We start from the raw sequence: 268,059 nt of genomic DNA on the forward strand, positions 1-268,059 counted from the left end.
CTGGGACTCCAACCCTGTGCATATTGTTATTGACACCACATGAAGAGGTGACAACCATCAAATTCTCTTTTATTAGAAGTTAGAATCACACCATTTGTAGGGACATGGAGGAGTTTCGTATTGTGAGGAAATGATGAAATCGTGGGACAGTAAGGTCTTGAAGGGTTCAAATCCAGAGAAAAATTGGAATCAGAGCACGAGTCCAGGTCCAGTTCCAATATTTTCAAAATCTCAAGGTCACTTAAAATAAGAACTGAAGAGCCTATGACCTTACATGAGGATTGGTTTATGAACTAAAATAGCATTACTACTATAATGACATTACTAGAGACTTTTGCCTCTGACAGCCAAAACTAATCCAACTATGTTACACGTATTAGTTAAATCCCAGTTTAATTTTAGTTTATTTAAACAAGAATACAAGAAACTTACATTACACCACTAATTTACTATTTGATTAAACAAATAAGAAGCTTTCATATCATTCTATTGCCGCAGCTGACATATCAGTCTATTCCAACACTTTTTTAAGCATATACTGAACAGAAACACTCTTTCACTGCAATATAAAAGAACAAAGGCTTTATATATTGAAAAAGTATTAGTTATCACAAAGTTCCTTCCATCTATACAGCTAATGGTCTTGTGCATTTTTGGGAAGTGCTCTACACTTCTCACTTGTATGCACTGTTTTTACATGTCCTTTTCAAACAAAGCTATGGCATGAGTTACACCTTATGGTAGTAGATATGCTTCTTGCTTGTCCACATGTGACACACCAACCTCTTTTCTTGGTGGTAGGTTCCTTAGTTCTTTTAACACATTGATCTTTGTATTTTTTGAGGAAAGTTGTAGGGTCAGCAGGAAGTGAAGGAATATTAGCTCTTTCCACTAGCCAAGGCTTCGTAAGACACAGTGCTAAATCTTTCAAGAAAATTCTTCTCTTCTTTTTTGGATTAGCCTCTTTTGTATGAAAAATTATTTGAGCATTGATTCCTTCTATATCCATTAGGGCATAGAATACAACCAATAGTCATCATCTTGTCATCTGTGTGACAAAATACGCACCTCCCAGTTGATTGACTGTGCTGACTCCTCCCTTTGTTATATTGTAATCCAAAACTATCTCTGGTTTACCTGTAACTTTGTCAATGGTTCCAAATCATGCATAGTTGCCTTGTTTTGTTTCAACACAAATGAAACTAGCATCATATCATTCTGAAAACCAAATAAAGTGGAGTCGATAGCCCTACATTTCCCAGGTAAAAATTCTTGTGGTATCTCACGTTTGTTTTTTCTCAATGTGCCAATGCATGTTAGTTGCTTTTTCAAAAGGGAGTAGGCTAAAGAATAGCTAGTGTGCCAATTATCCATTGTAACATTTCTTCCTGAGCCTTCAGTGTGAGTAACTAGCCTCCCTATAACACCACAGGGAGAATTAGAAACATTGTGTAGTCCTTTAGGTTGCTTTCCACAATATACTTCAATATTACTAGTGAATAATGTTTTAGCATCTACGATGACAAAAATTTTTATCCTGTACTTCGCTGGTTTGTTCAGGATATGCTGAACAAAAGAACAGCAACCCCAGAAAGCTTGCAACTTTTCATCTACTGTCACAAATTGTCCTACATTATAAGCGTTCTTGCAGTTCACCACAAAGGTATCAAATATTGGCCTTATTGCAGCAAGTTTATCAATTACTCTTCTTTCTAGCCTTGTACAGGGCTATTACAAATGATTGAAGCGATTTCATAAATTCACTGTAGCTCCATTCATTGACATATGGTCACGACACACTACAGATACGTAGAAAAACTCGTAAAGTTTTGTTTGGCTGAAGCCACACTTCAGGTTTCTGCCGCCAGGCCAGGAAGTGGGAGAATACATGGTCTACTCGTCAGGAGTCAAAGCAGGAATAGCACAATGGGGTGTAGGGCTTTACATGGCCTCCTCGCTCTCCCGACTTAACCCCATGCGATTTCTTTCTGTGGGGTTATGTGAAAGATTCAGTGTTTAAACCTCCTCTACCAAGAAACGTGCCAGAACTGCGAGCTCGCATCAACGATGCTTTCGAACTCATTGATGGGGACATGCTGTGCTGAGTGTGGGAGGAACTTGATTATTGGCTTGATGTCTGCCGAATCACTAAAGGGGCACATATCGAACATTTGTGAATGCCTAAAAAAACTTTTTGAGTTTTTGTATGTGTGTGCAAAGCATTGTGAAAATATCTCAAATAATAAAGTTATTGTAGAGCTGTGAAATCGCTTCAATCATTTGTAATAACCCTGTACTCTTGTCACCAACATGGATACGTCATATAAAAGGAACAGAAATATTCTGTAGCTCATCACAGCCCTCATAATCTCCATACCAGTACCATCTACTGTCCACAGTTCAGTGACATTTGTGTGGTTTGCTTTCTTAGCCCTGATGAGATAAAGCAATCCTAACAATGCCATTACTTCATGCCTCATAGTTTCTTTAGCACACCTTTCTCTGGAATATTGTATACATTCTTTCTTAGATTGAATGTATAGGTTCATGTATTTTACAATTTCATCAATTATTTCCAGGCTAAGTATTGTTCAAAAAGCCTCTGTTTCACTTGTGACCCCTCTGGCAACACTGTGGGCCCAGGGAATATTTTCACAATATTCTTTCTTTTTATTTTTGAAGTCACATTAGGACATATTTTATTCCCTTTACACATTTTGTCCCTCCCAATAGGTGGAGGGTGGCTCTTCACAGTCATCATCTGAATCATTAACTTGATCAGAATCTGAATCCTGGTCACTTCATGGTATAAATTCCTCTTCTTCTTCTTCTTCAGAGTCGTCATCATTTTTGTTGTCTGGTACAGAGTTGAATTGTGGATTCTAGTCGAGTAACTGATCAAGCTCATTATCTGTCAGCTTTAATATCACCCTGCACAGTGATATAGCCACTTGCTATGTGTTAGCTTTAAATTCGATTAAAAAGGAACAAATAAAAGTGAAGGAAAAATTACTTACATGAGCGGGCACGTGGTGTACTTTGCACACTAAGATGACACACTCGCAGTTTATTTTAAATTACTGTAGCTCATGTGAACCTATCACAAAACAACTTCTCACTGTACTAGCTGAAACAATAATGCAGGAATTGTTTGGGCCTTATATTGTAAAACAACAACGGAACTATGCACAACAATGTTATTTGTAATTGGCGTACTTTATACACAGGTGTGCCTGCTTGAGGGTTAAAAAAGGGGTGAAAGCAGTGAAAGCAATTCAAAATGCCTGTGTCCTGTATGGAGTCAAGTTGTATCATTTCAAGTATGATAATTTTAAGTTAAATTAATCACCACAAATAGGAAGGTAAACAGGCATTGATGAAGGTCGTTTCTGTGATTTACTACTAAGGTCAAGGACAATGTATCCAATAATTGGCAAGTGTGTTGACCAGATAACCTTCATGCCACACGTGCCTTCAGTAGTCATATTGAGGTTAAAAGGAAGCAAGACGGATTACGGCACTATGTCTTGTCGAAAATAAGATTAGACACAAAGCAGAATCTCAAACTGGGAAGGATGTCATCTGTGCCCTTTCAAAGGATTGATACTGGCATTTGGCATAATAGATTTAAGGTTGTCACCATAAATCTAAATCAGTGGAGACTGATGACAATTTGAAGTACCATATGGTAACTTCATAAGCAGTAAATAGTGGCTACATCATAACAAATATTATCTCTAATGATGGCCTGTATATGTCCACAAAATGTATTGTTATTGATATACATCTGGTGGCGCACAGAAGGTGTATTGTGTTATGAATTGTTTTGCAAGGATGTATGCTTAAAGGTTGACATTTGTTGCCAATAAATGAAATGACTTGCAGTCACAAGATAACAAATGCAAACTGGAAGACAGCACAAAGGAACTTGGTTGACAAACATGTCTACTGCACATCTTATAATCTGCCACCCATGTGTATTCACTTTCATTGCCTTTTTTTTTTACCTGCACATCATCATACGGTTTTTGATAGCAAGGCAGAATCTATTTTTGGCACTATCTTTGATATTTGTGTCTATTTTGTTCAGTAACCTAATAGGAAACATTATTAATATGCAGTTCACTAATACAACTGGTGTCTCATCATATCATCATACAATGAATGGCTCTCTTAATAAGATGTGAAGTCTTTTTGTCATACTCAAGTACCTTTACCAGGCTACAACATAAATACAACAGTGCAACTCTGAGAGTAGTTGCTGAATGACATGCAGTTAACAGAGTATTCAGTGATACATTTTCATCTACATCTACATCCATACTCCACAAGCCACCTGACGGTGTGTGGCAGAGGGTACTTTGAGTACTCCTATCAGTTCTCCCTTCTATTCCAGTCTCATATTGTTCGTGGAAAGAAAGATTGTCGGTATGCCACTGTGTGGACTCTAATCTCTCTGATTTTATCCTCATAGTATCTTCGTGAGATATACGTAGGAGGGAGCAATATACTGCTTGACTCCTCGGTGAAGGTATGTTCTCGAAACTTCAACAAAAGCTCGTACCGTGCTATGCTTTTGCGATTACTAATGATCCTGTAACGAAGTGCACTGCTCTCCGTTGGATCTTCTCTATCTCTTCTATCAACCCTATCTGGTACGGATCCCACACTGGAGAGCAATATTCAAGCAGTAGGCGAACAAGTGTACTGTAACCTACTTCCTTTGTTTTCAGATTGCATTTCCTTAGGATTCTTCCAATGATGATTTTGTCATTCTGAGTTTCATGTATCTGTTTGTAGCTCTGTCACAGAGGAGATGAAATGTTACTCTTGTACCAGTTTGGAACTGAGAGCTACTACCTCCTACTCTTTAAAGTTTGGATTCAGTTACCACAGACTGCAGTCATGCATGTGTGACTCATGTTTGCGTGAGTCTGTGTGTGTGCGCATCTGTTTCGACAAAGGCCTTTCTGACAGTAAGCTTATTTGTGACATTCTTTTTGTTGTGCCCATCTGCCACTCAGCATCTCCGATATATGGTGAGTAGCAACTTTCCTTTTCATAATATTGTCACATAGAAGAAGGTGTAAATAGATGAATCATGAACACTAGCTTCACTTAACGAACGTTTATTCAGCACTTGCACATACAAGAGCACAGAGCAAACTGCCTCGGGCCAGAACACATACAGTATATATACCACTACAGAACATTGTAGTACAATGATTCTTGGCATTTGTGGATACTTCTAGAATGTACTTGAACCGAATATAAAAATTAAAACTGTACAGTCCAGGTGAGTTTTGAACTCACAACCCTCCGTGCAACAGTTTAGTATCAGAACCACTACACCATGTAGCTACTCAGCTCCTCCTGCAACATTGCTCCCTCCTTAAGAGCACAGCGTCTCGCTGTTACATCCTCCTAGTCTGGGAATAAGTCATTGGTCCTGCATACTCCAATTCCTGATGACTGATTCTCGCACTGGCAATGATCTTCTTAGAACTTCTTTTGTGTCTATGCTCTTCATCACCTTTCCGCTTGTTGCCTGTCCCTGGAGCTTCGAATTTACCCTGGGTTGCAGGATCCTTATTTCATTCGAAGGACGTGGACCGTATCTCTTATTTTCCATCAGCTTGTGTCAGGGTCGGAATCTTCAATTTCATAAGTAACATCAGACAACTGTCTTACAACCTTATAAGGTTCAAAGTAGCGCCTGAGAAGCTTCTCAGAGGGGCCAACCTTCTGAAATGGAGTGAAGATCCAGACAATGTCACCAGGCTGGTAGACAACAGGGCGGTGGCTTGCATCATACCTTCATTTTCTTGAGCCTGCAGCATGCAGAGTAAAGCTAACTGCTGAGCTTCCTCAGCTCTGGTTAACACCTGGCCAATGTAGTCATCGTACACATCATCAGGATGTAACGGAAACACAGTGTCCATCATCGTTGTCGCCTCACGCCCATGCACCAAGAGAAATAGCGTAAATCCTGTGGTGTCTTGTTTGGCGGTGTTGTAGGCAAACGCCATGAAAGGTAGCACCTCATCCCAGTTGCTGTGCTCAACATTGACGAACATTGATAGCATGTTGGCCAAGGTCTTACTAAGGCGTTCAGTAAGCCCGTTAGTTTGCAGATGGTAGGCAGTCATTATGTGATGAGTGATGTTGCACCGACGGTTCATCTCTGTCACAAGATTTGATTGAAAAACTTTCCCTCAATCCATAATTAACGACCTTGGGGCACCGTGTTTTAATATAATGTCTTCCACGATGAATTTGGCTACCTCAGATGCTTCAGCTGTTTTTGCGGTTTTTGTAATGGCATAGCTTGTCAGATAATCAGTGCAAACAATAATCCATCTATTGCCACTAGCAGACGTTGGAAATCATCTGAGGAGGTCAATCCCAACACGCTGAAAATGTGTTTCGGCTGGTGGAATTGGTATCAGTCAGCCAGGTGGTTTCTGAGGAACTGGCTTTCTCCTCTGGCACTCTCGACAGTGCGACACATAGTGACGGACACTCCTAAATAAACCTGGCCAGAAAAATCTCTTGCAGATTCTATCATACATCTTAATAAACCCTAGATGTCTGGCCTCAGGTGTGTCATGGAATTTCTGTAGAACATCAAAGTGCATGTGTTTAGGAATCACTGGTAGCCACCTCTTTCAAAATGGATCACCTCTTTCAAAATGGATCAATGTTTTTCTTGCCAAGTAATCCATTAACTACCTTCACTTGTCCTTTCACATTCTCTGACCAATTTAAGACAGTCATAATTTGAGATATGTTGGTGTCCTCCTCCTGCTCAGCAGAGAGATCCTGGAGTGCAGAGAGACAGTCACTATCTTCAAAGTCTTGATGGTCTTGCACAGGGTTTCTTGAGAGACAGTCAGCATCTTGGTGTTTTCTTCCACTTTTGTACACAATAGTAATGTCATACTCTTGAAGACGTAGTGCCCTGTTGGATCCTTAAGACCTATCAATGTGATGAATGTAATTTTCTCACGATCAGCCTCATCTTCATCGATTTGCCAGTGTCCCGAGTACATGTCCATGATTGAGAAAAACTTAGCTCCCTTCAGACAATCAAGTGTATTGTCAATTCATGAAAGAGGGTAAACGTCCTCTTTAGTTGTCTTAATAAGCTTCCTATAATCAACACAAAAGCGCCAAATGCTATCCTCCTTCCTGATGAGGACCACTGGTAACGACCATGGGCTCTGTGAAGGCTGAATGGTGTCATTCTTCATCATTTTCTCTACCCCACTGCGAATTATTCGACGTTCCGTTACTGACACACGGTTTACTCTCTGGCTTATTGGTTGATGGTCTCCAGTGCTAATCTGGTGCTTCACCGTTGATTTGTCTAATTTGCTCTTCACCTGTGGATTGAAGCATTCAGAGAACTCTTGAAGAATGGTAAGTAGCTTCTTCTGTTGGTCCTTAGTGAGATCTGGTGATAGTCAAGCTTGAAGATCTTGTCTCATAGTGGTAGCACTAATTTCGCCCACAGACTCGGCATGGGAGGTTTCTATGATGCTCAGTTGTTCTGCAATTAATGGCTCAGTGTTTGCTATGCATGTGCGTCTTAGAAGGATCTGCGGTTCTCGGGGACAGTTGGACAGTTAACTGTCCACAATGACAGAGGCTGGGATGACCAAGTTATTCTTCAGTGGTATGCTTCTCTTACATTCCGCTACAAGATCCCTGGGTTGATGCATGGCATGACATGTGATAGTTACCTATCTAGTGCTGACTGCAGGCATGATAACTTCATCCAGCACACATAGTCTCCACACACTCGGATGCACAGCTTCCTCTCCACAGTATCTCATCTCGTCTAGCATAATCGTCGAGCGACCACAATCTATAATTGCCTGAGAAGCTTTCAAAAAGTCCCATCCAAGAATGCCATCATGACTACACTCTTGTAAGACAATGAATTCTAAGGGCAATTATACCTACACAGATGATACATCTTCCTGTAGGTTTTACATATTTCCCATTAGCCACCTTCAGAAGAGATGTTTTGCTGTTGACGAATATGGTTTTCTGCAACTGGCGACAGTACTTCTCCAAAATGACTGAATATGGTGTTCCAGAGTCCACAAGGGCTTGGGCTGGTCAGCCATCCATGAGGATATCAACATAGTTTCCTATCATGTTCGTAGTGATAGATGGTGGAGTATTTTTCTCTTCAGCAGCCTCACCTCCAAGGAAGGTCGCACCCTTCAGTTTTCCAAGTTGTGGTGGCTAGGTGAGCGGCTGGAACTTCTAAACAGAGATGGAGACCTTGATCAGCGTGTTGGGGATTATCATCTCCAGGAGCTAGCTTGCTGCGATGGTGACCTACGTCATCCTGCACGCATATCTTCTTGTTCATCTTCGTTGTCCCAGAGGTGGTGTCTGCTAAGATCGGTCTGCTGTCTTCTGGCACGGGTGTCATCAAATATCTGCCACCTTTCTCAACAATAGCACACCACATGTCCCAGTCGTCCACTGTGGAAACATACTGGTTGGTTATCCTGGGTGCTCCAGATATCAGTCTTCCTTGGTCCCCAAACAGGTTCCTCATGCGGCATTGTAGGATTGTAACTCTGCCTGGGTCTCAACTTTTCCACCATTTTAAAGGAAAATGAAGGATGAGAGATTGGGTTCAATGTCTGTTCCACTTCCTCCTTTATAACCTCTTGAAGTCCTTGGTTTTATTGCTCACCATGCAATCCAAGTGCCTTCTGAACTACTTCTCTCACTATCTGATGAAGAACACTTGTGAAATCAGTTGCTTCCTCCATCACAGACATCGATACAATGTTTGGAAGCCATTCAAATTTCTTGCGTGTAATTCTTTTTTGATGCATTGTCTAGATATTCTGGCACCAATTTATGAAGTCGTCTGCTGTCGAGACCTCCTTCAGGAGTAGTGCTTGATACATGTCCTCAGCAACACCCTTCATGAGATGTGCAACCTTATCTTCCTCCTTCATTCTAGGATCCACTATTTTACACAGCTCCAAGACATCTTGAATGTAGGATGCTGTAGTTTCTCCTGGACACTGTGCCCTATACTTTAATTTATCTTCAGCCTTGCATTTCTGTCATTGTGTGTTGCCAAAATACTTGCACAGTTCGGCGTGGAATACTACCCAGTTTGTTAACTTCTCTTTGTTGTTCTCATACCATTGCTTGGCAGTGCCCACCAAGTAGAAAAATACGTTAGCCAAGCACACAGTGCCATCCTGTTTGTTAAATTTGGCTATATACTCATATACCTTCAGGCACTTGGGATCTTGACCATCATCTCCATATAACACAGAAGGATGTCTCATGTGGTGGCACACAGTCGCTGTCATCGTAACATCCTCTTCTTCTTCTGTCTCTGATAGATTGTGATCTGTTGAATATGGGTCAAACTTGGGTTTTTGCCATGTAAATGGTGGCTCTGCCATGGCCTGATGGGAGCCACTGTTTCATCAACAATGTGCGGTATCACAAGTTCCAATATCCACCAGAATAATGTCACGTAGAAGAAGGTGTAATTAGATGAATGACAAACACTAACTTCACTTAACGAAGCTTTTTTCAGCACTTGTGCATACAAGAGCATGAAGCGAACGTCTTCTGGCCGAAACACATACAATATATATATACAGCTACAGAAAATTCCAGTACAATGATTCTTGGCATTTGTGGATACTTTTAGAATGTACTCAAACCGAATATAGAAATTAAAACTGTGCAGTGCAGGTGAGTTTTGAACTCACGACTCTCCATGCAACAATTTAGAATCATAACCACTACACCACATAGCTCCTCTGCAACAATGTTGTTACATTCATCTTGGATTTTCCATTGTTTAAATCTGAGAGTTATTGATGAACATGTGTTGACAGAACCCTTAGAATACCCAAGAAGTGCACTAAGGAAACTGGCAGCACTCTGGTTGTTCAAGTGCTTCTGGAATTTTGCTGACCACTGTGCAATCATTACCTGATAGGATGAAGGACATTGAAAGAAATCAGCTGATTTTGTAGTACAGGGTGTACATAAAGTCCAGGAACACTTTCAATTATTTATTGCACAAGAACCAAACATTGTACAGATATCATACATATGTCATTTTGAAGAGAAACCCTGAAAATTTTTTTTTCTTCATGTATACCACCATAGCATAGTTTGGTAATTTGCCAATAGTCAGTGCCAGTTGCGAACATGGCGAGTTCAGATGCAGAGCAAGTTTTCTGTGTGTTGGAGTTCAACAAAAACAAGTATGCTACTGCTGTTCAGTGGATGTTTAGAAACAAGTATGGTAATAAGCCACCAACTAGAAAGGCCATTTACCACTGGCACAACAAATTTGTTATGACAGGTTGCTTGTGCCCACCAAAGAGAAGCAGACATTCCAGTGTGAGTGAAGTGAATGTGGAGGTGGTACAAGAGACATTCGTAAGGAGTCCAAAGAAATCGATGCATTGTGCATCATGTGAACTCGAAATGGTTCCGACAGTGTGGAAAGTCCTGCAACAGAAGCTGTCTATGAAGCCATTCAAATTGGAACTAGTGCAGAAGCCCAATTACGATGGCGAAGACAAGCATTTTGAGTTTTGTTCACAGTTGCAACAATTGAATGAGAATCGGGATGATATTGTTGATCACTCAATTTTTAGCATCAAAGCCACTTTTCACACTAATGGGAAAGTGAACAGGCATAATTGTTGAATCTGGGGTACAAAACATCCACATGAATGCATTGAATTTAAGCATGATTCCCTAGAGGTAAATGCTTTTTGTGCCTTGTCACGTTGAAAACTGTACGTGCCATTCTTCTTCACTGAGAGCACTGTCACTTGATATTCCTACTTGGACATGTTGCAGCAATGGTTGATGCCTCAAACGCAATTGGACTCTGTTCATCTTTCAGCAGGATGGGGCTCCACCGCATTTTCATCATGAAGTTCATGGGTACCTGAACACGGAGCTGCTGCATCAATGGATCAGCTGTGCTACAGAAGGGGACAACTGTTTCATGAAATGACCTCCCCAATGACCAGATCTCACTCTGTGCCTTTTTTCTGAGGGGACACATTAAAGATCTGGTTTATGTACCACCTCTACCACGTGGTCTAGCAGAGATCTTGGAGAGAATACAGGCAGCGACCGCCACAGTCAACGATGCCATGCTGGGACGGGTATGGCAAGAATTCAATTACTGTATTGATGTCTGCGGGGTCACTCATGGTTTGCATGTCGCATGTTTATAAAAAAACTTTCAGAGTTTCTCTCCAAAATGCAATATGTATGACATCTGTACAATTTTTAGTTCTTGTTCAATAAATAATTGAAAGAGTTCCCGGACTTTATGAACACGCTGTATAATGAATTAGGGGAGAGAGTGTCATGGATGTTTTTCTATTTTGTTCTTGAGGTTGGAGGAGGAGGAGTGCTGTGGGACAAATTGGGGATGCAGTATTAAGACAAACACTTTTCACTGTGCCACATTGTTTCCATGACATTTTAACCACGATCTTTCACCTCCAAATGCAAACAGGTTTTGTTGCCACTGCCAATGATATTACAACTGTCATAACATAAGAGAAATTAGAAGTTGCACATAATGATTTTAGTGCTCATTTTTCTTGAGCCTTGTACATGAGTGGAACACCTGAGAAATTGAAGCAGTTCTGTGAATCCCTTATGAAACACTTAACATTGAATTACAGAGTAATCGTGTATCACTGCAACGTAAGTGAAGTGCCTCAGCAGAATGTAATTTCAGTCATGCAGCGCTTATTGTTTCAGAGACGCTGAGTACACTTTATAAGTGCTCAAAATGTGAATGATATACTATGTATACACAATTATTTGCCAGGGTTGCCACCAAAACTGTTTACTTTTAAAACTCACTTAGTTATCTTGGTAGAATACATATTTTCTTAAGGTGAGATCTAATGCAGAGTGCTTATAAGAAAGAATAGTTCCCTGCATTGTGTGATTGCTAGCAAGTTGAAATATTGTGTGGTAGCTGTGTTTATCATGAGTGCGTTCTTTAACTTATTTTTTGTTAAATATTTGAATGAAATGTCAACTGTAGATGCGCCTGCTGATGTTATAGCAAAATAGGTCTACCTGCAATACTTTACATTACAGACTTGGTTAGGATAGCTGAAATGTTTGATCTTACAAGGGATGAGTGTGGCTTTTCAGCCTGGGCCACAGCTCACGAGCTACAGGCCAAGACGGCTGATGGGCTGGTCAAGCAGCCACATCCTGGTGCCCAAGGCCAGACTGAAATGAATGAGCCAGTGGTGGTGGGCCCAGCAGGGGGCTGTTCCCCCTGCCTGGGATGGGCCAACACGGCCGCAGTGCAATGACTCTGCCTCTGCTGCTCCTTTTGATGTAAATATATATACTTCCTCTCCTGGCATCGGTATAAGAGTGTCAAGCAGGAATACACATCAGGCCATCTTGCAATGGCTCAGTGGGAGAGATCAATGTGAAACAGAGTTGTCCCTCTTACTGAAGAAGGTGGATGTTCCATCAGAGAATCTGAGGGAAGGTATGGCTGCCAGATACCACTGCAATGAGATGGTGGAGGGACTACTTTGAAAGAGGCACTACCAACCTGGCTCAGGCAGGAAGAGAGTGAGCCCACAGCAGGAGGACAGGAAGCTAGTGTCTAAGAGCAGAGAAATTTCCTTTCTGAACATGAAGCACTTGCGGCAGGAGACCAATGAAACCAGCTCCGGCGACATGATTCACCGAAGGCTGAGGAATGCTAGACTGCATGCATGATGATCTGCTGTGAAATGAGAGCTCAGTGAAGACAACGTTTTATACCAGCTGGCGTTTGCTGAGCTCCATCTCAGTGCATCATGGGAAAACATCATTTTCACTAATGAGAAGGTGTTTTCCAGCAGTAAGAATGGTTCAGGAGTCATTTACGGGCTACAAGGGGCTCATCATAAATGCAAACATTTAACTATGACAAGAAGAAGTAGGCAGCTATCTGTTTCCTGCTGGGGGTGGATTTCTGCATGCGGAGCAGGAATTATTCATAGGATAGGAAGAACTCTTGACAGTGAGCAGTACGCCCACATATTGGAAAATGTGATGCTTCTGTCAGAGTGAATGCTGTACGGAGAAGGGGACTACACATTGCAAGTGGACCATTCTCCCATTCACAAATGTGCATTTGTTTATAATGATACAATCTTCCCAAAAATTCGTATGAAATGTCTGATACCACCTTTTGTTTATATGCATCCGGATAGTTATCGGACAATTCAGTGCTTCTTAAGGCCTTGTATGTGTGCCTTTATATATATCATTCTGTCCTATTTGATAAAAAATTTGATATTCATTGCAAAGTTGTGTGGAATGTTCTGGAAGGACGTGTGTTGTCATAATTATCAGTGGATTGTTGTCATTGATAAAATTACGTACATATACTAAATTAACTAATCAAGAAATTGAAGTAGTAAGTCCTTAGAAGTAAATAACTAGAGACTGCAAAACTGTTATCATGAAAAATCGATCCTTCTAATTAACAAAATGGTAATCTAATAATCCAGTAACAAAAGACCTCACTGTCTTGGAAAAACAGCTTAAAAGTTATTACCAAGTGATGTATTTTCATTTGTTATTTATTTTTATGTCTTCCTCTGTAATTAATATTCTTTGTAATTACATTTTTTATTAACTCTCCAATTGTTTGCACCTCACAGTTTTCCAATTTCCAGAATTTGAGGTTTTGTTTGTGCATTTTTTGTATGTACTTAGATAAAGCATGAGCTCTGTACTATCATTGAATATTAGTAACAAAATCCAAACTGCAATTCATTACATAAATAAAATAATACGAGAGATATTATTATAATTAAAGTTCAGAATGATTTTATTATGGAAAACTAACGATATTGCTATAAAAGATTGTCATTGAATATTGTATTTTATACCTTATTCAGCTATAACATCAGTTTCTTTGCATTTTGTAAATTTTAATTGTAACATCAAAATTGTGCATCAGTTGGAAGTTATTGTTAAAATTCTATATAAAGCGATGCAGCGATGCTGTGAGGACTCAGTTTTGAAGTTACTTTTGGAAGTCAAAGAGATCAGTGAAGTCTGTCCGTGTTTTGTTTACATAACAAGTATGCAGTTTGGATGTCAATTAATGTTAATAAATTTTGTGAAGCATGAAAATTTCACATTCATTCATCAATGGATCAGGCAAAAGAAACTTAAGTTAAGTAACATTCTCATGAATCATTACAAATGGTGGAGTTGAGCTGCGATCCATGTTTGAAATGTGGAAATATGTTTAACAAGCGACTCTTTCAGGTGAACTAAGACGAATGCCAAACATAGATTGTCTTGAAATATTTTGTGTTATGGACGCACAGAATGAATGGATGTTGCCGCAAGGAAAGAGTTGGTGCGAATAAAAAGGACCAAATTCTCAGACAACACTATCAACCATCAGATGAGTAACAGTTTATCTTTTTAATTAAATATTTTTCTGACAGTGACAAACATTTGTGTGGGAAGTTGTAATTTACCATGACTGATAACAACAAGGTAAAAATGAGTGAGGAAAAACTTGTAAGCAGTGAACCAATGGAAAACACTTCAGATCTAGGGGTATGTATCAGTGAACTATCGCCCAGTAGTAATCAAAGTGTAGAGTGAAGCTTTGGTGGTGAGGGTTCCTGTGAAAATGTCACCATGAGTACTCCAATTGCACCAGGAAGAGTTGGCAGAGATGATTTGTTAATGTTCTTAATGCAGCATATGAAATAAATAAAGGAACAGATGGGACAGATGAGGCAAGAAGCAGAGGAATAGATGGGACTTCAGATGGGACAATTAAGGATATTGGTCAACAGGGTCTACAGTTAAGTCAGCAGTTCAGTGAACAAATGGTGGACTTAAAGAATACTGTTACTGAAAATACTAATCAGTTTAGGGAAATCCAGGAGAGTTTGGCAGCAGTGAGAAGTACTGTTGAGACAGGACAGGGTGAACCCAATACTCGTGTAGGAGCAGTAGAAGGAAGGTTGGAGATATTAGAAACTAATTTCACACAAGAGTTGTCCAAAAATGAGGAGAGATTCAAAAAACCAGATAAACATGTAGAAGTAGACAATTCTCAACTTAAAGAAGAGGTTGTTCAGGCTATGAGATGGTTAGAAGAGAAAGTGGAAGCTTACAAAAGGAACTCTGAGCTAAAACTTACAGACATTTCCAATCAAATAAGTAATGTAGAACTAAAGTATGACGAAAAAATAGATTTGTGTAAAAGTAATGTTGTAGATTTAAGTAAGAAAGTTGTAGAACTACAAGAGGGTGTAGCTCAAAGAAATTTTGTTAGCAATATTAATTGTGTATTGGGTGGCATACCTATAAAATACTTTCCAGGAGATGGTAAATTGCATCCTGTTGATTTTTTACAGCATTGTCAAGATAATTTTAGTAATGATATGACAGTCAATGTTAAAATTAAATTTGTTAAGAGATTTTTGGATGGAGAAACAATCTCATGGGTCAATCAGAATGTTAATTGTACCATGTCATGTGATGAATTTGAAAGAAAGTTCTTAAATAAGTTTTGGGCAGAATCTGAGCAAGCTAGGATTAAGAGTGAGTTTTTGAATGGTGAAATGGACAGTGGAGGTGATGGTAGCTTGAAGTGTTTTTGTGAAAACCAGTTGAGGAAATAAGTACACTTAGACAAACCTTTTGACAAACTAATACAAATAGATGCCTCAAAAAGGAGATTGCCGGAAAGAGTACAGTGGGAGTTGATTTGTGGACCAGACGACTCTGTAGATCAGTTCTTGAGGTATGTAGAGAAGTTGGATAGACCCTTTGAGAGAAATAAGAGCTTGAGTAATGGCAGATTTGACAATCAATCATCTGAGGGGTGGAATCAAACCAGGAATTGAGGCAGGAATGACAATGACAATCAGAATAATAACAGTGGTTACAATAGAGGTGATAACAGATGGATCAGCCATAGTAATGGGAATGGAAACAGAGGACACGGCAACAGGGAGAGTCCTTGGGAATGACAATGACAATCAGAATAATAACAGTGGTTACAATAGAGGTGATAACAGATGGATCAGCCATAGTAATGGGAATGGAAACAGAGGACACGGCAACAGGGAGAGTCCTTGGGAGAATGGCAACATACAATTAGATAATCACCAATCAAGACGAGGCAATTGTAACTGACAGACACCTCATTGGGAGCCTGTCAGTTTGGGCAAGAAATAAGTACTGAAATGAGGTAAACACCACCGGCCTAGAGACATCAAAAATAACTACAGAAGACAGAGTAATCAAAAATATTGGAGTGGAAATGACAGAACTAGTGTAAGAAGAACACATCAGATTAGCAAATTACAGTTTGACAGTAAATTCTGGAAAAGTATGAGTGAAAGTGTGGAAGATAGAAGTATTAGCATCTGTAAGAATGTTGAAGTTCTGTTAGAGGAGGAAACTATTTCAAGCCTATACAATCAGTGTGGCGAAGAAGTTTGTAAAGAAAATGTTGGTTCTTATGGTAATCTTGATGAGTTTGGATTAAGTAAATTAATGGAGGAAGAATCTATCACTGTTAAGCACTTAAGTGACGATACTTGTACTGGTGTACTTGACAATAATTCTGATGATCATTGTAAAGATGTTGTAGAAGTGCCTAGTATTGAAGATGATATCATGCGTGACGATGTTGGTAGAGAATGTGACAGTAGTAATGATGAATGGGAGGAAGTATTAGATGGCATGGTGTATATGGAGATTAAAGAAGATTTAATTAATGGTGAAGAAGATGATGATACTAGTATTTTTGAAGAATATGAGAACCAGATTGTACCAGTGGAAACTGGGAAGGTATCATCAGATAAGGAACATGTGGACAGACTTTATGATTTAGATGTGATGCTAGAAACTTTATGGGATACTTACAAGGGTTATAGTGACAGTGACAGAGTAAAAAGGGTCATCAAGACTATTTGTGAAGAATTGCATTCCAACTGGGAAAGTTGAACCAATCAGCAGGCTTCCAGTGAGATCAGTTCTGGGAAAAGTGTACAATGTGTAAAAGTGGGATATGACATCAAGCAATCATCTGATGTAGCTCTAAGCAAAATTCAGACAAGTAAGAGAAAATGTGCAGGCAAGAATGGTTTAATAAAAAAAATTGATGTTAATGAGGAAGACAATGAAGAAGAATGCAGTGAAGACAAGTATGCTGAATTAGTGGCCACCAAAGTAAAAGAAGCTGGAAGTGTAGATGAAGAACAGACAGATAAATTATGTAGTTTGTTGTGGGAATACAAAGATGTGTTTAGTGAGAAACATGAAAAAGTGAAAAACTATGAATGCAGACGTAATCTAAAACCTCACAAACCATTTTTTAATCAAACCATATGGAGTAAGTGTCAAACACCAAGAAAAATTAAGATGATGTAAAATCCCTCAGGAGGACACATCTTTGTGTCAAGGGTGTGGCGAGCACTAGGTCTCCGAGCTATGTAGCATTTTATTTTCTTCTTTTTGTTTCCAGATGCTACATCTTTTACTCGTCTATAAACCTGTAATGAAGTTATCTCTTACAGAAAATACTATACATTCTCTGTAGTATAAGTTTTCTGTATATAATATGACTATTGAGTGACATTATTTGAGGAATTATTTGAAAATGTAAGCTGTGTACTAAATTTGACTTTCCTATAATAGTGACTGACCATTTATTGTAGTTATACTCTGTAGAGGATGTATTTGATTTGTGGGTGCTTCTTTGAGAATTAGAGGCATGGTCATGATTTTATGAGTTTGCTAATGAGATTAACAAATGGACAGTGGTAAAGATGTACATGTGGGTGCTTCTTTGAGAATTAGAGGCATGGTCATGATTTTATGAGTTTGCTAGTGAGATTAACAAATGGACAGTGGTGAAGATGTACATGTGTTACTAAATGGACAAGTTGTACTGTGACAAAAACATTGTGTCAAAAGTTTGTTATTACAAGATGGTGTGATGATGAGCAGTCTGTGATTTTGTTTGATATGATGAAGAGTTAAATGAGATCTGGGGGGGGGGGGGGGGGGGGGAGTCAAATATACTTTATAGTGGAATATACTGAAATATTAATAAAAAAGAAATTATACATATATAGTTCATTTTTGGTTCATTGACTTTAATCTGTATATAGTTAAATCTTTACAGTTTAGAGATGCTTAACTTTGTGTGATTTTGTTTGTAAATATGCTGGTAGTATAGGGTAATATGTGAATGCTTTTGATATATTTATACCTGATGTGTCCTTAATTGTAACCTACACTAGTATCTTGAGTAATGAGTTCATCCCTGTTCCTACCTAGAGAACTATATCTTAGATCCTTACCTGACCTGGAAGTGAAAATTAAAAAATTGTGAGACTAATAGTGGAGTGTGCTATTGCGGCATAGAGACTGCCAGAAAAAGAGGGGCTGCAGACACAAGATGGACAGTGCAAAAGGATTGATGATTGTGAACTGCCAATTCCTTAAGATGTGCAATGTGAACCAGTGACTGGAGTGACAGCTAAGAAAAGAAAACTTTTTGATTTTTTTGATTGGGTGTCTGTATTTAGCAGCCATTCATACAAGAGTGGCTGGGGGGGGGGGGGGGGGTATATAACGATACTGATAATTATGATAATGCACTTCCTTCCAGAACATTCCTCACACTTTGGCAATGAATATAAAATTTTTTATCAAATAGGACAGAATGATATATACCCCCCCCCCCAGCCACTCTTACAAGTATTACTTGTAGGAATGGCTACTAAAAGCATACTCCCAATCCAAAAAATCTAAAAGTTTTCTTTTCTTAGCTGTCATTCCAATCACTGGTTCACATCGCACATCTTAAGAAATTGGCAGTTCACAATCATCAGTCCTTTTGCGCTGTCCATCTTGTGCCTGCAGCCCCTCTTTTTCTGGCAGCCTCTATGCCACAATAGCACACTCCACTATTAGTCTCACATTTTTTTAATTTTCACTTCCAGGTCAGGTAAGGATCTAAGATATAGTTCTCTAGGTAGGAACAGGGATGAACTCATTACTCAAGATACTAGTGTAGGTTATAATTAAGGACACATAAGGTATGAATATATCAAAAGCATTCACATATTACCCTATACTATTGGCATATTTACAAACAAAATCACACAAAGTTAAGCATCTATAAATTGTAAAGATTTAGCTATATACAGATATATGGCTGAGGTCGCCAGAATGTCAACAGAGAACTGGCCACAAAACCAACCAACTACAGCTAATGCTCTTTGGGACTGCAATCTGGAAGCCTGGTAGGAAGTAGCTTCTTCAGGCTGTTACATCTGACAGCTTATAGATTCTATGCCAAGATGCATGACAGAAGTACAATACAAAGTGGGATTTTGGATAAACTATTAAAGTCCTCAAAACGTTTTGTTATTTCATCTTTTTCTTCATTTTTCCTCATTGAGAGCCAGTGGAAGAAAAGTATTTTTGTTGTTTCAAATACATCTCTCTCTCCTGCTCCATCCATTAATACATCCTCCATCCTCCAAAAATTATGCAAACAATTTTGTCTTACATTTATTCACTGTTAATTTCTCCTCCATTCTCTCCCTCACTCCCTCTTGCCCCTCTTACATTATCACTTCAATTGCTCAATTGCCCTTCTACTTGTGCATTTGTGAAAAGATGTATGGGCAAAGCATACAACTATCACCATCACACCTTAGCAAAAGACCTGGCAGAGAATCTGAGAAAATTCTGGTCATATGAAAATTGCTAAGTGAGTCTAAGGCTTCCATTGAGTCCCTTGTTGACCACTCTGGTGTAGCAGTCAAAGATAGCAAAACAAAAGCAATAGTTTTAAATTTCACATTCAAGGAATCAATCACACAGGAGAACTGTGCAAACATACAATCATTTGACCATCAGACAGGCTCCTGTATCGACGACACAGAAATAAGCATACCTAGTGTAGGGAAACAACTGAAAGATTTGAAAGCAAATAAATCACCAAGTCCTGATGGAGTCCAATTCAGTTTTACAAAGAGTACTCTACAGCATTGGCCCCTTGCCTTGTTGCATTTTCGTGAATCTCTTGCCCAGCCTAAAATCCCAAGACACTGGGAAAAAAATGCAGGTGACTCCAATATATAAGAAAGGTAAATGAACAGACCCGCAAAGTTATAGACCAATATCCCTAACTTCTGTTTGCTGCAGAATCCTTGAATGTATTTTAAGTTGGAATATTATAAACTTTCTTGAGACTAAGAAGCTTATGTTAATGAATCAGCATGGTTTTAGAAAGCATCACTCTTGTGAAACTCAGCTTGCCCTTTTCTCAAGTGATATACTGAGAGCTATGGATGAAGGGCAACAGGCAGATTCCATATTACTAGATTTCTGAAAAGCATTTGACACGATGCCCCAATGCAGGCTGTTAATGAAGGTACAAGAATATGAAATCAGTTCACAGGTATGTGAGTGGCTTGAAGACTTCTTAAATAATAGAACCCAGTATGTTGTTCTCAGTGGCAAGTGTTCATCAGAGGCAAGGGTATTGTCAGGAGTGCCTCAGGGAAGTGTGATAGAACTGCTGTTGTTCTGTATATACATAAATGATTCGGTGCACCAGGGTGGGCAGCAAACTGCAGTTGTCTGCTGATGATGCTGCGGTGTACGGTAAGGTGTCAAAGTTGCATGACTTAGACAAAATTTCCAGTTGGTGTGATGAATGGCAGCTAGTCCTAAATGTGGAAGTCAATGTGAATGAATAGGGAGAACAAACCTGTAATGTTCAGATACAGATTCAAATGGGAATCCGTGGAGGGAAGGTGATGTTCTTTTTGAGAAACATTCTTGAGAAAATTTAGAGAATCAGCATTTGAAACTAACTGCCGAACAATTCTACTGCCACCAACATATATCATGCATAAGGAGCATGTAGATAAGATACGAGAAATGAGGGCTCATATGGAGGTGTACAGGTTTTCCCCTTGCTCTATTTGTGAGTGGAACAGGAGGGGAAATGACTAGTTGTGGTACAGGGTACCCTCCACCACACACTGTACGGTGGCTTATGCAGTATCTGTGTAGATGTAGATGTAGATTTACTCCATTCTTCCAATATGTTATAAACAAATATAGTGATTTCCATTTAAACTATACTTTCTTGTTTAATTTATACTTTCTTTACTGTCCTCTATCTTTCCTCACAAAACCTATGAAACTGTATTCTTTTATATCCCCTTAACTATAATCCATTTTTCATTCTGAAAACATTCCTTCTTTTTCTCTCTGTCTTAAGATAAATCAAACTGTGGCATATGTCTAAGTAAGGAATACTTTGCAAGCTTTTCACACCTTCATTTTGCACTTCTGCTCTTCTATCCATTCCTAGATCCCTCACTCCTTCCTGCTACCCCTTCCTTGACATCTGCATCCATATCTACATGAATACTCTTCAATTCACAATTAAGTGCTTGACAGGGGGTTCTTTAAACCACTGTCACATTATTTCTCTACCGTTCCACTCTCATAAAGAGCATGGAAATAATGAACAACTAAACCTTACCATGCAATCACTGATGTCTCTTATCACAATGGTCTTGTCTCATATGTATGTATGGGTAACCAAAATATTGTGTCATTCAGTGGAGGAGGTTGGTGATTGGAATTCAGTGAAAACACCTCATCTCAATGTAAAATGCCTACGATTCAATGATTTCCATCCTAACTCTTTTACCATATCCATGACACAATCTCCCCTATTTCATGTTAATATGAAACAAGCTGGCCTTCTTTGAACTTTTTTTTATGTTTTCCATCAGTCCTATCTCGTAGGGATCCCATACCGCACAGGAAAACTCACAAAGAAGATGGAAAAGTATGTTGTAGGTGGTCACTTTAATTGATTTGTTGCATCTTCTATATATTCTACCAATAAAACACGATCTTTGGGTTTCCTTCCCCACAATATTTTCCACATGACAGTTCCAGTTTAAGTTGTCCATGATCGTAGCTCTTAGACATTTAGTTGAATTGACAACCATTAGATGTGACTGATTTATCATGTAAGCAGACTTAACAGAATTGTTTGGTATTCATGAGAGAACCTCTCACATTTTATTGTTTAGGTCGAACTGTCATGTTTTGCACTGTGAAGATACATTTTGAACATCATTTTGCAATTTGCTTTACCATTCTGCAGAGTTTATTAAGCAACAGTATTACCTCATACAAATTTAAGAGTGATGTTTTGATTGTCTTTTATATATATTTAAAAAAATAGTTGAATGTCAACAACACTTTACGTGCAGAATTACACTCATCCCTTCCGTTCCACTAGGTGGCACCCCATCACTTATTACCAACTGTGACCTTTCAGACAGCAAATTAAAAAGCCAGTCCCACAACTGAGATGATAGTCCATAGAAAATCAATGTGGTTGGAAGCTGCTTGTGCGGAATGATATCAAAAGCCTTTTTGGAACTCTATAAATATAGAATCAGTTTGAGGGCCCATGTATGCAGTACATCATGCTAACAAAGTGTCAGCTGTGTCTCACAAGTGCTATGCTTTCCAAATCCATGGTAGTTTGATGTCAATAGGTAATATATTTTGGGGTATTTCACAATGTTGCAACAAAGTATTTGTTCACACATCCTGCTACATCTTGATGTCAGTAAAATGGCTCTGTAACTCAGTGGATTATGTTTATTTTTTTCATATGTATTGTGCTGGTCTGTGCAACTTTCCATTCTTCTCCCTCACCATAAATACTAGAATGCTCCTCATAACATCATAGGACAACTAATTAAACTGTTGCATCATTGAGGTAGTTTTGTTACTTTCAGCAATGACAGAGAATTATCTTGCAAGATTCTCTTGATATAATCATGGTATGCCAATGAAAGATTCTGAATGAATTCCACTTTGGTGTGTCATCAACTTGTCAAATATATGTTTCCAGACAGGGGAGATTACTTTCATGCAGTAAATACAACTTGTCTATTCTGCAAATTATCTGCAAAAGCCATCACAACAGCAATCAGGAGGTGATAAATGCTATAGTTGGTTGCTTGCTCCATGAAAATGTCGACACACTGTAAAGAGTGAGAGGCAGTAGCTCTCAGTTCCAAACTGGTGTGAGAGTAACATTTAACTCCTCTGTGACAGAGCTACAAACAGATATATCAAACTCAGAATGACATATTTAGAAATTTTGTCATCGGAAGACGTCTAGCTACATTCAGTAACCACTAGATCTAGAGGTAAGAAACATAAAATACTGCTACTGAAAATACACAGATTTGTTAATGAAATCGTATCACTGAATACTTTGCTAACTGTGTGTCATTCAGCAACTACTCTGAGTCATTTATGTTGTAGTCTGGTAAAATACTTCACATCTAATTAAGAGAGCGATTCGTTATATGACATTATGATGAGATACCAGTTGCATTAGTATAGCGCATTTTAACAATGTTTCCTATTAGGTTACTGAATGAAATAGTCACAAATATCAGGACATTGTCAACAATATATCCTGCCCTGTTATCAAAAACCGTCTGATGATGCGCAGGTAGATTTTCAATCCCACGCATGTAGTGACTGATTCTGAGTTAAGCCATGTTTAAAGTGCAATCACTGAAACAAAACAAACAAAAACTAGCAAAAGAAAACAAAAATAACTTTCTTTGTGGTTTATCAACAAGAGCCAATGAAGGTGAATATATGTGAGAGTGAGATTAGAAGATGTGCAGTAGTTGTTATAACCTTTAATCACCAATAATTGCGTGGATATTCAAACACACTCACTTATGAACAATAGCTGGTTTCATGATAACAACTCAGTATCTCTCATTCGACTGCCATGCCATGGCATGCGGCCAGCTCCGTTCGTAGCTACTCGCAACTCGGCTGAGCGCGGGAGCGCCTCTATTGCCGTTTGCGTGTACTGTCATGGTGGCACTGTTAAATGTCATGGCACTGTCAAAACACTTTTCCCCCCTTGAAAAAAAAAAAAAAAAAAAAAAAAAAAAAAAACAAAAAAAACGCTCACTTCCTTGGAGACATGGACAGTGTGGAGACATCCATGGCCTCTTGTGTGGCCCCGAGAAGATCCCGCGGAGAGACACGAGAGTATGATCGAAAATGTCCAGGACGGAAGCTTGTGCGTGGAATGTGCCTCCTGGACGAGATGATGGGTGAAAACTCCGGAGCAGCATCCATAGGTGTCGTGGACCTGGGGGTGTGCTCCAGTGAGATGAGTCCCGGAGAAGGCGGCTTCGCGACTGGGGCCGGTTCTGGCGTACCCGGAAGCGGTAGCGACGTCGGCTGCATCAACACGTGCGGTAGATCGGCAGCAGCAACAGGACTGGCTTCTCGGGCTGGTGGAGGCGAAGGAAGGGGCAGTGGCACCGGCGTGGCCACCACTCAAGGGCGTATCTGGTCCTAATGACGAACAACCATGCTGTCGTCCGTACGTATTTCACAAAGCCTGCGGCCGCGAAAAGCGTTGACCACCCCTGGAATCCATTTAGGGCGAGATCCATACCCTCGTGCCCACACGTTGGCGCCCACTGAGTATTTTCCCGCACTAGGGGACACAGCGCAAGGCCTGACAGGGTGAAGCAGGTGCAGTAGAATGCACGGTTGGCGGCCATACAAGAGTTCAGCAGGGCTGCGATCACCCAGAGGCGTGAAGCGATGAGAACTCAGAAATTGCAGCAGAGCGTCATCTGTGGAAAAATCACTAAGGAATTTTTTCATCTGGCTTTTGAAAGTGCGGACAAGGTGCTCGACCTCCCCATTCGATTGCGGATGGAAGGGCAGTGCTGTAACATGATGAATCCCTTGTCCAGTACAAAAATCACAGAAGGCCTGCGAAGAGAACTGAGGGCCACTGTCCATGACAATCGTGGATGGAAGACCTTCTAGCGCAAAGATTTTGGACAAAGCCAGCGTCATTGCCGCAGTGGTGGGTGACGGACATCGAACAACAAATGGAAACTTCGAGAAGGCATCAATCAACAGTAGCCAATAAGTACCGAGGAAGGGGCCGGCAAAATCAGCGTGCACCCATTCCCATGGCTGCGCCGGATCAGGCCATAGAGAGGGCATTGTACGAGGTGCAGCCAGTTGTTGAACACACTGACCACACACAGCAACCATGTGGGCGATGTCCGAATCAATACCGGGCCAATAAACATGCCTGCAGGCCAGGGACTTAGTCCGAGAAATCCTCTAATGACCTTCATGCAACAGTTTGAGAACATCTTTGCGAAGAGAGGCTGGCACCACGACCCATGGAGATGCGCCATCCGTGGCCAGAAGAACAACACCATCACGAACAGACAGACAAAGGCGCAAGGCATGGTAGTTGCGAAGGGGATCCGATGCCCGGCCCTTGGTCCTGTCCGGCCAACCCCGTTGAACAAAACCGATCACCTGACGCAGGACCGGGTCCCGCGCAGTAGCCGATGCGACCTGCGAACCTGTAAGTGGAAAACCCTTGACCGCACGACGTTCTTCCTCATCAGTGTGGAAACAGAGTAGTTCATCACGATCGAAAACCGGGTCGGGGCCCATCGGCAATCGCGACAATGCGTCAGTGTTGGCGTGCTGGGCCGCGGGGCGATAGTGAATCTCATAATGAAAACGAGACAAGTATAAGGCCCAACGTTGCAGGCGGTGAGCTGCCTTATCCGAAAGCGACTCTGATGGGCTGAACAGAGAGGCCAGCGGCTTGTGGTCGGTGATGAGGTGAAACTTAGAACCATACAAAAAAAACGCTGAACTTTTTTAGAGCATAAATGATAGCGAGCGCCTCCTTTTCGATTTGAGAGTAACGCCGTTGTGCATCGTTGAGTGTCTTGGAAGCATAGGTGATGGGTGGTTCTGACCCATCCTCATACCGATGGACAAGAACAGCCCCTAGGCCATACTGTGATGGATCATTTGCTAGAACCAAGTGCTGACCCGGACAGAATGTGGCAAGACAAGGCGCCGACTGCAAATGAGCCTTCAGGTGGACAAAACCTTGCTCACACTCGTCGGACCAACAGAAAGGGACGTTTTTGCGTAACAGCTGATGCAGAGGATGAGCTACCGCCACTGCGGATGGAATGAATTTGTGATAATAAGCAATCTTGCCTAGAAACGTCTGAAGTTCTTTGACCGTAGATGGCCGGGGTAGAGCGTTAATGGCCGCAACGTGCTCACGTAGAGGACGTATACCCTCACGGGACAAGTGGAAACCAAGATACACAATGGAGGGTTGGAAGAACTGTGACTTGTCCAGATTGCACTTCAACCCAGCCAAATACAAAACCCAAAACAGTGAACGCAAATTGCGAAGGTGCTCCTCAGTGGAGGCCCCCGTGACAACAATGTCATCCAGATAGTTTATGCAGCTGGGAACGGAAGCCGTGAGCTGTCCCAAAAACCGCAAAATGGCTGGCGTGCTAGCGACGCCAAATGGTAACCGCTGGTACTGATACAACCCACAAGGAGTGTTGATGACGAGAAATTCCTTGGAAGAAGCATCCAACGGCAACTGATGGTACGCCTCCGATAAGTCAAGTTTGGAAAAGAACTGGCCCCCAGCGAGCTTGGTAAATAAATCCTCAGGACGGGGAAGAGTATAAGCACCAATGAGGCTCTGAGTGTTGACGGTGGCTTTAAAGTCACCACACAATCGCAGACTCCTGTTTGGTTTAGAAACCACCATGATTGGTGATGCCCATTCGCTGGAGGTAACAGGAAGGAGAATCCCTGTCTATCTCAGCCTTGACAGGTGCATGCAACACCACCGGAATAGGGCATGCCTGGAAAAACTTAAGGTGAGCTGTAGGTTTAAGAGTAATGTGGGCTTCAAAATCCTTGGCACGACCCAGACCAGCAGAGAACATGGACGAAAATTCAGAACACAATCCATCCAGCTGTTGATACAGAATATCCTCAGATATGAGGTGCACATCATCATCAACGGAGAACCCGAACAACTGGAAAGCATCATAACCAAACAGGTTTTCAGTGCCTGCATGATCCACCACATAAAACGTGAGGGGCCTAACAACAGACTTGTAGGCAGTGGAAGCATCAAACTGGCCAATGATAGGAATTTTCTGTTTATTATAAGTTCTCAGATTTCGCGTAACTGGAGACAAGGGAGGGGAGCCCAACTCCAAATACGTGCGAGAATTATTGAGAGTTACTGCAGAGCCAGTGTCCACTTGCATGCGAATGTCTTTATCCAGAACACGAACAGTAACAAACAACTTACTTGTTTGAGAACGCATACAGTTAACATCCGTGTCCGATGCCTCATCCTCGTCGACAGGAACTTTAGGGGACTGACACACAGAAGCAATGTGGCCTTTTTTCCTACATGAATTACATGTGGCCCAACGTTTTGGACACGCGGCCCTGTCATGCTGTACGAAACAACGTGGACAAGAAGGAAGTGCGGAACAAACCTGCTTCTGTGGTTGCTGTTTTTGCTGCGAGTGTTGCAGCCCAATGCGACGTTGTTTATGCGAGTGAACCGCCGCCAATCTTTGTTCTCCCGTGAAACAGGCAAATTGTCTGTGTCAAAAGTTGACTGTACAGTGCCTACATCACACCACGCGTCTGTTTGCGCGCCAGCAGTGTGAGACACTTCAAAGGATTGAGCGATGCTTAGAACTTCTGACAAGGACGGGTTTGGCAGTTGTAGGGCACATTGCCAAACTTCTTTATCAGGAGCAAGCCGTAGAATAGCATCCCTAACCACTGAATCAGCATAAGACTCATGATGAGTGTCCGTGACAAACTGACATTTCCTACTCAGACCGTGTAGTTCCGCCGCCCAAGCCCGGTAAGAGTGATGGGGCTGTTTACGACACCGGTAGAACTCCACGTGGGCGGCAACAACGTGGGTGTTTTTGCGGTAATAGTTAGACAATAAGTCACACATTTCTTGGAAGAACAGGGAGGCAGGTTCCCGCAGAGGGGCTAACTGAGATAGCAGCTGATAGATCCGTGGGGAAATCCAAGATAGAAATAACGACTTACACATAGGAGCATCGACAATGCCGAAAGCCAAGAAGTGTTGTCGCAAACACTTCTCATAATCCTCCCAGTCTTCTGCGGCCTTGTTGTAAGGAGGGAATGGAGGCGTTGAAGAGGAAGACAGACGATGAGTAAGCGACGTCGACAACGCCTGAATAGCAGCTGTCAGCTGTGTTTGATGTGCCTGAATAGCAGCCGTCAGCTGTGTTTGTAGTTCAATGAGCGCTTGCATAAGCTGTTCCATGTCTGCCCCGTCACGAACCCACAAATCCACAACGCAGTGAAAATATCTGACTTTATTGCCAAAAAGTGTTATAACCTTTAATCACCAATAATTGCGTGGATATTCAAACACACTCACTTATGAACAATAGCTGGTTACATGATAACAACTCAGTATCTCTCATTCAACTGCCATGCCGTGACATGCAGCCAGCGCCGTTCGTAGCTAGGTGGCGCTCCTGCACTCAGCCAAGTTGCGGAGCGCCTCTATCGCCGTTTGCGCGTGATGTCGTGGTGGCACTGTTAAATGTCGTGACACTGTCACAACAGTAGACATGTTTGCCAACCAAGTTCCTTTTTGGTTTCTTTCAGGTAGTGTTTGTTACTCTGTGACTGCAAGGCATCTCATTTGTTGGCAAAAAATGTCAACTGTGAAGGATGCATCCTTGTGAAACAGTTCGTAACACAAAAAAACCTTCTGTGTGCCTCCAGATGTGTATCAATAACAATACATTTTGTGGACAAATACAGGCCACCATTTGAGATAATGTTTATTATGGCTTATCCACTACTTTCTCCTTATAATGTTGCTAAATGGTACTTCAAATTGCCATAAGCCTGCACTGATTTAGATTTATGGTGACCACCTTCAATCCTTTGAAAGGGCATAGACAACTTCCTTCCCCATCCTTTCCAGTTTGAGAATTTGCTTCATGTCTAATCTTGTTTTCAATAAGATGTTGTACCATAATCCTCCTTCCTTCCTTTTAACCTTGACATTACTACTGAAGGCCGGTGTGGCCTGAAGGTTAATTGGTCATCACACTTGCCAATTATCCATTACACTATCATTGACCATAGAAGTAAATCACAGAATGTCCTTCATCAATGCCTGTTTGTCTTCCTGAATGTGGTGATTAATTTAATTCAAAACGATCATACTTGAAATGATACAACTTGACTTTCTTGTTGCAGTCACCATACAGGGCACAGGTGTTTGAAATTGCCTCCACTGCTTTCACCCTTTTATTAAACACAAACAGTCAGAAATGTTAGAATTTACTCCATTTTAGTGCCACATAGCCCCCCCCCCCCCCCCCCCCACACACACAGTATGGAGTACGTCCCTGTGAATGGGGGGGGGGGGGGTGGGGTGAGAAGTTAGGAAGGTAACACACAGTTCTTCTGCGTCAGGCAGAAGCGGTCGACTGGTAGGAGACTGGGGGGTGAAACCTGGTACGTCGACGGTGAAGTCAGCAAGAGATGCCGGCGGCTGAAGACGACGTCCCGTCCTGGAGTGAAGGTGTAGCACTTCGTCAGCCGGCAGGCGGAGAATCACCTTGCCAGAAGGCCTAACAAAGGCATACAAATTGCAACACGCAGCACTTCTCCTCAATTTAAAGCGGTGCACCACACGAGATTCTGCACTTCCTCCCTCAATATTGTCACACGCGAGTACCACACACACCGTATCGCCATCTACGACAACAGATAATTTATGTATGTCATCAGGGTGCACATGTGTTGTGAATTCTTGAATGGCACCTGTACAAGCAATGGTAGGGAGGCAGGGAGGTGTGGGAAAGCCATGGCAGGGGGAAGCATCTGCTAAGAGGGGGGTGGCAGGTGCACTGGACTGTGCAGGAGACAACCTCGGGCGATCAGCTGACAGATGAGGGAGCGTGACCGAAGGCAACGAGGAGCCAGCGTGGATTGAACGGCGTGACAAAGAGCTGTCACACGAAGATGGTAACACAATGGTAGAATCCGATTGGTTGGCAGTTCGACTGCGAGGGCTGTGAGGAGTGAAGCCCCGAAAAGATTGGCCACTCGAATTAGATGAACGCGGAGAAGGAGCAGTGCTCAGCAGAGAAACACGCTGTGGAGAATCAATACCCAAATGCATGGTGTGGGAAGATGGATGGCCGCTTGATGCAGGAGTGGGAGAAATAGTGGCAGAATCAGGGAGGTTCACCTGAGGCTCAATGAAAGCTAGTTTCACTCGGTTGAGTGAGACCGTGGTTACAGAGTCTTTTATGAGGAGATCCATGTTATTCTCAGAGCGTTTGACGACCTTGTAAGGACCTGTGTAGGGCGACTGAAGCGGGGCTTTGACTGAGTCGTCTCTGAGAAACACGTACTCACAAGAGTCTAGCGTGCGTGGTACGTACACGCGCGGAGGTGTATGAGCAGCTGGAGGTGGCGGCTGAATTTTGCTGCAGTGCAAGCGCACCCGCTCGAGAATTGAAGGGAGTTCAGAGGGCTGTGGAAGTGGGGTCAGAGTGACTAATTCTCCAGGCAAAACCAGAGGTTGGCCATACACAAACTCGGCTACGGAACCCTTGAGGTCTTCCTTGAAAGTCGCACGAAGGCCAAGAAGCACGAAGGGCAGTGCCTCTGTCCATAGTGAGTCATGGCAACGCAGGGCAGACTTTAAGGTGCGATGCCATCACTCGACAAGCCCATTGCTTTGGGGGTGGTATGCAGAAGTATGAATTTTGACAATACCACACATTTTACATAAGTCAGAGAAAACTGAAGACTCGAATTGTCGCCCCTGGTCAGTGGTGAGGTAAACAGGTGAGCCAAATCTAGAGATCCACAAATCTAAGAATGCTCGACTTACTGTCTCAGAGGTAATGTTTGGAATAGGCACAGCCTCAGCCCACCGAGTCATCCTGTCAATAGCTGTAAACAAGTAATGGAAACCCTCGGAGGGGGGCAAAGGGCTTACAAGGTCGACATGAACATGGTGAAACCAGCCTGGCGGTTGGGCAAAACAGCCAAGGGGTGGAGAAGTGTGCCTGGAAAATTTGTTCTGTTGACACACCATGCATGCCCCTGCCCAAGACTGACAGTCACGGCGCATGTCTCTCCAGACAAACCGTTCAGCTACCAGACGGGTGGAAGCTTTGACACTGGGGTGTGCTAATGTGTGTAGTTTGTCAAAGACCTGGCGTTGAAGGGGCTTAGGAACGAATGGCCGCAACGTACCAGTCGATTCATCACACCACACTAAGTCAGATATGCTAGGGAAAGTAGAGCGTACCGGTTGGAGAGAGGAGCTGTGGTCTGAAATTAACTGCATGGTATCGGGGTCTGCCGATTGCAACCGAGGTAGGTCCATTAAGTCAATTAAGGTTGTGACAGCACCAACACGCAAGAGAAAATCAGCGACCACATTGTCCGCTCCTCGGATGTAGCGAATGTCATTTGTAAATTGCAAGATGTAATCGATGTGATGAAAGCGTCGTGGGGGTGGATCAGCCGCAGGATTTTGTATGGCAGGAACCAACGGCTTGTGATCAGTGAGCACGTAGAAATCTCGTCCCTCAACTTCAGTTCTGAAGTGTCTTATGGCCTCGTAAACTACAAGTAATTCTCTGTCAAATGCTGAGTATTTCTTCTGTGCGTTGTTTAGCTTTTTTGAGAAAAACTGCAGGGGGGTCGTAACATCGTTGTATGTCTGACTCAGTACTGCGCCAATAGCATTGTCTCTAGCATCAGTAGTGATAAATATTGTGGTGTCCACCCGTGGGTGAGCAATAGTGGCAGCGGAGGCCAACAGCTGTTTGAGTTCATTAAATGCCTTGTCCATGTCTGGTGTCCATGGTACCTGGCGGGTGCCAGAAGTTTGTGGGCCAGCGAGAGCATCTGTGAGAGGAGCCTGCACCGCAGAAGCGGCTGGCAATGTTTACAGTAATAATTAACTGTTCCGATGAACCTGCATAATTCCCTATAGGTCTGAGGGCGTAGCATCTCGAGAACAGGCTTGATCTTGTCCTGTGGTGGTGTCATACTGTCCGATGACACAACATAACTTAGGAATGTGAAGGATGACTGGTGCAATTGAGTCTTTTTATTGTTCAGTTCAATACCAGCAGCTGCTAAAATATCTGTCACGACTTGAACAAGCTCCTCACTCTGTTCCAAAGTAGAAGCAAAATCCAATATGTCGTCCATGTATTTGAAACAAAAGTCTAGATGGGATAAAGTTTGATTGATGAAACGCTGCCACATTTGCGGGGCGTTTTTAACCCAAACGGCATAAATTTGTATTGGAACAGCCCAAAGGGAGTGGTTATGGCAGTCTTTTCAATGTCCTCCGGAGCCATAGGAATCTGATGAAATGTGTGCTTACAGTCCAAAACAGAGAAGTACTTTGCACCTGCGAGTGCATGATTGAAGTCTGCGATGTGTGGGACCGGATATTTATCAATGATGGTACGGGCATTTAAACGCCTATAGTCTCCGACCATACGCCAAGTACCGTCTTTCTTTTGGTCAAACAGGATAGGACTAGACCAGCAACCGGAAGAAGGTTCAATTATTCCCTTTTGTAACAGATCGTCCAATTGTTCTTTTGCAATTTTCATAAATTCCGGCTTGAGGCGGCGTGGGCATTGCGATATGGGCAGCCCATCAGTTAGACGTAACCGATGAACTGTGCCATTAGTGACTACTGCAATATGTGGCGCGGCACGACAGTCAGATGTCCGTGAAGTGGAGCAGGCAGTGGCGGACGGGCCAAGCTGTGGCGCTGAGGGCACGGAAGTACAGGTGTGCCACCTGCTCGTAGGCTGCGTAAAGGCCGCACACGCGTTAACATGGGCGAGGTTGGTACACTGGTTCTTGGTAGCGGGCCGTGCCACTACAAGCGCTGTAGGCACGAGTGGGCGTGGCCAAACAGTAGATGGCCGTAGTTCGTTGCCACGAGCTTGGCGAGTTAATTGTCCATTCGGAACGCAAGGAGCATGAGCATTCGGGCATACCCTATCATTACAAAAGGGGGTGCTGACACAGTTTACAGAGTTCACAACATTGTCGTTAACGTGCACGGGCATGGGAACACCAGATTGGCATGGACTGACCTTGTCTGTAGCCGATGAGTCGTCTGCTTGTAGTGCCATGAGGCATTGTTGTGTGGAGGCCAACTCGTGGTGTATGTCGCGGAGATGCAGCAGCATTTCCATACATTCCATCCGCAACTTCGAAGACTTGGCGCACTCCACTAGCCACTTGTTTGTCCAAGATTGCAGCTCCAAGGATAGGTTTACACACTTCTTAGTACAGCACACATGTTTGGTGTTAGCCGATCTGTCACTCAGTGAAGCGAAAGGAATATGTTTGTTAAGGGGGGGGGGGGGGTAAAACACAGTATTTTGCACAAAATCTAGTGACAACTGATAGTGCTTGAGGAAATCAATTCCAAGAAAAGGTTCTTCAATTGTTGACACTAGAAATGTCCACTCCAGCTTGCACTTGGGCGAAAGTTTTACTGTATACAAAGTGGAACCTGAACACTGTAGGGTAGACAAGTTCACTGCACGAAGTACTGTTTTGTGTGGTTGCACTTTATTGGTTGCTAGGTGGACCGGCAGCAAAGAGATGTCTGCGCCAGTGTCTACCAGAAAACATACACCTGATCGTAAATCGTGAACATAGACTTGACCACACTTACTGTTATTGTCCGAAACGGAGTGCATTGTGGGATGGTGCCCGTTGTTTACATTGCAGGAGGTGGCACCATAGCCTACCTGCAGTTGGAGTTTGGGTAAGAACACGGTGACTGGCATTTGCGAGCTTGCTCCCTGAATCTCGCATGGAAGAAACAGTAAGTTTGGGTGGGCCTGTGCTCCTGTGGGTAGTTGCTAGGTGAGTCTTCCACAGAGGCCGATGCACTGTCGTTGCGGGGAGTTGAAGGTGCAGGCCAGGCGGCTAGTTTAACAAACTTGTTATTAGCAGCACCAGACAAGGGCGTGGCGTCAGAAAGGGTCTTAGTGCGGTCACGTCCAGAATGCCTGGCGGAGTATGCTCTGTCGGCAGCGCGTAAACGTTCATTTACTGGCCTATCTTCATACGCAGAGATTGCAGTCTGGACAGGCAAAGGCAGCTTTTCAGTCCATATTTCTGCAAGCGTGTCATCAGGCATAACTTGCTCATCGACGAGAAGACGGATGCACCACCACAGCTGGGACGGAGACCTGTCGCCGAGACGCTCTTCGTAGATGAGCTGTCGCACATTTTCTCTCCTGGTTTTAGAGACGCGCTCCAGTATCGTCTGTTTTGCCACAGCATACTTCCCTGCTAGGGGGGTTGCTTTGACCAGATCGTAAATTAAATCGATGCGGTCTTGAAGATGGTTCATGAGGCACGCGAAGCGTGTGTTGTCATCCAAAGCACAGACATTGAATGTTTGCTCAACCAGGTTAAACCAGAACTCCGGGTGAGCGGGTTTGAAGTCTGGTAATTTCGGCAGATTCAGCACTGCAGTCACTGCGGAGGTGCACCAATTACTTCGGACGGAAGTAGAGCATGCAGAAGATTGCGAGTCCGAATTATTGGCATCCCGTAATGCGAGAATCGCGAAATTCACTTGACGCCGGGGGGGGGGGGGGGGGGGGGGGGGCGGCTGAGAAGCGATGGACGCTCGAACGGTGTGAGGATCGTAGTCAAAATGTGCATTCTCATTGACCTGGTAGCTCGGAGAGAAGCCACAAGTGCTTAAGTACGCCGGTGAATGTCCGTTATGCACACAGTATTCACTCGACCGTGAGTGGTGGGGCTGGTTGTAGATGTCAGAGTAATTACTGTCCAGCACAGAATTGTTGACTTGATTAGAAGCAACACAAGGATCCCACACACGTCCACTAGGATGCACATTCAGTGTGATATTTGCTGTTTGGCGAGCATTGAACACCTGTTGACTAGCCAGCACGGAAGGATACACACGTGGTGGGAACTGATTCGAGTTTGAATTTTCTACTGGATTTTCCAAAGTAGCAAAACCTCGCTCGACGCCACGTATTGAATTGTGTGTTCAACACAGGAGTAGGAATGTTCCAACCAACACTCTGTGGAGAACACGTGGGAAGGTCCAGGCTAACAAAGCCAGAGTCCACGACCGTTGGCGGTTGGAAGAAACTGGCAGCACTGCATGTTCTGGCTGAATGATTCCGAAGATTCTTGCGGCATGTCCACTATGATGGCAGGAGTGCTGGAGAGATGTTGCTGGAATCTGGGCAGCGGTGAATGCTGAAAGGCCATTGTCTGGAGCTAAACAAAGGCCCTCGCGATCACGGAGAAACCCGACGCGGTAGGCGCGTAAATAACCTTCGGGCAGTAACTCGGACTCGTATTACACAAAAACGGGGTCACCAGTGAGGGAATATGGAATAGTTGTAGGTAAACAACTAGAATTCTCTTAGATACAGATTTATTCACCCTTAGCTTCTACACAGATACAAGTCCAGAGGCTAACTGCCGTTAGCGTCCAACATCCTGCCCAAAGCCCTCTCCTCAAAGATAGCACACTTACGCACAGAACAAATATCGATATTTATGGCACTCTACGCCACAGTCTTATAGTCTGTCTGTTACATATATTTGCTAGTTACAGAAAGATTTTGTGTATATATATATATATATATACTTTTTTCACAAAAAAGTCATTAAAATACATTATAAAAATGTATACTGACACACTATATAATTTTTTACTTAAAGACATTCTTTAACACTGTAAGGGCAAGTATTGATCAGATGTCTTTTTAATTTTCTTTTAAAAAGAGACATACTTTCTATCATCTTTACACATTGTGGTAAACCGGTGTACAGTATGTGCCCAGCATTTACAGATTCTTTGTTAATTTTAGCCTACCTCCTTCTATATGATAGTCATTTTTATATTCATGTATTATGTTTGTGATATTTTCCATTTAGCAATGAAGTGCAGTTAGTTTTTAAGTAGAATTTATTTCTGCAGGATTCTCTAGGTAATACTTCTGTGGTGCATCATACGGTTCTCTTTTATAATTGTAATACCCTTTGTGTGTGCACATTTGCAGCATTTCCCCAAACCAGGATGCCATATGAGAGGTGCAAATGGGCTAGTCCATAGCACATTGTTTGTAGAGTGTGTCTATTTACTGACTTTGACATTTTTCTCATCAGAAATATGCTTGAACCTATTTTGTTGGACATGTTTTTGACATGATTCTCTGATGTCATACACCTATCCATTGTTACACCTAGAAATTTATAGCTGTCTGTCTCCTTTAGTTCTAGGTCTCCAAACCTGACTGCGTTGTTGTCCAAAGTGTGTTTTTTGTTTGCATGTATCTGCATATATGCTCTTTTGTTTTCATTTATAAAGAGATTGTTTTCTCTGAAATAATTGTTTCCAATTTTCATATTTAGCAAAGCCTTCTCTTTCAGGTCATCTGTTGTATCAAGCAGCTGCTGACTGATGGCGCTGAAATTGGTCTTACCATCAGACACACCCATATGCCCTTTCACAAACATGTTTCCACAAGAGTTTTCTATTAATAGCTCATTAGAAAATGAACAAAAACTGTCTCTGACCTTCTTCAGACTGATGCTTTTAGAAGACAGACAGAACATGGCTTAAAAAAGAAAAGAAAAGGATGGGTTTGATGTCATGGCTTTGCATTTGCACTGCATGACATTGACTACTAGACCATGAGTGGGTAATTCACAGCAGCAGCTCAAGTGAAAGTCAACACTTCTTGTGCTGTATACCCCATTATGACAAAAACATGAAGTATCTGAAATTTGGTGGTTAATTGGACTGAGGCTAGCTTTTAATGGCTAAGATGTGGGTTCAATTCCCACTGGTGGTACCAGTTTTTAACAGCCACAGACACACTCTCCTTAGCTCCAGTAACACCTCAACATTAAATATCTCCATTCGCTACCAACTGGAACAGAGTTGGATTCAGTTTGGCTGTCTGAGGCAGAAATCACTGCCTGTAGAAACTCTGCCTCTAATAAGCTTCCTTACACTAAGAATGTTATTTTAGTTCATGAACCATTCATCATATAAAGTCATAGGCCCTTCATTTCATATTTTAAGTGACCTTGAAATTTTGGAAATAATGGCACTGGACTGGTTTTCCCTGGATTTGAACCCTTTGAGATCTTACTGCCCCACCGTTTTGTCATTTTCTCAAATGTCAAACTTTTTTATAGTTGATACCTCTCTGTGTGGGCTCAATAACGACAATATATGCAGGGTTGGAATCCCTGGAAGCACAGAACTATTTGTTGTATTACCTCTAGCTGAACATGTCCACATCTTCCTACTGGTAAAGAATTAATAAATATTTCATGTCTATTCATAGCTATAAGAGAACAGCGAAATGTGCTGGGTTTGAATCCCTGCCAGGCAAAAATCATTTGTATTGTTTCAGTTTCCAAAATCAGACAGTTGGTGAATATATTTAATATCTGACATCTGACTCTGCTTAGTTAACAATTCAGATAGGTACTAGGTTCTACTCCCTGCCCATTACCACATCTTTACTTCATGGTGTTTCACACTTGAGAGTTGCACTTTATTACATACATTTTGTGGTTACTTCTCAGGGGCAATATAAGCTTCATGGTGTTCCCAGTGCAGTGCTAAAGATATTATCATTTATATCCAGGTTTCGACATTCAGCCTTTTAAACTGATACTAGTGAAAACTTCGATATTTTACATCTCTTTATGCCTAGTCGAGACTCGATCATACATGCAAGCTCTGTTTGGTTAATACTGGGTACAAATTCAGAGCAGGAACAAGAACTTGTCATGTCATTTAATGGATGTGATAAGACATCTGAAGTGTCACCTATTGTAATGAAGTTTAATTTACAAGCGTTAGGGGCTGTCACATCTCTAATCACATCTTTTCTAATATTGGTTGTATTGCAGTGCAAGTTTACATCTGCACTGAGTGCCATAATGAACAGTGTTCTCAAGTGGTCTCTTGTGGTAATCACTGTGTATAGTCAAACGACTATATGCCACAGTGTTTCGGCATTTAGAGGACCTGCAACACAGTTAAATTATGTTGGTTGCACTCATCAGTGGCCTACTTTTTTTGCTGTCAAGTGTACACATTTTGATAGAAATTCTTTTAATTTTGCCTGTTGCAATTAGTCAACTGTAGTAGACTCTTATATCATATCTTGCACTTGATTTTAAACATGTTCAGCCTGACAACAGTGTGAAATTGTACTACTGGTGTGTGTTGTCCTTAAGAAACTTTACCCTTAAGCCCTAGCAATATTTACCATGCTCTATTTTCCTTGTCACTAGGTCAACTACAACTTTTGGATATTGATGTTTAGAAAGCATGTACCCAAAGAGAGGTCACTCACAACATCCTTTTCTCTTATGAAATCCATGCCAAAAATTCATTCTACTCTCTAGCCACTTTCAATCATGAATGGGTATTTTATTTTTCCATTTCCAATTTCAACTCCCACCTTCATTTGCATCTTGACATTCTGCGACTTAGCACCAATAGCTCAAATGATATTACAATTTTGCACTGGATATATGGGTACTTTGATGACCTCACAAATCTTATTAAGCAAATTTGATGACATAACTCCCACCATAGCACCTGTAACTATGAAATTGTAATCAGATTTTCCCTATGAGAGCATGTACAGTTTCTTGGACAATCTCTTGACTATGATCATGGCATTTGAAAGCCTCAGTGATCAGTTCCTCCCGAATGTCTGTATCATTATTGTAAGGTAACAGATTTACTAGAGCACATACTTTGTGCCTCATCCACCCCATGGTTTACTGTTAATGGTCACATTGAGTTTATCATATCCAGTATTCTGGCTGAAGTTCTTCTGCCACCTTAATGTTTACAGTGGTTGCGTGGTTGATTTGGGGGAGGGCACCAAACAGCAAGGTCATCGGTCCTATTAGAGAGGAACAGGGAAGGAAGTCGACCATGCCCTTTTATAGGAATCATCTCGGCATTTGGATGGAGTGATTTAGGGAAATAATGAAAAACCTAAATCAGAATGGCCAAACGCGGGTTTGAACCGTTGTCCTCCTGAAAATGAGTCCAATGTGCTAATCACTGCTCCATTTCACTCGGTTCTGTAGTGGGTTCCTGTATTTGCCAGTTGGTATTGATAGTATAGTTCTGTACTGAAATTTTTAATATGTGTGGTTCTTTTACCATCTGTTTACTGTGTGTGTCATATTCATGGAATTGTATTGTTTCTATATGATGATAACCTGTTTGGTATTTGTTACCAGACTGGTTATCATCTATACCTCTTTATGTTAATAAGACTTGATGGGCCACATTCGGCATGCCTTGTGTGATGGGGGTGTCACCAGCTGCATCACAGAATTGATGCAATAATCTTTTATCATGCGTGACTGTAAAATTTCATGTGTGGTAACCATACTGCTATTGTTATTCTTACTTTTACCAGTTGTGAACACTTGCACCTGTTCGTTTTCAAAAAGGTATTCATATAATAAAACTGACAGCAAGGAAAATGGTGCCCCCACCACATAGGACATGTAGTTTGGTGACAGACATGCATTAATTGTTTATTAATTATTTCACTGTGTGGGATGGAATAAATACTTTCACTATTTATGGTAACAAAAGGGGATAATGAGTCTGGTTTTATGTCAGACTGCATCTTTTGTATGTTATTGATTTGCACTTAATGTATTTTCGAACAGGTTCATGGTAATCTTGTTTCCTTTGTCCATAGCACCATTCTGAGATGAAAGTTCAGCAGCTGAATGTTGGACTACGTGTGTCAGTTCAGAATCTAAATTTTCATTACTGTTGGTTTCCCTACATGAAGTCCAACCTTATTAATCTTCCTCAAAGCTTTTTGTTTGTATGTCAAATTGAAGTTTAATCTTAGCTTCTTGCTTCACAGTGAAATTCTTGACCTCTGAATAAGGTTTGAGAATGAATTCTCTGATTTGATTTTGTTCCTCAGACAACCGTATCATTGTTACAGACAAGCTTTGGTGGGCATCTTAAAATGCAATTATTTTGGTAGTTAATGTGCAGTACTGCAATGACAAATGTGTCAAGTCAGTCAACAAAGCATTTTTCTGTAATGTTAAATTTGATACAGTGATGGTTAAGCTTATTATTTGAGAAGGAATTTCACTATACGTAGTTGATATTTCATTATGAATAGTCGATATTTCATTCATTTTTGTTGGTTTCCCTTCAGCACATTTATTAAACACTAATCGTAGCGATATTTGGATCTGGTATATGGCTGGTGGTGGGGTTAGCCATAGGATTAATTACTTCATTTTCAACCCGTGATTCTTTTTTGTGTGCTGAAGCCCCTACACCAAATGTTACCGCATTAGCGAAATCACCCTCAATGGTATTCAGTTCCATCTCCTTTTGGGTTGCATTATGGTTAATTTCCTGATTTTTACCATAACACATAAAACGACTGAAACCATGTATGTGACATCATGGAATCAAAATTAATATCAGTATGCAAACTATAAGTATTGCTGAGCAAGAATGTTCTGGACATATTTATTTATTCGTCCAGTAAATCTTATATACATAGAATGTATTACAGATTTTGGACATATTTTACAGTACAAAAGTACTAGGCAAGTATTCTACTTTGTTACTCATACAATCAGACAAACTGTAGAAACACTTCTTTAATAAAAAGGTTTTAGCAGCTTTTTTGATTGCATTTGTGTGTTTAGTGTTTGTAATAATGTCTGGCAGTCTATTGTAGATTGTTATATCAGAGTGATAAGCGCCCTTTTGAGAGAGACTTATTTGGAATAATTTACATGGGCATGTCCCCTTAACCTAGTATGGGGCCCATGCACAGCAGTGTTTTGGACAAAGAGATTCTCTTTCATCATCATACTTTTTCTTACAAAGAGCACAATTTGTTGGATATTTGGATATAAGTGCAGGGAAGAGGGAGAATATTTAAGTCTTTAAAACAAGACTTAAATGCACTTCTATTGTTTGCTTTCTTATTATTTGTTTATTCTCTTTTGCTTCCTGAATGTTGTTAAGGCAGGAGGAGAATTTACCCAAACGATAACACTGTCTCTTAATAATGAGTGTATCTGAGAAAAATAAATAGTTTTTACAGTTTCAAGAGTTGCATTGCTGGATAGTACCACAATTACATATATTAGTTTAGATAGTTATTATTATGTGAGAGTTCCATTGTAAATTTTCTTGCAGGCAAAGGCCTAGAAACTTCGTCACAATGATATTCTGAATATCATGACTGTTCATGTGAATTGCTGGCTTTTTAGTATATTTATTTTTCAGGAGCTGAAAGTGTAGAGTAACCGTTTCTTGTTGGTTTAAGACAAGTCTCTTCCTATAGAGCCATTGTGAAACTTCATCTATGGTGAAAGTTGCAGCAGCTATGAGATCTTCACTATTTTTCACTTCAACAAGCAGACTGATATCATCTGCAAATAGTACTGCTGCTGCATTCTTTACACATGAGGGGAGACCATTTATACATGACGGTATATCATTAATGTATACTAGAAAAAGAAATGATCCTAAGACAGAGCCCTGTTGTACACTATGTATCAGTGAGGACGGAACTGAAAGGTAGTTTTGTATAGTGTTAGCGTGCCTGTGTTTGACTTCTGTAACCTGAAATTGATTACTTAAGTAGGATTTCAGCCACTCATTTGTCATCCCTCATACACTGTAACAATCAAGTTCTTTTTTCAGAGAATTGAATGATCTACGACATTGAAAATCTTTATTAAATCTATGAAAGTACCTGAAAGTTTGGAGTAATTGTCTATTGCACTTAAGATGTGGCTGACAAGATGAAAAGTAGCACTCAGTGTGGAATGTTGTGCTCTGAAACCCTGCTTGATAGCATATTATTCCGACTAAAAAATTTTGTTAGCTGAGCTAGGAGTTGTTCTATAATCTTTGAAAAGCCAGATAGCAGTGATATATGTCTATAACTTTTTCTGAGAGTCACATTACAGAGATGAAACAACCAAGAAATGCTGCACCACTTAACCAAGAGATGCTGCTCCATTACACCCTCTCAAGAAGCCAAGTCAGTCATCTTATACAAATTATATTATCACTATTGTTACCACTAATTACTATGGAAATCTTAAATTTTATTCGCCAAACAAAATTCAGCTTTGACAGATTACAGATTTTTTGCAAATTCACTCTACATGCAGGCTAAGGAGATAACAATATTGCCCTTACCTTTACTTCTATGATATAGTGGAAAAAGAATCCAGTATATCTAAAAAATTTTGTTCCTCCGGTTGACTTTGCTGGTTTTTTACATCACCTCTTTATATTTTCCTCTGGAATCTCTCATAGTTCATTTGATCTTTAGATTTTCAGTGTGGAGCACATATAATGATCAAGAAAGAAATACACTGATGAGCCAAGGAAACTGGTACATCTGCCTAATATCGTGTAGGGGCCCCCACGAGCTAGCAGGAGTGCTGCAACACAACATGGCATGGACTCAACTAATGTCTGAAGTAGTGCTGGAGGGAATTGACACCATGAATCATGAATCCTGCAGGGTTATCCATAAATTCATAAAAGTATGATGGGTGGAGATTTCTTCTGTACAGCACATTGCAGGGCATCCCAGATATGCGCAATAATGTTCATGTCTGGGGAGTTTGGTGGCCAGTGGAAGTGTTTAAACTTAGGAGAGTGTTCCTGGAGCCACTCGGTAGCAATTCTGTATGTGTGGGGTGTCACATTGTCCTGCTGGAATTGCCTAAGTCCATTGGAACACACAATTGACATGAATGGATGCAGGTGCTCAGACAGGATGCTTACATACATGTCTCCTGTCAGAGTTGTATCTAGACATATCAGGTGTCCCATATCACTCCAACTGCACATGCCCCACACCATTACAGAGCCTCCACTAGCTTGAACAGTCCCCTGCTGACATACAAAGTCCATGGATTCATGAGGTTGTCTCCATACCCGTACATGTCCATCCATTAAATACAATTTGAAACAAGACTTGTCCTACCAGGCGACATGTTTCCAGTCATCATACAGTCCATTGTCGGTGTTGATGGGGGCAGGCAGGGCATAAAGCCCATATCAATGATGTTTCATTGAATGGTTTGCACGCTGCCACTTGTTGATGGTGCAACATTGAAATCTGCAGCAATTTGTGGAAGGGTTGCCCTTCTGTCACATTGAACAATTCTCTTCAGTCATCATTGGTTCTTTAATTGCTGGATCTTTTTCTGGCCACAGCAACATCGGAGATTTGATGATTTACTGGATTCCTGGTATTTATGGTACACTCATGAAATGGTCAAACGGGAAAATTCCCACTTCTTCACTACCTCGGAGATGCTGCGTCCCATCACTCGTGTGCTGACTATAACAAGACATTCAAACTCACTTAAATCTTGATAACCTGCCATTGTAACAGCAGTAACCAATCTAACAACTGTGCAATACACTTGTTATCTTATACAGGCATTGTCAACTGCAGCGCCATATTCTGCCTGTTTACATATCTCCGTATTTGAATACACATGCCTATACCAGTTTCTTGGCACTTCAGTGTACAAGAAAAGCTATAAAAATGCCATGACATAAAAGTTTATACAATGTACATACTATTTGCAGAAAAATCTTGACACAGTGTTACCAGTGAAATGTATCACTCAAATAATAATACTACTACTAATAATAATAATAATAGAAATTAATATGACTCAAATTGTGAACTGAACCTCAAGATACTACTTGTTTGAGAGGTGGGGCACATCACATTGATGTCAGCATGAGTACATTAATAACATGGATTTTTTGATGTTAGATACAATAAAAACTCCTACCATCGAAGACAACCCAATACTTAATTTCTGGTGAAATCAGTCACAAAGCTAATTGTTGAAGAGCAGAAAAGTTTGGTGATGCTGGACCATGATAAAATGAGATGCAGTGTAGGCTAAAAATGGTTTGCATTACAATGACAATAATAATCAGAGTTGACAGAAAGATATTTAGACTGCGGATTCAACTTTTGATAATCCAAATGTGCATTTGATAACATGCTGATGGTGCACAATCAATCATTTCAATAAACCAATTGCTTCAATGTATTTAACTAGATGAATCATATGGCAATGCTTGACACATGATTAATAAAAAATGTTATCAATTTATTAATAAATAAAGCCATATTATGCTCAAGTGATACTATACTTTTTAACTAAATTACCTATAACAAACTAACACATCCTTACATCATGGCAGTCAGGAGACAAAAGGTAACAAGAAGGAGATTTATCATGTCTCTATTTGATTACTGGTATAGGGATTTATTACACTACACACAACTGGTCACCTCCGAGCTACCATGCTAGCTACCCTCTGCCATCTGGTGACCACCACCTGCATGCCAGGCTTCCTGCTTTCTTACAGACTTGCTTTCCTAGCCTCCAACATCATCAAACAAGGTAAGAACATGTTTCACAAGTAGCCTACAATGTAAATAATTTAAATTATTTGTAATTTGTTAATAATTATAAAGTGAGAAAATTACACTTGTGTGGTCAAGTCTACTGGTTCTTGAAGTACCTGCTATTAAATAATTTACTTAAATTGCATATTTTACAACACAAGAGAAATTTGTCTAATTGATGAGATATTCATAAGTGTTCAGTGCCATTCTGAAAGGAAATTGCTCCTTGTTCCCATCATTTATTTAGACTTGTGTTATTCCTTGTCATTTTCTCTTAATTTGCATATTTAACAGTATCATAGGTAACTGTCACACTCTGCTCTCAAACTGTACTGTTAGTGTAGTTCCAGAGACCACTCACTGATTTTAAGTCATCAAAGTGCCCATACACACAAAAAGAAAACTTCCTAGCTTTTGGAGTAATCCTTTCTCAACCTTGAGCAAAATTCACATAGAAAACACCCCCATACACACACAGTGCAAGTGCTGCATTTTGGCAGGTGGACTAGGTTGTGGTGGGGGTTGTGCTGGGTGGGGCGAAGAGAGAGGTGGGAAAGAGACTTGGGGTGGTTGGTTAGTGGCGTTGAGGGAGGCAGCAGGTTTGCTGGTTAAGAATGGGGGAGGGAGAGGTGGCAAGAGCAAGGGCTAGGCATTTGATTGTCTTAGCTACTGGGGAGTGGCGAACATTGAAGGTGATGTGAGGGTGAATTGGCTGAGGGCGACAGGGCAGAAGAAGGGGAAACTGTTGGATAAAGTGTGTGAGGATAGTGGGTTACTGGAAATTGATGTAAGGACGATTACATGAGTAGCTGGTGGTGGAGGCAAAGATCCAGATGGCTCAGGTTGTGAAGTAGCCATCAACACTGAGCATTTTATGCTCAGCTTCATGTTTTGGTACCAGGTGGTCAGCTTTGTTCTTGACAGCAGTTTGACTATGACCATTCACCCTGGTTAATAGTTAGTTGGTAGTCATATTGAAATAAAAAGCTGTGCGTCGTTTGTAGCACAGTTACAGAACCCTAGCAAGCCCACAACACTGTTGTTAGTCTTACCATAAAAAATCCCAGTTCCACAGAAGTTTCAACCCTATCACCTGCGGCCCCACATCCAAATTTAACCATTTTAGACTTGTTAGAGACCTACTCTCCTTCTTCTGATGCCTACAGTGGAAACACTTCTTTCCTACTAATCTCTTCAACCAAAGCCAGCCTAATACCAACACTGAACCTTGCCACTCCCAGTTTATACCACTATCCAGCCACGATCCCTAACCACCCTCTGGTCACCTTCCAGGAATCTCTTACATACAGCTTGACATTATTATCCCTACCCAGTTCCCTTCCTAAAAACACAAATCTTCCAGCACCCTGAACACAGATCTCAGCCTAAACATTCCACCTGTAGACAAAAGTTCCACCACTGCTGTGATAAGTCACAGTGACTATCTGACAGACGGCTTGCACCAACTATCTCACTACTCCACCTTAAAGTTCTGTCATAGTGACCCCATTGCAGAAGCCCAACAAAACCTCCAACTCATACTGAAATCCATCAGCCCTTTCCAGAACCTCTTCTTTGAGTACATCTTCCTCCTCATTCCCATGACACCCCACAAACCCACCTTCAACATGCACTCCAAAATCCACAGACCCAATAATTCTTGAAATCACATTGTAGCTGGCTAGTTTACTCCCACTGAAAGAATTTCTACTCTTGTTGACCAACAACTCCAACTAATTGCCCGAAACCTAGCCTCCAACATCTTCACCTTCATCAACTCTCCACCATCCCCACCCCTTTACCATCTGAATCCCTACTTGTCACTGTTGACCAGTGCCATGGTCTTGCCACTGTCAAATACTACCTCTACCTACATCCTTCAGACTCCAACCCCCACCTCATTTGTTATATACTTTACCAATAATATCCTGACTCACAACCACCTTTCCTTTGGAGTGAAGGTATACAAACAGATGTGTGGCACAGCCATGGACATCCGCATGGCACCCTCCTACACCAACCTTTCTATGGGGCGTCTGAGAAAACCTTCCTAGCATCCCAAAACTCCCAACCCCTATTCTGCCTCAGGTTAATTGATGACATCTTCACGATCTTGAGACAGAGCCAAGACACCTTATCCTCAGTCCTTTACAACCTCGACACCTTCTCTCCCATCCACTTTATCAGGTACTTCTCAACCTGACTTGGACATTAACTACCACCTCTCTTATGGCTCCATCCACATCTCTGTCCATGTTAAACCCAATAACCACCAACTGTGCCTACATTTCAACAATTGCCATTATTTCCACTTTAAAATATCCTTCCAATACAGTCTATCCCCCTGTGGACAAAGTATCTGCAGTGGTGAGAAGTCTGTTGTCCAGTATGCTGAAGGTCAACAAAGGTCTTCACAGTGAGGCTCTAACCCCCCACCCCCAACCATACTCTGCAAACAGATTTCCTGTGTCATAGCTTCACAAACCCCCAATCCTACCACCACCTCCAAGAATCAACTATTAAGAAGTGCCCCTTGTCACCTAGTATCACCCTGGAATGGAACAACTGAATCACACCCCTCAACAGGGCTTTATTTATCTCTCATCAAGCAATGAAATGAAGGACATCTTATCCAAGATCCTTCTAACCCTTCCTAAAATGGTGTTCCATCACCCACCCAACCTACACAATATCCTAGTCCATCCCTGTATTACTCCCACTCCCAACCCCTTGCCACAGGCATCATATCCCTGTGGTAGATCAAGATGCCAGTCTACCCATTCAGCACTTTCTACTCCAGTCCTGTCAAGAGCTTACCCTACCCCATCAGATGCTGGGCCACCTGTTAAAGCACCCATATGAGATACCAACTCTGCTGTAAACACTGTACAGTTTTTTATGTCAGTGTGTCCAGAATGTTATCTGTCCACCAGATAGAACCACCACCCCCAAACTGTTGCCACGGATCAAAGTTGACAGCCCAGTGACACAAAATGCATCTGAGCATTACATGCTCAGTTTCAATAGCTGCTTCACAACCCAGGCCGCATGGATCATTCCCTCCACCACCTGCTTTTCTGAGGTATGCAGCTGGGATTTATCCTTGCAACACATTCCTCACTCCCATAATTGTCCTGGACTCAATTTCTGGTAACTCACTGTCCCCAAACACAACACCCAACTGTTTCCCATTCCTCTATCCTGTCACCCCCTCCAGTTTTGTGTCCCCACATCACCTCCAACATGCTCTGCTTCCCAGTGGCTCTGACAACTGCGCATCACATTCCTAGAAGATGCACCTGCCACCCCTCCCTCATGCATTCTTAAGCAGAAAACTGTCTGCCTTCCTCTGAGCTGCTATGTATAGCACTTAAATTCTGCATGGTTTAATCGATTTCCGTTGAAAAGAGCTCATGGATGACACCTTGTTTAGTTATGATCAGATTAATTGTAATGGAGATATAAGTTTTATGAGTGCCAGTGCACTTCCTATAGCATAACTTCTAAGGTAATTGTTCTGAAGTAAAGGCATTACTGGTATGTCTGTCATTTTGCTCTCTTTGTGTTAGTGCATTTGCCTATTACTTATTTGGTCTGTCACCTTCAGTTATCTAGCACCTCGATACAACTATCCATCGTACTCTCCCTAGCTCAGAATGGAAGCAATTTTCCACCTTCAAAACAGCAGTTTCCAAAGGTTTGTTTTTCTTTGGTTCAGTTCAATTTAATTTATTGTTCGTACAATGTAATTTTACGTGCATGTGCATTTTCAACTAAGTATAAAGTTTTTACAATTACAATTTTTTTTGTTTACATTATTTCTTATTACATTGTAGTTCATGATAAATTCAAGTTATAAGGGCATTTTTGGAAAAGCCACTGCTTGACTCACTTTTAAAAAGTATCCCCTGTCAATACCTTAACTTCATTTCGTAACAAGTTGTTAAAAACAGCTCCTTTGACATAGGAGCTTTTTGCTGTTAAAGTTAATCTTCTGTTAATCATATGATGATCTTTTCTATGCCTTGTTTCACAGTTGAGAAAATCCATGTTACTTTTTCTGATCTTAGTGTCTTCTTTCACTAGCACTATATTTTCTAGTATATACATAGCGTAAACTGTGAGAATATTGTGTCTAATGAATAGAATTTTGCAAGAAGTTACTGGTTTTACTTTTCCCATGATCCTCAAGGCTCACTTCTGCAGTACGAAAACTCTTTTCATATTAGTTTGGAATGTCCTGCCCCACAGTACTATTCCACAAGACAAGCAAGGATACTGTAATCCATAATATACAGTCCTTAGGGTTTCAGAATTAAGATGTGGTGATAATCTCCTTAATACATATAGACTGGGTGCTATTTTTTTTCAGACATAATCGACTTGCTGCTTCCATGAAAGTTGATCATGTGTGCATAAACCCATGAATTTACAATCTGTACAGGTTTTTGGTAGAATTTCATAAATCACAGTATTTTGTCTGTTTTCATCACTTGGTTTAAAATGAATAATATTAGTTTTTTCTATGTTTACTTTTAGGTTCTCTCTTTCAAAGTGAACTCTTGCCTTTTCAGTAAAGTTATGTATCTCTTCAACTAGGCAGGGCTCACTGTCTGCATAGCACACATCAGATTAATCATCTGCATACATAATGACCAACTGCTTATTGTCAAGAGAACTTGGGAAATCATTTACATATGAATAGGATTGGACCTAAAATGGAGCCCTGAGTAACACCAAAATATATATTTATTATACTTGACCTTCTCCTCTCCACTATTTCTCCATTAGAGTATGTAATCTCTGTGCACTGTTGTCTATCATTTAAGTATGTTTCTAGCAATTGCATGAGTTCCCCAGTGACACTACTCTTCACAATTTTTGATAAGAGCACATCATGATGTACTCTATCAAAAGCCCTTGAGAGGTCTAGGAATACTCATGCTCCTTGAGATTTTTCATTTATTTTTTCAATAGTACTGCTGCTGATGTGGTACTTCGACCTGTTCTGAAACCATGCTGGAAATCACTTAATATGTCAGCATTGTTGTAATGTTCCAAGATTTTTCAATATTATTTTCTCTATCAGTTTGATGAAAGTTGAGATTAGGGCAATACATCCGTAGTTATGTACATGCTTTATTTCCCCCTTTTTGTGTATTGGTTTCAGTACAGATAGTTTCAACTTCTCACGGAACACACCATCTTCGAGTACACAGTTTATTAGATGAACTGGTGGTTTCATTGGTTCGTGTTTGCATTTCTTCAATAGATATGGAGAAATTTCATCTAATTAAGATGATTTTTTTTTGTTTCTGGGGTTATCAATACACTGCAGAATATCATATGTGCTCATTGTGGGTATTGTATTGCAATTCTGTTTGTTACAGGACTCAAATGAGTGCTGTAAATCCTGTTTCATAGAGACATAATTTTCAACAATATCTATGAAGTAATTATTAAAAATATTGCTGACCAGTAGAGGATCAGAGATCTTCATTATTCACAGTTAACTGTACATTATTAATTTTAGTTTCTGTTTCACTGTTTCTGATTTTATTTATAATTGACCAGCAAGTCTTTGAAATGTTATCTGAACCTCGTATCTGGTGGCTGATTGTTTCTGATTTTGATCTCCTGACTTCTTTGCGGTACTTATATTTGTACTGCTGCTTGTAGAGTTCTTTATGTAGCTCTGAGTTAGTCAGTCGGACTAAGCTATACATGTTTTCCATTTCTTCTTTCAGATCTTTTGTTTTAAAATCTAATGGCACAGGTTTTGATTTTGAAGGTTGATTTTTCTGGATACTCACTTTTTCTTAATGGAATGGCTCTATTTAAGTGCTCAGTCATAATTTCTGTGAACATGTTCCATTTATTGTTGCCCCCAATGGTAGTCATAACTGATTCCCATGATTCCTGGCTTAAACTGTGTCTTAGTATAGCAATGTTGTTTGCAGATAATATTTGCATGTGCTCATACATTTTTCTTGGTTTGAATTTGGTATAACATTTTAGCACTAGTGTTTGGCCTAAATGATCTGAGAGGTCACCATTCATTACATCTGTTGAGATGATGTGGTCATAAATTGTGATAACATGATCAATTGAACTACCATGTTTGTTAGCTATTCTGGTGGCTACTAGCCCAAGAAGATCTTTAGCCCCATAAGACAGGATACAACCTGTAAAACATTTGTTTTTCTGATCAGCATGTAAAGTGTTGCTATACAGATCTCCCAGTATTTCTGAAGAAGGCTTTAGCCGACAGTTAAATGTTTAATAGTCTTTCTGTTGTGCCTGTCTGAAACTCAACATGTCTTCTTCATGATGAGTAGCACTATATCTGTTTCTTTATATGTTAAAATTTAACTCAGGTGCAGTGTGTCTATGCAGTATTAAAAATATCTAGAAGTTAGATGATATAATCTTCTGACAGTCATAAACAAAAGTAACTTACTCTACTCATTATATGTTTGATCCTGCCCAAGAATATTTTTACAGCCCACCCCCTCTTCCTTTTCTTCCCTTCTACACCTTCTGCCCCTCCCCCTTCTCTATATCACCCTCTTTCTCTCTTTCTGATTCTACCTGTTTCAAGTAACTGTGAAATGAATCATTCGTCTGAGGAATTTTATAAAGAGGTATAATAATGATAAAAATCCAGCAGATTATTGCCATATTTAATGGGGAAGAACATTTGTTTTAGTGCTGGTACTATGAGTTATGTGTTAAAATAACAGAGCTTTTATTTTGTACACAGTTCACATTTTTGTTCTCTATTTTTATGGCTCCCCTGCATAACAGTTCTTTATTTTGTTTATTTCTGCCTAATTATCATATAAAATGTGTTAATGAAGAAATGAAATTATTTATATTCTGTTTTATCTCATTTCAGAGACTTGGAACCATATTTAGTCATAACAGAGTTAACCCTTATAAAGAAGACTTATAACCCATACAGCTGCAATAATTGAGCAATTCTCCATTTATTGGACATGTGTCTTACTGGTACATTCAAGTGACTAGTGTGTCTGTTTTTACTGTTAGGATTATAATGCCAAACTATGCTGCTTCATATGTTCTTCAAATAAGTATTAGAATATTCAAAGAAGGTATGAGGATATCTTGTGTGCTCCCTTAACTGTTAATTGTTACAGATAGTGAATAACAAATTCAAATTTAAGTATCCAAGTAACCACTCATAATTTCCATGCATGTGGACTGCTGCTGCTGAGTTGCATTAGACCCAATATAAACAGCTGCTTTCAATATTTAAAAGACTTTAAAGAGAAACAGACATACAAAACAGAAGCAAAATACAAAATTTACTCTTTGTATCAATACTTATAATTGCTGTAATTTTACAACAGTCAGAGTTAAATTACAACTACTTCTATGTAAGCAACAGGTTGTGTGCATCATATCAGGTACTGTTGACATAAGTTATTACATCTTCTCAAATAGCCGTATGGTACCTTATGACACTTGTTGTTCTGAAACCATTCTGTATTGCAGAAAAATCATTCTTCCTCTATAGGTATAACAGAATACTGCAATGAGATGTTACACACTTATAAAAATTCATTCCACATACTTCTGATGGCCTAATGCATAATGTATCTTATTACCCACTACAGCCAGTTATTTCATCAGGTGATGTATTTTAATTTTCTATGCTGTTTAAATCTACATCTGGAATGAATTTACACTATGAATCTTGTACACTCCTTTGGGTAACTGCACTTTTTGGTTAACTTGTTACTTACATATCAGGAGGAAAGAAACACACTTAGCAGCAAGATATGTTTGAACTATCAGTGTGCCAAGCCTGCAACATGGGAGTAAATTTCATTGAGAACTTTATTATCCATTTTATTTTACCATTTTCTGATGAACTTACAAGGAGGACTATTGTGCTATCCACTGTAAATGCAGGTTCAGTTATGACATAACAGGTAAGAGGTACACAGCAATCTTATCAGGCAGTGTGAAATCCACTGGCAAATATTAAGAAACATGATTTATAGAGTAACAAAGAAGCACAAAACAAATGGTGCTTTATTTTACTTCACAGTAGCACAGTGGAAAACGAACACTTCTGCTGCCAGGCAGCATTCAAACCTTTTTTCTAATTATGGCTCATGGAACTTCAGAATTTTGGAAAAATTGCATGACAGTTGCAGTTGTGTCATTGTCAATGTACTACTTCCTGTGAGTAACAAAATATTTTAAACTTATAAATGTTTTCAAAGCATGTGTCCCACAGAAGAAGATGTGTTTTATAATGTAAGCTTAGAGCTGTAGTTTTTGCTTCTGAGTTAAACCAAAAATGTGAAATAACCAAGACAGTAGAGACAAAGGTCTAAAACTTGACATATTTCTTTTGGACAGTCAATGATTCCACATTATTTCCAAAAGATGAAATAGGTGTATGTTTTCCCTATCTACAGAAGTGGAAATAAGCTTAGATTTTCATTTCATTCTTTTCTGGTAAAAATGAGTTCAGAACTTAGTACAGAATGGCTTTTAATTGAATTTCCTAACAATATGTATATTTAATTTCAGCTATGTAGTGCTGAAAGAATTTACCAAGTTCTTTGACTGTGTATATCATAAAATTGTATATTCAAATGGATGTTATACTGTTAATAGCATACCTATGGCACTTGCAAACTATATTCATTTTCTGTATTAAAAAATTATAGAAAAATGAAAAATTTAAAGGCTAAACAACAGGAATAAAACAAGAATCAGAAAGGAAGATCATCAACATGCAGAATATGTCAAATGGTCTTTCACAGAACACAAAGAAATTGTGGTTGTATTTAAAAGTTATTGTACAGTCATTCATAAGTGAGACAGAAAATAAAAATGAGGGAAGCAAAGCAAAAGCTGAAATGCTAAATTCTATTTTCAAATATTCTTTTACAAAAGAAAACCCAGGAGAATTGTGCCAGTTTAATCCTCATGCCACTCAAAAGATGAATGAAATAAGTATCAGTGTCAGTGGTGTTGAGAAACAGATGAAATCATTACAAAGCTGCATGGCCCAATGGAATCCCTAACAGATTCTATACTGAATTTGTGGCTGATTTATCCCTTGTTCTAACTACACTTTATCATAGATCACTTGAACAAAAAACCATGCACATTAGCTGGAAGGAAGCACAGGTCACACCCGTTCACAGTAAGGGTAGTGGAAGTGATTCACAAAACTACTGTTCAATACCCTCGACATCAATTTGTTATACAATCTTAGAGTATAGTCTGAGCTCAAACATAATGAGATATCTATAACAGAATGACCTCCTCCATGCCATCCAGTATGAATTCCAAAAACATCAATCATGTGAAACCCAACTAACACCTTTCTCGCATGACATATTGATCACTTTGGATCAAGGCATTCAGGTAGATTCAGTATTTCTTCATTTTAGAAAACCATTTGACTCAACAACACGTCTACACTCATTGTTAAAATTACAGTCATATAAGGTATCAAGCAAAGTTTGTGACAGGATACACAATTTTTTGGCAGAGAGGACACAGCATGTTATCTTGAGTGGAGTATCATCATCAGAAGTAGAAGTGATTTGGGTGTGCCCCAGAGATATGTGTTGGGACTCTTGCTGTTCAAGTTGCATATTACTGACCTTGCAGTAACCTCAGATACCTTAAAGATGATGCAGTCATCTATAGTGAAGTACTGTCTGAAAGAATCTGCATAAATATTCATTCAGATCTTGAGACATCTGTGACTCTTTACAACAGCCTTTTATTTATTATTTTTTTAATTTTTTATTTTTATTTTTTTTACAAAGATTTATAAGTGTTTTTAGGACCACTTTATGTTGCTGAATGTGAATATGGTCTCAGTTGTGTTAAATTGGCTCCCGTTTTCTAGCAATTCAACATTTATTGGTGAATGTAAACGTACAGCAATATCATGTCTAAATAGGTGTATCCTGATCACAAGTCATATGATTACTGCAACTAACACAAAAATGACATATTAATTACTGTAATTAACTAATTATGTTGCATTACTTCATCACAGACAAAACAGAATGCCTATGTTCAGTGAGACTATAGCAATTATCCCTTCATGAAATTAGGTTGATATGATTTTCTTATTTATTGGTCTTCAGGACAATTGTGTTGGAGGCACCAACAGTAGCTGGCCATCACGTGTGTGTCCCACCTGCCTCAATATCTATCTTCCACTATTTTAATTTCTTGGTGGAACTTCTCCCCTTGCTCCTCATTGTAATTACCTAAGTTATATGGAAATCTTGATAAGTGGTTGTGGAGGAAATGCACTTTGATATTCATATAGCACCCAACTTTTTAATGGCTGTCAACATGTTCTTCACAGTTTGTGTGTATTTGTCTGCCTTATGATCACCTAAGAAGTTTTTCACATCTAAAGTATAACTACACCACCCCAACAGTTCTGAATTATTCATGAAATTTGTCACTTTGGAATCATTCATGAGTTTGCAAACTTGCAGCCCATCAAATATACTTCCTTTCAATTTTTCAGTGCTCAATGCAGGATAAAATCTACATTTGTATTTGAAGCAATTGCCTTCTTTATCTAGGGCCCTAACAAACTGCTTCATCAATCACAGCTTTATATGCAACGGAGGGAGAATTATTTTCTCTCTCTTAACCAATGGCTCCTGAATGATGCTGGTTGCATCTACAGTAATACTTTCCCTTAATGGCCTTATCAATTTGCTTCAGTGACCCAGTTTTGCTCTGCTGTCCCATAAAGCATATAAAACAAGGGTACTTTGTGTTGTACCTATTCTGCTGCCCAAGGAGGATGTTTACCATCTTCAGATCACAACAAATAGACCATTGATGTTCATGATAGTGTAATTTCTGCAATATAATTTTGATAGTTTCATATTCTTCTTTCAGTTTTGCTGAGTGACCAATGGGAATGGAAACAAAGATGTTACCATTGTTAAGCAAGACACATTTCAGGCTACTGGTGGAGCTGTCAATAAAAAGCCGCCAGTCTTTAGGCTGATATCCCTGTAATCCCATCTGAATGAGTAGACTGTGAATGTTATTGCAATATACAAATTGTTTGTCTTGGCTGAAGTATTGTAGAAGAGCTGCTTTTCTTGTATGGTACATTGAAATTTTTGCATCCGGACTAGGGCAATTGTTTTCCTTTAGCCTGGATGCCAGAAGTTCTGATACCTTCTTTGACAAATTAAGATCAAATACCAGGTCATTTAGTTTCTCTTGAGTGAACAATTTAGGTGTAGTAATTTCTCCTTCATATTTACTGCTTTTGCCCTCCAAATTCCGTGTTTTTTCAGGTTCTGACGTAAGTTTAGGTAGTTCAGTAAACACTGGTATAGAACTTAACTGTGTGCCACAGGTCTCCTGGATGATTATAAACCTGGGTACTCCCATTTATGTTTTTTGAATCAACTGAAACCTTTGACATCTACTACACAAAAGTAACAGTCATACTGGTGGTTTTTTGGCTCTCGCCAGTCCACTTGTACACCAAAATTTAAACATTCTCTTTGTCCATTTTTCCATTGTTGTAGATGCTCTACACAACTTTTACAGACAGTGTGGGGAGCCCATGGCCTATCTAGGTCTCCAAGCTGTATCCCAAAATATGCAAGGTACCCCTTACTTACAAAGTCTGTGATGTTCCGTCTTTGTTTCTGCAAGCAGTACTCACTGCAAATCTAACAGAACACATTTGGGTTGTTTAGGCATCCTCTTCATAAAGAACTCATATTTTCCTGAAACATATAAGATAAAAACACAAAATAATTTTTAAAGAATTTAATAGAATATTTAATTGTGAAATATCAAAGAGTGTCAAAAGTTATCTTCAGAACTAGAGACAATTCAGAAAAAGTGAAGCCATATTTGGATTCAGGGCCTCTGAAATATAATAAATGTGTTTGAATATATTTGGAAATAAAAAACAAAATGTAGAGCTGTGTAATCATCTGGGTTTACTGTGACCCAGAAGTCTTGTATTCTGTTTGAGTAAATCCACCAAATGATTTTAGCTTCTTAACATGTAATGCATAAATATAAATATGCTGCAAGATTTTCCCAATTATTATTTGTCTATTAATTGATAAGCAGTTTGCAGCTGCCTGGGCACCATTATGCACAGCATAGCATGACTTTCTACACATATTCATTTATTTTCACTTTTTTCTTGCAATATATAATAAGATTACTTTTATCTTTCTCTCTTTCTCTCCATAACTGGTATTTGTGCTGCCCGCTGAAATTCCTGTTACTCTTTTCTCAACACTTGTTCAGAACATGTAAGACATAAGAAGTGAAATGCTCAGCACTTGAAAATTCATCAATTCCAAGACTTGGACTGTGATACCTCTATATGCATGGTAACACTTAAAAATAAATGTATCTGTTTAAAATTCATATGACAGAAATAATTCATCATTAATAAAATATATAATGCTTCTTTGTGGCTCTTGATTAGTTGTTCTGCAGAAAACGGTATGTGAGTAGTGCAATCCACTGACTTGAAACTCTAGTTGTGCATTGCAGTATGATATGTAAATGTAATTTCTCACACTACACATTGTTTTCTTCATACCTGTAATAGTTTTTATCAATGGAAAGCAGTAAATTTTAAGTTTCAGCAGCATACTTTTAAGACCATTTCCTTTAGTTTGATGACACATGAATTACATCAGCACATCATTTAACTCCAGTACTAAATTTTGCATAACGAACTGAACAGTTAATATTTCCACCTTCCCCATCAATGAACAAGAAATCTTTCAGTAATACACTGTTTATTTTACACCAATGGTTCTTCTCTTATGAGAAACACAGGAATTTACCAAAATCACACCTGTAAGTACTGGAATAAATTATTATTAAACACCATTATATGATACTATCTCATTCTCCCCAACAGTTTACCTTTTTAATAAACTGCTTACTGTATACTACTTCCACTGTTTGTATCTGTGCTTTCTCAAAGTCTTTCCAACTTGTTTGATCCATGGTATATTCTCTAATTTTTGATGTATTCCATAGCCTATTGTTTAACTCTTTTGTGGGATTCTTGCAACATGTCCACTAAATTTAAATCCTCCTTTTCTAATGTCAGCTGCCAGGCTTGAGAATTTCTCTGTTTTATGAGACTTCAGTCTCTATTGGACCTCCGGTTTATCTAGGCCAAAAATTTTCCTTATACATTGTCCAGTTACATGAATATGACCACCGCCTTATGTTTATATCAATGAGTAGTAATCGCTCACAGATGGTAGGCGGCAGTGCTAGCTGTGGAGGGTATATAAAGTGAGTTAGGGAATGTGGAGAATTGTGCAGTCATTGTATTTTGCCAATGGAGCGAGTTATCTGATGTCCAAAGGGCATAACCATTGGATTTCAGGCCAAGGGTGGAAGTATTTCCAAAACTGCTATGTTTGGCAACTGATCCCATACCGCCATTGTTAAAGTACACCATGTATGGTAAAGTGGTGCTATCTAAAACTGCCACTGAGGCAACTGTGGTGCACCATGGGTAATAGCTGACAGGTGCGAACGATGGCTGCGGAGTTGTGTAAGGGCAAATAGACGGGCAACTGTTGAGCAACTGAACACGCATATGAACTGAGGGGCTACCAACAGTACCTCTTCAACACTACCTGTGCAGTGAATGTTGCTGCACATGGGTCTCTGCAGCTGGCACCTGGTTCATGTGCCCATACTGTCTGCTTTCTATTAGTCATGAATGCTGTAATTTACACACCAATACTGCAACTGGGGATTCGCGGAATGGCAGGCTTGCGGGCTTTTCAGATGAATTACATTTTATGTACTATCGAACAGATAGCCGCCTTCCAACAATCGTCAGAAGGGTCGAGGTCGGAGGAGGGAGAATTATGGTCTGGGGAACGTTTTTGTGACTTTCCTTAGGTTATCTCATCATTCTGGAAGGGACAGTGGATCAACACAGGTATGCATCTATCCTTGGGGACCATGTACACCACTACATGCAGTTCTTTTTCATCACCACAATGGTGTTTACCAGTAGAACATTGGAATGTGTCACACAGCTTACAGTGTACATGCATGGTTTGAAGAGCATCATAGTGAGTTTACTGTACTCCCATGGCCGCCAAACTCCCTGGATTTAAACCTAATCGAAAATCTTAGGGACCACCTTGATTTGGCTGTCCGGTCAATTGATTCTCAACTGAGAAGTCTAGCACAGCTGTCCGGTCACTGGAGTTGCCATGGCACCACATCCCTGCTGGTACTTTCCAAAACTTCGTTGACACTCTGCCTGCACATCTCACAACGGTCCATGCTGCTAAAGGTGGTTATCTAGGTTTTTGACAAGCAGAATAGGTTTCCAGATAGATTTTTTAATTATTTTCTGCATTCACTAGGGACTTCACCTAAGATGAGATTGAAGGTTAGTGGTGGGAGTCCATCTCCTTGACACATCTACATCTACATCTACATCTACATGATTACTCTGCAATTCACATTTAAGTGCTTGGTAGAGGGTTCATCGAACCACAATCATACTATCTCCCTACCATTCCACTCCCGAACGGCGCGCGGGAAAAACGAACACCTAAATCTTTCTGTTCAAGCTCTGATTTCTCTTATTTTATTTTGATAATCATTCCTACCTATGTAGGTTGGGCTCAACAAAATATTTTCGCATTCGGAAGAGAAAGTTGGTGACTGAAATTTCGTAAATAGATCTCGCCACGACGAAAAACGTCTTTGCTTTAATGACTTCGATCCAAACTCGCGTATCATATCCGCCACCCTCTCTCCCCTATTACGTGATAATAGAAAACGAGCTGCCCTTTTTTGCACCCTTTCGATGTCCTCCGTCAATTCCACCTGGTAAGGATCCCACATCTCGCAGCGTTAGAGGGTGAACGAGTGTAGTGTAAACTGTCTCTTTAGTGGACTTATTGCATGTTCTAAGTATCCTGCCAATGAAACGCAGCCTTTGGCTAGCCTTCCCCACAATATTATCTATGTGGTCTTTCCAACTGAAGTTGTTCGTAATTTTTACACCCAGGTACTTAGTTGAATTGACAGCCTTGAGAATTGTACTATTTATCGAGTAATCAAATTCCAACGGATTTCTTTTGGAACTCATGTGGATCACCTCACACTTTTCGTTATTTAGCGTCAACTGCCACCTGCCACACCATACAGCAATCTTTTCTAAATCGCTTTGCAACTGATACTGGTCTTCTGATGACCTTACTAGACTGTAAATTACAGCATCATCTGTGAACAACCTAAGAGAACTGCTCAGATTGTCACCCAGGTCATTTATATAGATCAGGAACAGCAGAGGTCCCAGGACGCTTCCCTGGGGAACACCTGATATCACTTCAGTTTTACTCGATGATTGAATCCAGTCGCACAACTGAGACGATACCCCATAGGCCCGCAGCTTGATTAGAAGTCGCTTGTGAGGCATATTATTGTGACTGGACAGTGTAATACTTTGTTCTTCCTTTAGGATGTCTCACAGATTGCCTTTCCTGTTGAGAATTTAAATTTCGTTCACATCCAGTCTTTTGGGACAGATCACCTTATTGTATGTTCTTTCATGCACGCTGTCTTCCATTTTTGAAATCAATCTCACAGTGCTTCCCTTATTAGCCTCATTTCTTCTATGATCTCCAAAATTCTTGAAGTGTCTGACTCTTTTGATTTTCTGTACTTCAGTCTAGTTTCTAAACGTTAAATTTAGTACAGATCAACTCAGTTTCTGTTTTTTAAGGAATCTGTAAGTCAGCCTTTTCATCACCTTCCTCGAGCACCTTTACTTTATTGCTGTGATTTTACTGTCCGCTACTATAGCCACATCATCCGCGAAAGCTAAGCAAGTAATATTACTGTCACCTTTGTCCGTCCAAGCAGAATAGGTTTTCAAATATTTAGATTTTTTAATTATTTTCAGCATTCCATGAGGACTTCACCTAATATGAGATTGAAGGTGAGTGGTGGCCATCCATCTTCTTGATGGACACCTGTTTTAATTGCAAAAGTTTGTGCTATTTCATAGGTAAATTTTAATTTTGACTTTTTGTCTGTCAGTGTTTGGTTATCGAAGCTTACTGTCTTTGGTACTAGTCTCTGCCCTTCTAGGATATCAAACAGAGACTATCAGTCAATTAATTAATGTCATCATGAATTCGATAAAAGTGGATATGATTGAGCTGTTTCGTGTTGCCTTATATTTCAGTATTGTTATTAGGTAGCTGGTCTGTTCTTTGAAGGAGCACCCTGGTGGAAAGCTCGCTTGGTAGTTGCTGATCTTATGTTCGTGCTGTTTTTTTCTTTGATGTAAACATCTTGTGAGTATCTTGCATGTGACAGGAAGGAGAGACACCACTCTGTAGTTCCTTACATTGGTCCTTTAACCTATCTTGTGGAATGGGTGGATGAGTACATACTTCAAATTTATTGGCAATTTTTCTGTGTGCCATATATCCATGATGATTTTTGTTAATTCCTCAATTGTGTTGTGTGTCTGTGCTTCAAATAACTTCATGATGATGCCATCTTCCCCAGATGTACCATCATTTTTGACTCAAATGATATGGTTGAAAATTTCGTCTTTGCTGGTTGGTGTGTATGTATAGGAGTCGTCTTGGGAAATTTTTAGGGTAATACTGGACAGTTGTGCAGCTCAGAGATTCATTGAAATTGCTCCATACTGTTGTTGTGATATGTCAAAGTGAGTTTACCATGTTGCTTTCTGAAACATAGATTATGTGGTTTGTATCCATGGATCTTTCCAATGGGTCCTGTAAAAGTCACGCGTGCTGTGCTTCGTAAAGTTGTTTTCAATAATTTAATATAGTTCTGTCATGTGTCTCCTCTCTGTCTGTCTGACTAATGTTGCCCCCTTATTTCTGATTTTGACAAGTGTTGTTAGTCTTGAGTGAGTTTTTGCTATTATATTTCTCGAATACTCTCATTTGTTCTTCCAAAATATCTTCATATGTTTAGTCCCATCAAGGCTGTTTCATGTCCTTCTTCAGTGGTTTAGCGTTCTGCTTTTCTGTAAAATCATGGTTTGGAACTACACACAGATGACTGCCTTTCCTTTCCCCTATTCTTATTTTATCTTAGCTTTTTAAATATTTTGCATCAATTTTCTGAACATGTATACTCTGCAAGTGCGCTATTTTCGGAGAAAGTTATTTAACTTTGAGGCAGGAAAGATAGTGTTGGTGAATTTATGTGCTGAGAAATTGCTAACTGTTTTTTGGTATACCTTTTCTCCACCAAATTAACATTCTCATCCCATAGTAGCATTGTTGCATCGGTCTTTATTATATATCATAGAAAACCCAATTTACTGTAGCCCCATACACAAAAAATAACGTTCTACTTCAATTTTCTGTAGAAAGGTTGCATTACAGTGTGTTAACCATAAGCTGGCAGTTTTCAGATGGGGTGAGTGGGGTGTGAAGGAAGCAAACATGGCCCCCACAGAGGTTTGCACAGGGTGAGGAGCTGTGTAGAGTTCACATCTATTTCCTGCAGTAGGCCTATTGACACCGTAATCTGTGCTTCTGCAGATGTCATGCAAGAAAGTAAAAAATCATTTAAATGTTGTTTGTAAACAAAACTGAAATTGTTGTACATATTGACATGTTTAATAAAGCTCCCACCTGCAGTAATTTTGTACAATTATCACAAGGAAAGGAACCATTACTAAATGCAATAAAGTGCAACAAAGTAACACAGCCCACAACAACGACTATCTCACAAAATACTGTCAACTAGTTAATGATGGCCACAGCTAAAAAGAAAAGAATATCAACTGTAGTTGTCCAATTTTTAGCGACTTCCACCATTTCAGTAGTAGAAGGTGGTTGGCCAACTTCAACACACTGTACTTGTGATTTATTCACAGCAATGATACATTTTATTTGTTTTGTGCAGTATTTTACATAATATAGTTCAATTAAGAAATATTTTTCATTTATTAAAATAGCTAAAACTATTTAGAAAAAGTGCAGAAATGTAGTTTTATGAAGGGGGGCAAGCGATGGCACAGATTTGGCACTTCTGCCATAGGTGGAGTATCGCCTTTATATGGCTCTGTATCTGGCACATTGTAGAGGAGTATATATTGAGAACATGCCTGAATGATCCAAATGACATTTTTACGATTACACCATCAAGCATTATTGGATAAGGAGACGGGACATTAGCATACATATAACAATTCATTGTTAGTTTAATGTGTAGTTTGTATTTATGTCTTTTTACTTATTACTGCATTTCATGTGTGGTGCTGTACACTAAATAAATAACCCCTTTCGAAAGTTCAGGTTTAATCATGTGAATGAATATATCGAGCTTTTTCTATGTCTTTCATTTTTTAACATTGACTCTCATAATTAACACTGAACAAATGTATAGTGAAAGTTACATGTTCTGGGCTGTTGGTTTAAGGTGTAGCCCAGACCTGGAATTCATCTAAATGAATGTGGAAACGCTATTAAAGCCACCCTCAAATTGTTATCTAGAATCATTATGTAACAGCCTAGGATTATAATAAGACAGCCCTCATATTTCCAGTTTGACACATTATGCAGTGGGTTGGAGAATAGTGGTTATGTTGCTATGTCACGAATAGCGTTGTTACTTGTGAAGTTAGAGACTATGTTGACTCCTGTATCTAACATTTTCTTGAACTTAATAAAAATTTTAGTTTTTCTCACTCCTGTTATAGGAAAAAGCACGTTCTCCTTCCGATTGATATACACTGACAGAAAAAAATCGTTACACCAAGATGGAGTTGTGCAACATAAACGAATGAAACTTCCTGGCAGATTAAAACTGTGTGCCCGACCGAGACTCGAACTCAGGACTTTTGCCTATCGCGGGCAAGTGCTCTACCAACTGAGCTACCCAAGCAAGACTCACACCCCGTCCTCACAGCTTTACTTCTGGCAGTACCTCGTCTCCTATCTTCCAAACCTTACAGAAGCTCTCTTGCACACACACACACACACACACACACACACACACACACACACACACACACACACACACAAATGTGCGCATGCACGTCCATGTGGACACACTCGCTCACAAGACAACTGTATTTGGGAAGGAAGGAGGAAGGCTCTTTATTATGAAATATTGCTTAAACTGTACAATGAAAGGAACTGTTTATAAACATATGACGAAACATGGTAACAGTGAGAGATGTAACAATTCCAAAGACAATGTCAAGGTCGATATCTCGGTACTTATAAAAATACTTGCCATTTATTGTGAGACATTCAAGTCTGCAAGCACAATGAAGCTCCTAAACTTAAATATTACTGCATCTAAACTGTGTCAATAACTGAATAAAAGTTCTTTCGCTTCCCACCACGTTAAGTAATTAAAATTACACGATTCTTTCAGACAAGCACTCCTTGACCACTGTCAAGTGGTATGACTGCCAGTGGGCTCCTGATACGCTCTTTGTATACAGTAACTGCTGCCTGTGACGTCACAGGTGCCCGTGGCATCGTCATATGTGGGCATATGTTGACGAGGCGTTCAATGCATCCTCTTCAACTGAATGAATGTTGGACCTTATGCTGTACTGAGCTGCAGGACACCGTCTCTATTTAGGTTGTTATCAGTGTTTCTATTTAAATGGCTTCCTTGATTGCACAATCACAGAAGCCAGCAAGCCACAACAGATGTTCTGTCAAATATTATTTGGTGTCCACTTTCTAAACCATGCTGAGCTAAAGCAGATTTCTCTTATGCTCCTTCCTGCATTGTTCCACAGTGCGTACTGCTTGCCCAATGTAAGACTGGCCACACTCGCCAAGGTATCTTGTAGACCACAGATGTTCTGAGATCTGCTGCATCTTTAATTGGTCTCAGTAATTGAAGGATTTTTGTCGAAGTCCTGAAGATCGATTTGATCTTGTGTCGTTTCAGCAGGTAGCTGGTCGTGTCGACACAGAGCCACAGAATGGCAAGAATTCAAGTTTCTTTGCCTGCTGTTCGTCTGCGGTCTTCTTGTGAGTATTGCCTGGGATCACTTCATTTATTTGATGGACGTTACAACCATTGTTCCTGAAGACCTTGCGTAGGTGGCTCAGCTCATGGGACAGGTTATCAGCATCTGATACCATTCTTGCATGAAGCACCAATGTTTGTAAAATAGTGCATTTCTGTACTACGTGATCATGGCTGATGGCATGCAAGTACAGATCATTGTGGGTGGGTTACCTGTAGACGCTGTAACAAGGCATCCATTTCGTTTGTTGCGGACGAGAACGTTGAGGAAGGGCAACACATTCTCTTTTTCTACCTCCACGGTAAACTGGATGTTACTGTTAATGCCGTTAAGGTGTTCCCAGTTTCTGACGTATGTGGGACAAAATTACCAACGTGTTGTCTATGTACTGAAACGACACAAGATCAAATCGCTCCTAAGGCCTCTGACAAAAATCGGGCGATTACTGAGACAAGTTAAAGATGCATTAGGTCTGAAAACACCTGGAGTCTAAGTTGCCAGCCTTATGTCAGACAATCAGTATGCACTGTGGTACAACACAGGTTGGTTGATTTGGAAGAGGGAACCAAACTTTATCACCTATGCTACCTGAGAAGTCTGCTTTAGATCAGCGTGCTTTAGAAAAGGGACATCAGATAAAACTTGACGAAACAGCCATCATGAATCGCACAAACTGCTTCTGGGATTGTGTAATTAAAGATGCCATTGAAACAAAAATCACCTGTAACACTCTAAATAGAAATGGTGGCCGGCAGCTCAGTGCAGCTTGGGATCCACCAGTTGCACAACTGAAGCAGGTGCATCGAAAACTGAGGTATGGCGATGCTTTGGTAACCTTTGGGTCACAGCCAGCAGCTAAAGTACACAAGGTGCGTGCCAGAAGCCCACTGGCAGTCATATTTGTGCTCAGTTGAAAGATTGTGTAATTTTAATTACTTGATGTTGTTGGAAACCTGAGAACTTTTTATTCATTGTCACTGCCGTGAGACTCTGCAGTCATACATGTCTGTAGAACTCATTAAAATGCATGCTTATCATAATATAAATAAGCCCTCTATGAAAATTCAATGTCACACACCTTACAAGCACAATGAAGCATCAAATGCACCCACTGCTTAACACAAGTCACTGTATATATTCCATAACACAGCAGTTGATGTGAAAGATAGAAGTCATTGAGCACATACCAGTAGTGAGTGGGTACATTGAGTGCACTTGGTATGTTTTTATTGCATGTACTTTTTTAGAAGTAAATTAATTAATTAATTATAGAAATTAATATAATTTAATAATGTTATATTGTATCCAAGCCAATTTTGAGTGCACTAAAATTACAGGATGTAATAAAAATCTGTACAGAATGAAATAAAATTTCAGTTGAAAATAATGGGCATTCTGAGCACACTGGAATTAATTTTTAAGAAGTTCATATTTGTGGATCAAATTTAGTGGGGGATAGTCATCCCCCACGAGATTACTGTGAAAAAATCTGAGAATTTAAAGCAAAAAGTCTAGATCACGAAATTCATTACCATTATTGTTAAGCTTCTTCACTCCTTTATATCTCAGTTTAATAGTCCCTAATTCAGAAAATTGAAAATCCCAGTCACAAAATAATTTGAGATATATGTCTGGCAAAATAATTTTAATTTATTGTTGAGTTCCTAACGTATTTTACATTCTTCTCTAGTATTCAAATATTCGCAACTGGTAGTTATATAAAATTTACTTGTAGCTCACTAATCTTTTTAAGCAAATATATATTGCCAGAGTTCTTGAACTTCTTCAATAAGGCTTCCATTTATATAGAAAACATTTTATAAGGAAAAAAGTAAAATTTCCTAGTTTTTCAATGTACCTTTTAATATAGTTATTACCTCAGGAACTAATACTGATGGTTTATTACAATCAATACCAAATAAAGATAAATCAGCTGTACCATCTCTAACTACTTTTCTATGAATTCATTATATTCATAGAAAGTATCATCCGTGAAAAAATACGCCAAACAATTAATGTACCTAAGCACAGAATTCATTCCAGTAGGCACTCCTGGAAATTCTCTAGTTATAACACCTCATCTTTTATAATTAAAATCGCATTCATCTATCGCCACATAGAAAACTTCATCAAAGAATAAAAATGTTCTTCCTGTATATGTGTTGACTACAATATTTATTAAAAATTGTTATGTAATCTTGTATTAGATATTGGCTTAGGATGTCCTGGTATTAATTGTAATGTAGACAAATTTATCATACTGTCAACAAATAGAATAACCTCAGTACTTGGTTTTTGACATATTCCATCTACTTTTTGTAAATCTTACAGCAAAAATTTTAAACAGTTCGTTATTAGCTGTGATTTCATACCCTGTCTTACCCAAACCCACTTCTGATAAAAAAAATTACATAAAAATTCCATTCACAAATAACAAGATATTGAACTTCCTAATTTTACATAGAGATTCAACTGGTTCAGATGAAACAACTGTAATTCTTTTCAGTATAGATGTCTTTGTTGTCGACATTTTTTACCATACAAACTTTGGATACCATCGATATCATCTTGAGATAATTCTAAAAGTGAACCATTATAGTATGGATAAATTATTGCTCCATCAACATTGGTTTGTTCTAAACCTAGTGCATGAACTAAAAATTCAAATCAGTTTATTTTATGTCTTGGTGTATTCTCCTCAATTTCCAAGTACCAGAACTCTTCATTATCCATATATATTTCCGCTAGATCATTATTCAAATTTGGAAAAAATGAGTGACCTAATACCCGTCTACATCTTTTGGACAATGGTGACCATGTATTTGATAGCTATGTACTTCTCTCCTATTTATAATTAAAATATTATTATTATTGCTATCTTTATGAAACTGAATGTCAACATAGTTTTGCCATAAATGAAATACAGACTCTGTGACGTGCAATAGCTTTTTAGTTGCACCTTTATAATTCAAGTTTATATTTTTCTTATTGAATTTATACATAGTAGTTGTATAGTCTAGCTTTATTAAAAAAATCTAAAGTTTCTTTGTCAATTCACAACTTATTTCAAGACCATATGTGTCCTAAATTATCATTAATGCTTCTATAAATACAACAACATGCACTTGAGTAATTTTTGAACCATCCTCAATTCTAAGTAACCACACTCATTCAACTATTTCAATGCTTTAAGATATTCATCTGCAACTACTATTTTCAAAAATAATAATAAAACTACCTTCATTCATGTAGACTTACAATAGTATAAGATAAGATTGAAATAGGTGACAAATAACGAAACAGCACTACCTAAACATGAAATTTGTCAGTGAACCAATTATGAAAAATTATAATAAAAATTGTTTTATTAAATGGAGTCAGCGACCACTACGGTCGCAGGTTCGAATGCTGCCTTGGGCATGGATGTGTGTGATGTCCTTAGGTTGGTTAGGTTTAAATAGTTCTAAGTTCTAGGGGATTGATGACCTCAGAAGTTAAGTCCCATAGTGCTCAGAGCCATTTGAACTGTGTACTGGAACAGTTTTAACTTTATCTTCTAGTTTTACACTTAGAAAATTTTATTTATGCAATATTTTTATTGACTGGTTGCAGGTAGATATTTCATATAGATTATCAAACACACTTAACAAAATATCAAAATCATTAAATGATAAACCTTTTTCTATGTTTTTATCAATAACACCAACTTTATAATGGTAAATACTCGAAATTATGTGTTTTTTAATCACCACCAGTCAAAAAGTAAATTCAGTAATTTGTTTATCATATACCTTTGGTTCCAGTATACCGCATCTCTCTAAAGCATAAATCAGAGTTGCATTGTTGTTATGTATCATTTTACGATATTGTTCTATAGCACTATCATAAATTGTATTTCCTTTATTGAAAGAAATCACTTATACTTTTCATATTCAATTTTTGTAACAAGGTCGTTTAGTCGCAGACTAAGTTGTGATAGGTGACGCAAAGTCTGCTTTAGCTGAGGTAGACTCATTTTCTTAATATTGTTTGGCAACTGGATCATGATCATTTACAAGACCTTTTATATCTATCAGTCTTCTGCCTTCAAAATCAATAAAACTTTTAAATGCTTTAAAAATTTTACTCAGTTCATTTTAAATTGCTTAATTACATTCTATTTTTCTATCTACTAATGATTATAATTATGCATACATATTATAAACATCATTTATATTGTTGTTGAAGTATTTGATTAAATTTTTAGTTTCTGAATTTTTTCCTTCTTTTTGTTTGATTGAAAATCTTCAGTTTTTGATTCAAATCCTTTTTTTATTTTGTATAGGCACACTGATCTTGTAGCTGCCTTTAGGCTATGCCTTAGTTCCAAAACTGTCCATCAACCACACTCCTGGAAATTGAAATAAGAACACCGTGAATTCATTGTCCCAGGAAGGGGAAACTTTATTGACACATTCCTGGGGTCAGATACATCACATGATCACACTGACAGAACCACAGGCACATAGACACAGGCAACAGAGCATGCACAATGTCGGCACTAGTACAGTGTATATCCACCTTTCGCAGCAATGCACGCTGCTATTCTCCCATGGAGACGATCGTAGAGATGCTGGATGTAGTCCTGTGGAACGGCTTGCCATGCCATTTCCACCTGGCGCTTCAGTTGGACCAGCGTTCGTGCTAGACGTGCAGACCGCGTGAGACGACGCTTCATCCAGTCCCAAACATGCACAATGGGGGACAGATCCGGAGATCTTGCTGGCCAGGGCAGTTGACTTGCACCTTCTAGAGCACGTTGGGTGGCACGGGATACATGCGGACGTGCATTGTCCTGTTGGAACAGCAAGTTCCCTTGCCGGTCTAGGAATGGTAGAACGATGGGTTCGATGACGGTTTGGATGTACCGTGCACTATTCAGTGTCCCCTCGACGATCACCAGTGGTGTACGGCCAGTGTAGGAGATCGCTCCCCACACCATGATGCCGGGCGTTGGCCCTGTGTGCCTCGGTCGTATGCAGTCCTGATTGTGGCGCTCACCTGCACGGCGCCAAACACGCATACGACCATCATTGGCACCAAGGCAGAAGCGACTCTCATCGCTGAAGACGACACGTCTCCATTCTTCCCTCCATTCACGCCTGTCGCGACACCACTGGAGGCGGGCTGCACGATGTTGCTGCGTGAGCGGAAGATGGCCTAACGGTGTGCGGGACCGTAGCCCAGCTTCATGGAGACGGTTGCGAATGGTCCTCGCCAATACCCCAGGAGAAACAGTGTCCCTAATTTGCTGGGAAGTGGCGGTGCGGTCCCCTACGGCAATGCGTAGGATCCTACGGTCTTGGTGTGCATCCGTGCGTCGCTGCGGTCCGGTCCCAGGTCGACGGGCACGTGCAGCTTCCGCCGACCACTGGCGACAACATCGATGTACTGTGGAGACCTCACGCCCCACGTGTTGAGCAATTCGGCGGTACGTCCACCCGGCCTCCCGCATGCCCACTGTATGCCCTCGCTCAAAGTCCGTCAACTGCACATACGGTTCACGTCCACGCTGTCGCGGCATGCTACCAGTGTTAAAGACTACGATGGAGCTCCGTATGCCACGGCAAACTGGCTGACACTGACGGCGGCGGTGCACAAATGCTGCGCAGCTAGCGCCATTCGACGGCCAACACCGCGGTTCCTGGTGTGTCCGCTGTGCCGTGCGTGTGATCATTGCTTGTACAGCCCTCTCGCAGTGTCCGGAGCAAGTATGGTGGGTCTGACACACCGGTGTCAATGTGTTCTTTTTTCCATTTCCAGGAGTGTAGATTCAAAATATCATTAAACTTACAATTATCTGACATTATTTTTAAAACAAATATACTCAAATGGCCACAAATTACTTCTTTAAAATTTTGTATTCGTTGTTGTTATAGTACAATTCACTAGCCTAGACATTTAACGACATCTATAAGAATAATTCCTTCAAATGAATCGTAAACAAATTTTTATCTTTATTCTTATAATAACAGATCCAATGGTAGCCTCCATGATCAGATATAGCTAAATTAACTATGCCAGATACATATTCTCTAGGACGATTAGGTAATTCATCAATCATAAAGACACCACGAAAATATTTGGTTCTTAATTGTTTAGCAAGTTCTTCTGTATCAGAATTACTTAATGGAGTAGGATACATATGGATTATTTTTGGAATTTTTTTCATTCGCACCCCAGCTTTCTTCTCCATTGATATATTATGTTTTTGGTTCTTCTAATTCTGTATCACCTTTTTTCTCCATTTCTGCGTTTGCAATATCAGCTGCTCCACCTTCTTGTGAAGTGTTAGTTGCTAGATACGATAATGCTGCGAATAATAAAGGAAGAAATCCTCCTTCACGTTTTGTTAGTCCTGAACCTTCTTTCTTCATTGTTAGGTGTTCGATAATTTTTTCACTTCATGTATACCTAATGTTATGAGTAAATTACCACCTGTTTTCTTATGTCTCTTTTTTGTGCATCAGTTAAAAATTTCAATACCATGTAATATATAATTTTGGAGTTTCATGTTAATTGATTGTGGTTTAGTTTCTCCACTACCTAGTAAGGTATAATAAATGGTGAAGTTATTCTTTTATAAAGATAGAAAATTTTATAAGGACAGTGGCTGTGTAGTATTCATTCGTTTCACGATATTTTTGTTTGGGTAAGGCGTGTAGATTTCAAGTGATGGTGGCGTTTATAGTTTTTTTTTTGTGTGTGTGTGTGTGTGTGTGTGTGTGTGTGTGTGTGTGTGTGTAGTATTCATTCGTTTCACGATATTTTTGTTTGGGTAAGGCGTGTAGATTTCAAGTGATGGTGGCGTTTATAGTTTTTTTGTGTGTGTGTGTGTGTGTGTGTGTGTGTGTGTGTGTGTATTGCTCACGCTGTGTGTGGCTTTTTTGTTGTAAGTCATTATGTGCCAGTTGTTGCTGTCTGTCTGCTGATTTCTTGTATGCTGAGTTGTATTTGTTTGTGTGTCTGTTTGATGGTTATGTGTTCGCTGTTTTTGTGGTTTATGTTGTCTACTCTCTTTGTATCATATCCATTGACCTGTACAATCTGCTTTATTGTATTCAGTTCTTGCATGTAACCATGTTTGTATATAGTGTTTTGTTCAGTCTGTGTAGTAAATATCTGAAGCTTGCTTCTTTGCGAGTTATAGGGTGATTGGATTGTTTATGAACAATGTAACTGGTGATTGTGGGTTTCCTGTAAATTGTGAACCCACGTCTGATATTTCTCTTGTGTATAGTGAGATCTAGGAATTTGAGTTTCTCATCTGTCTGTGTTTCAATGATGAACTGTATTTGTGGGTGGATGGTGTTTATGTACTCATGAAGTAATTTATGCGAGGTGGGGATTCACATATTAGGCAGATTATACCATCTATGTATGTGTACTAGTATATTATTTTGTACTGTTTTGGTATAACTATTTGACAAAGATTTGCTTTTCTACCTGATCGAGAAAAATGTCAGCTAGGAGGCCACTGACTGGGGATCTCGTAGGTAGTCCATCTTGTTGAGAGCAAAATTTGTTGTTTAATGTGAAGTAGTTTTGCTCTGTGATGAGCCTGATTATGGCTGATATTTCTTGTATGTTTATTGTGGGAAAGTTTCCTTGTAATTTGAGGTTTCTTTCTATGATGTTGGTGGTTTCTTCTGTTGGATGTGTGTGTACATGGAGATTATGTAAATGAAATTAATGTTTGTATATTTTCATTTCTTATTTTTCTATTAAGTCACTTGAGTTCTTTAGACTTCTGTATTCAGTATATTTGCGTATTGTCTGTAGCAGAGTGTCTGTGTGTATTTGGCTAAATACGGTAGTATGTTGGTGCTTTGGTAAAGTTTACCAGTGAATGTATAGGAATTCCAGGTTTGTGAACTTTAGGCAGTGATTCTAAAGTGGCTGCCTTGGGTTTTTCTATATCATCCTTTTAATCTGTCTGTCTGTAAAAACTGTTTCTGTGTTTATTAGATTTTTCTGTAAATTTCTTTGGTATCGGTTGGTTGCATCACTTGTTAATTCTGTGACATTGTTGCTTTTGATGAATCTTAATGTTTTGTCAATGTATTCCTTTTCTTTCATGACTACGATCATATTACATATGCCAGATTTTGTGATAATAGCATTTTTTACATTAATTTTTTGTGTAATTTTCTGCAGGCTTTTTATTTAGTTTCATTGTGTTGTCTTTTATAGTGGTTCTGTTGTCTTTGATTATGTTTTTTCTTATTTCCTCAGCAACTAGTTCTATTCTTACTGTTGCATTCAATTCAGGTGTATTTAGTTTTTCTTGTTGCTTGATGACGTGTTTGGTTTCTGTTATGATATTTTCTATTGTCCTGTTTGACACCATTGTGTTTATGCTATGTTCGGGACCCTTTTCAAGTAGGTTGTTCATTTGTTCAGACAATTTTATGTCTGTTAGATTAATCACTCTTTTGTGAAAGGTGATTTTTTTTTTGTATTGGTGATGTGATTGATAGATGTTTTTTTGACTTATCATTTTGTTGCGGTCATTTGTTATATTGCATATTTTCTTTCAATTATGGTATTTGTGTATGTTCTAACCCTGTGCATTAATTAATCAAGAAATAGTGGACACTTCATGTGAATGACTAGTTCCATGTGCAATTTGTATAGGTCAATGTTCATTGCCTGTTTTTTGGAACACAAAGACGAGATTTTTTGCTTTATCCACATGATTTCTGCCTTATGTTTTGTTTGTTGTGCTGCTGATGACATGTTGTTTACAGTTATGATTATATAGCTTGGTACTATTTTATAAACCAAACATAGTTTGTGGATTTTTATGTTAAGTATGGTTCTTTGAAGTTGGATGGTTGTGTTCTGGAACTGGTTGAAGCACATGAAGAAAATACCTGGTTTGTCGTAGAAATAATCATCATTCACAGATCACCTGATAGCACAGAATCACCGCCCAAGAAACACTGAAACTGACTTAATGATTCATAAAACTAGTAACAGCCTATACCAAAAATTAACAGTAGAAGAAAACAATCACATGCAAAAATTAATAGCCCAAGCAAAGAGAGTACTAAATGAATACACATCACTTTGCGATCAAGCCCTCCTTGCCACAATTAAAGAACTATATAAATAACACCCATACCAAAGCTTCACATGATCAGTCCACAGAACTAACTAAATTTTCCTCTCCCCCATGTCGCACAACATTCACTGTAGATGCGTTTCCAAACAACCTCCCCCTTCCCTCTCTCTCTCTCTCTCCCCCTCTCTCCCTCCCCCTGACACCCACCCACCCACCCACCCACCCACCCACCCACCCACCCACACACACACACACACACACACACCCACCCACCCACCCACCACACACACACACACACACACACACACACACACACACACACACACCATCCATAAACGCCAACAACACTTGAATTCTGCTCACTTTACATAGACAAATGTACAGGAAATAAATGAATATTACACAGCTACAACAACACATCATGGCGGCGAAAACACTGTACAGGTTCCAAAAATTCCAGAAAATGCCTGTGAAATGACAAAAGTGGCAGAAATCAGTGTGTTACCATACCACAAACAAAGCGGTCAAACACCACTGTATCAAAGCAGTAAGCAACACGCAAAATAACGCGATACATACCTGTACTCATTTTCGCTCGGAAATGTGTAATAAATAAAAATTACGGTTTGCTGTTTCCAAATTACAAGTTGTAGATTGTGCAGCGAACTGACAGCTACCAACATAAACTTTCAACAGCTTCATGTAAAGTATGTAAACTAATGCATATATACATCCTTCTTCCAAAGTAAGCTATAAAACCAGAACATTAGACATATTGTAATACACAACATACACTGCATCAGCCTAGTAACACGTCTCAACTGTGAACTGTAAACAAACCATGTATAATATTTGACAACAATAACTTCATTCATAAGTGGAAATATTTTGTACCAAATGTTTTCCCTAAACATTAATATGTAATAACAATTTTACAGAAAGGAAATAAAGTAACCCACTGTAGATAGCACAGAAAGTGCTGAAACATGTCTTGGTAAAACAAAACTCCAAAGGTGTCTTGCATAAGGCGGAATTCCTCATATAAGTTTCTTAGCAAGCATGGAAATAAGAACTGCAACACCACAAGATGATTACCATCATACATACTAAGTAGGCCAACAAAACAGATCTTATCTCTCTTTCTGATTGAGTACAATGCAGTATGGTTTAGATATTAGACTCTTCAAAGCACCTACCCTTTCCCTTAGGACAGTAGCACAAACTCCTTACATTCTGGAGATAAGATTTTGTAGTGTTTGTGCAGATGTGTCAGTCTAAAACGTCTGTAAATTATTTCACAATTCTTCAACATCAAATGACCTCAGTTTTCTGATGATCCCATAAGCGTTCAGTGGGATTTAAGTCAGGGGTCTGACTCAGCTGAATCAAGTTTTTTAGTTCCTCATATTTTTCTTTTCTATTGACATAACCTCTGTACAATTTAGAATCATGTTCAAGATCACTGTCCTGCTGCAGAACAGACTTACGATCAATACGTCTCTGGTCAGTGGAACTGTATTTTTGATCAGTACCCTGCGATATCCTTCCATTTTAAATGTTGCATTAAATCTTAGTGGATCACCGACATTATCTCCTGCAAAGAAGCCTTACTCCATGACTGATCCTCCACCATGCTTTACCTTGGGTATCACCCACTGACTCTTCCTATGTTATCCATGAACTTTATAAACAAACATTTTTCTACAATGGATTCCAAATATTTTAAACGTAGAGTAGTCTGTGAACAGCACCTTCGACCTTTGCTGCATGCTTCAACTTTTACATAGTTGTGGCAATTGAAATTTTCACCTTAGTTTGTTCTTATGATAAAGGTTGTCTGGCTACCATGGTCCCCTTTAAACCTTGTTCAAGCAGACAGTGCTACAGTGTTGAGATTGAGATTTGAGCGGCTTGTGTACTATTCACTTCCTTGCGGGTTTCAGGTGCAGTATGAGTCTTCTGATGTTTACTCTGTATATGAATGTAACTTACCTGTATGATATTTCTTGGGATCTTGCAGACAGCAAAATCGTAGCACTGGCATCAGTTTGCTTGAACTGCTGCAATTCATACTCCACTGAAGATTAGGCTATGCCAACTTTTGTTGCTATTGTCCTACTAAAATAGCCTTCTTGATGCAGAGCTAAAATTACACCATGTTTTTCGATTCCAGTCTCCTGCTTGCGTCCCATTTGGAGGTAAAATGATATGAACCTGTTCAGGCATATAGCTGCATGTCAGAAAAATTCAGTACATGAATTGTGAACTTTTTAAAGTTTTACTCCTACCACAGCCAGGCAGTAGATGCCAACCTGGCTGATGTGCTAATCACATAGGTCACTGGATAGTATTGCTGAAGTTTCAGCAAAACACTCCAGGCAGATGGAAGTGCATGGAACAGCTAACATGGTGTGACAAAGTATGAAGTAATACTTTGTAACTCGGGTACTTCCTTGCTATCGAGAAACTCACATACTGCAAATTTAACTGTGTCTAGCAACCCATGCTTCGGGCAGAGCGAGCTTGGAAAAGCTGACAAGACAAGTAGTAGGAAGGAGATTTACTCACCCTCTCCACCCCCGCCCCCCCATTAGGAATACGTCAGAAGCGTTGCTATAAAGGTATAAATAATCAAGTGTAGAGGTTCAAACCATTTAGTCATGCTGCCATTCTGAGTCTTGAACTGGAGAGAATGATGGGCCTTTGAATTTGAGAGAACCATGACCCAATATTGGTGATGAAGATCAGTTCAATAGCTGCCCACTGACTGACTGACTGACAAAGTTCCAGTGAGGCTATCGTATAGCGGCCATAGGACTACGGAAGCGTCAATAATACGGGGAGCTAGTGCACAGCCAGCGTATGTCCTCTGAGGATTTCGCAAAAAAAAAAAAAAAAAAAAAAAAAAACCAAACTTTTGAACAGATTACTCAAAAAGTATGTTAAGTTTCACTGGACATAGGAGTGTCAGGTAGCATTCAAGAAATTGAAGGAAGCGTTGATTTCAGGTCACGTATTGGTTTTCCCATATTTTAAGAAAGAGTTTATCCTATATAGTGACTCTTCTAACTAGGCAGTCAGCTGTATTTGGGTTAGGTGATTGATGGACAGGAGTATCTGGTAGCGTATGCTTTGAGGCAGTTAAATATGGCAAAATGTAACTACTCAACAACTGAAAAGGAAATTTTAGTGGTCATACGTAATATTACATATTTCCAAGGTTACTTGTGTGGTAGAGGACTTACATTTTTGACTGATCATACATCATTGAAGTGGCTGCTTGGTCTGAAAGACCCATCTAGTTACATCGATGTTCATTGGACATTGAGTTCTAGGTGGCAATTGAGATAGTGAATGTATCATATTGTAGGTAGGTTACCTAATGAAAATAGTGTAGAAGCACTTTTGCAACTAACTATCATATGAGAGGCGTTTGAAAAGTCCGCTCAAAGTCTGAAAGATGGCACCACTGGCGCATATCGAAGTCATATTTAGTTAGTAGCATCTCTGGAAATAACTAACAGCACGTTTCAGCCATATTGGTTTATTTCTTTGTGTTTGGCATTCGTGTGAATCAAGGAAGTCGAGTGATTGTCAAAAAATGGACGAAAAGAATTTCGTGTGGTGATTAAACAGTACTTTGTGAAAGGCAAAACGCCTCTGGAGACTAAAGAGAAGCTTGATAAACATTATGGTGACTCTGCACCTTCGATTAGAACAGGTTATAAGTGGTTTCCAAATTTTTGGTGTGGCCATATGGGCACAAGTGATGCTGAACGTTCTGGAAGCGCTGTGGAGGTTACAACTCCAGAAATCATTGAAAAAATCCGTGATATTGTGATGGATGACAGGACGCCATTGTTTGGAAGCCATGAGATCGAAAGGAGGCCAATATCTGGTTCATAGTCGGTGGTATTTAGTAACTTGATCTGTAATTAGGCCATTGGGCGGTATTGACCTTCATGGCTGTGCCAAACTGTCGCTACTATACCACACTTCATCCCATTCATGATCTGTAGACTGTTTTGCAGTGCAATATGACTGCTTTATGTTTCTCGATCTGTACAAAATAGTTTGCTGCTGACATTCTTGTGACCTGTGTGTCTGCAGAAAGTGTTGGGTACTGCTACTACACCAGTGCAGCAAATTTGGGGTCAACAGAAACATCCGATCTCACGCGTCGGCTTTGACCCATGACGTAAGGGTGTTGTGGTGTGTGACGTCATTTCAATCTTTATGGTCTATATGTTTTGTCGCTACTCGTAATGTCTAATGAATCAATATTGTTGTTTTATTTTTTTTTTATTTGTTTCTTTTTTTTATCTTTTGATTGACCTACACATTGATCTGTAGCGTAGCCCTGAATACGAGGTTAGGTTGGGAGTTTTTTTTGGCGGGGTGGGCTGGGGGGGTCAGGGGGGGGGGGGCGCAGCCCCCCCCCCTGCCTGGCCTTGAGTACCACTTGTTTATTATTATCTTTGTTTGCTATCAATGTTAGCAGATTGTTCTTGTGAAACCTTTGTGTGTGTTCTTTTTCTATGTGTTTTCGTCTTTGTGATACGTATGCAACGTTTCTATATCCGCCATACTGGAATTGTCGTTTCCGCTATATTTGTGACGTCATGGGTCAAAGCCGACGGGTTAGATCGGACGCTTCCGTATTTCCCAAATTTGTTGGTAAAGTGAGTAAGGATCTATAAGAAATCTCCATTCACACGACGTTCCTTGATGTCAGCGAGTCACAAGACATCCTTTGTGGGGTGGGAGGGAGGGGGCGGCATAGGAGTGTCTACAGACTGGTTAACCAAGACGGTGGTCGAGCAATGTATCTACAGTAAGTTCCTTGACGTCAGAGAGTCGCATGAAGTCTCCTGTGTGCAAGTGTTCAGAGAGAAGTCCAAGCAGACCAGCTGCCCCTGGTTCTGACAGGTGGTAAGATGCTGTGTCTTTAGAGCCTCTCCAGACCAATATTTGTAGGAAATGGGTTCCGAAATATGTAGTGAACTTTTAGATAGGTCATTGCACTGATTTTATGTGTACACTTAGACATCAGTGTGCTTCGAAAAGTAAGGAAAAACAGGCCTTAACATTTCTGACTGTGGCAGCAAATATAAACTAAGCTCATTCAACGTTTTCATGCATGATCAAAGTAAAAAAGCGCTGCAATTCTTTAAATAGTCCACACTGCCTTCTCACGTAGAAATTGTAAAAATAACCAGTATTCCATACACTACAGTCAATTTCTCGACAAATCCCTTATCTGGATAAATAAACTATATGCAAAACACTGCCCTGCATCCCATAAATTGTTTAAATAAACAACATTCCACACATTGTCTTGCCTACCAGAAATTGTTTAAACAACACTCCATACACAGAAATGGATTTCCTACCAAATTCTTAATAAATAAACTATGTTCCATACACCACCTTCTATCCTATAAATTGTTTAAATAAACAATATTCTACACATTGCTTTGTCTAACAATCATTTTTTAAGCAATATTCCATACACTGAAATCGATTTCCCACAGAATGGCCAATCAACTGAGTCTTTTTCCCACCTGTTTCTGGGGTGGGCAGGGGAGGGGGAGGTGTGGGGGTTTCCCAGGGGGAGGGGTTAATTAATTGATCTATTCAATTAATTAGTGAATCAGATTGTTAGAGTGGGAGGAGGCTATTCAAATAACTCAGGCCTGGAAGCATACTTGTATCAGCTAGGGGAGTTCCCAGAGTGGTGAGGGAGGAGGTGAGGGAGGGGTGGGGGGTTTCTTGAAAGGACAGATTATCTCCAGGGGGTCATAAACCACTTAGCAGAAGAATAGGTTAAGGACCTGTCGATCAAAAGTGAACAATAGGTTAGTCTGTGAATGTATTCTTGTCCCTCAATATATGCATCCCACACTAACAAATTATGCTCCTGCCAACCTTTCCTACTACTGCCATTATGGGAGGAAGGTGTAAAGGAATGGCTATAAAAAGTATGTAACAAAAAGGAAAATGAAGTTTAGCTCACCAAATTGTAAGTAGGTCCATTCTGTGAGTGTGTAATAACGAACTATGAGTAATATTAGATTTGCATGCTCATATGCATTATTAATATAATTTAGAGAAAGATGTGTGTTCTGTACATTCAACTATGTATCTGTTGCATATTTGATATATAGCCCAAGAATGATTGTGAAAAAGAAGTATTTCAGATGCATAAAGCGTGTTTTTGAGAGAAAAAAAAGAGGAAAAAGCGAAAATCAGGCGGTATCTGCGTCTCTATCAAACAATACAAGTGGTAAAAATTTCAAATATGTGTCATAGCACTGGTAGTGGATGTAGACAGTTGAATGGATTAGTGCTGTGATATATAGGTAATAGTACAATCTACCTATATATCCATCCTGAACTATTGCTTACCCGATTGATATAAAAGCTAACAAACATAAAATATGTGATAATGATAAATCTAACAGAAATTTTGTACATGTCATAAATATTAAATTAAATATGACACTACAAGCACTAGCAGTGCTCTGAAAACAAACGAATTAATTAAACCTTCATCTTTATGTTACTTAATATGTTTTTGTTCATATTTCAAAATACGATAAAACCAGGGGCAAGTGGTCTAAGACTTGTCCCTAGGGTGCATTGCAGCAGCCTACAGCTCAATTTATCCTACATCGAAACAAATACACCAGAAGCCTCTGTACAGTGCATGGTGGAGGGTAAACCCCACCAGTGTTATTGCTTCCCTTCTATCTCACTGTCACATATTGATCGAGTAAAAAATGATTGTAACCCTAAATACATGTTCCAATATAGCCTTATGTTCCTGAGAGAGATACATCTTCCTCCCCAAAACTGTTTTTTTACATATTCGAATGGAGTTGTTGTTGTTGTGGTCTTCAGTCCTGGGACTGGTTTGATGCAGCTCTCCCTGCTACTGTATCCTGTGCAAGCTGCTTCATCTTCCAGTACGTACTGCAGCCTACATCCTTCTGAAGCTGCTTCGTGTATTCAGCTCTTGGTCTCCGTCTACTGTTTTTGCCCTCCATGCTGCCCTCCAATACTAAATTGGTGCTCTCTTGATGCCTCAGAACATGTTCTACCAACCGATCCCTTCTTCTAGTCAACCTGTGCCACAAACTCCTGTTCTCCCCAATTCTATTCAATAACTCCTCATTAGTTATGTGATCTACCCATCTAATCTTCAGCATTCTTCTGTAGCACCACATTTCGAAAGCTTCTATTCTCTTCTTGTCCAAACTATTTACTGTCCATGTTTCACTTCCACATATGGCTACACTCAAATGGAGTATACCAACCTATATAATGCTAGCAGCAACCACATGATGCAGTTGCTTAAAAAAATCAGCCACATAACACAAACAGATGTGGACTGTCATGACTGGTAGATAGCAAGTTTTTTTGGGATATATGCATAAACCCAGCAGTCCATCAATGTAGTTGGTATTGAGCTGTCAAAGCGGTGTTACTGTTTGTCAGTATGTATCATTTAACCACCAACAGGTCTATCTGTGTGTGTTAACGTTGGGACAGCACTTGATAATCACCTAGAAGGTATAGTGGAAACTGAGAAGGTTTCATCAGGCATGAAGGTGACTCTCATTCAAAATGAGTGGAAGAAACTGTGCAGCAAACTGGCACATATTTCTAAAGCATCAAAGAGTTGTGAACCTTCATGGTTTCCCAGACGCAGCATGTGCTGTAGTGAACAGACTAAGGAAATGGCGAGTTGGTGTGTATATCAAAATGTAAAGCTCATGAAGACGATGTTAGGTAGCTATATAAGTGCATGTATTGTGAGCTATGTAAGATGATATACTTCTTTTAGCAGAGGTTGCGATGCAATATGTGTTGAATTCATACTATCCAGAAACAATTACTTGCAAAATACTGTCACATAGTGAACGAAGAAGAAGACTGACTGTTTTTTTTTAATTTCAGCATGCATGATGAGTATGGTCGATATGTCAAAGCATTGATATATAACATGTGAGGTGAAACTACAAAACTGTAATAAATTGATATTTTTTTACAAGTTGCAATATTTGTGTCTAAGAAATACCCAAGCATCAAGAGGAACAATGGAATCAAATGTGAATAACATAGATATTTTCCACATAGCTTCCCAATGTCTGTGACTCATACTATCTGATTGTCTGAAAGGCGCATTGACTATAACAACTTTGTACATACACTGAAGGAAAAAGAAATCACTACACCAAGAAGGAGCTGCGCCACATAAAGGAAAGTTGGTAGATGTGTTTCTACATCTGAAAGATGATGCCCATTGAAATTTAGCACCTCTATGCAGATTGAAGTCAGGTTTGCTTTAAATGCAACCTGTAATATTTGAGGGCAATAAGCTTTCATACTGGCGGTGGTGAGTTGATGTTAGTCAAGAATGCCTTTGAGGTGAAATAGACGCCACTATCAACTCTTCTCTGTGTTTGAATGAGGTGATGTAATAGGGCTATGAGAAGCTGGGTGTTCTTTCTGCGATACAGCAGAATGTGCGGCTGGTCCCGGAGAAGGTTCGAGTCCTCCCTCGGGAATGGGTGCGTGTGTTTGTCCTTAGGATAATTTAGGATAAGTAGTGTGTAAGCTTAGGGACTGATGACCTTCGCAGTTAAGTCCCATAAGATTAAAAAATCACATAATTTCAACATTTGAGTATCACACGCAAACTTTATATAAATGAAGTAATGAAATATCGCCCACAAATAGAACGTAGTGCTAAATATATCCAAGGTGTTGTATGCACCGCCGTTTGAGAGCACAAACACCCCCCTCCAGCACCATGTTACCACTAAACAGATCATGTGTAAAAATCCAACCGATCACATAAACTTGCGATTGCGAAGAGCTCGCCGTCCGCTGACTGCTAGGAGTCAATGTCGCCCCATCTGCCGCCGGTAAGGACATCATACCATCCTGCGAGCGCCAGTGAGGAAACACCTGCATACATATCGGCTATGCCAGCAGCCGCACGTCAAACCTGCAGCATCCACACACCCGCCATACTGAACGCTTCTCTTCTATTGCCATTGCTAGCCCCTGCTGCTGCAGCGAAGTGCAGACAATTCGTCGCATTTGTTGTATCTAAACACCCATGTCAGGCTGAGCTGATCTGTTACTTCCAGTCGCTGCCTCCTCGTGGCCACCACTGCTGCTGACCACAGTGCATTGAAAAACAAACAGCTGTGGCTTGCATGTATAAGTAGTTCTAACCGACCCTACCTGGACATAGACTCCCCGAGTTTAAAAACTCTACTTTCCCAAGTCTGAGAAAGTGAAGTTGTTGACCATACACCTCGAAATTCTCAAGCAAAATGAAGATTTGTCTCTTTTATACATACCAAGAAATTGGGGCACACACGCGTTTTCACATCACTAAAGTATCCGTACTTGTTGTGAAAATCCTGCAACAGTATAGCCTAAGCTACATTTCCTGTAAGTATTTTGTCATCAGCTAGAAAAAAATATGTTCCAATCAGTCTAATATCTGTTACATCATGCACGACAGTACTAGAATTTTAAACTCATTTTTGGCTCATGACGAACTTCTAAGATCTTCCTGTCTCTCTGTATCTCCTCCATGTCCGAACAACATCGCTTTGGTGCACTCCGACACGCCTGGACCCTTCCCCTGTTGAGAGCCCTTCCTGGCACAATGTAACAATGCGGACGCGATCGAACCGCGGTATTGACCGTCTAGGCGTGGCTGAATTACAGACACCACAAGCCGTGTACCTCCTTTGCGGTGGAATGACTGGAACTGATCGGCTGTCGGACCCTCTCTGTCTAATAGGCGCTGCTCGTGCATGGTTGTTTACATCTTTGGACGGGTTTATTGACATCTCTGAATAATCAAAGGAACTGTGTCTGTGATGCAATATCCTCAGTCAACATCTATCTTCAGGAGTTCTGGGACCCGGGGTGATGCAAAACTTTTTTTGATGTGTGTAATAGCAAGACTCTGCCAGTATTCAAAATCTTGCTTGGCTTGTGATGTCAGATTAAGTCTGTATCAAACTTCCATGTCAGCCATATTTTATCCAGGTCGCCCATCTTATGTCAGCCATATTTCATCCAGGTCCACAGTCTCTTATTCCTATGTCAATGCAAGACTGCGCCAGTATTGCAAGTCATCATAGAGCCTGTTCCAGTATTCCAAGTTAGCAATATTCTGTAGGCCTTATTTTATTCAGTTCAGCTATTTTTCATTGTCATCTTGTATTCTGGCGTCTCGGTCTTGAATTGTGGCGTCATAGAGCATCTTCCAGTACTCCAAGTCAGCCAGTATGACAATGCACCAGCTTGAATTTCGCACCATTTCATATTTGGAACAGCAGCTCTACTTCCACACTAGCATAGTTGGGCTATTTTTTTTGAATTTTTCGACAAAACTTGTAACCCCTCTGTTTTACATATTGGGCAATTGACCTTTCTCAATGGTGGTGGTGGTAGGGGGAGGGGGGGAGGGAATCCAACTATTCATCGATGATGTCATCAATGACGTCATTGACGGTTAATTGATGACTTCAGTAACCTAGAAAATCATGCTAGAGCTGGCTGATACATATTTCAGGAGTTACATCATCATAAACATTGAAAATCAAACTGCATGGTGAAATTTTGTAGAGATACAGGTGAAATATGTGTGCAAATACATGTGAAAAAATTTTAATATATATGTAATATGTACTTGGGTAAAACCCCAGGTAAAAAGGTCGTCCTAAACATCTGGAATGATTTCACCCAAATTTGGTACACATACAATTTACGATTTGGAAAGAAATTCTGTTGGGGTAAGAACCACAAGCCTCCTATTGCATTGAAAGTGGTAACATAGAGGGAGCAGGGGAGGAGAAGTTGGACAGACAGAGACAGGAAAGATCGTATTGGCACGGATAGGTGGGAGGAGAATATGGACAAAGAGAGTGGGAGGGGGAAAAGGACAAAGAGATGGGAGAGGAGGATATAGACAGAGAAAGAAAAGAGGAGGAGATGGAAAGAGATGAGAGGAAGAAGTGACACACAGAGAGAGGAGGAGGAGAAGGTGAACAATTAGAGGGGGAGGAGGAAATCGACAGAGAAAGAGAAGAGGAGAAGATAGACAGAGAGTGAAGAGAGGAGGAGATAACAAAGGAAGAAAAGCAGAGAATCCAGACAAGGCAGGTGAGAGGAAGAGATGGACAGAGAGGAGAAGGAGAACAGGAGGAAATGGAGAGAGAATGAAGTGGAGAAGGTGGACAGAGAGATGTAGTGCAGGAGGTGGATAGAGAGGGGCGAAGGAGGTCATGGAGAGAGAGAAATAGAAGGAGAAGATGGACTAATACAAGATAGCAACATATCCATACTCTGGCAATGCTGTGTACTCATCTATTAATAGTGTATATAAAGCTATTTGGACAATATCATTAATTCTTCAGCTACAGAAGTTCTACCATGGAGCATGTGATATTTGCAAATGAGTTGACTTTCTTTGTGTTCTTAAACCTTTCAACTGCATTCAAAATGAAAATTTGAGTTAGTTTACAACAGCTTCTATTTACAATGTATTAAACTTGTAAATAGATTTTGCTAATACTTCCACCTAATTTGATGTTATTTATTGACTATTGGTATTTATTAGAGTTATAATGTAACATATAGACAATTAAATACGGTATTGGCAAGATTTCCTCAATTGTCCTACCTTTAAATTTCAACAGAATACTTATTCCACAGCATATGACCAACTTATACCTTGGAACATTTTTTCACATTTGGAAAAATCTTACTTTTCTGGATAATTTTTGTAATTTCAGAAAAAGACTGCAGCATACAAAATGTGGATGCTATCATTTCATTATGGAATAAGAAGATATATTAAACTTCTATTACAGGGCTGCCTAGAGGTGAAAGTTAGAAGTGCATTCCAAGATACAACACTTTCCTCTACTTTCAGTCTGTTAGTTGTATTACAGATGTGTGTACCTTATGTTCATATTCCTTACAAACGTAGCGAATTCTGGAAAATTAAACAAGGAAAGCTAGAAAAATAAAATCAGAAAGAATACTGTAGTGTTTAAAACAATTTCAATTAAATATCTTGCTTTCTTGGTTAGTGCATTACTTTTGGCACAAATGAGCAATAATTGTGCAAAAATGCAGTTGTAAAGATTGAAATGCAGTGCGTAGAGCAACATATACATGACTACCAGTTCTGTACTACAATGCTTGAAAATGCACTTTTATAGAGGACTTCACTGGGTACTGATGCTTTACTTGTGGGAAGTAGCTGAGCCATTAAAACTGTCAGAATGTACATACTCCAATTAATACAGAAATTCTCAACTGGATATTTACGTTAAAAGTTTATCCTCAAACAGGATAAAGGTATGAAGAGAAACAGTCTCCTTATTAACAACACTTTATTTCAGTACCACCCCAGAGGTACCAAGTATCATACATTATTCTATTTTTTATGTGCAGACCATGATATGTACACATCCACATACAAGAATCAAGGTCAGATCAAATTAATTCTTACAGTATGTGTCATCAGAACCATCATGTACAGTCAGTGCTTCACTCTCAGGTGTTGATTATCATTGATACCAAGAAAATCATGATGCAGACCTTCTGAAGATTAATTAGGTGTATCTTAGCGACTTCTTCAGAATGAATGGAATCTCTCACATGACCGGAAATCTTTAGTAATGTTATACATTTCCCAGTTTTACATGTAACATTTCAGCTGTTAACCCAAATACAAAAATATCAATAAACAAATGCCACAAAATGTACATGATTTTTTACAACGTATATGATTCTATCATGTGAAATTCTTTGTAACGAAGAATGGCCTGAACAATAAGCATAATGCATAATTGCTGCAGGGTACTAAGCTCAGTACTCTTCAGCAAGAACCACAAAAATAGCCATTTCAGTTTAATTATGGTATCTAAAAGTTATGTCTTTTACCGAACAAAATAGAATTGTAAATTGTCTTTAAATCTGTGGAAGAGACACAGACAGCACTGATTTTTTTTGAATGTGTATAATGTGCCACATGAATCTGTAGGATATACATCAGCAAAAAAACTATATGCTGAGTATGACATAAAGGTATTACAGACAATGGCTGCAAGTGGGCATTGATTTGAATCAATGGGGAAGTTGCAGATTTGTCCTGGACCAAGATTCATCCCTGGTCTTCTACTTGGCACATGCTCTGACCACTGAGCCATCTGGACACAGTGATTGTCACATCTATGTGGGCTACCCCAAATTCTCAACTTATCCACACACTATGAATGTAGTGCCCCTTGCTTATTATCCTTATTACTCATGGCGTTTTGCTGATTCCCATAAGAGTTCGAGCCTGGCGTGCATCTGCAATGAAGAGATCATTGGCTGTACTTTCCTTAATTATGTATGTGTGGTGTCCATTCTTTTGGACTGCCAATGATATCTTCAATGTAGATGCAAACCAGGTTCAAACTCTTACAGTAATAAGCGAAATGCTTTGCGTAATGAGAATAGTGGGCAAGGGACACTACATTGGTAGTGCGTCGTTAAGTTGAGAATTTGAGTCTGGCAGGAGATGTGCGAGGGTTGTCCATGCAGTTCCGATGACTACTGTGTCTGGATGGCTCAGTGGTCAGAGCATCTGCTTAGCAACCAGGAGACCTGGGTTCGAATCTTGGACTTGCACAAATTGTAAACTTTCCCCAGTGATTTAAATCAATGCCCATTCACTGCCAATATACACTGAAGAGCCAAAGAAACTGGTACACCTGACTAACATTGTATAGGACCCCGGTGAGTATGCAGAAATGCTGCAACATGACATGGCATGGACTTGATTAATGTCTGAAAAAGTGCTGGAGGGAACTGACATCATGAATCCTGAAGGGCTGTGTATAAATCCATAAGAGTACGAGGTGGTGGAGATCTCTTCTGAACAGCATGTTGCAAAGCATCTCAGATATGATCAATAATGTTCATGTCTGGGGAGTTTGGTGGCCAACGGATGTGCTTAAACTCAGAAGAGTGGTCCTGGAGCCACTCTGTAACAATTCTGGACGTGTGGTGCGTCGCATTGTCCTGCTGGAATTTCCCACGTCCATCGCAATGCACAATGGGCATGAATGGCTGCAGGTGATCAGACACAATGCTTAAGTATGTGTCAACAGTCAGAGTCGTATCTAGACATATCAGGGGTCCCATATAACTTCAACTGCACACACCCCACACAATTACAGAGCCTCCAACAACTTGAAAAGTCCCCTGCTGACATGCAGGGTCCATGGATTCATGAAGCTGTCTCCATACCTGTACATATCCATCCGATCGATACAATTTGAAACGAGGCTTGTCCGACCAGGCAACATGTTTTCAGTCATTAGCAATCCAATGACGGTGTTGACGGGCCCAGGTAAGGTGTAAAGCTTTGTCTCGTGCAGTCATCAAGGGTACATGTGTGGACCTTTGGCTCCAAAAGCCCATATCGATGATGCTTCATTCAATGTTTCACACGCTGACACTTGTTGATGGCCCAGAACTGAAATCTGCAGCAATTTGCGGAAGGGTTGCACTTAGGATACATAGAACGATTCTCTTTAGTTGTCGTTGGTCCCATTCTTGCAGGATCTTTTTCCGGTCGCACGATGTCAGAGATTTGATGTTTTACCGAATTCCTGATATTCATCGTACGCTCGTGAAATGGTCATAAGGGAAAATCCCCACTTCATCGTTATCTCAGATATGCTGTGTTCCATCTCTCATGCGCTGACTATAACACCACGTTCAAACTCACTTAAATCTTGATAACTTGCCACTGTAACAGCAGTAACCGATCTAACAACTGCCCCAGATACTTGTTGTCCTACGTAGGCGTTGCTGAAAGCAGCGCCGTATTCTGCCTGTTTATATATCTCCGTATATGAATATTCATGCCTATACCAGTTTCTTTGGCACTTCAGTGTATATATACTGAGTAATCTGCTAAAATGGCTCTTTATTTGGAAGAGAGGTGATACATCACGTGGGGAAAGGCAGTTACTGCAGTGTTGTCAACATAAAGCTGTCTCAGGATATGCATTTTGTTATAACAATTTGACAACATTCACGGCAACAGTGGCAATTTCTGGCAGTGTATATTGTTTGAGCCTGAAGCATTTTCCAGTCCAACCAGCCACTCGTACGGCAGAACTGTGTGTCAGGGCAAAAAGATCACAACTGCCTTTCAGTATGTATGTTTCGATCAAACTTGGTCTTTTTTGTATGAATCTTATAAGTAACTACAACCAGTGTTGTAATTTTCAGCCTTCTAACTGAGTACAGTTTGTGGCTAACAAGGATAATATTGTACGAACCATAATGGATTAGGGTGTTCGTGACTTTGATGTAGAATTGAAGCAGAGTATAGATACCAAAATAGCAAAATATTTTTACACACATTGAAACAAAATTTCAGTTTAAAACTGCATCCGAATAATGGCGACTTGACGTGCATAGCTATGGAATAAAATGGTCTCTTTGAAGTTCAGTCGAAACATGAAAGGAAATGAGATCTAACGGAACAAGAAAGGATGTGAGAGCTAAATGATAATAGAACAATGCAGATAAGAACGTCTACATCTACATCTACATCCATACTCCGCAAGCCACCTGATGGTGTGGCGGATGGTACATTGAGTACCTCTATCGGTTCTCCCTTCTATTCCAGTCTCGTATTGTTCGTGGAAAGAAGGATTGTCGGTATGCTTCTGTGTGGGCTCTAATCTCTCTGATTTTATCCTCATGGTCTCTTCGCGAGATATACGTAGGAGGGAGCAATATACTCCTTGACTCTTCGGTGAAGGTATGTTCTCGAAACTTCAACAAAAGCCTGTACCGAGCTACTGAGCATCTCTCCTGCAGAGTTTTCCACTGGAGTTTATCTATCATCTCCGTAACGCTTTCGCGATTACTAAATGATCCTGTAACGAAGCGCGCTGCTCTCCGTTGGATCTTCTCTATCTCTTCTATCAGCCCTATCTGGTATGGATCCCACATTGCTGAGCAGTATTCAAGCAGTGGGCAAACAAGCGTACTGTAACCTACTTCCTTTGTTTTCGGATTGCATTTCCTTAGGATTCCTCCAATGAATCTCAATCTGGCATCTGCTTTACCAACGATCAACTTTATATGATCATTCCATTTTAAATCACTCCTAATGCTTACTCCCAGATAATTTATGGAATTAACTGCTTCCAGTTGCTGACCTGCTATTTTGTAGCTAAATGATAAGGGATCTATCTTTCTATGCATTCGCAGCGCATTACACTTGTCTACATTGAGATTCAATTGCCATTCCCTGCACCATGCGTCAATTCGCTGCAGATCCTCCTGCATTTCAGTACAATTTTCCATTGTTACAACCTCTCGATATACCACAGTATCATCCGCAAAAAGCCTCAGTGAAGTTCCGATGTCATCCACAAGGTCATTTATGTATATTGTGAATAGCAACGGTCCTAAGACACTCCCCTGCGGCACACCTGAAATCATTCTTACTTCGGAAGACTTCTCTCCATTGAGAATGACATGCTGCGTTCTGTTATCTAGGAACTCTTTAATCCAATCACAAAATAGGTCTGATAGTCCATATGCTCTTACTTTGTTCATTAAAGGACTGTGGGGAACTGTATCGAACACCTTGCGGAAGTCAAGAAACACGGCATCTACCTGTGAACCCGTGTCTATGGCCCTCTGAGTCTCGTGGACGAATAGCCCGAGCTGGGTTTCACACGACCGTCTTTTTCGAAACCCATGCTGATTCCTACAGAGTAGATTTCTAGTCTCCAGAAAAGTCATTATACTCGAACATAATATGTACTCCAAAATTCTACAACTGATCGACGTTAGAGATATAGGTCTATAGTTCTGCACATCTGTTCGACGTCCCTTCTTGAAAACGGGGATGACCTGTGCCCTTTTCCAATCCTTTGGAACGCTACGCTCTTCTAGAGACCTACGGTACACCGCTGCAAGAAGGGGGGCAAGTTCCTTCACATACTCTGTGTAAAATCGAACTGGTATCCCATCAGGTCCAGCGACCTTACCTCTTATGAGCGATTTTAATTATTTCTCTATCCCTCTGTCGTCTATTTCCATATCTACCATTTTGTCATCTGTGCGACAGTCTAGAGAAGGAACTACAGTGCAGTCTTCCTCTGTGAAACAGCTTTGGAAAAAGACATTTAGTATTTCGGCCTTCAGTCTGTCATCCTCTGTTTCAGTACCATTTTGGTCACAGAGTGTCTGGACATTTTGTTTTGATCCACCTACCGCTTTGACATAAGACCAAAATTTCTTACGATCTTCTGCCAAGTCAGTACATAGAACTTTACTTTCGAATTCATTGAACGCCTCTCGCATAGCCCTCCTCACACTACATTTCGCTTCGTGTAATTTTTGTTTGTCTGCAAGGCTTTGGCTATGTTTATGTTTGCTGTGAAGTTCCCTTTGCTTCCGCAGCAGTTTTCTAACTCGGTTGTTGTACCACGGTGGCTCTTTTCCATCTCTTACGATCTTGCTTGGCACATACTCATCTAACGCATATTGTACGATGGTTTTGAACTTTGTCCACTGATCCTCAACACTATCTGTACTTGAGACAAAACTTTTATGTTGAGCCGTCAGGTACTCTGTAATCTGCTTTTTGTCACTTTTGCTAAACAGAAAAATCTTCCTACCTTTTTTAATATTTCTATTTACAGCTGAAATCATCGATGCAGTAATCGCTTTATGATCGCTGATTCCCTGTTCTGCGTCAACTGTTTCAAATAGTTCGGGTCTATTTGTCACCAGAAGGTCTAATATGTTATCGCCACGAGTCGGTTCTCTGTTTAACTGCTCAAGGTAGTTTTCAGATAAAGCACTTAAAAAAATTTCACTGGATTCTTTGTCCCTGCCACCCGTTATGAACGTTTGAGTCTCCCAGTCTATATCTGGCAAATTAAAATCTCCACCCAGAACTATAACATGGTGGGGAAATCTACTCAAAATATTTTCCAAATTATCCTTCAGGTGCTCAGCCACAACAGCTGCAGAGCCAGGGGGCCTATAGAGACATCCAATTACCATGTCTGAGCCTGCTTTAACCGTGACCTTCACCCAAATTATTTCACATTTCGGATCTCCGTCAATTTCCTTCGATACTATTGCACTTCTTATCGCTATAAACACGCCTCCCCCTTCACTGTCCAGCCTGTCTCTGCGGTATACATTCCAATCTGAGTTTAGGATTTCATTACTGTTTACGTCTGGTTTCAGCCAACTTTCTGTCCCTACTACTATGTGGGCATTGTGACCGTTTATTAATGAGAGCAGTTCACCTTTTTATAGACGCTCCTGCAGTTTACTATTAGCACATTAATATTGTTATTCCCTGTTGCATTTCGCCTACTCCTACCTTTCCGCGTCTCAGGAGGCGTCTTGTCGGGCCTAGGGAGGGAATTCTCTAACCTAAAAAACCCACATGTGCACTCCTCACGTACTCTGCTACCCTTGTAGCCGCTTCTGGCGTGTAGTGCACGCCTGACCTATTTAGGGGGACCCTACATTTCTCCACCCGATAGCAGAGGTCGAGAAATTTGCACCCCAGATCTCCGCAGAATCGTCTGAGCCTTTGGTTTAAGCCTTCTACTCGGCTCCAAACCAGAGGACCGCGATCGGTTCTGGGAACGATACTATAAATAGTTAGCTCAGATTCCACCCCACGAGCGACGCTACCTGCCTTCACTAATTCCGCAAACCACCTGTACGAACTAAGGATGACCTCTGAACCCAGACGGCAGGAGTCATTAGTGACGACACGAGCAACAATTTGCAGTCGGGTGCACCCAGTGCTCTCTGTCTTCGCCGGCAGGGCCTCCTCCACATCTCGGATGAAACCCCCCGGCAAGCAGACAGAGTGAACACTGGCCTTCTTCCCTGACCTTTCCGCTATTTCCCTAAGGAGCTCCATCACCCACCTAACGTTGGAGCTCCCAATAACTAATAAACCCCTCCCCCCGCGTGCCTGCTCGGACCTTGCTGAAGGAGCAGCCACATGTCCACTCACAGGCAGAGCGGGTGATGCCACACAGCCAGCTTCCACATTGACCCTCCGCCTCGTGCTCCGCGAACAACGGAGGGTGGCCCAACGGAGCCCGGTACCCGTGAAGATGTCTCGACAGCAGGGACAGTGGGTGAAGCATGTAACACCTGGGGTGTACCATGCGACGCACCAGACTCCCCACTGCTACACTCCGAGGCAGCAGCCTGACGACGGCTTACGGCGTCCATCAACACGTTCATCAGTTCGTGAACAGTGGCCAGCTCCTCCTGCGTCCGTACACAGCAGTCACACATCCTATCCATCCTAAGAAATCAATTTACTGTAGAGAGTTAATCAAATTTTAACTAGACTGCTAATTCAGTAAAGGGCGCTGCTAGTTGACTAAACTGTGGTTGCTAGACACTTCTTGTAGAAAACAATGAAAATAGCACTACCTGTCTCTGGACTGTATTGAAAATAAACACTAGCACTACTGGCACTATGGTTGACTAAAGGGACTCTCTCTGACTGTATTCAAAACAAACACGAAATCTATGGAACACTATTACTAGCACTCGACAATTAAAGCTTCCTAAAAGCAAAAACACACGGGAGAAGAAGTGACAAGTAAGAAAAATACAGTTAATACTTAAATTAACGCAGCTCGCTGCACAGCAGACGTGAAGCAGACGGCACTTACGACGACACTGACACTACTGGGACTGTGGAAGACTAATGGGACTCTCTCTGACTGTATTCAAAACAAACACAAAATCTGTGGAACACTATTACTAGCACTCGACAATTAAAGCTTCCTAAAAGCAAAAAGACACGGGAGAAGTGACAAGTAAGAAAAATACAGTTAATACTTAAATTCACGTATCTCGCTGCACAGCAGACGTGACGCAGACGGCAGTTACGACGACAACATTACAATATGTTGTAAAAAACTTATTTAACTCACCCAGATTTTAAGAAAAAACAATGTAAGGGATTTTCATCTAGAAATATGTCCTTGTGACCTTCATTACTTTTATTAGGGAACAATGCTGTCTTTTTTTCTAGATTTACAATTAAGTTATTCTGTATAAGCAATCACAATGTCTTGTTTATTGAATAGATGCGCTTCTTTCAATTGTTTTCAGGTTTTTTTGTATGCTTACTAATGTCATCTCATCAGCATACAGTACATATCTTTTCTTGTCACTGACTTTGAAACTGTTTCTAAAGAGTTTGGATAATAGTGAATCAAGTACAAGTCCCTGAGCTACAACTTGAATCCAGTATCTTTTCTTACATAGTGACTTCTGTAGCCAACATACACTTTTTTCCATTGTGCTGCATGTGCACATATGCCACAGATTCCAAATTGGACAGAGCCATTTCTGCACAGTTTCCTTTTGTTAAAATGTGTTGTTCCAGAATCAGAATTTCTCTAGGATTTTAATCAATCCACTGTGAGAAAACATCTCTGATATTTATGAGAAATCAGTTATTAAAGATGCTAGTCTGTAAATACATGAATCATCCTTTCACCCTTATTGTATACTGACATTATTTAGTTTATTTTTAATTTTCTTGGAAATAATCCTGCATTGAATGAGCTGTGTGCCATTTCCAACAATGCTTCAGCTATTTCCTCACTTACATGCTTTAATATATGACTCGACATTTCGTCATCCCCTGCAGACTTCTTTGACTTTAGTCTCTGAATGGTGTTTATGAGTTCCTATTTTGTCACTGATCCACACGAAATTTTGTAAAGTATATATGAAATTGTTGAGGAGTTTGTTAGCGATGGTTGCTGCATGTGTAACTCTGGTTTTCTCAGTTTTCATCGTTTTAATAATATTTATGTCATTTGAACTCTTTTCCTACGTCTCTCAATGTTACTTTTGGTCCATGCAATTTTTAATTTTATGCTTTGAATGTGTTATGGCTCTGTCTATTGAGCTAGGACAAGTATATGGGAACGTCAGGGCTGAAATGTCAGTGACTCGCACACAACCTCACAGCTTTCCAGGTCTGAGTAACAATAAAAAAGGCAAGAACAGATTTTGAGTCATCCTGGACTAATTTAGCGGAACTAGTCAGTTGTTTTTGTCTGATACAAAGCATTATTATAATACCCCTAATATGAGTCCACCATGCATACTTTGCATATTGATCTAAAGTAATTAGTTCATTTGTCACTTATTTGTCTCATTTATATCTTTATGGGGTTGTTTTCCCCTCTGCTATTTCCTCTACTGAATACACACACTGTTGCAAACAGTCCGTTCATTTGTCTCTACTGTGAACTGTAAATTAAATATTTCAGACCTTTTTTCACAAAGTAACAATACTGCTAATTTGGAGATATTAACATTTATTAAACCTCATACAGTAATTACGATAAATTTTTACAAGTCACTTTAATAAAATGAAAATATGCTGCAAATGTGGAATTATTTATCGTCATCCACATTTAAATAGTATTCAGAGAAGATTCATGCAACTCAATGTTTATTTTCAGGACTAGCAGAGACCAGGACAGTGAAGAAGTATTTGAAAATGTTTTGGAAGGACTCCAAAGAATTTATACTAAGAAGCTGCTTCCTCTTGAGCAAACATATTTGTTCCATGAATTCCACTCGCCAAAACTGTATGAATCTGATTTTAAAGCAAAACCATCAGTTTTACTTATTGGTCAGTATTCCACAGGAAAAACTTCGTTTGTAAGATACCTTCTAAATGACGAATATCCGGGGATGCGGATTGGTCCTGAACCAACCACTGACAAATTTATTGTTGTAATGCATGGTGAGAAAGAAGGAATCATTCCTGGTAATGCATTGGTGATGGATCCGGAAAAGCAATTTAGACCATTATCAAAATTTGGAAACAATTTTTTGAATAGATTTCAATGCTCAATAATGAATAACGAAGTTCTTAAGTCAATATCAATTATTGATACACCAGGCATTTTGTCTGGAGAAATGCATCATATTGACCGAGGATACGACTTCACAGGTGTCTTAGAATGGTTTTCTGAACGAGTTGACCAAATTATTCTTCTGTTTGATGCACATAAGCTTGATATCTCAGATGAATTTAAAAGGGCAATTGAAGTTTTACGTATTCACACAGATAAAATTAGAATTGTGCTTAATAAAGCTGATACAGTGGATCATCAGCAGTTAATGAGAGTTTACGGTGCTCTTATGTGGTCATTAGGCAGAATAATGCACACACCAGAAACAGCAAGAGTTTATATAGGATCATTCTGGGACAAACCAATAAGAAATGATGTACACAAAAGGTATGTTAAGTTAAGCATTTTTATAAAATTTATCATACTAGTAATAGTTTGCTTTGCAATGTAAAATATGCTGAAAAGTAATTACATACTGTCATAACAATCAGATTAAATTCATGTTATGTTAATGTCAGTCAGTTTTAAAATCATTAATAATGTCTCCAGGGAATTTTACTTCTTCAGAATCATAATCAGAATCAGAATTTTATTGTCTCGTTATGTACACAAATAAATCGTTGATTTAAAGCACAGGAGACACATCAGTGTAAATACTGCAACTGAGATACATTCAATGTGCTAAAAAACTTACATTAATCTTAATTTACAAAAATCATTGGAAATTTATTTCATTAATTTAATACGAAAGCTAAACAGTATTTTATCACATTACAAAGAATCATCATTTAAAAATTCCATTACTGAATAATAATATTTTTGAAATAGAAAGGTGTGAAATTTTGTCTTCATTAAACACAGTTTGATACTGTGAGAGATTTTCTCTTTTAACTTCTTATAAATTTTCACAGCCATTTATCGAAGGGCCTGGGAGTATCTATGAAATGGTAAAATGAATTTCCCTTTGTTTTGTGTATCACACATATGTTGAAAATGGTTTTCTACAATTAATTCTGGAGTAGTGGGGAGACATACACAATTTTAAATACCTGGAATAGTTACGATCTTTAGATTCCTGAATAAAGGTCAGCATGTATCTTTAGGCTTTTGTTACTTATATTTCTAAAAGTAGTTTTCTGAATTAGTATTATCCAATTTATATTACTTGCATTCCCCCAAAAGACTAGTCCATATCATACAATATATTCAAAATAGCCATGCTAAACAAATGTCCTAGTGCCCAAGTCACTGCATGGGAAAATATTATCATTGCAAATGCAAGACTGTTTAGCTTGTTTACCTGGTAGCTTATATGAGAATACCAGGATAAACTTTTTCTGTAAATGTCCCCAGTAATTTGACAGGACCTGCTTCCCTAAGTTTCTGATTTTTGTGGGTTGTTTGAAAGTACTGTTGTTTTATTGTTTAGGTTTAAACAATGTTACTTATTTTTTCATTCTTAATTTTAAGCCATTTACATCAAACCAATGTCCTAAACTATATCTTTGGGGAATTTGTTGTGTGGTCTCACGTTCAGTGTGTACAAATGTGCCGCCTGCAAATAAAACTGAGAGTGATGATTTATTTAGGAGTAACCTGTTACATAAAAGAAAGAAAGAAATGGGATTAAAATGGAACCTTGTGGGCCTCCCTGTGAATAATTTTGCATTTTGAGCAACAATTTCCTGGAGCTGCCATTAAAACTATCTTTTGCTTTCTATGTAGTAAATATTATTTGAACCATTTCAAAGCACTACCATTTGTTCTGTACATTTTTTGTTTATGTAAGAGCAGAGAATGGTTTATGCAGTCGAAAGCCTTAGTGTTGTACCACATGAAATAACACTTATTAGTACACTGATTTGTTCTTAACGTTACCCCTGGAGGAGCCAAGATAATACTACAAATTATAAAATATCAGATAACTTTATTACAACTTGAATAAGATGAAATAATTAACTTTGTAACAATCGAAGTTCACAGGAATGTCATAAGTACTTATTTCTCTTAGTGAACATTAATGTATCGCTTGAAATAGAACAAGATAGTAGTGTCTACTCACAGAGTACAATTCACTCTGTCTAATACTATTGTCACACTGCTGGCTCAGTAGAGAAATAATGCTGTAGTCTTTTACAATGATTTGTAACTAGCCTGTGCTCAGATGTGTCAGCAAGCTGATGTGGTGGTGGATGGAAACTCTCCTGGAGGTTGTGTACACTACTGTCTCTCATTCTAAATTGCATCTGGCAGCGACTGTCTGCGTTTAATTCCATCGTGAGGTACCAACCTATCTTGGCACCTTGCCCTTTGGACCACAGTACATTTTTCCCCCAAAACGTCCACACCGTCTTCGTGTAATGCTGTGTCATGTGATAAGTGCGGAGAGGAAGGCCTGAATGCTGATATGGATGAGGAGAGAGGGGGCAGAACTGCAGTGATGGCAGCTCCCTGTCTGCACCTTGGCATCTACCTTGCAAGTGATCAGGAACACAGGCTTAAAACTGGAGAGACCACAGCAGCAGTGGTGCAATGTTCATTCCTCTGTATGGTGCCAGCTGCAGCTGGCAGAGAGGTGGAGGTGACCACTGTTGTGGACCCTAGCAGCATGGTGGATCTGTGGGTGAAACTTTGGTGACAGTATCACTGACAGACTCATAAGACCTCCACAGCTAGTTCTGGTGATACTGATGCAGCCCAATGGAACCTTGTACGACATTAGAAGAACGTCCTATAGCTTTTGTTATGACACTGTGCTCCCAGCACTGTTCCTTAGAAGACTTCATCCTGTGACTGATACTTTATCCAAGTCGGTGGAGTGAATTTTTTTGCCGGCTGCAGTGGCCGTGGGGTTCTAGGCGCTCCAGTCCGGAGCCGCGCTGCTGCTGCGGTCACAGGTTCGAATCCTGGAATCCTGCCTTGGGCATGGGTGTGTGTGATGTCCTTAGGTTAGTTAGGTTTAAGTAGTTCTAAGTTCTAGGGGACTGATGACCACAGCAGTTAAGTCCCATAGTGCTCGGAGCCATTTTTTTTAATTTTTTCCGCAGTGACTACATCAGATGCAATAGCGTATGGTGATGACAACTGCATAATAAATCTGCAAGCAACTTCCTGCCATGTGGCAAGGAGCAGTAAGAGGAAAGAAAAATCTTAATATATTCTCCATCTAACTTTTTAGCGTTCAAATGAACCTTTCAGCTTTGTCATTAGACTGTGTGTGAAAAGGAGGAGTAGTTATATAGTGTATTCCATTGGTGGTACAAAACTGTAGAATATTGGCTGACATGAATTGCAGTCGATTGTCTGAGACAAAGACTTCAGGAAGTCCTGCAAGACAAAAAATAAAGGACAAAGGTCATATTCTACTGGCAGTAGTGTTGTATGTTATGATAACAACAAACTCAGATTTACTACATGCGCCTACCACCAACAGCCATTGTGTGTTCCAGAATGGACCCATGAAATCAATATAGATATGTTACCGTGGTTCAGACGGACGTGACCACTCAAATAGATGCCTGGGTGAAGTGATTCTGTTCTGCACAAACACTGCAAGAAGAAATGGTTTTCTCTATCTTAGCATCCATGCCTTGCCAAATATCGTGATGTGAGGTGAGTTGCTTTGTGTGAAATAAATCCCAATGACTGTGGTGGAATTAAGACAAAATTTCCCATTGGATGGAGTCAGGAAACACAATCCATGCATCGTCATTCTCTGTATGCAACAGCAGAGCACTTGACTATGTGGGTAGTGTGTCACAATGTGGAAAATGGCGGTACGCCATTGGATGAAGGCTTTATTTCAAACTACGTGGCCACCCATTGTGCACATACTGCGAAACAACCTGCAGAGCTGGGTCAGAAGCAGTTTCTACAGCAATGTGCAGAAAGTCGAATGGAACATTTTGAGGACTTTCAAAATCCTGTGTATCTCTATAAGGTCATGATTACTCATACATATTAAATGCTGTGTCAGTACTGACCATTAACTGAGACAGGAAGTCAGCATTCGAAAGTTGTGCAGTGGGCCTGTATAACAACTCATAATTAGAAAATATCATAGCCGAATATGCAATTTTTGCGCTGTCCATGGTGGGACGGAATTAAAAGAATTGAACAAGGCCGTTAAAGGTAATTGATTTGCAAGCAAATATAACTTCTGAACTACAAGCATTGGTGGACTTCGGTAACACAACTGATTATGGCGAGCACCTCGGTTTTTGGTTGATTGTAATTACACTGCACCTTCTAAAGAGTTTTGAGAAGAACCAGTTCTACAGTAGAGCACAGCTCCAATTTCATAAAAAGGTGCATCCACAGCTAACACTACAGGCTTAATTGAACCAAAATGAATCAGACAATGACGACTTTATAATGTGTTCTTTAGTTGCAGAACTGTGTTCTGACATTCTTTGGACCACACAAAGGGAATACCTTTCTGGTGCTGCTGGTCAGCAGACCAGCAATTTGCGCAATGTTTTCAGTGAAGTTACTGTAATAGGTTACCTTTCCCATGGCACCTTGGAGCTCCTTAATGTTATGGGACACTGGCAGACACTTAATGGCAGGTAAGTGCGAATTAGAAAGATGAATACCCTGTGCATTTATACTATGTGATCAAAAGTATCCAGACACCACCAAAACATGTTTTTCATATTAGGGGCATTGTGCTGCCACTTCTGCCAGGTACTCCAAGTCAGTGGCCTTAGTAGTCATTAGACATCGTGAGAGAGCGGATGGGGTGCTCTGCAGAACATGGACTTCAAACATGGTAGGGTGATTGGGTGTCACTTGTGTCATATGTTTGTACACGAGATTTCCACACTCCTAAACATCCCTCGGTCCACTGTTTCCGATGTGATAGTGAAGTATAAACGTGAAGTGACATGTACAGCACAAAAGCGTACAGACCGACCTCATCTGTTGACTGACAGAGACCACCGAGAGTTGAAGAGGGTCGTAATGTGTAATAGGCAGACATCTATTCACACCATCAAACAGGAATTCCAAACTGCATCAGGATCCACTGCAAATACTATGACAGCTAGGCAGGAGATGAGAAAACTTGGATTTCATGGTCGAGTGGCTGCTCATAAGCCACATATCACGTCAGTAAATGCCAAACGACGCCTCGATTGGTGTAAGGAGCATTAACATTGGACGATTGAACAGTGGAAAAACGTTGTGTGCATTGATGAATCACAGTGCATAATGTGGCTATCCTATGGCAGGATGAGGGTATGACGAATGCCCGGTGAACGTCATCTGCCAGCACGTGTAGTGCCAACAGTAACATTCGGAGGCCGTGGTGTTATAGTGTGGTCGTGTTTTCATGGAGGAGGCTTACACCCCTTGTTGTTTTCGTGGCACTATCACAGCACAGTTCTACAGCCATGCTTTTGGCACCTTCTTGCTCCCCACAGTTGAAGAGCCATTTGAGGATTGTGATTGCATCTTTCAACACAATAGAGTAGCTGTTCATAATGCTAGGCCTGTGGTGGAGTGGTTACACGAGAATAACATCCCTGGCCTGGCCTGCATAAGTCCTGACCTGAATCCTATAGAACACCTTTGGGATGTTTTGGAACGCCGACTTCGTGCCAGGCCTTACAGACTGACATCGATACCTCTCTTCAGTGCCGCACTCTGTGTAGAATGGGCTGTCATTCCCCAAGAAACCTTTCAGCACTTGGTCGAATGTGTGACTGCGAGAGTCGAAGCTGCCATCAAGGCTAAGGGTGGGCCAAGACCATCTTGAATTCCAGCATTACCGATGGAGGGCGCCATGAACTTGTAAATCATTTTCAGCCAGGTGTCCGGATACCTTTGATCACACAGTGTATAACATGCCCTGAATATTCATGTTCTTTGTGGAAGAAGGATCACTTTTCCTTGTTTCAGTTGAAGCTAGCTGGAGAAAGTACTTCAAACAAGCACTATAAATGTACCAAATGCTCAGCAGGCATACTACCTGTGACAAGAATACTGTCCAAATAGTTGATACAAGAAGGAACTTTTGCTGTTAAGTGGTGAGAAATGGTGGGAGCTGAAGCACTTCTAAACTGCAGTCTTCGAAACTGGAAGAAACCCAGATTTAGATTCAGACTGTTTATTCGTCATTCAGCATTGTTACATGCAAGACTTCATCAGTTCACTAAACCTATTAATTTTATAAAATACATTTTTACCTATTTACGTTGATATTGGGCATTTCTAAAAATTCTTCAGTGAATAGAACGGCTTAGTTAGCAAAACGTTGTGTAACTTTTCCTTAAATACTTGGATTGGCATGCTTGAGGCATGTTTAGACAATTTCTTATATATATTAACTGCCATGTACTTATGACTGTTGTTAGCTTTTGCTAATCTGTTCAGTGGGGAGAGCACAGAAGTACAGACTCTTGTATTTTAGTCATGATTTTGATTCGTTACACCTAAATTTGGTAGTTCAGCAAGTATTTAGTTAATTCTATCAGGAATATATAGATTAATAACTGTTAATATTCCATATTTAATGAACAATGGTTTACAATCTGCCTTATTGTCTACCTTTGTCATTACTCCTACTGCTTTCTTCTTCTTTTGCTGTTTCCTGAGAGTATTAACCCACACCTTAAAACAGACTGAAAAAAAGCAAAGCAAGCTGTCCTTACATATTCAAATGGCACACAGGGCATCAGTTTCTTCACCAGATATATAGCTCTTGACAGCCTAACCACTATGTGTTCAACACGAGAGTTCTCCATTAGTTTAGTGTCACGTATGACACCTAAAAGTTTTGCATTTTGTTATTCTATTTGTACAGTCTTTGATAGACTGAACTACATATTCTTGGTCTTTTTCTCATTTAACAGTAGACCGTTTGCATTAAACCATGATATTGCATTTTCTTTTGCCAAATTCATACTACTAGCAAGAGTCTCAAATACATGGTTCACAGAAAAGTTGCATCATCTGCATACATATATGTCTTTATGTCTATGTTTCCAGGTAAGTCATTTATATGTACAAGGAATAGAAGTGGTCGTAATTTAGATCCCTGTGGCACTCCATGTTGGACCTCAGGTGTGTTTGGCAGATGAATTCCTGAACTCACCACTTGCTTCCTTTTATTAAGGTATGATTTGACAAGTTTTATTAAACTTTTGTCACATATTCCATAGTACTCTAGTAATAGAGCAAAACAGAGTGGTCAACACAGTCAAAGACCTTGCTCATATTACATAAGGTTACCTGTAATTGGGCATGGTCCTCGAATGCTGCTAAAATGTCTCTCGCTAAGAGTTCTGCGGCATGGATAGTCGACTTTTCTTTTCTGTAACCAAACTGTGATGAACTTACCATGCCATTTAGTTCTAAATACTCATACATCTGCTGATATATTATGCCTTCAGAGACTTTGGCTAGTACTGAAATAAGAGAAATTGGCCAGTAGTTTGCTGGATCAGATTTCTTAAAGACTGGAGTCATCATGGATAGTTTGAGAGGATAAGGAAAAACCACTTCTATGAAACCAAGTTTATAAAATATGTTAATGGTGCTGCAGTGTAACGCATTATTTCTTTCAGTAGGTTGTTTGGTGTATTAATAATATCTTTACTTTATGAATTTTTGATTTCTTTGATAATTTTAAGAACTTCATCTTGGCATACCTTTTTGAAGTGTTTTGTAGAAGGTTTGGCCTGATTATGATTTAGGTTTGTGCTCTTAACCTAATCTATATATGTTACAATGGGCTACTGATCAACTTTTTGATTTCAGCAGCACAGCTTACAAAATATTTGTTGAATGTGTCTACTGGTATTGTGGCTATCTTATCAAAGATTCTGCTTTCACATTTAACAGTATTAATTACGGACCAGGCTGTTTTCCACTGGTTTTTAATATTTTTATGAGATTAGTGTTGTATCTCTGCTTAGCCAATTGTAGCTCTTTCTTATACTGTTTCTTAGTGGTTAATTCATTAGAGTTATTTACTTTGTCAAGGCACTTTAATAGTAATAGCTTATTTTTTAAGTTCTCCACGTCTTTGGTGTACCACAGTTAACGTTTCTTGTTTTATGACATTTGTGTGGAACAAGATGAGCTTTTAACATTCGTATTAAGTAGTTGTGGAATGTTTCATAAACTGTTTGGGGATCGGAATTGCATGTTGGAAATAATTTCTCCCACTTAGTTATGCTCAGCTGGTCTGTTAGTTTTCTGAGACTGTTTTTTGTTAATATTATGTTATTAGATTTTGATAATTTTTGTACAGTCTTGTTCTCAACCCCTTTTATAAAGTGTATTAACTCTCCTGTTACATGGAGTGGTCTGAGTAATCAAATTCATATCTACTGGTGGAGTACATATCATAAGCACAGTTGACAAAAGCATTATCTAAGCATTCTTTTAGTCTTGTCGGTTCTGAATTTACATGATGGAAGTTGTGCTGCCTTTGCATATTCAGTAACTTATTTATGCTGGGTTTGTTACATGTTACATGTTATAGGATCAGTACACTTTTCATCCCTACCACATAACAGACTCAGTTTTGGGGTTTCCTTAATGTAACACAAGACATGTTTTAAAGCATTCCATAAATCCACTCTTGCACATGACAATGAACTTCCTTCAATACAAAATGGCACATTTGCAGACAAGTGTCAGTTGTGTCACTTGTAATCCACTAAAGAAGTCCTGAAACAGGCTACGATTTCTAGAATGTCCTTATAAAATGCTATAATACCGTCTGAGTAGACCATACACTGTTTCAGGTTCAAACCTAATAACACTCCATCCAGTAGGACTTGGAATGTCACCAGCTCATTATTCAACCAGAATGCCATTCAACAGGACTGTTAATGGCCTGATAGAACCATAAATAAAGTCTTAGGTCTCTCCTCCAGGACTACTTTCAACTGATGGTACCAACTTCACAAATCCCTAGTAATAAAATAATGGCCAGTGCCCTCATTTATCCAAAGTTTCTGTAATATTTGGTATTAGGGTACACATCTGTGACAATACATTGATTTAAATAACAGCAGTCACAACATAATCTGTAGACCCTATATCTAGGTCTACATACGTACTCTGCAAGGCACCATATGTTGCATGGTGGAGGATACCTTGTACCACTAATAGTCATTTCCTTTCCTGTTCCACCTGCAAATAGAGTGAGGTGAAAAGGACAGCCTATATGCCTGTGTATGAGCTCTGATTCCCCTTATCTTACCTTTGTTGTCCTTACGAGAACTGTACATTGGCAGCAGTAGAGTCGTTCTGCAGTCAGCTTCAAATACTGGTTCTTTAAGTTTTCTCAGTAGTGCTTCATGGAAAGAACATCATCTTCCAATCAGCGATTCCCATTTCAGCTCATGAAGCACCTCCAAAATTTTCATATGTTGTTCCAACCTACTGGTAATAAATCTAGCAGCCAACCTCAGAATTACTTTGATGTCTATCTTTAATCTGACCTGGTAGGGATCACAAACACTCCAGCAGTACTCAAGAATGGGTCACACTAGTTTTATATACATGGTTTCCTTTCAGGTGAACCACACTTTGCCAACATTATCCCTATAAACCAAAGTAACCATACGCCTTCCCTGAAACCACGCTTATTTGTTCGTTCCGTTTTATATTGCTTTGGTGCATTACGCCTCGATATGTAATCGCAGTGATTTTGCCAAGCTGTATGCTGGTAATGCTGTATTCAAACCTTAGGAGATTCTTTTTTTTACATTTAGAGCAAGCTACCATTCATCAGACGAATTAGATAATTTTTTCTGTCATCTTGTGTCCTCCTACACTCTCTCAATAACAATATCTTTCTGTACACTACGTCAGCATCAGCAAACAGCCACAGACTGCTGCTCACACTATTGGTCATATTTTTTATGTATATGGAGTTTAAGAGCGGTCTTATCACACTACCTTGGGGCACTCAGTATGATGCCCTTGTCTCTGATGAACACTCGCTGTCAATTATAATGTACTGGCACCTACTCCCTTACAAGCTCTTCTTTGACATATTTACTACAAGCGCCCTCCACAGTCTGGTACTCTCTTCCATTATGTCATCATAGAGTTGTTGCTTCATAAATTCTAGCATCACCAGCTGAAGGTGAGTTGGAACGCGATGTGGTTTCCTGTACAGTGGTGTTTCATTCACACTAGGAATCAAACGCTGTGTTATCTGTGTAGCTGGCAATGTTCTTGGAGGACTGAACAATTCAGTGTACTCTTCTAGGAACTTCTTTATTAGTCCCCTGTCACTTCCTTGTAAATGTGACACTTTTCCCGTAGTTAGGCTAAGTTTCTAGACTGTCTCAGCTTAGGATACCTTATATTGAAATCCCTATGTAACTCTTCTTCCTCCAACACTTCCAGGCTAGCTACCAGTACAATTAATAACAGATCCAATTCCAATGACCCAAAAGTATCGATGCAGATGGGAACTACACTGATTTCAGCATCCTCCTGCACATAGTACAAACTATCCAATTCCTCGTTTTCTGCCTATGGTTCAAATATACACAACGTATTAACTGACAAATCTACTCGTACACCTACCCAGACTAACTTTCTGGTACCTTATGGCAGTTTATTGTGTGAGTCAAGAGTAAGGGACTTTTCAGGCTCTTTAGATAGCTTTACTGATCTCTGGACACACATTGGGGCGTTTCTGTTTTTCCTGCAGAAAAATCCAAAGAGGGCAATTATGTCCCTTTGGAACCGCGCGACCGCTACGGTCGCAGGTTCGAATCCTGCCTCGGGCATGGATGTGTGTGATGTCCTTAGGTTAGTTAGGTTTAATTAGTTCTAAGTTCTAGGCGACTGATGACCTTAGAAGTTAAGTCGCATAATGCTCAGAGCCATTTGAACCAATTATGTCCCTTCCAGCTAAACTGTGTGCCATTCCAGATCGACTTTGGCGTGATTTTTACTCGCAAGGAGAGCACAGCAAGTGCGATAACCTGATTTTCCAGAAACTTCGCTCAGTGGAAGAGGAGTCATAATAAGTGGACACATGTCTCAGCTTATCCATAAATATTCGACTTTTTCTGAGAAAATGATGGTCAAATTTTTCAATGTAATTTAGATGCCTTTTAACGAGTAAATCGTTCAGATGAAGGGGTGCCGCTGTGGCTAGTGTTTAAGCTTTACACTCTTGTGTTTGAAACCCGATAATTATTTTTATTCTTGTTTTTCATTCATCTACATGTAAGCGTAGAAGATTACTGCACAAATGTTTTCCGATGAATATTGAAATATCATTGTCCTTATTTGTCTGCCAATTGCATGTCTGGAGACTGAATTTAAAAGAAAACAATAAACGAATGAGAAAATCATTTTAAATTATTTTTGGTGAAATTACTGTAGTATATCTTCATTCATAATCAATTGCAAGCAGCAGTTTTCGCTAAAGTGATGTGTTATGTGCGGTTTGCCACGAAATTATTGCCAACGCGCTTAATCTTCAGCAATACTAATGAAGTTTCTTTCCTGTGTGAGATTCACTGGAATTAATGTCATTGTGGCAAACCTGCCTTCGTGGGATGCTCATGGTGTTCGAAATTTTTATGCTTCGAATGTTTCTATTATTGGTATCATTCAAGGGAAAGCAAAAAATCTTCCTGAAGAATAAACATAAGAATAAAAACATGAGAATCAATACAAGATTGGTATAAGAATGAAATAATTACAGGAATATGATAATTTAAAAAGGTTGCAACCCCTGAAAATACCACACACCATACCATATATTATATAGTAAATGTACGACAATTATTGTGAAACGCAACTGTGATGTTACAATTAATGTAACGCCCTTGTATCCCTTAACTTGATAAGAAACATTAGTGTAATAATCTTCTACAGACGTGGGTAGATAAATGAAAAAAATAAATAAATAAAATAAAAACAATCATCGGGTTTCGAACGTGGGGTGTAATACTGAGACAACGCGATACTAGCTACAGTGCTACCATTCTGGTTGAGATCAGTGTGCGCTAAAAGGCATCTAAATTAAATCGAGAAATCTGACCGTCGTTTTCTCGGAAACGGTCGAGTATCTACGGATAAGGTGACACACTGTTCGCTTATGTTGACTCCTCTTCCACTGAGTAATGTTTACAGGCAATCGGTTTATGGCAATTACCGTGTTCTCCTCATCAGAAAATCTAGTCTAAGTATGATATTGTGGCTACTGCGAATTCGTGAAGTATTTGCATGCAAACTTGGAAGTCTTTCCCCTTCCTCTTAGAAGTTCGTCTCTGCTGATCTGATCAAATGAAAAACTACGCTCACATATGCCACTTGATCTACAATGAGGTAAATTCAAATTCTTTACATCAAGTATGCCCTAACTTGGAACAGATACCTACAATCATGCATCTTTGTACCCTTCATGCTACGTAGCTGGTCAAACAATAGTCTGTCATTGATTCAGCACACAGGTGTCTTGTGCTCACACTTACTGGGAACGGTGTGCACAGGGTTGTAAGTGGAGCCCAGTGGGCGCAGTTGCTTCTAGTGAAATTTTATTTAGTTACGAATATGAGGGCCAAAGACTTTCGTTATAAGGATCCAACCTTCTCCTGCCAAAGGGCCTTGTCAATCACAGCAGAAGAGCAGACACAGTTCCACAGCAACCTTTTGACCATGGGGTGGAAAACTGTCCCTGAAAGGCAGAAGAACCAGTGGCAAGATGATGCAAAAATCAGTGGTAACTACTGCATCAAAGAAACATGATATATTACATTTAACCATAGATGCCAGATTATTATCACCTAAAATGCGTGGAAAATTACTAAAGTGACCTGTAAATATTGCTGTGAATTATGGCGCTTGCCCTGTGCTATAGTAGTTAGCGTTGCTGTCTGGTGTGCTGCAGGTTACCAGTTCAAACCAGACCAGTAGCAATCATTTGTGATGTGGTATTTATCATTTCTAAAAGGTTCTTGAAATATCTTATGTTTGTCTGCTCAGAAAAATTCGATATTTATACAAATAGCTTCACTCTCCATCCAGCACGCCAGTTCGGTTCTAGCCATACATTTGTGTTCGTAATCAACATTCTTTCACTGTTAAATGTTGTACTTTGTTGACGACCCTACTTTCGGAATTGAGTTTGAGTGTGGTTACAATGTGACATTCCGATAAAATGAAGTAAGAAGATATAAAACGTAACAAAAGTCGATTATAAAATGAGTGAGAGTATTGAAAAACTTTGTTGATGGTAAAAACAGGATCTACAAATAGGATAATTAGTTGACAATTAGTACAGTTTTTTTAAGAAATCTCAGTCTTTGGAGATGTACGAAATTTTGTGTAGAGTATGACAGTCAGCACACTGAGGTTCTCAAAAGCGAGGGAGTGTCAGTTTTCAAATAATAGCCAGAAAACCTACATACAAATATAAATATTTTACAGAGGGACATTACGTTTGAGACAATACCGATACAAAATATCAACGTTTTTATTTCAATACCCATAACTTGTAAAACTTAGGATGTTAGTAAACGATCAAGTTTTTTTGTCAAATTTGCTCTTATTTAGCCACAGACTTGTCAAACAACCCCATACACACACTAACAAAGTATATTTTATTAATCTCACTATTGAAGCAGATGTTGTTCTTTATGGTGTGTTTTGACACTAACAGGAATGGCTACAGATGCAGATAAAATATTTCTAACTTTAATCTTGGCAGTCTGTTTGAAGAAGAAGAAGAAAACAAGACATTGGTCCAGGGAATGGTTGAAAACAAGAGAGAACAATAAACATGAAAACCCATTAAAGCAAATGTTACTTTCAGAACCTGATGGTTGGAAGGTAGCAACTTTCTGCGAATGTGCAGTGAAACTTTTAATAACTTGTTTTGAAATACTTCACCCACATATTGAATAATAAAACAGAAGCATGTGAAAATTTATTCTCTTCTGGTTTGTCCTGTAATGCCAGTTCATTAAAATATCACAATGTGGGAACATATAACGTACATCGTTTGTGGAAGGACCGAAGAACTACAATTTTCCTATTCTATTGCACTTCTGCTTCCATGTTGTGTGTATAATATTGGTTTTCTTATTACCTCTTCCTGTTTAATACGTGCCTGGGAAATATGTGACACCTTTACCGTTCTGGTAAATGCTAGTCCTATTTGGTTTTAGTCCTTGACTGTAGTTTCCATACTTGTCGAAACTCATGATAACGGTACACTCAGATAAATTATAATGAAACTATTTTTCAGTAAACATATGCAGAAACAAAAAAAAAAACATTCGCCATCTTGTCAAACTCTCCATCATTCCAAATTTCTGACAAACATGTGAAACACATTCTTTAAGACGGGTTTCCACATGCAACAAAAATGATGGCACTTGGCCATCACTCGAGTGGCGTCACTGAAGTTGTGTGTGGATACACCCAAACTACTGAGGCACCACTCAAGTGACATCACGTTTAGCTGTGCCACAAAAGCTCAAAACATTTTAACTCTATGACAGAATTTTCGTTCTCCCACCATCACTTAGCATCAGACAGGGACACCATCTTTTAACCTAATATGCTGTATCTGATGTTTTTTATATTTATACGATGAAATTATGTAGATTCAATTATCAACAGCGTTAAGGATGTATGTGAAACACATTGTTTTGAGTAAGGTTTATTGCTACAGTGGTAGGACGTGCGTTATGAGAAGATAATGAGTAATTTATGTGATGAAAGTAGATTATGTTTTGAATACAATCAATCAGGGTACTTTTGTACCACTTACTTCCATTTCAAATGGCTGCTGTTCAATCTACCTGCGTTATTCTGTACTAAAAGTGACAGTTTTAATGCCTGTGTGGTTTCAAGTTACCATTTCAACTGTCTTGTAGTAGCTGGCGATCGACAAATAAGTGATTGCAATAGTGAAGCATGATATACACTCCTGGAAATTGAAATAAGAACACCGTGAATTCATTGTCCCAGGAAGGGGAAACTTTATTGACACATTCCTGGGGTCAGATACATCACATGATCACACTGACAGAACCACAGGCACATAGACACAGGCAACAGAGCATGCACAATGTCGGCACTAGTACAGTGTATATCCACCTTTCGCAGCAATGCAGGCTGCTATTCGCCCATGGAGACGATCGTAGAGATGCTGGATGTAGTCCTGTGGAACGGCTTGCCATGCCATTTCCACCTGGCGCCTCAGTTGGACCAGCGTTCGTGCTGGACGTGCAGACCGCGTGAGACGACGCTTCATCCAGTCCCAAACATGCTCAATGGGGGACAGATCCGGAGATCTTGCTGGCCAGGGTAGTTGACTTACACCTTCTAGAGCACGTTGGGTGGCACGGGATACATGCGGACGTGCATTGTCCTGTTGGAACAGCAAGTTTCCTTGCCGGTCTAGGAATGGTAGAACGATGGGTTCGATGACGGTTTGGATGTACCGTGCACTATTTAGTGTCTCCTCGACGATCACCAGTGGTGTACGGCCAGTGTAGGAGATCGCTCCCCACACCATGATGCTGGGTGTTGGCCCTGTGTGCCTCAGTCGTATGCAGTCCTGATTGTGGCGCTCACCTGCACGGCGCCAAACACGCATACGACCATCATTGGCACCAAGGCAGAAGCGACTCTCATCGCTGAAGACGACACGTCTCCATTCGTCCCTCCATTCACGCCTGTCGCGACACCACTGGAGGCGGGCTGCACGACGTTGGGGCGTGAGCGGAAGACGGCCTAACGGTGTGCGGGACCGTAGCCCAGCTTCATGGAGACGGTTGCGAATGGTCCTCGCCGATACCCCAGGAGCAACAGTGTCCCTAATTTGCTGGGAAGTGGCGGTGCGGTCCCCTACGGCACTGCGTAGGATCCTATGGTCTTGGCGTGCATCCGTGCGTCGCTGCGGTCCGGTCCCAGGTCGATGGGCACGTGCACCTTCCGCCGACCACTGGCGACAACATCGATGTACTGTGGAGACCTCACGCCCCACGTGTTGAGCAATTCGGCGGTACGTCCACCCCGCCTCCCGCTTGCCCACTATACGCCCTCGCTCAAAGTCCGTCAACTGCACATACGGTTCACGTCCACGCTGTTGCGGCATGCTACCAGTGTTAAAAGACTGCGATGGAGCTCCGTATGCCACGGCAAACTGGCTGACACTGACGGCGGCGGTGCACAAATGCTGCGCAGCTAGCGCCATTCGACGGCCAACACCGCGGTTCCTGGTGTGTCCGCTGTGCCGTGCGTGTGATCATTGCTTGTACAGCCCTCTCGCAGTGTCCGGAGCAAGTATGGTGGGTCTGACACACCGGTGTCAATGTGTTCTTTTTTCCATTTCCAGGAGTGTATCTTTTATGTAGTTTTCTTTGTAATTTTATGCCACCTTTTGTACTTTGTGATAAAATCTCATTGTATGTGTTTGTGATTATTAAATGAATGTGCTACATAAATGCTTGTGTCTGCCTACTGCATCTGCTTTCCCAAGGAGAATTCCTTCTGTGGTAACCCGACTATGAGCAGAAAATTATGACTCGACGAAGCAACTGCGGTACAAAAAAGGTGGACAACGGCAGTGTTTAGCTCCTGCTCAGTGCTGCGAGATCAGATATTTCTGACGTCCTACAATCGCAACTGCAACTGTCTACAGTACAAGGTAGAACTGCACAGCACGTCAAATTGCCAGTGTTCTGGACATCCAGACCCAAACTTTGGTTCCTGTATGCAGGGAGCACTTTTTCCTAGTACAACACTCACGATGCCACAGCGCAGTTCCATTGTATCATAGTGCACCTCAGTAAATCACAAAGGATTCTAGTAGAGGAGGTTTTGCATTCTCACAGTTACATAGCTTTTAAGAGCTGCTTAATTCAATATTTCACCCCAACACCCGAAAACAGACTAAAGAGGATAATGGTCACCAAAGATTTTGGTAACAAGTTAAACTGTCAACTTATGTGCAAACTTCGTTCACTAGCAGTACCTGACTTTCTGCCAGAACAGTCCTTATGCATGCTTTGGCTGAAGACACTGCCAGAAAATATGAGAATAATCTTGGCTGCAGACCTAGACGCCCCCTCCCCTTCAAGGGTGGGCAGAAATACTGAGCCTATTGCGCCATGCTTAGAACTGAAAAATGGCAGTACTGTTGACTGCATTACTTCCTCTGGAGGCCCCAAACCATGCATTTAGGAGGCGGGCGTGCGCAACGGCCCTGGAGCAAGCATCATGGGGAAAGCACCGATTTCCACTACAAAGCAGCTAGCAGAAAGCATTCACGTTCTGGCTTCAGAAGTGGTAGTAGTTTCTGCAAAACAAGCAGCAAACGTCAGACTCAAAATCTAGTGGTTGCTAATGGTAGGACAACAGACAGTATAACGACAGGCTACGAAAAAGTGTAAATCACTTGTGCTAATTCCATCAGAGGTTAAGGGTTAAGGTACGCAACTGCGCAGCCCCATGTTGATACCCAAACTCGTTTGATTACCTCTAACGGGCGCAGCAGGTGGTCGTACAGGAATTGTCAGTGGCCCTCCCCTGCTCCCCTGTGTTTCAGCTATCAAGCCAGTTTCACAGGGGTCGTCTGCAAACAATATTTTCTGCGATGTACATCCGGATGTGCAGTGCAAGAATATGTTCACGGCGGAGATGCCAAGTCATCTTTATTCACTCAGCACAACTGTTCAAATGGGTAAATGACCCTGAGTCTGGAGACAACACCAGAGGAGAATACTGCACACTGGAGTACATTTAACATGTAGGAAACGTCTCACGGGCAGCACTATAAGTTAGAGCCCATCCTGGACAGGGAGTTAGTACACATGCGGCGACACTATATTACAGCCCCACCCAGATGTGAGAATTTCAGCCTTAAAGGGTTATATTATGTTAACTGGGGACCTAGAAACGACGGAGAGGCTCCGTCCCTGCCGCCGCCACAGTGGTCCGTAACCCCATGACGACTACTGCAGTCCACGTCACCCCTCCACCGCCCCACACCTAACCCAGAGTTATTGTGTGGTTCAGCCTCCGGTGGCCCCCCAGGGAACCTCTCACACCAGATGAGTGTAACCCCTATGTTTGCGTGGTAGAGTAATGGTGGTGTACGCATACACGGAGAACTTGTTTGCGCAATTGCCGACATAGTGTAGCTGAGGTGGAATAAGGAGAACCAGCCTGCGTTTGCCGAGGCAGATGAAAAACCGCCTAAAAACCATCCACAGACTGGTCAGCTCACCGGACCTCGACACAAATCCACCAGATGGATTCGTGCCGGGGACCGGTGCTCCTTCCTGCCTGGAAAGCCGTGTGTTAGAATGCACGGCCAACCGCGTGGGCTTAAAGGGTTATAATTGTAAGGTCACAATCCAACAAAAAGTGACTCTGAGTATGAGGGGAATCATCTGAGAGTCGGATTTACAAATATTACAGACCATTCCAAACAACAGGTCATGATGGATAGGCAGTCAGGGAAAGGCTCTTTGGTTGACACAGGGTCGGATATTAGCGTGTTGCCCAGAGACTTGCTTCACCCAGATGTTATAGCAGCACCTCTCCACCATGAATAATTCAACAATAGAAGTGTATGTGAAAAAGTAGATGGTGTTAGATCTTGGTCGGGTTTTGGTTGTAAACGTCACTGAACCCATCCTGGCAGCAGATATTTTGCACTGTTTCGACCCTGTTATGCACGACAGTAAAGGGCTTATACAAAAGGCTACAGTAGTAATGACTATTCACAGTGAAGAATGGCACCACATTGTCAACGAATTCCCAGACATTTCTTCTTTGGTAGAGGTGAAGGCGATGGTTCAGTATAACACACAGTGTTTTATACTCACCATGCCAGGACAACCATGTAGTTTACAGCAGCAAAAAAGATATGACAGATGCACCAAGGAGGGAGTGACCAGGCCTTTGGAAAGTAAGTGTGTTTCACCACTGCACATTTTTCAGAAGCACAACTGCATGTAGAAGCTGTGTGAAAATTACTGGATATTAAATTTAAGGACGATTATGGGCTGTTATCCTGTACCATATACCTCCTGTTATGGATGTACACAATTCAGTTGCAGGCACTATGATCTTCTCTGTTATCGATTGCACACGTGCTTATATTCAAATTCCAGTAGCACCATGCGATCTGGATAGGATGGCAATCACCACACACTCTGGATTATTTGGATATTGTTACATGCCATTTGGGACAAGAACCGCTGCACAGATCTAGCAGCATTTCATTTATCAGATGCTCCGTGCACTTTCTGCTTCTTACATGGACGACATCCTAGTCTTTTAACAGTCATGAAAACACCATAAAAAATACCTGTGACAGGTTTTTACACGCCTATAGGAAACTAGTGCCATGGTCAACAAAGATAAGTGCGTTCTTTGCCAGCCCAAAGTGAAATTCCTAGGTTATAAGGTATCAGCAGAAGGACTCACACCGCTTGTGGAATTAGTAACAGCCATGAATATGCTCCCAGTCTGAAAACATTTGACAGCCTTAGAAGATTCCTCAGAACGCTGAATTATTATCTTTGGCACTTATTCCAGTCTGCAACATTGCTGCTCCATTAACAAATCTGTACAAAGGTAGATACCTTGTGGGGTCAAAGGAGGTACTTTGGAATTCAGAACAGGTGACAATATTCGAGAAAGCAAAGAAATGTACTGCACAAGTGGTCCCACTGACACATCCATTGTTGCAAGCACCATTGGTTCTCATGGTTGATACAAGTCAGGTGGCTGAGTGGGTGGTATTCCAGCAATTCGTTGAGGATTCCTGGCAACCTTCAGTGTTTTATTACCGGCCACTCACAGGCACACAGAGTCTTGGAGCGCTATTGACACGGTGCTGTACACGGTGTATGCCACAGTCGAGTACTTCAGGTATTTGATCGAAGGAAAGCCTTCCACGATTTATATGGATCACGCGCCAATCATGCCTCTATTCAAGAGAGATTCGTCTAATGGCTCACCCAGATTGACAACCATAACAGAATTGTTAAGGCTTTCGTGGCCACTTGTTGACAAACTGCCTATTGGCTTCTGTCTCGGGTTCTTCGGCCGACGTTCATCTAATGATTTTTCTGACGTTTCGCCAGCACGAGTGGCTGGCATTGTCAAAGCTTCACCCTCCATTTCACCACCGGCAATGGAGGGTGAAGCTTTGACAATGCCAGCCACTCGTGCTGGCGAAACGTCAGAAAAATCATTAGATGAACGTCGGCCGAAGAACCCGAGACAGAAGCCAATAGGCAGTTTGTCAACCATAACAGACTTCATAACGCAATTCACAATGGATGTGTACCATGTAAATGGAAGTGAAAACATAGTCAGATGTTGGACAAGCATGAAGTCCGTACAGTGGAACAACATAGCAAGTGCTCGAGCACTTGACCCAGAGATACGGGCCCTGGAGGAGCAGGGTCAATCAGGCTAGAACCTGAAGCAAGCTGTAGCTGCAACCAGATTCATACAATGAGTTGCCACCCATCCAGCAACAAGATGATGGAAAGAATCCACCACATCCTTAAGGAAGTACTGAAGTGCAATGATGTTACATGTACAGAGGATTTGTTGATGGTGTTGTTAGGAGTATGGTCAGCCTTCAAGGAAGACATGGAACACCCACTGGCACAATTGGTATACAGTCAAGCATTACACCTACCTGCTCAATGGATCTTGGACAAGCTAGTAGATACCCTGTCAATGCAGCTGATTTCACAATTTGGCAGACCACACCACAAAACTATGGGCCTCCTCCGACCAACCACTCCCAAGGCTCACAGAGACAAACCCATCTTTGTCCACAGGGACCTAATCAGCTCACCACATGTGTGGCTACAGTATGGCTCTGCTCGCCCCCCCTCCCCCCCATTATTCTATCCTTACAAAGGACCATTCAAAGTGGTGTTGTGGGAGCCACACACATTTAAGACTCACTGGAATGGCTGAGAGGAGATGGTGTCTATTGAATGGCTTAAACTGGCTCCTGTGGACATGGAGACAGGGGACACAGAGGCCGCCACCCTCACACTTCAGGCACTGTGGTCTCACGTACCAGTATCTCCCTATGGGCGTCTTTAAGTTGGTAATGGAGTAAGAAGTTCTGTCTGACACTGATAGTGGTCGTACGGAGTCTGGCAGACCCAGTGGTGTTTGCACACTCAGCCACATGTACAGCAGCTCAGGACTACGAATGCTCTTTGCACTCAGAGACCACACTGAATGTAGAGGTCCACTCAATATTACTTACCCTTCATGAAATTTGGAATAAGCATATATCGGACAAATACCAGCCCTACCTGAATTCAATACGGCATACTATTGATGTTGAAAGCTAAGTCGCACAGTGGATAATGTGTAAGTGAATTTCCATCAATGGAAGTTTCACAAAGTGTACCATTCAGTGTATTATTGAATTCTCCATGTCTCTCTTATTGCACACTCATGGCATGTACTGGCCTTGCCATGTTGATAATGGCGGTCATGATGGTACAAAATGGCGGGAGTGGGTGCAAGGTATGGTTTGTAAATCGAAATGGATCTCCCTCCATATTATTTGTACACTTTTAACATTTAGTTACTCAGATAAGCACCCTTGGCAGGAAACAGATAATTCTCTTGTTTTTCGTCTACGTAAACTACTGGTCTCCTATGTATATCATTAACTATTCACAGTTATTTTACTAATGCAAGAAATAATAAAACATTTAATCTCCAAGACAATGTTGTACTGCTTTAGGAAATGGAAAAGAATGTTCTGTAAATTAAACATTCACAGACACTCACACACTACCTCCCTAACGTCTTCTACATCCTTGAGAGTTTGAAGCAGAAAGGAATAGCAGAACAAGACAGTGGCCACTTGGAATATTCAAGCATACTACCCTAAATTTGGCGGTTTACCCAGGCCATTACCCAAACTGTGAAAACATCGATACATTATCACAGTTCCTAATAGTGCAATTTCTTTCTCATACACAAACCCAGTTCCAGTCCAGACAAAAATGAAATAAATAATACAGTAACATATTTCCCCTTCAAAATTGTCATGAACTACCTAATTGAGGCACATGCTGAGTAGTACAAGTTAAGATTATGCTCGCCAACCTCGACTGCATTCCAATCACGCACGCTGTCTCTGTAATTATTGTCTGTCCATCCAGCAGCCACCATGTCTGCCACAGATAATGAGAATTCCGTGTACTCACCATATATACATACTTGCCTGTACAAATGATTACACACAGAAGTAAATTCAGTTTAATTATACACTCCACACGCAAATAATCTCAATCTACAATCTGCACATGCAAGCCTCATCTCAATTCGGATCAAGCACTTTCTGTCGACATTGTCTGTGTAGCCAGCGATCACAAGGTCCACTGGAGACAATAGGTTTTCAAAGTACTCACCATATGTTCATGCTCGCCCATTCAAAAGAAGTCACACACAAATAATTTCAACTTACTTCTATGCTTCACTCGCACATAGTTTCAACATATTATCATTTGCAAGTCTGGTTACAAGGCATGCCCTCTGCATAAGACAAGGATGCCGGGTTGATTAAGTCTTTCCTTCTCAATTGTCCTATGGAAATATCATCCTCTTATTCCCTCGCAATATCTCCTAAAGAGGAACGGAGTAGTGTGTAATTCGACCTAAATATTCCATATACGATACCCTTGCCGTCAGCAAAATTAGTGGAGCACATACTAAAGTCAACTGCCCTTCTCAAGCACCAGCGTCTGAGTGCCACACATGGCGTCACCAGTGACTAGTCCTTCTTCCAGTAAGTGGTGGGGAGAGGATTTATTACGAACCATGGCCCACCACAGCCGAAGAACTGTACACATCTTTGAACCATGATCCTGCTCTGCTGTTCTTGGAAGAAAACCCAAGTAGGCAATAGCTTGGAACTGTACAGGCAAAATTTACGAAAGCTTCCTCTATCACCAGAGCAGATGATGCACTCCAAGCCATTCAACACCAAAACCAACCACCAGAAGAAAACAAAAATGAAGATATCACTGAGACACTGAGGGCACTTGACAATTAATGAGGGATGCGCATTGAAAATCAAAACAGCACAGTTTATCCATTCCTTTTCCATAGCACACTGATAGCACTGTACTGAAATACAGAGAAATTATGTGCATAAATTGCAACCTGCTGGTCAATCTAAAGTAGACAAAAATGATTTTTCCTAGGAGGAAAAATGAACAAGGTCTGTCCTTGCGATCAGTGACAGTCTCTGACATCTTTTCCAGACAACTGTGCTGTCTAGGATAAGACCATAACGTCCTAGTCAGCATGTAATACAACAAATTGCAAAAGAAAATTCGTCCCAGAACTTCGAGTTCTCGTATCTATGACAAAGAATGCCTCAACTCTACTAACACAACGTTTGTGGCCACTCCCACTGAATGAATCTGAATTCTCCACCACCTGGAGTACAATATTACAAGTAATTTAGGTACACTCATGAGATACATCATGATCCTGTGTGATAGTCTTGATATACAGTACCTAAGTGTAGTTTACAGAAAATCAACAACACAAATGAAATCAAATCACGCCCTATGTATATAGTGAGCGTTAATACACACACTAAATGATCATTGTGATCCTGTTCTTTTTCATACAGTTGTATAATAAATAAACTAGGAAAAGCAAAACAAAATACAAAAACACTAGTAATGCATTGTTTGTAATTGACATCATTTACGGTACTAACCTTTCCAACGTCAATTTATTCATTATCTTCTTTTATGTAGTATGACCCTTTTGTCTGTTCACATGAATGAGCAACACCACGCAGTATCTGTGTCTTTAGAGTTCACACTCCGTCAAAACTTAGTCTGAAATGGCTATTAAGCAGCTGCAAGTACTCGCAAGAATCACAGAGACATTTCAGAGAGAAGCCCCTTAACCATGTCATACTATGAAATTAATCACATGCAATGAAAACCTCCATTCATATCCACAGGATACTACCATCACAAATAAAACTTCACTTCCAAATGGTCATGTGTTACCTGATTCAAGTACTTGCTACTAATACTTACACCTAAAACGATGAAGAAATGATTTTGGGCCTTTCTGTTTCATATTGAATAAATGTTCTCATATTACCAAAGTATCGAATTATCGAATTCTAATCCTCAGATTGTCCAAAATGGTCACATCTTATAATGTTATTGTTAAACAAAAAACCAATCTGTCCATAGGCAAGAGGAGTCCATAGAAATACTATGCATCAGAGAAAGGGGTCATAGTTGCAGTGGGCATTCTTCCAAAGAAACTTGGAGGAGCCAGTCTATCCAGGATCACTTTAACAGATCCTCTTTCTCTCTCTCTCTCTCATTCAGTCATACACTGAGTCAACTCAAGTCTAATCGATACTTCTCCCTTTCTCCTAAGAAATAAAACGTCCCCACATTGCACCTATTGGCCATCCCATCACCCTGGAAAGCACGCGACGTTCTTTTTCAGAAACACTATTGATCAAATTTAGATAACCTGTATTTGAAGCTGACTCCCAAACGATTCTATTGCCGCTAACATACATTGTGCATAAGGACTGCAAAGATGAAATTCGAGAAATTAGAGCTCATGCAGAGGCATATAGACAATAGTTCTTCCCTCACTCTATTTGCGAGCAGAATAGAAAAGGAAATGACTAGTTGTAGTACAGGGTACCCTCCGCCACGTGCTGTGAGGTGGCTTGCGTAGTATCTAAGCAGATGTCGATGGAAGGCCCATCATCCAGACAGCTATGTGGAGACTTGGGTGATGTCAAGCATGCCATTCAGCACTGTTCAGCTGGCTGCATCGCTGGGTCACTGACTCAGCTTTCTTCCAATGCAAAGCCATCAAACTGTTGTCACTGCAGCCATAATAGCGGCTTGACCTCTCTGGTGAACTTGAAATACGTAGGTATAGAAAAGTGTACAGCATCTCCTTCCCACAAACGGTGTAACAAAGTTCTCAACCATATACAATGTCCCGACAAAAATATCCAGAACATGCCTTCTAGTTCCAAGTAAAGTTAACATGGCTCCTTACATATACCGAACAGTTTGGTCCTGAATGTCTGTTCAATCCCTTCTGCTGCCATGAAGTTGCAACAGTCAATCATATTCATTTAAAACATTCACTTGCTGTCCTACTTATGTCAATAACATAAAGAATTAATTCTACCACATGGTGAACTACATCAGCCTTCCTGAACCTATCTCACGTACATGAATGGAAGTAACTGTGCAGCATTTATGCGCAGTTTTTGAATATCTTTCTACATTTGAATTATGATAAAAAACACACAACATCTTAAAATTAATTTAGGGCTAACCAACAAATCTGCCCACACACTGCTGAATACTATACACTTCTGACATCGTTAGCATGGAGGTGATCTCCATCATTCCTCACTATGGAACTCCTGTAGATAAAACAAACAACACAGACATAAAACAAAGTGACAGACTACCATCTTATCATTTCTCACAAAAGCACAGAGTTTTAATGTACTGATAATCCTTAAAAAACAGAACTTACTAGTACTGTGAGCTGCGTTAATGAGGTATTTACATATAAAGGCACATACATTCTTGTGATGACATTAGCACACAAAAAGGCAATGAACTCCAAGAGGAAAACATTTTCTCCCCATCTACACTGAATATACATAAAGTTAAATCTCAATGGTAGAATGAGAAAAAATGTTACACTCAGAAACTGTACTACTAATGAGTGATGTATCACTGGCACGTCATTTCTACTCAAGCATTATTATGGTATAAATTGGGTGTACTTGTGACAGCTCAGACCTGTTAATCCCCTAATAAAGGACAAAACATTATCTCATACTACTATCTTACATTATCGTCCACTCTGTTATTTTACAGAACTGTTATATCACAAACTAGCACTACTTAACATATGTATAATCATCATTAACTGATTATACAGCATTATAAGCTTGTAGATTATGCAAGCTGGCCTTCAGAGCGGTCATAAAAGTCGAAGGCTCCTACCAAGAAATGCTTATGGCATCTACACACAAGAAACAGTTTTCAAATAGTTCCTGACGAATTGTTTTGGAACATATATCCTTTCATAGGAAAGAGAGTAGGTAGCTGTCCCAGAGATAACACAGCTTTCTTATTCATTAACAAGATCAAGTTAAGTGGAGACCTCAAAGATCACTCACACATTTGTTTCCTACACTACACACATGAACATATCTCATTAACCACACTCATGCTGAGGTGTTGAACATACTCACTAAATGTACCACAGGATGATCCACATCGAATCTGTTCCCTGACAGTTCACTGCCTGTTCTGTTTGACCAGTCTGCCCAGATTACACATCTGATATCTGTAATGTGCGGTGGCCATCCAACCCAAAGATGTCTGGACTTTAGCTTGGTTTTGCCACGTATTGAAGACACTCACAACAGCACTCCTTGAACACTCGACAAGTCGTACAGTTTTTTAAATTCTCATGCTGAGCCTTTGGGCCATCACAATCTGCCTTCAGGCAAACTCAGATAGATTGTGCATCTTCCCCATTCTAGACATATGCAGCACTCTCTCTGATACTACATGCACCATGCATGTGTCTGACTAGCAGTTATTCCTCGCCAGGTGTCGCTGCTGTCTCCTGGAAAGGTTTATATCGATAGTACGTTGATGGTCACAATGTTCTGGCTAATCAGAGTAAGTTCACATTTGTACAAAAATGACATTTACTTGACTCATATGCTTTGCATCTTGCAGGAATACCTTGCATATTACAGATGGAAAACAAAACTACAAACAATAAAAAAAGGAGTGTTGGCCCGAAAAATGTCATTACGTGATACAGAAGGGAAATTTAACACACTACACAAGGAGCTTGAGGAAGAGGAATCTACATTATATGAGTATTTTAGAAAGTTTAAGTACCAGTGTTTGCATTTGTTACATCAAATTGCAGCAAGAATTACTAAAAGGAACACATTGTTACGAACTGCCTTCACATCCCATGAAAAATTGGTTGATTTAAGGTTAAGTTTAAGATGCCAGTCCAGTGTAAACTTTTGTGCAATAGTCATATCTCTGCCAAGAACTCTCCTTCCAAGTTTATAGACGTTCTTTATGTCTTATATTTGGCTTTTAATAGTCCAAGTGTCTTATTTGGAATGGGATTAGGTAGTGAAACCACATAAATATTGAAAACTATGCTTAAAAAACTTTTTCACAGGCAACCCAGAGAGCTACTTAACTATAAATAAGCCTACTACAAACATATATTTAAACAAACAACTCTAATAAATTACTTTACAAAAACACATATTTTACCTCTGTAGCTTCAGCCCATTTCTTTATGGACCATTGCAAATGCCTGACAACATTCAAATAAATTATTCTTACTAATCAATCTGATACTACCCCCATACTGTTTTCACTTCAAGTTGCAGCCATATTACAGTCCATTTTATTGTACAATATTAAATACAGTAATAGTATGTAGAAAAATTCACTTTATAAATGTAGAAGATGGCAAGTAATTTTGTATGCTCATGTCATACAATACAAACTGCTGCCTCACTGCCCCAATTAATCTCTCATCAGTTATTATAAAATTACAAATTAAAAAAAAACATAACGAAGTGAAACAATTTATAACAAACAACAAAAATAATAAACAACAAAGAACTGATGTCAGCAACAAAAATCACAACAAAACGAAGCATGGGGAGATGCACATGGCTTTGTATTGGGAGGAAATGAGCTTGAGGCTCATTTAATCAGCAGTGGACAGATGAGGTCAGACATCAAAACTTTCTTTCCAAGAAGCCTCGGTGATGACATGATATAATAGAATGGCCAGTGTGGATACAGTCATTTGAAATGCATTGTGGAATGTTTTGATAGGTCATGACATGATGTGATTTGACATCCTGACAACTCATACCGCATGATCTCTGCCAGAAATGTTACAGTCATTTATCACAATGCTCACAGCATGGCCAGTCACATTCACCCTGTGGCTCGACCCTCTGAAAAACAGTCCACCCCTGTCCTGCCTTGCAGCAAGCTACGATGTGGGTGGTCACAAGTACCTGTGTGCAGATGACCACACCAACATTCCTCCTCTCTTCTCTCCTCATCATTGAATTTTACATAGAAAAGGGAAGAGCAACAGCATAGAATGCTAAGAATGCTCATCAAAATTTCTTCCTTTAATTTGTTATCGAATATTGTGGTCGAGGTTGTTGTTTGAACAAATTTCCAACAAAATATTGGAATTTTTGTGTATAAAGATAAAACTTAACAAACAAACATATAAGTTATAATTAACATTTTGGATAACTAAACGATCTTCAATGTGTTAACTCATTTTCGTTTACAGTAGTTTTCATTAACAGTAATTATTTGTATTGTATATTCTATTCACACACTATGAATATCTAAATGATGCTCAACATGTATCCTTAGACTTTGCTTAGCAAGAATTATTTTCATTGTAGTAATCACACATCTTGTACCTTGTGAGACAGTCAACGAAGGCTCTAGCTGAGCCATCTCTCTACAATATTCTTTCTTCCAGGAGTGCTAGTCCCAAAAGATATGCAGGAGCACTTCTGTGAAGTTTTGAAAGTAGGAGATAGATACTTGCAGAAGAAAAATCATGAGTGCATACAATAATTTCCGCCATCATACCTTAGTGAAAGATCTTGTTGAGAACCCAGGAGGATTCTGGTCATACATAAAACCACTAAGTGGGCCAAAGGTTTCTATCCAGTCACTTGTCAGCCAATCTGGTGTGACAATAGAAGACAGCAAAATGAAAGCTGAAGTTTCAAATTTCGTGTTTAAGAAATCATCCACGCACGAGGATCATACAAACATACCATCATTTGACTGTCACATAGACTCTTGTTTGGAGGACATGGAAACAGGTATCCATGGCATAGAGGAGCAACTGAAAGAGTTGAAAAACAAATAATTCACCAGGTCCAGTTGGAATGCAAATTCTGTTTTACAGAGAGTACCTTGCAATATTGGTCCATTACTTAGCTTGCTTTTATCATGAACCTCTTCCCGAGGAAAAGTCCAATTTTCTTAACATCGGCTTGCAGCAGAGGTCATGAACACCTTCAAAGTTCAGATTTAATAAAGTTCCATGAGACAGTATAATTTCTGTCCACAGATCAGCACGGTTTTAGAAAGCATCGCTCGTGCGTAACTCAGCTTGCCTCTTTCTAACATGATATCATACAAACTATGGATAGAGGGCAATGGGCAGATTCCATATTCCTTGACTTCTGGAAAGCATTTGACATCATGAGTCACCGTAGGCTTTGACGAAGGCCGGGGTGGCTGAGCGGTTCTAGGCACTACAGTCTGAAACTGCGTGACCGCTACCGTCGCAGCTTCTAATCCTGCCTCGGGTATGGATGTGTGTGATGTCTTTAGGTTAGTTAGGTTTAAGTAGTTCTAAGATCTAGGGGACTGATGACCTCAGCAATTAAGTCCCATAGTGCTCAATTCCATTTCAACCACGCCAGGTTGGTGGTTGGGAAGGTGAATGTCCGACTTCATTTTATTGGGCGTGTTTTGGGAAAGTGTAGCCCTTCTATAAAGGAGACCACATATAGAATGCTAGTGGGACCCGTTCTTGAGTACTGTTCATGTGTTTGGGATCCCAGGTCACATTAAAGAAATACATCAAAGCAGTTTAGAAACGTACTGCTAGATTTGTTAGCGGTTGGTTCGATCGGCATGTAAGTATTACAGAAATGCTTCGTGAAGTCAAATGGGAAGCCCTGGAGAGAATGCAATGTTCTTTTTGTGAGGCACTATCACGGAAATTTAGAGAAGCGGCATTTGAGGCTGACAGGACATCGATTCTACCGCCGGTAATGAACATTTCACAGAAGGACCACGAAGGTAAGATGAGAGAAACTAGAGCTTGTATGAAGGATTATAGATAATTGTTTTTGCATGCTGTATCAGTCAGTAGGAACATTGCCCGCAAAGGCAAGTTTATAGGTTCAAGTTTTGGTACAGTTCACAGTTTTAATCTGCTGACAAGTTTAGAAAATAAGGCACACTCTGCTGCAAAGTGAAAGGATCATTCTGTAAAAAATCCCCTGCTATAGCTAAGCCATTTCTAGACAATATCCCTTCTTACAGATGTACTATGTCAGAGAACTTCTGTGAAGTTTGGAAAACAGAAGGGAGGTACTATACTGTAAGTTGTAAAGCTGTAACAGTGGGCCCTGAGTTGTCCCTTAGTAGTTTGATCAGTGAGGGCATTTACCACTATACTGACTCTAGTCATATCAAACTTTTGTTCGATTAATGAACTGTATGATACAATCTAAATTCAGGCCCAGAGTAAATTGGTTTTGATACGTTAATTCTGTAATCCAAGTTTGTGAATTCTTATTAATTCTTCTGGATGTTTGGCATAATGTTTCCATAAATACAATTTTACATTTATATATTGACATAACTTTAAACCTTCAATCCAACAGTATGAAAATTAGTTGAAAAAAAAGCAATAACAAATACTCTGAAAACAATTATAGATTAATTTTGTTATTTTTAACACTCAGTTTTAAATGCAGGTGAAGCATATGCTCTTATTAATGTTTTTACTAATTTCACTGCAGATATGTGATTGAAACCATAACATAACAAAAATTTTCCACATTTTATATTTACGAAATTTACAACTATTGGCATTTGACACGATTACTAAAAATCATCACATGAATACATATCATCAGAAATCATAATATAAAATAAATTTTTAAATAATCTAGAAAATGGAAGTAGTCGTATTATTAATTTGACTTAACTAAAGTTTTAGGATGTTCTGGAAAGGCACACAAGTCATTAATCACTTTCATCGGTCTTTTATTAGTCATCTTCAGTCCTGCTTCTGTTATGGTTGGTTAGCATTTTGTATTTGACTTGACTTGGTGGATTTTTATTTGTGTATTCTCAAAAATATATGTGAAATATTGGGTGAAAGGATAAATAAACAATGATTAACCACTGAAGATTCGACTCCAGCCTGTGTCAACTAAGAACCCTGTATGGTACCTATTCATAATATTATACTATGCTCTGTCAGATATGAACACTGATTCCGCCTTTAAAAACGATGACAAAACTTTTCACTTTTCTTCAGCGTTACTTCTCTTGGATCTACGAATGCATTTCTGTAAAACAATTTTGTTTCTCAAACAATGTTCATCAAATTTAAGTATTAATTGATATTCAAGGAGTCAAGTACATCATATATGTGGACAAAAGCAGGAATAAGCAATCTCGTAGCTGGAATCTAATATTTTCCAGGACACCAAAATATCAGAAGTGCAAGGCCCGTGTTATGAGAGAGAAACAGAGAACGGCAAGTGCGTGACAGTGAACTCTGAATACAAGAAATATGGCACGGAAATCTGTATAATTTGTGTTTGAGATCTGAGTATAAGATGACCAAATTTTCCCATTTGTACTTTATGGGTGGGCCTCGTAGTCTAGCGGTAAAATGTGTGACTGACCTTCAGAGCGAATATATTTGATGAATCTCAAACAAAAACTTCTCGAAGCCGGGGTTCAGTGAAGAAAAATTTTGTAATTGGCACCATGGTCGCCTTTTGACAGTAAAATTATCTATTTGTCAAACCAATATTGACATTTCCATTGTGTGGTCATTATCAAGTGGAAAAAACAGTTATCCCCAGTTGACAATGGCCACATGATCGAAATTACAATACCGGATTTGACAAGTAAATAATTTTACTGTCAAAAATTGACCATTCAGTCATTGAGAAAATACGGGGAATAACACTATATGCTACAAAATAATAATGTTCCATAAAGTCTGTTAAAATAGATTTACTTTAATTTTTATTGAATAACATTTATGCATATTCATTCATCTTAAATCATCATTCAGTACAGCCAGTTCAAATAAATTTAAATTGCGAAACTCAAAATACGTATTTATGTTGACTGAAAAACAAACTGGTAGCAGGGTAGGTACACATTGTATGAGTGTAGCCAGTTTTTATATTCTTAATGACACACAAAGAAAATGTTTTACATAAAATTTTTATCTTTTTCTTTATCATTTCTCCCTGACTGAGAGTTTTTGGCTATACCCATGTTTTTCTGAATAATGAAAGTAGAAGTAAGTTCAACTATTACTTTTAAGACTTATTTATTTGTTCTTTGGAAAATTTGTTAAGTATGCTGCTGAAAATGAACACACATATGCCAGATAACTGTACTTTATCAGTTACATTCACAATTTTCTATCAGATGCCTATCATCAAGTTCATGTAGTGTCAGCTGCAACTGGAACACAGAAAACAGGAAGCAAAAGCAGAAACATTTTTTTGCATGACACAATTATCAACAGATTAAAAATATGGTCAGCAATTTCCTGAGCACTTAGCATTTGTCTGAGCCAAGATAACCCTTAAATTGTAGCAACATTTCCCAAGAAGATTTTTTAAAAATTGTACTCTCCAATCATTTGCTTTTACTGATAGTGCATTATAAAGTACGACACCCATGTGCCTAACAAGTCTAGCTGTTCTTGCTGGCATATGGAGAGACCTCAGAGTTCAGTGAGTTGTAGTTACGATAATCACAATTTGTAGATATGCACATTTAGCTCTAGTCAACACCACACATCTTTGCATGTGCAGGTGGGTTACTGGAATTTTGCATATTATGAATAATGAAATTCACAGGTTACTAAAATAATCTAAACTTCTTCCTCTTTTATAACTGTTGCGCACAAAACTTTATTTTGCTCAAACTTTTGTTCTCTTTCACATACCACACTTGAATATGATGAATGGTATGCTTGTCTTTAGAAATGTCTCTTCTATGGCACGTTTGTTACAAAATGTTATACAGGGCAGAGAGAATATTTTTTACAAATAATTATCATGCATTCTTCTTTTGCAACCATGACTTTAGGTACTCATACAACTGATCATGGAGCCTCCTCAGGAAATATCATAACATTTTCACTTGCATATTTCAAATGAGGAGGTACTTCGTTATTCTCTTTAAATGATGAAAATAAATGATTTGCAGCTACTGGAGATGAGTAGATACTGGTTTTACATGTTTTACAGACTTCTAGTACATCTATGTTTTTCATTAGATCCTATATAGCATGCTACATAAGCATGGCCTGGTGATTTACAGACTCCCTCACATCATCTCAGTCAGAATTAAGAATTAGCTGAGGCATATTAGTGTCATTACAAACTCACTTTCATTTAAATGTTCATCACTATAACCATTTCACAAAAAATGACACAAATTGTTCAGTGGTGTGTAATCACTTTCACAATTACTTCAACTCATAGTTTTGAAAGACAAAATCATATGATCTACAATACAAGTCTTCAGAGTTTGTAAAAATTGAAAAGTAGTTGGATTCATATTAGCAATACCACCTTGCCTTATACAACAAATGAAATTCTCTAGAGCTTCTAGGTTGAAGGTCTTCAAATTTGAGTACTCAAAGCAACTTCTTTTAATGTTTTCACAAGAAAGTAACAGACCTTAATTTAATCTGCAGCCTTTTATAAAACAAAACATGTTACTCTTGTTTCTACCTGTTTTCAAAGCTGTTATTTGCCAGCTGCCTATTTCCTTCAGTATGCTATATCACATTTTTATACGTGGTGGATTTTCTGACAAAGTACACTTAAATATTTTCCAGTACTTTGGATACTATTCATTTCTTATGAGTGAATCAAAGAGATTGTCTATCTTTTCAACAAACTCAGTTGTGTATATAGCTTTAGATGGTGTAGAGACATGTTGCAACTACATGGCTCATTTGTGCAGCAGAAACTTTTACCTCCATTTTGACATAGGAATACAAGAAGTTAAGGTGTTGTGATATTAGTTTGATTAAGGTTTCGAACAACCACAGAACTCTGTGCAATGAGATCAGCTTCTGTTTCATATTAAACTAAAACTAAATATGGAACGTTTACACCACACAGTAGTACAGATGCCAGAAAAAATCTAGCAGAATTCTAGCAAAAAAATTACATAGTAATTTAAACAGCACCATTCACATGATGTTGCATGCAGGAACACAATGGTATGGATCCCACTTCTGTCATGAACAAAACCAAAATAAACATGAAAGACTTTAAAACACTCAATAAGAAACCAATATGGTTGATTGATAAACTTGCAGTGCTCCAAGTGACATGGCAGTGAACCAAGGGTGTGTTATCAAAAAATCCTATATGAGTTTCATACCCATGACATGCTTTTACTTCTAGACGTCTAAATAGATGCTATTAAACCAGTGTGGGATTTGTTTACTAGTATCTTTGAATTTTGGAGAATAACCCATGAGATGCATGTCAAATGTGGTTGCTGCCATTGGGAATACAGACTCATGGCTGAAGTATTGTGGGAGCCATACCACAGAATTGCATGGATAGTGGCACATCAGTATTTGCCCATGAGCACAAATTTCACTTTTAGGCCAACTTCTGGCAATGGTGCAGTGCTCACCAATGTGGAAGAGACAAAGAAAAAGTTAGTGTGAGCTAGACCTCGATGCCATGTGGGCATTAACGCCGCTCGGAGACTCTGTCATCCGCAGACTACTTGGTTCAAGTACAATGCATGCTTGGCACTGATGTGTTCGCAAATCTGAACATGTGCCAACTGTTTGCTCTGTCTCATCACATCTGCGAATTAAATGGCACCCCGCAAGATGAGGGATAATTTGTGTTCAGCTGGACACCTGTCTTTTGTCTCTCCATGATCATGAGATCAAACTATGCACTCGATCGCTGAAGAGCGTGTACATCTGGGATGAGTGGCTGAGCTATTTACCACACTCATGCGACAGTGGCATGTGAACATTCGTACAGTACTTTGCAAGTCTGTTAGTGTACCAGCCTTTGTCAATAAATGTGTTATCGTGTAATCATGTGTTTAATCAGTTACCACTGCTTGAGCCTACACCCTGAATGTAGCAGCAAAAGCAGGATCACTGCACAAAAGACTTCAAAGCAAAGAAAATAACCTGTTTTCCACTTCACTGATGACCCCCTCGTGACCTGCTGGCAAAAGCGTGGTGACGGGCCTAATTGGTGAGACTGACATGGAATTGCAAGTGGACTCCCAGTCAAACATTTCTATGTTGGCCATAGTCACGCGTACATCTGGTTTGAATATTGAACTTTTGTTCTTTTTGTATGCAAGTTTCCCTCGTGTGTGTTTCCCCCTGTGCATGAGAACTCAGATGTTGTATTATGATGACTATGGAGGAACTCCAGAAGGTAATAGAAAAACTCTCCAGATGCAACCATCTCCTGGAGAGTGAGCTACAGATACAGCCCACATGCAAGGACACAGCCCACCTTGAGCCAGGTCATGTTCATTAATGTCTTTGTGCATGCTTCAGTTAATCTAATCTCCTCCTCACTATCTCTGCTACAGTGATATGTAGAAAGTTGTAGTACATTCCTAGCTGGTTCTAGAAACTTTGTTTGTAGGCTTTCCCAGGATTGCCTGCATCTATCTGTTGTGGGATTTTCAACTTCATCCAGTAGTACTTACAAGTATTTTTTCTGAGATTAATATCCATACCATCTTATATTTTTCAGTGTATGAAGAGTAACAATCAAAAACATATAATACTTCCAACACAATTATTATTTTCGCTAACACATAATTATTATTACTATTATGGTTTCTGATGATATGTATTCATGTGATGATTTTTAGTAATCATATCAAATGCCAATAGTTGTAAATTTCGTAAATATAAAATATGGAAAATTTTTGTTATGTTATGGTTTCAATCACATATCTGCAGTGAAATTAGTAAAAACATAAATAGGAGCATATGCTTCACCTGCATTTAAAACTGAGTGTTAAAAATAACAAAATTAATCTATAATTGTTTCAGAGTATTTGTTATTGCTTTTTTTCAACTAATTTTCATAGTGTTCGATTGAAGGTTTAAAGTTATGTCAATATATAAATGAAAAATTATATTTATGGAAACATTATGCCAAATATCCAGAAGAATTAATAAAATTCACAAACTTGGATTACAGAATTAACGTATCAAAACCAATTTACTCTGGGCCTGAATTTAGATTGTATCATACAGTTCATTAATTGAACAAAAGTTTGATATGACTAGAGTCAGTATAGTGGTAAATGCCCTCACTGATCAAACTACTAAGGGACAGCTCAGGGCCCACTGTTACAGCTTTACAACTTACAGTATAGTACCTCCCTTCTGTTTTCCAAACTTCACAGAAGTTCTCTGACATAGTACATCTGTAAGAAGGGATATTGTCTAGAAATGGCTTAGCTATAGCAGGGGATTTTTTACAGAATGATCCTTTCACTTTGCAGCAGAGTGTGCCTTATTTTCTAAACTTGTCAGCAGATTAAAACTGTGAACTGTACCGAAACGTGAACCCATAAACTTGCCTTTGTGGGCAATGTTCCTACTGACTGATCTATCATCTACAGCTATATATATATTCCACAAGCCACCAAATGGTGCATGGCGCAGGGCGTCATATACCACTACTGTTCATTTTCTTTCCAGTCCCACTCACAAATATAGCATGCAAAAACAATTATCTATAATCCTTCATACAAGCTCTCGTTTCTCTCATCTTACCTTCGTGGTCCTTCTGTGAAATGTTCATTACCGGCGGTAGAATCGATGTCTAGTCAGCCTCAAATGCCGCTTCTCTAAATTTCCGTGATAGTGCCTCACGAAAAGAGCATTGCATTCTCTCCAGGGTTACCCATTTGACTTCACGAAGCTTTTCTGTAATACTTACATGTCGATCGAACCAACCGCTAACAAATCTAGCAGTATCTTTCTGAACTGCTTTGATGTATTTCTTTAATGTGACCTGGGATCCCAAACACATGAACAGTACTCAAGAACGGGTCCCACTAGCATTCTATATGTGGTCTCCTTTATAGAAGGGCTACACTTTCCCAAAACACGCCCAATAAAATGAAGTCGGACATTCGCCTTCCCAACCACCAACCTGGCGTGCATATTTTTAAAAAATGGTTCAAATGGCTCTGAGCACTATGGGACTTAACTGCTGAGGTCATCAGTCCCCTAGAACTTAGAACTACTTAAACATAACTAACCTAAGGACATCGCACACATCCATACCCGAGGCAGGATTCGAACCTGGGACCGTAGCGGTCGCGCGTTTCCAGACTGTAGTGCCTAGAACCGATCGGCCACCCCGGCCGGCTGCATATTTCATTTTATATCTCTTTGCAATGTTACACCTAGATGTTTAATTGATGTGACTGTCTAGCAGCACATTAATAATTCTGTAATCTAACAATACAGGATTGTTTTTCCCACTCATCTGTGTCAACTTTAATTTTTCTACATTTAGAGCAAGTCTGCCATTCATCACACCAACCAGAAATTTTAAATCATCTTGTATCCCTCTGCAGTTACTTCCTGTGTACCACAGCATCATCATCAAACAGACATAAATTGCCATTCACTCTGTCCAACAGATCATATATGTGTATAAAGAATAGCGAATATTAGCATTCTTATCATACTTAAATGGGCCGCTCCTTGTCTCCAAAGAACACTCGCCATTGAGGACAATGTACTGTATTCTACTATTTGAAAAGTCTTCTAGCCACTCACATATCTAGGAATCTAACCTGTGTGCTCGGACCTTTGTCAAAGCCTGCAGTGACTCACGATGTCAAATGCTTTCCAGAAGTCAAGGAATATGGAATCTGCCCGTTCCCCTCTATCCATAGTTTGTAGGAAATCATGTTAGAAAGAGGCAAGCTGAGTTTCGCATGAGTGATGCTTTCTAAAACCGTGCTGATCTGTGGACAGAAATTATACTGTCTCATGGAACTTTATTAAATCTGAACTACGAAGGTGTTCATGACCTCTGCAGCAAGCCAATGTTAAGAAAATTGGACTTTTCCTTGGGAAGAGATTCAAGATAAAAGCAAGCTAAGTAACAGGCCAATGTTGCAAGGTACTCTCTGTAAAACAGAATTTGCATTCCAATTGGACCTGGTGACTTATTTGTTTTTCAACTCTTTCAGTTGCTCCTCTATGCCATGGATACCTGTTTCCATGTCCTCCAAACAAGAGTCTATGTGACAGTCAAATTATGGTATGTTTGTATGATCCTAGTGCATGGATGATTTCTTAAACACGAAATTTGAAACTTCAGCTTTCATTTTGCTGTCTTCTATTGTCACACCAGATTGGCTGACAAGTGACTGGATAGAAACCTTTGGCCCACTTAGTGGTTTTATGTATGACCAGAATCCTCCTGGGTTCTCAACAAGATCTTTCACTAAGGTATGATGGCGGAAATTATTGTATGCACTCATGATTTTTCTTCTGCAAGTATCTATCTCCTACTTTCAAAACTTCACAGAAGTGCTCCTGCATATCTTTTGGGACTAGCACTCCTGGAAGAAAGAATATTGTAGAGAGATGGCTCAGCTAGAGCCTTCGTTGACTGTCTCACAAGGTACAAGATGTGTGATTACTACAATGAAAATAATTCTTGCTAAGCAAAGTCTGAGGATACATGTTGAGCATCATTTAGATATTCATAGGGTGTGAATAGAATACACAATACAAATAATTACTGTTAATGAAAACTACTGTAAACGAAAATGAGTTAACACATTGAAGATCATTTAGATATCCAAATATGTTAATTATACCTTATATGAATATTTGTAATTTTATAATAAATGATGAGAGATTAATTGGCGCAGTGAGGTAGCAGTTTGTATTGTATGACATGAGCATACAAAATTACTTGCCATCTTCTATATTTATAAAGTGAATGTTTCTACATACTGTTACTGTATTTAATATTGTACAATAAAATGGACTGCAATATGGCTGCAACTTGAAGTGAAAACAGTATGGGGATAATATCAGATTGATTAGTAAGAAGAATTTATTTGAATGTTGTCAGGCATTTGCAATGGTCCATAAAGAAATGGGCTGAAGCTACAGAGGTAAAATATGTGTTTTTGTAAAGTAATTTATTAGAGTTGTTTGTTTAAATATATGTTTGTAGTAGGCTTATTTATAGTTAAGTAGCTCTCTGGGTTGCCTGTGAAAAAGTTTTTCAAGCATAAGTTATCAATATTTATGTGGTTTCACTACCTAATCCCATTCCAAATAAGACACTTGAACTATTAAAAGCCAAATACAAAACATAAAGAACATCTGTAAACTTGGAGGGAGAGTTCTTGGCAGAGATATGACTATTGCACAAAAGTTTACACTGGACTGGCATCTTAAATTTAACCTTAAATCAACCAATTTTTCCTGGGATGTGAAGGCAGCTCGTAACAATGTGTTCCTTTTAGTAATTCTTGCTGCAATTTGATGTAACAAATGCAAACACTGGTACTTAGACTTTCTAAAATACTCATATAATGTAGATTCCTCTTCCTCAAGTTCCTTGTGTAGTGTGTTAAATTTCCCTTCTGTATCACGTAATGACATTTTCCGGGCCAACACTCCTTTTTTGATTCTTTGTAAGTCTGTTTTCTGTCTCTAATGTGCAAGGTATTCCTGCAAGCTGCAAATCATTTGAGTCAAGTAAATGTCATTTTTGTACAAATGTGAACTTACTCTGATTAGCCAGAACATTGTGACCATCAACGTACTATCGATATAAACCTTTCCAGGAGACAACAGCGACACCTGGCGAGGAATAACTGCTAGTCAGACACATGCATGGTGCATGTAGTATCAGAGAGAGTGCTGCATATGTCTAGAATGGGGAAGATGCACAATCTATCTGAGTTTGCCTGAAGGCAGACTGTGATGGCCCAGAGGCTCAGCATGAGAATTTATAAAACTGTACGACTTGTCGAGTGTTCAAGGAGTGCTGTTGTGAGTGTCTTCAATACGTGGCAAAACCAAGGTAAAATCCAGACATCTTTGGGTTGGGTGGCCACCGCACATTACAGATATCAGATGTGTAATCTGGGCAGACTGGTCAAACAGGAGGGGCAGTGAACTGTTATGGAACTAAAGCAGACTTTAGTGCTGGACAGAGTACAAGTTGTCTGAAGACACCGTGCACCAAACACATAAAACGATAGGCGTCCGTAGCTGAAGATTCATGCATGTGCCAATGTTAACACTACGACATCAGCAACTACGACTGAAATGGGCACATGACCTTCAGCACTGGATGTTGGTGCAGTGGCAATATGTGGAATGGTCTGATTAATCCTGATACCTTCTTCATCATGGTGATGGGAGGGTGCAAATCTATTGTCTTCCACGGGAACAGCTCTTTGATACCAGTACTGTGCGATCAAGACAAGCTTTCAGCACCTCCGTTATGCTATGGGGAGCATTCATATGGACATCCATGGATCCAGTGGAGCTGTTAAAGGCACCATGATGGCCACGGAGTATCGTACACTAGTTGCAGACCATGTACACCCTTTTACGATGATTGTGTTTCCCAACGGCTGTTGCATTTTTAACAAGTCATAACACCAGCAGTGTGACGGAGTAGTTCTAACGCATTGCCCACCCTCCCCAGCATTTATGGAAATTAGGTGTCTCTTTTGTGTAGATGTAGTTCCAGCGACCTCCAATGACCTATTAAGGCCTTGTTTTTTCCATGCCATGATGCATTAGGTAGCTAGCCATAATTTTCTGGCTGATCAGTGTATATAAGCTAGTGAAATGTCTACGTGCACTTCACTCATAAAAACAGTTGAAATCCATCTTGTGAAGGTCACAGTTCGTGAAAAAAAAAAAAAAAAAAAAAAAAAAAGATAAGCACTTGAGGGCAACCATGCAAGTTGAGATCAGGTGACTTGAATTAACTTGACGTGCCTTGACATGGTGGAATGTGTGAATACACCTTGACATGACACTGCCGAGATGTGACAGCCAGTGTGAATTGGCCTTAAGTGTGACAGGGGTGGCAGATAGTTGTCATCAGTTGTGAGAGAAGGTTATTTGAAATCAGCAAAATGTATGTCGTAACCTGATCACACTGCTGTTGCAGTCGTTCACAAGTGAACAGATGTTGTGGAGATGACTTCTGGATGTACTGCTTGAACATATTGTTCAGTGCAGTAACGTTTTTCCCCAGGCAGCACAAAAGCAGCAGCATGACATTGCTGAGGGTGTTGTCATATCCAGTAGGTGACTGTCTCGGGTAGCATCTGCAATTCAGCGAGTGTGATGTGGGTCATACAACGTGATTGCCAAGTGTGCATGCCCATTAATGGAAGAGCCAAAACTCTGAAGGAACCAGCAGAGATGTGTGGTGGGTGGTGGGAGATTGGTGTCTGCCACATGACAAGTTGTTATATCAAGTGGCAGCCACTGTGGGGAAGTGTCATCCTCTCATGGGGTGTTTAACAGTCTGGGTCACATTGTCTCAGTGCGGTTTGGATGGAGGCATGACATCATGACTGACTGCCATGGCAAGGTGGGGTTGCCAGCTTCTTCAGTGACAGCTGGGAAAAGTTGTGGTGTATCAAACAGCAGGAATGGCATGGGAGCAAGAGTGTCAAGCTCAGTAATGACTGGCTGAATTCATGCGCGTTCAGGTCCTTTCCATCATGAAGAGAGCCAAAGTTGGAGCGAGGCAAGATGGTGCCCATTGTCAATGGGGCTGGTTGTACATTGCCAGCTGCACAAGTCAGGAGGGTTGAGAAACATGTCCGAGCAGTGTTCAACTAGTTGAAAGGAACAAGTATGAAAATGTCTACTGAACAAATGCAGCATAGTCGAAACAGTAGCATTAATAAGAGCACACTGTCTAACTAGTTGGATAGCATTGCAGGCACTGTAATGACGCTTCATACCTGAATTTAAGTTGCATGGAGATTGTTGAATGCACCATTATGCAGCACCAAACATGTCAATTATACATTCCATGCCTAAACGAGTAATTTCGTGTACACTGATGGAGGCAGAGCATCATAGATGCACTGGGTGGTAATTACACTACACAGCTGTGGCATTATTTCAAATCTGAAGAGAGTCTGATGCATTGCAAGTGAATGTTCTACATCATAGCATGGCACATTAAGCAAGGATGCAGGAAAATCACTGTCAGTTCATGCAAAATGGATAGAGACAAAGTGCAATAATGACAGCATTGTCAATGCGGGGTAACAGACCTGGTGGTAACATGAGAAAATACGGCGCCATGTGGTAGTTGGAGTTACCAATGTAGGAACTTGGTTATGGACTGGTGCGATAAGATATTCAACATACATCCATACAACAGAGTTCGTTATTTTATTTATGTAATGTATGTACACTGTTGTGGGCTGATCATCCTACTGAAACATAGGCTGAGTCCAGATTCAACTGGCAGAGAGTATCTACAAAGAGCCACTCAACAGTCAGAGATGTCATGTTGTAGGGTCTTGCCGGTTGAGTCCCCACACTCTGTTCATGTACAGGCTCAGTTTCTGCCTAGCTTCACATGTGTGTATATCATAGTTATGTTTGAATAGGTTTTTCTTTTTTGAAGATGCTCCCTTAGAACATGAGCTTGTAGTCTGGTCCAGAAACAGTCATTATTGAAATCAATCATTACATTAACTTGCTATTTTTAAGTAAATGAACAGTTTAAACAAAAATGCCTGTTTTGATGTTTACAAAACTGTAAGGATAAAAATAATACCAGTGACATAGACTCTTTTAAATAATTATGAAATATAACTTTTGAAATAATGTGACACACCACTTTTATAAGACAGCAAATATGTACCTTGTTACAAAATATAAATGTCTGTATGATAAAATTAAGTGTGCTTTTAGAACATAATGACAGTTTTGTATTTAATGATAGTTAAATTTGCATGGAATATTATGTAAAATACATTTGGATAAATAATTGAAGCATATGGCATTTGTTGTGAATGATTTCAAAAAACAATAAAAACCAAATTAAGTTTTGTGTAGGTACATATTCTATTTTGAAACTAGGTCATTATAAATAACTAATTTTCATAGCACAATATTGTCACACAGATACATGCAAAAATATTATTATGTTATTGAGAAATTTGAAAACGTATAAAATTTCATAAATGCACAAATATATAGCATATCTGTAACATAAATCTCATACTTTCTAGCTAAAATTGGAATAAAAATTACTGAAAAGAAAACATCAGTTAACCCAGAAAGTTACCATAAATCATGGTTTGTTATAAGTAGTACTACAAATTTAGTAGAACAATATTGAAAATTTATAATGTATGTGGAATATTTTACTAATTTCACTATTTGGATAATGGTTTTTGAGGTACATGCTTTATGCTCCTCCCTCGTTAGATTTATTTTCATTTACTCTAATTCCTTGCTGACCTCAGTTTGTGTATCTTATCAATAATCATGTAATTTACATTCCACTCCATGTTTATTATTCCCAATTTATGATACTCCTCTACAATTCCTCTGATTTTATACATTCACATTTGCTCCTTTTCGACCTCAGGTTCATCTTTCACAGTCATAGTAGTTATTGTCATTTGTGGTATAGTCATGAATCACCATTGCTATAAGAACTTCACTCTCTTTTTAGACATAATCATATGATTTCTCTAAGATTTTAAGGGAGACTTACTAACTATTATATACTCTTCTACATCCTCTCTGCTGTTTTGCATGCCATTCTATCATACAACCCATATCTTTCACAGTAATATTGAAGTGTCTGAAACAATTCCAAAGTTCTGAATAAGAGATGCGAACCACTTTCCTCTATAAGTAACTTTTTAATATTATTGTCTGACAATGACATATCTGTGATGTTTCTCTCTACTGTGCAATGCATGCTTTCTATAACATATCTGAATCATAAGTTAGGTTGCGTTGGGTTGTTTGTGGGAAGAGACCAGACAGCGAGGATTAGGGAATGATAGGGAGGGAAGTCAGCTGTGCCATTTCAAAGGAACTATCCCAGCATTTGCCTGGAGCAGTTTAGGGAAATCATGGAAAACCTAAATCAGGATGGTTGGACACGGGATTGAAACGTCATCCTCTCGAATGCAAGTCCAGTGTGCTAACCACTGTGCCACCTCGCTCTGTAATCATAACTTTTATCCACAATTATAAATATTTGTTACTGATTGTATAAATATTTAACAACACATTATTCCATCTAAGTTTGTAAAGTAAAACTTTTTCTCCAATTCACTATCACTTTAACATACATAAATGAGACTTTTAAGTCATTTGTAATGGTAGGCACTTTAACTGATTGTACACATAGGCCCTAAAGTGACCTCTAATTTCCTGGCCACCCAGGTGTGCTAGCCCCGTTCACTTTTATGGTTGGCTCAGACAGTTTTCAGTTGCAGGGTGAAGGGGGATTTCCCTAATCCTAAAGGATTGGTTATTGAAACTGACCAGACAGGCTTTAAGAGTGATTACGAGGTGGAATCCAAGATTTTCGGGACTGGTGCTGCCATCTGGAAAGTAGGAGTAATAGATCTTTGCACTGCTAGGTGGCGAGAGCTGCATATCTAATGAGTCAGTGTGCAGAGTGGCATTCAGCTGGGAGGACGTGTTGCGTGTCCACAGTGATTTCCGTAATACTCTGTGTTTGGTGTGTGGCGATTTTACGATGGATCCACAAACAGAACAGCATATGTGTATCAGATTCTGTGCAAATCTCGGGAAAAGTGCTACGGAGACCCTAGCAATGATCCAACAAGTGTTTGGGGAACAGAGCATGAGTCGTACGTGTGTGTTTGAGTGGCATGCTCGGTTCAGGGCCAGTCGTACAGACGTCAAAGATGATGTTCACACTGGAAGGACCATTAGCTGCACAATTCCAGACATTGTTGCCAAACTTCAACAGTTGGTTCATGCGGATCGATGTGGAACCATTCAAGACCTTACAGATGAAGTGGGTATTGGTTATGGAACATGCCAAAGAATGTTGACTGATGAATTGGTCATGTATCATGTCATTTCAAAATTTGTGCCAAGGATCTTGACTGCCGATCAAAGGGCACAGCATGTTGAAGTGTGCATGGACCTCCGTCAGACTGCATCTGATGATCCAACCTTCTTGTCATGAGTTACCACTGGCGACGATTATGACCCAGAGACAAAGCAACAATCATCCCAGTGGAAGAGCCTCGGCTCTCCAAGACCCAAAAAAGTGAGACAGGTGAAGAGCAAAGTGAAGAGCATGATCATCGGTTTCTTTGATACCAAGGGAATTGTGCACAAAGAAATCGTCCCACCCAACCTAACAGTGAATTCCACGTACTACTGTGATGTTTTGTGATGGCTCCATGAAAATGTGTGGTGATGATGGCCTGAACTTTGGTGTCAAGGGAACTGGCTGCTGCATCATGACAATGTGCCCTGTCACAAATCCTTGCTCACCAGGACCTTTTTGGCAAAAAACAACATGGCGGTTGTATCCCCACCCACCGTACTCGCCAGATTTGGCACCTTGCGACTTTGCGCTATTCCCAAAACTGAAACTCAAGTTGAAAGGCCATCGGTTCAACACTCTAGAGAGGACTCAAGAAGCATTGCTGGCAGTGATAAACACCCTCAAAGAACAGGACTTCCAGAAAACATTCGACCAGTGGCAGAAGTGCTGGGACCGGTTTGTACGTGCCAGTGGGAACTACTTCGAGGGTGATGGTGACCATTAGTCCAAAGGTAAGGTTTTCAACAGATGGCAGCACCAGTCCCAAAAATTTTGGATAACGCCTTGTATTTCAAGAAGGACTGTTTGTAACTACAGATGTGAGGCAGTTGGTGGCTAGGCTGTATGGAAGGGACTTCTTGGTATGGAATGGGTGGCAGCTGTCGAAGTTGAGATATTGCTGATGGTCAGTAGGTTTGAGATTGATGGAGGTACTGATGTAGCCATCTTTGAGGTGTAAGTCAACATTGAGGAAGATGTCTTGTTGGTTTCAGTAAGACCAGGTGAAGCCAGTGGAGGAGAAGATGTTGAGGTTCTGGAGGACTGTGGATAGGGTGTTGTAATCTTCTCATTATTATATGCTAGAAGCTAAAACTTCTTGCTATTAATGCTCTTTTATCCACATTTACCTTATAAATTATTGACTTTGCTTTAAATGAATGGAATGGGATGTTTAAAATATGAAAAATTTTCATTGCAGATTGTTTGAAGATGAAGAACAAGATTTGTTCCATGAAATGCAATCTCTGCCACGAAATGCTGCTTTGTGGAAACTGAATGAACTAAGCAGAAGAGCACGTCTTGCTAAGGTGCAGTATACAACATTATAACTTATACTGATATTGTATGTACTGATTTTAGGCCATAAAACAAAAATTTGGAGGTAGAAGAATGAGAGAGAGCCAGAACATTGACAGTTCTCATCATGTGAATATGTCACTGCATAACTGGTCAGTGGGCAGATTCCTCTCAATAATGTGTAGTAGACAAGTTTTGCTATTTGGGCAGTAATATAATGGATGATGACTGAAGTAAAGAGGATGTAAAATGTAGACTGGCAATGGAAAGAAAAGCTTTTCTAAAGAAGAGAAATTTGTTAATAACAAATATAGATTTAAGTGTTAGGAAGCTTTTTCTGAAAGTTTTTGTATGGAATGTAGCCATGTGTGGAAGTGGAACATGGATGATAAACAGTTTAAATAAGAAGAGAAGTGGATATGTATGGATGAGAAAGAGTTTGGATAAGAAGAGAATAGAGACTTTTGAAATGAGGTCCTACAGAAGAATGCTGATGAGTACGCTGATGACCACGCAGTTGAGTGCCACTCAGACCAAACATCATCATGCTGGTGATTAAATGGGTAGATCATGTAACTAATGAGAAGGTACTGATTAGAACTGAGGAGAAAATAAATTTTTGGCACAACCTGACCAGAAGAAGAGGTCACTTGATAGGACATATTCAGAGACATCAAGGGATCACCAGCTTAGTATTCAACAGAATGTAGGGGGTAGAAATTGTAGAGGGAGACCAAGAGATGATTATGGTAAGCAGATTCAGAAGGATGTAAGTTGCAGTACTTATTCAGATATGAAGAGGCTTGAACAGGATACAGTAGCATGGAGAATTGCATCAAACCAATTATCAGCTGAAGAGCACAACAACAACAACAACAACAAAAAGGTCCAGAGAAAGGAATGTATTAGTGAGAGAGAGAGCTTAAACCCCCATCCTGAGACACTAGGTTTTCAGAGGAAGACAAAGTATGTGAGGTAGTGGATTAACAGAAATTTGCCGGTTATGTGTGAGCATATGTATGTGTTTACATATGTATTCCACAACAGAAGGATAATGCTCCACTGCAACTTAACATAATAATAAAAAGTACAATATTATGAATGTGGTAAAACTCATCAGAAGAGTACATAAGGACACTGCTGTAACTTTTGGTCCCTTATGAGCATAATCTGTTAGCCCCACTGTGTGGTTGTCCCAAAAAGTACTCAGTATTGCCTTGTCCGATGAATGTTATCTTAATTTTATTAGTGGTACTGCATCCATGTGTTTCCACTGCTTGACTTGCTCCTGTGTCATGATGATGCATCTAGAATTCATCCATCATGATTCTGTGGTTACAGAAGTCATCTGGAATGGCCTAACACAGCTACATCATTTCCAATGCTGCTTCACTTTGACAGGCTTTTTAAATAGGTGTGAGCAGTTATGGAGCCCAGTGCTTTGTTATGTTCAAAATTTGATGTAAGATGTTGGAAGCTGATCCATTAGTGCTTTTCACTATTGCCTCTATTGTTATGTGCTTATCTTAGAGGACCAGGTCATCCACTTCTCTCACAGTTCCCAGCTCTTCACTGAGCATTAGTTTGCCACTTTGTTTTGCATCTTGTTTCACCACAGTTGAAGCATCTATGCCTCCTAACCATTATGCCATTTCACAGTATATTGTTGGTACACACTTCCATTACCTTATTATGGATTGTTGTAAAGTTGTTCCCATCCAAATGTGGAAAATGAATTGCTACTGTGCTCTATTTTATCAATGGGCTGTGTAATTTTGTCTTGGCTCCTCAGCATGCTACAGTACTTTGACAAGGGGATTTCAATGCATACCATGACTATAGAAGTAGACCAATAAGCAAACAGGAAATGAATTACGTAACTTTATTTATTTATTTATTTATTAATTTTTGGGGTTATAATTAAAACTTTATGACTACCATTGTGTTTACAATAATCAATTGTCATATTAGGCAGTACCTTTTCAAAAATCTATCTAAAACAGGACATATGTATAATCATTACATGTAATTTGTTGACATATTGTGTATTGTTATTATTAGTACTGTTATTGTATTACATGTAATCCAAAAAGAATGACACTGCAATAAAATCCAAACACCTCTTACACTGATACAACAAAATAATTGTTTCATCTAGATTTATTATGGTACTCTGTTGTACACAAGGCAGTGGATAGAAAAATGTATGGAAAGTTCTGGTTGAAAGTTATGAATAATTTAGGTATGAAGGCAACCGAAAGGCAACATTGCAGTACCGTCACTAAGTACACACAAAAAAGTGCAGAGCTTGGCTAGCTTTCAGAATGCACTTCCTTGTGCGCCACACACACACACACACACACACACACACACACACACACACACACACACACACACACCTGTCTCCCTACACTGTTCTCAGTTGACTGCTAGCTCTTTACTGGCCCACAGTGAGAGTGTACTGGGGTGTGGTGGAAGTGTGGGGTGGTGGGTAGTGGTAGTGGTAGTGGGTGGTGGTGGTGGGGGGGGGGGAGGTGGGAGGCAGGGGGCATGGAGGGAAAAGTCTAGCAGCTCGTGGGAGAATGGGGTGCCATCTGTGGGCTAGCTAGGTCGGGGGTGGGGGGGGGGGGGCAGATGGCAGATGGCTGGGCATGTGATTTCATCGACTAGGGCATGAGATAACAGCACACAACTAGCTGATGTGGGACCATATACTGGGCAGGGGTATTGCAGCAGGGGATACACACACACACTGTTGGGGGAGGGGGGGGGGGGGGGGTAGCAAGTTACATTAGATTTAGGCCAGGAAGGTTAAGGGAGTGAAGGATGTTCTGTAAGGATAGCTCCCACCTGCACAGCTCAGAAAAGCTGGTGGTGGTGGTGGTGGGGAGAATCTAGATGGCATGGGTTGTGTAGCAGACATTGAAGTCTTCCATGTTGTTGTGATCTGCTGTATGTTGTGACACTGCCTGCTGCACCTTGTGTTTGGCAAGACTTTGGTGGTGGCCATTCATTCGAGTTGACTGCTGGTTGGTTGTCATACCAGTGTGAAACGCATATAACATGGCTCCTTTCACAGGTGGCCCATTGACATCATCTGGTTCTCCTCCACCCATTGTGCCACCTTTCTAGGCTGCCTCCTCTCAGATGGCTCCAGACACACTTCGGTCCATAGCCAACCCATCAATCACCAACAGTATCTGCACTCTGACAGCTGCCACCCCTTCCACACCAAGAAATCACTCCCATACAGCCTAGCCACCCATGGTAAACGCATCTGCAGTGATGAGAACTTTCTCTCCGAGTATGCTGAAGGCCTCACAATGGCTTTCACAGACAGATGGTATTTTCCAGGCCTAATTCACAGAGTTCCTATGACATATCCCCACACACACCTGATCCTTACATCCATTTCAAGCATCAACCATAAAGAAACATTCCCCTTGTCACCAAATACCATACTGGACTGGAACAACAATCACGTCCTTTTTCAAAGCTTTGATTATCTATCATCATCCCCTGAAATGAGGGACATCCTACCCAAGACACTCCCAACCCCTCCAAAAGTGGTGTTCTGCCACCATCCCAAACTTCATAACATCCTAATTGATTCCTATGACACTTCCACCCCCAATCCCCTGCCACAGGGATCATACGACTGTGGAAGACCCAGATGCAAGACCTGCCCAAACCTCCTACCCAGCACCACCTATTCCATTCCCATCACAGACTTATCCTATCCCATGAGAGGATGGGCCACCAGTGAAAGCAGCCATACTACACTCCTGGAAATGGAAAAAAGAACACATTGACACCGGTGTGTCAGACCCACCATACTTGCTCCGGACACTGCGAGAGGGCTGTACAAGCAATGATCACACGCACGGCACAGCGGACACACCAGGAACCGCGGTGTTGGCCATCAAATGGCACTAGCTGCGCAGCATTTGTGCACTGCCGCCGTCAGTGTCAGCCAGTTTGCCGTGGCATACGGAGCTCCATCGCAGTCTTTAACACTGGTAGCATGCCGCGACAGCGTGGACGTGAACCGTATGTGCAGTTGACAGACTTTGAGCGAGGGCGTATAGTGGGCATGCGGGAGGCCGGGCGGACGTACCGCCGAATTGCTCAACACGTGGGGCGTGAGGTCTCCACAGTACATCGATGTTGTCACCAGTGGTCGGCGGAAGGTGCACGTGCCCGTCGACCTGGGACCGGACCGCAGCGACGCACGGATGCACGCCAAGACCGTAGGATCCTACGCAGTGCCGTAGGGGACCGCACTGCCACTTCCCAGCAAATTAGGGACACTGTTGCTCCTGGGGTATCGGCGAGGACCATTCGCAACCGTCTCCATGAAGCTGGGCTACGGTCCTGCACACCGTTAGGCCATCTTCCGCTCACGCCCCAACATCGTGCAGCCCGCCTCCACTGGTGTCGCGACAGGCGTGAATGGAGGGACGAATGGAGACGTGTCGTCTTCAGCGATGAGAGTCGCTTCTGCCTTGGTGCCAATGATGGTCGTATGCGTGTTTGGCGCCGTGCAGGTGAGCGCCACAATCAGGACTGCATATGACCGAGGCACACAGGGCCAACACCCGGCATCATGGTGTGGGGAGCGATCTCCTACACTGGCCGTACACCACTGGTGACCGTCGAGGGGACACTGAATAGTGCACGGTACATCCAAACCGTCATCGAACCCATCGTTCTACCATTCCTAGACCGGCAAGGGAACTTGCTGTTCCAACAGGACAATGCACGTCCGCATGTATCCCGTGCCACCCAATGTGCTCTAGAAGGTGTAAGTCAACTACCCTGGCCAGCAAGATCTCCGAATCTGTCCCCCATTGAGCATGTTTGGGACTGGATGAAGCGTCGTCTCATGCGGTCTGCACGTCCAGCACGAACGCTGGTCCAACTGAGGCGCCAGGTGGAAATGGCATGGCAAGCCATTCCACAGGACTACATACAGCATCTCTACGATCGTCTCCATGGGAGAATAGCAGCTTGCATTGCTGCGAAAGGTGAATATACACTGTACTAGTGCCGACATTGTGCATGCTCTGTTGCCTGTGTCTATGTGCCTGTGGTTCTGTCAGTGTGATCATGTGATGTATCTGACCCCAGGAATGTGTCAATAAAGTTTCCCCTTCCTGGGACAATGAATTCACGGTGTTCTTATTTCAATTTCCAGGAGTGTATATACCAACTCTGTTGCAACCACTGAAAGTGTTTTACATTGGTATGATAATCAACCAGCTGTCAATTAGAATCAGTGGCCACACCATACTGTTGCCAAAACTGAGGTGGATCACCCAGTGATACAACATGTAGCAGAGCATGACATGTGAGGTGGTTTGAATGGCTGCTTCACAACCCTTGCTATCTGGATCCTCCCCACCACAACCAGCTCTTCTGAGCTGTGCCAATGGCAGCTATCCTTACAGCACATTCTTCATCCCCTTAACCTTCCTGGCATAAACATAACATAACTCACTACCCCACTACCCATTCCCTCCCCCTAATTGTGTGTGTGTGGTGGGCAGGGGTGGAGGGGTATGTGTGTGCGCGTGAGGGAGAGAGAGAGAGAAGAGAGAGAGAGAGAGAGAGAGAGAGAGAGAGAGTAGGTGTACACCATTCCCTCATTCCCTGCCCCACTACCCTCCCCCCCCCCCCCCCCCCCCGCTCCCCCCCAGTTTGTATCCCCTCATCAGCTAGTTGTGTGCTGTTATCTCATGCCCTAGCCTATGAAATCACATGCTCAACCACCCACCACCTCCCCCACTACCTGCACCCCTAGCTAGCCCACAGTTGGCTCCTTACTCTCCGATGAGCTGCTAGATGCTCCAACCCCCCCCCCCCCAGTCCCCTCTCTGCCTCCTACCTTTCTCCAGCCCTCACCCCACCCCACACCCCCATCTAACCACAGTACACTTGCTGTGAGCTAGAAAAAGGAAGTGCATTCCAATAGCTATTCAAGCTCCATACCGTTCATTTGTGTGCCTATCAATGATGCAGCACTTCTATCTCCTTTATTGGATATAAAATATATTTATAAGTCAGTCAGTCAAATTGCAGAGTTAATCATTAAAAGTTTTGTAGTCTCAGGCAGTTTAGCACGTCCTCTACACATAAAACTTAAATAAATTCATTATTTATTTATGCTTTCTCATATATGACATACTGCAAAACTGGGCGGAAGTAAAACTGTGAGGACGGGGCATAAATCGTGCTTATGACATACTGCAAAACTGGGCGGAAGTAAAACTGTGAGGACAGGGCGTAAATTGTGCTTGGGTAACTCAGTTGTTAGAGCACTTGCCCGCGAAAGGCAAAGGTCTCGAGTTTGAGTCTCAGTCTGGCACACAGTTTTAATCTGCCAGGAAGTTTCATATCAGCGCACACTCCGCTGCAGAGTGAAAATCTCGTTCTGGGCAGAAGTATTTTTTCAGCAAGTACAATGTCACCTAAGTTTTCAGAGCACATACCATCTCTAATGACCTCAATGCTGATGGGATATTGAACCCTAATTGTCCTTCCTTCTTTCAGAGCATTTAGTTTGGAAACAGATTTTATATTTTTAAGTAGCGTGTTGTACAACATGTTTCAGGCTGATGAGCATTTTTCTTGAGTGAGACGATGTGTTAATAGTTAACCCATATGTCACTGTTTAACCTTTTGCTGTAATCATGAAGAATCTTAGTATAGATATGAAATGTTACTTTCTCAGTGTAAGTTTTCTGGCATACATACTTATTTCAAATATGTAATTGCAAGGAAGAAGTAACATATTCAGTTCTCGAAAGATAGGTTTATGTTATTTCATGCTACTTTCACTGATCATTTATTTGTTATTTATTTATTTAGTTATTCATTAATCCATAGATAAATTTTTTTGTATGGATGTCGTTTTTGTCTACTTTGTAACTGCTCAACCTGCTTATTTATTTCTAATAATTTTATGTTGCATGAACTCTTTAATGGAGTAAAAACTATTTTTAGTAAATATCCTTTAACAAATGTTTTGAATTTATAGACTTTCTTCATGTTTTTGATATGTTTTGGAAGTTTATTATGTATCTTCACTCCTTGGTAAAACATCATGGTTTAGGTCTTTGCTCCATTCATTTTATCTGGGTACAAGCAATCGCTGTATCTGGTTTTATGATCATATATGTAGCTGTTTGCTGCATATGGCTCAATGTTTTTTGTATAAAAACTGCAGTTTGAATCACATATTCACTTTGAACTGTTAGAATATCCCACTTTTTTAATATCTCAATGCAGTTGGCCCTTATGTGGCTCTTGCTCATTGTTCTGATGGCTCTTTGTTGCAGTTTTAGCACATTTTCCACATTCTGAGCATTTGCACCCCAGAATATTATGACATAATTAATGGTAGAATGTATGTGTGTGGTGTATGTTGTTTTTAGCATGAGCTATTAAACACTGTGTTTAATATTTGTAATGGATAATATGTTGTACTAATTCTTGTTCCAAATACCATTTAAACTGCTGATTGACACACATACCTAAAATTTTTGTGCCAGCTACACACTCTATTGTTTCATTATGTACTTTAAGTTTTGTTATATAAAGTTTTTTATGATTTAGAAGTTAATGTAATTAGTCTTATTTACATTAAGAGTTATTTTATTATTATTTGACCAGTTGGGGACCGCCGAAGAGGCTTTTCTGCTTTTACTTCCAACATTCCCTTAGCACACTGGACTCGCATTTGGGAGGACGATGGTTCAATCCCGTGTCCGGCCATCCTGATTTAGGTTTTCCATGATTTCCCTAAACTGCTCCAGGCAAATGCCGGGATGGTTACTTTGAAAGGGCATGGCTGACTTCCTTCCCCATCCTTCCCTAATCTGATGAGACCAATGACCTCGCAGTTTGGTCTCCTCTCCCAAAGAACCCAACCCCAACCCAACTCCAACATTCCTGATGTCCTGTCTATAATTAACCTCCTAACTGCCCTTTGAATTCTGAAATTTATTATACCCCAGAATATGTTGACATACATCAGGATTAAATATAAGCAAGTTAGGTGTATATACACAATTTTTCAGTAGTAATGTATCTGAAGAGGATTGCTACTACACTCCTGGAAATTGAAATAAGAACACCGTGAATTCATTGTCCCAGGAAGGGGAAACTTTATTGACACATTCCTGGGGTCAGATACATCACATGATCACACTGACAGAACCACAGGCACATAGACACAGGCAACAGAGCATGCACAATGTCGGCACTAGTACAGTGTATATCCACCTTTCGCAGCAATGCAGGCTGCTATTCGCCCATGGAGACGATCGTAGAGATGCTGGATGTAGTCCTGTGGAACGGCTTGCCATGCCATTTCCACCTGGCGCCTCAGTTGGACCAGCGTTCGTGCTGGACGTGCAGACCGCGTGAGACGACGCTTCATCCAGTCCCAAACATGCTCAATGGGGGACAGATCCGGAGATCTTGCTGGCCAGGGTAGTTGACTTACACCTTCTAGAGCACATTTGGTGGCACGGGATACATGCGGACGTGCATTGTCCTGTTGGAACAGCAAAGTTCCCTTGCCGGTCTAGGAATGGTAGAACGATGGGTTCGATGATGGTTTGGATGTACCGTGCACTATTCAGTGTCCCCTCGACGATCACCAGTGGTGTATGGCCAGTGTAGGAGATCGCTCCCCACACCATGATGCCGGGTGTTGGCCCTGTGTGCCTCGGTCGTATGCAGTCCTGATTGTGGTGCTCACCTGCATGGCGCCAAACACGCATACGACCATCATTGGCACCAAGGCAGAAGCGACTCTCATCGCTGAAGACGACACGTCTCCATTCGTCCCTCCATTCACGCCTGTCGCGACACCAGTGGAGGCGGGCTGCACGATGTTGGGGCATGAGCGGAAGACGACCTAACGGTGTGCGGGACCGTAGCCCAGCTTCATGGAGACGGTTGTGAATGGTCCTCGCCGATACCCCAGGAGCAACAGTGTCCCTAATTTGCTGGGAAGTGGCAGTGCGGTCCCCTACGGCACTGCGTAGGATCCTACGGTCTTGGCGTGCATCCGTGCGTCGCTGCGGTCTGGTCCCAGGTCGACGGGCATGTGCACCTTCCGCCGACCACTGGCGACAACATCGATGTACTGTGGAGACCTCACGCCCCACGTGTTGAGCAATTCGGCGGTACGTCCACCCGGCCTCCCGCATGCCCACTATACGCCCTCGCTCAAAGTCTGTCAACTGCACATACGGTTCACGTCCACGCTGTCGCGGCATGCTACCAGTGTTAAAGACTGCGATGGAGCTCCGTATGCCACGGCAAACTCGCTGACACTGACGGTGGCGGTGCACAAATGCTGCGCAGCTAGCGCCATTCGACGGCCAACACCGCGGTTCCTGGTGTGTCCGCTGTGCCGTGCGTGTGATCATTGCTTGTACAGCCCTCTCACAGTGTCCGGAGCAAGTATGGTGGGTCTGACACACCGGTGTCAATGTGTTCTTTTTTCCATTTCCAGGAGTGTACATAAGACATTTGTGGCTGTTTAGAGTTTTAAAAAGTAGTAGGGAAGGTAAATCAGTGATTTTTGATTTTCTCTATGGATGGAATGTGAAAATATTATGAAAAAGATAGTTGGTACTCAGCATATATCAGAGATTCTGAGTCACACATAGGTGCAACAAAAATAGTGTCAGAAAGTGAGCTTTTGGCCAGAATGGCTTTCATCAGAAATAGATCTCTCTCTCTCTCTCTCTCTCTCTCTCTCTCTCTCTCACACACACACACACACACACACACACACACACACACACACACACACAAATGCAATGCACACACTCTCTCTCTCTCACACACACACACACACACACACACACACACACACACACACACACACAAATGCAATGCACACACACACATGACCACAGTATCTGGCTGCTGAGGCAAGAATGCTTGCAGCAATGCATGATGTGCAAGAGATAACCATGTTGTGGTGTTAAGGAGGAGACTGGAACAGAGAGAGGGAGGGATATCAAGCTAGGAGTGGGGGTGGTATAGTGTTGCCTATGAGATAGTAGTTGGACAAGGTGGAAAGAGGTTAGGGCAGCTAGGTGTAGTCATGTAGTTTGGAGGTTAGATGGTAGGCAGAGGTGGGGGGGGGGGGGAGTGGGGGTGTAGCAGAAAAGGAGAGAAGTAAGTCTGTAGGTGCATTGGTGGAATAGAGTGCTGTGTAATGCTGGAATGGGAACAGGAAAGGGACTACATGGGTAAGTACAGTGAGTAACAAAATTTGAGGCCAGGAGGGTTATGGGAACATAGGATATATTGCAGGGAAAGTTCCCACCTGCGCAGTTCAAAAAAGCTGGTGTTGGTGAGAAGGATCAAGGTGGCACAGTCACTGAAATGAAGAACATTATGTTGGGTAGCATGCTCAGCAATGGGATGGCGCAACTGTTTCTTGGCTCCAGTTTGTTGGTTGCCATTAATGCAGACAGACAGCTTGTTGGTTGTCATGTCCACATGGAATGCAGCACAGATGTTGCAGCTTAACTTGTAGATCACATGACTGATTTCACAGGTAACCCTGACTTTTATGGGATAGCTGATGCTTGTGACTGGTGTAGGTGGTGTTGGGAGTATATATGGGACAGGTCTTGCATCTAGGTCTATTACCGGCATATGGGCCATGAGGCAAGGGGTTTGGAACAAGGGTTGTTTGCAATGGACAAGGATATTGTGTAGGTTTGGTAGGCAGTGGAATTTCACTGTGGGAAGGGTGCGAAGGACAATGGGAAGGCCATTTCTCATTTCAAGGCACAATGAGATGTAGTCAAAATCCTGGCAGAGAATGTGATTCAGTTACTCCAGTCCTGGATGGAACTGAGACATGAGCAGAATACTCATCTTTGGTTGGATGCTGGAACTTTGGAAGGTGGTGGGTGACTGGTGAGATAAGGCATGGGATATCTGTTTTTGTACAAGATTGGGATGGTAACTCCGGTCTGTGAAAGGCACAGTGAGACCCTCAGTATATTTCAAAAAGGGTCACTTGTCACTGCAGATGTGATGACAGTGGGTGGCTAGATTGTATGAAAGTGGCTTTTTGATGCGGAATGGGCGGTAGCTGTTGATGCTGAGGTATTGTTGGTGGTTGGTAGGCTTGATACAGAGAGAGGAGGCATCAATATTGGCAGAGGTGAAACCTGAAGGACAAAGACTGTAAGTGGACCAAAAACAAGACAGAGAGCTCAAGTGGCCAAGGGCCTTCAGATACTTGTAGCAAGGAAATAAGCTCCAAGGATACAATACTGTGGAGGAAGCTACTTCACAAGGCCAAAAACTGACTGTAATTTCTGGGGCCATGAGAAGAAGAGTGTGTCTGGGCCTTACATATGTTGCCGCGCTAATGATTTCATGTGAGTCATACCCCAGTGAAACTTGTGGGGTAGCTTTATAGGTCTTGGCTGGGTTGTGGGAGGATGATGATTTGACATTCTGCATCCTCATTGGTCAACACTAGGACACCGTCCTTGATATTGACACAATGTTGGAGGAAGAAGTATGTATGATATGCTGGGTCTGCTCCTTTTGATAACTGTTTTGGCCATCCATACTGAACTAGTGACCATACTGTGTGAAGCAACATATGCTACTCCATGGATTGTGCTATTTTGTGGGCCATGATGGGAAATTATCTAATGTTTACCTCATATTGTCATTGAGTTCAGTTTGTGTGGTCCCATGGTGTTTGGGACAGCTCATCTGTGTTAGCAAACTGAGAGATAGGCCTATATTGAATGTCATAACCCTTATTGGTAAGAAAGAGAGTCCACCTCAGTAGTTATTTGCTGTCTTCTCTCAGAACTTTGTTCAGGGGCTGAATAAAAATATCATCAGCTTATGGTCTGTGATAAATCCTTTTTGTGTGTGTGTGAACCATGCAACACTTTTTTGTGAATACAAGTGTTATGAACAATGTAATTGTTATTTGTCTTTATCCCCTTATGCCTCACTCTGCTAATGACATGTTTTGCAAACCACTTGAGTCAAATGCTACAACAGAAAACATTTTCAATATGATTTATCTTTACTTTTTTAAAGTTGGTATTCCTTGGCAAAAATGTTGTTGGTATTTGTAAAGACAGGGTCAAGGCAAAGTATAATCATTTAACAGGGCTGGCAGCAAAAGTGAGCAAAGTTATACCCAAATGTCAAAACACACACTGTATAATATGTAAAGACACATTGGATTTTAAGAATGTGACCAAAACTCTCTATGTTGTTTTGGCATATGCCATAAATTTTATAAACTTCATCAAGGCAAAGGCTCTAAAATCACATCTGTTCACACTGTTGTGTGAAGATATTATAAGTAAATTCTTGTGACATTACAAGCAGCTGGTTTGATGGCTGCAGGATGGACTGAATCTGATAGGTTGAGTCTGGGCCACTGTGAAAGTTTGTTGGTATGATCAGCTGCAAGATGGCTGTCGCAGGAGAGTTGACAGGAGAGTTGTGTGGAAGTAAAAGCTGCTAGCGAGCCATGGAGCCCAGTGATTGTCATAGTTTTTCCAGGCAGAGAGAGGGGTGTGTTCTGGTGATATGGTCATGGGATGATCTGATGTGAAGGGACCTGTGACTTGAAATATCATCACTAATATGATTTTAATGAATACATTAAAATTCATTACAAGTATGCTACAGAAAAATCAATGGCAGTTTTGGAACCATGGCAGTGGGACAAGCTCATTAAACATAAATCCATGTCTGATGCTTTAATAGTTAAAAAGTTACTGACATTATTACCATTATTGTTTATAGTAAATTCTAACAACTGAATACATCAAAAAAGTAAATTCGTGATACATGAGATGATAGAGAATAAGGCCTGCAAAATAATGAACAGATTATTTTCATAATTAAACAATTATACAAAATGTTGTAAGCAATTTATTTTATTCGTATAAATAGTGCCATAACTAAAAACTCCTGCAGAGAGACACAAATGATCTTGCCAACATGAGTTTCTTTACTTCATTTTACAATAAATTTCAATGTGTATTGAATTGTGGTTTGATTTATAAAATAGGTAATGTTAATGTTTTAATTAGAATGCCAAATGTGGTTAATTTATGTGTTTGAGATTTATTTAAAATCATTTAAATAATGTATAAGTGAATTTTTTAAGATATTGCAGAGTGACTGCAAAGATTTTCATATGTTTTATCATAAGTATCTATATAAAATTATTAGGAAAATGCACTGAATCAAGGCATTGTATGGGTCAGAGCTCATGGTCTTTTGCCTGTCTTCTTGTGTCTGGAGAGTTGGTGAGGTATTTCGTCTGGAAGGTTAATGCTATGAGCAGTATGTATGTTGCAAATGTTATTTTCATATACCAGGACTTGGGCACTGTGATTTAGCACCTGCTGCTGGGTATAAATGCTACATCCACACAATGTCACAATGTAATACCAAAAGAAAGAAAGAAAAGAAAAAAATTAAAAGGGAGAGGCAGCAGCTTCACACAGCATCACACGAGGCAAACAATGGTCCACTTTGTGGTTGATATTCCATAGGAGAGGCATTGGATGAAATGCAGAGCAGCAGAGCCTACATACATTGGCATGGAAATGCAAGTTAAGTACAGTCAGTGGCTGCATTCTAAATTTTCTCATAGCCAGCCATGGCTGATGAAACTCATAATTCACAAAGTGAGTGTGTGATACTACTTATGCATGCATGGTGAAATGACAGAAGTACCTTACAGCTGGTAACCTAGAACACAAGGTCCTGCAGTGAAAGCCACTGGAATTTTAGGACATCAATTTATTAACAAACAAAGTTACAAACTATTTGTCACTTAGCAACAGTTATTTTAAAAACTTTCCCCAAAGTGACATTTATGGGGACTACTTCACTGCAACAATTAGTTTGTTAAAATTAACATATAGTAAAAATAAATAAACCCACTGGCACTAGCCCACCAACTATTATTATTATTTTTTTATTTATTTTTCCTTGACCAGGTATGAACTATGGGGACTACCCCACTGCAGAAATTACCCTTTGTTAAACAATGTATGCTGAATGCGTAACACTTTAAATTATTAAAATATTAAGACTTTCCTCAAGATGTAATTTGTGGGCACTAGCTCACAGCAACAATTTTTCTTTCTTGAAACGAATGTATTCAACTTCCATTGGTCTTAAAGGCAGCAGTTCAAGGGAACAGTTGCTGTCAAAGAACAAATGAGTATATACATCCCATGTGAACTGTCCATCCATTAAAGATGTATGACATACTTTGCCAAGAAGAAAAATTCAACTCCGTTTATGAATGCTGCAAACTGGGGCCATTACTACCAAATCAGTAACAGTTTTATACAGTGCTTATCAAATGACTTAACCACTGCTAACAGATATCAGCATGTATTCTCTAACTAGAAAAACACACTCAAATGCATTTATAGGTGCTACCACCTGGTGACAACTACTTCTGAATAGAAACAGTTTGTTCAAGTCATTCCAATGAACTTTTCTGTCATTAACACACTGTGAAATTATACTTTAAATTGAAACAAATGTTCAAATGCACTGACAGGTGCTAACACATTGTGGCAGTTACTCTCAGAACAGACAGTTTTATTCTGGTTATTCAAATAATATTTTTGGCCACTAATACACTGCAACATCCATTCTTTAACTCGCAAGAAATATTCAAATATATTTACATACACTAACATACTGTAGCAGTTACTCTCAAAACAGATACAGTCTTACACTTGCTATTCAAATGAAGTTTCAACTACTAACAAACTGTGACATTTATTCTTTACCTTGCAAGAAATGTTCAAATATATTTATGTATCCTGACACACTATGGCAGTTACTCTCAAAACAGATACAGTCTTATACTGGCTATTCAAATGGAATTTTCAGTGAGTAACACACTGTGACATCTATTCCTTAACTTGAGAGAAATGTTCAGATACATTTACATGCACTAACACACTGTGACAGTTACTCTCAAAACAAATACCACCTTATGCTTGGTATTCAAATGAAATTTTCAGCCACTAACACACGCTGACATCTGTTCTTTAATTTGCAAGAAATGTTCAAATATATTTACATGTGCTAACACACTGTGGCAGTTACTCTAAAACTGATACAGTTGTGTACGGGGGGTTTAAATAAAATTTTTGGTCACTAAACAGTGTGACAGTTACTAAATGAAAAACAAGGAGGTAAACCAACGAAGAATCATGGGAAGCCTCCGAACCTTGTAACCAGCTTTCAACTGGACAGTGCAAGTTACATAACTTAACATATCACTCACTGTCCTCAGCTTGTAGCAGGTTGTGCCAGGGTCCTGCTGCATCAACCCAATTGCACTTCCCGACTATGACCGCCACCGCCACTTCCTCCCTGTCAATTCTCACCCCACACCCCAATCAACAGCCTGTTGTACTTTAAATAATTAGGTCCATCAGCTCATTGCTCACACATGTGACTGCTTCCACTGTCTGTTGCCAACCAACTTACACTCACACCATTCACGGACATTATCACCACAGCCCCTTTCCTAGCCAGCATGGGCAAACTCACTGATGCTTGTCAATACTACTGACGTACTGAAATAGATATCATTAATTTCCTCTTCCTAAGGTTGATCACCTGGGGATGTGAGTGAGGGAATATCAGGGAGTGCCAGAGAACCAGAAACACTCATTTTATTGACTCCTTGGCTGGCCCACTTCAGCTGGCACAGATGAAACCATGTACAGTTCTGGGAATTGAAGTTCTCCACCAAAAAGCTTAGAGGTGTCAAGATTTTGATAATGTGATAAGGGCCCACATACATTGACAGCATTCTATCAATAATCCCGTGCACCCCTTTACTCTGCCCCCAGACATTCCTCATGAACATTTGGTCTCTTATTTTCATTGTTGTGTCATGTCGTCCTTGATTATAGGCCTGACACTGCTGCCTATGAGCAAGGATGATGCTGCACTATGCAGCTTCCCACCTGGTTTACAAGTTATCAGGATTTGCCTACTCTGGCAGAAGATTGCTCAACGTTCACAAATTGTTTGAAGGCAAATTTACTTCATAGGTGAACATCAGACTGGGGTGTTCTTGTGAGCTTTGTGGCAGGTTGTGTTAAAGGCCAGACTCAACCATTCTAAGGAAGTAACTTATTTTCTCTGTGAGTTAGCGTGGTAAATCGTGAGCACCACCCTCAAATTAGGGTTAATACACTCAGTGGAGGATGGTTGGAGCAGTAAGGTGTCATTGTCATATTTTAAATTCCTCAGCTAAAGCAGAACACCTTGAACTCATGCAGTTTTAATCACTGACTATCAGCAGAGCTGGACCAAAACTCATGAAGATTCTACATCTACATTTATACTCCGCAAGCCACCCAACGGTGTGTGGCGGAGGGCACTTTACATGCCACTGTCATTATCTCCCTTTCCTGTTCCAGTCGCGTATGGTTCGCGGGAAGAACGACTGTCTGAAAGCCTCTGTGCGCGCTCTAATCTCTCTAATTTTACATTCGTGATCTCCTCGGGAGGTATAAGTAGGGGGAAGCAATATATTCGATACCTCATCCAGAAACGCACCCTCTCGAAACCTGGCGAGCAAGCTACACCGCGATGCAGAGCGCCTCTCTTGCAGAGTCTGCCACTTGAGTTTGTTAAACATCTCCGTAACGCTATCACGGTTACCAAATAACCCTGTGACGAAACGCGCCGCTCTTCTTTGGATCTTCTCTATCTCCTCCGTCAACCCGATCTGGTACGGATCCCACACTGATGAGCAATACTCAAGTATAGGTCGAACGAGTGTTTTGTAAGCCACCTCCTTTGTTGATGGACTACATTTTCTAAGGACTCTCCCAAATGATTAATTGTGATTTCCGCTGTGGTGCCCTGGCTTAGAACAAGCCATACAAAATGAGTAAAGGCATTAGCAGCCACAATCATGACATGGTTTCCATCTTCAGTGTGTGGCAGGAGAGCTAAATAATCAATGAAAAATTTATTGAGGGGTCAACTGTAAAAACCCTTTTTCCTGTTATCAGGCTTCCCCTTTTTACGATCTTCAGATTGTCCTACAAAATTGTGAATGTTACATCTCATTCCTCCTCAGGTGATCTGTTTGCTTATCTTAGTGAAAGTTTTATTAATGCCTAAATGTCTCCCACATATGAATTCATAAAAATAAGTGAACCCAATTGGTACTAGACTTCTGTGTAAACAGATCTTCTATCATCCAGCTTTTTTTCAATAACATAGAATCCCTCTCGCCATGGAGTAGTGTTTGTTACAGCTGCTCCTTTAAGTTCTGCCCAAAGCCTGCACAACTCAGGATCCTTCACTTGTTCAGACTCAGATTATAAAAAAATCTTAGGAATTTCTGTCAACACCGCAGCAACTACTTGAGGTGAGACAGCTCCTCCTCATTGTCACCTGCTATAGACACAAACTCTGCTCTGTTGTTCTTGGTGTTTTTCTCATATTAATTTCAAACATCCTGCTCAAAGCATTAACTATCTTTTTTTCACCTCCCCCTATTTGAGTTACTTCAAATTGGAAGGCAGATATTCGAACAGCCCATGACCTATATGCCCTGTTTTGTGTGGCTACACCAGCACCCAACTTTGTGCCTGGTTATCATTTTTGAGACAAAACGGGATTTTCAAGACAAAATTAAAATTTCTCCATGGCAAATAACACAGGCAAGGCTTCTTGTTCATATACAGAGTAGTATAATTCTGGACCAATCTGAGCCCATGATGCATAGCCAATGGTCTATGGTTTCCCTCCTTGTCCTGCAAAAGAAAAGCTACAAATACCCCTGATGAATCATTGCTCTTTATGATGAAAGGAAGATTGAAATTAGGTGCGCCCAATACTGATGCATTACTCAGGGCTGTTTTAAACTCTTTAAAGGTGGCCTGTTGGTTCTCTCCCCAGCCAAATTTCTCTCCCTTCTGTCGTAACTGGTTTAGGGGAGCTGCCAAACTGTCAAAACTGGGGACAAGTTTAAAGAAGAAATTAGCCATTACAATAAAACAGGCAACTTCTTTCTTATTTTGGGGAACAGGAAATCTAAGTTCATGATTGATCATTCTGAACGCCCTTGCCTGAGAAATGATATCTCATATCTGGCCAAAGTGATCTTACAAGGTTCAACCATCAGTCCCTCTTCCTTCAGCTGAGTTAATACCTTTTCCAAGTGATTCAAATGTTCTTTAAAACTGGGTCTATAAATAACTACATTGTCCAAGTAATTAAATGTGTGCTGAAATTTTAGATCACCCAATACATTATCCAATAGCCCTGACAGGACTGCTGCCCATGTAGCCAATCCAAAGGGTACTCAATTAAACTCATAGATATTGTAGTCAGTCCAAAAGGTTGTCACTGTTTTGGAACCTGATGGTATACCTGATTAAGATCTAATACAGTAAATACCTGAGCCCCAGAAAACCAGTTGAAACAATTGGTAAAATCTGGTAGAGGTACTGACTCTAAAATGACCTTTTCAGTAAGCTACCATCCACTACTGTATGGAACATGCCCCAATTAGGCTTAGGTACTAGAAACATGGAGGAGACAAATGGGGACACTGAGGGGCAAATCATGCCATACTTTAATATTTTATTAATGAAGTAGCCCATTTCCTGCATCTTGGGTGGAGAGAGTCTGTACAGAGCCTACCATACCAGAACCTGCTCAGTTAATTTAATTTTGTATTTGATCTTCTTGGTAACTCCCAACCTCTCTTTGGGACTTCTGGAAACCAGTTCAAGCCTTCTAATAGCTGATGCCTTTCATTTTCTTATAGATGACCAACTTCAAACCTATGACCTTTTGCTCCACCAGACACACACCTAAATTCTCTTGATGTTGACAAAAATTAATACTCCTGTCCTTTAAAAATTTATAGACACCACCCAGAATAGCCCAATATGCACTGGAACCACTCTATGAAATCACATCCTAACAAAATCCTATCCATTATCTTCCTTACAACTCAGAATCTCATGAGCCAAGCTTGCATTGTACCTGACCAACCACTTACAATAAGTCTCTGGATACATTTCAATTATCCCCACTTCCAAGTTGTACATTTTCTATCCCCGCCAGACTTCCGTTAGTTCTCAATCACTCATAATCAGTAATGGAGATATTACTCCCAGAGTCAATAAGCACAAACACAGTTTCTGTTACCAATTTCATGCACACAAATGGCAACCACCTGGTGTTTACAGCACAAACCCACTTTGATCCATGTGGCAGCTTCCTGTTTACAGAATCCCCTGTGAGTTCCTGGCATTAGCTATTTGTGTTGCCCACTCCACAGGAAATTTTGCAATTCCTTACTGGGTGTTTTATGCTATGCCAACTGAAGCAAAAATATCTCGACTCACATCCCTTTTTACAGAGCAGGGAACCTGCCCCTTGCCTTCCTGCATCCTGTGTGAACCCTTTAGCTTCTTCTCGTTTAGCACTGACATACCTAATATTCTCTATACTAATAACTAAATGACCTAAGTCCCCAAATGACAGTGGATTATCAGTAAACGTGACCTGTGACCTATCCCCAGGTCTCACACCTTCCCATGTGCTCTTTACTGCCTCTCTCTGACACATCCAGACAGAGAGCCATCATAGCCACTCAAACCCTTTTCACCTATTTGGCCAAGTTTTGACCAACTTCCTGAATCTTGTAAAATATTTATCAGATAGATCCTTCTGGCACCATGACCCCAAGCAATTGTCTAAGATTTTCTTATCAAGGAGCATAAAGGTTCCTCCTCCCTAACTACCATAGCTAATAGCTGGCTTATGCTCCCCCCAGCCAGTGGGTGAACAGCTCTTCTAACCTCATGAACAACCATAAAATCTCTTTAATCTTTTGCACATATTTTACTGACAGGCTCCAAATGCTCTGGATAATAGGCAGAAGGGGATTCTGCAGCTTAGCAAATTGATCTCCAGGCTTTATCTGTATTTTTGAAGCTTCACTTCTTGGCTCTTCATCCAACTCATTACCTTCCTGTCACTTAAGAAAAGATAAACGTCTATGCACTGAAATAATTTTCTCCTGAAGTGTCTATATTACTGAGGTCTCTTTGCAGTTTGCATCCTCCACCTGAAGATCATTCACCCGATTTACTATGTGATCTAGCAAAGCATGTAATCACAACATCTGAGCTTGGGAGGGTTCTAACAACTCCACCCCTTCCTGAACAGCCTCCAGCAAGGAAAATACATAGCCCCTGTGGCATTACCTTACCCACAGACTGTGCAGTGATGTTGACTGGCTTGTCTAACACCCCATGCAGGTACTGGCACAACTCTGTCCTCTGGCTTGCCCCTAATGCACAATTCATGCTGAAGATTTTCCTCCTGCAAATATTTGAGTCCAAGAACACTCTGACCTCCCATGGCAACTTCTGCAATTATTATACAACCAAGTACAAGACATTGTACGTAAGAACATATACAACGTAACTACTATTAACCTACTTGTTCAGTAACAAAATATGGTAACCACACTCTGTGTAACCATTGATACTATATTTGCACATATGGTGAAAATATTAGAGTAACTTACAGCTGGTAAACTAGAACATAAGGTCCTGGAGTGAAAGCCACTGGACTTTCAGAACAACAGTTTATTAACAAACCAAGTTACAAACAATCTGACACTCAGCAACAGCTATTTTAAAAGCTTCCCCCAAAGTGAAAGTTATGGGGACTAGCCCACTGCAGCAATTATTCTGTTAAAATTAACATGTGCTGAATAATAAATAAACTTATGGCACTAGGCCATCAACTAATATTATTTTTTTTAATACAAAATGAGTTAACTTCTGCTAACAGGTAGCAGCATGTATTCTCTTACTACAAACATACATTCAAAAGCATTTGCAGGTGCTAAGATCTGGTGACAACTACTGCCAAATAGAAACAGTTTGTGCTAGCCATTCAAATGAACTTTTCTGCTGTTAACACTCTATGACATTTATACTTTAACTTGAAATAAATGTTCAAATGCATTGATGTGTGTTAACACACTATGGCAGTTACACTCAAAACAGATACAGCCTTATACTGGATATTCAAATGACATTTTCGACCATTAACACAGTATGAGATCCAGTCTTTAACTTGCAAGATATGATCAGATATATTTATGTATGCTGACACCTTTCGACAGTTACTCTCAAATCAGGTAAAGCCTTATACTGGCTATTCAAATGAAATTTTCAGCTACTAACACACTGTGTGTGACATCTATCCTTAAAAATACAAGAAATGTTCAAACACACTCTGTCGCAATTAGTCTCAAAACAGATACAACTTTATGCTGGCTATTCAAATGGAATTGTCAGCCACTAACACACCGTGATATCTATTTTTTATTTTTCAGGAAATGTTCAAATATGTTTACATATGCTAACACACTGCGGCAATTACTCTAAAACTGATACAGTTGTGTACGGGGGGTTTAAATAAAATTTTTGGACGCTAAACAGTGTGACAGTTACTAAATGAAAAACAAGGAACAACGGCATCAATGATTTCAGCTGTAAATAGAAATGTTAAAAAAGATAGGAAGATTTTTCTGTTTAGCAAAAGTGACAAAAACCAGATTACAGAGTACCTGACGGCTCAACACAAAAGTTTTGTCTCAAGTACAGATAGTGTTGAGGATCAGTGGACAAAGTTCAAAACCATCGTACAATATGCGTTAGATGAGTATGTGCCAAGCAAGATCGTAAGAGATGGAAAAGAGCCACTGTGGTACAACAACAGAGTTAGAAAACTGCTGCAGAAGCAAAGGGAACTTCACAGCAAACACAAACATAGCCAAAACCTTGCAGACAAACAAAAATTACGCGAAGCGAAATGTAGTGTGAGGAGGGCTATGCGAGGGGCGTTCAATGAATTCGAAAGTAAAGTTCTATGTACTGACTTGGCAGAAAATCCTAAGAAATTTTGGTCTTATGTCAAAGTGGTAGGTCGATCAAAACAAAATGTCCAGACACTCTGTGACCAAAATGGTACAGAAACAGAGGATGACAGACTAAATGCCAAAATACTAAATGTCTTTTTCCAAAGCTGTTTCATGGAGGAAGACTGCACTGTAGTTCCTTCTCTAGATTGTCGCACAGATGACAAAATGGTAGATATCGAAATAGATGACAGAGGAATAGAGAAACAATTAAAATTGCTCAAAAGAGGGAAGGCCGCTGGACCTGATGGGATACCAGTTCTACTTTACACAGAGTACGCGAAGGAACTTGCCCCCCTTCTTGCAGCGGTGTACCATAGGTCTCTAGAAGAGCGTGGCATTCCAAAGGATTGGAAAAGGGTGGAGGTCATCCCCATTTTCAAGAAGGGACGTCGAACAGATGTGCAGAACTATAGACCTATATCTCTAACGTCGATCAGTTGTAGAATTTTGGAACACGTATTATGTTCGAGTATAATGACTTTTCTGGAGACTAGAAATCTACTCTGTAGGAATCAGCATGGGTTTCGAAAAAGATGGTCGTGTGAAACCCAGCTCGCACTATTTGTCCACGAAACTCAGAGGGCCATAGACACGGGTTCCCAGGTAGATGCCGTGTTTCTTGACTTCCGCAAGGTGTTCAATACAGTTCCCCACAGTCATTTAATGAACAAAGTAAGAGCATATGGACTATCAGACCAATTGTGTGATTGGATTGAAGAGTTCCTAGATAACAGAACGCAGCATGTCATTCTCAATGGAGAGAAGTCTTCCGAAGTAAGAGTGATTTCAGGTGTGCCACAGGGGAGTGTCAGGGACCGTTGCTGTTCACAATATACATAAATGACCTGGTGGATGACATCGGAAGTTCACTGAGGCTTTTTGCAGATGATGCTGTGGTATATGGAGAGGTTGTACAATGGAAAATTGTACTGAAATGCAGGAGGATCTGCAGCGAATTGATGCATGGTGCAGGGAATGTCAATTGAATCTCAATGTAGACAAGTGTAATGTGCTGCGAATACATAGAAAGATAGATCCCTTTTCATTTAGCTACAAAATACCAGGTCATCAACTGGAAGCAGTTAATTCCATAAATTATCTGGGAGTACGCATTAGGAGTGATTTAAAATGGAGTGATTATATAAAGTTGATCGTCGATAAAGCAGATGCCAGACTGAGATTAATTGGAAGAATCCTAAGGAAATGCTATCCAAAAACAAAGGAAGTAGGTTACAGTACACTCGTTTGCCCACTGCTTGAATACTGCTCAGCGGTGTGGGATCCGTACCAGATAGGGTTGATAGAAGAGATAGAGAAGATCCAATGGAGAGCAGCGCGCTTCGTTACAGGATCATTTAGTAATCGCGAAAGCGTAAAGGAGATGATAGATAAACTCCAGTGGAAGACTCTACAGGAGAGATGCTCAGTAGCTCGGTACAAGCTTTTGTTAAAGTTTCGAGAACATACCTTCACCGAAGAGTCCAGCAGTATATTGCTCCCTCCTACGTATATCTCGCAAAGATACCATGAGGATAAAATCAGAGAGATTAGAGCCCACACAGAAGCATACAGACAATCCATCTTTCCACGAACAATACGAGACTGGAATAGAAGGGAGAACCGATAGAGGTACTCAGGGTACCCTCCGCCACACACCGTCAGGTGGCTTGCAGAGTATGGATGTAGATGTAGATGTAGATGTAGAGATAAACCAACGAAGAATCATGGGAAGCCTCCAAACCTTGTAACCAGCTTTCAACTGGACAGTGAAAGATACATAACTTAGTATGTCACCTACTGTACTTGACTTGTAGCAGGTTGTACCAGTGTCAAGCCAATTACACTTCCTGACTCTGACGGCAACCACCATTTCCTCTCTGTTGCTTTGCACACCAGACTCCAATCATCAGTGTGTTGTACTTCAAATTAGTGGGTCCATCAGCCCATCTCTCGCACATGCGATTGCTTCCACTGCCCATTTTCAACCAAGTAACCTGTTTCCTAGTAAGCTTGGGAAAAATCTCTCTGATGTACATTGATACTAGTGACATATCAACAGACACGCATCAGTGTGGGTCAGAGGGTGGTGGGAGTAAATTCACTGAGATTACAAATAAAGTTGAAAACACAGTTAAAATGATCACGGGAGTTAATGTCACATTTGAAGAGGCAGAAAAGGAATTGGTAGCTGAAGTGAAAATTGTTGATCATGTTGTAAAATGCACTGAGGCACAAGAAAAGAAATGTATAAATTATAAAATACAAACAAATCCAGAGTTTAAATCAGTGAATGTAGGCATTGCTTATTGTTATAAAAGTATAGGTGAAAAGCTGGAATGGGAAGTTAGCAAAAGAGAGAAACAGATAAATGAATAAAGGGATCAGTAAGTAATGTAGCAGTTGGACAAGGGAATTTAATGATGGGACATTCCATAGTACTAGGATTGTGTACAAAACCATTCAGTGGAGGGGGTAAGTACCATGCAGTGGACTTCTTGGCTGTGTGATTGCTTTGTGATAACTGGACTTGCTATGGACATTATTCTCGGGATGAATTTTCTTATTAAGTACCGTATGGTTGCAGTATTATTGTAACAGACAAAGTTCTGGAATTTAATGATGGAGGTAACAGAAAAACAGTTAAATTTAAAAAGGAACTGACAGGGGGTAAAGTGATTATTCAAAAATTCATTTTGTAACCTTAATTGTTTAGCTGCCTCCAGTATGTATTTAAGAACACCATTTCAAAAGCCCTGAAATCAATAAAATGTTCTCATACTAATTCATCTAAAAAGGAAGAATGAGTATAATGGAGAGGCATGCTTTCTAGAGCAAATAATTGATAAAATCAAAGAAATCAAACATTTGCCAAGGAATCAAATCTCACAGCTCAAGGAATCATTGCATAAACGTAAAGATGTGTCTTCAGATAGGCCTGGGGAAGTAGTCAATTTTAAATCTCATTTAAAGTTAATGCCCCATAAAGTAATTAGTCTGAAACCTTTCACTATTGTTAGTAATTTTATGATTTTACACGCAACATCATTTTACACATACACAGGCCCATTCAAAAATTCATTCATGCTGATTACCCCATGCCTGGGCTTACCCTTCTAACTGCCTCTTTAAAAATTTAATTTTAGCCATCCCACTCATGCAAAGAACAAAACAAGATAACTGATGCTTTGAGCAGGATGTTTGAAATTAATATGAGAAAAACACCAAGGACAACAGATCAGAGTTTGTGTCTATAGCAGGTGACAGTGAGGAGGAGCTGTCTCACCTCAAGTAGTTGCTGCGGTGTTGACAGAAATTCCTAAGATTTTTTTATAATCTGTGTCTGAACAAGTGAAGGATCCTGAGTTGTGCAGGCTTTGGGCAGAACTTAAAGGAGCAGCTGTGACAAGCACTACTCCATGGCGAGAGGGATTCTATGCTATTGAAAAAAATCTGGATGGTAGAAGATCTGTTTACACAGAAGTCTAGTACCAATTGGGTTCACTTATTTTTATGAATTTATATGTGGGAGACATTTAGGCATTAATAAAACTTTCACTAAGATAAGCAAACAGATCACCTGAGGAGGAATGAGATGTAACATTCACAATTTTGTAGGACAATCTGAAGATTGTAAAAAGGGGAAGCCTGATAACAGGAAAAAGGGTTTTTACAGTGAATTACTAAGTACTAAAAAGATATATATATGCTTTTATGAATATGTAGGCCGCTGATAACCTCGTTGTTGTGCACCCTAAAACACTAATGAATATGTAAAATGTATTTTGACGAAGCCCATTGCATGGTAAACATGTTGAATGGCTAATAAATAAACATATAAACATACAAACATATAAGGGTGGTAAAAAGAGTGTGAGGAAACTGTGTGCAAGAGAGTTAAATAAATTAATACATTTGGATAGGCCATTAGGGGTGCTTACAGAAATCTGTGTATTAAAGAGGAGACTTCCAGAAACACTGCAGTGGGAACTCATCAACAGCCCTATCGATTCTGTAGAAGAGTTCCTGGATTTCATAGGAAACATGGATAGGGCTACTTGTTACATACCACAATTTGTTGAGCAGAGGTGGGGGGGGGGGGGGGGGGTAACAGAAATCGTGTCAGAGGTAATTAAAATAATAATTTCAATGGAAATCATAGGAATTAGGGGGAGAGGTGGTGAGAGTGGACATAATAACCACAGTAGAAATTGGAGAGATGGGCACCAGGGAGATAATGGGCCTCATACTGTTAGTGATAATATTGATATTGTGCCTGTACCAGTGGGTGCATTTGACGAAACAGTAGGTAATGATGTATATGAAAATGCTGTGACTGTACTAGTGGGTGCATCTGATAATGTAGTGTTTGTTAACAATGAATTAGTGAATGAAGCTGAAGTTGATTGAAGTAATGAAAATGTTGAGTTTTGTCCTGAGGAGGTAGTTGAGACACATGTTTGTGGAAGATGGTCAGATGGTTCTGAAAGAATATTGGCAGTGACTGGGTGCAAAAAGAGGAAGACATGTATGTTGCTAGTGAATGGGTATCTTATGGTAAGATCCATAAAATGATAATTTCTGAGGAATGGGATACTTCAAAATTTAAAGTGGCAAAGAAAATTGAGGAATTAAGGGGTGAACAGGATAGAAAGCAAGTGGTTAAGAATTTGTTTAAGGAAGATGCAGATGTAGAATATAGGTATATGAATAAGAGTGTTTGTATAATGGATAGAGAGAGCAGGGAAAAGTTGAAGCAGATCTGTTGGAAGAGACTGGATTAAAGAGGGTAATTATTGAAAAAAATCAGCTAGTTATTAATATCAAAGTGGAAAAGGTAGAAAGTATTGCACTATTAGATTCTGGGTCTAGTGTGGCAGCTGTATCTGCATCATTCTGGCAACAGATAAGAAGCAGAGATTTGGGGGTGTTAACTATAACTGGGATTAAAATACAGACTGGAACTGAGGGGTGCAGCAAGCCACAAAAGATGAAAATTCTATTAGATTTTAAGATTGAGGATCAGTATTTCAATATTGATTGCTTTGTGATACCTGGCCTTGCTATGGACATTATTCTTGGGATGTATTTTCTTATTAAGTACTGTATGGTTGCAGTATTATTGTAACAGACAGAGTTCTGGAATTTAATGATGGAGGTAACAGAAAAACAGTTAAATTTAAAAAGGAACTGACAGGGGGTAAAGCGATGATTCATTTTAAAAGGAAGAATGAGTGTAATGGAGAGGTATGCTTTCTAGAGAAAATAATTGATAAAATAAAAGAAATCAAACATTTGCCAAGGAATCAAAGCTCACAGCTCAAGGAACCATTGCATAAATGTAAAGATGTGTTTTCAGATAGGCCTGGGGAAGTAGTCAATTTTAAATGTCATTTAAAGTTAATGCCCCATAAAGTAATTAGTCTGAAACCTTTCACTGTTATTGGGGCAGGAAAAAAAAAAAAAAAAAAAAAAAAAAAAAAAAAAAAAAAAAAAAAAAAAACGGTAAGTACCAGAATAAAGAAAATGCTAGATAAGAAGGTTATTGAGTTGGGCAGGTGTGAGCGTATACTAACCCAGTTGTTATAGTCAAACAGAAAGGTGGTTCTGTGAGGATTGTGTTGGATGTGAGGAGATTGAACAAAATAATTTTATAAGAGAATTACCAATAAGACCACATGAATGAACTTTTACAAAATTTTAACAATATACAGCTCATGTCTAGAATAGAGCTCACTTCTGATTTCTGGCAGGTAGCGTTAGCCAAAGACAGCAGGCAATATACTGCTGTCTTGTTTGAAAAGAGAATGTATATGTTTAGAGTGGTTCCATTTGGATTATGTATATCAGTGGCTGTGATCATCAGGGCATTAAATCATCTTCTTGGATATGAGCTGTTGACAAAATTTGGTGTGCATGTTGATGGTATATTGATAACCAATAGCTCATGGCAGGAACATTGCTAAATATTGGAGTGGGTGTTCAAAGCTATATCTAAAGGGGGGATGTCTCTTAACCTGAATTTGTGTAGGCAGAATTGTCATTCCTAGGTTATCTGTTAACGTCAGAGAGTATACTACCTCACAGTGAAAAGATAAAAGCTATTACTGAGAGCAAGACCATTAAATAGCAAACAGCTGAAGTAATTTATTAACCTTTGTAGATTTTACCATAAATTCATCAGTGATTACAGTATAAATTCACCAAATCCATGTAGGTTGTTAAAAGTATGTTACCTGGAATTGGTCTCCTGAGTGTGATAAGGAGTTTGAAGCTATCAAGAGAAGCTTAGCTAATAGTAAAGTATTATACTATCCAGACATTTCATTGCCTTTCTGCATTGCATCTGACAGCTCAGATTATGGTGTAAGATAAGTCCTGTTCTGTGAGAAAATGACATATGGAACACTAGAGAAAAGAACTATAGCATTAATGAGCTGAAACCTCTCTAAACATGAAATAATGTATGGGATATGAGAAAAAGAGTTATTGACTGTGGTATTTGAGTCTCAATAATTTAGGATTTATCTGGAAGGCAGGGAGGTTGTTTTCTTTACTGACCACAAAGCTCTAAGATACCTCCTGTAATGTAAACTATTGATCAATTGATTAATGAGATGGACCATGCTTCTGCCACAATTTAGGTACCATAATGAGTATACAAAGGGGGCATACAACAACATGGCAGATGTCGTGTCCCAGTTACCAATCATTGAGAAAGATTGTGAGGAAGAAACAGAGTCTACAAAAGAGTTCCAAATAATGTATATAAAAGGTGTTGAGAAAGAGAAGAAGATGAAAGCAATATACAAAGATATGCGTAGGCTCGAAAATGGAGATCCAAAATTGAAATTTCTTAAAGTTAATTTTGGGTCTAAGGGATATGAAAAAATTAAACAGTATTATAATATTTACAGGGGTGTACTGTTTAGGTAAAAAACTGTAGACAAGGAAGACTGGAGGCTGTATTTCCCAGATGAAGAGCTAGAAACATGGAGCATAGAAGTTGTTAGACATAATTCAGGAATATGCCGTCTTTAATAACATGGCTAGAAGAGTAATGAAACAGCTCACACCTTGTGACTAATGTCAAAGGGTGAAGTTTAGCACAGTAGCTACGCAGGGAGAAATGCAGAACACCATCCCCAGTAGAGCAGGTGAGTTACTGGCAGTTGATTTACTTATTTATTTTATTTTTTTGGACATCTGCCCACAGGTCATGGTGGACTGAAATATATATTATTAGCAGTAGATGTACCCCCTAAAAGGTGCCACAAGTAATAGTGTAGTTAATAAACTAGAGAAGGACTACAGAGTGAATGTCATATTGCCTGATAAGATTCTATTAAACAATGCAGCATAATTTACTTCCAGATTGTGGGAGAAATTTTGTAGAATTGGCAGGCATTAGACACATGAGGGTACTGGTGTACCACCTCCAGAAATCCTGCTGAGAGGTGCGCATGGGAACTGGGTAGGTTGTGCAGGACCCGCTGTGACTGTATTTGAAGATCTTACGAATATAGTTAAAAATAGTGCCACTGGTTTCTCTCCATATGAAGTGATGATAGGAATAAAACCTAATAATTTTCTAGCAGAGAATGTTGAGTTTCCTTCAGTTAACCTTTCAACCAGGCAAGAGGGAGGCACTAGTTAATCAACATTTTATAAAGAAGGGCTCTGAAAGAAAGAAGAGACAAGATGGAAAATATAGACAGTAAAAATTTAAACAGGGAGATAGTCTTAGAAATAAAGAAACCAATGAGGAAATCAAAAAATTATTTGAATTGTATAATGGGCCATTTTAAGTAACAGAATGCCCACATCCCAATGCCTACAGACTGGTGCACCCAATATCAAAGAAACCTTTGAGTCTGCAAAATATAACTGAACTGAAGAGACATATTGAAAAGTGAATGAAGAGAATACAAAGTACTCAAGTGAACATTTATTTACCATGTTGTACAGTTCTAAGCAATGTATGGGGTTTCTCATTGTTAATTGTTTCCTGAAAGGTATATACATGTTGTGTTGCACAGAAGTTTCATTTAAATAAGAATCATACAAATTTTAACTATTCATCTATTCATGAGAAGATATGCTTGGAGATATAGGGGGTTAGGGGGTGGGGGGGGGGCATTAGATAAAGAAGCAACTATGGTATGGGAAATAATTCATAGGGGTTTAAGTCTGATGCATTGGGGTGAGATGCATAATGGGATGTACAGTGCATTATTTGATTATTCTCTCTTGTCAGTATGTAAATGTAATGTTCAGATTTAGAATCTTGGAAATCAATGGATTTAGAGTAGGTCAATCTAGTTTGGTGAGTATTTGTGCAGACATGAAAGCAAGAATTAATTGTTTATTTTGTCAATTAGAATCATGGGTAGCTTGTGGGATGCAAAGGAGGTTCTTCAAATTTTAAAATGATTTGTTTATTATCAATTAATATATGTGGTATATCCAGCTGTTTTAATACACATTTAAACATTTGTATTGTTGCCTTGATCACTATCATTTGAGATGTAAACACAGTAGACACATGGTGAACCAAAAGTGGGTTTCTGTAGCCTGAACAGTGGGGAATACAAAATATTGGCCACTCACTCATTGGGACATTTGTTTGCACATCTGAATAGGATATGGTTTGGTTGGTAATGGCTAGCACAGCACTGCTGGCTGTATACTGAAGATTGATTGAATGATTGATTTTTATTGCCCAAAAACAAAACGTTTACAGGGATGTAAAGCTTGTATAAGCAACGTCAATAAATGTACAAACAACAATGACAATAAATACACAAATAATTAATCTATGTTAGAAATTATGCTCACAGAAATCTTCCATTGTATAAAAACAATTCTGAATTAATAAAGTTCTTACAAATATCTTAAATTTTTTCAGCTCCAGGCTCTTAACTGACTCTGGTAGTTTATTAAATAGCTTTACAGATGTGTGCTTGAAGCTGTTTAGAGTTTTGGTATATGAGCAGTAGTCTTTTCTTACATCATTACAGTGTCATGTGTTATAACTATGTACATCAGAATTCAGATGAAAACTAGACAAGTTCTTTTTAATGTACAACAGACATTGAAATATGTATATACATGGCAAGGTCATAATACTATGTTTAATAAATAATTCTCTACAGCGAGTCCTAGGTAGTACTTTACATATCAGTCTGACAGCTTTTTTTCTGGGCTGTAAATAAGTATTTTGAGTAGCAATTATTTCCCCACAAGATTGTCCCATACGTCAAATGAGAGTGAATATAACTATAATAGACAGAAAGCAAAATTTTCTCATCTACTGTTACTTGTAATTTTCTGAGCATAAATATTCCTTTAGAAATTTTTGGTGTTAAATAATTCACATGTGCCTGCCAGCCTAAATTGTTTTGCAAAACAATGCCAAGAAACTTTACAGGAACTGTCTCTAAGGTGATTCTATTGTTATAAGAAATGTTTAATTCCTGTGTTTTATTTATGTTCATAGACAGGCTATTGGCATTGCACCAGTCAGAAAGTAAATCTAACTTGAGTGAGGTAGAGTTACTTATGTTATTGTTCGTAGGCACTGTAACACTTAAACTGATATCATCTGCATACAAGCAACAGTTTGTAGTATCATCTATTACATTGCTAGGTAGGTCATTCATATATAATATGAACAACAGAGGGCCCAAGATTGACCCTTGAGAGTGTGGAAGGTGTAGAAATGTGCCAAGACTGCCTTGGAAGTGATTTTTTATTGGGGAAAAATATAATTTCCTGTGAGAGCAAGAAACTGAAGCATGCTACAACCACAACTACTGAAGCTGAGTATGCAGCTTCAAATTCTGCCACCGAAGAAGCAGTGTATTTAGGACAGGTGGTAAGAGAATTGTTAAATGATATATGAGGGCTATCCACAAAGTACATTACATTTTGGAATTAAAAATAAATAAAGCATTGGAAATTTTTTTATTATATACAGATGAAAGCCACACTTAAATACTACTTTTCTACATAGTTGCCATTTAAATTAAGGCACTTATCGTAGCGATGGATGAGCTTGGAAATTCCTTCGTCGTAAAATTCAGCCGCCTGCGCCTTCAACCACGTAATGACTGTCTTTTGGGACAGAAAAGGTGTGATTTTTGTGGATTTCCTGCAAAGAGGCACTACAATAATCTCTCAAAGGTATTGCCAAACTCTGAACAACCTCAGAAGAGCAATACAAAACAAGCGCAGGGGAAAGTTGGGCTCAAAGATCTTGCTGATTCATGACAACGCCTGGGCCCACACGGCAAATGCCACTCTTCAAGTTCTCGAATCTTTTAAGTGGGAGTTGTTTCCTCATCCGCCGTACAGTCCCAACCTGGCACCGAGCGACTTCCACTTATTCCGAGCAATGAAGAACTGGTTGGCTATGCAGCGTTTTGATGACAATGCACAGCTTCAAGAAGAGGTAAACATGTGGTTGAAGGCACAGGCGGCCGAATTTTATGACGAAGGAATTTCCAAGCTTGTCCATCGCTACGATAAGTGCCTTAATTTAAATGGCAACTATGTAGAAAAGTAGTATTTAAGTGTGGCTTTCATCTGTATATAATAAAAAAAATTCCAATACTTTATTTACTTTTAATTCCAAAACGTAATGTACTTTGTGGTTAGCCCTCGTACATCAAAATACTTTAATCATTTTCCTGCAAAATTCTGTGTTGCATTCTAGATTGAAATCTGATTGTGCAAAAGATTACTTTATTAGACAACATGTAAAAAATGTATCTTGTACATAGGTCGAAATCATCACCAGATTAAATGATAGTTGTTTTTATGTTGGTAATCTGGCTCCTTTGTCCACCTTTCTCATTGATAGCCACAAGGTGTGGACTCTTAGTACAAAACCCTTTGTGTGTGTGTGTGTGTGTGTGTGTGTGTGTGTGTGTGTGTGTGTGTGTGTGTGTGGTATGTGTGTTTTTTCTTTGTTCCCACATACCTCAGTGTGATAACAATATGGCATAGTGTATACATGATCATAATAAAGATATAAGAGAAAACTTTTTATTCTGCAAACCACTTGAGTCAAATTCTGCAACAGACAACATTTTCAATGTGATTGACCTTTACTTGTTTAAAGTAGGTATTTCTTGACAAAAATGTGTCAGTATTTGTAAAGACAGGACTAAGGCTAGGTATAGTCACTTAACAGGGCTGGCAGCAAAAGTGAAGACAGTTGTACCCTGTTGTTAAACACACACTGTATAATATGACAAAAAGCACTGGATTCTAAGGACATGCCCAAAACTCTTTATGTTGTTTTTGCAGATGCTGTAACCTTCATAAACTACATCAAGGCAAGGGCTCTAATTTCACATCTGTTCACACTATTATGTGAAGATATTGGTGATAAATTTAAAAGTTTGTATCTTCATACAAAGCAAGAATAATATTCTTTCACTTTTATAATTTTTGGAAGACAGTGAACTAGCTCTCATGGAATATTTAGTTAGAGACATTATTACACATTATAGATTCTCCAGAAAAGTTTTGAAAAGTACTTCTCTGAAGATTACACAGAATTTGACTGCATAAGAAGTCAATATTCAGGTAAGTAGCAGAAGAAGCAATCATGAAAGAAACTTTTATTGACATGATGAGCAACATTCCAATGGAAGGTGCTTTCAAAAAGAAAACTCTTCCTTCTTTTTGGATGGGAGCAGAAAGAGAACACCCTTCTCTTTTCAAACAAGCAGTTCAAATATTGATACTTTTTGTCACTACTTACATGTGTCTGAGTTGTAGTATATAAAAAATAAAAACAGAAACAGATTCAATGTTGAATTAGGCTTGAGAGCTAAGTTGAGCTCAACTGAGCCAGACTTTGGTGTTCTGATTAAAGATAAACAGCAGTGTGCTTCCAGCTGATACATGTAGATGTTCTTTCATCAGAATCTAAATTTAGAAACTGTCTAATTACTGATTTTGAAGTTTGATTTAGCATCAAAGTTTGACATGATTCCGCTTTTTTTCGTTTTTTTTTGGACACTGATTTACTATACTCCATGATCAGTTTATCACTCTCTTGCACAAATGGTTTATATTATTTATGATGTAAAAGTTTTATAAATATTTTACATGTCATTCCTCTCTTACTCACTGAACATTTATATCAGAACCACTTGAATTTAATTTCATCTTATTTACAATGTGGGAAAGACAGAATGCTACTTACCATAAAGAAGACATGTCAAGTTGCAGACAGGCACAGTTAAAAAATTATCACATAAAGCTTTTGGTCACTGCCTTCCTACCTGGAGTTTCCATTGTTTGATTTCATCTTATTTGCCACAAATAAGAACCACATGTGAACATGAACAACTCTGTAAAAAAGTGCTTCCGTGTGTGTGTGTGTGTGAGTGTGTGTGTGTGTGTGTGTGTGTGTGTGTGTGTTGAAACATTAAGCAATATATGGGCAGTTACACTGACAAAGAAAGCATTTCTAGTGAAGTGTTGCATAACATACAGTCTACAGGCACTAAGTACTCATGATTTATGGAGTGATTCACATCAACATCAATAATCTTTGCAATTCAGGATGTTGACCTGAAAGAACATTTTGTAGTCGAGCAGAACAGAATTCTCACTCCAACCCTCCCATGAAGAAAAATTATCTACGTCCCTGGTAATTTCCATTTTAAAGATATGTTAAAACTATCCTAGACATTTACATTGTTTTCCTCAGATAAGAATTTGCATGCCCCCTATAATGAGGTTGCAAAAGTGCTACAATATCTTGATCTAATGTGTGGGTGGAAGACCTTTTTACCATTATGAAACTAAATATGTCATAACAAATTTGTGAAATTGTCTGTGTCTGCATGTATATTAATAGTCTGTCCAGATTAAAAATTATAATGTGTCTTCACTGTTCTAAAAATAATTAAATAATACTGAAAACTTGTTTTATTTGTGATCTGTGTTGCTGAAAAATAGGAAACATTCAAATACAGTGGAACTGCATTACCATCTAAATATGATGTGGTCACAGATTCCCCTCATCCACCTCCTCCTATTCAGGCAATGTGATGTGGTAGTGGTGAAGTGTGCAGATAGGCTGAGCGTTATGGCACACAAGCCAGGATGCAGCTTGTGAGCTGAATTCTTCACTGCCCGAACTCTAAAGCAATATCTCCTGTTCCCACTAATAGTGTTTCTGTTGTTCCTGTTGTTTGTGGATTTATACCTACATGTATATTGTTCAGCTGTGATTTATATTACCAACTTCTTTTCTAAAAAAAGGTTTATAGTTATTTACAGGAAACAAATAAATAAAAAATAATCAAGTTCTAGTCAGTTGAATTTCAACAGTTTCTCTATCATGGTAGCTGAATGAGAAAATATGATAGCTATAGTTGGACATGAAATAGTGGATACTAGAAGTGTATGAAATGTTAGTGTATTTCTTTTCCATTAGTTATTACCTGAATTGTTTCCAAACCATATTTTATAACTGCTCAAAATCTGCAGTTCCAAACATGAGAGTATGAGATGAATAAACTTTTCACTTTAAAATTATTTTTCAGGTTCATGCATACATAATAAGCACTCTTCACAAGGAGATGCCAATATTATACAGAAAAGAAGCCAAAAAAGAGCATTTAATTCAACATCTTGATGTTATTTACAAAAATATTGAACACAAATATCAGATATCTCATGGAGACTTTCCAGAGCTGAAAAAAATGCAGGTATTTACAAATAGTGCTGGTTGTATGAGACTAACTATTTATCCTAGTAACAGAATGAATGTGTGCCGAATTGGGAATTGAAAATTCATGACAAGATCTGGACTCAAATAGACAACAATTTCCTATTTTTCACAAACCATTAGGATATCCACACACTCACTGTGGCCTGATCCAAATTCTCAATGTTGTTAAATGTTCCCTCCTGTATGTTAATTGATGTATGGCGTATAAACACTCATAACAGCATAGAGCCATAACTAGCAATTGAGCTACTACTTTTTTACAGGGTAAGAACTCTCTCTCTCTCTCTCTCTCTCTGTCTCTCTCTCTCTCTCTCTGTCTCTCTCTCTGTCTCTCTCTCTCTCTCTCTCTCTCTCACACACACACACACACACACACACACACACACACACACACACACACATACACAAAAAAAAAGAAAAAAAAGGTCACCTCACACGGCCACTGATACTCATCCACAGGAAACAACTACGATGCTGATTCCTCATAAAAGAGGAATAGGAGAGAAGAGAAGGAGAAAGAGAAAGGCAACAGACATGAGAGAGAAATCTCAATTCTGCTATGTCTACCAAGAAGTGTGCAGTCTCCATAATGGAATGTGCTTGTTAGAATTTGAGATTTATGGTATCTATAATATTGTAAGCACACGTATATATGTAAATTAATTCTGATATAAGCATTTTGTGTTGCTAACAGAAAAAAATATTAATAATTAAATTGATATTTTCTTTGATATTCCATTAAATTTCGGACATCCCTCCACTGATATTTCAGCCGTGTATCGTCCGGCCATCCTCGGAGTGAGTCACAAGACTGACAACAAGATGCCAAGCCCGGCCTTATGTGCTCCACCACGGCGGTACAGTGCATGCGTGTCACAGATGCTGATCAGCAGCAGAGAAATATGTTTACACATGTGCCGCCTGTGGTGAAGGCGTACAGACATTCGATTCGCTTATCAATGTATGATTGGCGGCAGTGACACCATGATGACTTCTCTGCAGTTTAATTACTCCAAGAGCCAGATTCCATGCTTTGTCCACATTAAAACAATTATCTCTATTTATTAAATTATTAGCTAATCTAATCTCTATAGCTTCCTTGAAGACAGATTCCCAAAAAGAAGGGGTGGATGTTAAAATCTTCACATCACTAATTCATGGAATGCCCTGTATCAATACAATAATCGGCCACAGCTGACTTGTCTGGCTGTAATAAGCATATCTTCGATGCTCCATGCACCTCTCTTGAATGGTGCGTGCTATTTGACCTATGTACAGCTTCTCACAATTTCCACAAGGAATGGTATTTCTCTGCCACCAACCAGCATCTGTGACCTGCATGTGCAGTACCGCCGTGGTGGAGCATATAAGGCCACGCTTGGCATCTTGTCGTCAGTCTTGTGTCTCACTCTGAGGTTGGACAGATGATACGCAGCCGAAATATCAGTGGAGGAAATTTTATTTGTGTGGCTGCATGCCCAAAATTTAATGGACTATTTATGCAAGAATTTGAAAATGCACATTTTCTTTGATGTTTGAATTGAAATAGATACAAATGGCACATTAACTGTCATTCTGACGTGAATGTTCATTTCTTTCATAGATCATATACTGAAACACTTTATTCTTCATATTACTAGGATGAATAAAATCAATGTTCAATTCCTTATTTCAGGAGCTGTTGGCAGAACATGACTTCAGCACTTTTCAACCATTGAAGCCTGAACTGTTTGAAACTGTGGAACACATGCTTCAACATGACATCCCTCATCTGATGGAAATGATAGTCCAGGATGAAATTCAAAATAACACTGAACCAGAGGCACAAGGTTAACTCCCAATGAAATACCTACCTGAAGAAGCAAGTTTCATAAAAATATCAAAATCCAGCATTTGAACTTTCTTTAAATATCCTGTAACCTAATTTGTGTAATTATTAGGATAACTGCCATTTATAATCTACACACAGTGCAGCAGCATACCTTTGTGAAGGTCTAGTTCTTTGAGCTGATTCAGTCAGCAATCACAAATTTACTGGACAATTTACTGAATGTAGATTGCACTAGACTGTTTAGCAGTTATATGAAAATGGCAAGTCACAGAATGTACATACATTTCTGTACTGTGTTGGGTACACTACATGATGGCAAGTCAATAATTAAATTAATGCTGTGTGTGTGTGTGTGTGTGTGTGTGTGTGTGTGTGTCTCCACCACCTCCTTGGTATCAAACCTGGCTGTTGTCTTGAAGCTGAAGATCTTATTCAGTCTCTGCTGATGTTTTCTCAATAACTTAAATTCAACACTACAATTTAACTTGCACTCCACACATTTTATTTGCCTCAGAGTTAGATTATTTGGCCACTGACTAGTTTTGCTACCTCGTGAAAATTATTAGCACTTGCAGTCACATCAGCCCTCACAAATAATTGAGAGTCCGCTGGCAGAATCACTCATACAAATTGCAAAGTTATTAAAACACACATTAAGAAAGCACTATCCAATAATCAGTGGTAGTTCTACCAAGTCATGAAACCAAGTAATCAAGTGTGACACAAAACATTGTCTATACTGACATAAAATGGCACAGTTCACATGCCTTACTGACGCAGAACTTCACTGGATAAAAGTGCAGTGCAGTAGTTCACTTAGTTCACTCATTAATTAAGTCATCATGCTCAACAATAACTAATTTGAATAACAATGACAGTTCAAATGTCCTATTAACCACAACACAGTCCAATCAAAATATTCATTAACTGGAGTTACAAGAATCACTTGAAAGTTTGTAAACATCACTTAGTTTTTGCAGAGCACATGCATGTATTTTCATGAACTAACTGCACATAGTTATAGCAAGAGCATATATCCATAGCACAGATGTTGCATGCTTTTTAGCTTGACATGGACTGAGCCAGACTGCTGACTATGAGTCACATCTAACTATTTAGATACTGGTGCATAAACAAATTGTTTCAGCAACCACACAATCATTTCAAATATGGCTAGCTTACATTTTGTCCTTCCAGATGGAGTACACATATTGCTAAAATTTTTGTTTCCTAAAAGATGGGGTAATCTATGAATTTAGAAAATTTAATGGAAGTGCTTTATGCATCCACAATGGGAATACCTTAATTACAAGTATGAGTGCCATATTGGAATTGCTGTACATTATGTGGCATTCTTAATTAATGATTAAGTCATTTAATAAAGTATGTCATCTGGTGCATAAAAATATGTGTAACAAAAGTTCAATAGCAAAGGTCAGAATTTAACTAGTACTTGGGTGAAATCTGTAATGTAAAATTTGGCCTCTTGTGAATTTTAATGTTAGTTATCTCATCAATTAGTTAGTTTCACAGAATTGGAATACATTATTTAAAAGCTGTACTACTAATCTTTCTGTTCAGTGGTTTCACTATGCCAAGAAATACTTATTAGATCACAATGTTTTTATGGTAGGTGTGTAATATGGTAGAATTTTCAATTAAAAATATTATGAAAAGGATAGATTGCTACCCACCATAAAGATGACACACTGAATTGCAGACAGGTACAACACACAGACTGTTACACATTATAGCTTTCAAGCAAAGCCTTCATTAGCAAAGAACACACAGACACATCCGCAGAAGTAAGCCCACCTCATGCACACATGATCACTCTAGTCAGAGCTGGCAGTGGTAATGTTTAAGTCTGCTTTGGCCGAAAGCTATAATGTGTAAAGTCTTGTGTCTGTGTGCAAACAATAGTTCATCTTCACAGTGAATAGCACCAGAAACTTTTCTTTGTTGAGCTTCAAAAATATTATTTTTAATAATGAATCTAATTTGGTAACAGTTTAGTTGACTTTTGAAATATTCAAACACCTCCCAAATGTACAATACTTAGAAGATGTACAGAATTTGAGAAATAAACAAAGGGAGAAAAGTAGCTATTCACAGGAGCTGAAATCATAACAGAGGGAATAGTTCCAACTTTTGATGTCACTTAACCCCAACTTTGGGTTGTATTGATAAAATAGCTGAGTGCACAATCCAAATATCTAAAATACATTAAGCAATAGTCATCACATTTTCAAAAAACCCTTAATTTATATTTATTAGACATTATTCTGTAACTTGAACTGTTTCTGGTACTGGTCATCACTCACCATGCTGAAATATACAAGTTTTTTACATTAATTTTTTATTTACTTAATTTATCAATTTGTTCAGCCAGTTGTTTTATTTCAGTTGACACAGGTTGCATCATTACATGTAGTCCCTGACATTTTAGTGCATGTATAGCACAGATTGCAACATGACACACAAATGTTATTTTACAGGATATCTTCTAGATCCATCCCCTTAATTAAAATATTTATGTCATCCACAAATTATATGGGTTTCATGAGGAAGGTCATTAATATATACCAAGAACAGTAGTGGCCCTGAGACACTTTCCTGAGGCTCACCATTTAGGATCTTCCCCATATCTGAGTAGTATTTATTACTCTCCTCATCTAGTATTTCTACTTTTTGATATCTGTTCATGAAGTAGGACTTTATCAGACTGAATGCAGTTCTTCCCACTCTACAGAATTCTTCCCTGTAAAGTGTTTGCACTTCATAGTCCAGAATTTCTCATGCTGGCAAAGTTGATTTATTTTTTATCTATGTACAAACAATGAATTTCTTGGGTAAGAAAACAATTTACAGTTTTACAAATGGATAATAATAACATTTTTAAATGTGACATTTACAATACATCTTGGCTGTAATCCAATATCTTTCATCAACACCTCAATTTGTTGCCTCCAAATGATCAGGCAATGAGTTTGTTCCCAGGAACTCCTGACAGTGGCTGTGGCTACACTTGTGCTGATGAATTGCTTACATGCAAAGAATGTACAACACAACTTATGTGAACCAAATGGTATATTTTTTCTAAGCCTAGTGCAAAATATCTACACCTACATTTACATCTATCCTCTGCAAACCACTGTGAATGTATAGCAGAGGGAACATCTCATTGTACAAGTTATTAGGGTTTTTCCCAATCCATTCACATTCGGAGGATGAGAAGAATGGATTGTTTAAATGTCTCGATGCAGGCTGTAATTAATCTAAATTTGTCCTCGTGATGCCCATGGGAGTTATAACTTGGAGGTTATAATATATTCCTGGAGTCATCATCTAAAAGCCAGTTCTGGAAACTTAGTAAACAGGCTTTCTCAGGATAGTTTATGTCTACCTTCAAGAGTCTGATAATTCAGTTTCTTGAGCATCACTGTGACCCTCTTGCATGGATCTAAGGATCTAAAAAGCCTTTGGCATTTGTGCTGCCCTTCCCTGTATACTTTCAATACCCACTATATCCCTCAGTATTGGACAATATTCTACAATGGGTCACATGAGTGATTTGTAAGCAATCTCCTTTGCACAATGATTGCACTTCCATAGTATTCTGCAAATGTACCATCCACTTTGCTCACAACTGAGCCTATGTGCTCATTCCATTTCATATCCCTACAAAGTGTTACACCCAGTTATCTGCATGAGTTTCCCAATTCCAGCTCTGATTCATTGATGTTATAGTCATTTGATACGACATTCTATTATGTAATGAGGTGCACAATTTTACATTTCTCAACATTTGAAGCAAGTTGTCACTTTCTGCAACAGTTTGAGATCTTATCAAGATCTGACCGAATATTTAGTAGTTTCTTTCAGACAGTAGTTAGTTATAGATGACTGTATCATCTGAAAAAATTAAAAAAAATCATTATGTATTTAACATTTATTACTAATTTATAATAATACATTACATAATTACTTCAGTTAAGGGGTAGAGCTGTATCTTTCTTAATCTGAGTTGGTGTTACTAAAAAGCAAAATCATGCAAGTTTACTGGAAACACACTTAAATTATTTGTCTCTATCAGAATTTTTGTTTCCATTTCACATGTTGTAATTAGTTAATTGTGATAGTATTTTTCCTTGCAATGGATATTCGCTTAAAGGTATAGGTACCAAAGGTGGAAATAGCCCTTTTTATTGTAATAGAAAAATAATTGTGCAGCAGTATATAGTTTCATATAGTGTTCAAATATTAACATTCCATTCAACTCCTGTTTGAAGTATCATTAATTACTGCCAATACAGCAACAGGCTCCTTCACTTTGGTAACCCTTACCTTTCCAACATTCATAGCTTTCAACACAACATTATACACATTAATTCTTACTACTTGCTTTTCATTTAAATTATTGCTAATTTCACACTCCTTACATTCCTCTCTCACTTGACAACCTGGCACAACCTCATTTGATTTGTCTATATCTCATTTTACTTTTTCACTGCTGCAGATGTGCTCTCTACATTTGCTGCTGAGGACAATTTTTGTTATGGCTGTACTGCTCACCAAATGCTGGTGCCTGTGCTCTGAGGGGCTTTCTGGCTTGTATGAAATACTTATCGTTCCATTTTCAGAAAACTATTAGGTATAAAAACTAGATTTCTGCTCATCTTATAATCTGATATTTCACTCTTTGGAAGACAGTGGGGTATAGCATCTGTTATTGTCAGTCAGTGGGTGTTCCCTCTTGTTATTATAAGGAAATTGTCCAGCAACCTCTAGTTGTGCACTGATTTTAAGAAAACTGTGAGTCTTCAAACAGTCATTGTTTGTTATCCATTGCCATGCCCAGAAGAACTGCTGGATAAGTTAGATGTCAGTCATTACTTTTCCAAAATTTATTTCCATGACACTTATTTGCAAATCCCACTGACTGAGTAGTTTCAAAAGGTATTTGTCATTAATACTTATCTGGATCTCTTCAAATTTTTGAGATTGCAGCTCTGAATGTGTGGGATGACCAACGGCAGCCACACAACCCATTCACACTCAGAGAGACTTTACTGTTTGATGCTATGTGGATGCCGCCTAGTCATGGCTCTGACACCATCATTTGTGCTTTGCTTCAGAGAGCCTCTGTCTTGTTAACATTGGGAGCTGGACACTATTTCTTGCTGCATTATTTGCGACAAGTCTGCATAATCTTCGAGGTACAGAAGTTATGTAAATCTTCTGTTTACTGTATTTACTCATTCACTAATCATTTCTGCTCCTGTTCAGCTTTTGTACAATGACTGTTGCTGCACCACTCTGTAGCCGACCTCTACTTACCATTGTGTATGGAGTAGTATGCAACATTGTGAACTCTTTAATGGAGTAAACACTATTTTTTAGTAAATATATGTTTTAAATTTATATAACTTTATGTTTTTGATCTCTTTTTGGTAATTTATTATGTATCTTGACTCCTTGGTAAAGCATTGAGGTTTGGACCTTTGCTCTACTTATTCAGTCTATGTATAAGCAATTGCTGCATCAGGTTTAAGAATAATGTATGGAGCTGCTTGCTGCAAATTGCTCAAAATTTTTGTATAAAAACTGCAGTTTGAAATATGTATTCATTTGGAACTGTCAGAATGCTCCATTTTTTGAGTACTTCAATGCAGTGGGCCCTTTTGTGACTCTTGCTCATTATTCTCATTGCTCGCTTTTGTAGTCTGAACACATTGTCCTTATTCTGAGCATTTGCACCCCAGAACATTATGCCATAACTGATGATAGAATGTCTGTGTGCAAAGTATATTGGTTTTAGGCATGAACTATTATACACTGCTGTTAATATTTGTAAGGCATAACTTGCAGTTTAAATTTTTTTTCCAAGTGCCCTATTACATTCAGCCCATTTTAATCATTGATCAAAATACACACCTAAAAATTTTGTGCCAGCTATGCACCCTGTGGTTTCACTATATACTTTTAAGTTTTGTTATATTAAGTTTTTATTTATGTAGAAGTTCATGTTGTTAGTCTTTTAACATTGAGAGTTACTTTATTGTTATTTGACCAGTCGTGGACTGCCCTAAGTGACTTTTCTGCTTTTATTTCCAATATTTCTGGTATCCTATCTGTAATTATTATATTGCTGTCATCAGCAAATAACACAGTTTCTCCTTGTGTGACCCACAGTGGAAAGTCATTAACATAAACAAGAAACAATATTGGGCATAATACACTCCTTCAAGAGACTTCAGATGTCTTGATCTGAAAGATGTTTCACCATATTATACAAACCACTTGAAATTTTGGATCTCTTTAGCTTCTGCACTCTGTCTGCTAGGTAAGACCTAAACCATTTATTTACCACCACCGCTCTCCTATTCCTAGTAGTTCAAGTTTACCTACAAGTATTTCATGATGAGGTATGTCAAATACTTTACTGAGATCTAGGATAATGCCTGTTACTTGTTATTCTCCACCTAAGGCTTCTAAAAATACTTTTATAAATTTTGCTCTAGCAGCTTCTGTTCCCTTCCCAGATCTGAAACCAAATTGTTCTTTGAATAGAAGTTGGTTTTTATTTAAGTAATCTGTAACTCTGTGACCTATGATAGTTTCTATTATTTTTGAAAAGGAACAATAATGCAAAGGGCCTGTAATTCTCAATACTTTCTATAACACCTTTCTTATGTATGAGAAGAACTTTTTCCTGCTTTAGATAATCAGGGAAGTAACTTGATGATAATGACTTATTTACAATGTCTTGTTAGAGGTTCTTTCATGCTGCTAATGCAGTCTTTTAGTAGTCACATTGGAACTTCATATAGAACTTATTTCCTCTCCAGTGGTGGATAGGAGCAGCATTGTGTAAGGTACATAGTCAGTTGTAGCTGTATGTTGTATTTCTGGAAGATTTTCTTACAGTTTGCTTGCTATATTACTAAGGTAGTTGTTTACAAAGTTGGCCATGTCCTTTGGGTTATCTATTAAATTATCTTTAATTCAAACATTTATGTTCATCTACTTTGACTTTTTGTTACCAGTTCTGAAAGGTCTTATAAGATTTATGAAGATTGATTTTAAAATTATGTTGTGTTATAAATAATCCAGAGAGATTTTAAGGTGCTGGTTCTGTACAATGGATAGTGCAGGATATATGCAAAAAGTAGTTTGGTGAAACATTTCAAGCTAACAGTTCTCAAGTGAGAATATCTGATGAAGAGCTGAAGCCTCTTCAAGTAGGAAAAACAAAATACATCAATTGGAACTACATATGCCAGAATGGTTTTAGCTGCAATAGATACATCTGTGCCCATACCAAACCTTTCCAGTCTGATAACTTCACCAAAACATTTTGGAGACTAGTTTAACTCCTAAACAAGGTCTTTTGAGTCCTGCAGACAAGATGGAACAAGATCATGTAGTACTGCGCTTGTGCTCCACCTAGAAAATTACAACCATCTACATGAATTCACTGTGGAGGAATTATACAGAAACTCCAACAAAAGTAGGAACAGGTCATGGAAAGGGAGCCGAGACAAAGTTGTTATTGAAGATGTCAATATGTCTGTGAGTCATAAGGTGGAACAAAACATTGACCATCTCACTAAAAACCAACCTTCCAGACTATGAATACAATACAACACTGTGAATATGAAATCACCATTTTGTGGTTTGAAGATATGGAGCAATGATAGTATGCATTCATAATGTGAGCATATAGAGTAACTACTTTAAATCTTAATATAACAAATTGAAATAGTAATAATAATAATAATAATATGTGATCAGACTGTACAGTCTAAGCAATTACCTTTCTGCTGTGGATACAGATATTGTATGTTACCGAAAGTAACAACAATATTTTTTTCAGTGTTGTTAGTTATGTAGCAGTTTTAAATAAGGTTCCTGAGGGAGACACTACTATTCTCTTTACAGAAGGAATTCAGTATGCTGTAAAAGCTAGCTATGTTATCATTCGGTACAGGATTAATGGTATATATATATATATATATATATATATATATATATATATATATATATATATATATATATATATATATTAATGGTACATATATATATATATGTTCATCAGGACACACACACACTCCTGGAAATGGAAAAAAGAACACATTGACACCGGTGTGTCAGACCCACCATACTTGCTCCGGACACTGCGAGAGGGCTGTACAAGCAATGATCACACGCACGGCACAGCGGACACACCAGGAACCATGGTGTTGGCCGTCGAATGGCGCTAGCTGCGCAGCATTTGTGCACCGCTGCCGTCAGTGTCAGCCAGTTTGCCATGGCATACGGAGCTCCATCGCAGTCTTTAACACTGGTAGCATGCCGCGACAGCGTGGACGTGAACCATATGTGCAGCTGACGGACTTTGAGTGAGGGCATATAGTGGGCATGCGGGAGGCCGGGTGGACGTACCGCCGAATTGTTCAACATATGGGGCGTGAGGTCTCCACAGTACATCGATGTTGTCGCCAGTGGTCGGCGGAAGGTGCACGTGCCCGTCGACCTGGGACCGGACCGCAGCGACGCACAGATGCACGCCAAGACCGTAGGATCCTACGCAGTGCCGTAGGGGACCGCACCGCCACTTCCCAGCAAACTAGGGACACTGTTGCTCCTGGGGTATTGGCAAGGAGCATTCGCAACCGTCTCCATGAAGCTGGGCTACGGTCCCGCACACCGTTAGGCCGTCTTCCGCTCATGCCCCAACAACGTGCAGCCCGCCTCCACTGGTGTCGCGACAGGCGTGAATGGAGGGACGAATGGAGACGTGTCGTCTTCAGCGATGAGAGTCGCTTTTGCCTTGGTGCCAATGATGGTCGTATGCGTGTTTGGCGCCGTGCAGGTGAGCGCCACAATCAGGACTGCATATGACCGAGGCACACAGGGCCAACACCCGGCATCATGGTGTGGGGAGCGATCTCCTACACTGGCCGTACACCACTGGTGATCGTCGAGGGGACACTGAATAGTGCATGGTACATCCAAACCATCATCGAACCCATCGTTCTACCATTCCTAGACCGGCAAGGGAACTTTGCTGTTCCAACAGGACAATGCACGTCCGCATGTATCCCGTGCCACCCAACGTGCTCTAGAAGGTGTAAGTCAACTACCCTGGCCAGCAAGATCTCCGGATCTGTCCCCCATTGAGCATGTTTGGGACTGGATGAAGCGTCGTCTCACGCGGTCTGCACGTCCAGCACGAACGCTGGTCCAACTGAGGCGCCAGGTGGAAATGGCATGGCAAGCCATTCCACAGGACTACATCCAGCATCTCTACAATCGTCTCCATGGGAGAATAGCAGCCTGCATTGCTGCGAAAGGTGGATATACACTGTACTAGTGCCGACATTGTGCATGGTCTGTTGCCTGTGTCTATGTGCCTGTGGTTCTGTCAGTGTGATCATGTGATGTATCTGACCCCAGGAATGTGTCAATAAAGTTTCCCCTTCCTGGGACAATGAATTCACGGTGTTCTTATTTCAATTTCCAGGAGTGTATATATATCCATCAAAACAAACTGTTTAAAGGCCAATGTAACTCTAGAGATGCATACAAACATAGTAATAAGTACAGAACTTAATTTTTTATGGAGAATTTGACCCAAAATTTAAATCTTAAAATTATAACAAACTGCTTAGTTTTAACTGATAGTAGGGTACAATTTTTTCATGGTGAAACATTTTTTTCTGACAGAATTTGTTTAACTAAAGCCCTTAACCAGAACTTCTTAGGTTGTAAAATGTGGTCATTGAATTTCTCTGGTCATAGTGTGTATCATACAACAGTGAACCACACAGGGTTAAATTTTTTGATGGAGAAGAATTTTGGCCACTGAGTGTCAATTTTAAATGACAATAAACTTAAGATTGCCATAGCAAATACTTGACAAAAGTCACTCTCTGCTCAACTGAGAGAACCCTCTTGGGTTACATGGTGAATGCAATATGTAAAGCTGCAGTTTAAAATACTTCTTATTCATTGCATGAGAGATAAAGCCCTTTGGAGGAAAACTACCTTGGACTACCATTTTATTTGTGTCCCTGGCATATACAGCAGGAGCCTCACATTAGCAAAAAACATTATCAGATTAAAACATGTTAAAGCCAAGCTGTCCTCAAACCATTCCTTGCAAGTTATCAGTTATGCTCCCATAGTGCAAAGAACATTACCCAAGAGCACATCTCTATTTATCTCATAATCAGGAAAATATGAAGAGCTCACTAAAGATATTGACATACAGCCACGATAAAATTAGCAATGACTTTTCTGACCAGACTGCTACTGGCAGACAAGACTGAATGTTATATGAAGTTGTACGAAGGCTGATCAACAAAGACTCAGACTGATTTTTTTTTACAGACATGTATTACTCCATATCAATGTTTACATAATTGTTTTTTTAAATTGCACTCCTCCTACTGGAATGCACTTTTTTACATCATCTCTACCAGCCCTCACACACATGGTGCAGGCCATTCTTGGTCAGGTTCTTCAGAATTGCCTCACATTTCTCGTGCACTGCTTCAGAGGTCTCAGATCAAATACTCTGAAGCTCTGCCTTTAGTAATGGGTATAAAATAAATCACAGGTTGAAGATTGGGGCTATAAGGCAGATGTGGTACACAGGTTATATTGAATCAAGCCAGAAACTTAATGACTTGATCTGAGATGTTAGGCCATGCATTGTCACGATGAAGTCATCACCCTGTCTGAGAAAGGTTTGGTCATTTCTTTGAAATGTGCTGCCTCAACTTAGTCAATACTGATGTTTAGTAGTATGCTACTGTAACAGCAGTGTGAGAGGGAACTGCATGGTACTAAATTATTCAGTGACAGTCAAAAAATGTGATCACCATCACTTTCCCCATAGATGGAACAAATTACTCCTTTTTTGGTGTTGGAGAACCTTGTGATTTCCATATTGTGCTGGCTTGTTTTCCTTCAGGATCATAATGATGCAGCCATGACTTATTATCAGCGATAATCAGTTATAGAAATGCATGCCCTCCATCAGTCAATAGATGCTGCACCTCATGCCTTGTCTCCATTCATGCAGCATTTTGTTTGGGAGTCAACAGACATGGTACCCAACAGGCACAAACACGGGTTATATGGAGATAATCATGTATGATTATAAAGACACTGCCACGTGAAATTCTCAACACTTCACTAGGGTTACTTAATGTTATCCACTGATTTTCATGGACAATCACAGCAGCTGTGTTGATGTTGACTTCAGCTACAGCAGAAGCTGAAACACCAGATCCACCTTACTTAACACACACAAGCCAGGCTTGTTTGAAGTCCTTGAATCACCTTAACACTGTTACATGAGGGTATATGGTTTAAACAAAAACATGATGTTATTGCACCATACTGCTCCTCTGCGTCACCTACATTGTTTGGTATCCGAAATGCAAAGAGCATCTACAAAATAGAGCATTACTAGTAACCTACCAATAGGACAGTGCTGCCACCTATGGAGAGTATATACAAAAAACCTGCTGCTTTTCAAATATTCATGGTACAGATAGGAAACTATAGCAGAAGCTACAAGAAAAAATCAGTGTAAGTATTTGTTGATCACCACTCATATTCTGATAACAATGGGGATATCTCATCCTATTTCTGGACAGGTACTTAATGAAAAACTCTTCCTAAGGTGGCTTTTGAAGAAAATGCAATTGCATTGGAAAATTTCAGATGACAAAATCAAAACTATCCCTAGGGCACTTTGACATAAGATCTCAAGAACTGACAAGCTCTAGTTGAATTCATGGTTATTTTAAGAATCTAATCAGAGCATAAATAATGATGCATGATGAATCATTGGCAAGCATTGCATTACCACTGGCTTTCTCATAAGGATCAGCCATTCTGACATCCAAGAAATCAGATACCAAAGTTCTACTAGGCTTTCAACCACAAACACTTTTAAATCAATGTTTCAAGATCCTTATACAGCTCATGACATAGCAGAATGCTCCCCTTAGTCCATGAATTAATTAGTTATTATCAAGGAAGCACTATAATTGGTCCATTAAGACTAAGCACTGAAACAACATATAGATACATTATCAATTTAACTTTTTTTTATCAAGAAGAAATAGCATTAGCCTTCCTTTGGTTTGCTAAGACCTTAGATAGAATTAGTCATCAGTACTTACTTAACACAATGATTTAGATATGGTCCAGTTCTCAATATTCAGAATTTTGGGTTTTGTGCTCACTTCAAGTTTAAAGTGAATGGACAATCATCTGGAGCACTCATCAAGGTCATAACTTTGCAAACTATTGCCCAAGCACTTCTACTTGGGAAGTATCTACAACATGTTAACAAGAATACAGATGTTAATATAAGAACTGTTTTTCATATATATGCAGTTAACATCAACCTTTTACTTAATAATAACAAAGACTAGAGATATCAAAGAGTACTTTACAAAAATATGAGAATGGAAGCAGCATCAGGCTTAACCAGCATGAATTTGGAATAATGTTTTTGGGGAGAAAGAATTTGTTGTAATATTTGACACTTAGAAAACAGTTAGAAATGTACTACTGTAAGCCAAACCTATCAAACTAACAAAGTTGACTCAAGAGTCTAAGAGTAGCTAAGTACAAGCAATTCTTGAAGCACATGACATGATGATTCTACATTACAAACAAAAAGTTACATTCATAGATAGCTATGCTTTCAATAACATATTATATATTATGTTGTTCCTATAGTACCCATATCTATATAAATCGTACATGGCTCATAAGTGATGATTAGCCAGTGAATCAGATGAGTCAAAGCTGCTATCTCAAACACATCCAGAAGAATGTACAGTTCAAGCAGGTCAGCATAACCAAATGCCTGATTACAATTCTACAACACGCAGAGGCAGAAAGCCACTGATAAATGTTTCACCTATTAGTCCACACCTTAATTATGACCATACCCTTTTGTTCAAACATATTACATATAGAAGACATTCTTACATACATATAGCAATGATACCAAAAGCCTTTATGTAAGACAATCCATGAAACAAGAGTGATACAAAATGTATATTCATGACATAGATCAATATATTGGAAAAAATGTAATGTCAAAACTTCCTGACATATTTAAACTGTGTGCCAGACTGGGACCTTTGGCTTTTGTGGGCAAATGCTCCACCAACTGAGCCACCCAATTATGACTCACAACCCATCCTCACAGCTTTAATTCTGCCAATACCTCATATTCTACCTTCCAAACTTCATAGAAGTTCTCCGACCTAAGTTGTGGGGCTAGCAGTCCTGGATATATAATCTTGTCCTAGAGTTTAGAGTATGGATTGTGTGATATGACATCATCAATAACATAACTTCTACATCAGAGTGTCTACATAAATTTAAGCTTACACTGTCCAGTACTGCAAATGCATATGGTAATGTCACTTTTTGAAAAGTAGATTTGTGCAAATCAAATGGAGACATGGAACTGGACTAGAGAGAAGCTCACTCTTATCAATATAACTGTTTCAGATCTCACAAAAATATCAGAGATGCTTCAGCCATATTTCAGTGTTTCCTACACGCATAAAATAATAGCTATATGTTGTTAGATGGGCAATTTATTTGTTATATGGTCACTAAACAAGCACAAGACTTATGAAACTATCAACTACAATTTGTGAAGGAACATTGTCAAATGAAGAAATATTTTAGTTTTAAATTTGATAAATGTTTTCATAAGCTTTTAAAGATTGTGTCATACCAAGACCAGGACTGAGGCTGTACTGGGAACCATATCTGAATCTTTCTTCTTGTTTCACCAGACAAGAAAGACCATAATTTACTTTACTCCTTTTTGTTTAATTCTCTAGCATCAAGATCTAGGACTAGTTCATATTCAAACAATACATACAATGAAAACAGTTAGAAGAAACTGTTTATAGATGTTGACTGAGGAACTTGAGACATAAAGTTTATTTCATTTAGTATTTTACTAGCTGAAGGCAGTTAAAAAAAAAAAAAAAAAAAAAAAAGCAGAAAGAAGTCTTCATTGCTCATCTCCAGAATTTGTATTTTTTTGAGATATTTCTCTCGGGATCACAGTTTTCATATTCATTAGCATATTTATTCACAAAGATACACTTCCACTTCTCAATCCTCTGTTTACAATAAAGTAAAATATTTTCAATGCACATGATCTGCGTACTGAAGTAAATGAAGCTCACTAAATAATTAAATCAAGGCAAGCAGAATTTAATTGTAAAATAAAGCTATTCTCAATTTAAAGGTCTGTACAAACATCCCACTGCTTTACTGAGCACAGTCCACTTTCCCTCACTTTCCTCTCACCTTACAATTAACTGGCACAGCCAGTTGTACAGGAAACTGAAAACAGTTGAACAGGAAACTGAAAACTGTGGAACGAATTGGCATTTTTCTGGTGTATAATTGGAAAGAAAAGAAAAGAGAAACAGGGAAGTTGGTAAAAACAAGGTTCTGATTTCTCTTTTTGCTATATTCTTTCATACAGGATTGCTGTCCTGGCAAGGTATACAAAGACCCTGCATGTAGTTCAAAATGTAGGGGAGGCATACTGGTAGTATCAAAGTTCTGTGTTGGTTGGTTGATTCAGGGGAGGGGATCAAACAACGAGGTCATCAGTCCCATTAGATTAGGGAAGGATGGGGAAGAAAGTCAGCCATGGCCTTTCACAGGAACCATCCCGACATTTACCTGAAGCGATTTATGGAAATCACAGAAAACCTAAATCAGGATGGTTGGATGCGGGTTTGAACCAACCTAAATCAGGATGGTTGGATGCGGGTTTGAACCATCATCCTCTGGAATGTGAGCCCAGTGTGCTAACCACTGCTCCATCTCCCTTGGTTCTGAGTGTGCACCACAAGTCATCCCTAAATAGCTCACTCAGTAAAAGCATTGCACATGAATGGTGACATACTGGTTTTGAGTGCCAGTGCAGCACTCAGTTTGATCTTCCAGGAAGATCCAGAGTAATACACACTCTACAACAGACTGAAATATCCAATCTGGATTCAATACCTAATCTGCCATCATGTGATTTCTCTGTCACATCCTTCATTTCAGGTGTGAAAGTTGAGTGAGATATGTGGGAGAGTCTGTGAGGAGTTCAAAAAGTAGGAGACAGATACCAGCAGAATTGAAGCTGTGAGTGTGTTTCATGAGCTGTGCCCATTCAGATGTAAGTCAGAGCATTCCCTGAAAAATTCATAGTTCTTAGATCAAATTTCAGGTTGGCACTCAGATTTAATATGCCATGAAGTTTCAAACCAGTATAAACTCTGGTGCAGAGTGAAAGATTCATTCTGTGAAAAATCCCTAGGCAATGACTAAGCTGCTTCAGCAGCATATTCTTTCTTCCAATAGTGCTTGTTTAGTGAGCTATATGGGAGACATTCTGAGAAGGTTGAAAAATAGGGCAGAGGTGCTGGTAGTATTGAAACTGAGATGATGGACCTCAAGTAATGTGAGGATAACTCAGTGGGTAAGGACAATTCTTATGATAGGCAAGGTTCTGTGTTTTCGTCCCAGTCCAGTACACAAATTTATTTGGTAAGGAAGTTTCAAAATAGCACCTCCAATCCTCCCACCACCCCAAGAACCAGCCACAAAGGAGTGTTCCCTTCATCACCCAGTAGCTCCCCAGAGTGGAACAGATGAACCACGTCCTTCTCCAGGACTTTGATTATCTGTCATCATGCCCTGATATGAGGGACATCCTATTTGAGATACTTTCCACCCCCCTAAAGTGCTGTTCTGTTGCCCACCCAACCTCCAAAATATCCTAGTCCACCCCTATGTCACTCCGAATCGCAACCCCTTGACACAAAGATCATATTCCTGTGGAAGACCCAGGTGCAAAACCTGCCCAATCCACCCACCCAGCACTTCCTATTCCATTTCCCTTCCCCACCTCTTCCAGATTGCTGCTTGCATCACATGTGGTAGTTGTATTCCAGTTCAAGATGCTGGAGTTGGTGATCATGCATGTGTGAGGTGTACTTGCTTTTGTGTGTGATTGTGTGTGTGTGTCTCTTTTACTGGTGAAGGCTGTGGCCAGAAGCTTTACGTGAGTGTCTTTTAATTGTGCATTTCTGCAATTTGATGTGTCTTCTTTATAGTAAGTAGCGATCTGTCTTTTCCTACATTGTTGAAACAAGTAAAAGTAATACCAATACTAAAACATTGTGATGCAGAAAATGTAGAAAACCACAGACCAATTTCTTAGTGATCTTGTATTTCCAGAATAATAAAAACCATAATGAAAAATAGACTAATGAAATAAATAAATACAACCTCCTCTGCAATGATCAATTCAGTTTCAGGCCCACAAGAGCTACACTTTTGGCTATAAAATTACCAAATATTCAGCAAAATCATGTTTTATTTATTCACTTTTGCAAATCGATTTCAACTGATTAACAGCCATCATCAGTACTTTCAACCAATATGTGCCCTGAGTAGTAACACTGTCTTAAGCAGAGGTCAAGTTTATGTTTGACCACTGCTTAAGACAGTATTACTACTCAGGGCACATATTGGATGAAAGCACCAATGATGGCTGTTAATCAGTTGAAATCGATTTGCAAAAGTGAATAAATAAGACATGATTTTGCATCTGGTTGCTGCATATTTGGTAATTTTATGGTTTACAGTCGCTGCACGACTTGGGAACCACATGGAGCCCACCATTCATAACTTTTGGCTATAGCACAGTTTGCTAAAGCTGTACTCAAAGCACAAGACAAGGATGAGAATACAAAGGGCATATTTTCTGATCTATCAGAGGCATTTGATACAGTTGGCCACAGAATTTTATTAGATAAAATAGACCTATTAGTGATAAGATGTATGGCAAAGAATTAGTTTCAGTCATACTCGGGAAACTGGAAGACTGGTTGAAATATCACCTATTTCTAAAAGATAAGTAGTAAAACACTTATCAGATCTGAAATATACTAATATAGGGAGCCCCCATCTAAGCATATTGAGCCCAGTCCTCTTCCTTATGTATATAAATGATTTCCCACAGAATGTCAGGTGTGGAGAAAAAGTACTGTTTGCTAATGACGACATCATAGTGATTACTGAAAAAAATTGAACACAGTTAACAGAAAAATCCAATGAAGCTCAGAGAGATCCACATCTTGTCATTAAAGAATAGACTAGCTTTAAAAGTGAAAAAGATAATATGTATAAACTTCTAACTAAATAAAAAAAAGACAATGATAGTAAACAACGATGTACTAGATTGTGTAAGTGATGCCAAATTCTTGGTTATGAATGTAGGCTGTCAATTGAAATAGAAAGAATGTGTGAGAATTTTTGCAAAGAGGCAACCTTCAGCATGTTACACAAATCCTTGCTCCAGCATGCCAAATTTCATGCCTCAAAGTAGCGTCAGTTATGGGATAATGTTTTGTGGAATAAGTCCTGGGAACATGCAGAATATTTTCGAGATACAGAAAAGAGCTGTGCAAATAGTAACCAACAGTAGTAACACAACAAGTCTAAAGAATTATTCAAAAAGCTAGAAATTCTGACAGTTTCATGTGATGACATCTGTTGATGATGATAATGTTTTATTTGTGGGCCACTCGACTGTGCAGTCATCACCACCCATACAAATTCCCAATCTGTACACAGTCCAGTCTAGTCACTTTCATGAATGATGATGGAATGATGAGGACAATACAAACACCCAGTCCCTGGGCAAAGAAAATCCCCAACCTGGCCCAGAATCAAACCTGGGACACTGTGATCCAGAGGTAGTAATGCTAGCCACTAGACCACAAGCTGCAGATGTGATGACATCTATCGCAGCATAATGTATAAAATCTTAATATATGCACCATAAACAGCACAATACACTACCATACAACCAAACCCAGACAGTGTTTCATCTAAACAAGAAAATGTTATTTTGTAAATATACTGTCTTTAGTACATTTCACGAACATAATGGTAAGTGCATGTACATACCATTATGTTCTTGAAGTACAATTGAAAATTATGTTCGCCGACAAGTACAATATGTGTACAGTCCAGGTCAGTGGTGCGAGATCATCAAGAAGTCAGCTAAGAAGACTCCATTGCTTTTATATAATATGAAAAGAGAGGATTTCTGTCGAATACGACACTCTAAAGAAGCGTTTATCTTCAGAAAGAAGACAGTTGATGGTCAAGATGTCAACCTAAGGAAAGTATATAGGTGGAAGGTGACCTCCGGATATCCATCATCTTTATTCATCAGCGAGACATTTTGTCATGACATTTGGTATGAAATAAGCTTCAGGAAACATGGAAGGCAAGGACCAGTTCCTACACTTCAACTTAAATACAATGGGCCAAGGCTTATTGAAAATAAGAAAGTTGCTGACGTCCTGTCGCTCCTAAATTACATAGCTCCTGTCTACCATGGATTTTTCCTGTCACTAAAGCCAACAGTTTTAGATGAAAAAGAGATTACTAATGATAGTGATGAATGATTTTGCAGTTTCAGTAAAGTGTTGAAGACTTAATGTAAAATTTAATATGTAATGTTCTATCACTATGTGTTGTTAATGGTGTATGGTAATGTAATAATTTTTGTATATTTCATTTGTTTTAGTCAGTTCTGAGTTTCATTTATGTCTGTATAGTAGAAGATAGATGTTAGAATCACTACAGAATAAAAGGACTGTTCAAAAAAAATTATTCAGATTTGCAGATCAATTGAAACTTTAGATGCACTGTATCTCGAAACTGTGATTTTGGCGCTTACCATTTTGTTCCCCCGAACAGCTCATTTATACACTAGACAAAACTATATTTTTCTCATCTTTTACATTAAAAAATATTTATTGAACTTTTGACCAGTGTTCCTAATGTATTTCCCATTTGATAAGGCACATTATAAAATTGAACTTTAATACTAAAGTGTCGAATTGATTGGCTGGTTTTATTCATGATAGAACAATACCCTAATCATCACATGAAATAAATCACTGCCTACCTTATGCACAACTTTTGTACATTTGTGCTTCTAATCAGCTTCTGCAACAGCAGTTAACCTCTTTGAGACATGAAGGCTGTTAGAGTTCCCCTGAAAAAAACAAACCAAAACTATGAAGGTTGGTCACCAGCTTTGTGGGAGCAGACTTAATTCAACATTTCTGGAGGAACCTGACTCAAACTTAAGTTTGAAAACAGAATTCATCTGAAATCTTTGTTTAAAAAACTGACTTTACTTTTAAACGGAAATATTTAGGTATTTTACATTAAGCCTTTCTCCAAACTCAAACACAAGGTGAGTAAGGAGACTTTAACTGTAGCACACCCACTAAAAATGACTACTGCAAAATGTTACTAAAAATGTTATCATGTTGATAATATTACTTTAGAAAATTTGGTCAAAAAAATTTATTTTAACTGAAACATATTTTCTGCACATTTAAACAAGAAAAGCAGTCATAGAATTTATGAGCAATTCTTCAGCTCTGAGGGAGTGTTCAGCATTGCATTCTTGTGATGTTTTTGTGGTCATAAGTTTTTGTCATAATCTTGAACTTTTGAAAAACATTTATGTATTCAAACTTATTAATTAAATATTAATGAGGAGACATGAAACTTATTGAGGTAAACAAAAGTTAAGTCACTTATCTTGAATTACTCTATTTTATAAGACTGCATAACATATTTTCAAATACTGACTGAGCTCTTGACAATTCCAGAAATCATTAACAAATCTAAAATCCGCCATGCCTAGAGTATGTAGGCATTGAGATTCTGCTGTTGAGATGAGATGGCTGAAGATAGAAGCCTTCACTTTTCAGTATGGGTGACCATTATTACGACAAGCCCTTGTGCTTGTTGATGCTATTATGCTCTTGGTATCTGCACGCAATATTGTAATATTCGGAGAATCTTGCATTCTGTAATTTAAATAAAAGGGGTGATTTTATCTGTTGCTTTCACTTCTGATATTAGAACTGGTTGCACGATTCTCACAATTACTAATATGAGGAGGGAACGCTACTCATTTCTGCACCCTCTGCCTATCTCCATCTGTCTTTTTCACCACTTGCACATGGTTTGGTGTCACAAAGTCACCTTGCCCACTGAAAGGAAAACCCTGAGTGTATTCCTTTCATAACTACTTCTACATTATTTTACTGACAAAAACTATTAAATCTTATTTAGAGTCAGTCAGTTTCCTTAACAAAATAACAATTAATGATCAACTTAACATTGCTAACATTTATTCCATTACATATCTTCGTTCACATATGATGCATGTATGTTGCTTTCTAGGTGTCATGGCTTCCCCAAATATGAGTGTGCTGTTGGTATGAGAAACTTCTCATACTTTTTCATTTTGTTGAAAACTATGAAATATTCTGAACATAAATTTAGGTTATGCTCCAAGCAACAAGTAATTTTACCAAATATAATATATATTTGTGTATGTGCTTTTCAGGAGGAGTTTTTGAGATTTCTGAAGATATGAACAATGACAGCTCCAACAAAAGGAAGAAGAAACAGCCTCTAACTGCAGCCACTGAGAAACTGAAATGGTCAGGTAAGAAATGCTTATTAGAGACTCAAGCAAAAATTCCAAACTACATTTTCTACTTGAAAAATATAGGAGGAAGTTGATTATTTTATATTATTTCAATAAATCTGAAGCAAGAGATTTTATACATTAGCTATCAATGTCAATATAAATAATGTTTTATTATGATTATACAGTGGTGGCTGACAATTATGTGCCATGTGCCAATGTGCTACAGTATGCTGTAAATATTGCACTAAAATCATGCCACTTTTTCCTTGAATGTGAGTTGAAATCACAGTAAAATTAGGCCATTTCTCTTCAAATGCATCCTGGTATGCAAACAAAATGGACAGAAACATGCATTGTAGTGCTCTTTCTATTATGAAACTGCACTAGGCTGGGCAGACATCCCATATTTTAAGGGACCTTTCCTAATTTAGCTTAAGTGTTCCATTGTCTCAAAACAATATGTATGAGATGTATATTGTCCCATTTTTCATTAACCATCCCATATATTTTGAAATAGTGTGTTTTTAAGTGACATGTAGCATAACCAAATGAAGAACAAATGTGGTCATATCCAAAGAATAAAGAAAATACAGTGTTTGATTCCCCCTCTCATGAACCATGGACCTTACCATTGGTGGGGAGGCTTGCGCACCTCAGTGATACAGAAAGCCGTGCCATAGGTCCAACCACTATGGAGGGGTATCTGTTGAGAGGCCAGACAAATGTGTGGTTCCTGAAGATGGGCAGCAGCCTTTTCAGTAGTTGCAGGGCCAACAGTCTGGATGATTGACTGATCTGGCCTTGTAACACTAACCAAAATGGCCTTGCTGTGCTGGTACTGCAAATAGCTGAAAGCAAGAGGAAACTACAGCCATAATTTTTCCCAAGGGCATGCAGCTTTACTGTATGGTTAAATGATGATGGCGTCCTCTTGGGTAAAATATTCCGGAGGTAAAATAGTCCCCCATTCGGATCTCCGGGCGGGGACTACTCAGGAGGACACTGTTATCAGGAGAAAGAAAACTGACGTTCTACAGATCAGAGTGTGGGATGTCAGATCCCTTAATTGGGCAGGTAGGTTAGAAAATTTAAAAAGGGAAATGGATAGGTTAAAGTTAGATATAGTGGGAATTAGTGACGTTTGGTGGCAGTTGGAACAAGACATTTGGTCAGGTGAATACAGGGTTATAAATACAAAATCAAATAGGGGTAATGCTGGAGTAGGTTTAATAATGAATAAGAAAATAGGAGTGTGGGTAAGCTACTACAAACAGCATAGTGAACACATTATTGTGGCCAAGATAGACATGGAGCCCACGCCTACTACAGTAGTGCAAGTTTATATGCCAACTAGCTCTGCAGATGATGTAGAAATTGATGAAATGTATGATGAGATAAAAGAAATTATTCAGGTAGTGAAGGGAGACGAAAATTTAATAGTCATGGGTGACTGGAATTCGAGAGTAGGAAAAAGGAGAGAAGGAAACATAGTAGGTGAATATGGATTTGGGGTAAGAAATGAAAGAGGAAGCCGCCTGGTAGAATTTGTGCAGAGCATAACTTAATCATAGCTAACACTTGGTTCAAGAATTATGAAAGAAGGTTGCATACATGGAAGAACCCTGGAGATACTAAAAGGTAATGAAGCAGGCAAAAAGGAATACAAACATCTCAAAAACGAGATCGACAGGAAGTGCAAAATGGCTAAGTAGGGATAGCTAGAGGACAAATGTAAGGATGTAGAGGCTTACCTCACTAGGGGTAAGATAGATACTGCCTACAGGAAAATTAAAGAGACCTTTGGAGAAAGGAGAACCACTTGCATGAATATGACGAGGTTTGATGGAAACCCAGTTCTAAGCAAAGAAGGGAAAGCAGAAAGGTGGAAGAAGTATATAAAGGGTCTATACAAGGGCGATGTACTTGAGGACAATATTATGGAAATGGAAGAGGATGTAGATGAAGATGGAATGGGAGATATGATACTGCGTGAAGAGTTTGACAGAGCACTGAAAGACATAAGTCGAAACAAGGCCCCGGGAGTAGACAACATTCCATCAGAACTACTGACAGCCTTGGGAGAGCCAGTCCTGACAAAACTCTACCATCTGGTGAGCAAGATGTATGAGACAGACGAAATACCCTCAGACTTCAAGAAGAATATAATAATTCCAATCCCAAAGAAAGCAGGTGTTGACAGATGTGAAAATTACCTAACTATCAGTTTAATAAGTCACAGCTGCAAAATACTAACGTGAATTCATTATGGACGAATGCAAAAACTGATAGAAGCTGACCTCAGGGAAGATCAGTTTGGATTCCACAGAAATGTTGGAACACGCGAGGCAATACTGACCCCACGACTTATCTTAGAAGAAAGATTCAGGAAAGGCAAATCTACATTTCTAGCATTTGTAGACTTAGAGAAAGCTTTTGACAATGTTGACTGGAATACTCTCTTTCAAATTCTGAAGGTGGCAGGGGTAAAATACAGGGAGCGAAACGCTATTTACAATTTGTACAGAAACCAGATGGCAGTTATAAGAGTCGAGCGGTATAAAAGGCAAGCAGTGGTTCGGAAGGGCGTGAGACAGGGTTGTCGCTTATCCCCAATGTTATTCAATCTGTATATTGAGCAAGCAATAAAGGAAACAAAAGAAAAGTTCATAGTAGGTATTAAAATCCATGGAGAAGAAACAAAAACTTTGAGGTTCACCGATGACACTGTAATTCTGTCAGAGACAGCATAGGACTTGGAAGAGCAGCTGAATGGGATGGACAGTGTCTTGAAGATATATATAAGATGAATATATATATATATAAGATGAACATCAACAAAAGCAAAACAAGGATAATGGAATGTAGTCGAATTAAATCAGGTTATGCTGAGGGAATTAGATTAGGAAATGAGACACTTAAAGTAGTAAATGAGTTTTGCTATTTGGAGAGCAAAATAACTGATGATGGAGAGAGAGGATACAAAATGGAGACTGGCAATGGTGAGGAAAGCGTTTCTGAAGAAGAAAAATTTGTTAACATCGAGTATAGATTTAAATGTCAGGAAGTCATTTCTGAAAGTATTTGTATGGAGTGTAGCCATGTATGGAAGTGAAACGTGGACGATAAATAGTTTAGACAAGGAGAGAATAGAAGCTTTTGAAATGTGGTGCTACAGAAGAATGCTGAAGATTAGATGGGGAGAAGAGGAGCTTGTGGCACAACTTGACTAGAAGAAGGGATCGGTTGGTAGGACATGTTCTGAGACATCGAGGGATCACCAATTTAGTATTGGAGGGCAGCGTGGAGGGTAAAAATCGTAGAGGGAGACCAAGAGATGAATACACCAAGCAGATTCAGAAGGATGTAGGCTGCAGTAGGTACTGGGAGATGAAGAAGCTTGCACAGGATAGAGTAGCATGGAGAGCTCAGGACTGAAGACCAAAACATCAATAACATCACATGTGGTGAGTGTTGTGTCATCAGCATATACCACTGCATCACTTGATACAACTGCAGGTAAACCATTTATATAAATAATGAAAATAAAAGGTCCAAGAACACATCCTTGAGGTATGCCCTTTACAACTGGGAGACATTCTGACATTTCATTATTTACCTTAACTAACTGTTTTCCATTGTCCAAGTATGACTGCATTAGGCATAGAGTACTCTCTCTCACTCTGTAGTGGTAGAGTTTTTTTCTGAGAATATTGTGGGAGACCATATCAAAAGCTTTCCTGAGGTCCAACAGTGTTGCACTGATAGTACCTTTATTTTCAAAACAATTGTATATTTTTGCTACCATACTCTCAACTGCTTTGATTGTAGAGAGGCTGGATCTGAAACCATACTGTGAGAAGGTGAGTGTATCATTATGTTCAAAATATTGACTCATTTGTTTATGCATGCAGTATTCTATAATTTTTGGTACTATGGGTATAAGTGATATTGGTCAATAGTTATTTGGTGATGCTATATCTCCTTTTTTATGTACTGGTTTAACTACAAATATTTTTAAACATTCTGGATAACTACCTTCATTTAAAATTTTGTTGATTATTTTAGTCAGTGGTGTTACACTCTGATTTCTGATATATTTAATAACATAATTTGAGAGACCATAGTAATCCTCTGCTCTAGACTTACTGAGCTTAGCTATTGATTCGTTGACCATCTTCTCAGTTACACAAGCCCAGTGAGGGCTGTCTGTCTGTTTACCATTCATTTTTGGCAGCAGTGCCTCTGCCTTATTCACATTCTCCATTATGCTGTTATATGACTGAGGACTGACAAAAAGTGCATTTAGAATATCATGTGGAATTAGTATACCTTCTTATACTTTATCATCAAAGTTAGTATTTGTTTTAATAACTCTCCATGCAGCTTTATTATTTTTAAAGTAACAGATAAAAGCAATTACTGTGAACTGTATCTATATACTACACCATCAACATCCATTCAATTTAGGCCATTTAATTTATACATTGCTGTTATGGTCGCTGAAGAAAACATTAATCTCTTGATGTTCAACAAGTCAACTTCATTTATTTATCTCAGGTAAGCTTATCTTCAAAATATTTACAGAAATGTTACAAAAATCATGTGTGACAATTATTTAAAATAGTTAACAATAAAATGACAAAATTTTAATAGAACATGAGAAGCTTGAAATTTATATTCATCTTTCTAATGGTCCCTCAAAAGTGGGTAACAAACAAATAAGGTTCGCTAACCAAGGGTTTTACAATTTATTTGAGGACCTGTTGCTTGCCTATATAATTTCCAGTTTCCACTACATATCCTACCTATGAACTTTCCTGCATACGTTCATTTCTCTGTTTGTGGGTCTTGTGCCCCTTTCAGTTCCTTGCCCCCCTTCCCCCTCTTTTTTCAGCTATTTGTTTTTCATTTATGTTGTGACCTCCTTGTAATGTTACCGCTGCCTCTAATTCGCAGTGAAACTTGAATTTAACTATCAAATGTAATAACAGTCAAACTTTAAAAACGGAAAATCCAGGATGGAATGTAACAATATTAGAGAAGGAAAGTTGCTACTCACAATATAGCGGAGATGCTGAGTCGCGATAGGCACAACAAAAAGATTCACATGTGAAAATAACGATTTGATTAATTTGCATAACTTTTCAATATCAACATGGTGTTAGCTGTACAATAGTTAAGGGGGGAGGGGCGGAGTGAGTGGGGGAGATGGAGCGGCACAGCAGGTTAAATGCATAACACTAGGTTAATTTGCATAATTTTTATGTAAAACGCAGTACAATTATTTAAGGGGGTGGGTGACAAAGAAGAAGATTGTGCCAGAAATGGCGTTCAAAAGCATGTGAAATTCGAAAAGTGTACCAGAAAATGGTGGGAGGACAAAACTAATTACTTAATTTGATATCAAAGGCGATACAATAGCTTAAGGAAATGAGGGTGACATGGAAAACCACTTAACAGAACAATAGTTTAAGTACCTGTCAATCAAAGGAGAACAACAGGTTAAGTACCTGTCAATCAAAGGAGAACAATATGTTTGGCCCTGAGTACCTACCTGACCCTGATGTAGGCAATCCGCACTAACGAAATGTGCTCGTACATAGTTTGCTCCACTACTATCGGAGTCTTTAAAAAAATTGAAGGTGCTAAATATTAAACTTAGAAAGATGAAAATTGGTATGAACCGTCAGTTTGATATAAGGACCTTTACTATGTAGCCCCATTAAGTTACCTGTAATAGCTTTCGAGTAATTTACTGAAAACTTAATTTGGAACAAAAACGTCCTTTATTGTAATAGATTAAGTATCTTCTATAGTAATGATAGCAAGTTCTGATTACAGCACCTGATGAAACACATTAAATAATAAAGTTATAACAAGTTTCAAGACTTTGGTGTAAATAACAATCAATACAAGGTCTCTTACAGTTGTAATTAAAAGTTCATGTTCTACTGTCAGTTCCATACTAAAACTTGTAGCTGTTAAATTTTAAATGCAGTCGAGCTGAAACTCTTTCTGCAATTAAATCCAACTTTACTCTATTCATATAAAAATTACAAAGATTGTAAATTAATTCATGAGCAAATTATTAAATAAAATATGTTCAAGAAAGTGACCATTTAGATGCTGCTACCTGTGCATACAGCAGATGACAACAGATGTTCCCTTCAGCTGTCAGCTGCTCCCATATATAAATATGGACAAAGAGGCAGTAGAGAGGCGAAAAGAAGTGGGTATGGTGAAGAGGAAGGTGGTACGGTACGCGGACGGTGCACAGGCTCCACATGCATCGACTCACTAAGCAGACACACACGCTCAAAGAGGCGACGGTAGCACCTCTGATGTGCCTGATGGCTTTCCAGACTGTGATCCCCCTCGATCGGCAGTGTCAGACGTTGCAACAATCTCTGCAAGAGGTGACGATAGCACCTGTGATGTGTCCGGCGACATCCCACAGCGTGCTGACACTGAAGCAGTTGCTCCAACTGTGGACACGTCCAAGGGCTCGCATGCACGTAAAGTAGTTCAGAAGCGTCCTGTATTGATGGCTATGCCTTAATATTCATTGGCCAGAACACTGGACATTGGTGACTGGCAGACAGTTCGTCCCAACCAAGAAGATGGAGCCGTGGACAGGACCACAATCTTGGACGCTTCTGCGCCTGTACAACAGCCTGACGTTGAACTTGCTCCGCCAATTGTTGTTCACAGCAGCGCAAGCGCACCATTTCTGAGCACTGCAAATGCGAGCGCTGACAACTCGCAGATCTTGGAAGTAAACCTGGCCATTGGGATGGGAATCACTCCCTCTGCAATGCCATCCGACGTGGATTCACGGAAGCGCCGTGCTGACATGAGCGAGGTTTCCAAACCCATCAAACGTTCGCCTCCAGCGAGGCCGTGGGTAAGAGCATCCGGAAAAGGCACTAGAGCACAGCAAACACGGGAAATGGCTGAGGAAGACGATTTTGTCAGGCCAAACCGCAAACATACGGCGAGGGCAGTTATACATAACGCGCCTACGCAACAAGTGGAAACCGACAACTGTTTTTCTAGCCTGAATGACAGTACTAATGAAGCTACAACAACCGACATGGATGTATCTATGTCAGATGAGCAGTGAAAAATGTTACATCCACCACTGGTAGTTATTAACTGGAAAGAGGATGAAAAATCCCTCCAACTTAAAATCAAATTGGTAGTGGAAAATAATTTTACTGTTCGTCTTACCAGACGCAACTTGTACAAAGTTACGACGCGCTACAAAGAAGCAGTGATGAAAACGGTCAGGCACGAAAAACTGCATAGTTTTACGTACGCCTCACAGCCAATGAAACTTATTAAGGCAGTGTTTCGGCAACTGCCCTTCAATATGAAGCCAGATGACGTACGAGTAGAACTGAGTTTTCTGGGTTTCGTTGTACGTTCTGTAATCAAAATGAATCCTCCTAAGGCCCACAAAGAACAGCCTCTGTTCTGTGTGGTGCTCCAGGACAACATCGTGAACAGAAAACTATTCCAAGTCGAGTTCATTGCGAGTATAAAAGCAAAAGTAAAGAAATTAAAAGGGAAGCACAGGAGCGTTCAGAGTTTTATCTGCCAAAGTCTCGACCACAAGGCTAGATTTTGCACAATGCCCAGCCACTGCGTTAACTGTGCCGGAAAACATGAAAGTGGTGAATGTCTCTTACCACGGACTGGTAAGCCTAAATGCTACAATTGTCCAGAAAAGCATGCAGTATGTTTTCGCAGTTGCTCTGCATTTAGACGAGGCGGCGTGAAAAATAAACCTCGTGTATCTAGTAAGGTACAGGCAGGGAAGACATTTGCGAAAGCCGCGGGCACTCACTCGCTTGACTTTAGGAGATATCTTGATCTCGTTTCTTTCGTAGTTCTGGAACTTGTAGTACCTTGTCTACTTATGCGCTCCATTTTTTTTTGGCTTTTTACACTTCGCTTTCCGCTGTGTGTGCTCTAGGTGTCATTCTTGTTTTATTAACCTATTACTCTTATTGTGCTCTTTACACACACAATAGTTCTGGCCACCTTGTGGTCGGCAGCGAATGTATCCGGTTGCTCAGATAGACGATTAATAGGTTTTCAGACCACTGTGCCTCTTCATAGAACTGGTGGGCAATCTGTTTGAGGTGGCCCTTTAAAACCGGAACCCCAGCCTGCTCGTGAAGCTCTCTAGAGGGGAAGCGTCTTGGTAGGTGCAGAGCAAGGTGGAGAGCTTTGTTCTGCACTTTCTGTAGTTTTACAGTGTGTATGTTTACAGCATTGCCCCACACCACAGAAGCGTACTCTATAATGGGCCTAATAAGTGCCAGGTAAAGAGTTAATCCACACTGGGTGATTAATAACTATCGGTGGTGGAAGCAGTAATCTTTTCCCTGCTTGGTCGGCATGGAAGCCATGGATACGTCCATGTCGATTGTACCTGTCAGCCATAGCCAAGTGCCATCTGATCGGCTCTGTCTCATTTGCAGTCATGGTAAGCTGTGGGTCTGTTGGTAGCTCGATCAACCACAGGTCCAACAGTTTGGCATCCAATATAAGAGCTGGATCAGTTGAGCTGCAGAGGTGATGCCAGAAATGTAACGTACTATCACCCAGTTTGATCTCATACATGACCTCTTGAAGTTGCTGTTCCAGCACGCGGAATTGTCTCTGTAACAGTAGTGCATTGGCTGACTCATATTTATTCTCCATGAGAGGCAACTTTTGCCTGGTAGTGTAGTGTATGCCGACCACATTGTCACCATGTACACTCGTGTTCAGAAAAAAAAACAGAACACCTTCAGCGACTAAAGGTAGGACATTCATATTCACAGGACATGTATGTTAGTATGTTCTGCAGAAATGATTAGCATTTGAACCATGTCAGCCCACGAGATCAGGGTCAACATTGATATTGCGTTGCAGCACACTCTACTGGTAAAATATGCCTGCAGCTCTTGTTGTCCCTGTAAACTGAAGGTAATGGATCAGTGTGACTTGATCAGATGTGCAGGGTGCCTCGCAGATGTATACATGAACTGTACCATCAAATTAGTGAGTTTGAAAGAGAGCACATTATTGGTATGAGAGAATGTGATGCAGCAGTCGAGGAAATTGCTGCTTGTGTGGGACACACTGTTTCAGCAGTGCAATGGGTGTCTACAGAATAGTTCATGGAAGGCTGTAGAACATGACGAAAAGGGTCAGGTCACACCACCCAGACCACCACTCTCAAGAAGATCGACACCTCATCCAAATTAGATTGCAGGACAGATCTACATCCTCCTTGGCTTTAATGGAACAGTGTAACACATTGTATACTATCAGGGGTGACAGTTTGTCGCCATTTATTATGGCATGGGTTACGTGCATGTAGTCCACTTCTCTGCCTCCCTTTGTTGAATGTGCAGAAACCTGCTAGATGATGATGATGATGTTTGGTTTGTGGGGCGCTCAACTGTGTGGTTATCAGCGCCCGTACAATTACCCAATCTTTGCTCAGTCCAATTTCGCCACTTTCCTGGATGATGATGAAATGATGAGGACAACACAAACACCCAGTCATCTCGAGGCAGGTGAAAATCCCCGACCCCGCCGGGAATCGAACCCGGGACCCCGTGCTCGGGAAGCGAGAACGCTACTGCGAGACCACGAGCGGCGGACAAAACCTGCTAGATGGCAATGGTGTATGAAAGAAAAACACTTGGGACAGGAATGGCCTCAGATAGTGTTTTCGGACAATTTCAGGTTCTATTTGTATGAAAATGATGTTCATATTTTGGTTTGCTGCAGACACAGGGAGTGGCATCACAGTGACTGCATTCACACAAGATGTACAGCATCAACTCAAGGCCTTACAGTTTCAGTTGCTATTGGGTACAATCATAAATCACAGTTGGTTTGTGTCCAGGGTACTGTGACCAGTGTGACCAACATGAACGACATCCTGCAACCCATAGCCATATCCTTTTTTTTGCACACTGTTCCAGACGCCATTTTTCAGCTAGACAATCTGTGATCACATACTGCTGCATGGACACATGGATTTTGGTGTCACAGGATGTCAATCTTTTGCGTGGCCCACCAGACTTGTCGCCAATAAAAAAGTGTGAGATATGGTGAAACGACGGGTGCAGAGCTGTGACCCAGTGCCAACCACCACACATTGACTATGAATACAGGGTAATGCAGCATGGATAGCTATTTCACAGAACTCCGTTTGTGCCTTATATGCATTGATACCATCACACATGGAATAAGTTACCAAGGCCATTGGTCAACCTTGTGCCTACTTGGCAAGTGGACACGTGCTGAAACGAGGTGACTGAAATGCGAATCATTTCCGCAGAACATACTAATGCACATGTATTGTGAATATGAACGTCCTATCTCTAGTCATTCAGGGTGTTCTGGTTTTTTATGAACATGAGTGTAGTAAGCATGATCGGGTCTGGAGACCTATTTGCAGTATTCCTGGTTGACATATAGGAAGGTGGAATACTACTGCAGTAGTAAGCCACCAATAAAGATGACACATGAATGCTATTTATTAAACAGAGCTCTCTACAGAGTGTCTAGTCAATCGCATTGTCCAGCTTGCACTAAAGTCGTTTTGTGCTGTCCCAAAGAACTTCCACACTGCTTGTGCCAAAGATGTTTGGTTGGTCTAGGATGAATTGTCTCCACACTTTGTTATCATAGTAAGCAATGAATACAGGAAGGAAATGGTAAAAATTAAAAAATAAATTGTTTTAAAGTCGTAATTTGACTTTGGAGCCACTGTGACATATGTACAGTTTTCAACCACACATTATTTCATGAGTTATATTTCAAAGGAATTTTGCATTTTTGCTAAACACAGTCCCTCGTCTTGAACCTTCCATGAAGTTATAATGACGAAAACAAATTATTGTCGTAAATAACAAGCAAAAATTGGCATTAAAATTTAACAAATTTATATCAAAAGTGCATACTTCTCCAGTGGTTCCATTTCAAAACCACATTCTGAGGCCTCTTGCACTCAGCAACCTGTTATGAGTTTATTGACAGCCGCATGGCAACAGCCACTTTGATCATTGTCTCTGTTCAAGAACATTTTCATGTGACTGAAAAATGTGATCACTCCCACAAAGTCAAGCGGTAGAAGCCACATTTAAACCCCTCCCAGATCTGCCATCGTTGTCAAGCATCCAGACAGCAATGTGATATGCTGCCTATATTGTTCAGTGCTGTATTGATGATGTGGCCATCTTTACTGTTACCAGGCTTTGAATGTCTGTCGCATGAGCATCCATGTGAACAGGCAGCTCAGCACTCCACCATCTTCACAGAACTATAACAAGGGGATTCCAGTTATCGCCATCCATGCCGAGGCATCAATGGAGGACTTCCATACTCTGCATCACTGGACATGGTGTAGCCTGGTGTATTCACAGTGCAGCAGCTTCACTGGACCAGTATGTAACAGGCCAGATAACGAGAGACTTCTCTTGATAGTAGCTGCAGTGGAGATATATGCTCAAAGTTATCACCTACCAGCACTGGGGCAGAGATGTCATGACGTGTACCAGCCTCACTCACCATTGAAGCTAGCAATTCTGAAGTCCAATGACTGTAAACAAACAGTAATAAAGAAGTATTTTTATGAAATACTGAGGTACTGGCACAGTTAAAGCTGTGATGATGGGTCATGAGTCATGCTTAAGGAGCTCAGTCAGTGGAGCACTTGCCCATGAAAATCAAAGGTCCTGAGTTGAAGTCTCAGTCCAGAACACAGTTTTAATCTGCCAGGAAGTTTCATATCAGTGCACACTCTGCTGCAGAGTGAAAATTTCATTCTGGAAGTATTTTTATCTACAAATTGTCTTCTCCTGCTTCATCTACATCCCTCTTTGACAGAGAATCACTCCTCACCTCCAGCTATCCCTGAAACCTTCTTATAATTGCCATCAGATGTGTGTCTCCTCCTCGTAACCCATTACACCTACATGCCTGTGTTGCTAAATAACTCTTTGGTGAATAGTAATTTATCCTCATGTCAGTGTTTACTTTCTGCGCTATATTTCTCACCATCATAAAAATTCACATCCATGTTGCCTGACATATTAATATCATATCTGAATAATCATTCCACTACAAACCATTGTATATGACACACACCAGGAAAGAACAATGTTGTTATGCATGGTTCAAAAAGTGACACATAGATTGTTGTTACTACCAAGAGCCTTTGAAACATTCTCAATTGCACTACAGTTTGTTCTACATCCACTTTTCAAAGTTAATCATACAACCTTGAAGATACATAAATTCTTTTGAGCCTCATATTAACAAGAGACAAGCAGTAACAAAACTCTATGTGACACATTACTTTTTTTCTTGATTGATCAAGAGTGTATTATTGATAGGTATCTTAAATTTTTGACTCATCCATTTAATTGATAGTTATTCATATATAGATAATATTTACTAAATTAAATTTTATGAAGGGCGTTTTAACTGATAAAGTGATGATGATATTCAGTTCTGTATTTATGCATCATTGTTCTGGGACTGTCTCATCATGATGCGAATTTATGCATATTTCCTCAATGTAAATTCTTATCTTCCATCTAATCTAAGTCTTCTGTGATTTTGTGAATTCACTTTACTTCCTGTTTTACCTCTTCCCCTCCCAGTTTCCTCTCCATTCTACCTCTATCATCCCCCCTTTCCCCTCTCTCTGTCTCACCCCCTGTACAATCATTGTGACCATGTTTCCTCCTCCCACTATCATGTATTTGATACCTGGTTGCAATCCACTTGTACTAATTTATATTAGTGTCATGTCCTTCTATGACTAAGCCTTATAATACTTTCAGCATTTATTAGTTCCTGACATGTGTATAGTGTGTTAAGATATCCAGAATCTATTTCTCCAAGTTTTCATGCAGTTGTCATGCCTTCAGGATTCTGACATCAGCCCCCTTTTCAGTTTTAAATTTAGTGAAATCATTTTCTGTTTCCTTGTCTTATTTTAATTATGCCGTGTGACAAAAAAGTGAAGTATTCAGAGCTGGAGGAAGAAACAAAAGGAAACTTTACAGGTTGAGTGAATATGTGGCATTATTTCACTGATTACACTGATTTGGTTATGGTATGGTAAGTTCCCATTAAAAGGTCTTTCACTCTGAATTCTAATAATTGAAGCTAATTGCTTGCTACGAAAGTGGAATATGATATCACTACTTAACACTTGGTTTTCCTAACATCTCGGGCAGTACGCAAACAGTTACTTCCGTGAAATCTAAGTGACACAGGATGGTGTACAGTCCTTGCAAGTTCACTTCCTATTTGTACTGAAAACATGCATTTAGCAGCAGCATAGCTGTGATGTCATCTGAGGCAGTGTGTAAGGAGGTGTTTGACTGACACGGACAGAGTGATAGCGCAGTGCGAAGTGTGTCTCTCTATGGACTATGCACTTTGACTTTAGGAGATCTCTGGATCTCGTTTCTTTTGTAGCTCAAAAATGGTTCAAATGGCTCTGAGCACTGTGGGACTTAACATCTGAGGTCATCAGTCCCCTAGAACTTAGAACTACTTAAACCGAACTAACCTAAGGACATCACACACGTCCATGCCCAAGGCAGGGTTCGAACCTGCAACTGTAGCAGTCGCACGGTTCCGGATTGAAGCACCTAGAACCACTCTGCCACAGTGGCCGGTTCTTTTTTAGCTCTGGCACTTGTAGTACCTTCCCTAGTTGACTGCTCTATTCATTTGGCTTTTTAATTCTTTTATTGTTGGTGTGTCTGCTGAAGGTGTCATTCTTGTTTGTTACAGTATTTCTCTTACTGGGCACTTTATTCACGCAATAGGTCTGGCCACCTTGTGGTCAGGCTCCAATGTATCTAGTTGCCCAGATTGGCTACTAATGGGTTTTCAGACTACTGCACCTCTTCATAGAATTGGCGACCAGTCTGTTTTATGTGGTCCTCTAACATTGGAATGCCAGCCTGCTCATCAAGCTCCATGGTGGGGAAGCATCTAGGTATGTACAGAGCAAGGCATAGAACATTGTTCTGCATTTTCTGTAGTTTTCCAATGTCGATGTTGTCAGCATTGTCCCACATCACAGAAGCGTCCTCTATAATGGGCCTAATAAGTGCCAGATACAGTGTTAATCCACATTGGCTGCATAGCATCATTGTTCAGTTTAAGAGTGGGTAAAGCGTGCATTATCGAGCGAATGTGTTTCCCCTTCCTTTGTAGACGTGAAGTCCCCAGGTCATGTGCTGATCTAGGGGCATGCCAAGGTATTTCCCACTTTGTGACCATGGGATGGCGCCTCCCATGGTACGAAGCAGTACTAAATCTGCTGGAAGCTTTTTCCTAGTAATGACCAGGGCTTGGCTTTTAGCCGCATTCGTCTTGAGTCACCATTTGGTCGCCCAAGATACAAGGTTATCGCGTGCTTCTTGCAGACAATACTTCATTATGTGTGCATTGAGACTGTGTGCAAAGAGCACTGTGTTGTCTACATAAAGCCCAAGCTCGACTCTGGGAGTTTTTGGCATGTCAGACATATATAGAGTGTAATATAGGGATCCAAGAACAGACCGCTGTGGCACTCCCACCCCGATTTGTCTTGCTGTGGATTTGAAACTGACCACTTGAACATGAAAAGTGTGGTCACATAGGTAGGATCTGAGCAGGCGGATGTGTGACACTGGGGCCAGCCAGAGTGGCCGAGCGGTTCTAGGCGCTACAGTCTGGAACCGCGCGACCGCTACGGTCGCAGCTTCGGATCCTGCCTCGGGCATGGATGTGTGTGATGTCCTTAGGTTAGTTAGGTTTATGTAGTTCTAAGTTCTAGGGGACTGATGACCTCAGAAGTTAAGTCCCATTGTACAGAAAGCCGTTATGCCACATGCTGTTGAATGCCGTGGACACTTCAAGGTGTACCACAATACTCTCTATAGTCCGGCACCCGTTCGCCTGCTCAGCCAACCTAAGGAGCTATTGTTGAGTTGAGTGCCCCCTCCAAAAACCAACTGCTCATGCAGAAGGAGACACTCATCCTTCACGTATCTGCACAGCCATTTAGCGTAAAGCCTTTCGGAAACTTTAGAAAGGACTGGCAGTAGGCTTATCAGCCTATAACTGTGCACAAGTCTTGTATCCTTACCGGGTTTAGGAATGGCAACAACCTCCGCATGTTTCCACACAGATGGGAAGCTGCCAGTTCGTAAGATGTTGTTAAAGATACCTGTCAGAATATGGACTGTGCCTTGCGGCATTTGGCGTAGGATGGTGTTTTCGATATGATTGACACCGCCTGCTTTGCAGGGGTTGAGATGGGAGACTTGTACCTGCAGTTCTTCCTCAGTTACTACGCCATGACGTCACCCTCGTCTCGATTTCCTAATAAAATTGGTAAACACACTTCCACTAATCTTATATGGTTGGCATCAACTACGTCGGCGACAGGCGTGAAATTCTCCGCGAACGTGTCCACCAACGCATTTGCCTTGTCTTCTGGCTCACAAACAATCTCATGCCTAACTTGTTGTGGTGGTATGCGCTGTTTCGTCCGCAGAAACTGTTTGGTGATGAACCATGCACTGTTATCAGTAATTCGAAGAGTGGCTAATTTGCCCTCCCAGTCCCGATTTCGGTGCTGGTCTACAAGACTTTTATTTCACAGTGAAGGCGATTTAATCGCCTTTTCGTTGCAGGTTGTCGTGTTAGTTGCCTTGCACGAAATACGCGGTTTTTCTCCGTGATCAGTTCCAAGGTGTTTAGCGGAAGCCGTCGGGAGAAATTTCACTGTTGTTGAGGTCAGCGGAGAGTGGCTGCATCAATGACTTGCAGCGTGAGGTGTGTGAGTACTGTGAGCACCTCCTCAACACCGGCTTCATCAGTGTTAGGAGTGAGAGGAAGGATGTCTTCTAGGTGCAATTTAAAGTGATCCCAGTCGACGTTCCTTAACTGTCGTCAGTCATTCAATGGGAATTTCCATCCAGGCCAAGGTCAAAGATAACCGGCACATGATCCGACGAAAGTGCACACCTAGTAAATGCATATGTCTGACAGCCAGCGCCTTTTAAGATAGCAGTGTCTAGGACACCAAGGTGGTCATGGTGTGGCCACCATTATCGCATCATGCGCCTCAGTTACACGCAAGAGACTATGTCCGCTGAGATTGGTAATGCGCGAATTGCACTCGGCATGTCTCGCATTCAGATCACTGCCTGTCAATAAATGGCTCTGAGCACTATGGGACTTAACTTCTGAGATCATCAGTCCACCTGTGAATATTCTGCTGGGCATAGAGAGGAGCGTATTGACATCTCGTGATATTAAGTTCCCTCTAGGTGGGCAATATGTTTATATAAAAGTTACTTGTCCCATCGGCATACTGAATGAGACATATGTTGCTTCAACGCCTTTGAGCTCAGGAAGCTGAACTAAATGGTGTCTCAGTTTTGTTTTTAGATAAACGGCAGTGCCGCCTCCTTCCGTTTCACGATCAGTATCGTAGCTGCAGTACTTATTAGCCAGCACATGTACTCTGGGTTTGAGGTGCTTTTCACTCATCAAGCAGATATCTATTGGTTCAAATGGCTCTGAGCACTATGGGATTTAACTTCTAAGGTCACCAGTACCCTAGAACTAAGAACTACTTAAATCTAACTACACTCCTGGAAATTGAAATAAGAACACCGTGAATTCATTGTCCCAGGAAGGGGAAACTTTATTGGCACATTCCTGGGGTCAGATACATCACATGATCACACTGACAGAACCACATGCACATAGACACAGGCAACAGAGCATGCACAATGTCGGCACTAGTACAGTGTATATCCACCTTTCGCAGCAATGCAGGCTGCTATTCTCCCATGGAGACGATCGTAGAGATGCTGGATGTAGTCCTGTGGAACGGCTTGCCATGCCATTTCCACCTGGCGCCTCAGTTGGACCAGCGTTCGTGCTGGACGTGCAGACCGCGTGAGACGACGCTTCATCCAGTCCCAAACATGCTCAATGGGGGACAGATCCGGAGATCTTGCTGGCCAGGGTAGTTGACTTACACCTTCTAGAGCACGTTGGGTGGCACGGGATACATGCGGACGTGCATTGTCCTGTTGGAACAGCAAGTTCCCTTGCCGGTCTAGGAATGGTAGAACGATGGGTTCGATGACGGTTTGGATGTACCGTGCACTATTCAGTGTCCCCTCGACGATCACCAGTGGTGTATGGCCAGTGTAGGAGATCGCTCCCCACCCCATGATGCCGGGTGTTGGCCCTGTGTGCCTCGGTCGTATGCAGTCCTGATTGTGGCGCTCACCTGCACGGCGCCAAACACGCATACGACCATCATTGGCACCAAGGCAGAAGCCACTCTCATCGCTGAAGACGACACGTCTCCATTCGTCCCTCCATCCACGCCTGTCGCGACACCACTGAAGGCGGGCTGCACGATGTTAGGGCGTGAGCGGAAGACGGCCTAACGGTGTGCGGGACCGTAGCCCAGCTTCATGGAGACGGTTGCGAATGGTCCTCGCCGATACCCCAGGAGCAACAGTGTCCCTAATTTGCTGGGAAGTGGCGGTGCGGTCCCCTACGGCACTGCGTACGATCCTACGGTCTTGGCGTGCATCCGTGCGTCGCTGCGGTCCGGTCCCAGGTCGACGGGCACGTGCACCTTCCGCCGACCACTGGCGACAACATCGATGTACTGTGGAGACCTCACGCCCCACGTGTTGAGCAATTCGGCGGTACGTCCACCCGGCCTCCCGCATGCCCACTATACGCCCTCGCTCAAAGTCCGTCAACTGCACATACGGTTCACGTCCACGCTGTCGCGGCATGCTACCAGTGTTAAAGACTGCGATGGAGCTCCGTATGCCACGGCAAACTGGCTGACACTGACGGCGGCGGTGCACAAATGCTGCGCAGCTAGCGCCATTCGACGGCCAACACCACGGTTCCTGGTGTGTCCGCTGTGCCGTGCGTGTGATCATTGCTTGTACAGCCCCCTCGCAGTGTCCGGAGCAAGTATGGTGGGTCTGACACACCGGTGTCAATGTGTTCTTTTTTCCATTTCCAGGAGTGTAATCTAAGGACATCACACACATTCATGCGCGAGGCAGGATTCGAAACTGCGACCGTAGCGGTCACGAGGTTGCGGACCGTAGCGCCTAGCACCGATCGGCCACCTCAGCCAGCAGATATCTATTGCTTATTTTCGTAGAAACTGAGGAAATTCGCCGTCCTGTGTACGAATGCCATTGGCATTCCAAACACATACGCTTAAACCTCGTATCTGTGTATTTTCCATATTAATTCTGTGGTTTTCCCGCCGTTATGGCCTCGAGGGCCAGCTTCGTTGCAGCCACAATTGTCTGCGGGAGTTCCAATATAAGCTACTTTTCTGAAAGAATCAGTGTTTTGAGCTCGTCTGTATTACTGGAACTTTTCTATGCACTGGTTTGTCTTTCCGGAGAAGAGTTTTCAATGCTTTTTGCCTCAATTTTCTGAAATTCTTGAACAACACACTGCTATCTTTGGGATAGCGGTGGAACATGCTCTCTCTTCCATCCGCTCCCGTGAGCGACTACGGCAGGCGCTGGGCGTTCCATTTTACTGGGGAGCGAGTATGACGTCGAGGAAGGTGGTGCGGTACGCGGACAGAGCACAAGCTCTGCACACATCGACTCACTCTGCGGACGTGGGCCGGCCGATGGTGGCCGAGCGGTTCTAGGCGCTTCATTCTGGAACCGCGCGACCGCTACAGTCGCCGGTTCGAATCCTGCCTCGGGCATGGATGTGTGTGATGTCCTTAGGTTAGTTAGGTTTAAGTTGTTCTAAGTTCTAGGGGACTGATGACCTGAGATATTAAGTCCCATAGTGCTCAGAGCCATTTGATTTGATTTCTGCGGACGTGGCTGCGGCTACGCACGCGCAAAGAGGCGACAGTAACACCTCTGATGTGTCTGATGGCTTTCCAGAGTGTGCTCCCCCGCGATTGACAGCATCAGACGCTGTAACAACCTCTGCAAGAGGTCATGGTAGCCCCTGTGATGTGTCCAGCGACTTCCCACAGTGTGCTGCAACTGAAGCAGTTGCTCCACATGCGAACGGGTCCAAGGACTGAAGTAGTTCAGAAGAGGCCTATATTGATGGCTATTCCTTAATATGCACTCGCCAGAACAGTGGACGTTGGTGACTGCAGACAGTCCATCCAAAACAAGAAGATGGTGCCGCAGACGGGACCACGATCTAGCACGCTTCTGCGCCTGTACAACTGCCTGACGTTGGGCTTGCTCCGCCAGCTGCTGTTCACAGCTGCGCCAACACACCGTGTCTGAGCACTGCAAATACGAGCGCTGACAACTCGCAGATCTTGGAAGCAGACCTGGCTGTTGGGACGGGAATCACTCTCGCTACAAGGCCATCCGACGTAGATTCACGGAAGCGCCGTGCTGACGTGAGTGAGGTTTCCAAACGCATCAAACGTTCTGCTGCAGCGAGGCCGCAAGCAAGAGCTCTTAGTAAAGCGTCCGAGAAGGGCACTACAGCACAGCAAACGCGGGAAATGCCCGATGAAGACGGTTTCGTTAGGACTAACCGCAAACATACGGCGAGGTCAGTTACACTTAACGCGCCAATGTAACAAGTGGAAACCGTCAATCGCATTTCTAGCCTAAATGACAATAGCAATGCAGGTATAATCGGCATGGACGTATCTGTGCCGACCAAGCAGGGAAAAGTTTACCACTTCCACCACCGGTTGTCATTAACCACCCAGTGTGGATTAACTATTTACCTGGAACTTATTAGCTTCTGTGGTGTGGGGCTATGCTGCAAACATACACACTGTTAAACTACAGAAAGTGCAGAACAAAGCTCTCCACTTTGCTCTGCACCTACCCAGACACTTCCCCTCTAGGGAGCTTCACGAGCAGGCTGGGGTTCCAGTTTTAAAGGGCCACCTCAAACAGATTGCCCACCAGTTCTATGAAGAGGCACAGTGGTCTGAAAACCTATTAATCGTCTATCTGAGCAACCGGATACATTGGCTCCCGACCACAAGGCGGCCAGATCTATTGCGTGTATAAAGAGCACAATAAGAGTAATAGGTTAACAAAACAAGAATGACACCTAGAGGACACACAGCGGAAAGAGAAGTGTAAAAAGCCAAAAAAATGGAGTGCATAAGTAGACAAGGTACTACAAGTTCCAGAACTACGAAAGACACAAGATCAAGAGATCTACAGAAGTCAAGTGAGTCAGTGCCCGCGGCTTTCGCAAATGACTTCCCCGCCTGTACCTTGCCAGACACACGAGGTTTATTTTTCACGCCACCTCGTGTAAATGCAGAGCAACTGCGAAAACATGCTACATGCTTTTCTGAGCAATTGCATCATTTCGGCTTACCAGTCCGTGGTAAGAGACATTCACCACTTTCGTGTTTTCCGGAACAGTTAACGCAGTGAGTAGGCGTCCTGCAAAATCTAGCCTTGTGGTCGAAACTTTGGCAGATAAAACTCTGTACCCTCCCACTCTTCACTTTCAATTTCTCTACTTCTGCTTTTATATTCGCCACGAACTCGACTTGCAATATTATTCTGTTCGCGATGATATCCTGGAGTACCACGCAGAACAGAGGCTGTTCGTTGTGGGTCTTAGGAGACTTCATTTTGCTTACAGAACGTGCAACGAAACACAGAAAACTCAGTTCTTCTCGCAAGTGATCTGGCTTCATATTGAAGGGCAGTTTCCGAAACACTGCCTTAATAAGTTTCATTGGCTCTGAGGCGTATCTAAACCTATGCAGTTTTTCGTGCCTCACCGTTTTCATCACTGCTTCATAGTCATCTCTGGAGCGCGCCGTAACTTTGTATAACTTGCGTCCGGTAAGACGAACGGTAAAATTATTCTCCACCACCAATCTGATTTTAAGTTGGAGGGATGTGGCATCCTCTTTCCAGTTAATAACTACCAGTGATGGACGTGGTAACCATTTCCCTGATCGGCTGACACAGATACATCCATGTCGGTTGTTGTAACTTCATTAGCATTGTCATTCAGGATAGAAAAACGGTTGTCGGTTTCCACTTGTTGCGTAGGCGCGTTAAGTGTAACTGCCCTCGCCGTGTTTGCGGTTTGGCCTGACAAAACCGTCTTCATCAGGTTCAAATGGCTCTGAGCACTATGGGACTCAACTTCTGAGGTCATTAGTCCCCTAGAACTTAGAAGTACTTAAATCTAACTAACCTAAGGACATCACACACATCCATGCCCGAGGCAGGATTCGAACCTGCGACCGTAGCGGTCTCGCGGTTCCAGACTGCAGCGCCTAGAACCGAACGGCCACTTCGGCCGGCTATTCATCAGGCATTTCCGGCATTTGCTGTGCTCTGGTGTCATTTCCGGACGCTTTAGCTCACGGAGAACGGAGAACGTTTGATGGGTTTGGAAACCTCACTCATGTCAGCATGGCGCTTCCGTGAACCCACGTCGGATGACCTTGTAGCGGGAGTGAATCCCATCCCAATGGCCAGGTTTGCTTCCAATATCTGCGAGTTGTCAGCGCTTGCGTTTGCAGTGCTCAGACACAGTGTGTTGGCGCAGCTGTGAACAGCAGCTGGCGGAGCAAGCTCAACGTCAGGCAGTTGTACAGGCGCAGAAGCGTGCTAGATCGTGGTCCTGTCAGCGGCACTATCTTGGTTGGGATGAACCGTCTGCCAGTCACCAACGTCGAGTCTTCTGGCGAGTGGATATTAAGGCATAGCCATCAATACAGGCCTCTTCTGAACTACTTTACGTGCATGCGAGCCCTTGGACGCGTCCATGGTTGGAGCAACTGCTTCAGTGTCAGCACGCTGTGGGATGTCGCCGGACACATCACAGGTGCTACCGTCACCTCTTTCAGAGGTTGTTGCAACGTCTGACACTGCCGATCGAGGGGAAAAAAGTCTGGAAAGCCATCAGGCACATCAGAGGTGCTACCATCGCCTCTTTGCGCGTGCGTGGCCGCTTAGTGAGACGATGCATGCGGAGCTTGTGCACCGTCCACGTATCGTACCACTTTCCTCTACACCATAACCACTTCTTTTCGTCTCTCTACTGCCTCTCTGGCCGTATTTATATATGGGGGCAGCTGACAGCAGAAGGGAACATTTGTGTCATCTGCTGTATGCCCAGGTACCAGCATCGAAATGGCCGCTTTCTCAGACACATTGTATTTAGTATTTCGCTCATGAATCAATTTACAATCTTCGTAATTTTTATATGGATAGAGTAAAGTTGGCTTTAATTACAGAAAAAAGTTCCAGCTCGACTGCATTCAAACTTTGACTGCTAGAATTTGTAGAATGGAACTGACAGTAGAAGATGACCTCTGAATTACAACTGTAAGGGACCTTTTATTGATTGTTATTTACATCAAAGTTTTGAAACTTGTTATAGCCTTATTATTTACTGGGTTTCATCAGGTGCTGTAATCAGAACTTTCTATCATTAATATAAATGACACTTAATCTGTTAGAAATTAGGACGTTTTTGTTCCAAATTTAGTTTTCAGTAAATCACTCAAAAACTATTAGAGTTAACTTAATGGTGTCACATAGTTAAGGTTCTTATATCAAACTGACAGTTCATACCAATTTTCATCTTTCTAATGTTTAGCGCCTCCAGTTTTTCCTAAAGACACCAATAGTAGTGGAGCAAACTATGTACGAGCACATTTTGTTAGTGCAGGTTGCCTACATCTGTCCCAGGTAGGCACTCAGGGGCAAACATATTGTTCTCCTTTGATTGACAGGTACTTAACTTATTGTTCTGTTAAGTGGTTTTCCATGTCACCCTCATTTCCTTAAACTATTGTACCACCTTTGATACCAAATTAAGTAATTAGTTATGTCCTCCCACACTTTTCGAATTTCACATGGTTTTGAACGTCATTTCTGGCGCAATCTTCTTCTTTGTCACCCAGCCCTTAAACTATTGTAATGTGTTTTACATAAAAATTATGCAAATTAACCTATTTCTATGCCTTTAACCTGCTGTTCTGCTCCATGTCACCCACTCACAAGCCCACCCTCCCCTTAACTATTGTACAGCTAACACCACGTTGATATAGAAAATTTATGCAAATTAATCAAATTCATATTTTTCACATGCATGGGGCTAGTTTTTTTAATTTGAAGCATCCTATTGGTCAGTGAAATTGATGGAATACAGTTTAAATTGAAGATCGCTAATAAAAAACACATCCTCCTTGATCAATTTTTCTAAAGTGTTCAAAATGCTGGCAGCTACACAGTGACAGTGGTTTTAGCACATCACTGGTACTGTCTGTTTCTATTTCATCATCCCTGTTATTGGGTTGTGTGTGCTAACTGACTGCGATCTGTGTTTTGGTTACTGGCTGTGTTACTGCTTCCGCCTTGGGAGCGCCAGTTTCCTCATAGACGGAATTTATTTTCCCACAGCTTACTGTGTCCATTTGATACAGAAACTCTGTGTCTCAATGGCACATTATTTGCATTTCTGCTTTCGTTATAATAACTGTTGCGAAAGCGTGATGGCTGTTTACCCTCCCCTCACTGCCACGACCATGATTGCGATAGTTATATCTTGTATTCTGAACCTCTATACATCTAACATTAACGTTCCTATTGTCATTATTTCTGTTGCTTACGTGATTGTTAGAAGGCCTGTTATTATCTTGCACCTGCTCCTCAGCAGCAGCTACTCTTTCTACTCGTTCCTTTTATTCAATGAACCTATCCACATTATCTCTAGGTGCGGAAATGATCCTTTTCTGCCAGTACCAAGGCAGTTTACCTGCAAGTCCCATGATAATGATTTCCGGTTTCATCTTTCCTGTCAGATGCGACAGCCATGAAGTGGGTACTTTCTAGAGAACTCTTTTACTGACTAACGACTGGGAGCAAACTTTTTACCACCCAAAAACTCTCTCAAGACACGTTTTCTTTGTTGTGTGACCAGCACTAATTAATAAATGCAATTTTAAATTCAGAAAGGCTTTTGCTTCTAATCAATATTCCAGGTGATCATCACAAAGCATGTCCCGACAAATGACTTCTTATGAAAGAGATTTTCTCTTGCTCTGACCATGAATTAGGCAAAACATCCTCAAAACCATTCCAGATCTCTAATGGGTGAATTTGTTTGTCTGGATCAAAACGTAAAAATTGACGACATCCGATGAAAGCAGCGTCAATTGAAGCAACATGTTGTACAGTAGTATTACTAGAACTACCAGAGGTTACTCTATTTTCTATGTTAGTAATACTTTACTTTGTTCTTCTACTTGTACTTTTACTGCTTCCACTCTGTCAGTACATCTTTTGTCCACATCCTCATATAATTTCACAGAGTCAGATTTTACTTTCTTAATATCTTCTTGACAAGCCTACACTCTAGTAGTTGCTCCTTCAAATCGAGTAGAGCAAAGTTTGGATTCGTTGCCTATTCTTTCTGACGATCTCCCTTCCATAAGTTCATATACATCTTTAAAATCTTTGCAAACTTCTCTAATTTCGCTTTTGGTAGTACTATGCAATTTATTTAGCTGTTGCCCTACTTTGACTTTCAGATCATGGTGGTTAGCAACAATTTTAGAATTTAAACTACTCAGTTTTGAGGTCATTTCATGCTTTAACGCTCTATTACTTGACTCAATCTAACTTAAGTGTTTGCTATTGGATTCGATTCAGTTCTTTATTACTATCCTTTAGTTCCCTATCACTAGATTCACTTACTGTTCAACTCCTTACTATTTAGTTTTATCTTATTGTTCAATTCTCTATGATGCGATTCGAGTTTAGCAAATAGTAATTGCATCCAGTTTGTTGCCTCTACATTGCCACTTGACATTTCCACCGATTTTAAAGGAGTGTCTAGCATTCCACTTGCCTGAATTTCAGACATATTGAACTCAGTGTTATTATCTGATAATTCTAGCAATTCTACCTTTTACCTTTTTGACCTCACCTTCAATTATCTCGTTTTCAGGAAAAGGGTCTAACTTTGCAGTAACATTGAAATTAATTTCAGATTGTACTTCCGAGAGATCACATTCCGATTTTGGATTTACTACTTTGACACAATCATCCTCATTAATTTCAGTTCCTAATTCTGAGGATTCATCGTCAGAAACTGATTTCATCTTATGTTTCACATTACTCTCATCAATATTTTCCATTTTAGTAGCCTATTAGCAGCAACTTACAAATGCTTTAAACATTCTTGACCTAACTTATTTGCTTGTACTCGGCGAACGATGCCGGCACGGCGTACCAGCAAATGTGATGCGACGCGTCGTGACGTAATGCAGGCAGCAGCAGCAGCAACTGTGGTGGTGAGGATGGCAGTGAGCATCGCCTGCTGCAGTAGCTCCAGCGGGGCTGGGCACCAGTGAGCACGCACAGTAGCTTGTAGGTAGTTCGAAGGTCCATGCAGCTCCGTGATGACGCACCGTCTTCTTTTAATCTCAGGACCGGTGGCAGCCGTGATCTCGTGTCGTCTTCTTCTCTCATTCCATCACGATCAAGGTCACTGTGGCTAACATTCACAGCTTAGTTTCCACACTCGCGAACAAATCTTAGCACTGTTCTCGCACTGGTTGCTGGATATTTCAATTCGGTATCCTGTTAGGGCCTATCAAGTTCACTGTTTTGTGCTGATCACTTTCCTGTTCTATGCACCGCACGGGGAGTGGCAGCGCCGTTTTGTACAAGAGCCTGAAAACTACACTCCTGGAAATGGAAAAAAGAACACATTGACACCGGTGTGTCAGACCCACCATACTTGCTCCGGACACTGCGAGAGGGATGTACAAGCAATGATCACACGCACGGCACAGCGGACACACCAGGAACCGCGGTGTTGGCCGTCGAATGGCGCTAGCTGCGCAGCATTTGTGCACCGCCGCCGTCAGTGTCAGCCAGTTTGCCGTGGCATACGGAGCTCCAGCGCAGTCTTTAACACTGGTAGCATGCCGCGACAGCGTGGACGTGAACCGTATGTGCAGTTGACGGACTTTGAGCGAGGGCGTATAGTGGGCATGCGGGAGGCCGGGTGGACGTACCGCCGAATTGCTCAACACGTGGGGCGTGAGGTCTCCACAGTACATCGATGTTGTCGCCAGTGGTCGGCGGAAGGTGCACGTGCCCGTCGACCTGGGACCGGACCGCAGCGACGCACGGATGCACGCCAAGACCGTAGGATCCTACACAGTGCCGTAGGGGACCGCACCGCCACTTCCCAGCAAATTAGGGACACTGTTGCTCCTGGGGTATCGGCGAGGACCATTCTCAACCGTCTCCATGAAGCTGGGCTACGGTCCCGCACACCGTTAGGCCGTCTTCCGCTCACGCCCCAACATCGTGCAGCCCGCCTCCAGTGGTGTCGCGACAGGCGTGAATGGAGGGACGAATGGAGACGTGTCGTCTTCAGGGATGAGAGTCGCTTCTGCCTTGGTGCCAATGATGGTCGTATGCGTGTTTGGCGCCGTGCAGGTGAGCGCCACAATCAGGACTGCATACGACCGAGGCACACAGGCCAACACCCGGCATCATGGTGTGGGGAGCGATCTCCTACACTGGCCGTACACCACTGGTGATCGTCGAGGGGACACTGAATAGTGCACGGTACATCCAAACCGTCATCGAACCCATCGTTCTACCATTCCTAGACCGGCAAGGGAACTTGCTGTTCTAACAGGGCAATGCACGTCCGCATGTATCCCGTGCCACCCAACGTGCTCTAGAAGGTGTAAGTCAACTACCCTGGCCAGCAAGATCTCCGGATCTGTCCCCCATTGAGCATGTTTGGGACTGGATGAAGCGTCGTCTCACGCGGTCTGCACGTCCAGCACGAACGCTGGTCCAACTGAGGCGCCAGGTGGAGATGGCATGGCAAGCCGTTCCGCAGGACTACATCCAGCATCTCTACGATCGTCTCCATGGGAGAATAGCAGCCTGCATTGCTGCGAAAGGTGGATATACACTGTACTAGTGCCGACATTGTGCATGCTCTGTTGCCTGTGTCTATGTGCCTGTGGTTCTGTCAGTGTGATCATGTGATGTATCTGACCCCAGGAATGTGTCAATAAAGTTTCCTCTTCCTGGGACAATGAATTCACGGTGTTCTTATTTCAATTTCCAGGAGTGTATTTTTGTGGTCAGCGAGAAAGCGATGGAAAACATACTCACCATAATTTCCAGTCTGCAGGTCCACATTCTTCTTGTACTCACTGAAAGAAATGTTTCTACTCTCTATTTACTCAATGGGATCATAAACTATGACTACAAATGAAAGTTTTGAGTTCTAAGTGATTAATATATTTGATAAAATTTCACATGCACAACATTGTAATATTTCTGATAATAATAATAATAATAATATCTCTATCAAAAACAGCACTATGAGTAGTTCATAGGCGACGTCTATGGTAAGTTCCCATTAAATGATCTTTCGCCGTGACTTTTAATATTCAGAGCTAATTGCTCGCCACAAAAGTGTAAAATAATATTACCATTTGCCACGCGGTTTTGTTAACTTTTCGAGCAACACACAAACAGTTACTTCCGTGAAATCTGAGCGACCCAGGACGATGTACAGTCCTCGTGAGTTCACTTCTTATTTGTACCGAAAACATGTGTCGAGCAGCAACATAGCTGTGACGTCATCTGAGGCAGCGCGTAAGCAGGAGTTTAACTGACACAGACAGAGCGATAACTCGGTGCGAAGTATGTATCTCTACTGTTCATTTCCTAAAAAGGTAGCCCTAACTGCCTGTTTTTTGTACAGGCTAAGTTTTGTGTAACTGTTCCTGCGTTCTCCTAAGTGGGTTTATATTGACCTAACTGTTGTGTTTGTCCTCTTTGCGTCTGGAGCATTGGTGCAGCCTGTCTCACTGCTGAATCAGAGCGGTCCACCTGGTGGACTTTTGTTTGTGCTGCTGGTTTCCCAGACTTGAAATTAGCCGATTGTCAGACTGCCGCGACGCTTCATAGAACCGTCAGGCAGTCTGTTTTATGCGATCCCGTATCATGTGGAACCTCGTTTCCTCATGCAAGGCCCTGTTCGGGTAGTATCGGGGTAAGTGCAAGGTGACACACAGATCTCTCCCTTGCACCCCATGGAGCAGACAAATGTGTGTATCGGCTGCGTTCCCGCACATTGCAGACACGTATTCTAGCACTGCTCGGATCAGTGCCAGATGTCACGTAATTCCTCAGTGTGGATGAAGCATTGATCCTGGGTTTAGCAGGAGATATAGTACCTTCAAAGGTGCATGCGCTAACCCCAGACCTCACGGATATATGGCTTCCAGGTGAGGTGCCTATCGACAGTTACCCCTAGATACTTAAGCCGTCGGCACACGGACCGTGCATCCGAACGTTGAGCGTTGAGCGTGCCGAGTTTCTGACGTCATAGCGTGGGATAGCACTTTCGGGAGCCTTTCCGAACGTGCAGAGCAATATCTGGCATGTCAGATATTCTGAGCGTGCGTCTGAGCGTTGACCAATGAGAGGGCACAACGCCACCTACGTCACACGCACGCCGTCTGCCTTCAGTACAGAGTTGTGAGGCGCCATATTGGCATTCATTTCAAGCCTATACGTATAGCCATATTGGCATTCATTTCAAGCCTATACGTATATATGCCGTTTCTGAGCACCAGCAAATTGAGAATCACTGGAAAGTCCGTTGTTAACTGTGTGATTCGTTCCAATAAAATAATGAGAAACATCATATTCGGGGCGAAAGAATTATTGTAACTTGCGTATTATGAGAGTAGGCTATTAGAAGCCAGCGACACACTGAAGATCTACCCAAAACGCATTGTTCTTGGTACAATTTGTTACAATTAAACTTCAACTAGTAACGTATCTACGATTAAGGTATTTTACAGGTACTAACATGCTATGATTAGAGATTCGGAATATGTTATTGCTGTAGCGTAGTGACCCCTATAGTTTAGTTTAATGGGGCGGTGGTTCGCGTCTTGCCACTTCCAAATTTTTTTCCTAACATTCGCGTTTTTATTGAGTTCTGATACTTTATTATTAGTTTAATATAAGTATATACTGTAATATTTGATGTTATGTAAATATAAGTTCACCTTCTTTTGAGGGGTGACTTCCGATTCGCTTAATCTACAGGACAACTTGCGCTACTTGTATAAAGACATTTTGCTCCTTTTTCTTTTACGCTTCGTAATTCACATGTTGCAAAGATTCTGCTACTGGGTAGGAACACTGATCAAGTAAGACTCACCTTGGGGTTTTACTAAAATGTGGGAATGATGAAATAATGTTTATCTTATGCGGAGAAGTATTCCAAATTTGTACCGCACTGTTTATAATGGAACTTTTGTAAACCTGTGCCCTTATTGATTGGACATCCTACTTTCTTTTTCGTGGACGATGGAGGAAATGTGCGTTTTAATAGAGCTAATGTGGGAATTTTACGCGCGCCCGTTGAGTAAAGAATGTGATTTACGGACTAGAAACATCGCTCAACTGCCGCTGGAGTGCGTTGCGATCGCGTATACCACGCTGGGGTCCACGTACCGTATGCACGAGTCGCATCGTTCCTGAGCGTTCAGCAGCACGTTGAACTTGGCACGCTCAACGTTAACGTTCGACAGCACGGTCCGTGTGCCGACGGCTTTAGCCGTGCGAGACCAGGGTATGGGGTCTCCCATGATTCGCAACGGCTGAAGGTCCATGGGCACCCTACGTCGCCTTATTACATCGGCCTGGTTTTTAGTGGCACTGAATTTAAGGCACCATTTCGTAGCCCAGGCTCCCAAGTCATCGTACGCCTCCTGTAAGCGGCGGCGAACGACGTCAGTCCTTAGGGAATGCGCGTAGAGTGTGGTGTCATCTGCATACAGTGCAAGGGATTCTTTCGAATACCTTTCATAGAACAGGGAGCAGGCTTATTGGTCGATAGTTACGTGGAAGCGTCGCTTCTTTGCCTTGTTTGTGGATGGCCACCACCTCTGCGGGTTTCAAGCAGAGGGGTAGCTGCCAGTCCGCAAAACATAGTTGAAGGCATTTGTGATAGGCCACAGTTTGTGTGCTCTCTTCGTCTATATTATCCTCTATCGTCGTGAAGTTATTCGCTAAGCTGTCTGCCAAGATAGCCTTGGTGTCAGGCTTGCAGACAATCCCTCTGCCGACTTGTTGAGGAGAAACATGGTGCCCTTTCCTTACGAACCGCTTATTCGCAAGGCAGAGCCATCTTCAACGTGAAGCATGGCTATTTTGCCTGCCCAGTTTTGATTTCGGTGGTTTTCCACGGCCATGTTTATTTCACGGTGCACCCAGTGTAGGTGGAGTTTGGAGGCAGGATGGCGTGTAATTTGCCATTTGTGGAAAAGCATTTTCTTATCTGAAATGATCTGCAATATCTCAGGGGGGGAGCTGACCTGATCTGCCACGAGGCCTTTGTGTTTCACTGGGTGTGGCAGCGTCTACAGCCCAGAGAGAGTCCACTGTAAGCTGCCGCAATGACTCGTATGCTCCGACGATATCATGGTCTGGGATGGCAGCAAGGGAGTCTTGTAGTTCTTCTCTAAGTTGTTCCCAATTCACCCTCCATAACTGCCAACGACGTTTCAATGACTCCACGCCGTCAATGTCTCCATCGAAAACGACCAGCAGATGGTCTGACGAGAGAGCCACTCGACTAGTGGTAGTAGGAAGGTGTCTGACTCTCCTCAACACCGTGATATCAGGGCGGCCGCATGTGTTGTTTGGGTAGTGCATCGGGTCATATGACCCTAAGACTACCACGTTGTGCTGCCGTACTACGCGCAGAAGTCGGCGACCATTATCATTTGTTACGCTGGAACGCCACTCAGCGTGTTTTGCATTAAAGTCTCCCACAGTAAAAACTTTAACATGGAGAGAAAGTAATGCTTTAACATGTCTCGGTTCTAGTGGTCTTCCAGGCGACCGATAAACCGAGATAAATGTAATTCGACCTGACATTGTCTCTACTGCAACAGCAGTGACCTCAGTTGTTGATAGTTGTGTGAGCTGTACAACATGGTGTTTCAGTGAAGTCTTAACATAGACGGCAGTGCCACCCCCCGCGGTAGGCCTATCAGTGCAGTGACAGATGAAATTTGCTGCCCACGCATGGATGCCAGGTTTTAGGAAGGTTTCCTGGACGAGGCATATGTCAGCTGCCTCGTCACGAAGGAACTGCCAGAATTCTCCCACGTGGTGACATATGCTGCATGGATTTCATTTGCGTACGGTTAGGCCATAAACTCTATTGGCATGGTGCACCTGTGTTGCCTGTTGGTGGTGGGACGCAAGGGCCATCTGCACTACTGTCACTAGGACGGTGGAAAGAGTCTGGAGCAACTCTTTGACTTTTTATTTCATCTCTTAAACCGCCGTGGTTTGCACCAGTTTCCTTACTTGTGCAAACGTCTACGTTTCACAAGCGTTATGTCTCTGGTCCGTTTGCATGAACGTCTATCATTTCAGCCTGCTGGCCAGGATGATTTACGTCGGCACGTAAGCAGTGATCATATTTTGCATGCTTTTCCACACGAGGCTGTGCCGGTACAGCCTGGGGGTGGGGTGGGGGGGGGTATCCTTTCCCTTCGTGACATTACTAAATCTAAGGCCAGGAGTAACTTGTCTGGCTGGAGAGTCATTGGCGCACTGCTTAGTGTCGGCCTTACGGAAAGTGTTACACCCGCCATAGCTAGCAACGTGGTTTTTGGTGCAGTTGTATCACTGGGGCGTTTTCTATGACTCTGCTTTGCACTCACGAGTTTCATGCGGCCCATCGCATTTTACTCGCTTGGGCGGCATAGTGGAGAACCTAGCTACATGATTTAGGCCTTGGCACCAAAAACATCGTGCCCCCTGGCCCTTGCTGCAAAACTTTTCAACCTGTATTCCAGTGATGTTCGCGATGTTTTGCAACTGGAATACTTTGCTGTTTTCTATGTTGTCGATGAAGATAACCATAAACAGCAAGTTCTGTTTATTTGTGTATGGCATTTTCATGCGGGAGACGGCTCTGATGCTGGAACATAGTTCTTCCATGTCCTCTTTGAGGTCCATTTTTAAAGGTAGTTTCCGGAACACTGCCTTGAGCAGCTTGAGTGGCTCAAACGAGTGGGTGTAGTATGGCAGACCTCGGGCCTTAGCCACATTCATAACCGCATCGTAATCCTCTCTCGATTTCACATTGACCTTAAATGTGTCGTGGCCTGATGTTCTAATCGCCTCAGAAAATTTAGACTGGACCGCACTATTTAAGAGCTGTTGAAAGCTCTTAAAATCACTCGACCATTGTATAACAATCGGAGGTAATGACAGGGGCAGGTAAAGTGCCCTCCGCCACACACCGTTGGGTGGCTTGCGGAGTATAAATGTAGATGTAGATGTAGGAGGTGCGGCCCTCTTTGGTCTACTTGGTTTCGTGTTGTTGTCATCAGTTGATGCGTCAGTGAATGTGACATACCGGTTTGCAGTCGGTAATGGCTGTGACTGTGTGAGCGCAGGTGCCCTTGTGGTGTGCTTCCTGTTCAGCACTTCAAAGCTCTCCTCCGTGGGGAGGTCGCCATTGGCAGCCTTCGTGCACACGGCAGAGGGCTTCTTCTTTGTGCGCACCTTACGCGCCTTGCTTTTTGAGGCGGCAGGCTTCTTAGTGGTATTTCCCCAGAAGGTGCTGCAGGGCCCTTCCTCGAGGATATGTCCGCGTCGGGTTGTCCCCTCGCGGTCGCGTTCACCTCAATCTCTGGTGCCTGGCCGGGATTAACCCCTCCAGGAACGTTAGACTTTCACCTGAGCACAGCTGTGGTCGGAGAATACTCTGAAACGACAGCGCAGCTTGTAACTGCGCCATTTGCGCTTTCGCTCGCACTGGTGGTGCATGGGGCAGGTACCACCGGAAAACAGCCTCCCACCTACATCTAAAGCGCGTCCTACGGTGATTGGGAGCAAGCCCCCGCCCAACACACTCGCTGAGTTAATTGACTGAGTCGTCTGCAAGCGCGAACGAAGCCGCGCCCGCCGACATAGCACTCTTCACATCATCCATAATTCTCACTCTCTCTACTGCCTCTCTGGCCGTATTTATACATGGGAGCAGCGTAAAACTGAAGGGAACATCTGTCGTCAACTGCTCTATGTCCAGCTAGTAGCATCTAAATGGCCGCTTTCTGTGACACATTTTACTTAATAACTCGCTCATGAAGCAATTTACAATCTTCGTAATTTTTATATGAATAGAGTAAAGATTGCTTTAATTACAGAAAAAAGTTCCAGCTCGGCTGCATTTAAACTTTGGCTGCTAGAATTTTTGGAATGGAACTGACAATAGAAGATGACTTCTGAATTACAACTATAAGAGACCTTGTATTGATTGTTATTTACATAAATATCTTGAAATTTGTTATAGCTTTTGTTATTTATTGGGTTTCATCAGGTGCTGTAATCATGTCCGCAGCTCGTGGTCGTGTGGTAGCGTTCTCGCTTCCCGGGTTCGATTCCCGGCGGGGTCAGGGATTTTCTCTGCCTCGTGATGAGTGGGTGTTGTGCGATGTCCTTAGGTTAGTTAGGTTTAAGTAGTTCTAAGTTCTATGGGACTGATGACCATAGCTGTTAAGTCCCATAGTGCTCAGAGCCATTTGAACCTTTTTTTGTTTTGCTGTAATCATAACTTTCTATCATTAATATAAATGACACTTAATCTATTACAAATAAGGACGTTTTTGTTCCAAATTTAGTTTTCAGTAACTTACTCGAAAACTATTAGAGGTAACTTAATGGGGTCACATAGTTAAGGTTCTTATATCAAACTGACGCTTCATACCAATTTTCATCTTTCTAAGTCTAATATTTAGCTCGTTCAATTTTTCGTAAAAACATCGATTTCGACCAAATTATTGCTCCAATAAAGTTGAGACTTGTAACAGTTGAAATTGACACACATTTGCACATTCTGAACAATTTTTGGCTTGGTAGCTCTATTATTTAGCGCCACTTATTTTTTTCTTAAAACGATGTACTTACGGATACATAGTCATCTGATCACTCTGAGATTTAAATACTTTAAAATTAATTTACTGAAGTATATGTTGACAAAGTTTGGAAAAGCTACTTGAATTTTTAATTTCATTATAGTGTAATAGTTTGTATGCTACACACAGGAGAGTTATGGTGACGTGGCACTAGTAGCAGTCCCGGCACACCCGCTCGCCTCTGTATCTCTCAAATGATAGAAAGCTTGTTCCGCCACAAGTGGTAACATGTGAAGACACAAGATGTTTGCGATGTACCGCTGTGAAGTCAGATTTGATCGAGATATCGTATGAGGACAAGGGATGTCCGTGTTGTACCAATGTGCAGTCAGATTTCCTCATTTCCTACCAGCAATGACCAGAAGTCATACACAATGGCTCGACACACCATGGCACAAACAGCAACACCACTGCGCCTCTCTAAAACATTGGAAGAATGGGATCACTCTCCAGGTCACTGTCATTCTCACCAACAAAGATTTGGAAGCTTTGGAAGGTAGGAGACGAGGTACTGGCGGATGTAAAGCTGTGAGGACGAGGCATGAGTCGTGCATGGGTAGCTCAGACAGTAGAGCACTTGCCCACGAAAGGCAAAGATCCCGAGTTTGAGTCTCGGTCCGGCACACAGTTTTAATCTGCCAGGAAGAATCATATAACTCTGTTGGTAAAAGCCTTTCCGAGACTGATGTCGGAAATACTCCTCTGTGATACAAACAAGGGGGACATTGGGGCGATAATTAAATCACTGAAGACTAAGGACTCTCATGGATATGATGGAGTGCTTGGCAGAATATTCAAGTACTGTGCTGCACATGTTAGCCCTGTATTTAGCCATATTTGTAATTTTGCCTGTAGGAATGGTCAGGCTCATGAGCGATTAATGTAGTACTCAGTAGTAAAGCCGCTTTATAAAAAGGAAGAAAGGGATAATGTAGACAATTTTAGACCTATTTCTATGCTATCAGTGTTTGCTAAAGTTATTGAAAAGGCTTTAGAGGTCGTTTAACGACTGAAAATGCTATACTCTCTTTTCTCTGTGAGCTACAGGATGGGTTAAACAAAAGGTTTCGAAGGCTAAACATATTTTTTTTGTCTAACTAAGGCATTTGATTGTGTTGATCACAAAATATTGCTCCAAAAGTTGGACTATTACGGAATACTGGGAGTAGCTCACAATTGGTTCACCTCTTACTTTAGCAACAGACAATAAAATGTCATTATTCACATTGTTGAGAATGGCTGTGATGTGGGGTCTTAGAGGGATACGGTCAAGTAGGGGTGCCCCAGGGATCAGTGTTGGGGCCACTCCTGTTCCTTATTTATATAAATGATATTACCTCCAGTATTACGAGTAGCTCTACATTAATTCTTCTTGCTGATGATACTAGCTTGGTACTAAAGGATGTTGTGTACAACATTGGCTCAGTTTCAAATAGTGCAGTTCATGACCCAAGTTCATGGCTTATTGAAAATAAACTGACGCTAAATCACAGGAAAACTATGTTTTTAGAGTTTCTAACACACAATTCAACAAAACCTGCCGTTTTAATTTCACAATATGGGCATATGATTAGTGAAACTGAACAGTTCAAATTTCTAGGTGTTCAGATGGATAGTAATCTGTCGTGGAAAGCCCACATTCAGGATCTTGTTCAAAGACTTAATGGTGCCATTTTTACTATTCGAGAGGTACCTGAAGTGAGTGATCATTCGACACGAAAATTAAGTTACTTTGCTTATTTTCATTCGCTTATGTCATATGGTATTATACACTCCTGGAAATGGAAAAAAGAACACATTGACACCGGTGTGTCAGACCCACCATACTTGCTCCGGACACTGCGAGAGGGCTGTACAAGCAATGATCACACGCACGGCACAGCGGACACACCAGGAACCGCGGTGTTGGCCGTAGAATGGCGCTAGCTGCGCAGCATTTGTGCACCGCCGCCGTAAGTGTCAGCCAGTTTGCCGTGGCATACGGAGCTCCATCGCAGTCTTTAACACTGGTAGCATGCCGCGACAGCGTGGACGTGAACCGTATGTGCAGTTGACGGACTTTGAGCGAGGGCGTATAGTGGGCATGCGGGAGGCCGGGTGGACGTACCGCCAAATTGCTCAACACGTGGGGCGTGAGGTCTCCACAGTACATCGATGTTGTCGCCAGTGGTCGGCGGAAGGTGCACGTGCCCGTCGACCTGCGACCGGACCGCAGCGACGCACGGATGCACGCCAAGACCGTAGGATCCTACGCAGTGCCGTAGGGGACCGCACCGCCACTTCCCAGCAAATTAGGGACACTGTTGCTCCTGGGGTATCGGCGAGGACCATTCGCAACCGTCTCCATGAAGCTGGGCTACGGTCCCGCACACCGTTAGGCCGTCTTCCGCTCACGCCCCAACATCGTGCAGCCCACCTCCAATGGTGCCGCGACAGGCGTGAATGGAGGGACGAATGGAGACGTGTCGTCTTCAGCGATGAGAGTCGCTTCTGCCTTGGTGCCAATGATGGTCGTATGCGTGTTTGGCGCCGTGCAGGTGAGCGCCACAATCAGGACTGCATACGACCGAGGCACACAGGGCCAACACCCGGCATCATTGTGTGGGGAGCGATCTCCTACACTGGCCGTACACCACTGGCGATCGTCGAGGGGACACTGAATAGTGCACGGTACATCCAAACCGTCATCGAACCCATCGTTCTACCATTCCTAGACCGGCAAGGGAACTTGCTGTTCCAACAGGACAATTCACGTCCGCATGTATCCCGTGCCACCCAACGTGCTCTAGAAGGTGTAAGTCAACTACCCTGGCCAGCAAGATCTCCGGATCTGTCCCCCATTGAGCATGTTTGGGACTGGATGAAGCGTCGTCTCACGCGGTCTGCACGTCCGGCACGAACGCTGGTCCAACTGAGGCGCCAGGTGGAAATGGCATGGGAAGCCATTCCACAGGACTACATCCAGCATCTCTACGATCGTCTCCATGGGAGAATAGCAGCCTGCATTGCTGCAAAAGGTGGATATACACTGTACTAGTGCCGACATTGTGCATGCTCTGTTGCCTGTGTCTATGTGCCTGTGGTTCTGTCAGTGTGATCATGTGATGTATCTGACCCCAGGAATGTGTCAATAAAGTTTCCCCTTCCTGGGACAATGAATTCACGGTGTTCTTATTTCAGTTTCCAGGAGTGTATTTTGGGGTAACTCTTCCCATTCTGAAAGGATATTTTTGGCTCAGAAATGGGTGGTTCAGGCAATAAGTTGCGTAAGTTTCCAAACCTCTTGTCGACCCCTATTCACTAGTCTGGTTATTTTGACATTGGCCTCTCAATATATATATATATATATATATATATATATATATATATATATATATATATATTCTTTACTGTCATTTCTTGTTAACAATATTAACTTATTCCAAGAATAAGCAGCTTTCATTCACTTAATACTCGGCAGAGATCAAACCTTCAATTGGATCTGACTTAACTTTTGTGCAGAAAGGTGTGCAATATACTGTTGGACCCATTTTCAATAATCTGCAACAAAAATTCAGAAATCTTAGCAGTAATCCACGGACTTCTTCTATTCTGTCGATTCATTCCTTGAAGAATAGAGATTATTCTTGTGTTGTATTGTTTATTGCGTTTACTTAAACTTATGGCTTGAATATTTTTGGCTTCTTAAAATTTTATTTTTATCTGCTATTACTTTGAGATTGTAATTTCATGTACTGATGCGTTTCATGACCTTGGAGATTTGCTCCTCAATTTGGTCCTACAGAGCTTGATGTGTAAATAAACAAATAAATTCTCATATAGCCCAACATTGGGCCACTGTCACATCTGAATGCCCCACAGATCTGATATTGTATGATTCGACCAGCAAGACATATGAAGGCCCAGATTGAGGCCTCTTTGAAACCCTGTCAGCAGTTTCACACATAGATGTGGTGTCTCCATGTTTCTCAACATCTGATGTTGTGTATACCCTTTATATACCCTACCAGCCCTGGTAACAACACTAAACATGAACAACACTAACGCACTCTGGTTACCATTCTATCTCTCTCAGTGAATTGCAGCTGTAATCGTTTTCATAGTTGCTGATGGGGTGTACATGTACAAAGTTTTATTGACATCTGACTATGTCTTCTAAGTGCTTCAGTTTCTTGTCAGGCAGTCTTCAAAATGAATTATGTTAATCTCAAATTATCTTTCCTTGATTTGTTTCTTCAATCTGCTTGGAGCTTGAAGTGGTATAACAGGAACACAGTTCTAGTGTCAGATAAGTCATACTTTTACATGTGATAGGTGATCTGTCTATACTAGCAATAAATGTTTTAAAGTATTGTTGATGCAGTTTATTATGTAAATAAATTACATCAATAAATCAAAAATTGTTACAGCAGAAGCAAAGAAGGAGTTTGGAAACCCAGACCTGCCTGATGGAGTCCTTGGAAGAATATGGAAACTATCTGATATTGACAGTGATGGTCAGCTGGACAGTGATGAGTTCTCCCTGGCCATGCATCTATTGAGGAATAAAGTGTTCCAGGAGAATTTAAATCAGACGCCATTTTCAGATGGTCAAGATGATAAAATTGAAGTGTAGCTTGCAGCAAATCATATTGTGAAACAGTTTTATATTTTATGTGATATATATGTTAAAAGTTCAACTATTAATTTGATTTTCTGCTGTATATAAAACAAAGAAACTCAAAACAGTGCTAGGTAAACAACCATAGACATGTCATAAGACAGAAATTCCCAGTCATTTTCTTTTAAGCACTTACCAAGAATTAATCAGTAATAACTAAAAGAGGTAAAAAACATTTTATAAGATTATCATGACCTTCTACAGAAAATATGAATGAATTTCACTTAAAAATCTTGTAATGATAAGTTCACTGAACAAAAATATAGTCACTTCACATGTCAAAAATGCTACTTATTTCTTGGTTTTACATGTAGTAAGGGAAGAGGTGGAACAAGAAGCAATTGTTCTGCAAGCATAAGCTATTTTTCACTGCAGCCCCAGATGTGGTACAGTACAAAACATGTATTTTTGTGGTGTTAAATAAAGGTTGCTAGGGTGTTGTGATGGAATGGAAAAACTGAGTAAGTGCTTTCAATTAATTCTGAGTGGGGAAAGGCAGACCATGCAAGTAAATCACTACATACTATCCCATGGTTTAATTGCGTGGATAGGGTGATCAGAGAAATGAATATTTATTATATTCACTGTACAGTTACCTAAACTGATGTACATGTGATCTCTACAGCTAGAGCTGCCTCTAAGCAGTCAGTCTACCAACTCTGTCTGATGAATTATGGTTACACTGTATGGAATTCAAGTTCTCAAAAAATTTTGAGTCATTTAAGAAGTCTATATTTAACTTAAAAGCTAAAATAATTTCTGTATTCTTATATTTCTTACACAAAATACCTATCATTTATTTCATGTTTTGTAAAAAGATGTCAGTTGTACAACTGTGAGATCTGTACAGCTCTATTACAACCAGGGGCACTTTATTTACAATTAATTTTATTGCTGATACATCAAATATTACTCGTACACTAAGTTCTGCAATACAATCAAGTTTTGTGAACTGTAAATTATCTTTACTATATATGTATGACAACCCTCCTTTTCCCCTTTCCTCACTTCAATGTATGCTCAGCAGAAATTGCTGGAGAAAGTGTAGTATTTGATTTTCACCATAATAATTAAATTATGAGACACATCATATTTTGTAAGAAACACCACATCTGCACTCTACACACTTAGTATGTGCTGTAATTAAATGCACTTATTGCTGGGGTATTGAATATTTTAATGTAGTACTTTGAGGCATGTTTTATTTTTTATTTATGGCATTTATCTCTTGCCATTTTTATTACAACATAGTGTTTACCATCCACATCATTCTTTACTAGTTTCATGTGTTATTCGGAAATTTACACATTTAACTAAGAATTTGTGCTCATAGTCCATTTAAGCAGAAAAGTTACTACTCAGGAGCTTATTTGTTGAGGCTTCACAATTTGATCTTTGCTTCTGCTGACAAGAGAACCAGTATCTTTGTGAATGAAGACTCCTTTATAGCTGTTGCTAAATTAATGTTCTGAAGCATCCCATGAACTTAACATGTTCTTGAAATGTTTGTTCAGCTTGTGTGCACAGATAGCTGGGTGAATGTCTATTCAGGAATTCAGCACTACCACATTTTTCACCAGGGGATCTTGTATAAGACAAAATTATTTTTTATTTTTCTAATTACTGTGAAATGTCCGTTTTTTCTTATTATATGCTGCACACGTCTATTTAGTATTATTTTCAGATTTTGAAACTTTCACAGGAGTTTCTTGTGTAGGTGCAATGTCATCATTATATGAATGATCAAACGCAGCAGTCTACTTGTTTTAATGGTTATGATCACCTATCACTTTAGGTTTCTTGCAAAAACGATTTGTTTTATGTTTTGGGTCAAATTTTCTCTCTTGAGCACTGCTAATCCTTAATTTAATGTTTTAATGTCACTGTGTCACACTTCAGTAATTTCACTGGAAACCCATGATGGGTGTAAGTTGCAAGCCATCTAAGCTAGCCCTGTGAATATTCCCACTAATAAATTTTACTAAAAACATTCAACAACCAAGGTCACATAAATTTTTCTTTATTTAAAACAACCAGTTTTGACAGACTTTACTATCATCTTCAGGTTTATTTGTTTATTTAATTATGTGCCAAGTTCTGTAGGACCAAATTGAGGAGCAAATCTCCAAGGTCGTAGAATGTGTCAAAACATGACATTACAACATAAAAGTAATAACAGATAAAAATAAAATGTTTATGAACCAGGAAAAAGTCAGTCCATAAGTTTAAGTAAATGTAATCAACAATAAAACAAGAATCAGCTTAATTTTTCAAGGAACTCCTCGACAGATTAGAAGGGTAGCTTATTGAAAATGGATGCAGCAGTATACTACACACCTTTCAGCACAAAAGTTAAGGAAGTCCGATCCAAATGCAGGTTTGATTTCTGCCGAATATTAACTGAGTGAAAGCTGCTTATTCTTATAAATAACATATATTGTTAACAAGAAATGAACTTACACAACTTATTGCCTGAATCACCCATTTCTGAGCCAAAAATATCCTTTCAGAATGGGATGAGTTACCCCAAAATATAATACCATATGACATAAGCGAATGGAAATAAGCTAAGTAAATTAATTTTCGTGTCGAACGATCACTCACTTCAGGTACGTTCCGAAAAGTAAAAATGGCACCATTAAGTCTTTGAACAAGATCCAGAAAGTGGGCTTTCCACGACAGATTACTATCCATCTGAACACCTAGAAATTTGAACTGTTCAGTTTTACTAATCATAAGCCCATTCTGTGAAATTAAAACGGCAGGTTTTGTTGAATTGTGTGTTAGAAACTCTAAAAACATAGTTTTACTGTGATTTAGCGTTAGTTTATTTTCAACAAGCCATGAACTTGGGCCATGAACTGCACTATTTGAAATTGAGCCAATGTTGCACACAACATCCTTTACTACCAAGCTAGTGTAATCAGCAAGAAGAAATAATGTAGAGCTACTCGTAATACTAGAGGGAATATCATATATATGAATAAGGAACAGGAGTGGCCCCAACACTGATCCCTGGGGCACCCCTACTTGACCGTATCCCACTAAGACCCCACATCACAGCCATTCTCAACAATGTGAAGAATGACCTTTTATTGTCTGTTGCTAAAGTAAGAGGTGAACCAATTGTGAGCTACTCCCAGTATTCTGTAATGGTCCAACTTCTGGAGCAATATGGCTCCAAGCACTATGGGACTTTACATCTGAGGTCATCAGTTCCCTCTGGAGCAATATTTTGTGATCAACACAATCAGACACCTTAGTTAAATCAAAAAATATGTCTAGCATTCGAAACCTTTTGTTAAACCCATCCAGTAACTCTTAAAAAAATCTTTTGTTAAGACCTGAAGATGACAGCAAAGTCATTTTGTTTTAAATAAACAAATATTTATATGATCTAGGCTATTGAATTTTTGTAGCAAGTAAAATAGATCACTTCTGCAGTATTGTCAAGATGAGAAAATTCAATTAACAAATTTTAGGTACATTTTTGCGTACCTTTCACGCATTTCACACTCACAATTCCTCTTGCAATCCATTTCAGACACTTTTTACATGGTGGACTATTAAACTTCAGCTTTATGGCAAGCATTGTGTCACAGCACTTTTGTACAGGTACCATCTTGCACTATATATATATATATATATATATATATATATATATATATATATATATATATATATATATATATATATATATATATATATATATATAATAGAGGGAAACATTCCACGTGGAAAAAATATATCTAAAAAGAAAGATGATGAGACTTACCAAACAAAAGTGCTGGCAGGTCGATAGACACACAAACAAACACACAAAATTCTATCTTTCGCAACCAACGGTTGCCTCGTCAGGAAAGAGGGAAGGAGAGGGAAAGACGAAAGGATTTGGGTTTTAAGGGAGAGGGTAAAGAGTCATTCCAATCCCGGGAGCGGAAAGACTTACCTTAGCGGGAAAAAAGGACACATGTCTGCTTGTGTCTGTGTATATGCGGATGGATATGTGTGTGTGTGCGAGTGTGTACCTGTCCTTTTTTCCCCCTAAGGTAAATCTTTCCGCTCCCGGGATTGGAATGACTCCTTACCCTCTCCCTTAAAACCCAAATCCTTTCGTCTTTCCCTCTCCTTCCCTCTTTCCTGACGAGGCAACCGTTGGTTGCGAAGGATAGAATTTTGTGTGTTTGTTTGTGTGTCTATCGACCTGCCAGCGCTTTTGTTTGGTAAGTCTCATCATCTTTCTTTCTATATATATATATAGAAAGAAACATTCCACATGGGAAAAATACATTAAAAACAAAGATTCCATGACTTACCAAACGGGAAAGCGCTGGTAGATAGGCACAATAAAAAACACACACACAAAATTTCGATCTTTCGCAACCCCCGGTTGCTTCGTCAGGAAAGAGGGAAGGAGAGGGAAAGATGAAAGGATGTGGGTTTTAAGGGAGAGGGTAAAGAGTCATTCCAATCCCGGGAGCAGAAAGACTTACCTTAGGGGGAAAACAGGACAGGTATACACTCGCACACACACATATCCATCCACACATACGTGTGTGCCTATCTACCAGCGCTTTCCCGTTTGGTAAGTCATGGAAATAATTTTCTCTTGTGTTCACTAACTTCATGCAGACACTCCTGTCAAAAAATGCATGCTGTAAAGAATAAAGAATAAAATAGCCACAAAAGCAAAAAAGTGTACCTCTTAACACTTAAGATTATCATAACCAAGTATGTCAGAACTATTTTCTCCAACAGGGAAATTATCTGAAGCGATGCCCCAAAATTAGCTCTATCCTACCCAATATCCCTCCCATGCCATTCATCATAAGTTTTGTTAGCCGTTTAAATATCTTTACAAACGCTATGTCCCTCTTTATTTTGCTTCCTTACTTCGCAGTTAATAATAACCTTATGATGCAAAACTTATTGTATGCACCCTCCTGCTTGCACTTGCTCCAGCCCCATCCCTGGTAAAAACGTCTTTTTCAAATGGAAAGCTATTTTTATCACAGCTATTCTATCAATTTCCCATAAGTGCCTCATTTTCCTGTAATTAGTTTCCAAATCTGGTAAACTTGCATACCTCTATTTCTATCAGTTGTCTTTTTAATGCAGCACCCTGTTTGCTACATAATACTGTTCTGTTTTTAATCAAATTTCCAATTTGTGGAAACACTTAAAATGTGCTATGTCCTTAATCTATCTCACCAGAGAATTTCTATCACCTCATTATGTTTCTGATCAGAGTGATAATTTGATTCTGTATTTCATATGGTATTAAAAGAATGTCCATTGTTACTGACATTAGCATCAAACAGATAGCTGTGCACAAGATCCAGTTCTCATGAACACCAGATCAGCAGTTACAACAGCTGTTAATGCTAATGATAAGAGAGAATACCCAGTTGTCATGACCAACAGAACAGCAGTTGCAACAGTTGTTAATACCAATGTTGAGATAGTTAGGAGTTGTATTTCATCCGAATAGTGTCTGCAGGCATCACAAGGGAATGATTCAGCTTCACAGAAGTGAGTGAAAATTTTGCATGAAGAAAACATTTTTAATAATACAATTTGTCTGCATGGTATGAATTAAATGCTCCATAGGCACAAGGAAAAATATCTCAATTTATCAAATTTAATGAATATAGTTTTACAGATAGGCTTAAGCTCCAATTGACAAAAAAATACTCAGTAAATGCAATACAAATAATGCTGATTGTGGCCAAAGCTGTAGGCAGTCAGTGCCTTTAACTTAGAATGGCCTTAACTCATGATAACGAAGTATAGAAATTGTAATACATTTTTATCACTCTCTGTTGTAAAGTGTTAAAGCGGTGCTGCAAAATTATTTTCACAACATTTTCTGGAACACTAAATGTATTTAGTCACATCACTGATTGTATTTTTGAGTGAAACCTGCCGCAATTCACAGCCACATCATATAGCCACATTTAATAATAAATATGTACAGATGTTCTATTTTCTACATGGGCAATTTCAAGGGAGACACAATCAGAAGGAGGCTAGATTGAGAGTAATAGATGTTTCAGTGAAACTACACATAATGTAGCTTTTCAGCACAAATCCCTACAACTTAAATTTGTGTGAGTAACTAACACATATCACATATGTATGTATTTAAGGATTAAACAAACTATATAGAAATTGAATATTTCTTGTATATACTGTTCTGTAGCTTTAACAAATTATATGAAATGCATACTACTGTAATAATAATCCACAGGAGATGCTTTTTTAATACTTTATTTACGCCTAACGGCTTTGAGTGATGGCTCATTCTCAAGCAGTATCTAGATGCAGTCTACCTGCAACAGACAAACAGGACGAAAATTTAATACAAGATACAAAGAACATATAAATAAAAGTGAAAACAAACTGCCCATGTGTAGTATGCGTCTTCAAAAAAAAAAGAAAAAAAATCTCTGCAGCAGACACCAAGTGCCCAACACACCACCAGTTTATGAGCCAACCAATCATCCAATTTTCTTTCAGCCTACACATATCCCAACCAATTTCACTCAGTGATTACAGCACTACCTTGTTCCCTTGGCTGATTGTGAATTGATTATCTTACACTCATTAAGGTTAGCTTATATGAGATGCTGCTTGGTATTACACAGACAAACTTGGATTTGTCTTGTTGTTTCACACCTAATAAGACAAATAAAATTTGAGCAAGAGCTGTGGACAAGCGAATGGCTAATACAAAATGAGAAATGCAGCTGCAGTCTGTTACTTAAGGCGCTGGGACCTAATGACTTTTGGAATTGTTCAAAAATGGATTAAACATGATTTAGGGTTATTGAATGTCATAAAACCATATTTGAAAAAATAAATAGACTCATCATAGAAGCTGCAAGCTGCAGCGAGCGGCTGTTAGCTACATTATGGTTTCTGGCCACTGGCAGATCTTACAAGGACCTCAAATTCAGTGTAGTTCTACCCCCACAATTATTATCTAAAATGGCTCCTGAAAGCTGCAACATGATTTACTGCTGCTTGACGAAATATACCATGCTGCATCGAAACAAATAATACAAATGATGTTCATGTAAACTTTATTAATTTACTTTTGTATGTAACACAAAAGATATCCCCTGTGATAAGTTTAAAAAAACTCATTTCAGATTAGAAGAAGAAAGACTACAACTGGCGATGGTGCACATCACCTAATAACTACAGCAACCGCTGCACAAGAAATGCAGCATGTAGCATCTGTTAGAATTGTAAAAAAGGTCCTATACTTCATTCTTAATAGCAGAAGGCATAGTTAACACTTGCAGTAATGAAACAAATATATTTTATGAATAAAAGTTAACTACATATCTACACTCCTGGAAATTGAAATAAGAACACCGTGAATTCATTGTCCCAGGAAGGGGAAACTTTATTGACACATTCCTGGGGTCAGATACATCACATGATCACACTGACAGAACCACAGGCACATAGACACAGGCAACAGAGCATGCACAATGTCGGCACTAGTACAGTGTATATCCACCTTTTGCAGCAATGCAGGCTGCTATTCTCCCATGGAGACGATCGTAGAGATGCTGGATGTAGTCCTGTGGAATGGCTTGCCATGCCATTTCCACCTGGCGCCTCAGTTGGACCAGCGTTCGTGCTGGACGTGCAGACCGCGTGAGACGACGCTTCATCCAGTCCCAAACATGTTCAATGGGGGACAGATCAGGAGATCTTGCTGGCCAGGGTAGTTGACTTACACCTTCTAGAGCACGTTGGGTGGCACGGGATACATGCGGACGTGCATTGTCCTGTTGGAACAGCAAGTTCCCTTGCCGGTCTAGGAATGGTAGAACGATGGGTTCGATGACGGTTTGGATGTACCGTGCACTATTCAGTGTCCCCTCGACGATCGCCAGTGGTGTACGGCCAGTGTAGGAGATCGCTCCCCACACCATGATGCCGGGTGTTGGCCCTGTGTGCCTCGGTCGTATGCAGTCCTGATTGTGGCGCTCACCTGCACGGCGCCAAACACGCATACGACCATCATTGGCACCAAGGCAGAAGCGACTCTCATCACTGAAGACGACACGTCTCCATTCGTCCCTCCATTCACGCCTGTCGCGACACCACTGGAGGCGGGCTGCACGATGTTGGGGCGTGAGCGGAAGACGGCCTAACGGTGTGCGGGACCGTAGCCCAGCTTCATGGAGACGGTTGCGAATGGTCCTCGCCGATACCCCAGGAGCAACAGTGTCCCTAATTTGCTGGGAAGTGGCGGTGCGGTCCCATACGGCACTGCGTAGGATCCTACGGTGTTGGCGTGCATCCGTGCGTCGCTGCGGTTCGGTCGCAGGTCGACGGGCACGTGCACCTTCCGCCGACCACTGGCGACAACATCGATGTACTGTGGAGACCTCACGCCCCACGTGTTGAGCAATTCGGCGGTACGTCCACCCGGCCTCCCACATGCCCACTATACGCCTTCGCTCAAAGTCCGTCAACTGCACATACGGTTCACGTTCACGCTGTCGCGGCATGCTACCAGTGTTAAAGACTGCGATGGAGCTCCATATGCCACGGCAAACTGGCTGACACTGACGGCGGCGGTGCACAAATGCTGCGCAGCTAGCGCCATTCGACGGCCAACACCGCGGTTCCTGGTGTGTCCGCTGTGCCGTGCGTGTGATCATTGCTTGTACAGCCCTCTCGCAGTGTCCGGAGCAAGTATGGTGGGTCTGAAACACCGATGTCAATGTGTTCTTTTTTCCATTTCCAGGAGTGTAGTTTTAATATTCTCCCACCCCCCCCCCTCCCATCCCCACCACCACCATCACCACCACCACCACCACCACCACAAAATACTATGCATTTATGATGCATTGGAATATGTGTCCATATGAAATACAACTATTTATATGAAAAGTAATTATCACATATACTGAAAAATTGTCTTGCTATTAAAATTTTCACTCTTAGTTCAATTTTTGCTTAATACTGAAAATATTCTGAAACACTTTGTGAATATAGCAAAACTAAGCTTTGATATAGACAAATACAGATTGTTATATTTAATAGTGTAATGGTTTATGTAATTTTATGTAGTCCTGAAAGTGACATAATCAGTCAAATATCAAAATAAAAATTTTTGGGCAGCTTAACAAAAAAGTATTATGCAGCTGAACAGAAAACACCTATGCAAAACGTAATTAAGACTCTCTTTAGCTCAAAACACAGATTATAAACATTTACAAACAACTTAGAAATTATTCTGTTTCATATTAGCATCAATGTCCATGGTCCATACTCACATTCACACAAGAAAATAAAAATGAGATAAGTAATTATAAAATTCTTATTAAAAACATTTTTTCCTTTCCAATTCTTTTTCTTCATTGTCCATCCACATTAAAACAAAATTTCTTACTTTAGATGATTCACAAATACCTATAAAGATAATTGTTCTTTTCCACTCATCCTTCGTAGTCCACATTTATTCAGTGTAATGATGTCTGTTTCCTTGCCCTTTGGTTCCACTTTTACCTTTGACAGACATACAACAGTTCACATTGTCTTTGTTTGGTGTTCTCTGAGCTATGCTTGACATCAGTTATCTTTGTGCATCAGTACAGTTCTTAGTGTATGTAATCAGCTTCTTCTTGATCTTACTTAAATACTGTGTTCAAGTTGTTGATGCTTCTGTGGAATAGAGTTGCATTGTCTGCTGGTCGTCTTGTACTGATACCTACTTACAACATGATTTATGAAAAGTGTAGTCCTGTTCTATACTCAAATTTATACTCTTGTTTTGTCCTCTGTTTATTCTCATGATCACTGATGGTGTTACGGAGGACATTTTATGTTCGTTGATGGAACCGCAAGAATCATTCAAGATGCTATTGCATTACCAATCGCAGCCACTGTAGGCTTTTGTTTTGTCTAGCTGGCATGCTCCTCCATCTGTTTCACCTGTTGTTTCACCCTCCGTAGCCTCCATGGTTTACCCGCCTCCATTTTTTACATATGATGAGACCGTTGAAAAATGGGGCACACTCGAGAAACAACTGTGACAACAGTTTTAAGTTTTTGGGATTACTGGCACTATTTTATGTCATGCCTTGTTAATTTCATGGATATTGCCAAAAATGTTCAAGTCCTATGTCAACTAGCCCCTTTGCAGGATCTGTCTTCTTTAACTTTTGACCAAATGTGTGAACTACTTTCAAAATATTACTGTAAATGCACTCATGTTAATGCATATTGGGTGAATTTTACCACTGCCGGAAGCAACCACATCAGTCATACTGAGCATGGGCACCTGAACTCCATGGGTTAAGTCATTGTTGTCATTTTGTGTCCAATGTGCATAAACACGTGTATGCTGATCAGATGGTGAGAAATGCTATTATTCATTTACCTCCATATTATAAGGTGCAAGAACATGTCCTACAGTGTGAAAATCCATCCCTCTCTGAGGTTTTAGCTATTTCACAGTCATTTGTGGTGTCACAAACTGTGGGTAACCAAATTGAGTCACGGTGTGAGGTATCAGCAATCCAGTTCTCTCTCAACACCATGATTCATATAGTTCACATGATCACAGCGTCAAGGCAGTCAGCCTCACTCCCAGCAGCAGCCATACCAACATAGTAAACAGGCCAGTAAACAGCAACATTCCACACTCCTGTGTTGCTATTATTGTTTCATTAACCATGAGTGCCCAGACTGCTCAAAACGCTGGGCTGCCTGCTATATTGCTACAAAAAAGTCACACTACCTCTGTTTGCAATGCAAAAATTCAGCACAGCAATCCTGATGAATCCTGATGCAGATATAGACCTAAACATTGTATCAGCTATTTCTGTTCTGCCAAACAAGCTTTTCATTGATGTTATGGTTTTTCGTACAGTTCTGCACAAGCAAGTGGATACAGGAGCGGCAGTAACCTTGTTAAACTCACGAACTTACATTAATTTGGACTCCCCTCCACTTCTTCTACATCTACATCTACATCCATACTACGCAAGCCACCTGACGGTGTGTGGCGGAGGGTACTTTGTGTACCTCTATCGGTTCTCCCTTCTATTCCAGTCTCGTATTGTTCGTGGAAAGAAAGATTGTCGGTATGCCTCTGTGTGGGCTCAAATGTCTCTGATTTTATCCTCACGGTCTCTTCGTCAGATATACGTAGTAGGGAGCAATATACTGCTTGACTCCTCGGTGAAGGTATGTTCTCGAAACTTCAACAAAACCCGTACCGAGCTCCTGAGCGTCTCTCTTGCAGAGTCTTCCACTGGAGTTTGTCTATCATCTCTGTAACGCTTTCACGATTACTAAATGATCCTGTAACGAAGTGCACTGCTCTCCGTCGGATCTTCTCTATCTCTTCTATCAACCTTATCTGGTACGGATCCCACACCAGTCAGCAGTATTCATGCAGTGGGCGAACAAGCGGACTGTTACCTACTTGCTTTGTTTTCGGATTGCATTTCCTTAGCACTCTTCCAATGCATCTCAGTCTGGCATCTGCTTTACTAACGATTAATTTTATATGGTCATTCCATTTTAAGTCACACCTAATGCCTACTCCGAGATAATTTATGGAATTAACTGCTTCCAGTTGCTGATCTGCTATATTGTAGCTAAATGATAAAGGATCTTTCTTTCTATGTATTCTCAGCACATTACACTTGTCTACATTGAGATTCAATTGCCATTCCTGCACCATGTGTCAATTCGTTGCAGATCCTCCTGCATTTCAGTACAATTTTCCATTGTTACAACCTCTCGATATACTACACCATCATCCGCAAAAAGCCTCGGTGAACTTCCGATGTTATCCACAAGGTCATTTATGTATATCGTGAATAGCAACGGTCCTATGACACTCCCCTGCGGCACACCTGAAATCACTCTTACTTCGGGAGACTTCTGTCCATTGAGAATGATATGCTGCGTTCTGTTATCTAGGAACTCTTCAATCCAATCACACAATTGGACTGTTAGTCCATATGCTCTTACTTTGTTCATTAAACGACTGTGGGGAACTGTATCAAACGCCTTGCGGAAGTCAAGAAAAACGACATCTACCTGGGAACCCGTGTCTATGGCTCTCTGCATCTCGTGGGCGAATAGCGCGAGCTGGGTTTCACACGATCGTCTTTTTCGAAGCCCATGCTTATTCCTACAGAGTATATTTCTAGTCTCCAGAAAAATCATTATACTCGAACATAATACGTGCTCCAAAATTCTACAACTGATCGGCGTTGGAGATATACGTCTATAGTTCTGCACAACTGTTCGACGTCCGTTCTTGAAAACGGGGATGACCTGTGCCCCTTTCCAATCCTTTGGAACGCTACGCTCTTCTAGAGACCTATAGTACACCGCTGCAAGAAGGGGGGCAAGTTCCTTCGAGTACTCTGTGTAAAATCAAACTGGTATCCCATCAGGTCCGACGGCCTTTTCTCTTTTGAGTGATTTTAATTGTTTTTCTATCCCTCTGTCTTCTATTTCGATATCTACCATTTTGTCATTTGTGCGACAATTTAGAGAAGGAATTACAGTGGAGTCTTCCTCTGTGAAACAGATTTGGAAAAAGACATTTAGTTTTCTTCCTGTGTCACAAAAGTTAGTAAATTACACTAAACAGAGTATTCCTATTCTCGGCCAATTCTCTGTCCCAGCCACCTACAATTAAATAGTCTGGTTACCAACATTTCTTGTTGTAGACAATGCAGGTACAGAGAATATTTTTCGATTAGATGTTTTTAAATTGTTTGGTTTTATCATTTCAGATGAAGTGAATTCAGTCTCTGCCCAAGTGTCGTACACACAGTTAGATGCTTTATGCTCTAAGTTTTCTTCTTTGTTCTTTCTTGTATTGGGGGTGTGCCAACAATTTTCAAGCACACATTACCATGAAACCTTCTGCTCAGCCTCTTTTTTTTTCCGACCCTGTCCAGTTCCAGAAGCGGGTATGAAACAAGTCAAAGATGAATTAGATTGCCTCACAGAACTTGACGTTGTTTGGCCTACTGCGTCAAGTGAATGGTTTATCCCCATTGTAATAGTAAGCAAACCGTTGGTCTCATTAGGCCTCCGCAGAAATTTTAAAGTTTCTGTGAATGCACAATTTATAGTAGATACATACCCGATATCGTACCCAGGCAAACTCTTTGCAAAGTTCAGAGCTGGTCAATATTTCTCAAACTCTGATTTGGTTGGATGCCTATTTACAACTCTCTTTAGATACAGAGTCACAATATATGTTAGTTGTCAATACCAACACTAGCGGATGCCTTTTGGAGTTGCCAGTGTTCTCACACTATTTTTTCAACACTTTTTGGGACAACTTGCAGCGTTTGTGCTGGGTTGCGCAAACTATTTAGATGACATGGTAGTTTCTGGTGCATCAACTGAGGGACATTTACAAAATCTCCCACTCTTTTTTTTCTGTCTTACAACTGACCGTGTCGAAGCATAATTTAAAAAAAAATGTCAATTTTTCAACCTTCTATCATTTATCTTGGGTATGAAGTTTCTTCTGAGGGCCTCAAACTCCTGCATCAACATGTTTCTGCAATTGTGTTGCTTCCATGCCTCACATCAGTCAAAGAACTTCAAGTTTTTCTAGGTAAAGTTGCCTACTACCACATATTTTCGCGTTGGGCGGTGACAATCGTACAGCCATTATATGCATTGCTGCAAGGGACTAGGTTTTGCTGGTCACTGGCTTGTGAAACAATGTTTTCAGCCCTTATGACCATGTTTCAGTCTGGGTCCAGCTTAGTGATGTACCAACCAGGCCTCCACTTGGTCCTTGCGATGTACGCTTCACAGTATGGGTTGGGGATGATACTGGCTCATAGATACCCCAAAGGCTCTGAGCTGCCTATTGCTTATGCCTCAAAAACGCTGGTTCCTGCTCAAACTAGGTACTCTCAGATAGAAAAATAAGCTTTGGCCCTTGTACATGCTGTGAAGAAATTCCACATTTTCTATATAGTACCAAATTCCACCTGGTCACTGATCATAAATCATTGGTAACCTTATTCAGTCCTTCTGCATCATTACTGACAAAGCAGCACGTCGCATTCAACATTGGGGCTCTTTTCGTTTCGCGTTACAACTACGAGATTCAGTTCCACTCTACAAATCGACACATAAGTCCTGATGCTCTGTCCCACTTGCTGGCTGCTCCAGGGCCAGAATCACATGAGGAGGAATTTCCTTGTCTCCACATTGATATCACCACACACCAGATGAATCTCAAAGGCTGTAGCTTCAGATCCTGTTTTGCGGAAGGTCATAACATTTATATAAAATGGTTGCCCAGATTCACAACTTTCTCACACTGCTGCACACATGGAACCTACCCGTGTGGATTTCACTGGCCTCTTTCTCAACGCAACTGTTGCTCATTGACACATGTTCTTGTTTCCTATATGTCATTCATTGTGTCTCCACATCCAAAACCGCCACCATCACAGCCGTGACCAAAATTTTTTCACTCAAAGGCTTGCCCACAACATTAAAATCTGATAATGGTCAACAATTTTCATTCTAAGAGTTTGAAGCGTTTTGCAATTCCTGTGGAGTCCGTCACCGCCTCACCCTGCCATTCCATCCACAATCTAAAGGTAAGGTGGAATGCCTAGCGTGAACATTCAAAACTCAGATGAAAAAGTATGTTGCCAACTCTTTGTGCAATGTTCTTTACATCAGTTTCTCTCCTTGTACCATTTCACACTGTCTGGTGAGAAGAGCCTGACAGAGCCACTCCACGGGCATCAGATGAGGAGAGAGAGAGAGATCACCATCAGGGACCATCATGGGCCCCAGTCTGTTTAAGGCTAGTTGAGCAACGCTCTGCCTCAATTCACTATCGGTCATTCCACGTGAAGTGTCCAAGGGTTCCCAGCTCGACCGAGTTCAATTTTAATGAAATTTGTACAGGATGTACCTGAGGGCCCTACATGAACTTATGCGAAGTTTCAGGCTCACCTGTAACTTGGTTGAGGTGCTAATGCCATTTGCGTGACGACCTCTTTTAAAGAGACCGAAAAGTCGTCAAGAAATCGTCAAGTTTGGTATTCCACTGTTCCTAATGTAAGAGAGCTAGACTCTTGCTTCTGGGTATAGTGGTACAACTTTGTGTGCTCTACAAAAATGTTGCAACCAGAGTTCAGAAGGCAATGCATTTGGCATAATCTCAGTTCAAAGTGGGCAACAAATCATGTCCCGAGAAATTTTCCCCATAGTTTAACGAGGTATAAGTAGTGGAGGAAGTGCATTTGGCATAAGCTCAGTTCAAAGTGGGCAACAAATCATGTCGAGAGAAATTTTACCAATAGTTCAATGCATTTGGCATAATCTCAGTTCAAAGTGGGCAACAAATCATGTCGAGAGAAATTTAACCAATAGTTCAATGCATTTGGCATAATCTCAGTTCAAAGTGGGCAACAAATCATGTCGCGAGAAATTTTACCCATAGTTCAACGCGGCATAAGTAGTGGAGAAAGTGTGCTATGGGCCTGGTCTTTTGCCAAACTACTGTCTGTCTGGGTGTTTAGTATATCACAAATTTTGGCCTGTCGTGTGTGTTTAATTACTGTGCTACCATCCCGTAAATTTGCTAAAAAACATGAATGTATCAAAATATACCCGTGTTCAAAGTCATGTATCTTAAAATAGACACCTACCACATTACATTTATTAACATCATCCAACAGAGCGCATTTCATTCTATTAGAAAAACTTATTTTCATTTTGGTGCCTCTTTGGGTAACGTGCAAAAATGTCGCCTAAAATTTGGAATTTTGTTGATTATGTCTTCATTGTTTAAATATTCATTTTGCTGTTTATTCGGTGATTTTAAACCTGTTTGTGACAGGTTCATTGCTAATTTTAACCATTTAACTGTACTAGAGACCGCTACATTATTTTTGGGAAGCTGAATGCTTATTAATTTTATTTCTTTTCTTTATTTAGGACTCAACAATTTGATTTTAGTGTCTGAAGCACATCAAGTTGTTGCTAAAATGGAAGAATAAGATCAAGATTATGTATGCAGTTTTGGAAGTACTGATTCTTCATGCCATTTAACGACATACAGTGCCTTAAAAGGACTGAAAGCTGTAAAGCAGCTTTCCTTAGAAGAACAAGAATTACTTACTAGACGGAGAGGTTTACACTCTACTGAAAATGCCCAACTATGCTTCCATCATGAAGCTTTACTCCTAAAAAGATTTGAAGTTTTGCAAAGATCATGCTGCAACCCATTTGGCAAGAAAAACCACATTGCACGAAAAAGCTTGCACTCAATCAACATAGAAAAAGCTGACCTACTAAAAAGGATAACCATGTCTGATATTAAACCAGGCCAAAAAATGTGCCCTTCCTGTAGAAAAGAATTTGATACACTGAAATATTCACAAATGGACGTTAAATGTCAGTCAGATGAAGATGATGAGACTAATGTCGGTCACAATTTGAATACAAGCTTAAAATCTGTTGGAATATCACCATTAAAATTTCAACGAATTGGTGCAAGGGATACAAAAGGATATGCAAAGCGCAAAATGCATCAAGCTGAAGGTCCAAATATTAAAAACATTGCAGAAGTGGGAGTACATGATCCAAATGAATTGGAGCAACCATCCACAAGCAAGCAATGCGTGACTTGTTCAGATTACATTGAGCTGATCCAAGAATTGAAAGAAAAATTACCTATATCAAATAATAACAAGAAAATTCAAATTTTGACCTTAGTTCCCCAAAGCTAGTCTATCAAAAAGACCATGGAAGAACTTTGTGTTTAAGAAAGAATGGTAAGGAAGCCTAGAAAGTTAAAAGCTGAACAGAGAATATTGGCACAGCCCAAAGGTAAATCTGGGAAAAAGCTTTCTGAGGATGTGAAGGCAAGAGTAATAGAACATTTTTATGATGAAAAGTTTAGTCGGATTTGTTCAGGAAAAAAGGACTGTGTTACTGTTCGGATAGATGGAGAAAAGGTTAAAAAACAGATATACTTATTACTGAGCAACTTAAAAGAAATGCTTGTTGCATACCACAAAAAAAACTTATCCGAAATTGGATTTTCCAAATTTTGTGAATTAAGACCAAAGTGGTGTGTGACTGTAGGCACAGCTGGTTCCCATTCACTTTGTGTCTGCACAATACATTAAAATGTGAAACATAATGTTGGCACAAAGCCCAATAAAAGAAGATTACAAAATTTTACTGAGCAAAATTGTCTGTAATTTGGAAACAAAGGATTACATGCTTCATCGCTGTGAAGTATGTCCAGGAACTGACGCTCTAAATGAATATTTGGAAAGTGCTTTCGCAGATATTGATCCTGAGGATACAATTCAGTTCAAACAATGGACTCACACTGATAGAGATACACTTGAAACCAGAGAACGACAGTTGAAGAATTCATTGAACTATTAGTTACAAAACTGTTAGCCCTTTCTACTCGCCACTACATTGCAAAACATCAGAGCAAGCACTTACAGTTCACTAAAGAAGGTCTCAAACCAGGAGAATTGATTATATTAATGGATTTCGCAGAAAATTACGCCTTTATTGTCCAAGATGCAATGCAGGGATTCCATTGGGAAAATAGTCGACCTACAATACATCCATTTGTCATTTATTACAAAGGTAATGAAGATATTGACTGGAATCCTCTCTTTCAAATTCTGAAGGTGGCAGGGGTAAAATACAGGGAGCGAAATGCTATTTACAATTAGTACAGAAACATGATGGCAGTTATAAAAGTCGAGGGACATGAAAGGGAAGCAGTGGATGGGAAGGGAGTGAGACAGGGTTGTAGCCTCTCCCCAATGTTGGTCAATCTGTATATTGAGCAAGCAGTAAAGGAAACAAAAGAAAAATTCGGTGTAGGTATTAAAATCCATGGACAAGAAATAAAAACTTTGAGGTTCGCCGATAACATTGTAATTCTGTCAGAGACAGCAAAGGACTTGGAAGAGCAGTTGAACGGAATGGACAGTGTCTTGAAAGGAAGATATAAGATGAAGCAAAACGAGGATAATGGAATGTAGTCGAATTAAGTCTGGTGATGCTGAGGGAATTAGATTAGGAAATGAGACACTTAAAGTAGTAAAGAAGTTTTGCTATTTGGGGAGCAAAATATCTGATGATGGTCGAAGTAGAGAGGATACAAAATGTAGACTGGCAATGGCAAGGAAAGCGTTTCTGAAGAAGAGAAATTTGTTAACATCGAGTATAGATTTAAGTGTCAGGAAGTCGTTTCGGGAAGTATGTGTATGAAGTGAAACATGGACGATAAATAGTTTGGACAAGAAGAGAATAGAAGCTTTCGAAATGTGGTGCTACAGAAGGATGCTAAAGATTAGATTGGGTAGATCACATAACTAATGAGGACGTACTGAATAGGATTGGGGAGAAGAGGAGTTTGTGGCACAACTTGACTAGAAGAAGGGATCGGTTGGTAGGACATGTTCTGAGGCATCAAGGGATCACCAATTTAGTGTTGGAGGGCAGCGTGGAGGGTAAAAATCATAGAGGGAGACCAAGAGATGAATACACTAAGCATATTCAGGAGGATGTAGGCTGCATTACGTACTGGGAGATGAAGAAGCTTGCACAGGATAGAGGGGCATGGAGAGCTGCATCAAACCAGTCTCAGGACTCAAGACCACAACAACAACAATGAAGATCTAAAGAGTGTCAGCTACTGCATAATCAGTGATTGCCTCCTACATGACACAGTTGCAGTGCATGTGTTTTTAACATACTTGATCAAATCCCTTAAGTGCATTTTTAAAGAAATTAAGCGCATTCATTATTTTAGCGACAGTTCTGCCCCACAGTATAAAAATTTTAAGAGCTTCCTAAATCTTTGCCATCATCAAAAACATTTTAGCATTACTGCAGAATGGAATTTTTTCGGAACAAGCCATGGGATATCACCATGTCATGGAGTTGGGGACACAGTTAAGCGCTTAGCAGCAAGAGCTAGCCTTCAACGCCCAGTTGACAACCAAATCTTAACACCAACTGATCTGTTTGAATATTGCAAAAAAATGGTTCATGGCATTGAATTTATTTATATTAAAAAAAGAAATTTTTGAAGATGCAAAAATTCATCAAGAGAAACGTTTTGATGATGGATGTGACTGGTACAAGGAGACCATCACCATTTTGTGCCAATTGATTAAAAGCGACTTAAGAATCACAGAGTATCAAATTATACATTGTCCTTTATGGTAAATGTTAACTGACATGCTAAAGTTGCTACTAAACATGTTGCCATTAATGAACTACAGCCTGGCCAGTATGCTGCTTGGGTTTATGATAGAATATGGTGGATTGGAAATATCTGCGAAGTTTCATGTGAAGAGAAAGATGCCTTGATTAATTTCATGCATCCTCATGGAGCTGTTGAACCATTTCATTGGACTACTAGAAGAGACATATGCTGGATCCCAGAACAACAGATAATTGCAGTCATACCAGTCCCAGCTGCTTCAAGGATGGGGCAGCAATACAGTTTGCCGGAAGTAATAGTATTGGACATCAGCCAAAAATTTAAAACATTTAACAATTGAAGAATTCTGTATTACGGCTTGGGAACCACAGAGAGACCCAAAAAAGGCTTGGGAACCTGCTAGATACCCACATTCAGACTGAGGAAACTGCTGGATATTCGCATTCTGGCTTGGGAACCTGCTAGACACCCACTTTTAGGCTTGGGAACCTGCAGTAAAGAAACTCACCCGTGGCTGACCTTACATGGCTATCGGGCATGGCACCTTGGCGATGGGGTTACCGCCGGTCGGAGTGGCCGTGCGGTTCTAGGCGCTACAGTCTGGAGCCGAGCGACTACTACGGTCACAGGTTCGAATCCTGCCTCAGGCATGGATATGTGTGATGTCCTTAGGTTAGTTAGGTTTAATTAGTTGTAAGTTCTAGGCGACTGATGACCTCAGAAGTTAAGTCGCATAGTGCTCAGAGCCATTTGAATCATTTTTGAGGGGGTTACCAGTCTTGAGATTGGTAGTGGCATAGCCACCATAGACCAACGCAAGTATTTTCCGAATTACCAAAAAAGTCAATAGATTAGGCGAATTTTTCGGACCTTACCCAAAGAGACACCAAAATGAAAATAAGCTTTTATAATAGATTGAAATGTGCTGTGTTGAATGGTGTTAAAGAATGTAATGTGGTAGGTGTCCATTTTGAGATACATGACATTGAACACAGATATATTTTGATCCATTCATGTTTTATAGCAAATTTACAGGATGGTAGCACAGTAATTAAAAACACAAGACAGGCCAAAATTTGTGATATACTAAACACCCAGACAGACAGTAATTTCGCAAAAGACCAGGCCCATAGCGCACTTTCTCCACTACTTATGCCGCGTTGAACTATGGGTAAAATTTCTCGCGACATGATTTGTTGCCCACTTTGAACTGAGATTATGCCAAATGCATTGAACTATTGGTAAAATTTCTCTCGACATGATTTGTTGCCCACTTTGAACTGAGATTATGCCAAATGCACTGCTTTCTGAACTCTGGTTGCGACATTTGTGTGTAGAGCACACAAAGTTGTACCACTATACCCAGAAGCAAGGGTCTAGCTCTTTTACATTAGGAACAGTGGAATGCCAAACTTGACGATTTCTTCACGACTTTTCGGTCTCTGTAAAAGTGATCTTCACGAAAATGGCTCTAGCACCTCAATCAAGTTACAGGTGAGCCTGGAACTTTGCATAAGTTCATAAGCCTTCAGGTACATCCTGTACAAATTTCATCAAAATTCAAGAGGGTCGAGCTGGGATCTTCTTCTAAACTTGGACACTTGACATGGAATGACCCCTATGTGTATTGCTACAGCTCTTTGTGTACGTGATTGGTTCCTGCTGAACGTTAATTAAACACTTTCTTCAAGTTGTTACAGCTTCTGTGGAATAAAGTTGTGTTCAGGCTGCTGGTCATGTTGTACTGATACCTAATTACAACAGTTATAAACATAAGTTTTACACACATCATGAAATTAAATTTACATTTCAAATAACTAAAAGTTCTACCACCTATACGTCAAATATAATAATTAATAAAAGTAATTTCCTTCATTTCAGATGGATCATCAAATCAGCATCTTTCTCTTACAGGCAAATTGTTAAGGCTAATATTTCATATTCATGGTAAATTATATTTTGAGCCAAATGCAAAATTTACTAATTCTGCCCCCAGACTAATGAACAATTATACAAAACCCTACATTTACACAGATTTTTAAAATATTCCTATTATATATGTGTTGAGTCACCTAAAACTTGCACTGCAAATACTGCAGAAATGGAAAGTGCTATTGATGTACGGTTTTCACAGAATGGATTGGAAGTCAAGTGCTTGTATTGTTAGCCAATAAACAGATTGTAATAATACTTAGCATATTTTTGTACAAACATACATCTTTTAAAATGGAAAAATGCGTATTGACATTAAAAAATTAAAAGTTGGGTAAATCAGAATGTCAGTGGTGTTTGTTCTTGGATTCTAGTGCAAGTCATTTATGAGATATTGTATCTTGAAAACTTGCCCTATTGATACTTATCTGCGTTATTCAATCCATGTAGCTGCTGAGTGCATTGCGACTTGCTAGCCAGTTAGCAGGTGACAGTACAAATAGTAGGTCATGATTGGACAGTGGTATTTACCAATGTAGAAAAAGCTGATATGCTCTTGGTGTATGAAGAGTTTAGGAAGACTGCAGTTCATTCTTGTACGGCATATGCGGCAAGATATCTCAATAGATGTCAAGTGTCTTGGCAATTATTTATCAACCTCTTCATCCAGTTATGTGATAGTGGTAGTGTAACACCTAGACAACATAAAAGAAGCAATTTGGGGATGGCGATTATATCTTTCAACACGATCGAGCAACTGTTCATAATGCACGGCCTGTGGTGGAGTGGTTACACGACAATAACATCCCTATAATGGACTAGCCTGCACAAAGTCTTGACCTGAATCCTATAGAACACCTTTGGGATGTTTTGGCACTCCGACTTCGCGCCAGGCCTCACCGACCGACATCGATACCTCTCCTCCGTGCAGCACTCCATGAAGAATGAGCTGCCATTCCCCAAGAAACTTTCCAGAACCTGATTGAACGTATGCCTGCGAGAGTGGAAGCTATCATCAAGGTTAAGGGTGGGGCAACACCATATTGAATTCCAACATTACCGATGGAGAGTGCCACGAACTTGTAAGTCATTTTCAGCCAGGCATCCAGATACTTTTGATCGTATAATGTATGCCCACCCTTTCTTAAGTAATTTATGTATGACGTGTCGTCCGCCACTAGAAGCTCACGTAACAAATTTGGTTGAATGCTTTTATCGTCTTGTCGTAAAACCCACGGCTTCACCTAAGTACGTTTCTTTTTTTCCTCCCCCCCCCCCCCCCCCCGTTTTCCAATGCTCACAGAGTGCCATTGTGTTACATGCAAATGCTGCGCATGATAACAAGTTGTTGCTGTCAGCCATCTTGAACTCTGATGAAAAATATGATGACAGTGTAATACCCCTTCAGCGCCACGTCAAATGTCTTCGTCAAACAAATTTGACGAATATTTGATCGTATCTTTGATCAAATCTTTGTCAAAGATTTGGCCGTTGATAAAATATCGACATATTGATATTTTTTCCAATGACGTACCGATATATCGATATCAAATTGGCAATATAAAGTGCCGATATTTTAATATTATATTATATGCTTTTCACAATTTTCGGTAAATATTTGAAGTTGTTCTTTTCAAAACGTATAAGAACATAATTTTACTTTTACTGAGTGAAGGAGTCATATTAGTTTTTGAGCTTTCATCACATCTAAACTTTGTCTTTGAATGTATGAAGCAAGTATAGGTGGCACAAAATAAATCTGATTGCTCTGGAGAGTGGTGGTGTGGATGGAATAACAATACTTCCGACTTGAAGAAATAGCACACCATTTGCATTAAAAAACAATTTTAATGCAACTAGTGTTCTGTTTCTTCACATCAGCATTCTACAAAAACAGCTGTTGAAAATTATGAACAAAAATCTGAATGACAAATTGGTCTTTACAGTTGGCGGAGACATGTGAGGGGCAATGCTAAGATAATCGGCGATCGGCGCTACCGACAAAAACTGCAACGTTTAGCCTCCCCACGCGATTTTGACACTACGACTGACAGGTTGGCAGAAATGAAAAAACAGAGAAGTCGACATGAAGTGTTCCAGACAAATCCGATACATAAAGAAACCGAACGACAGACCTATCAGACATCTTTTTTTGTGCCACTTACATGCAGTTACCAGAGGTACCAAAGTGGTTATCACTGAGTGTGAATGTGCATTCTTTTCCTATCAGTTCTTGCTTTACGGGGAATGGGCAGACTGCTAACGTGTGGCTGTATAGAATATATAAAAATAAATCGATACTTAAATATACAGTTCTGAAACTGGCAGTATATTCAAAATGTACAGCTGATATTTTTATAGACCAGTACATTGGTATTCTTTCTGTATATCGATACATTTTTTGATACATCAAGGGCCGATGATGCTATTTTTAGTATGTCGATCTATTGGATTTCCGATATTTCTACAAATATCAACAGTCCTAACATTTACCAATCATGGCCACTTAAGCTGCCGAAACATGCACTACTAGTCTGTCGACTATTCTCATTGGCTTCGTGAGGTGGAATGTCAGCACATGTGGAGTGTTAAAGTGTGGTATGGGATAGTGAACCATCAGCTCATAGATCCGTTTTACATGGACAGATCACTGTGTGATATTCCTGGCTGTGGCCACTAGTATTTCATTTTGTTAGAAGCTCCCCTTGATGCAGCTTGATACACATGAAGTAGCATACGGTACAAAACTGGAGTGAGGTACAAGCGAAAGATGGTACAGTATGTACCAGTCCTAATAGATAGTCTGCCAATTGTACTGAATTTGCTGCTGATTGGTCGGCACACTTGGGTGCAGGGCACCAAAACTCCTAACTTCTTTTATTAGTTATTTATATACTTTTCATTGTATTTAACCCAATTCTTAGTATGACAATCTTTCATGGTTATGTTAATATTCTATCGTTTTTGTTTATTAAATTTCACTAGTTTTGAGAAATACAAGAGTAACAACATTACAACCAAAGTGCTTCAGACACCTTCGGGTCACTTTGGTGTGACAGGGAGATGAAGTACTTCAGCTGCGCTATTCACTCTGTTTTGGGCGGTCTTCAGACCTGAACATGTAACTCTGTTTCGGGCGTTCTTCCGAGTCAGGCGTGTAACTCTGTTTCGTGTATTTTGGAGGGACGGACATTTCGTACTCTATATCAGAAGTTGGATGGAAAAGTTACCATACAATTAAGAAATCTACTTCGAGTGTTGTAAAAGAGAGTGTAAAATGTGTGAATATTTAAATAATAACGAAACAGGATACATTAATGAGAAGTGTCACCCACCATTATTGTCACTACTACAGATACAGAGACCAACCTGGGCAAGTGACATCCCATAAAAACCACCATCACAAGTTCGAGATGACAGCATTGCAGCCTCCACCAAAGAAGATCCCACGATCGACGAGCTGTCTGCGCTGAGGACACAACTTTAGAAGACGACAGGTTGGTGGAAAGAATGGTTAGGGACTCTTATTCAATCTCTCCAGCTTCCAGATCTGACTTCCAAAGGACACATAAATTATAATTGAACATGAAAGAGTATCGCAAACCCCTACCAAACCATCTTCCACAGATGCTATAAGATGTTCCTCTGCAGGCTAGGAGGAACCTGTGGTACCATCATGATGGCTGTCCAGCACATAGTGCACAAAGTACTACAACGCGTCTTCATGAATTGTCCCCAAATTGCTGAATTGGACGAAGAAGACCTGTATCTTGGTTGGCCAGTTCCCCTGATTTGATACATGTAGACCTTTTCTCTGGGGAAAGCAGAAAGATACTGTCTATAAGGACATACCAGCTACACCCGATGATATGCAATGATGTATTACTGCAGCCTGCTTGGAAATCTCCACTGAAATGCTAGTACATGTGCAGCCATTCCATACCAGACTGGAAGCATGTATTGCCATTTCCAGTGGTCATTCTGAACACAACCTGAGATCGTTAATTGTCTTGTTACTGATCAGAATCCACATAACTACTGTATGCACTTGTGTTGTTCTTTAATGTGTGCTACCATAGGTGTTGTACAAGTGTCAGTGTGGGAACTTTTCAAAATAAATGTCGTAAACGACTCGCATTAGAATCCTGCAACAAAACCAGTAACATTCTAATTTACTGTACTTTTAGTTTTTTAATGTCAACAGGCGTTGCGCCATTTAACAAAGGGTATGTTTACACAACAAAAACACTTTCTAAGTGTTATTGCAATCTGTTTTTTGGCTAACAATACGAGCTGCTGACTACCTCTCCAATCACACATCAATAGCACTTCCCATTTGTCCAATATTTGCAGCGCACATTTTAGGTGATTTAACCCATGTGTGTGTGTGTGTGTGTGTGTGTATGTGTGTGTGTGTGTGTGTGTGTGTTTGTGTGAGTGTGTGGGTGAGAGAGAGAGAGAGAGAGAGATACATACATACATACACACACACACACACACACACACACACACACACACACACACACACACACACACACAACTGATGGAAAAAACCAAGAAATGATTAATATAATGAAATTTTGTCTAGGTAGGTAATATATTTAACATAGGTGCTAGAAGACCCATCACAAATATGGAATGCTGATACATTAATAATCAGTGTAAACACCAAAATGTTGAATGCAAGAATGCAAACATGCAAGCGTAGCTGCTGGATGGTTATTCATGGGATGGAGTTCCTAGCTTGTGTTACATGGTTGGTCAATACAGGGATGGGTGATTCTGGTTTTGGATGATGCTAGAGTTCTCGTCCAATGATGTCCCATACACATACATGGTTGCTCAATACAGGGATGGGTGATGCTGGTTGTGGATGATGCTAGAGTTCTTGTCCAATGATGTCCCATGCATGTTCAATTCGAGACAGATCTGGTGATTGAGCAAGCCAAGGTAAAATGTCGACACTTTGTAGAGCATGTTTGGCTAGAAAAGCAATACGTGGGCAAGTGTTATCCCATTGAAAAACACCTCCTGCAGTACCATTCACGAATGGCAGTGCAACGGGTTAAATCACGAGACTGACATACAAATTTGAAATCAGGGTGTGTGGAATAACCATTAGAGCGCTTCTGCTGCATAAAAAATCGCACCCCAGACCATAACTCCAGATGTAGCTCCAGTGAGACTAGGCCGGAGACAATTTGGTTTCAGGCACTCACCTGGAATACTTATAACTCACACACAGCCATCACTGGCACTAAGGCAGACCCGCCTTATATGAGAAAACACCATGGACCTCCACTCCACCTTCCAATGAGCTGTCACTTGACACCACTGAAGTCACAACTGTCAGTAGTTTGGGGTCAGTGGAATGCATGCTACAGGGCGTCTGGCTCAGAGTTGTGCTTGAAGTAAACTGGTTGTTGTGTCACCATGGTGCCAACTGCTGATAAACTTGCTACTGCAGGAGCAGTATGTTGCACCACAGCCATATGCCAAACACATTGGTATCCTATCTCGATAATGCCACGTGACCATCTGGTCTTCTTGCAACTATACCTTCCCATAACCACCACTGCCTGCAATAAAGTACAGAGGCTACATTCATGCCAAGTTCAAATGGTTCAAATGGCTCTAAGCCCTATCAGACTTAACATCTGAGGTCATCAGACCCCTAGACTTAGAACTATTTAAACTTAACTAACAAAAGGACATCACACACATCCATGCCCAAGGCAGGGTTCGAACCTGCGACAGTAGCAGCAGCGCGGTTCTGGACTGAAGCGCCTAGAACATCTTGGCCACAATAGCCAGACATGCTAAGTCTTTCTACAATATCACAGAAGCAACATTTAGCTTCTCATAGCCCTATTACATGACCACATTCAAACTCATTAAGCTGTTAATAATGGTGTTTGTGTCATCTTAAAAGTATTCTTCACTAGCATCAACTCACTATACTCAGTCTCAAAGATAACTAATGCTCATGACCATTACAGAATGTATTTCATGCAAACCTGATTTGCATCCTTATAGTTGTGGTATTAGTGCTACTCTTATGCAACTGGCATAGAATTTGAATAGATGCCATCTCTCAGATGTTCGATATACAGTGCGATTTTTTCCACCATGCACAAACTCTAAGCACTGACTGATGAGAGGATATGGAACAAAAAAGGTCTAATGAACTTACGTCCGGAAATGCCTGGTTTCCATGCTAGAGACCATTTACTCACACATACATTCTTACAAAAACTGGAATCTAATACACGCTGTAACATGCAGCCACAGTTACAGTATGTGTAAAATGGTTTCCACGTGCATCAATATATGTGTGTAGTATGTTCTGTCTCACATGTTCACATCGGCCAGGCAGCATCCAAACAGTGTCAAAGGCAGCATAAATACATCGCTCCAGTGTCTCCACATTTGGAACGGACTCTGTGTAAATGATACTTTTCAGATGGCCCCATAACCAGAAATTGCATGGGTTGAGATCCAGCGAACGAGCAGGCCTTGCAACTGGACCCACTCGTCTGATTCATCGACCAAGGTAGACACAATTGAGATGCATCTGAAAATTAACAGTAAACTGGCCTGGAGCACCATCATGTAGCAGCCACATAACCCGTCAAATCATCATTGGGAGTTCTTCCAGCTTGGGAGGCTATGTCACCCACAAGAAACAACAATAGTTCCAGGCTGTTAGGCGACGTGGAAGGAAGACTGGTACCAAAATATGGTCGCCAGTTATCCTGGCCCACACACCGTGGCTGCATCGATGCTGATGATTTGCTGCCAACTGGGGGTTCTGCATACTACCCCATAGATCCCTGTTATGAAAGTTGAAGATACCACTCTGCACAAAGGCAGCCTCATCTGCGAATAGTATGGATGACACAGATCCTGGAATCGTGGTTGCCTGGTGAAGAAACCAGTGACAAAACTGCTCCTGATGTGGAAAGTCCGTCGCTAGTAAGTCCTGCACATGGTGTAAGTGATAAGGGTAGTAGCAATTTTCGCGGAGAATGTTTCACACAGTCGTCTGGCTTATCCTGTACTGACAGGCCAATTGCCTGGTACTGACACAGCGATCACCTTCCTCAGTATTAACCACATTTTCCTCCAAGTCTGGTATCTGAAAATTTTGGGTACATCCTTCATGATTTTCTGCTTCCTGAAGCGATCCTGTCTCAGACAAATGGTGAAACACTGTTTCAAACATTGAATACTGTGGTTGTTGTCGATGGGGATAGGTCTCCTGATACAACCTTGCTGCCCTCCGCCCATTGCCATTTGCCTTTGCATAAGTAAACACCATGTCATTATATATAACCAAAAGATCAAAGGCAGCATGAATACATCGCTCCAGTGTCTCCACATCTGAAACAAGCTCTGGATACATGATACTTTTCAGATGGTCCCATAACCAGAAATTGTATGAGTTGAGATCCGGCGAACGAGTAGGCCACACAACTGGACCCTCTCGCCTTGTCCATTGACCAGGGAAGACACAAGTGAGATGCATGTGGGCATTAATGGTAAAGAGGGCTGGAGAACCATCATGCTGACGAATGAATCAGGAATTTCTTTCAAAAAACAGTAAAATATACACTATGTGATAAAACTATACTGACACCCATAAAAACATACATTTTTCATATGAGGTGCATTGTGCTCACCAGACCCCCCCTTTTTTGAAACCCAGTTCCTCAGAAACTGG

General features: G+C 40.3%; 1 protein-coding gene across 2 annotated transcripts; it reads left to right on the plus strand.

Moving 5' to 3' along the window:
• Positions 1-52,728: 52,728 nt before the first annotated feature.
• LOC126184317 (EH domain-containing protein 1-like) lies at positions 52,729-239,732 on the plus strand. 2 transcript variants are annotated; one of them, XM_049926691.1, is made up of 7 exons: positions 52,729-52,844; positions 95,416-96,201; positions 142,047-142,155; positions 177,767-177,931; positions 179,630-179,783; positions 200,310-200,411; positions 238,896-239,732. In XM_049926691.1, the coding sequence occupies exons 1-7, from the start codon at positions 52,768-52,770 to the stop codon at positions 239,099-239,101; spliced, it is 1,599 nt and encodes a 532-aa protein (XP_049782648.1). In that variant the 5' UTR covers positions 52,729-52,767; the 3' UTR covers positions 239,102-239,732. The 2 variants fall into 2 exon arrangements, with proteins under 2 accessions (XP_049782648.1, XP_049782649.1); XM_049926692.1 differs by having other exon boundaries at positions 238,899-239,732.
• Positions 239,733-268,059: the final 28,327 nt, after the last annotated feature.

Source organism: Schistocerca cancellata, chromosome 4 (assembly GCF_023864275.1).
Source record: "Schistocerca cancellata isolate TAMUIC-IGC-003103 chromosome 4, iqSchCanc2.1, whole genome shotgun sequence".
NCBI lineage: Eukaryota > Metazoa > Arthropoda > Insecta > Orthoptera > Acrididae > Schistocerca > Schistocerca cancellata.

Coding starts and splice junctions, on each gene's coding strand:
- LOC126184317 (XM_049926691.1), top strand. CDS start 52,768: ATGGCTCATGGAACTTCAGAATTTTGGAAAAATTGCATGACAGTTGCA. Junction 96,202..142,046: donor AGAAATGATGTACACAAAAG/GTATGTTAAGTT, acceptor TTTTCATTGCAG/ATTGTTTGAAGATGAAGAAC. Junction 200,412..238,895: donor TGAGAAACTGAAATGGTCAG/GTAAGAAATGCT, acceptor AAATTGTTACAG/CAGAAGCAAAGAAGGAGTTT.